At 42.2% G+C, this 246,990-nt stretch overlaps 1 protein-coding gene across 1 annotated transcript; it reads left to right on the plus strand.

The window, feature by feature from the left end:
- Window positions 1–46,130: 46,130 nt before the first annotated feature.
- On the plus strand, window positions 46,131–169,398 carry wdr11 (WD repeat domain 11). The gene is made up of 29 exons (XM_038960231.1): window positions 46,131–46,328; window positions 55,949–56,060; window positions 67,913–68,066; window positions 70,822–70,995; window positions 81,785–81,986; window positions 87,777–87,945; window positions 92,807–92,906; window positions 93,288–93,498; window positions 93,605–93,705; window positions 101,579–101,755; window positions 118,757–118,841; window positions 126,559–126,665; window positions 129,559–129,634; window positions 130,395–130,503; window positions 132,298–132,422; window positions 133,929–134,079; window positions 142,499–142,605; window positions 142,690–142,804; window positions 143,891–144,062; window positions 144,468–144,576; window positions 145,980–146,042; window positions 146,506–146,571; window positions 150,776–150,965; window positions 156,306–156,401; window positions 165,825–165,990; window positions 166,587–166,684; window positions 166,926–167,071; window positions 168,073–168,152; window positions 168,869–169,398. The coding sequence occupies exons 1-29, from the start codon at window positions 46,243–46,245 to the stop codon at window positions 169,048–169,050; spliced, it is 3,729 nt and encodes a 1,242-aa protein (XP_038816159.1). The 5' UTR covers window positions 46,131–46,242; the 3' UTR covers window positions 169,051–169,398.
- The last annotated feature ends 77,592 nt before the right edge of the window (window positions 169,399–246,990 follow it).

A 246,990-nucleotide genomic window follows, 5' to 3' on the forward strand; every position in this document is an offset into this window, starting at 1 on the left:
GCCAGTTGCGCGAAATCAACATAAAACGGTTATGACATACATATGGAAAGTATTCAGACCACTTAACTTTTTACATATTTTTTTACATTACAGCCTTAATCTAACATGGATTAGCAACCTACACACAATAACCCATAATAACAAAGCAAAAAAATCAACAAAAATACCTTATTTACATAAGGATTCAGACCCTTTGCTATGAGACTCGTAATAGAACTCAGGTGCATCCTGTTACCATTGATCATCCTTTAGATATTTCTACAACTTGATTGGAGTCCACCTGTGGTAAATTCAATTGATTGGACATGATTTGGAAAGTCACACACCTGTCCATAGGTCGAAGGAATTGTCCGTAGAACTCCAAAACAGGATTGTTTCGAGGGACAGATCTGGGCAAGTGTACCAAAACATGTTTGCAGCATGGAAGGTCCCCAAGAACACAGTGTCCTCCATTATTCTTAAATGGAAGAAGTTTGGAACCACCAAGACTCTTCCTAGAGCTCGCCACCCGGCCAAACTGAGCAATCGGGGGAGAAGGGCCTTGGTCAGGGAGGTGACCAAGAACCTGATGGTCACTCTGACAGAGCTCCAGAGTTCCTCTGTGGAGATGGGAGAACCTTCCAGAAGGACAACCATCTCTGCAGCACTCCACCAATTAGGCCTTTATGTACAGTGGCCAGACGGAAGCCACTCCTCAGTAAAAGGCACATGACAGCCCGCTTGGAGTTTGCCTAATGGCACCTAAAGACTCTCAGACCATGAGAAACAAGATTTTCTGGTCTTATGAAATCAACATGAAACTCTTTGGCTCAATGCCAAGTGTCACGTCTGGACGAAACCTGGCACCATCCCTACGGTGAAGCATGGTGGTGGCAGCATCATGCTGTGGGGATGTTTGTCAGCGGCAGGGACTGTGAGTCTAGTCAGGATCGAGGCAAAAATGAATGGAGCAAAGTACAGAGATCCTTGATGAAAACCTGCTCCAGAACTCTCAGGACCTCAGACTGTGGCAACTGTTAACCTTCCAACAGGACAATGACCCTAAGCACACAGCCAAGACAATGCAGGAGTGTGTTCGGGACAAGCCTCTGAATGTCCATAAGTGGCCCAGCCAGAGCCCGGACTTGAACCCGATCTAACATCTCTGGAGAGACCTTAAAATAGCTGTGCAGCAATGCTCCCCATTTAACCTGACAGCGCTTGAGAGTATCTGCAGAGAATAATAGGAGAAACTCCCCAAATACAGGTGTGCCAAGCTTGTAGCGTCATACCCAAGAAGACTGAAGGCTGTAATCGCTGCCAAAGGTGCTTCAACAAAGTACTGAGTAAAGTGTCTGAATACTTATGTAAATGTATATTTCAGTTATTTCTATTTTATACATTTGCAAAAAAAAGTTTTTGCTTTGTCATTATGGGGTATTATGTGTAGATTGATTAGGATGAGCATACCTTTTAGAATAAGGCTGTTACGTAACAAAATGTGGAAAAGGTATAGGATTCTGAATACTTTACGAATGCACTGTAAATGATACCAGTGGGTCGATAAAAGGTTATGGTACAACGATTATGCTCATTATAAGTTGTTGGTCTACAATTTCTTCACTGTTCTCATCAGTAGAATGAAGTTAGCTGGTATGGCAGCTGGTATTAGTTTGATGTGGAGTTGGAGGGAAAGCAGAGCAGATGGTGATAATCCCATTCAATGTCACAGCAATAGAGAGCAATAGTAATAGCTTCTTTTTGTAATCACTAACGGAGGCCATGGCTCGTTGGCCAAAACCTATTGGGTAAGGAATGGAGTTTGAGGGTTTTTGGATTAATGCAAAAAATAAGGTATGTGGTAAACACAGGTTTAGGAGATTTTATATGTTTGTTGTACGAGATAATCTCATCAGCTAACATAATGTTTTGTGAATTTTGAAGCATTTATGTAATCAAAATAAGTAAAACTCTAATGATGTGTTGACATGTAAAACATTTTTAACTACACCTCAGGTCGCATGCCTTTGACGTCTAGCTAACAGGCTTAGCTTACCTTATCAGACGGACCCAAAGTCTCCTTTGTGCAACATTGTTCGGGAACCAATAAAACAAGCACTTTCCCGCGAAATCGATATGGTTGCAGCCTGGCGCAAAACAATACACCATCCTTGCTTTTTCGTTCGAGCTGATAAGCAAAACGCTAACTAACTTTTGGTGGAATGTAGCGTATACTAGTTTGCGTGGTCGGTGCAGTGACATGAAACACTTTGCGACTAATGTTGTAGTTCCATGTCTCCAACAGTTAGCGACTCGTTAGCAACTGACTTATTTTGAGCATATAAAGGCTTCAGAATTCATAAAGGTCCTGTTAACTGACTGGCATTATCTCATAGAACAAAACATATATGATCTCCTAAGCCTGTGTTAACCTCAGATGTATATCCCAAAACCACATTAATTTCCCTCATAGGAATGCCAAATGAACCAGAGGTAAAAAATGCTAACTAATTTCTAGTTTTTAGGACGACAAGCTGAAGAGCTATATGGAGCTCTCGTTACGGTAGATGTCACAGCTCCCCAATTTGATTAATGAGCTACAGTATCTAATCCAGTGGTCGAAAAAGTAACCAATCGTCATACTTGAGTAAAAGTAAACACACTTTAATAGAAAATGACAAGTAAAAGTGAATGTCACCCAGTAAAATTCCACTTGAGTAAACGTCAAAATGTATTTGATTTTAAATATACTTAAGTATCAAAAGAAAATGTAATTTAAAAAAAATACTTATGTACCAAAAGTAAAGTATAAATCATTTAAAATTCCTTATATTAAGCAAACCAGTTTTTTATTTTTATTTACAGATAGCCAGGGGCACACTCCAACACTCAGACAATTTATAGACAAAGCATGTGCTTTGAGTTCGACAGATCAGAGGCAATAGGGTTGACCAGGGACGTTCTCTTGATAAGTGCGTGAATTGGACCATTTTCCTGTCCCTCTAAGGATTCAAAATGTAAAGAGTACTTTTGGGTGTCAGGGAAAATGTATGGAGTAAAAAGTACATTATTTCTTTGGGAATTAAAAATAATAAAGTAAAGTACAGATACCACAAAAAATGACTTAAGTAGTACTTTAAAGTATTTATTACACCACTGATCTAACCACTTTGGCAGTAAGGGAATTCAGACTACAAAATCTGAGAGCTAAAACATTTCTAACTTTGAGAGCACACATGACCAAATGTATGGTCACTAATGTTGTCCAAACTGTATTTTATTATTATTATTCTACTAGCCTCTGCCTTGGTCTTAGACCCACAGAGGTTGCTATTGCATTGTTGCCATCTCTCCTGTTGCTGCTTCTCCATGGCAACATAAGGAAAAATATAGCAACAATACATACATGGAGAGAAGCACCGTTCGATGACAGAACAATCTTCTACCCAGTCCTGTGTTTATTTCTCTTTTCCCAATTCCTCCCATTCTTTCTATCAGTTTCTCTCCATCCAGTTTCTCTTTTCCCTCAAGTGTTTCTCATGGCACCTTTCTCATCCCTCCATCACACTTCTCTCTACTGCTTCTATTTATTTTCCTCTCTCTCTTTTTCTCTCTCTCCCTTTTTCTCTTCTCCCTTCTCTTTCTCTTTCGATCCTTCTTACTCTTTCCTTATCTACCACCCTCTCTCTCCCTCCTCCATCTCCTCCCGCTCCCTCTCTCACACTCTCTCTCGCTAAGTAATCTCTCCCTCTTGCCATGACGTGGGCTGACTGGGTATTTAACGTTTCCTGCACTGAGGTAGATTTGAATACGGATTAAAGTTCAACGAGGGCAATTGATAGCGGGCAGGTGGAATTGGTATGGTAGAAGAGCGTTGAGCCAGGCACAAACTCCAATCTGATACTGCGTTAATCCTCATTATGTTCGGTTAGGCAGCACTGCTTGTGATGACAGTAGGGTCAAATTAAAACTAAGCAGCCCCAAAGACAGCCCAAGTATTGCAAATAGGTTTTAGTCGACATTGGCCTCACAAAATAAATAGACAATCTGCACATTACTCTTTAATGGGTTTTGAGTTATGCCAAGCCCAATTTGAGTGCCACATTACAGGGAAATACCAAGGATGGATATTTTCCAGCAACCGAGAGTGCTCTGTGATGTAAGCAACTGGAAGTTATTTAGTGAGATAACATATTCCTCCTTGTTAGTCATCAAACTGATTTGCATAGCCCCACTAAGAAGATGTAGTTCAGACTAAGATGATTTGGCATATTTTATATACTGCTGAAGCATACCATACCATTGTTGTGACATTATATGGATGGGCTGAGCTGAGCTTCTGCATTTTACTTAAAACCTCTAAATCGATCCAACCCTTTTTTTCAATGTTTGCCAAAAATTACATACCCAAATCTAAGTGCATTGTAGCTCAGGACCTGAAGCAAGGATATGCATATTCTTGATCACATTTAAAAGGAAACACTTAAGTTTGTGGAAATGTGACATTTTTGTAGGAGAATATAACACATTAGATCTGGTAAAAGATAACACAAACAAAAAAACATGCATTTTCTTTTTTCTTTTTTTCATCATCTTTGAAATGCAAGAGAATGGCCAGACATGCATGTTGAAATTTAGATTTTGGCCACCAGATGGCACCAGTTTGAGTGCAAAGTTTCAGACTGATACAGTGAAAAATTACATTACGACACAATATTTTGTATCAAGTCTGCCAGGAGTTTGCCCAAATGTCCCGAATTGGTCAATTGATACATTTTCAAGTACATAACTATAACTATAGAGAACATACAAAAAATGCTATGCATCACTACTCTGGACGGTTCGGACTTATGTGGACAACTATAAATACCTAGGTGTCTGGCTAGACTGTAAAATCTCATTCCAGACTCATATTAAGCATTACAAATAGAAACAGTAGGGGTTCAAACTGTAGGACCCAGTTCCTACGTTTGAATATAAAAATAGATTTTATCAAACAAAACTATGCTACATTTTATCTCTGGGGCCCTCAGGATGACAAATCAGAGCAGAATGCTGAATGTAAGCACATTATTTACCTTCAGAGGTGAATGTATCAAACCAGTTGCCGTGATAAAAGTGTTTTGTTGTTGTGCACTCTCCTCAAACAATAGCATGGTCTTTTTTCACTTTAATAGCTACTGTAAATTGGACACTGCAGTTAGATTAACAAGACTTGAAGCTTTCTGCCCATATAAGACATGTCTATGTCAAGGAAAGTTGGCTTTTGTATACAACGTCATTCTAGTCACATTAGCACACATTATCAACAACCGTCCCGGTTTAGGGACACCAATCCCGTGTTAACTTTTTACTGAAGTGGTCTAAATCAGGGTCACAGAGTGTTTCTTGGTAGTCTTAAGCAAATCTACTTTGAAACAAAAGTTTACACCTCGCACACATGTTTATGGGATTACAAAAAAGAAGACACCTGTACCATGTCAGGTATAGAGTTGAAATGTATTCAATTTTGAGCTTGTATCCCAATATTACACTTTGTATACATCACAGAAGACTGAAATATAACAAACTGTTTGAGATAGAAAAACACAGGATTTTCTGCTCAAATATTAATAACATTCCACCCATGAGGCCACTTGGTAATTTGACGGGTTGAATGGGCTACCTGCTTGCTGCCCCATCCAGCACTACTCACCAAAATGCAGAATGAGGGACCAATGCTGCACCCTAGTCCACCCAAAAAGGAAAACAAAACACTATGTCTCTTACTGCAGTCCCATACCAGTCTAACTCTGTTCTGCAATGATTAGTCAGTAGTTTGTTCTTTGTTGTTCTGAAACTTCATAAGATAGAGCTGAGTTATTTTACATCTTGGCTTTGAGAGCAAGATAAGAATCACAGTCATGATCAACAATCTGACACACTCGTTATAAGTGTGTGTGTGTGTGTGTGTGTGTGTGTGTGTGTGTGTGTGTGTGTGTGTGTGTGTGTGTGTGTGTGTCATAATTCTGTGATGTTGCCGGGAACGTTGCCATGACATATCAGAAGACTATTGGGAGTGTTTAAGTGATGTATGGACCTATGGATTGCCTATTGGAGCTACAAAGTACTGGAACTTGATCATTTTCCATTTTATTGGTTATTTTCCTAATGTAAAAAAAAATGTGTGGCAGAAAAGTATTTATGTGTCTTGAAAATATATATCAAGTGAGAAAAAAGTTGATAATTAAAAGTGATTGTGGATAAATATTAAAAAACAAAATTGCTGTTCATGAGAGTACAATCATGTTTTGCTTCATTTTATCAACAACATTTTAGTTATCAATTTCTTCTAATCTGCATTTTGTAAATTGAAAAGGCAACCAGACCGATGTTGAATAGCCATCATTAAAGTAAAGTATCATTATTGACCATGGCATGACAATACCATTTGTGAAAAGACACTATTGCATATGGATAAGCATGTCTGGCCTTGAGAGCAATATGTGTTTTGCTGTTTATATACTTTAGGTGCAACAATGAACTGGATCCTGAACTCTACATAAACCCCAAACTTTGAGGATGTTAATAGAAACTACATTTGGAGTGATTTTATGATATATATTATTACAACATTCTATTATACTATATTATGTTATATAATATGCAACTGAACAATTGTATACTGCATGTCCACATTTTAAATAGAATATGTCCTCAGTTCTAACCTGGCTGGATATGTTTTGTTATTTTTCTCCAACAGGACTCAGTGTCAGATGAAAATGTAGAACTGAAGGAGACTTGTGTGTGTTACTCTCTGTTCTCAGTGAAGGTGTGTGTTGTGTTGTTCTACATCAGTACAGCTGGACTCCTGTTTGTGGTGTTTCCAATAAACATCAGCATATGCTTATTAATATGGTATCTTTGATTTTGTGTTCACATGTCAAGACAAAATGTAGGTATTTTGCAGTGTGTTACAGACTGGGTGTGAGTATACTGTGTTAGAAGTGTCTGTGTATGTGGCATGAACAGTTTATGAGTGAGGCAGGGCAGGTCAATTCCATCTACAGTATATTATTTATACAGTGTGTCTCTGTATATATGCGCATGCTGTGAAACAATGACTAGAGGGGTGTACAATGACTAGAGGGGTGTAGTATCTGTCTCTCACTATGTGCCCAGGTAAGCCTATCCCCTGGCACACCTCCCGCTGTGAGGATGACATGTCCATAATTCTTCATTATGAGCTGCACACCAAAGTGACCCACCACAAGGCTCTATCTGGCAGGAAGGACCAGAGAAATTAGATGAACACAGTGGCCTTCGTTGAACACATTTAGCATGCGTTCCAATTGGCACCCTATTCACTACATAATGCACTACTTTTGACCAAGACCGATAGTACTCTGATCAAAAGTAGTGCACTATATAGGGAATAGGGTGTCATTTGGTACGCAAACTTAGATGCACAAACCATTGAGCTACCGGAACTGTAGATATGTTGCACCTCATTAGTGTAGACAGCATCCTAGAAGTGTAATCATAATCAGTCAGATTCCAATGACATTCCCTTTTACATTCACAGATGTAGGGCTAAGGATCATTTCAGTATTACGTCGGGGTCACCAAACTGTAATGGGAATTATGTATTTTTTTAATTAAGTGTTTGTTTTTATGGAATAACATACACATTATCGGTGGTCTGTGCCAATATTTCCAATGTTTGTTTAGGACACTGTTTTCTTAAAGAGACTTGAAAACCTGAAACTCTGGACACAAACAACCCTAGGGCATTTCCATCAAAAAGGAACCATGAGCACCAACATGTAAAGTTCATAGGAGCATATCAAATGGGGTTTCAAATGACAGCTAAGAGTCTATATTTTTGAGAAATGAAGGCATGATACATTTGTCAACCATTTTCCATCTTAAAAATTAGGCATAAGCAAAGGCTTTTATTTCTGGATAAACAGATGGAAAAGGGGTCCTAGGAAACAACTACCAGAACATTTCTTAAAAGCTATCAGAAATACATCAAACAATAATGTTGCTGTTAGGACCCCTGCCAACTAATATAACCTGTTACAGTTAGTTTCAAATAAATGTTTTACCTTCTTTAAAACTTATTTGGGCTAGGGGGCAGTATTCGGAAGTTTGGATGAATGAGGTGCCCAAAGTAAACTGCCTGTTACTCAGGCCCAGAAGCTAGGATATGCATATAATTAGAAAACACTCTAAAGTTTCCAAAACCGTTAAAATAATGTCTGTGAGTATAACATAACTGATATGGCAGGCCAAACCCCGAGGACAAGCCATCCAGATTTTTTTTTTCCAGCTCACCTCTGATTACAATGGTTGGGAATGGGAATATAAAAGGAAGTCCTCGCAGATTGCAGTTCCTAGGGCTTCCACTAGATGTCAACAGTCTTTAGAAAGAGTTTCAGGCTTGTTTTTTGAAAAAAGAGCTAGAATTTGTAGTTTCTAAGTGGCTCCCATTTTGGCTGTAGTGTTTGTAGCGTGTTCCGGTGCGCATACTTCGTTATTTATCTCCGGGAATGGTCTCTGGTATTCTCCATCTTAAATTTTATCGTTTATTTACATAACAGGGTACCTGAGGATTAATTAGGAATGTTGTTTGACTTGTTTAGAAGAAGTTTATTGGTAACTTACGGTATTAATGTTGTATGCGTTTTGAACGAGGGAAACCGGTGGATTACTGAGTCAAGCGCACCATTGAAACTTACTTTTTTGGGATATAAAGAAGGACTTTATCGAACAAAAGGACCATTTGTTATGTAGCTGAGAACCTTGTGATTGCAACCAGATGAAGATCCTCAAAGGTAAGTGATTTATTTTATCGCTATTTCTGACTTTTGTGGCGCACCTGCCTGGTTGGAAAATGTATGTAATGCTTTTGTGTGCGGGGCACTGTCCTGAGATAATCGCATGGTGTGCTTTCGCCATGCAGCTGGTTTGAAATCTGACAAAGCGGCTGGACTAACAAGAAGTTAAGCTTTTAAATGATGTATGACACTTGTATTTTCATGAATGTTTAATATTACGATTTCAGAAATTTGAATTTGGCGATTATCTGAGGACAGCGCCCCGCTTACAAACACATGAAAATCATTTTTCAACCAGGCAGGTGTGACACAAAAGTCAGAAATAATGATATAACAAATGCCTTTTAAGATCTTCTTCTTTTTGCAATGAATGGTCGTTTTGTTCGATAAACTCCTTCTTTATATCCCCAAAATTATTTGGCTCGTTTGATTCAGAAATACACTGGTTCCAACTCGCCCAACATGACTACAAAGTATCTAATAAGTCACCTGTAAACTTGGTCCAAACATTTCAAACAACGTTCCTAATCCAACCTCAGGTATCCTAAAATATAAATAATCGATCAAATCACCTGGAATGCATTGTTAAAAGTTCATTTGTGGAATTTAATGTGTTTGAGCCAATCAGTTGTGTTGTGACAAGGTAGGAGTGGTAAACAGAAGATAGCCCTATTTGTAAAAATACCAAGTCCATATCATGGCAAGAACATCTCAAATAAGCAAAGAGAAACAACACTCCATCCTTACTTTAAGACATGAAGGTCAGTCAATATGGAACATTTTAAGAACTTTCAAAGTTTCTTCAAGTGCAGTCACAAAAAACATCAAGCGCTATGATGAAACGGGCTCTCATGAGGACCGCCACAGGAAAGGAAGACCCAGAGTTACCTCTGCTGCAGAGGATAAGTTAATTAGTTACCAATCTCAGAAATTGCAGCCCAAATAATTGCTTCACAGAGTTCAAGTAACAGACACATCTCACCATCAACTGTTCAGAGGAGAGATGAATGGCACCGGAGGAGATGGCTGCCGTTTTACAATCCCCTAACCAATTGTGCTATTGTGTGTTTTTTTCGCGTTATTAGTAACTTATTTTGTACATAATGTTCTGCCACCGTGTCTTATGACCAAAAAGAGCTGCTAGATATAAGGACAGTGATTACTCACCCCATACTGTAGGAATACTTTTTCTTTAACGAGTCGCCCGAAAATGATTTACTTCAGACGCCCGACAAGGTCCTCATCCCCGTCATTCGCAGGAGACGAGACGGAGATATCGGGGACAAAGGTCAGGGTGCCTTGTAAGGATCCGGCGGTGAGTGGGTAATCTCCCTTTACTATCGGTCCTATTAGTCAACCTACAAGCAATGGAAAATAAAATAGACAAACTACGATCACGTATATTACCAACGGCACATTTAAAACTGTAATATCTTGTGTTTCACCGAGTTGTGGCTGAACAATGACATGAAAAACATACATCTGGCGGGTTTTAAGCTCTTTCGGCTTGACAGAACAGCGGCCTCTGTTAAGACAAGGGGTGGCGGTCTATGTATATTTGTAAACAACAGTTGGTGCACAAAAGTCTCAAGGTTTTGCACGCCTGAGGTAGAGTATCTCATGATAAGCTATAGACCACACTATTGACCAGGAGAGTTTTCATCTATATTCTTCGTAGCTGTCGATTTACCACCACAAACCAATGCTGGAACTAAGACCACACTAAATGAGCTGTACACGGCCATGAGCAAACAGGAAAACGCTCATCCAGATACGGCGCTCCTAGTGGCCGGGGATTTTAATTCAGGGAAACTTAAATCCATTTTACCTCATTTCTACCAGCATGTTAAATGTGCAAAACTCTAGACCACCTTTACTCCACAAACAGAGACGCGTACAAAGCTCTCCCTCGCCCTCCATTTGGCAAATCTGACCATAATTCTATCCTACTGATTCCTGCTTAGAAGCAAAAACAAAAGCAGGAAGCACCACTGACTCAGTCAATAAGAAAGTGGTCAGATGAAGCAGATGCTAAGCTATAGGACTGTTTTGCTAGTACAGACTGGAATATGTTCAGAGAGTACACCACATAAGTCACTGGCTTCATCAATAAGTGCATTGATGACTTCGTTTCCACAGTGACCCTACGTACATACCCCAACCAGAAGCCATGGTTTACAGGCAATAATCCGCACTGAGCTAAAGAGTAGAGCTGCTGCTTCAAGGAGCAGGATTCTAACCAGGAAGCTTATAAGAAATCCTGCTATGCCCTCCGACGAACCATCAAACAGGCAAAGCATCAATACAGGATGCATGTCGGATGTGGCAGGGCTTGCAAACTATTACAGACTACAAAGGGAAGCACAGCCGTGAGCTGCCCAGTGCCACGAGCCTACCAGACAAGCTAAATTACTACTATGCTCGCTACGAGGCAAGTAACACTGAAACATGCATGCGAGCATCAGCTGTTCCGGACGACTGTGTGATCACGCTCTCTGTAGCCGATGTGTGTAAGACCTTCAAACAGGTCAACATTCACAAGGCCGCAGGGTCAGACAGATTACCAGGACGTGTACTCCGGGCATGCGCTGGCCAACTGGCAAGTGTCTTCACTGACATTTTCAACCTGTCCCTGACTGAGTCTGTAATACAACATGTTTCAAGCAGACCACCATATTCCCTGTGCCCAAGAACACTAAGGTAACCTGCCTAAATGACTAGCCATGAAGTGCTTTGAAAGGCTTGTCATGGCTCAAATCAACACCATTATCCCAGAAACCCTAGACCCACTCCAATTTGCATACCGCCCCAACTATTGCACTAAATACTGCCCTTTCCTACGCCTATGTGTGAATGCTATTCATTGACTACAGCTCAGCGTTCAACACCATAGTGCCCTTAAAGCTCATCACTAAGCTAAGGACCCTGGGACTAAACACCTCCCTCTGCAACTGGATCCTGGACTTCCTGACGGGCCGCCCCCAGGTGGTAAGGGTAGGTAACAACACATCCCCCCCACTGACCCTCAACACGGGAGCCCCTCAGGGATGCATGCTCAGTCCCCTCCTGTACGCCCTGTTCACTCATTACTGCACGGCCAGGCACAACTCCAACACCATCATTAAGTTTGCCGATGACACAACAGTGGTAGGCCTGATCACAAACAATGACGAGACAGCATATAGGGAGGAGGTCAGAGACCTGGCTGTGTGGTGCCAGGACAACAACCTCTCCCTCAACCTGGTCAAGACAAAGGAGATGATTGTGGACTACAGGAAAAGGAGGACCGAGCACGCCCCATTCTCACCGACGGGGCTGTAGTGGAGCAAGTTGAGAGCTTCAAGTTCCTTGGTGTCCATATCACCAACAAACTATCATGGTCCAACACACCAAGACAGTCATGAAAAGAGCACGACAAAAGATTCCCCTCGGGTGACTGAAAAGATTTGGCAAGGGTGCTCAGATCCTCAAAAGGTTCTATAGCTGCACCATCGAGATCATCCTGACTGGTTGCATCACTGCCTGCTATGGCAACCGCTTGACCTCCAAACGCAAGGCACTACAGAGGGTAGTGCGTGTGCGGCCCAGTCCATCCAGGACCTCTATACCAGGCAGTGTCAGAGGAAGGCCCTAAAAATTGTCAAAGACTCCAGCCACCCTAGTCATAGACTGTTCTCTCTGCTACCGCACGGCAAGCGGCACCAGAACGCCAGTACTAGATCCAAGAGGCTTCTAAACAGCTTCAACCCCCAAGCCATAAGACTCCAACCCCCAAGCCATAAGACTCCTCCCCCCTTTACGCTGCTGCTACTATCTGTTGTTATCTATGCATAAGTCACTTTAATAACTCTACCTACATGTACACTACTGGTCAAAAATTTAGAACACCTATTCATTCAAGGGTTTTACTTTATTTTTACAATTTTCTACATTGTAGAATACTAGTGAAGACATCAAAACTATGAAATATAACTTATGGAGTCATGTAGTAACCAAAAAAGTGTTAAACAAATCAAAATATGTTAAATATTTGAGATTTTTCTAATAGACACCTTTTGCCTTGATGACAGATGACTGCTCTTCGCATTCTCTCAACCAGCTTCACCTGGAATGCTTTTCCAACAGTCTTGAAGGAGTTCTTCAACAAAAATGCTGAGCATTTGTTGGTTGCTTTTCCTTCACTCTGCGGTCCGACTCATCCCAAACCATCTCACTTTGGTTCAGGTCGAGTGATTGTGGAGGCCAGGTCATCTGATGCAGCACTCTATCACTCTCCTTCTTAATAAAATAGCCCTTACACAGCCTGGAGGTGTGTTGGGTCATTGTCCTGTTGAAAAACAAATGATAGTCCCACTAAGCCCAAACCAGATGGGATGGCGTATTGCTGCAGAATACTGAGGTAGACATGCTAGTTGAGTGTGCTTTGAATTATAAATAAATCACAGACAGAGTCACCAGCAAAGCACCCCCACGCCATAACACCTCCTCCTCGATGCTTTACGGTGGGAAATACACATACGGAGATCATCCGTTCACCCACACCGATAATCTCCAATTTGGACTCCAGACCAAAGGACACATTTCTGTTGATGTTGAGATGTGTCTGTTACTTGAACTCTGTGAAGCATTTATTTGGGCTGCAATTTCTGAGGCTGGTAACTCTGATGAACTTATCTTCTGCAGCAGGAGTAACTCTGGGTCTTCCATTCCTGTGGCTGTCCTCATGAGAGTCAGTTTCATCATATCGCTTGATGGTTTTTGCAACTGCACTTGAAGAAACTTTAAAAGTTCTTGACTGACCTTCATGTCTTACAGTAGTGATGGACTGTTATTTCTCTTTGCTTATTTGAGCTGTTCTTGCCATGATATGGACTCTGTCATTTACCAATAGGGCTAACTTCTGTATACCACCCCTACCTTGTGACAACACAACTGATTGGCTCAAACACATTATTAGGAAGGAAAGAAATTCCACACATTAACTTTTAATTAGGCACACCTGTTAATTTAAATGCATTCCAGGTGACTACCTCATGAAGCTGGTTAAGAGAATGCCAAAAGTGTGCAAAGCAGTCTACAAGGCAAAGGGTGGCTATTTGAAGAATCTCAAATATAAATATATTTTGATTTGTTCAGCACTTTTTTGGTTACTACCTGATTCCATATGTGTTATTTCATAGTTTTGATGTCTTCACTATTATTCTACATTGTAGAAAATAGTAAAAATTAACCTGTTATGGCTGAAGGGGCAGTATTGAGTAACCTGGAAAGAGGTGGCCATTTCAAACGGCCTCGTACTCAATTCTTGCTCGTACAATATGCATATTATTATTATTATTGGATAGAAAACACTCTCTAGTTTCTATAACCGTTGGAATTATGTCTCTGAGTGAAACAGAACTCATTCTACAGCACTTTTCCTGACAGGGAGTGAGATTTCAGAAATCTTGGCCCCTGGTCCCAGGTCAGTTTTAAGGTCCCTGTAAATGCTATGAGGATACAAACACTGCCTACGCCTTCCTCTAGATGTCAGTAAGAGGTGACAATTTGAATGGAGTCGATTGCGCAATCAGGGCCTGTATAAAAGACCACAAGGCGGAAGTAGCTTTCTTTTCTTCCTGCGCCTGACGCACGATGGACGTCGGACTGGCTCTCTTTCCAAGCTTTGGTTTAGCCACTTCTATATCGCCGGTCATGTTTTTACTCGTTATAGGTGTTAAAAACATCATAAGGTAGTTAATTTAAACCGTTTTATAGCAATTTATATCCGTTTAGTGCGATTTTGAGGCATTTCTTTGTGACGCACTTTGAACGGCTGGGCACGTTTCCAGTACATGCCGAACGTTAGTGGCCATTTCGACAGGGCAAGAGGACATCTTTCGACCAAAAGACGATTAGACCGGAGAAAGGATACATTGCCCAAGATTCTGATGGAAGATCAGCTCATAGTAAGAACTATTTATGATGATAAATCGTTGTTCTGTTGAAAAATGTTAAACGCATAAGCCGCCATTTTTTTTTGGGTAGCTTCGCTTTGGCGAACCCTGTATTGCACAGTAAGGATAATTTTAGAAATGTAATTCAGCGATTGCATTAAGAACTAATTTGTCTTTCGATAGCTGTCCGCCCTGTATTTTTTAGTAAAGTTTATGATTAGTTATTCATTAGACTAGATCACTGTCTAATATGGCGCCCGACATTTTCGGCCCAGTTTGGCTACTATTCTCATTGTATAACCACGTTTTTTGTGGCTAAATATGCACATTTTCGAACAAACTCTATATGTATGTTGTAATATGATGTTACAGGAGTGTCATCGGAAGAATTCTGAGAAGGTTAGTGAAAAAATTAATATATTTTGGCGATGATAACGTTATCGCTCTCTTTGGCTTGAATCAATGCTCGGGTAACGTTTGCACATGTGGTATGCTAATATAACGATTTATTGTGTTTTCGCTGTAAAACACTTAGAAAATCTGAAATGTTGTCTGAATTCACAAGATCTGTGTCTTTCCATTGCTATGCGCTGTGTATTTTTAAGAAATGTTTTATGATGAGTAAATTGGTAATACACGTTGCTCTCTGTAGTAATTCTAGTCGCTTTGGTGAGATTTGTGATGGTGGCTGCAATGGCAAACTATGATTTATACCTGAAATATGCACATTTTTCTAACAACATATTTATTGTATAGCATAGGTTTTATCAGACTGGCATCTGATGAAGTTTTTTCTTGGTTAGTGGCTATTTTTATCTTTATTTGGTCGAATTTGTGATAGCACCTGATGGAGTAAGAAACTGATGGAGTTAGAAAAGTGGTGTCTTTTGCTAACGTGGTTAGCTAATAGATTTACATATTTTGTTTTCCCTGTAAAACATTTTAAAAATCGGACATGTTGGCTTGATTCACAAGATGTGTACCTTTCATATGCTGTATTGGACTTGTTAATGTGTGAAAGTTAAATATTTAAAAAAAATATTTTTTTGAATTTCGCGCCCTGCACTTTGAGCTGGATGTTGTCATAGGTGTACCGACCTCGGGCTTGCAGCCCAAACAGGTTTTAAGAGAAACCCTTGAATTAGTAGGTGTTCTAAACCTTTTGACCGGTATTGTACATACTACCTCAATTACCTCTAGCAACAAGTGCCCCACACATTGACTCTGTACACCCTGTATATAGCCTAGCTATTGACATTTTATTTAATTATTTGTTAGTTTTAATTATTTGTTAGTTTTATTTATAATTTTTATTTAGGTATTTTTCTTAAAACTGCGTTGTTGCTTAAGGGCTTATAAGTACGCATTTCACTGTCAGGTTGTATTTGGTGGATGTGACAAATAAAATGTTGATTTTATTTGATTTAAGTGGTGATAATAGTTTCAACGGTTTTTAAAGTAGATAGGGAGCACAGAAAATGGGCAGAAGAAGAATAATAACATTAGGTATGCAGAATAACAAGAGTGTTCTTGCTACTATGGAAACTTCAACTCCATCAATGGACACTAAGATAAAGGCACTTGAGAAACAGGTGCGCGAAATGGCGGAGCACATTGATGACTTGGATAACCGAGGACGCAGATGCAATATCTGTGTGGTGGGACTCCCGGAAAACACTGAATGGACACGTTCAGTTAAATTCTCAGAGAAATGGATCACTGGCTACCTACAAATGGATACTAAGGCTGGTCATGTGAATGTCCTGCTTTGGGGCAATTTATTTGGTTTCCATTCATCAATATTTCTTTTTTTTTTTACGGGGTGGGGTAGTTAGCCCTTGCCCAACCCCTAACATGGAGGACCATGGACTGCTTTGTCTGCCTCCTACCCTTTGACCTGGTCGACTTGGTTTCACCTGCCAGGATTATAAATCCTCCCGGCTTAGCTCTCACGGTCATTGGAGTACGTAAGCCTCTCCACCGTGGCAATTAGGTTTATCTTATTAATTGAAGTGTGCTGGAGCTCAAATATAAGGACCACTTAATAGTGCAACATTATTAACCTTTAACGAGTCACCAACCCGGATCCGGGATCACCCCCCACTCCCCCCCCACTGAGTAGCATAGCTAGCATAGCGTCACAAGTAAATTGTAGCATCTAAATATCATTAAATCACAAGTCCAAGACACCAGATGAAAGATACAGATCTTGTGAATAAAGCCACCATCAGATTTTTAAAATGTTTTACAGGGAAGACACAATATGTAAATCTATTAGCTAACCACGTTAGCATAAGACACAATTTTTTTACTCCAACAGTTTTTTCCTGCGTCAGTAGCTATCACTAATTCGACTAAATAAAAATATATATAGCCAACAACCAAGAAACAACTTCATAAGATGACAGTCTGATAACATATTTATGGTATAGCATTTTTTTTTTTTTTAAATGTGCATTTTTCAGGTATAAATCACAGTTCTACATTGCAGCTGCAATCTGAAATAGTGCTGACGCAGCCAGAACAATTACAGAGACCAACGTCATATAACTAATTACTTATCTTAAAACATTTCAGAAAAATACACAGCGTACAGATATTGAAAGCCCAACATCTGGTGAATCCAAACAATATTTCAGATTTATTAAATGTTTTATAGCGAAAACAAAATGTAGCGCTAAATTAGCATAGCCACGCCAGCCAGAACCAGCTGGGCGCCCGCGACCAGTTCACATGCACGACAGATATATGAAATAACATCGTAAATTGGGTCTTACTATTGCTGATCTTTCATCAGAATGTTGATCAATGTGTCCTTAGTCCTGATGAGTCGTTCAATCCATTCATAATGGCAACTTTCCCTCTTCATTTAGCATATGTACTGGTCGACTGGCCAAAGTAAAAAAAAGTCACAGAACGGAACACGGCAAAACTCCCGAAAAAATTCAAATAATCTGATTAAACTATATTGAAAAAACATACATTAAGATGATATGGTCACATGTATCAAACAAACTTCGAGACGGAGATAGTTTTCATCCGTAACGGCAGCAAAACAGTAGACAATCGCACCTCCAAATAGCGCGAGTCAGAGAACCGGAAGTTGTCGGTCACGCCAAAGAAATAGGTCTTATTTCACGTCAGTACAAGGTAAACAAAAAATTTCTCCTCTGACGTCCTCTTGACACCCAGAGGAAGACGAATGAAGTGTGTTTCGGGTCATAGGTGGCGTGACCATATATAGGCAGAGCGTTGAAGCGAGCATACACATCTTGCATTCTTCTTCTTGGTCAGGGAAAGTGCTGTCAAATGACTTCTGTTTAACTCAGAGACAAAATTGAAACGGTTTTAGAAACTATAGATTGTTTTCTATCCAATGGTATTAATTATATGCATATGTAAGAGCAATAATTGAATAAGAGGCAGTTTAATCTGTAGAGGAAATTATGCTAACATAATACACTTATCAGCCTTGGAGATGTACTTTGTCGTGACAGAAGCTCTGGATATAAAACTATTGTCACGAATACTACCGAGGGTGGCTCCCCTTCCCGTTCGGGTGGCGCTCGGCGGTCGTCGTCGCCGGTCTACTAGCTGCCACCGATCCCTTTTTCCTTTTCGTTTATGTCTGTCTAATTGTTTTCACCTGTTCCTTGTTGGGGTGTTGGGAGGTGTACTATTTAGTTTCGTTTCGCCCGCTAGTGTTTGTGCGGGCTTATTGGTTGTCATGTTACGTCGGAGGTGGATTATTGATTTTGGGTTTTCGCTGTCCAGTTTATTACACAGTGGTCTTTGGGTTGTGTTTGCGCCTGTGTTTTGGCGTCACCCCTGTTGTACCTGTCCCTGTTTGACTGTGGACATTAAAGCGTTTTTTCCCGTGATACTTCTGCTCTCTGCGCCTGACTCTACACCCATCATTCTCCTCACGTTACAGAAGCCCGCACCAACCGATGGAGTCAGCAGGAGCAGCGACCACCCCTCTCCCCACGATGGAGGAGAGAGTCCTGCATCATACGTCCATCCTCCATCGCATTGGTTCAGCAATGGATCAGATGATGGAGAGGATGGACCGTTGGAGGAGGAGTGGTCTCCCTACTACCCCACCTACCCTCCCACCAGCAACTTTACCATCTCCTCCAGCGGGAGCCAGTGCCAGCGTCCTGCGCATCACGCCTCCGAGGGAGTACGATGGAGCAGCGGCCGGGTGCCAGGGATTTCTACTCCAACTTGACCTCTACCTGGCCACCATTCGGCCTGCTCCCTCGGACGAGGAGAGCGTGAGTGTCCTCGTTTCCTGCCTGTCGGGTAGGGCCCTGGAGTGGGCCAACGCCATATGGAATGGACCCGACTCAGCAAGGGGTCACTACCTGGAGTTCACCCGCCGTTTCCGGGCTGTGTTCTATCATCCCCCGGATGGCCGAGCGGCGGGTGAGAGGTTGTTCCATCTCCGGCAGGGGACGAGGAGCGCGCAGGATTTTGCATTGGACTTCCGTACCTTGGCTGCTGGAGCAGGGTGGAACGACAGGGCCCTGATAGACCATTACAGGTGTAGCCTAAGGGAGGACGTCCGCAGAGAGCTGGCTTGTCGGGACGCTACGCTCAGCTTGGATGAGCTGATTGACATGTCAATCCGACTAGACCATCTGCTGGCTGCTCGCGGACGTTCTGAAAGGGTCCTGTCAGTTCCACCTCCTGCCCCCCCCGCTCCCATTCCTATGGAGCTAGGAGGGGCTGCGTCTAGGGAGACCGGAGGAGGAGGCTCCTCCTGTACCCATTGTGGCCGGAGAGGGCACACTTCCGGTCGGTGCTGGAGGAGTCCATCTGGGAGTCGAGAGGGCAGGCAGAACACTCGGTCACCCCAGGTGAGTCAGCACCACACTCTCCCAGAGCTTCCTGTTGGTCACATGTTTTTGTTAATCTATTTTCTAAGGTTTTTCCCATCTCTCCAGCATAAGGTGCTAGTCGATTCAGGCGCAGCGGGGAATTTTATTGATCGCGGACTCGCCCAGAGGTTGAGGATTCCGTTAGTCAAGGTAGACCCCCCTTTCCCCGTGCACTCCTTAGATAGTCGACCATTAGGGTCAGGGCTGGTCAGGGAGGCCACGATACCTCTGGAGATGATGACGCAGGATAATCATAAGGAGCGGATTAGTCTGTTCCTTATTGATTCACCTGCGTTTCCGGTGGTGTTAGGGATTCCCTGGCTGGCTATTCACAATCCTACTATTTCGTGGAGACAGGGAGCTCTCCAGGGGTGGTCTGATGAGTGTTCAGGCAAGTGTTTAGGAGTTTCCATTGGTGCGACAACGGTGGAGAGTCCAGACCAGGTTTCCACCGTGCGCATTCCTGCTGAGTATGCCGATTTGGCTATCGCCTTCAGTAAGAGGAAGGCGACCCTATTACCTCCCCATCGACAGGGGGATTGCGTGATAAACCTCCAGGTAAACGCTGCACTCCCCAGGAGTCACGTGTATCCGTTGTCCCAGGAGGAGACGTTGGCTATGGAGACATACATCCCGGAGGCTCTGGGACAGGGGTACATTCGGCCCTCCATGTCACCCGTCTCCTCGAGTTTCTTTTTTGTGAAGAAAAAGGAGGGTGGTTTGCGTCCGTGTATTGATTATCGAGGTCTAAATTCCATCACTGTGGGTTTTAGTTACCCACTACCTCTCATCGCTACGGCGGTGGAATCATTTCATTCTTCACAAAATTGGACCTCAGGAGCGCATATAATCTGGTGCGTATTCGGGAGGGAGATGAGTGGAAAACCGCGTTTAGTACCACATCTGGCCATTATGAGTACCTCGTCATGCCGTATGGGTTGAAGAATGCTCCAGCCATCTTTCAATCCTTCGTTGATGAGATTCTCAGAGACCTGCACGGACAGGGTGTGGTGGTGTATATTGACGACATCTTGATCTACTCCGCTACACGCGCCGAGCATGTGTCTCTAGTGCGCAAGGTTCTTGGGCGACTGCTAGAGCATGACCTGTATGTGAAGGCAGAGAAATGTGAGTTTTCCAAACGAGCCGTTTCCTTCCTGGGTTATCGCATTTCCACCTCGGGGATGGTAATGGAGGATGACCGCGTAAAAGCCGTGCGTAATTGGCCGACTCCGACCACGGTAAAGGAGGTGCAGCGGTTCTTAGGGTTTGCCAATTACTACCGGAGGTTTATCCGGGGTTTTGGTCAGGTGGCGGCCCCTATTACCTCACTGTTGAAGGGGGGGCCGGTGCGCTTGCAGTGGTCCGCAGAGGCGGAGGGAGCTTTCCGTCGTTTGAAGGCGCTGTTCACCGACGCGCCAGTGTTGGCGCATCCTGACCCCTCTTTGGCGTTCATAGTTGAGGTGGACGCATCCGAGGCTGGGGTTGGGGCTGTGCTCTCCCAGCGCTCGGGTACGCCACCGAAGCTCCGCCCCTGTGCCTTTTTTTCGAAGAAGCTCGGGCCAGCGGAGCGGAATTATGATGTGGGGGATAGGGAGTTGTTGGCCATGGTTAAAGCTCTGAAGGTGTGGAGACACTGGCTTGAGGGGGCTAAGCACCCTTTTCTCATCTGGACCGACCACCAGAATCTGGAGTATATCCGATCAGCTAGGAGACTGAATCCTCGTCAGGCAAGGTGGGCCATGTACTTTACCCGATTTCTTTTTACAATTTCGTATCGACCAGGTTCCCTCAATACTAAGGCCGACGCGCTGTCCCGACTATACGACACTGATGACCGGTCCATCGATCCTACTCCCATCATTCCGGCGGCCAAGCTGGTAGCGCCGGTAGTATGGGAGGTGGACACGGACATCGAGCGGGCACTAAGGGCGGAACCTGCGCCTCCACAGTGCCCGGAGGGTCGTAGGTATGTGCCGCTCGCTGTTCGTGATCAATTGATTCGATGGGCTCATAGTCTACCCTCGTCAGGTCACCCGGGTATTTCAAGGACAGTGCGAAGTCTTAGAGGGAAGTACTGGTGGCCTACCTTGGTGAGAGACGTGCGATTCTATGTCTCCTCCTGTTCGGTTTGCGCCCAGAGTAAGGCTCCTAGACATTTGCCACGAGGGAAATTACAACCCCTCCCCGTTCCACAACGGCCGTGGTCCCATCTATCGGTGGATTTTCTTACTGATCTTCCCTTGTCTCAGGAGAACACGACGATCCTGGTCGTTGTGGATCGGTTCTCTAAGTCTTGTCGTCTTATCCCGTTGCCCGGTCTCCCTACGGCCCTGCAGACTGCGGAGGCACTATTTACCCATATATTCCGGCACTACGGGGTGCCCGAGGATATCGTTTCTGATCGGGGTCCCCAGTTCACGTCCAGAGTATGGAAGGCGTTTATGGAGCATCTGGGGGTCTCGGTCAACCTGACCTCGGGGTATCACCCGGAGAGTAATGGGCAGGTGGAGAGAGTGAACCAGGAGGTGGGTAGGTTTCTGCGGTCGTATTGCCAGGACCGGCCAGGGGAGTGGTCAAGATACATCCCCTGGGCAGAGATTGCCCCGAACTCACTAAGCCACTCCTCTACCAACATGTCACCATTTGAGTGTGTGTTGGGGTACCAGCCGGTTCTGGCACCATGGCATCAGAGCCAGACCGAGGCTCCTGCGGTGGAGGAGTGGGTGCAGCGCTCTAAGGAGACCTGGAGAGCCGTCCAGGAGTCTTTGCGTCAGGCGAGTGGACGGCAGAAGAAGAGTGCTGACCGTCACCGCAGTGAGGCCCCCGTGTTTGCACCGGGGGACAGGGTCTGGCTCTCGACCCGAAACCTGCCCCTCCGCCTGCCCTGCCGGAAGCTGGGTCCGCAGTGTGTAGGGCCATTTAAAGTCCTGAGGAGAATAAACGAGGTGTGTTATCGATTGTTACTTCCTTCGTATTATCGTATTAACCCCTCGTTTCATGTGTCTCTCCTCAGGCCGGTGGTAGCTGGTCCCATGCAGGAAGGTGAGGTTCCGGAGGTCCCTCCGCCCCCTCTGGACATAGAGGGGTCCCCGGCGTACACGATACGGGTGAGGGGCCTGCAGTACCTCGTGGACTGGGAGGGGTACGGACCGGAGGAGAGGTGCTGGGTCCCGGTGGGGGATATATTGGATCCAAGTCTACCAAGGGAATTCCATCGCCTCCATCCGGATCGCCCTGCACCTCGCCCCCGGGGTCGTCCCCGAGGCCGGTGTCGGCGCGCTGCGGGGGCCGCGCGTCAGGAGGGGGGTACTGTCACGAATACTACCGAGGGTGGCTCCCCTTCCCGTTCGGGTGGCGCTCGGCGCTCGTCGTCGCCGGTCTACTAGCTGCCACCGATCCCTTTTTCCTTTTCGTTTATGTCTGTCTAATTGTTTTCACCTGTTCCTTGTTGGGGTGTTGGGAGGTGTACTATTTAGTTTCGTTTCGCCCGCTAGTGTTTGTGCGGGCTTATTGGTTGTCATGTTACGTCGGAGGTGGATTATTGATTTTGGGTTTTCGCTGTCCAGTTTATTACACAGTGGTCTTTGGGTTGTGTTTGCGCCTGTGTTTTGGCGTCACCCCTTTTGTACCTGTTCCTGTTTGACTGTGGACATTAAAGCGTTTTTTCCCGTGATACTTCTGCTCTCTGCGCCTGACTCTACACCCATCATTCTCCTCACGTTACAACTATTCTCCTGCTCAACTTCCTCTACAGTTGTGTTGCCGGCACCAGACTGATTTCTGCCTCCCCATTTGTGCTACAGTATGATGCCAAAATGAAAAAAAAGAATGTGTATTCATTCTTTTATTTAAAAACGCATTACAATAACCTTTCTGTATGACACAAAAACAGTCATGAAGTTAAAAAAAATGACCTCACAAGAACATTCATGTGCCTTCGCATGCATAACGGAGAGGAAAGGGTGCATTTTTAGAAGCTCCTCCAACTCTGGGCATACCTGCACAACTTTCTGCAAATATGGCCAGTATTTGCGTGCAACATCGCAGCAGAAAAAGCCCATTATGCCAGCAAAAGACAGCTCCTTCTGTAACGCTCGTCGTTGGAATGAGAAGAGGAGGACCAATACGCAGCGTGGTAAGTGTCCATATTCAATTTAAAATCCGGACTGGCGGGCGGCTCTGGCAGATCCGGACTGACGGGCGGCTCAGGCGGCTCCTGACTGACGGGCGGCTCAGGCGGCTCAGGCGGCTCCTGACTGACGGGCGGCTCAGGCGGCTCCTGACTGACGGGCGGCTCAGGCGGCTCCTGACTGACGGGCGGCTCAGGCGGCTCCTGACTGACGGGCGGCTCAGGCGGCTCAGGACAGACGGGACACTCAGGCGGCTTAGGACAGACGGGACGCTCAGGCGGCTCAGGACAGACGGGACGCTCAGGCGGCTCAGGACAGACGGGCGGCTCAGGACAGACGGGCGGCTCAGGACAGACGGGACGCTCAGGCAGCTCAGGACAGACGGGACGCTCAGGACAGACGGGACGCTCAGGCGGCTCAGGACAGACGGGACGCTCAGGCGGCTCAGGACAGACGGGACGCTCTGGAGCGTCCGGACTGGAGGGACACACAGGAGACTTGGGTTTTAACCTTTCAGTGATACCCATCCCGGATCCGGGAGCATCCTCATCAAAAAAGCTGACTAGCATAGCCTAGCCTAACGGGACAGGGATATCATATAATATAATTTTCATGAAATCACAAGTCCAATACAGCAAATGAAAGATAAACATCTTGTGAATCCAGCCATCATTTCCGATTTTTAAAATGTTTTACAGCGAAAACACAATATGTATTTCTATTAGCTAACCACAATAGCCAAAGACTCAACCGTATATTTTCACCATGTTTCTACCGCATAGGTAGCTATCACAAAACCGACCAAATAGAGATATAATTAGTCACTAACCAAGAAACAACTTCATCAGATGACAGTCATAACATGTTATCTTCTTGTCAATATGGGGGCGCTGTTTCCACTTTGGAAAAAATCGTGCCCAAATTAAACTGCCTCGTACTCTATTCTAGATCGTACAATATGCATATTATTATTACTGTTTGAATTATATCTGTGAGTAAAACAGAACTAATTTTGCAGCAAACTTCCAGACAGGAAGTGAAAAATCTGAAAACGATGCTCTGTTCCAGGGCCTGCCTATTGAATTGCCTTATATTTATGGATATGCATGCACTGCATACGCCTTCCACTAGATGTCAACAGGCAGTGGAAGGTGGAATGGGGTGTCTAGCTTGATGAGGTCGAACATAACACGGTGCCTGCCCGGACCACCTCTCTCCACGGTAAGCACGGGAAGTTGGCTCAGGTCTCCTACCTAACTTAGCCCCCCCCTAGAAATTTTTGGGGCTGCCTCTCGGGTTTCCTTGCCAACCGTGTTCCCTCATACCGCCGGTTCCTTTCTCCTGCTGCCTCCGCTCTCCTGGCTGCCTCCACCTGTTCCCATGGAAGGCAATCCCTTCCAGCCAGAATCTCCTCCCATGTGTAACATCCCTTGCCGTCTAGAATGTCCTCCCATGTCCATTCCTCCTTTTTACCACGCTGCTTGGTCCGTTGTTGGTGGGTGGTTCTGTAACGCTCGTCGTTGGAATGAGAAGAGGAGGACCAATACGCAGCGTGGTAAGTGTCCATATTCAATTTAATAACTGAACACAAAGAATACAAAAATAACAATGTGAATGATATAAAACTAAAACGAAACAGGCCCGTATGGTGAAAACACAGACACAGAGGACACAAAGGAAAACAGGCAACCTAAATATGGCTCCCAATCAGAGACAACGACTGACACCTGCCTCTGATTGAGAACCATACTAGGCCAAACGCATAGAAACAGACAACCTAGACATACAACATAGAATGCCCACCCACATCACACCCTGACCAAACAAAACATAGAAACATACAAAGCAATCTATGGTCAGGGCATGACACCTTCTGCAAGTACATTGCATAGGCATAAAGTGCATTTGGAAAGTATTAAGACCCCTTGACTTTTCCACATTTTTTTACATTACAAGCTTATTCTGAAATGGATTAAATTGTTTGTTTTTTTCCTAATAAAAAAAATATGGAAATATCACAATTACAAAACTATTCAGACCCTTTACTCAGTACTTTGTTGAAGCACCTTTGGCAACAATTACATTCTTGAGTCTTATTGCGTATGACGCTGCAAGCTTGACACAACTGTATTTTGGGAGTTTCTCTCATTCTTCTCTGCAGATCCTCTCAATCTCTGTCAGGTTGTCAGAGCACAGCTATTTTCAGGTTTCTCCAGAGATGTTAAATCGGGTTCAAGTCTGAGCCACTCAAGAACATTAAGAGACTTGTCCTGAAGCCACTCCTGCGTTGTCTAGGCTGTGTGCTTAGGAATGTTGGCCTGTTGGAAGGTGAACCTTCGCCCCAGTCTGAGGTCCTGAGGGCTCTGGAGCAGGTTTTCATCAAGGGTCTCTCTGTATTTGGCTCCGTTCATCTTTCCCATGATCCTGACCAGTCTCACAGTCCCTGCCACTGACAAACATCCCCACAGCATGATGCTGCCACCACCATGCTTCACCGTAGGGAGGGTGCCAGGTTTCCTCCAGATGTGGCGCTTGGCATTCAGGCCAAAGAGTTCAATCTTGGTTTCATCAGACCAGAGAATCTTGTTTCTCATGGTCTGAGAGTCCTTTAGGTGTCTTTAGGCAAATTCCAAACGGGCTGTCATGTGCCTTTTACTGAGGAGTGGCTTCCGTCTGGCCTCTCTTCCATAAAGGTCTGATTGGTGGAGTGCTGCAGAGATAATTGTCCTTCTGGAAGGTTCTCCCATCTCCAAAGAGGAACTGGAGCTCTGTCAGAGTGACCATCGGGTTCTTGGTCACCTCCCTGACCAGGGCACTTCTCCCCCTGATTGTTCTGTTTAGCTGGGTGGACAGCTCTAGGAAGAGTCTTGGTGGTTTCATAATTCTTCCATTTAAAAATGATGGAGGCGGGGGACAAAATGGCACTGTAGAGAAAACATTGTTTCAGAGAGCTCCCATGGCATTTGTTAATTTCTCTCTTTATATACATTTTTTCGCTTGAAAAAAGTGGTAGAATTTGCTAAATAACTTACCCTACAATGAGTCTTGAGGGCTATTTCTCAAAAGTTTCCGACAACATGCCCAACAGAACTACTAAGAACTTGACCTAAATACCCACCCCTGTAGATGTGCAGGATGAGCGAAGCTGACTAACATCGTTGCAGATCCAGGCACAATGGACCTGGTGATTCAAAAGATGACTGATAACATTACTAAAGTGATCGATGTCAAGATTGGAATGGTCTTGGAAGAAATAGCAGGCCCTTCAGCTGAACTACAGAAGGTTGTCAGGTGTGTTGTTGAGGCGGAAGGAAGAATTACTACTGTGGAAACTTCAACTCCATCAATAGACACTAAGATAAAGGCACTTGAGAAACAGGTGCACGAAATGGCGGAGCACAATGATGACTTGGATAATCCGAGGACGCAGATGCAATATCCGTGTAGTGGGACTCCCAGAAAATGCTGAAGGGACACGTTCAGTTAAATTCTTAGAGGAATGGATTACTGGCTACCTACAAATGGATACTAACGCTGGTCGTGTGAAGCTGGATAGAGCCCATCGCTCTCAAACATCGACACCCGGTCCCAATCAGCGCCTACTGCCAGTGGTTATAAAGTTACACAACTTCACCGACAAAACAGCGCGTCATGGATGCAGCCAGACGCATCAGATCTGACAGTATTCAACGCCAAGGGTCTCATTCTGCAATGATTACTCCACAGCGGTTGTATGAAGATGCAAGGTGTTTGATGAGGTGAATGCTCGACTCAAGAGAATGAAGATGGACTACGTACTGCTGTAGCCTGCCACATTGAAGATAATGGTCAACAGAATGCCTAATAAGCTTTATACACCTGAAGAGGCTGCTGCGTTTATTGACTTTCTTGGGTAAATAACTTTACGCTGCGCCTTTGCAGCATTGGATATATTTTTTATTCAAATCTGGTCATGAAGTAGTGATGTGAGTTCTCAAGTGCTCTTGTTCAGTAACATTTGTATTTATATTATTTTTCTTGCTACTGTAACTGCCACCATAGCTCAGACTGAGATCTGTGTGAATCTATATCGGTGCCCCGGCTTGGTCTTAGGTGGAAGAGCCTCAATCTTCTTTTATTGATTTTCATTTTCATATGTATAAATGACGAGGCTATAGAATGGTTATGCAGACTTAAGAGCCTACATTGGAGAGTTGAAATCCCCTTCGTTAGCTAGCGGGAAACCCCCATTTTGGAACATTACATGTTTATTTTTCAAGTGTAGTATAGTTTGGGTTCAGGGTTCATATAGTTTGTTTACGCTCGGTGAGAATGGAGAGAGTTCAACACATGGGGAAAGGTACCACCCTACCTTTACAGTAGGATTCAGTCTGCATATTGGTTAGTCAGTGCAATGGCAGGTAACAGAATGCATTTATGTACATTGAACATTAGAGGGAGCCATAACCCCATTAAAAGTAAAAAAGTACAATCTTTTTTGAAAAAAGCTAATATTGATATTGCTCTGAAGCAAAAACTCATTTGGATGATAAGGAGCATCTGAAATTGCAACAAGGGGGGTTTGGTCAAGTGTTTTTCTCATCATTTACATCCAGAAGTAGAGGTGTGACAATTCTTGTGAAAAAGAACCTACCACTTAAGGTGTTGAGTTGTGTGAAAGATACATTTTGTTGTTTTGTTATAATTAATGGTACTTTAAAGAGCAGGAAATTTCCATGATGAATATTTACTTCCACTCAGCCCACCCCCCGATTTCCTCACTAAGATATTTCTAGACTTCTCAGAATTAAACTCAGACTGCAGTGGTTGGAGGAGATTTGAATTGTTTGTTGAACCCCCTTATTGACAAGTTTCCCAGGGACATAGCTTCACCCTCTCCTCAAGCTAGGTCGCTTAAAGCTATTTGTGATGATCTGGGGTATGCTGTTATCTGGAGAACCTTTCATCCCTCCAACAGAGAGTTCACCTTTTACTCTGCACCTCATGGATGTCAGACTAGAATAGATTACTTTTTATGCCCAGGACGTCTTTGCAGTCTGTTTTATCTGCTAATATAGGAAGCATAGTCATATCTGATCATGCTGAGGTGATCCTGGACATAAAACTCAAAGGGGCACCCAATCCATCAAGACACTGGAGATTGAATACAACCGTTCTTAAAGACCATACATTTACATGATATTCTAATACAGAGTTTAAAGCATTTTCACTATTAACTCTCAATCAACAGATACCCCCTCGCTCCTTTGAGAAAACTTTTAAAGCGTACGCCAGGGGTCTGATTATGTCATACTCAGTCACTAAGAGGCAGGAAAAACATGAAAGCAAAAAATGTTAGAGGGTGAATTGGCAACTAAAGAGAAGGACAACATTAAAATTCCCACTCCTGCCCTATTAAAGGAAATATCAGTCCTTAGATCAACATTGAACTGTCTCCTAACACAGGGCGCTGAAAAGAAAATGAGGTTTGTCAGGCAAAAGCTATATGAACATGACGATAAACCAGGAAAATATTTGGCGTACCTAGGTAAAAAGAGAGCAGACTCCCAGTCAATTGCTACTTATACTGATTCTGATGGCAACCATATATATGAAAATAAATGGATAAATTAGTTATTTAAGAAATGTTATGCAAATCTTTATGCCTCAGAACTGACAAATGATGCACCCAAACTAATGGAGGACTTCTTTTCTAAGATTAAGCTCCCAACTATTTCCAAAGAACAGAGGTCTCTCCTTGATGCCCCTAAAAGATCCTGCAAGGGTTATTTAAAAAATAACCACATTCCACATTTCAGTTCAGTTAAATCGACATCAACGTCTTCAGCGCCCGGGGAACAGTGGGTTAACTGCCTTGCTCAGGGGCAGATAAAAATCTGTCTACCTTGTCAGCTTGGGGATTCGATCTAGCAACCTTTCGGTTACTGGCCCAACGCTCTAACCACCAGGCTACTACCAAGGAAGAGATCATGTTTGCAATTGAGAAACTGCAAAATGGTAGGGCCCCAGGACCAGATGGGTTTTGTAGTGAGTTCTATAAGGAGTTCAATGGCCTGATCCTTGAGCCATTGCTTGATATGTTTAACCCTTCATTTTCAAATGACCGCCTCCCTCAAATGCTGAGGGAAGCTAACATATCACTTATTCTCAAAAAGGGAAAATGCACAGTCTTATTCCTCATACATACCTGTTGCTCTTCTGAATGTGGATAGAAAATAGCTTTCTAAAATCCTAGCCACACGAATAGAGGACTTATTACCACTAATTGTGAAAGGGAACCAAACTGGCTTCGTTAAGTGCCGTAAATCATGTAATAATGTCAGACGGCTTCTTAATATTATTCAAGCCTACCAACGTAGTGCTGTGGATGATCTTGCGCTCTCCCTAGATGCTGAAAAACATTTGACCGTGTGAAGTGGTCCTACCTATTCTTTGCTCTAACTACATTTGGTCTAGGTGACAACTTTATAAAATGGGTTAAGGTTTTATATGATGATCCTCAGGCTGCTGTCCTTACTAATGGGCTGAAGTCAAATAGCTTCTCCACACACAGAGGTACCAGACAGGGCTGTCCTTTGTCCCCTCTTCTATTTGCGCTCGCTATGGAACCACTGGCCGATGCCATCAGAGTAACGCCTGCCATACAGGGTCTGATTATTGATGACGTTCATCATAAAATAAGCTTGTATGCTGATGATGTTTTGATATTCATCTCTACCCTGAGACTTCAATAACATCTCTTGTTAAAATTATTGAATTATTCTGTGAATTCTCATGCTACAAGATTAATTTAACTAAATCAGAGGCTATGCCACTTGGTAGTCTTCACTCTGTACCTACTACCTCTCCTCCCTTTCCTTTTAAATGGTCTCCCTCAGGTTTTACATGTCAGGGTATATTTGTAACTCCTAAATTCCAGCAAATGTACAAAGCTAATTTTGTTCCCTTATTTGATACATTAAGACTTTAGATGGCAATATTGCAGCTGCCAGGTTATATGGGGGGGCTTGGATCTGCCCAATATCAGGTTTTATCAGTGGTGTGCCCACTTATGTTATATTTCTGACTGGATCACAAAGGAAGACTCTTCTATTTTGTTAGACATCGAGACTTATTTTTTTAAATACCCCTTGCGGGATCTTTTATTTTTCAGAAGCTTTAAGTCTGTAAAGATCACTGCAATAATCCCATTACACTTAACACACTTAAAGCACGTTTTTTGAGAAGGTCCAAACTAACCTCTGCTCTTTCCCCGATTCTTAACAACACAGATGTTGTACCAGGATTGCTGAATGCTGGCTTTAGCATTTGGCTTAATAAGGGCATAGACAGACTAAATGATTTGCTCGCTGACCAAGATTTTACTGTCATTTGAGTAGATGGTTGAGAAATATTGACTCCCAAAGCAGGACTTTTTCCACTTTCTACAAGTAAGACATTATAGTTTGAAGAGCACCACCTTGATTGGCAACCCTGATGTGTCTGTCATTGAAATAATGCTTTTTTTCTCTCAAAGGAAAATGTCTGTACGTTTATTTTATGATTCTTTGAGGTCCTGTTCTACTGTTGACACACAGAGGGTCAAGTGTGGGAGAAAGTGTGGGAGTGTGGGAGAAAGAATTGTCTGTTACTGTTGATGAGGAGATGTGGGAGGACATTTGGAGATATGCGAAAACAACATATCTATCTGTAATCGTACTGGAGCAATCCAATGAAGAATGATACACAGTGTGACCCGTTTCAGGAAACTAGGCATATGCCACGTTTTTTTGTCAGAAATTCCTTCTTGAACATGTGAACTCACATGTTAACAAACGTGTATGACATCTGTAAATACAAATACAATTGTTAAATTACGAACCTAGTTGGTTAAGCCACAGAAAAAGACAGCAAGCCATGTTTTGCTGAGGTAATGAGTGGGCTGGACATGCCGAGAGATGAGTTTGGGATTGGTCTGCCATATAGCACGTTTTGCCTATTTGAGCTGGTCAGTATGTGTATGGTAATCCTGTCTAACGCAGCTTATTTTATGTATCGCGTATTAAAACTTCACAAAAGACTCCAGTATGCAAGTATTCGTTTCAATAGAACGTCACTGCAACAACTGTTTCAGAGCACTCTCGTCTGAGTGTACCAGAGCTCAGAATAACTGATGAATTTGATCAATTCATGTTGTGCAAGGTTGTAATGTCTTCTCTCTTTTTTTTATTTCCTGTTTTATAGCTTCGACGCTCTGGAGCCTGATGTTGTTGTCGCCAAGGAGCATTCAGACTCAGTCGGGACCAGGTTTCAGCTGCTGCGCAACGCTAACATCCTTCCTCCCATAGATGTACATGCACCACCTGGACTGGACACAGCTAGACAAAATTATGTTTTTGAGAAGAACAGGGAGTTTTGCGGCAAAGAGGCTATGAATATCACATAACCTGCACCAAAGTCAAGGGCAGGACAGAAACAGGCTCTCCGAATATAAATTCCCTTGTTCATGCGTGGTTCGGACAGACCAGTTATCAGCACTGTCTGCACTGCCTCTATTCAAATGACTCTCCTAAAATAAGTTGCTGCTACAATTTTTTTCTTTATCCTGCTGCTCAGCTACTTTACCCCTGATTATATGCATATAACTACCTCATCTAGCACTGATATTGATGTTGTTTTTATACATACTGTATATTATTTTATTTCTATTGACACTATCTCTTTCTGATATTGCTACTATGCAAGTAACCAGTAGGAACCAAGACATTTTCTCAAAAGTGAGTTTACAAGTTTATCAACTTTCATTGTTCCTCAAAAATGCACTGTGTGATATACAATTTTGTAGCTCTGAGTCTCTACTTTTATCCAACGTAAAAAAACACAATATCACATTTTGCGACATAAATCACAGACATGCTTTTAGCCCCTCCTCCTCTCCTCAGTGTCTTAAATGTAAAACTGATACAGGCACCATAACACATGGTTTATGGTCATGTTCCAAATTATAAAGATACTGGTCTAATGTTCTTAAAGAAAATGAAAAAATCCTAGCGGTTGACCTAGAATTGGACTCAGTTTCTTTGCTGTTAGGTCTCCTTAGTAGGCATGTCACTTCTGTGGGTAAGAGGAGGCTTTACAACGTCCTTACCCTCACAGTGAGGAAAAACATTCTCTTACATTGGATTAATGACACGGTCCCTTCTATTAAGGATTGGCATAAAATACTATTTGAATGGGTGCCATTGGAATATCTGATATGTACTGTACATTACATTCTAAAACAGATCAGTTCTACAAAGTGTGGGAACCTTATTTAAATTAGTTAGAACCCGATCTATCAACTATTATGCTGCAAGGATTTACTTAGAATGGTGGTTGTTTACTTGTCTCAAGATTACAAATCAAAACAAAATGTTATTTGTCACATACATGTGTTTAGCAGATGTTTTTGCGGGTGTAGCGAAATGCCTGTGTTTCTAGCTCCAACAGTTCAGTAATATCTAATAAGTAATACCTAACAATTTCACAACAATACACACAAATCTAAAATAATGGAATGGAATTAAGAAAATATAAATATTTGGGCGAGCAGTGTCCGAGCGGCATAGACTAAGATACAGTAGAATAGGATAGAATACAGTATATACAGTTGAAGTCGGAAGTTTACATACACTTAGGTTGGAGTCATTAAAACTATTTTTTCAACCACTCCACACATTTCTTGTTAATAACAAACTATAGTTTTGGCAAGTCGGTTAGGATTTACACAAGTAATTTTTCCAACAATTGTTTACAGACAGATTATTTCACTTATAACTGACTGTATCACAAATCCAGTGGGTCAGAAGTTTACATACACTAAGTTGGCTGTGCCTTTAAACAGCTTGGAAAATTCCAGAAAATGATGTCATGGGCTTAGAAGCTTCTGAAAGGCTAATTGACATCATTTGAGTCACAATGTACCTGTGGATGTATTTCAAGGCCTACATTCAAACTATATTGTAGACCTCCACAAGTCTGGTTCATCCTTGGGAGCAATTTCCAAACGCCTGAAGGTACCACGTTCATCTGTACAAACAATAGTACGCAAGTATAAACACCATGGGACCACGCAGCCGTCATACCGCTCAGGAAGGAGACACGTTCTGTCTCCTAGAGATGAACGTACTTTGGTGCGAAAAGTGCAAATCAATTCCAAAACAACAGCAAAGGACCTTGTGAAGATGCTGGAGGAAACAGGTACAAAGTATCTATATCCACAGTAAAACGAGTCCAATATCGACATAACCATTCAAAGGCCGCTCAGCAAGGAAGAAGTCACTGCTCAAAAACCGCCAATAAAAAAGACAGACTACGGTTTGCAACTGCACAAGGGGACAAAGATCATACTTTTTGGAGAAATGTCCTCTGGTTTGATGAAACAAAAATAGAACTGTTTGGCCATAATGACCATCGTTATGTTTGGAGGAAAAAGGGGAGGCTTGCAAGCCGAAGAACACCATCCCAACCGTGAAGCACGGGAGTGGCAGCATCATGTTGTGGGGGTGCTTTGCTGCAGGAGGGACTGGTACACTTCACAAAATAGATGGCATCATGAGGCAGGAAAATTATGTGGATACATTGAAGCATCATCTCAAGATGTCAGTCAGGTAGTTAAAGCTTGGTCGCAAATGGGTCTTCCAAATGGACAATGAACCCAAGCATACTTTCAAAGTTGTGGCAAAATGGCTTAAGGACAACAAAGTCAAGGTATCTGAGTGGCCATCAAAAAGCCCTGACCTCAATCCTATAGAACATTTGTAGGCAGAACTGAAAAAGCGTGTTCGAGCAAGGAGGCCTACAAACCTGACTCAGTTACATCAGCTCTGTCAGGAGGAATGGGCCAAAATGCACCCAATTTATTGTGGGAAGCTTTTGGAAGGATACCCAAAATGTTTGACCCAAGTTAAACAATTTAAGGCAATGCTACCAAATACTAATTGAGTGTTTGTAACTTCTGACCCACTGGGAATGTGATAAAAGAAATTAAAGCTGAAATAAATCATTCTCTCTACTATTATTCTGACATTTCACATTCTTAAAATAAAGTTGTGATCCTAACTGACCTAAGACAGGGAATTTTTACTGGGATTAAATGTCAGGAATTGTTAAAAACTGAGTTTAAATGTATTTGGCTAAGGTGTCTGTAAACTTCCGACTTCAACTGTACATATATGAGATAAGTAATGCAAAATATGTAAACATTATTAAAGGGACTAAAGTTCAATTTTTAAAGTGGCCAGTGATTTCAAGTCTATATATATAGGCATCAGACTCTAATTTGCTAGTGATGACTATTTAACAGTCTGATGGCCTTGAGATAGAAGCTGTTTTTCAGTTTCTCGATCCCAGCTTTGATGCACCTGTACTGACCTTGCCTACTGGATTTTAACGGGGTGAACAGGCAGTGACTTGGGTGGTTGCTGTCCTAGATGATCTTTTTGGCCTTCCTGTGACATCGGGTGCTGTTGATGTCCTGGAGGGCAGGTAGTTTGCCCCCGGTGATGCGTTGGGCAGACTGCACCACCTTCTGGCGATCCCTGTGGTTGCGGCTGGCGCTGTTCCAGTACCAGCCAGTTATACAGCCAGACAGGAAGGTCTCAATTGTGCATCTGTAAAAGATTGTGAAGTTTTTAGGTGCCAAGCCAAATTTCTTCAGCTTCCTGAGGTTGAAGAGGTGATGTTGTGCCTACTTCACCACACTGTCTGTGTGAATGGACCATTTCAGTTTGTTAGTGAAGTGTATGCCGAGGTACATGAAGCTTTCCACCTTCTCCACTGCCGTCCCGTCGATGTGGACAGGGGGGTGGTCCCTCTTCTGTTTCCTGAAGTCCATGATCAGCTCCTTTGTTTTGTTGACATTGGGTGAAGGTTATTTTCCTGGCACCACACTCCCAGGGCCCTCACCTCCTCCCTGTAGGCTCTCTCATCATTGTTGGTAATCAAGCAAACTATTGTTGTGTCGTCTGCAACCTGATGATTGATGGCATGCGTGGCCACGCAGTCATCGGTGAACAGGGAGTACAGGAGGGGGCTGAGCACGCATCCTTGTGGGGCCCCAGTGTTGAGGATCAGTGAAGTGGAGGTGTTGTTTCCTACCTTCACCACCTGGGGGAGGCCCGTCAGGAAGTCCAGGACTCAGTTGCACAGGGCGGGGTTCAGCCCCAGGGCCTCAAGCTTAATGATGAGCTTGGAGGGTACCATGTTGAACCGTGTTGAATGCTGCGCTATGGTCAATGAACAGCATTCTTTCATAGGTATTCCTCTTGTCCAGATGGAATAGGGCAGTGTCAGGTAAGGTAGAAGTGATATGATCCTTGACTAGTCTCTCAAAGCACTTCATGATGACAGAAGTGAGTGCTACGGGTAAATGTCATTTACTTCAGTTACCTATGCTTTCCTAGGTACAAGAACAATGGTGAACATCTTGTAGCATGTGGGGACAGCAGACTGGGACAGGGAGAAATTGAATATGTCCGTAAACACTCCAGCCAGCTGGTGTGCGCATGTTCTGAGGAAGCAGCTGTGGCTGCCATCTGGGCTGGCAGCCTTGTGAAGGTTAACACGCTTAAATGTCTTTCTCATGTCGGCCACGTAGATGGAGAGCCTACAGTCCTTGTTAGCAGGCCATATCGGTGGCACTGTGTTATCGTTAAAGCAGGCAAAGAAGGTGTTTAGCTTGTCCGGAAGCAAGATGTCGGTGTCTGCAATGTGGCTGGTTTTCGCTTTGTTGTCAGGGAATGTCTGTACACCCTGCCACATACGCCTCGTGTCTGAGCCGTTGAATTGTGACTCCACTTTGTCTGTATACTGTCGTTTTGCCTGTTTTATCACCTTACAAAGGGAATAACTACCCTGTTTGTATTCGGCCATATTCCCAGTCATCTTGCCATGGTTAAATACGATGGTTTGTGCTTTCAGTTATGTGCGAATGCTGCCATCTACAGTATCCGCGGTTTCTGGTTTGGGTAGGTCTTAATAGTCAAAGTGGGTACAACACCTCCAATACACTTCCTAATAAACTCAGTCACCGTATCAGTGTATTTGTCGATATTATTCTTGGAGGCTACTCAGAACATATCCCAGTCCGCATAATCAAAACAATCTTGAAGCGTGGATTCCAATTGGTCAGACCAGCGTTGAATAGTCCTTAGCATGGGTATTTCCTGTTTGAGTTTCTGCCTATAGGAAAGGAGGAGCCAAATTTAGTCCTGATCAGATTTGCAAAACGGGGGGCAAGGGAGGGCCTTGTAGGCATCCCGGAAGTTGGAGTAGCAGTGGTCAAGTGTTTTAGCAGCGCGAGTACTACAGTTGATAGAAGCTCGGGAGCGTTTTTCTCAAATCTGCTTTGTTAAAATCCCCAGCTACAATAAATGCCGCCTCAGGATATTTGGTTTCCAGTTTGCATAAAGTCCAGTGATGTTCTTTGAGGGCCGTCGTGGTATCGGCTTGAGGGGGAATATACATGGCTGTAACTATAACCGAATAGAATTCTCTTGGGAGGTAATACGGTCTGCATTGGATTGGGAGGCATTCTAGGTCGGGTGAACAAAAGTACTTAAGTCCCTGAATGTTATCACAATCATACCATGAGTAGTTAATCATAAAACGTACACCCCTGCCCTTCTTCTTCCCATAGCAAAATGTATTCCTGTCTGCGCAATGAACTGAAAACCCAACTGGCTGTATGGACTCAGACAGTATATCCCGAGAGAGCCATGTTTCCGTGAAACAGAGTATGTTACAATCGCCCTGAGCTCGTCAACAGTATTATCCAGAGTCTGAACAGTAGCGAGTAATATACTCGGAAGCGGTGGGTGGTGTGCACTTTTCCTGAGTCGGACTAGAAGTCCACTCCGAGTACCTCTCCTCCGTCAACAATGTTTTGGGTCAGCCTCTGGAATCAATTCAATTGCCCTGGGGTGTATGAACAAAGGATCCTTTGGGAAAGTTGTATTCCTGGCCGTAATGCTGGTAATGCTGGTGAGTTACCGCTGCTCTGATATCCAAAAGTTATTCCGAGCTGTATGTAATAACACCAAAAAATGTCTGGGCTAATAATGTAAGAAATAACATATTTTTAAAAATCCTGCAAAGTTTCCTATCCTAAGAGCTCGAAGCACGGCAGCCCTATCTGTCGGCACCATTTTCAATGTGTGGTAACTGTACGTTCCATGTGTTGGACCTAATTCCATTATTTAAACTGAGCTTTTGGGTTTAATTTCTGTCTGTTTTTTTGTGTCTTTATTGTTCTTATTTTATCTTTGTTACTAAATCTCTTAATATGGGAGAAAATTGTGAAATTCCAATAAAAATACTTTTACACTGTGTTCTTGGAGACCTTCAATGCTGCAGAAATGTTTTGGTACCCTTCCCCAGATCTGTGCCTCGACACAATCCTGTCTCGGAGCTGTAAGGACAATTCCTTCTACCTCATGGCTTGGTTTTTGCTATGACATGTATTGTCAACTGTGGGACATTATATAGACAGGTGTGTGTCTTTCCAAATCATGTCCAATCATTTGAATTTGCCACAGGTAGAAACATCTCAAGGATGATCAATGGAAACAGGATGCACCTGAGCTCAATTTCGAAGTCACATAGCAAATGGTCTGAATACGTTTTTTTATATATATACATTTGCAAAAATGTAAAAAAAACTGTTTTTGCTTCATCATTTTGGGGTATTGTGTGTAGATTAATGAGGGAAAAAAATCGATTTAATCAATTTTAGAATAAGGCTGTAACGTAACAAAATGTGGTAAAAGGGAAAGGGTCTGTATATGCACTGAATATCTCGCCTCTACACATGTTGAGGGCCTTGAGGAGCATGCCGTGTCGGCAAACTGCTATCTCAAGGCCCTCCTCATCTACTTTGTCAGATGACTTTCCTGACGTCTCTTTGGCCGCTGCCCACTTTGACGTGCCACACACTCCTTTGCCTGGCGCCTACAACATGAAAATCACAGTGAAGTGCAGAGATTAATTTAAAAGAAACAAGTTCTAAACTGGATTGAAACTCTGAGAATAATTACATGATTGGTCTTTGTATGGACATGTTTGACAAAGGATGACACACCATCATCTTTCACAAGGAAGACACCGTCGTAGAATCCCTTCTCAACACTAAATAGAGATTCAGACTGCAAGATCACATCACAAGATTATAGATCAAACCAAACCATTAAGAGTGGCTAGTAGCCTAGAGGTTAGAAAGGTCTGTTGCTGGTTCAAATCCCAGACATCTGACTGTGTTGCTCCAACTTTTCTGTGTGTGTCTCAGAGGGTTTTTGATAAAGCAAAAAGACAAATCAATGTCCCACAATTTTTCTTCATGGAAAACGACCTTTCCGGTTGACAATTAATATTCATCTAAAAAGAAGACCAACTGCAATATAACATCTCCAAAATATACTTCATAACAAAAAGAAGATCATGCATGCACTTTAAGAAGGTATAAATATAGCCTAAATAAAACATCAACACATAAGGTAATACAAACACTGAGCCTTTATGGAAGCGGTATTGCTTGCAATTCCCATCCACTGATACGGCATGCATCTCCTGTGAGCAGGCAGGAATATGGAGGAGATCGCTTCCACAAAGCTTGTCTATTTCAAACCGCCCATACGTTCACTCGAGGAATGCCTTCTCGAATGTGTTGCCACATATCTTTCCACTCTAATAAAATGCAAAACATACAGAGGTATAATTAAGGGTACATTTTTATTAGGGACAAATATTAACCACTAATTCATAAAAAATATAATTTGATGAGTATATACACACTTACCCTTCCAAAGTGTTTTTTTCTTCCGTCAAGCATACTCACAAAGGCTTGACGGGAGCATCCTAGGGCCAACACCTTCATGTCTTCAAAGGACTTGAAGAGGTCCACTGTGAAGATGGTGTGGTGCGTCATGGTGGCTGGCCTGTAGCCACTCTTTTGAAGTTCAACCAGCCCCACTGTCTAATGTCTCAGACACCCGGAGAAGTTCAGAGCAGGAAGGGACAGGTTGTAGCGCCCTGAGTCAATAGTAATTATTAGGAAGTAATTAATGACATTCTTTAAAAACATGTGAATATAAGTAAAGTCCTTAAAAACCACATACTTACCATTTGTTCCAATCAGGATGACCTGCTTTCCACTAGTCAATGTGTCACGATCGTCTTTAGGTGAAAGAGAGGACCAAGGTGCAGCGTGATAAAGATACATCTTCTTTTATTAGAGAAGATGAAAAACGAACGCGAACACTATACAAACTAAACAAAAAACGTGAAGCTACAAACGAAAGTGCATACACAAGCTACTAACGTCAAACATAGACAATTACCCACAACCTACCTAATGCCTATGGCTGCCTTAAATATGGCTCCCAATCAGAGACAACGATAGACAGCTGTCTCTGATTGAGAACCATTCCAGGCAACCATAGACTTACCTAAACACCTACACTGAACACAACCCCATGAACTCTACAAAAACTCCCTAGACAATACAACCACCCAAGACGAGACAAACACACACAAACATCCCCCATGTCACACCCTGACCTAAAATAATAAAGAAAACAAAGATAACTAAGGCCAGGGCGTGACACAATGTTAGGGCGCTGAGGGGGGCAACCACACAGCTGTGGTACAGCCATGGGAAAAAGACAAACTAGAATCCAAAATGTGACACCCAAAAATCACAGATAAATTGTTCTATATATTTGGACTGTAAATACTGATGCATTGAAAATTGTACAGCATGTCTAAAAAGTTGGTATTGCAGGAGGTGCTATCAGATTTGATTTGAAACACCTAAACAATAAACACACATGTAATACAGGAATCTTCTCTGTGCCGCATGTGACATAGCCACCCATAGCACCAAGGTTTTACACAACAGGTAGTCTCTGTTTGAAGGGTTTTATCGCTCCTTGTCTCCAACCACCGTAATTCATCAGGATGATGAGGGGTCCCTTACCTTCCAGGAGCAACCTCTGTCTTGCAGGCATGAACTTTTAGGTTGCGTGTATTGCAAATATATATATTTTTTTATATTACTCCCAAAATAAGAGGAACCACAGCTAATGTACTTTAAAACCACAAAGTTAGGCACATGTCATTTAATGGCATATATATCTGATATAATGACATACAATAATATCATAATTTTATGACATAATATGTCATAGTGGATTCTCATCTCTTCACCCAAAAACACACCATGCCTTTAATTTGTGTTGATGAAGAAATATAACACAATTTGTATTTAACAGTTTCCAGTACCAGTACCCATGCTCCTGCATCTATCCCCACAAGATACAGGTACAGTATGCTAGAATGCCAAACAAATGCCATGTCGACCTTAAAATTATACAGCCAAGCTATTATTTTCATGAATTCTGTCATGTTTTTGTATTTTTTTTATCTCCACAAGTCTCCCTGATGCAGGAGCCGATGGGGAGTTTCACGCGGCCAGATTGTCATGTAACCCAAAGGTGACTTGGGCAGGCCTTGTGTGCACAAAAGTGGGGGGAAAAGAGAGAGTCAATGGTGGACAGCATGCTCTCTACTGAAGATACTGTGTTGGGCAAGTGTCGGTATTGCAACAGTGAGGATATCAGAGGCTTAGGTTACAGTCAATCGGTCTGAGGAGTTAAATGTTTTATAGCACTACTTTGTATTTAATCCTACATTGAAATGAAAGCCAGTGACACAGCTAAACTTGATCAGTATATTGCAACTGCATTTAGTACTAGTTAGCCATTTTCTAACAAGGTAGTCATGCTGCCTGACAAGTTGAAAGACACTAGCCTTGATGAGGCCCTTACTCTCTTGAGGTTGTTGTCTGTAGTGGGATTTCCTTCAAGCGACCTGACTTCAAGCCTACCTCAGGTCAATACCCCCTCCTACCATTTGCTCCTCTGATGAGCATAAAGAAGGACAGTGTATGAGACTCAAAAGCATGTCGTGTTAAGGCGTGAGGCATTTGTGATAGAGATGCACAGGTTGTGTTTTCTGAACCGAGGGAGTGGTGTAACGATCTTAGCTTTGATAAGTCTGTTAAGAAATCCCCCAAGGGAGATCTCACTGTTGGCATCTCCCTTTGGGTTCCTTTAGGGAAAGGTTTCCCAAACCTCTCCTCGGACCCCTCCAGACGTTTCACATTTTTGTTTTAACCCTTAACTGACACACGTGGCTCAATTAGTCAACTAATCATCAAGCCTTGGACTAATTAAATCAGGTGTGGCAGTATAGGGTTAAAACAAAAATGTGAAACTTCTGTGGGGGAATCCCTGTTTTAGGGGCAAGGCTAGTGGCAGGAGCAGGTTACTGTCGCTTTGCAGTTCGCTCCTTCTGATCCTAAAGTATTTATTAAAATCAAACATAGAGTGGGAATCTGTCTGTGATTAAAATTACAACATAACAAAACATTGTGGTATGTACCCACAATTCAACTGCCCTAAAAATATACTGGGGAAGTGGGAAGAAATGTCACTTCCATCTACATTTTGAAATGATAATGTAGATGGAAGTGCCTCCTCGAATGCCACCAGTGCCGCATCCCACTGTTTGCTCAAGCTCATTTCTCTACTTGGTAGAACATAAACATGACTGTATGTTAATAACGTAGAAAAACAAGTACCAAAATGTGTGCTCATAAACCGTGAGACACAATCAAATAATATATAGTAGTTTCACACATGATAGAAGTAAATTGGTAAACATTGTGGATGGTTAATTTTCATTATCGTGGGAACTGCGTTATATTGTGGAAAATCAAAAGACAAAGCCTCCACAGTTAACACTCAAATGTTTTTGTTATTTACCTGCTTGAATTCATTAACATCTCAGGTGCAAACAACACTGGTATTGTTATTTATGAACTGGATTGTTATATTCACATTTACACAATTGGTATACAGACAGCAAAATTAGAATGACAGTTTACAGTTTAAAATGTGCAGACACCAGCATAGCTATGGAATCATATTTATATGGGACACCTACAGGCCATAAATAAACTAGCTACGCCATCAAAGATCTTATTAAAAGGCAAAATAGTTTAATCTGTTTATTATATGTTATGTATTATATGCAGAGTAGTTGTTTATTTTAAATTGAGTGCGGTATTCAACACAACCACAGGTGTAATAAGAACGAACACAACGGTCAGTTCCAGTACAAATTATTAAATGCCAGTTCTGGTACTACGGAATCATGGGAGATTGAGTTTCACAGTCCGTCACTCACAGCCAGACATTTAAGTCATGAAATAAATAGATCAATAATTCCCTAAAAAGTATTTCCATGTGCTTACACGATTGATATTATTGATTGTTTTTTTACATAATTAATAACAGCGAGCAGCTAGCTAAAAAGGCCCAATGTTCACTGGGGTTGCAACCGGCTCGAACCAAAAAGCTAACGTTAGCATACAAGATACTGTTGGCCAGAGCGAATAAATATCACTTCCTGTCTACAAGATGATTCTGATAGAAATAAAATAAGAGTTTAGAATTATGCAGGACGAAATGAAAGGGAGCACTTCTAGTCTCCATATCTACAGAGTTAACATCCAGAGAAGCGTCACTGATCATTTGGCGGCCCTTATAAAATGGCCCTTCAACTTAAATCCAGTAGTTTTTTTTCATATCGGACATACATATTGCATTTACAAAATTATCTGTACATTGTGTCACATCTAAATGGGGATCCATTCAAATCAGGAGCACTTCTAGTTTCCAAATCCACAGAGTTTACACCCAGAGGAGTGTCACTGCTCATTTGGCGGTCCTTGAGTTATGTCGCAAATGCGCCCACTCTGGTCTTGGCATGTGCACTCTAGCCAAATAAAATAAAATAAAATGTTATTGGTCGCATATATACTGTATATTTAGCAGATGCTATTGCGGGTGTAGCAAAACAGCTTGCAGATACAGTGTGGGTAGGCTACCTCCAAGTCAAACATATTTGTATATATCTTATGTAAACTGCACTGCAATTCAGTTTTATTGTAATCTGCCAAAGTGTGTTACGGAGTCTAGTTGATAGGTAATCGACTAGCTGGACTGTTCCCCAGACTCCAGGCGTAGGGATTTGTACAATGCTTAACAAGGCTGTTGAACTTGACATTGGTGTCTGTCTTTATTCCTTTATCCAACCTATCATACAGAAACATGGTATCAGAAGTGGCTCGGAAAACACACGTTTGTTAATTTTGTAGCTAAGTACAGTATAGGCGCAGTTACGTTCCATATGCGAACACACGCCGTTTCCTACTCACAACACTGATCAACTCGTTGAACTGCCCACAAGGGCCTGGCAAATCATCAGCATGGACTTATTCAGCCACAGACAAAAGGACTATCTTCTCATCGTTGATCATTACTCTGACTTTTGGGAAATTGAACTGCTCCCTGACTTGTCTGCAGAGACGGTCATAAAGCGCTGCAAGGCGCAGTTTGCAAGGCAAGGTCAGCCTGACAAGGTAATCACTGACAATGGCCCACAATTCACTGCACAGTTCAAGCGTTTCGCCTCAGAATGGGAGTTTGACCACGTGACCTCCTCTCCAAGACACCCAAAAGCAAATGGCAAGGCAGAATCAGCTGTCAAGATTGCAAAAAACCTGTTAAGCAGGGCCTTGCGCGACAGCAACGACCCATGGAAAGCGATCTTACAGTGGAGGAACACACCCACCGAAAACATGGACAGCAGCCCAGCACAACGCCTTCTGTCCAGACGTCTGAAGACTACTATCCCCGTAGCTAACAAGCTACTTGAGCCCTGCGTCATGGTTGGCGTCACGGACAAACTGCGTCACAGAAAGCAGCTCGCTAAGTGCTTCTACAACCGGACTGCTCGAGACCTACCAGAGCTGGAGGTGGGTGAAACTATAAGGATGAAACCGCTGCCGGGAGACCACACAGGACTTTGGAGGCTGGGCACATGCCTACAGAGAGTTGCACCACGTTCTTACCTGGTGGATGTTGGTGGCTCCCTCTATCGTCGCAATCGGGTGGATCTGCGCGTAGCAGAGCAGACAAACCAGAACATGCCATACACTCACCTAGATGAGCTGGATCACAGTCCAGGCCTAAGGGTAAGGGGTGCAGAATTGAGACATGAGCCAACTGAAGGTGAGGCTTCTACCCCACCAAACTCTCCAGCTCGTGGCCCTAATCCTACACCTGTCAGAGCCAATACTTACTCACGGGTGGGTCGGCTGTGCAAGCCACCGGACAGGCTTACTCTGTAAGCAAGAGACTTAACTTGTTGTCTGTTAATTTAAAAAAAAAGAAAAAAAAAGGAAGATGACAACTAAAGTAAAAAGAAAATGTCATGCTTTTCAATTGTTATGACTTGACTGTTAAGAACTCAATGTTATGCCGTTATGTTTGCACTTTCTATTGAAAAGGATGATGTTACGGAGTCTAGTTGATAGGTAATCGACTAGCTGGACTGTTCCCCAGACTCCAGGCGTAGGGATTTGTACAATGCTTAACAAGGCTGTTGAACTTGACATTGGTGTCTGTCTTTATTCCTTTATCCAACCTATCATACAGAAACAAAGTGCTCCACTGTGGCACGTATTTGTGTTAATTAAACCTAACTATCTAACATGCAAATTGCTGGATGTAAGCTGATTTCCACTCTTAAAGGGCCACAATAACAGCAATGACGACCTTGGGGGTCGTGGATTTGGAAACTACAGCTGCTCCTGTGTTAAAGGGACCCCCCCCTTTTCCTGCAACACAATGACCAGAAAATGTTGTATGGTGCAATATGTATGTCCGATATGAAATATGGTTGTAAAATTAGAAGCGACACTGATTATGGATTCGGAAACTGTGGATTTGGAAAGTTAAAATGCTCCTGAGTAGAATGGACTGTCCTTTTACAGCGACACAACGTACAGATAATTTTGTACGATGCAATATGTATGTCCAGTATGAAAAAACTATTGGGTTTAAGTTGATGGGCCACTCTATAAGGGCTGGCAAATGAGTGAGCAGTGACACTGAAGGGAGTGTAAACTGTGGATTTGCTCCTGAGTAGAATGGACCCCCTTTTACTGCACAACGTACAGATAGTATTGTATGGTGCAATAAGTGATAGGCGTACACACACACAAAAACATTGTTGACCTTTTAGGCTTGAAAGAAAAGAAGATAAACACAAAATTACATAATATCTTATATAAATACTTTTAATTATTTTTGATTCATAACTAGTATAAAATCTTTAGATACTATTATTTTCGTTCTCATTTTTAATTTACAAAGCACACAGGACAGGACTTTTACCCGGAAGTACTTCGTTGTTATTGCCGACTTCACAGTTATATTATAACGCATCCTGGAATTGACACTTCCTGCTTTTTTTTTTGTCCCTGTCAACAAACCAAAATACATGTTCTATGCGAGATTTTGTCCATTTATTTGGATGTAGCTAGTTAATACAATTCATAGTAACAATGATTCCTTACTCTGTCAATATTAAACTCGCGGCGCGGACATTGACTGGCACGCTCAATTTGCAGAACAAAACGGCTGTTGACTGGTGAGTTCTGGAGCCCTGCGCATTGGCCTAGCTAGCTGAAATGTATGTTAGATATTTACGTTAACTCACTCAGCTGAGATGGTTTGTTCTACAGAAAATTAAGATGAGCAGATATGTATTAGATTACAATATCATATTGTTTAGTCTTTGGATAAAGTCAAGAATTTGAATGCTTCGCTTCACAGTTGGCAAGTGGTGTTCTTGCTACAAGTTTCAGCAAGCTAGCTTAGCTAACGTAAAATAGCTTCGTCCCGCAATTTGCTTAGCCATTTATGTTAGTTAGCGTTTGGATTAACCATGTTGACTTTACGTTGCCGTCTGTAGACATTAAAAGTCAAGTTCAAATTGTTAATATAAATGTTAGCTAACATAAATGGCCAGTTGTGGAACGAAGCTAACGTTAGCTTGCTCGCTAATGAGCGAATTGTCTAACGTAACGTTAGCTAGTTATTGATTTGACATTGCAGTTGTGTTTTTGTGTGAAAGCTGACAACCAATAACGATGCCACTGTTTAGTGTCATTGGTTGAGGATAAATGTATGTGACTGATGGATGCCATATTGCAGTTTTACAAAACAAATAAAGTGTGCTTGTAAGATTAGTTAATGGGCTAGACCCCCACATTTGGGCCGTAGGTGGAAAATGTGTGATAGTGCAGCAATAACAGCGTTCTCTGTGTTATCAGTCTCTTTCATCCCTCAATCCCATATCAAATTATATTTGTTACATGTTTCGTAAACAACAGGTGTAGAGTAGTCTAAGAGTGAAATGCTTACTTATGGGCCCTTCCCAACAATGCAGAGAGGAAATAATAGAGAATTAATAACACAAGGATAAATATACAATGAGAATTATGTTGGCTATATACACAAGGTACCACTACCAAGTTCATGTTTAGCGTTACGAGGTAATTTAGGTAGATGTATACAGGTAGGGATAAAATGACTAGGCAACAGGATAGATGAACTGTAGCAACAGCGTATGTGACGAGTCAAAAAAGTTAATGCAAAAAGAATCAATGCAGATCGTCTGGGTAGCTATTGGTTAATTATTTAATGGCTTGGGGGTAGAAGCTGGTCAGGGCCATTTATTTATTTTCAGGGATGGTACATCAGTACCGCTTGCCATGCGATTTCAGAGTCCTTCAGAGAGGGTGGCTGGAGTCTTTGGCAGTTTTTAGGGCCTTCCTCTGACGCTGCCTGTTGTTGTCCTGGATTGGCCCCAGTGATGTACTGGGCTGTACTCACTACTAGAGGTCGATTTAATTAGGGCCAATTTCAAGTTTTCATAACAATCAGTAATCTGCATTTTTGGACACTGATTATGGCCGATTACATTGCACTCCACGAGGAGACTGCGTGGCAGGCTGTGACTACCTGTTATGCGAGTGCAGCAAGGAGCCAAGGTAAGGTGCTAGCTAGCATTAAACGTATCTTATAAAAAACAATCAATCTTAACATAATCACTAGTTAACTACACATGGTTGATATTACTAGTTTATCTAGCTTGTCCTGCGTTGCATACAATCGATGTGGTGCCTGTTAATTTATCATTGAATCACAGCCTACTTCACCAAACGGGTGATTTAACAAGCGCATTTGCGAAAAAAGCACTGTCGTTGCACCAATGTGTACCAAACCATAAACATCAATGCCTTTCTTTAAAATCAATACACAGAAGTATATTTTTTTAAACCTGCATATTTAGTTAAAATAAATTCATGTTAGCAGGCAATATTAACTAGGCAAATTGTGTCACTTCTCTTGCGTTCATTGCATGCAGAGTCAGGGTATATGCATCAGTTTGGGCCGCCTGGCTCATTGCGAACTAATTTGCCAGAATTTTACATAATTATGACAACATTGAAGGTTGTGCAATGTAACAGCAATATTTAGACTTATGGATGCCACCCGTTAGATAAAATATGGATAGTTTCCGGATTTTACCATATTGATAGTTTCCGGATTTGACCATATTAACCTAAGGCTCGTATTTCTGTGTGTTATTATATTATAATTAAGTCTATGATTTGATAGCGCAGTCTGACTGAGCGGTGGTAGGCAGCAAGCGGGCTCGTGGTGCAACCAGTGCAGCTGTAGAACTTTTTGAGGATCTAAGGGCCCATACCAAAACTTTTCAGCCTCCTGAGGGGAAAGAGGCATTGTCGTGCCTTCTTCACGACTGTGTTGGTGTGTGTGGACCATGATAATTCCTTTAGTGATGTGGACACCGAGGAACTTAAAGATCTTGACTGGATGGGGGTGTGCTCGGCCCTCCGTTTCCTGTAGTCCACGACTCTTTTGTCTTGTGCAAGGTTTCTTGTCTCCTTTCCCTATCAAGACCCTCACAATCTCTATTGAGTTGCAGAGGGAGGTGTACAGTCCCAGGGTCCTGAGCTTAGTGATGAGCTAGGAGGGCACTATGGTGTTGAACGCTGAGCTATTGTCAATGAACAGCATTCTCACGTAGGTGTTCCTCATGTACAGGTGGGAAACGGCAGTGTGGAGTGCAATAGAGTTTGTGTCATATGTGTAACTTTTGGGGCGGTATATGAATTGGAGTGTGTCTTCGACACAGGAGGTTGGTGGCACCTTAATTGGGGAGAACAGGCTCGTGGTAATGAGTGGAATGGTATCACGTACATCAGACATGGTTTCCTTGTGTCAGTCCTTATTAAGGGCTGTCCTCTCCTCAGCAGCCTTCACTGGTCCAGGATGATGGTGTTGATGTACGCAATGACCAGCCTTTCAAAGCATTTCATGGCTACAGTTGTGAGTGCTAGTCATTTAGACAGGTTACCTTGGTGTTCTTGGGCACAGGGACTTCAGTTGAATGTGTACAATGGATAGCTGTGAATCTAAGTTTTCCAATAATATTTGATTAAAAGGTACATGTGAGCAATAACTTGTATTTTTATTTATTTAACTAGGCAAGTCGGTTCAGAACAAATTCTTATTTACAATGACGGCCTACTGTATACTGACATTGTTTGTCACAGGGTAAAATCTCTATGGGGAGAAATATATGGGATAGAGGGATGAAACAGTTATAACACAAGTGTAGCAATGGCAGCTTTTTCTATCACACATTTTCCAACTCTAGGGAAATAGAAATAGACCTTCAAGAAAATCACTGAGACATCATCACCCCAAGTGAGCCAGACTGACCTCCGGCCCATGGACTAATGTGCTAACTCTCAGTCTATAGCTACAGCCCTTTCCTGACTGTTGAGTTGCAGTAAAGAAGAATGCATGGCTCAGATGCAATGCTATGACGTGGGCAAGGCTACTTGTCTCCTTTCCTATCAAGACCCTCTCTCCAGCTAGCTAAGTCTACCCGCTACTACCTGCTCCAAGATCACCGTGGCAGAGCGATACACCCCCCCCCCCTCCAACATAGCTACTTGAACCAGGTCCCACGTTCAGTAGCCAAACATTGTCCAACGTTGCAGATAGAAATTGCATGAATAGAGCTAATGGCCGTGTCCGAAATCTGTCTTGCTTTTACAGTGCCGTCAAAGTATTCACACCCATTGACTTTTTCCACATTTTGTTGTGTTACAACCTGAATTTAAAATGGTTGAAATTGATTTTATTTGTCATTTGCCTACACACAATATCCCATAATGTTAAAGTGGAATTATGTTTTTAGAATTTTTTACAAATTAGTTAAATGTAAAGCTGAAAAGCTTTAGTCAATAAGTATTCAACCCCATTGTTATGGCAAGCCTAAATTAGTTCAGGAGTAAAAATGTGCTTAACAAGTCACATAACAAGTTGCATGGGCTCACTCTGTGTGCAATAATAGTGTTTCACTTGATTTTTGAATGACTACACATACAATTATCTGTAAGGTCCCTCAGTCGAGCAGTGAATTCAACCACGAAGACCAGATTCAGATCAACTTTATTATCCCACCAGGGGGAAATTAAATTTGGTCATGTGCTTAAAAAGAGAGTACATAACACAAACTACACACAAATAATTTATTAAAATTGCTATAGCTACACATTTAAAGTGAAAGTGCAATATGCTATGTACTCGAGGGACCAACAGACTATTTATTATGCAGGCTGTTGGAATAAAAGAGTCCCCATAGCTATCTGTTTTGATTTTCTTTTGAAGAAGTCTCTTTCCCCTTGTCCGGCTGCTGCTGTGACTGAATTTTGAGTGAAGGGGATGAGTACTGTACTGTAAAATGCTTTCAAGTTTAGGAGGATGAGTTTTGTGTACAGATTGGTGACTGATTCTTGATCTATACAAATTATCCTTCCCGCTGTCTTAATCATGCACTGAAGCTTGACTCGGTCTTGCACTCTCATGTTTCTGAACATGCATATCAGACAAAAGGACAGCATACTTTGCAGGACAGATTCATAGAACATTTGTAAGATATGGCGGTCGACATTAAAATGGTTCAGTTTGCTTAAAAAAAAAACATCTGTTACAATTTCTTTATCTTTGCAAAGGTACAGTCATTGAATTTCATTTTGTTTCGTTTCCCAGGTACTTATATGTGGTCACTCTATCGACTGATTCCCCATTGTTCTTCGTAGGGGGTAGTGGAGTTTTGTTCCTTCTGAAATCAATTTCAGCGTTTTAATGGCTGTCATAGGAGAAACCTGAGGATGAATCAACAACATTGTAGTTACTCCACAATACTAACATTATTGACAGAGGTGAAAAGAAGGAAGCCTGTACAGAATACACATTTTCTAAAACACACATCCTGTTTGCAACAAGGCACTAAAGTAATACTGCAGAAAATGTGGCAAAGCAATTCACTTTTTGTCTTGAATACAAAGTGTTATGTTTGGGCCAAATACAACACATTACTGAGTACCACTCTCCATATTTTCAAGTATAGTGGTGGCTGCATCATGTTATGGGCATGCTAGTAATTAAGTACTGGAGTTTTTTAGGATAAAAAAAATAAATGGGATGGCTTTAAGCACAGGCAAAATCCTAGAGGAAAAAAATGGTTCAGTTTGCTTTCCACCAGACACTGGGAGATGAATTCACTTTTCAACTGGAAAATAACGTAAAACGCAAGGCCATATCTACACTGGAGTTGCTTACCGAGACAGTGAATGTTCCTGAGTGGCTGAGTTTTTTTTTTTTTTTTTTACAGTTTTGACCTAAATCTACTTGAAAATCTATGGCAAAACCTGATAATGGTTGTCTAGCAATGAACCACAACCAATTTGACAGAGCTTAAAGAATTTAAAAAAGAGTAATGGGCAAATGTTGCACAATCCAAGTTGAAGGTCTTACTCACATCGGCTACGGAGAGCGTGATCAGTCTTTCGGAACAGCTGGTGCTCTCATGCATGTTTTAGTGTTATTTGCCTCAAAGTGAGCATAGAAGTAGTTTAGCTCGTCTGGTAGGCTGGTGTCACTGTGCGGCTCTCGGCTGTGCTTCCCTTTGCCTGTTTGATTATTCGTTGGAGAGTATAGCGGGATTTCTTATAAGCTTCCGGTTTAGTGTCCCGCTCCTTGAAGCGGCAGCTCTAGCCTTTAGCGCAGCGCGGATGTTACCTGTAATCCATGGCTTCTGGTTGGGGTATGTACGTACAGTCACTGTGGGGACGACATCATCAATGCACTTATTGATGAAGCAAATGACTGATGTGGTCCTCAATGCCATCAGAGGAATCCTGGAACATATTCCAGTCTTTGCTAGAAAAACAGTCCTATAGCTTAGCATCTGCTTCATCTGACCACTTTTTTATTGATCTAGTCACTGGTGCTTTCTGCTTTAATTTTAGCTTGTAAGCAGGAGGATATAATTATGGTCAGATTTGCCAAATAGAGGGCGAGGGAGAGCTTTGTTTGCGCCTCTGTGAGGTAAAAGTGGTCCAGAGTCGTCGTCGTCGTCGCCCCCCCCCCCCCCCCCCTCTCGTTGCACATTTAACATGCTGATAGGAATTTGGTAAAGCGGGTTTAAGTTTCCCTGCATTAAAGTCCCCGGCTACTAGAAGCGCTGTTATTTACAAAAATGCATAGTCCGCCGCCCCTTGTATTACCAGACGCCGCTGTTCTATCCTGCCAGTACAGCGTATAACCAGCCAGCTGTATGTTGATAATGTCGTCGTTCAGCCACGACTCCATGAAGCATAAGATTTTACAGTTTTGAATGTCCTGTTGGTAGTTTAATCTTCCGCGTAGGTCATCGATTTTATTACCCAAAGATTGCACGTTTGATCGTGGAATGGAAGGAAGTGGGGGTTTATGCGATTGCCTATGAATTCTCAGAAGGCAGCCCGCCCTCTGGCCCCTTTTTCTCCACCTCTTTACGCAAATCACGGGGATCTGGGCCTGTTCCCGAGAAAGCAATAAATTATTTGCATCGGGCTCGTCAGTCGTTAAAGGAAAAAAAGGATTCTGCCAGTCCGTGGTGAGTAATCGCAGTCCTGATGTCCAGAAGTTATTTTCGGTCATAAGAGACAGTAGCGGCAACATTATGTTCAAAATAAGTTAAAATAACTTACAAACAACGCAAATAAACAAACACAAGCCTAATGCTTGGCAATGCCAGGTGTCGGCTGGAGTGATGTAAAGTTTGCTACCATTGGACTCTGGAGCAATGGAAACGCGTTCTCTGAATCATGCTTCACCATCTGTTGGTCCCACGGACAAATCTGGGTTTGGCGGATGCCAGGAGAACGCTACCTTCCCCAATACATAGTGCCAACTGTAAAGTTTGGTGGTGGAGAAGGAATAATGGTCTGGGGCTGTTTTTCATTTTTCGGGCTAGGCCCCTTAGCTCCAGTCAATGCTACAGCAAGCAATGCCATTCCAGACGATTCTGTGCTTCCAACTTTGTGGCAACAGTTTGGGGTAGGCCCTTTCCTGTTTCAGCATGACAATGCTCAAAGCGAGGTCCAAACAGAAATGGTTTGTTGAGATCGGTGTGGAAGAACTTGACTGGCCTGCACAGAGTCCTGACCTCAACCCCATCAAACGCCTTTGGGATGAATTAGAAAGCCGACTGCGAGCCAGGCCTAATCGCCTAACATCAGTGCCCAACCTGACTAAAGCTCTTGTGGCTGATTGGAAGCAAGTCTCCGCAGCAATGTTCCAGCATCTAGTGGAAGGCTATCCTGGAAGAGTGGAGGCTGTTATAGCAGGAAAGGGGGACTAATTCCATGATTTTGGAATGAGCTGTTCGATGAGCAGGTGTCCACATACTGTTGGTCATGTAGTGTATATAAAATCCATTCTGAGTAGGCATCATCGAATGTCCTCTATTCTGATTTATCAGCTCTTGTCAAACACGTGGGTGTGAAGAGACGATTCTCTTGCTGAATATTGTGCAGCGAATTCAGCTACATGAAAATCCTAAATAAGTATTACATCCGGGCATTTAAAGAATACTCTAAATTACACAGTATAAAAGTAAAAAAATTCCATACTCAACTTCTTACTATAGGACGCTTGGAGATAACTATGGTTTATTGTCAGAGGCATGTTTGTTCTACATAACAATAGCATATTTCTATCTGTCCTGCTGAACACGCTAGGCTTGGGTGGTATACCGGGCTATTTGGAAATAGCAACGGGATGGTTTTTCAATACCGTGCAAACTATTTCTTAACTTTTTCAATACATTTTAATATTTGTAGTTAAGTAAATATCTGCAGTCAACTTCTGCAGTACTTTAGGAGATAAAACCGATTTGTGTTCTTCATTTCACCTGTCACATTTTATATTATACAGCTTACAGAAGTTCCCTAGAACAGTTTAGCCAGTCACTTGTGTGTCTGTAAATCGCACAACAGGAGAAAGCGGGTGCAGGTGAGTCCAGCTGTGTATTGACAGGGGTCGCGTTTTGTAATAAGTTGTTTTATTTTCATGTTAGCAGGCAATATTAACTAAATATGCAGGTTTAAAAATATATAATTGTGTATTGATTTTAAAGAAAGGCATTGATGTTTATGGTTAGGTACACATTGGTGCAACGACAGTGCTTTTTTTGCGAATGCGCTTGTTAAATCACCCGTTTGGCGAAGTAGGCTGTGATTCGATGAGAAATTAACAGGCACTGCATCGATTATATGCTAGCTAGCACCTTACCTTGGCTCCTTGCTGCACTCGCGTAACAGGTAGTCAGCCTGCCACGCAGTCTCCTCGTGGAGTGCAATGTAATCGGCCACAATCGGTGTCCAAAAATGCCGATTACCGATTATTATGAAAACTTGAAATCAGCCCTAATTAATCAGCCATTCCGATTAATCGGTCGACCTCTACTTAAGACAGCACTAAAGGGGTGACAGGACGGACAGCTGACCGTCCTCGCAGTGGCAGACCACGTGTAACAACGCCTGCACAGGATCGGTACATCCGAACATCACACCTGCGGGACAGGTACCGGATGGCAACAAAACTGCCCGAGATGCACCAGGAACGTACAATCCTTCCATCAGTGCTCAGACTGTCCGCAATAGGCTGAGAGAGGCTGGACTGAGGGCTTGTAGGCCTGTTGTAAGACCGGTCCTCACCAGACATCACTGAAGGAATGAGCGTTACACCGAGGTCGCATTCACGTTTATCGTCGAAGGAATGAGCGTTACACCGAGGCCTGTACTCTGGAGCGGGATCGATTTGGAGGTGGAGGATCTGTCATTGTCTGGGGCGGTGTGTCACAGCATCATCGGACTGAGCTTGTTGGCCATCTCAATGCTGTGCGTTACAGGGAAGACATCCTCCTCCTTCATGTGGTACCCTTCCTGCAGGCTCATCCTGACATGACCCTCCAGCATGACAATGCCACCAGCCATACTGCTCATTCTGTGTGTGATTTCCTGCAAGACAGTGTTCTGCCATGGCCAGTGAAGAGCCCTTATCTCAATCCCATTGAGCACGTCTGGGACCTGTTGGATCGGAGGGGGAGGGCTAGGGCCATTTCCCCCCCAGAAATGTCCGGGAACTTGCAGGTGCCTTGGTGGAAGAGTGGGGTAACATCTCACAGCAAGGACTGGCAAATCTGGTGCAGTCCATGAGGAGGAGATGCACTGCAGTACTTAATGCAGCTGGTGGCCACACCAGATACTGACTGTTACTTAAGATTTTGACCCCCCCCCTTTTTTCCATTTCTGTTAGTCACATGTCTGCGGAACTTGTTCAGTTTGTCTCAGTTGTTGAATCTCATGTTCATACAAATATTTACACATGTTAAGTTTGGTGAAAATAAACGCAGTTGACAGTGAGAGGGTGTCTCTTCTTTTGCCGAGTTATGCATGTTCATGAGCTGGATTGCCTGTTTTTGCAAAAAAAAAATTGGTTTGCGCTTGTTATGTTTAGCTTGCGGACTCACTGCAAATTTTGTTAGCAGTCTTTTAATAGACACCCAATGGGCTTTTTTTGCATTTCTTTGGCGCCACCTTGTGTACTATGCCGGTAATACACATTTCCTTGTATATGATGACGATATGAAAATCTGGATACCGCCTCACCCTAGAACATGCCTCTGCTGTAATGACCCCACTTTTCAAGCAGCTGTGTGCTGCCCTGTTGATAGGCTAAAATATAAATGTTTATATTTGATGGATACGGTATGCCCTGCTGCTGTGCTAGATTGCTTAGTTATATCTCCTATATTTTAAATCTGTTCTCTTCTAGGGGTTGGCAGGGGCTGATAGCCCAGGGATGTCACTCCAGCATCCTCATCATCGACCCAAAGACTTCCCAGACCATCCAGGTTCTGGAGAGACACAAAGCCAATGTGGTCAAGGTAAGTTCCAGTCAGGGTTTCTCAATATCATAATGGGAGAATCCCAGGAAGTAGCCTCTGCCTTTTTTTGAATATTTTGTTTGATTGAATTCATAGCATGTAGCCTAGATTACGTTAGCAAAAGTGAATGTAACCCATCTCAGGAGTAAACTATATTCATGTCTGGTTCTAAGTAAAAAGTCTGTTTTCTAGCAGAAGTGATATTTATCATCCAAAGTAAGAAAGTGCGTTCTCTATGACCTTGGTCAGAGTAAGCTTTTCCTCTTTGTCAGCAAGATTCGGCCACATTTCACTGTGTTTGGGCCAAAAAGCCACATTGATAAGGTTTGCTTCGGCTCCCGAGTGGCGCAGCGGTCTCAGTGCAAGAGTCTTCACTCCAGTCCCCGGTTCGAATACAGGCTGTGTTACATCCGGCCGTGATTTGGAGTCCCGTAGGGCGGTGCACAATTGACCCAGCGTCGTCCGGGTTTGGCCGGGGTAGGCTGTCATTGTAAATAAGAATTTGTTCTTAACTGACTTGCCTAGTTAAATAAAGGTTATTTTTATTTAGATACTGTATTTAGAAGTTTTAATAGGGCCTACATTTTATTTTAGGTTATATGGTTTTGATTTATGGACAATATTATTTTTATACATTTGATTTATCAACATATAATTTAGTTGTAATGAGTCTTTTTGTTGCACATTTTTATTCCTTTTTAGCAACCATAGCAGATTAAACTTGACTAAATCAAATAATGGTTCTGCTGATAACTTCTGACTCCTGTGTGAATTGCATGTGTACAAGGAACGGCTGTTTTCATTAAGAGCTTCATTAAAATGAAGCAGCCAAATGTAAAACCTTTCCCAAATTTTGAAATATCTCATTTCAATTAGATATTAAAGCCTTGTCGAAGTAGAACATATCGCCGGAAAAATGTAGGCTACATTGTACAACATATTCTTGCAAATAAACAACAAAACAGTAACAAAAGCCACAATATATTCTGCTTTTCCATTTCATTTTCAAAACCGTTAACATTTTCTATCAGTTAACAGTAGGCCCATTGTGGACTATTGTCAGCAAATTGTAGCGTCTCGCTAAAGTGGCGATCCTTAGGAATCTTGCACTGTTGACATTCCACCAGTGACGTGGCTTCACATTGAGTGATGGGGGGAATGTCTCAGCTAGTTGTCCACCTTGTTTTCTGCCTCTCTCTCAAGTGCTGGGTTGTAGTCACACCCAAGGAGTAACAGCATGGCATTGTTGGCGCTCCCAAATAGGTGCTGAAGACCCAAGGCTTCCTGGCTCGATCAGTCACCCTCTCTGTCAGCAGCAGCGGGGCACTCTCTCTCGGCTGCTGCCGCGGCCTCTCCATTTGACCCAGTCGCATCTGTGTCAGTGGATGCCAAGTCCGCCAACTTGAGCAGCTTTGTTTTTGCGGTCACTCTCAGCTGGCAAGAGAAATCTCAAGATGCCCGTGTGGCTCAGTTGGTAGAGCATGGCGCTTGCAACGCCAGGGTTGTGGGTTCATTCCCCACGGGGGGACCAGGATGAATATGTATGAACTTTCCAATTTGTAAGTCGCTCTGGATAAGAGCGTCTGCTAAATGACTTAAATGTAAATGTAATGCTTGTGGCGATGGTCCAACATCAATGTGACAGGAGGTGGTCAGATTTTTGGCATCCACCTGTGAAAAGAATAATATAAGTATTATACGATTTTGCATATCCTATCCTTCAAAAATATATTTTTTTCATAAATGTGCAATGTATGGTTTTGATTCTCCTAATACTTTCAATAAGACAATGACAATAACAGCAATTGGCTGCTATTTACCTACATAGATTAACAACACTAATAGCCTATATACAATATAGATTAATTCCTGCATGTGTTTTTCAGAGGGACTTCTGAACTCTAACACTCTCCTGCTTTTATCCGCTCCGCGGGAAGAGATGTTTGCAGTGGGCTGAATGTGATGGAGATGGACACCTTTTGGATGACATGACGGTGGTTGCGCATGTCAGGGTTGGCAAGACGGGCTGCATCTCCATCATTATTTGCCAGTGATCATCTGGGAGCTCGAGAGTTCTGCGTCTTGCAGGTTGGTGACGGTTCAGTTGAACAGCACGGCTGTCTCTGCTCCACCAACCTCTCAAACATGCCACACGCTGGAACTCGGTCTGTCTTTACAAGACCGGATCAGGTGATGCTGCGGCAGCTGCATTTGGACTTGCTTGGCTGCTAGTGCCTTGGTGGCTGAGTTGGCTATGGTTAAAGTGCCTAACCAGTCTCTCAGCAGCAACAATCACACGACACATACATATTGAAGCCATCGTTGATGCCTAGTTGAAGTCTGTGTGCATAGCATGGCACCGAGTCCCAGGGGACGCAAGCAGGGGAATTGGGTGCGTGCGTTGTCGTGGATGCATGCCAACACAGTCAATATGTCCCACATCTCAACATCACTGGTCAGCTTCTCCCCGAGGTTGTCAGCTGTGTGTCTGACGGATAGACTCTGTTGGTCAGGAGGACTGTTGATTCCATCACCCAGTCAACGTCGCTGAAGTGGCATGTCATGGTAATTTAGATCTCGGTGGTCAGCACAGTACTACAGTCAGTTGTGAGAGCGAACTTGACGGCTGTGGCTAGCTTCACGTTCAGCACTTATTTTTTCTCTCCTGGTAGTGCTTTTTGATTTCTATTTGTTATTGTACCTCGTGATGGCATGCAGTACTCTGGCTCAAGGTAACGAATTAACTCCCCTCAAGCCCTCGGCCACACTGATTGGCATCATATCACGCTCAATCATTCTACACACAAACTGTGTGATCACCTCAGACGGCACGCATCAGTCTCCCCGCTAGCATCAAAGTGATGGCACCCGGGTGTTTGTTCTTGATGTGATACATCATCGTGCTGGTACTGCTGCTGAATTTATAAAAAATAAAAAAAGGTTTTTGTTATCCAATTGGTCGTTAGTCTTGTCCCATCGCTGCAACTCCCGAGTCCTCCGAAACAACCCTACCAAGCCGCACTGCTTCTTGACACACTGCTCGCTTGATCCGTAAGCGAGCCGACACCTGGCGACCAGGTTGCTGGAGCGCGATGGGACAAAGGACATCCCGGCCAGCCAAACCTTCCCCTAACCCGGACGAAGCTGGATAAATTGTGCGTCTTCCGGTCGTGGACGGCTGCGACACAGCCCGGGATCGATACCCTGATCTGTAAGGATCTGCCACTCGGGAGGCCCCTTCTGCTGAATTTTCGCAAAGCTTGCAGGGAACTTCATCACCCTTTTGAACGAAGGGTCCCACACAGAGCTACGTTTTGGCACGCTTCATTTTTCCTCAGTTGCCAAGCTAACGTTAGCAATGCCTCTAGGGGATGTGAAAGCTTCCAAGCACATTCTTGGTTGTATAGCGCCCTCTACAGTTCAAATTCGTTTTCACACCGAAGACACACACATACACATACACTTTCATTCCACAAAATTATGCAAATAAACCTATAGACCGATAAACATGACCGGTCAAATGTATTTTCGATGACTAACTGTTAACCGTTAACATCCCTAATCACGATACTCAATACCATCAAAATATTCAACCAAACGATACCACAGCAAGAAAAGGCGTATTGGCCAAAGTCAGAGAAGGGCACTTGATCCAGACAGATTCAATATCATTACATAATTAAGGTATTTATTAATAAATAAATTATACAACCAAGTTTTTTTTAACCAAAAGCAAAGATCTAAAGTACCTTTCAGAAAGTTTTCAACCCATTTGTAATGGCATGGGCTCACTCTGTGCAATAATAGTGTTTTAACTAGATTTTTGAATTACTACCTCATCTCTGTACCTCACACATAAGGTCGAGCAGTGCATTTCAAACAGAGATTCAACCACAAAGACCAGGGAGGTTTTCCAATGCCTCGCAAAGAAGGGCACCTATTGGTAGATGGGTAACATTTTTCAAAACGCAGACATGAAATATCCCTTTGAGCATGGTGAAGTTATTAATTACACTTTGGATGGTTTATCAATGCACTCATTCACTACAAATATACAGGTGTCCTTCCTAACTCAGTTGCTGTAGATGGGAGAAAAAACACTAATGGATTTCACCACATTGTAGTTACTACACAATACTAACCTAATTGACAGAGTGAAAAGAATGAAGCCTGTATAGAATAAAAATATTCCAATATCTTAGATGCCTTGCGGGGTTTCCTTGAGGGCTTGAATGCAGCTCACGACGATGTTAGACCTTGTGGCTGGGACCACGGGTTTTCCCGGGCTTGTGACTGTCTAGATTAGAGGTCGACCGATTATGATTTTTCAACGCCGGTACCGATTATTGGAGGACCAAAAAAAGCCGAACCCGATTTAATCGGCTTATTTAAATAAAAATAAAAAATATATATTTTTTAATATTATATATATTTTTTGTTTTTGTTGTTGTAATAATGACAATTACAACAATACTGAATGAACAGTAATTTTAACTTAATATAATACATCAATAAAATCAATTTAGCCTCAAATAAATAATGAAAGATGTTCAATTTGGTTTAAATAATGCAAAAACACAGTGTTGGAGAAGAAAGTAAAAGTGCAATATGTGCCATGTAAGAAAGCTAACGTTTAAGTTCCTTGCTCAGAACATGAGAACATATGAAAGCTGGTGGTTCCTTTTATCATGAGTCTTCAATATTCCCAGGTAAGAAGTGTTAGGTTGTAGTTATTATAGGAATTATAGGACACTTTCTCTCTATACGATTTGTATTTCATATACCTTTGACTATTGGATGTTCTTAAAGGCACTTTAGTATTGCCAGTGTAACAGTAAAGCTTCCGTCCCTCTCCTCGCTCCTACCTGGGCTCGAACCAGGAACACATCGACAACAGCCACCCTCGAAGCAGCGTTACCCATCGCTCCACAAAAGCCGCGGCCCTTGCAGAGCAAGGGGAACAACTAGTCTCAGAGCGAGTGACGTTTGAAACGCTATTAGCGCGCACCCCGCTAACTAGCTAGCCATTTCACATCGGTTACACCAGCCTAATCTCGGGAGTTGATAGGCTTGAAGTCATAAACAGTACAATGCTTGAAGCATTGTACAATGCTTGAAGCTGCTGGCAAAACGCACGAAAGTGCTGTTTGAATGAATGCTTACGAGCCTGCTGGTGCCTACCATCGCTCAGTCAGACTGCTCTATCAAATCATGGACTTAATTATAACATAATAACACACAGAAATACGAGCCGTAGGTCATTAATATGGTCGAGTCCGGAAACTATCATCTCGAAAACAAAACGTTTATTCTTTCAGTGAAATACGGAACCGTTCCGTATTTTATCTAACGGGTGGCATCCATAAGTCTAAATATTCCTGTTACATTGCACAACCTTCAATGTTATGTCATAATTACGTAAAATTCTGGCAAATTAGTTCGCAACAAGCCAGGCGGCCCAAACTGCATATACCCTGACTCTGCGTGCAATGAACGCAAGAGAAGTGATATAATTTCACCTGGTTAATATTGCCTGCTAACCTGGATTTCTTTTAGCTAAATATGCAGGTTTAAAAATATATACTTCTGTGTATTGATTTTAAGAAAGGCGTTGATGTTTATGGTTAGGTACACATTGGAGCAACGACAGTCCTGTTTCGCGAATGCGCACCGCATCGATTATATATAACGCAGGACATGCTAGATAAACTAGTAATATCATCAACCATGTGTAGTTAACTAGTGATTATGATTGATTGATTTTTATAAGATACGTTTAATGCTAGCTAGCAACTTACCTTGGCTTCTTACTGCATTTGCGTAACAGGCAGACTCCTCATGGAGTGCAATGTAAATCAGGTGGTTAGATCGTTGGACTAGTTAACCGTAAGGTTGCAAGATTGAATCCCTGAGCTGACAAGGTAAAAATCTGTCGTTCTGCCCCTGAACAAGGCAGTTAACCTACCATTCCTAGGCTGTCATTGAAAATAAGAATGTGTTCTTAACTGACTTGCCTTGTTTAAATAAAGGTGAGAAGAAATAAATCGGCCAAATCTGTGTCCAAAAATACAGATTTCCGATTGTTATGAAAACTTGAAATCGGCCCTAATTAATCGGCCATTCCGATTTAATCGGTCGACCTCTAGTCTAGATCCCTGCTGTTTGTTGCTATTTCCATCTCACCTGTGGATTTAGCCTATGTTGCTACCATGACAAATACCAAAGCCGGTGGGAGTACCGTTGAGGACAGTGGTGTCTCTCTATCACAGTTAAAGGATATTTTAAACAAACAAAAAGAGTTCTACAAGCAGTTGTTACAACAAGAAAATAGCTTCAAGTGTTGTGTCCAAATACTGGTGTCAACTAATAAAATAATGGAAGACCTGACCAGAGAGGTCCAAGAGCTGAAGAACAGTTTTCAGTTCTCCCAGGGTCAGCTCGATGAAATTTAAACAGGAGAACTGCAAGATGACAGCAATCTGTAAGTCATTGAGATCAGTTCTGTATGGGAATCCATGATAACAATGACGGAGAAATCAGATTTTCTCGAGGGACAATAAAGGCGCAGCAACGTTGTTGACGGAATTGCAGAATCTCCAATTGAGACCCGGATGGAGTCTGAGGATAAAGTGAGGAGAAACTGAAGATTGACCACAGGAAGATTTGGGTGGAGTGCACCCACAGGACTGGAAAACACACCACCGGCCCAGGCCGATAGTGATCAAGTTCCTGAGGTTCAAGGACAAGGTAGCTGTTCTGGAAAGAGCCAAGGACTTGAGAGAAACGTATATCTTCCTCTGCGGCAAACGAGAAAATAACTTATCCCAGCCATTTAAAGCTGCCAGTGCGCATGGGCGACGTTGCTTGCATGACAGGCTCATTGTCCACCCTCCCTCAAAATCCTGGAAGGGATGAGAGAGCCAAGCCTATGGGTTTGTAACTTCAATAACACACACACACACACACACACACACACACCAATTGATTTAATGAACTGCAAAAAAAAGTATTGTTTGTTTTCCATATGTCTATCGCTTGATAAGCTTCCCAGGAAAGGTCTGAAAATAGCCCTTTATTAATATATGTAGCCTTAGAAATAAGGTTCAGGAAGTCAATAACTTGCTAACATCAGATAACATTAATATATTAGCCATTTCTGAGACTCACTTGGATAATTCCTTTGATACAGCAGTAGCAGTATAAGGTCTACAAGTACTGCCCTCTGTTACCCAAGTGGCTCTGGAAGATCCTTAAGGTCATCTGGAGGAGAGGCAAGGTTGCACAGCAGTGGAGATTCTATGAAGGAGTTTGGATCCCGAAGGATTACAAGAGAATCGACCAATTAAGGATCCTGTCCTTGCTAAGTGTCAAGTATTGTGGCCAGGCGGCTGGCAGACTTCCTCTCTAAGAATGGCAACATTGGCCCAAAATGGATGCATTCCAAAAGTAACTGGGTGTCTGGAGCACATAGGTGTTGTGACCCAGCTCATCAGAGAAGCGCGAGAGAACAAGGGGAACTTGGCAGTGCTATGGCTTGACCTTGCCAATGCCTAAGGATCGATCCTTCACAAGCTGGTGCAGACTACAATGAGAAGACCACCATGTCCCAGACAAAGTGGCAGACCTCATCCTGGACTACTATGACAAGTTCAGCATGATTCTCATCAGGGTCAGGCTGGAGGTGGAAATCGTCACTGGCTGCGCTATGTCCGTGATCCTGTTTGCCCTGGTGCTGAACATGATTCTGAAGTCTGCTGAAGCTGAGTGCTGGGGCTCCGAACCAAATTTGGGGTGCAACAACCACCAATCATAGCCTTTATAGACGACCTGACAGTCACCTCAAACTCAGTGCCAGGAAGCAGGTTGATTCTGCAAGGGTTGGAAAAGCTGATTGAATGGACGAGAATGAGCTTCAAGCCAACAAAATCGAGGTCGATGGTGTTGAAGGGTCAAGGTCGTAGACCGATTCCGCAGGAAATCCGATCCCCACCATCTCAGAAGAGCCTTGGCAATGTGTTTCACAGCAGCCTGAAAGACCCATCAATCCAGGCCAACTGTCAGGAGTTGGCTGAGAGAGGTTGACTGTTCAGGACTGCCCGGCAAGTTCACGGTGTGGATGTATCAGCATGGCATCCTCCTGAGGATATTCTGGCCTCTGCTCATCTCCACTGTCAAACTTGGAGGCGAAGTTCAGAAGCCATCTCCGAACGTGGCTGGGGTTGCCCAGGAGCCTGAGCAGCATTGCCCTCGATGGGAAAAGCAACAAGCTGAGTCTGCCCCTGAAGTCCCTGGAAGGAGTTCAGTTAACTTGGGTGAGGGAAGTTATCCAATACAGGGATCCGAGGGACCCAAAACTGGTCCAAGCAGGGATAGTAGTCAAGACCGGGAGGAAATGAAGAGCAGAGGAGGCCGTACTGCAGGCTGTCTCTCAGCTGCGCCACAGTATCCTGGTGGGAGCAGTGACCCGGTGAAGAGCTGGTCTTGGGCCCCCGCCCCCAGATAAGGTGGGAGCAGGCGATAGACAGGAAAGTCTTGTGGATTGACCACACCGCAAGAAGTTCCTGATCCAGGCAGCGTGATGTTCTACCCAGCCCATCAAACCTGTTCTGCTGGAGCAAAGTGGGTACTCCTGCATGCCTGCTATGCTCCGAGAGGGACACTGGAGCACATCCTAAGCCACTGTCCTAAAGCTCTGGGAGGGGGCTGTTGTCACTGGCACCATGACCAGGTTCTCATGACCATCGCAGAAGCAATCTGCACAGGAATCCGCAAGAGTAAGCGAGCTCGGCCCAACTGTAAGAAGATGACTTTCGTTTGAGCTGGAGCGCAGCCAGGCTCAAAATCCAACCACCAGCAGGGATCCTAGCTTACTGCTCAGGACTGGGAGTTGACAGCAGACCTGTATAAGCAGCTCATGTTCCCGCAGCACATTGTCAAGACAACTCTGAGACCAGACATAACTGGGGTCTCAAAGTCCACGTAGACCATCATCATTATTCTGGAGCTGAGAGTCCCTTGCGAAGATCACCTTGAAGAGGCGTACGAGAGAAATGGCCAAGTACCAGAGACTGGACGTCGACTGTCGGAAGCAGGGTTCGAAGGTGCATGCTTATCGAGGTAGGCTGCAGGGGTTTTGTTGGGCAATCCCTCTACAGAGCCTACAGCACATTCTGCATCAATAGCGCGAAGAGGAGGTCCATTAGCAAAACCATCAAGGCAGCTGAAAAAGCCTCAAGATGGTTCTGGATCAAGAGAGGAGATCCATGGGGAGCAGCATAATTCTCTCCCTGGACACAAGTCGGGGTCTGATCAACCTCAGCTGGGTCGCTTGGACAAGGTTGTCTGATGTAAGACTCGGAAAAACCCTATGACCCCAAGTTACCTCACTGATGTGTCCAGGAGCATCGAGATGTATTAATTCAATCAATAGGCCACCAAGTGCTCAAGTCAGTATCTACAGTGCATTCGAAAAGTATTCAGACCCCTGGACTTTTGCAATATTTTGTTACGTTACAGCCTTATTCTAAAATGGATTAAATAAATTGAGGAAAACAATCTATACACACTACCCCATAATGACAAAGTGAAAACAGGTTTTTAGACATTTTGGCAAATGTTTTAAAGATTTAAAAAAACACTACCTTATTTACATAAGTATTCAGATCCTTTGTTATGATACTCAAATGAGCTCCGGTGCATCCTGTTTCCATTGATCATCCTTGATGTTTCTACAACTTGATTGGAGTCCACATGTGGTAAATTCAATTGATTGGACATGATTTGGAAAGGCACACTTTGTAAAACACCAAACAAAATGTGGAAAAAGTCAAGGGATGTGAATACATACATGCACTGTATCTGGCAGTAATATTTGCAGTTTCTCCCTTGCACAGAATAATTCCCAGTTTTATGTCATTTAAATTGAGGATGTCATTAATAAATGCACAGAAGTTGGCAATTATATCCTCCTGATTCCTGCTTACAAGGAAAAACTAAAGCAGGATGTCCCAGTGACTCGCTCAATACGGAAGTGGTCAGATGACTCGGATGCTACACTACAGAACTGTTTTGCTAGCACAGACTGGAATATGTTCCGGTATTCATCCAATGGCATTGAGGAATACACCACCACCTCAGTCATCGGCTTCATCAATAAGTTCATCGATGATGTCATCCCCACAATGACTGTACGTACATATCCCAACCAGAAGCCATGGATTACAGGCAACATCTGCATCGAGCTAAAGGCTAGAGCTGCCGCTTTCAAGGAGCGGGAGACCAATCCGGACGCTTATAAGAAATCCCGCTCTACCCTCAGACGGATAATCAAACGGGCAATGCGTCAATACAGGATTAAGATTGAATCTTACTACACCGGCTCTGACGCTCGTTGGATATTGCAGGGCTTGAAAACTATTACAGACTACAAAGGGAAACACGGACGCGAGCTGTCCAGTGACTCGAGCCTACCAGACGAGCTAAATGCCTTTTACGCTCGCTTCGAGGCAAGCAACACTGAAGCATGCACGAGAACACCAGCTGTTCTGGATGACTGTGTGTGAACGCTCTCGGTAGCCGATGTGAACAAAACCTTTTCAACAGGTCAACATTCCCACAGCCGCTGGGCCATATGGATTACCAGGATGTGTACTCAAAGCATGCGCGGACCAACTGTCAAGTGTCTTCACTGACATTTTCAACCTCTCCCTGACCGAGTGTGTAATACCAACATGTTTCAAGCAGACCACCATAGTCCTTGTGCCCAAGGAAACAAAGGTAACCTGCCTAAATGATTACCGCCCGTGGCAGTCATGTCGGTAGCCATGAAGTGCTTTGAAAGGCTGGTCATGGCTCACATCAACAGCATCCTCCCGGACACCCTAGACCCACTCCAATTTGCATACCGCCCCAACAGATCCACAGATGACGCAATCTCAATCGCACTCCAAACTGCCCTTTCTCAACTGGACAAAGGAACACCTATGTGAGAATGCTGTTCATCGACTACTGTTCAGCGTTCAACACCATAGTGCCCACTAAGCTCATCAGTAAGCTAAGGACTCTGGGACTAAGCACCTCCCTCTGCATCTGGATCCTGGAATTCCTGACGGGCCACCCCCAGGTGGAAAGAGTAGGCAACAACACGTCTGCCACGCTGATCCTTAACGCTGGGGCCCCTCAGGGGTGTGTAGTTAGTCCCTCCTGTATTCCCTGTTCACCCACGACTGCGTGACCAAACACGACTCCAACACCATCATTGAGTTTGCTGACGACACAACAGTAATAGGCCTGATCACAGACAACGATGAGATGGCCTATAGGGAGGTGGTTAGTCAACTGGCAGTATGGTACTAGGACAACAACCTCTCCCTCAATGTGAGCAAGACAAAGGAGCTGATCGTGAACTACAGGAAAAGGCGGGCCGAACAGGCCCCCATTAACATCGACGGGGCTGTAGTGGAGCGGGTCGAGAGTTTCAAGTTCCTTGGTTTCCACATCACCAGCTAACTATCATGGTCCAAACATACAAAGGGTATGTGGGGGTTATATAGGGTATCAGGGATGCTGCCACTCTTCAAAACCAGGTTTGAATAAGGCATACTGCAGCTCAGGAGTACTGTGTTTTAGCATTTAATTCCTGATGCTGTCAGGGCCACATGCCTTTCCAGGTTAAATTGTATTTGAATCTTCAGCGTGTGTAATTTGGTAGTCAATTGGGTTCTGGTTGTTTTTAATTGTGTGTTCTAGAGAGCTGAGTTTTTCTTGCACATTTGTTTGGTTTTAGAGACTGTTCAAATAGGCTAAACCATCTCACCTGCTCCCACTCTCTCCTTCTCTCTCTCTGCCTGCAGGTGAAATGGTCCAGGGAGAACTACCACCACAGCCTGAGCTCGCCCTACTCTCTGAGGCTGGCCTCTGCCGATTCAGCAGGGAAGATTATCGTGTGGGATGTGGTGAGTGGCACGGCCCACTGTGAGATCCAGGAGCACTCCAAACCTATCCAGGGTGAGAGCCGAACCTTGGAAAAGGACCACTGCTGCATTTATTACATTAACTTTGAGAAAGCGAGAGACCAAGAAATTACAACCTGTATCAATGATTTCCTTTCAAGTACATTAAGCCAAACCTCCCTGACATAAATTTTGAATAATGAATAAATGAAAATTAGATATCACAAACCCTGGGATAGTTTTTTATTTTTCAGCAAGTTTATTATCCTTTTGAGCTGACAAATATCCTAGTCCCCGAAATCAGGTACTAAGCTATTTAAACAATGAAAAAAAGTTACACACCTTTCTATATAACGTCCCACAGTTGACAGTGCATGTCAGAGCAAAAACCAAGCCATGAGGTCGAAGAAATTGTCCGTAGAGTTCCGAGACAGGATTGTGTTGAGGCACAGCTCTGGGTAAGGGTATCCAAAAATGTCTGCAGCATTAAAGGTTCCCAAGAACAGTGGCGTCCATCATTCTTAAACGGAAGCAGTTTTGAACCACTAACACTTCCTATCACTAAGACCGTTGTGAAGAGGGCACGACAAAACCTTTTCCCCCTTAGGAGACTGAAAAGATTTGGCATGGGTCCCCAGATCCGCATAAAGTTCAACAGCTGCACCATCGAGAGCATCCTGACCGGTTGTATCACCGCCTGGTGTGGCAACTGCTCGGCATCTGACTGTAAGGCGCTGCAGAGGGTAGTGCTTACGGCCCAGTACATCACTGGGGCCAAGCTTCCTGCAATCCAGGACCAATATAATAGGCGGTGTCAGAGGAAACCCCATAAAACTGTCAGACTCCAGTCACCCAAGTCATAGACTGTTTTTTCAGCTACGGCACAGCAAGCGATACCGGAGCACCAAGTCTAGGACCAAAAGGCTCCGCTCAGCTTTTACCCCCAAGCCGTAAGACTGCTGAAAAATTTATCGAATGGCCACAAATTATCTCTAACCTGTACCCATGCACACTAACTCGGTACCGGTACCCCCTGTATATAGCCTCGTTATTGTGTTACTTTTTATCATTTTTTTACTTCAGTTTATTTGGTAAATATTTTCTTAACTCTTCTTGAACTGCACTGTTGGTTAAGGGCTTGTAAGTAAGTTATTCATGGTAAGTATTTCCGCTACAAGACCATGGTGCTTGCCTACGGAGCTGTGAGGGGAACGGCACCTCCGTACCTCCAGGCTCTGATCAGGCCCTACACCCAAACAAGGGCACTGCGTTCATCCACCTCTGGCCTGCTCGCCTCCCTACCTCTGAGGAAGTACAGTTCCCGCTCAGCCCAGTCAAAACTGTTCGCTGCTCTGGCACCCCAATGGTGGAACAAACTCCCTCACGACGCCAGGTCAGCGGAGTCAATCACCACCTTCCGGAGACACCTGAAACCCCACCTCTTTAAGGAATACCTAGGATAGGATAAAGTAATCCTTCTAACCCCCCCCTCCCCCTTAAAAGAGTTAGATGCACTATTGTAAAGTGGTTGTTCCACTGGATATCATAAGGTGAATGCACCAATTTGTAAGTCGCTCTGGATAAGAGCGTCTGCTAAATGACTTAAATGTAAATGTAAGGTCTACACTTGTTGTATTCGGCTCATGTGACAAATAGTTTGCTTTGAACTGGCCGCCCGGCCAGCTTGAGATATCGTGGGGAGAAGCGCATTGGTCATGGAGGTGACAAAGAACCTGCTTTTCACTCTGACAGAGCTCCAGAGTTTCTCTGTGGAGATGAGAGAACCTTCCAAAAGGACAGCCATCTCTGTAGCACTCCACCAGTCAGGCCAGACAGAAGCCACTCCTCAGTAAAAGGCACATGACAGCCTGCTTGGAGTTAGCCAAAAGGCACCTAAAGACTCCCAGACCATGAGAAACAAGATTCTCTGGTCTGATGAAACACAGATTGAACTCTTTGGCCTGAATGCCAAGTGTCACATCTGGAGGAAACCTGGCACCATCCCTACGGTGAAGCATGGAGGTGGCAGCATCATGCTGGGGGGATGTTTGTCAGTGGCAGGGACTGGGAGGCAAGTCAGGATTGAGTGAAAGATAAATGGAGCAAAGTACAAGGAGATACTGCTCCAGAGCACTCCGCCCCAGTTTGAGGGCTAAGGGTCACCTTCCAACAGGACAATGACCCTAAGCAGACAGCCAAGACAACGCAGGAGTGGCTGCAGGACAAGTCTCTGAATGTCCTTTAGTGGTCCAGCCAGAGCCCGGACTTGAATTCTATCGAACATCTCTGGAGAGACCTGAAATTAGCTGTGTAGCGACACTCCCCATCCAACCTGATAGAGCTTGAGAGGATCAGCAGAGAAGAATGAGAGAAACTCCCCAAATACTGGTGTCTGTGTGTGTTGTATACATTAGCAGTGAAAAGTTTGGACCCATACTCATTTGAAGGGTTTTTCTTTATTTTTACAATGTTCTACATCGCCGAAGATGTTTGATCGGGTTCAAGTCCGGGCTCTGGCTGGGCCACTCAAGGACAATTAATACATTTGCAAACATTTCTGAACCTGTTTGCGTATTGTCATCATGGGCTTTTGTGTGTAGATTGATGAGGAAAATGTTTTGCTTAATCTATTTTAGAATAAGGCTGTAACGTACCAAAGTGGGAAAAGTCAAGGGGTCTGATTATTTTCTGAATGCGCTGTATATATAAAACACAGGAAAATCTAATTTTTGACTATCTGGAAGAAGTAAATTCATCCACAAAAATTATTTCAAATATATCTTATATGCTCTTTTTAATCTTCCTCTCAGATATGGACTGGTTGTGGACTCAGGACGCTTCACGTGATCTTCTCCTGGCCATCCATCCACCTAACTACATAGTCCTGTGGAACGGAGACACAGGGACCAAGCTGTGGAAGAAGAGCTATGCAGAGAACATCCTCTCCTTCTCTTTTGACCCCTTCGATCCATCCAACCTAGCATGTAAGCAGCAATCACCCACCTACTGTGCCGTGTTCTATAGATCTCTTTTGTCTGGTCTTGCTTTCTCTCACTCTTTCATACTATGTCAATCTCTGTTCTCTCAATCACTCCAACTCCTTAATCTCACAGGTTAAATGTTATTTGTAGCAGATTCCCTGCCTGCTTGTAGAAAGCTTATCTTTCAGTTGGAAGTCAATCTTTGTTAATTATGTGTTAGATATTTACAGTCCATTTAATAATGTAAAAAAGAGAGGTATAAGGGCACAGTGGCATGTGCCGTCTCAGATTGGTAGTATTAGAGAAAAAACAAACAAATATATATTCTTTTGTTGTTTATTTCTCTAATACTACCAGGCACATAGACATTTTATGAAGTTGGCTTTAGCTAGCCCAGATAGGTTCCCAATGTCTTAAGTAGCTACCAAGAAGCAACTTCAGGCTATCAATCAAGTAAGAGTAGCTAGCTTGGCTAACTATCTTAGCTGGCATGCCTGCTGGCAAGGTTGATAGACTTTTGAAAAGCAAGCAATAACTAAATGTACTGATTCACATTCCTTTCAATCTTTTACCCAGATTATAGCAGAGATGCAGAGAAGCATATTTAGTTTCTTTCAAAAAATATCCACATAGACAGAAACAGAAGAAGATGCTTAGATATGCAGAAAAATATACATTTTTACGTTATAGAGGTGGAGATATGTCTGTATTCAATTTTGATTTGCCAACACATGTTAAAGTCAGTTTTTTCACCTCTTCTGTTCTCCGTCAATACTCTGTATTGCTGAACGAAATTTGCCGCCACAGCTGAGAACTCAATTCCCTAAATGGTCACTAGATGACGCTGCGATCGATTCACTAGTTGTCTTGTTAAAACAATTTTTATTGTTATTAGCATTATCACAAAGGCACTTTTTGAAGGGACCCCTAAGAAATTCCACAAAGTTGTCAAGTGACAGTCGAGCCACAGAGAAAGATTAATTATGACCACTTTAGAATATTTGAGAAAGGTGTTGATTTAATCAAAACAAATATTTTCTTTGCTATCTTTTATAGCAAACAATGATGGAAAGCTAACTAATTACATGGGAGCTAACAGGCTAATATTTCATTTGTTGAAGGAGAAACAGAAGAAGATGGACAGAATTACGATTACAGATCCTACAGTCTCATTCAAAGTTAGAAATGCAGCATGTGACACAACTTATACCTAGCCACTCTCGTATCTTAGCAACAGTTTTTATCTAGCTAGCTTACGTTACATTCCGATAACAAATTGAAAAAATTCAAAATTGATTTCAAGCCAGATAGCCTTTATTGGAATTGTATCCGTTTCATTAGTGGACTTTGTACCGTTACACGGAACCCAAACCGGCTGCGCGCATGCGCCATCGTGTGCTATCGTGCATACATTTATTTTGTCCCCCTATACCAAACGCGATCACGACACGCAGGTTACAATATCAAAACAAACTCTCAACCAATGACATTCATTTTGGGACATGTCGAAAAGCATTAAACATGTATGGCAATTTAGCTAGTTAGCTTGCACTTGCTAGCTAATTTGTCCTATTTAGCTAGCTTGCTTTTGCAAGCTAATTTGTCCTGGGATATAAAAATTGAGTTATTTTACCTGAAATGCACAAGGTCCTCTACTCCAACAATTAATCCACACACAAAACGGCCAACCAAATCGTTTCTAGTTATCTCTCCTCCTTCCAGGCTTTTTCATCTTTGAAATATGGTGATTGGCATCTACACTTTCATAGTATTACCACGACAACCGGCAAAACATTTCGTCTTTCATTCACCCACGTGGGTATAACCAATGAGGAGATGGCACGTGGGTACCTGATTTTATAAACCAATGAAGAGATGGGAGAGGCAGAAATAGGAATAACTTCTATTTTAGCCCTTGGCAACGCAGACGCTGGTTGGCGCAATAATTGAATAACATGGATTCCTAAATTTATTGCGGCACTCGTGCACGCGACGTGTCCAGTCTGGTCAGCATGTTAGTTGCTACCTCACGGGTTCGCAGCATCGCATTAGTGGAAACCAAGACTGTTCTCAGGGCAGGCCTGGTTGTAGCTACATATGTTTGAGTCGCATTGGGGACAATTGTAGCATTTTAGTTATCGCTTTTCCTAACCTGCTGCTTAAGTTCTCCTAACCCAGGCCTGGGCAAAGGCCGGCCCGGGGGCCATATGCGGCCCGCAACATGATTCAATACGGCCTGCGGAATCATGCTCAGATCACAAATAATTTTTGAAAAGTTTTGAAGAAACGTATTTGTTGTTTAAATTAAAAGCCCAATGAATACTCGCCTTTGTGTAATGATTTAACTCCCACCGCTTGTGGGACATTTATTTTGAAGGCACGTATAAATAACAACTGCATGAGGACAGACAGTGACTGACAGGCCGACACACATCACCGTTAGAGATAGTAGCTGGCTAGAAATTGCGCAAAAATGAGTTTTTCTAAGAAAAGGTAGACAATGAATATAGAGTGTTCCAGCAAGAGTGGACATTGAAAAATGTCTTTACTGAGGTGGCAGGGAAAGCTGTGTGCTTAGTCTGCGAAGAGAGCATCGCTGTCTTGAAAGACTACAACTTGTCCTGACACTTGTAGATAAATATAGGAATATGTCTTCTGAGCAGTAGGCAAGTGCAGTAGGCAAGTGCATTGAAAGAGTTGCTTTCTCAGTTGCAAAAGCAGCAAGGTCTTTTCACAAAACTGCATTCAGCAAACGACAGAATTGCGAGAGCTAGCCACAAAATTGCTAAACATAGCAAGCCATTCGCTGAGGGCGAATTCATTAAAGAAAGTTTAATTGACTCTGCAGCAATACTTTGCCCCGACAAGAAAGATCTGTTTGAAATGTTTCCCTGTCAAGACGAACAGTGACACGGCGTGTTGAGGACATCGCGGAAAATATGGAACAACAGTTGGAAGACAAGGTAAAGGATTTCTCCTTGGCCCTGGATGAGAGCAGTGATGCACGTGACACTGCGCTGTTGTTGATATTCTTACGAGGCATTACCCCAGACTTTGAAATTACAGAGGAGCTTGCTTCAGTGCAGTCAATGAAGAGCACAACCACAGGGAAATATTTATTGGTGGAGGTTAATAAGTGTGTGGCAAAGCTGGGACTGAGTTTTGAAAAGTTATCCAGTGTGACCAGTGATGGCTGCCCAAACTTGACAGGAAAAAAGGATGCAAGCTCAAGTAGCTGAGCTGAACCCAGATCGGAAATTACTTTTCTGCATTGCATTATTCATCAGGCAGTGCTCTGCAAATGTGTTCTGAAAATGAGCCATGTTGTGGATACAGTCACTAAAGTGGTGAACTTCATAGGAGCAAAATCTTTAAACCACAGGCAGTTTGTCTCACTGTTGGAAGAGACAGTGTCAGGTCGTGCAGATCTCCCCTATCACACAAACGTGAGATGGCTGAGTTTGGGGAAGGTGCTTAAAAGGGTGTGGGACCTGAAGTCGGAGATTGTTGAGTTTTTGCAAATGAAAGGAAAATATGTGGATTTCCCTCAACTGCAAGATAAAGAATGTTTGGCAGATTTTGCCTTCACCGTGAACATTATGTCCCTCATAAAATAACTGAATTCCAAACTTGCCAAACTTGCCTTTTTGCACATCAGTTGTACAGCCTTGTAAAAAAGCCTTCAAGGGAAAATGACACCCCCTGACCCGCCAAGTAGAAGCCAACAATCTCACCCACCTTCCGACACTACTAGTCTGTTCCCTATCAGATGACCAGCGGGAGAAGTATACATCACTGCTGCGTGCTTTGAACAGTGAGTTTTCTCGTCGTTTTGAGGATTTCAATGTGTTGCAAAATGACATGCTATTGGTTTCCTCTCCTTTCAACTTCAATGTGGATAACGCTCCCACTGAGCTGCAACTTGACGCCAGAAACTATACCTGACTTCACTGCTCTATTTAATGCCCATCAGAGACTTCACTCCTCACACTGATTGAGTAGTTTAAATGTAATGTTGAGCTCTCTCTCTATCTTGTGTTTTTGTGTATACCCGTTAACAAGAGTTCTGTCCGTGGTGCTGGATGCACAGTGTACTTTTCCCTCCGTGTAGTTCAATGCATGTTTAATAATAAAAATACCTACCAAAAGGAGAACATGGATGTGGTTTATTTCTGTGTATGTTAAAAAAGTAGCATATCTGGACGTGAGTTACAGTAGATATATCTGTGAACAGTCATACACATGATGTATAATCCTGTAATATGATTCTGGCCCGCAATGGCAAAAATATTCTAATGTGGCCCTCCATGGAAAATAATTGCCCAGGCCTGTGCTACGAAAAGTAACTTCTGCTAGTCAAAAAAATAAACTAAAGCTATCTCGTTGTACCTTGACAACATTGACCCTCATCATTCTTATTTTCTGCAGTTATCTCAGCCATATTCAGAATTAAATTCAAGATAGATTAACTATCTAATAGCCATACGCTCAGATCAGCTACAAACGTTAATTTTGTTGCATCAAATCAACCTCTCCACCGTAGCTAGCTAGTTAGCTACGTTTGCTATATCAAACCAATGCTCAAATGACATACATTAGCGTAATGCCATGACAGTTTCATCAAACAGAAGTAGAATGTTATAGTTATGTCTATTCTTACCTTGATCGTCGGTATTTGCTACTCTTTGCCCATATCGGCAATATTATTTTGATTCTCACCCCAAATGATACATACTGTATTTGTCCAGGTAACGTTGTCCTGCACTAAGATGGCTATTGACTGATTTTGCAGCCTCTTTGCCTGATTTTTATCCTGACTTTCTGACAATTGTGTAATTCATTAAAACCTTGCCTATTGAAATGCAAGCAGCATGTGATGAGACCAGTTACAGAAATATTACAATATAAAAACATATTTCACTCACGTCAACCTTACCAACATGATTGTAGTAATCAGTACTTAAAAAAATAAAAAATAAATGGTGAATGATTCACACATTTTTAAATGTGGTAGCTGCAAGCGGTCTTTACACCACTGAAACTCTATAGGAGAGCCCTGTATCAGATCATGCTGGATCTTGCATCAAGTCTGTTGATTCCATCTCGATCTGGTCATCCTCATCGTAGTACTCCAGCCCTCGGGGCCTGATTTGGTGTCACACTTTTTCCCCAGCCCCAGCAAACTTAACTGATTTAAACTAATTGCATTCCGGAGAGTTGCCCATGTCTATGATACGACTGTCACCATGATCACCTGAAAAACATAAATAGTGTCACAATTACTTTGTTTGCAAACTAGCAAACTTCTTTAAAAACCAAGCAATGCTCTCATATCTAAGCTACATGCTTGTGGTCGGTAAAGAAAGCAAACAGGTACACGTAACAAACATTCGTTGATGTATAGTCAATGTGTTCACACAGTTGGATCATGTCTCCATACGGTAGCCAGGGAGAGGTGAGGTGGTGAAATGTGTTTAGTCTAGATGGAACAGCATTTCTTAATGCTGGTCCTGGGGACCCAAAGGGTTGCACATTTTGTTTTGCCCTAGCTGAATCAAATGATCAACTTATCATCCAGTGTTGATGATTTGAATCAGGTGTGTAGTGCTAAAGCTCAAAAGTTTATCTTCCTCCACTCTCCATGTCCCACACTGGGCTCGAACCAGTGATCCTCAGCAAGCAAACACATGTGATCGCCCTCCTTGAAAACATACAAAGGGTTTGAGCCATCCAAAAGATACCAATCGGATGGCTCCATCCGCGACATTTCAAGCTAGCTGTGGAGTGAGATTACGGCACGTTCTTTACCCTGTTACACGTTTGTATGTGAGCATATATTGGTGTATGCCTCTGATTCCTCTTGTGACCCACCTGCCCTCGGCACTACTCATTCATGTCACCGCTCTCTCTTAGACCATAGTATTGTACTCCTCAGTCTTGCCTTAATGATTCTTCAGTGAGACTTGGTTGTATTAGGTGGTTGCTCCCGGTCTCATTCATCCTAGGCAGGCCTCTCCAGAGGAACACTGAGGGGGGAGAGGGATAGTTGGGAAGGAGAATATGAATACAGGAATTCAGGTTTAAAATGGGGTGCTTGTTGAGGCAAATAATGCATTGCTAGACCTTCTAAAAATAGATTTAGAAGCTGAGGGGACGATACTTGTACATGGAGAGGAAGCCATTTTGGAAGCCGAGTTGTTTCCTAGTTGAACATCTCACTGGCATCCCAGCCATTAGACTATCAGAGAGCGATGGTGCTTCGTGGGTGTCACCGTGTGTCTCTTACTAGCATGGTATACCACGAAGTAAGCTAGATCTACTCAGGCTTTTATTTTTTTTATTTTAACTTTATTTAACTAGGCAAGTCAGTTAAGAACAAATTCTTATTTTCAATGACGGCCTAGGAACAGTGGGTTCTGTCCCTTGTTCAGGGGCAGAACGACAGATTTGTACCTTGTCAGCTCGGGAATCGAACTTGCAACCTTTCGGTTACTAGCCCAACGCTCTAACCACTAGCTAGCCAGCTTCAGTTAGCTTCAGATTCCAGGTCAGGCTTCATCCGTAATACGACATTGTATAAGGCTCGCTAGCCCGCCAACTGCGCGTGCATGTCACACATGGCTAGTCGAACGCCAAACTCTTCATTGAGACAATGCTGAAACGTGAGTCAATGCCACATTTTAATTTGTGCCCGAAATCAAAATGAATAAATTATTTTGCGAGTTCAGCAGGATATGGTGTGTGAAAAGCTTTTATAAATTTGATATTATATTAAATTTGTTATTTGTTGTTTTACAGCCTCAATTTAAAATGGAGTAAATTGAGATTTTGTGTCACTGGCCTACCCCATAATGTCAAAGTGGAATTATGTTTAAAAAAAATAAAAAATAAAATAAAAAATGAAAAGCTGAAATGTTAAGTGTTGAACCCCTTTGTTATGGCAAGCCTAAATACGTTTGGGAGGAAACATTTGCTTAACAAGTCATGGACTCACTCTATATACACAATAATAGCGTTTAACATGGTTTTTGAATGACTACCTCATCTCTGTAGTCCACACATACAATTATCTGTAAGGTCCTTCAGTCGAGCAGTGAATTTCAAACACACTCATTGGAATACCAGGGAGGTATTGCATTACAAAGAAGGGCCTATTGGAAGATGGGTAAAAATAATACAACAGACGCTGAATATCCCTTTGAGCATGGTGAAGTTATTAATTACATTTTGGCTGGTGTATCAAATACACCCAGTTACTACAAAGATACAGGCGACATTCCTAACTCAGTTGCCGGAGAGGATGGAAATCGCCAGTGGTGACTAACACAGGTACACCATTTAATGCTTGTGATAGAACTGAGGATGGACCAACAACATTGAAGTTACTGCACAATACTAACCTAATTGACAGAGTGAGAAGGAAGCCTGTACAGAATACAAATATTCCAAAACATGCATCTTGTTTGCAACAAGGCACTTAATACCGCAAAAAATGCCACAACACATCACTGAGTACCACTCTTCATATTTTCAATGCATGGTGGTGGCTGCATCATGTTTTGGGTATGCTTGTCATCGGCAAGAAATAGTGAGTTTTTTGTTGTGTAAAACGGAACGGAATAGGTCCTGCTGAGTGGCGCAGCGGTCTAAGGCATATCACTGTGTTGCGGCGTCACTACAGCCTGGGGTTCAATCCCTAGAGGAAAACCTCGTACAGTTTTGCTTTCAAACAGACACTGGGACATGAATTCAGCTTTCAGCAGGAGAAAAACCTACAACACAAGGACAAATCTACACTGGAGGTGCTTACCAAGACGGCATTGAATGTTCCTGAGTGGCCTACAGTTTGGACAGTTTGGACTTAAATCGGCTTGAAAATCTATGTCAGACGAGCAATGATCAGCAAACAACTTGACAGAGTTTGAAGAATTTGGAAAAGTGTAATGGGCAAATATTGTATAATCCAGGTGTGCAAAGTTCTTATACTTTCCCAAATGACTCACAGCTGTAATCGCCGCCAAAGGTTCTTCTACAAAATATTGACTTGGGTGTGAATACTTCTCTATATTTCAGTTTTTCATTTTCAAAACATTTGCTAAAATGTCTAAAAACATGTTTTTAGGGGTATTGTGTGTAGCTGGGTGAGACACAAATCAATTTGAATACATTTAGAATTCAGGCTGTAACACATGTCAAATATGTCAAGGGGTATGAATGCTTTCTTAAGGCACTGTAGCTAACCAACAACTAACAATGTTTTCAATAAACATTTGGAGACTAAATATAGTTTATATGTTGTCAACAGTCTAAGCCAAACCTGTCTGTTTTGCCCTGTAGTTGCTCACACATCGGTTTTTGTTGCTAAAAAAAACTGTCCGTCTAGCAACATGACCAAAAGTACTAACAACCATATTTTTGTCTGGACTGGTGGAAGAATTAACTTGTATGAATTAGCTTAAACGTACTGATCAAAACAACGTTTTGTTGAAAATATGTTGGTTACATTTTATAAAAGCAAGGAAGTCATATTTACCTGTGACTGTATTCAGAACATCCGTCATGGGGGAAGTTGGGTACTGTGGTAAATGTGTTCCTCTTATGCAAATGTATGCACATTTTAAATCATTATATAAATTAGTTATGTAGTTAAGATATTTTTACAAGTTAAAATATTAGCTTTTGACTGACATTGAAAGAGACAGGAAATTCAAAAGCTAATTTGACCTATGCACTAACAAGACTTTTCAGCATAAGCAGCTTGAGTACCGTAGCTTTATTGATCTACTTAAACAACATATGTACTCACATTGGATGGATTGATTAGGATTTAGACCTATCAAACAGCCTAATACATCCTTTTAGAGAAGGTTTACCCCATTAATGTAAACATGTTTTTACATGTAAAAAAATCATCCCGTTCCACTAATTCAAACATTATGGGGAGGTTATCCAGGACTAAAAAGCAAGATCAATGGAAAATATCCAGCCAAAATCCATTGTGAGTACATCTGTTGTTGAAGTACAGTAGATTAATAAACGCTGCATATTGATTTAAAAGCCTTGTTGGTGCATACAGTGGCAAGAAAAAGTAAGTGAACCCTTTGGATTTACCTGGATTTCTGCATAAATTGGTCATAAAATTTGATCTGATCTTCAACTTAGTCATAATAGACAAACAGTCTGCTTAAACTAATAACACACAAACAATTATACGTTTTCATGTCTTAATTGAACACACTGTGTAAACATTCACAGTGTAGGGTGTAAAAAGTATGTGAACCCTTGGATTTGATAACTGGTTGACCCTCCTTTGGCAGCAATAAACTCAACCAAAAGTTTTCTGTAGTTGCGGATCAGACCTGCACAACGGTCAGGAGGAATTTTGGACCGTTCCTCTTTACAAAACTGTTTCTGTTCAGCAATATTCTTAGGATGTCTGGTGTGAACGGCTCTCAAGATCATGCCACAGCATTTTAAAACGGTTTGAGGTCGGGACTCTGACTGGGCCTCTCCAGAAGGTGTATTTTCTTCTGTTGTTAATTTACTTCTGTGTTTTGGGTGGTTGTCCTGTTGCATCTCCCAACTTCTGTTGAGTTTCAATTGGTGAACAGATAGCCTTACATTCTACTGCAAAATGTCTTGATAAACTTGAATTATTTTTCTGTAGATGATAGCAAGCTGTCCTGTCCCTGAGGCAGCAAAGCAGCTCCAAACCATGATGCTCCTTCCACCATACTTTACGGTTGATGAGGTTTTGATGTTGGTGTGCTGTGCTGTGCCCCTTTTTTTCCACACAGTGTTGTGTGTTCCTTCCAAACAACTCAAATGTAGTTTCATCTGTCCACAGAATATTTTGCCAGTAGCGCTGTGGAACAGCCAGGTGCACTTTTTAAAACTTCAGATGTGCAGCAATGTTGTTTTTTTGGACAGCAGTGGCTTCCTCCGTGGTGTCCTCCCATGAACACCATTCTTGTTTAGTGTTTTACGTATCGTAAACTCGTTAACAGAGATGTTAGCATGTTCCAAAGATTTCTGTAAGTCTTTAGCTGACACTCTAGGATTCTTCTTGAGCATTCTGCACTGTGTTCTTGCAGTCGTCTTTGCAGGACTTTTTCCGTTAAAAGACATTTTGTCTTACTGAGAACTGATGAACATCAAGGCTTTTAGAGATCCTTTTGTAACCCTTTCCAGCTTTATGCAAGTCAACAATTCTTAGGTCTTCTGAGATCTCTTTTGTTCGAGGCATGGTTCATATCAGGCAATGCTTCTTGTGAATAGCGAACTCAAAAAAAAAAAAAATAAAAAAAATTGATAGGGCAAGGCAGCTCTAACCAACATCTCCAATTTGGTCTCATTGATTGGACTCCAGGTCAGCTGACTCCTGACTCCAATTAGCTTTTGGAGAAGTCATTAGCCTAGGGGTTCACATCCTTTTCCCAACCTACACTGAATGTTTAAATGATGTATTCACATTTGTGTTATTAGTTTAAGCACATTGTTTGTCTATTGTTGTGACTAAGGTTTAAAAAATGAAAACAATTATTGAATTTACGGATGGCATATTGCCCCTCCGGACCACCCCCCAGCCATCCTCACAAACTTTGTACCACCTTAGATTTTTGGGATGCGTGATGCTCCTGAACAACATTCCTTTGAACAGATCCCAGACCTGTTGATCCTAGAGCAGTCATTTCAGTCCAGTTAATAATAATAAGAAACAAAAACATTTACTTTAAATAGATTTCAAACCTGTCATAATCTCTTCCCTTGCTCTCTCTTCTTTCATGCTCAGTGCTGACCAGCGAAGGCATTGTCTTCATCTCCGACTTCTCTCACTCCAAACCCCCGGGCAGCGGGGGTAAGAAGGTCTATATCGCCAGCCCCCATGCCAGCCCTGCCCACACTAAGCCTGTGCCTGCTGCCCTCCCTGCCCCCACCGGTGCCAAGAAGGCCCTGAACAAGGTCAAAGTGCTCATCACCAACGAGAAGCCAACGTAAGAAAACCCCATAGCTAAACACCGCATGATCTATATTAGATGCATGATTCTTATTACACATTCCATATTAGAAAGCTTGTATTGTTTAAAACAATATCTAAAAATGTACTTTATCAAAATGGGTACTTTTGAGATATGTAAGTATATATTTGTATTATTCAGAAATGAATGACAAAATATTACTCATATTTCAGAGCCCACATTAAGGTTTCAAATGAGAGCATGACTCGCTTTGTAGCATCTACAGACTCATTGTTGTAGTGTCTTAAAGAAGGCCTGGGTAAGGCGAAATGCCACCAATTTTTCCAATGTGAATTAATTATTTCTCAATTATCATTTTGGAAATAGACTTCAAAGGTATGCTGAACATCCTTCCCCCAAATTACATTTCTATGGATTTTATTTCAGGAAGATAAAAAACATATTTGGGCAAACCTGTATGGAATTGCCCCTATGCAATATTTGTTTGACTGTTGCAGTAAGGCATAGGCTACCGTTGCTGTAATAACCACCCTCTAAACACAGCTGCCCACCTTCATGTCTGTAATTGGTTTATTATTTAGTCTTGTAATGCTAATATTTTATTCTGGTTGAGTTCAAGAAATCACTCAACGGTACATACAGGAAAATTATTAGGCCTAATTGCCATCGTCCTACATTCTATGTGCTGATCATAACACAATGCCTGTCTGTGACAGAGGACAGTTGAGAGAGCGAGAAAGGTCGTCACTGTCATCTGTTTACATCCCTGTTAGTGAGCATTTATCCTTTGTCAAGATATTCCATCCTCCTGACAGGTGTGGCATATCAAGAAGCTGATTAAACAGCATGATCATTACACAGGTGCACCTTGTGCTAGGGACAATAAAAGGCCACTCCACATCTGGCTTCTTCACCTGCGTGATCGTCTGAGACCAGCCACCCGGACAGATGATGAAACTGAGTAGTACAGTGCATTCGGAAAGTATTCAGACCCCTTGACCTTTTCCACATTTTGTTACGTTACAGCCTTATTTTAAAATGGATTAAATTAAAATGTTCCTCATCAGTCTCCACACAATACCCCATAATAACAAAGTGAAAACAGGTTTTTGAAATGTTTGTGACTGTCACGTAGAGTAGGCCAGAAGGCTAAACTGGAAAACCTAACCTCTATCAAAATAAAAAGATGGCGGAGCCGCAAAAGTTCTTCTGTGCAAGGGTGTTTATTTACAAAGTGATTCCGGAACAAGAACAACAGTACTGCCATCAAACGTCTACCTTATGGGACAGCTTAAAACAATGCTGCCCCATCCACAGCTCAATCCAAAATGCCTTCCTCATGAACTGAGAGAGGCTCCTTTTGTAGGGCTAGACCCTCCCCTCAGAACAATTACTACCCTAATTAATTAAGCAATTACCTAGTCAAACCTACATTTTCCATTAACTAAACATACTAAAGGATATACATTGCAACACGTTTTTAAACAATATCACAACATTACATCACTACTGACAGTATCTTTCAATATGCCCATTTACATTAATGAGCCATTTGGGACAGGCACTATAAAGTCCGCCCAATTCCCTTAGCTCGGGTCCTTTTCCAGCATACCCGGAAGCTACCGAGATGGAGAGAGAGAGGAACAGAACAAACAAAGCGCTCATCCACAACATTGACAAGTATAATAAATATTGCATATCTTAAATATGAACACTGACAAGTGTGAAATGTATGTACTAAGACAGAAGTTAATTTGTGTGTCGACCCACATTGTTAACTTATCTTATAACGGAGCAGGGAGGAGTGATGAATATGTGCGTGCGTTAAAGTGCCAAATGCTGCCCGCAAAAAACAGTAATACCTTATTTACATACACTACCGTTCAAAGGTTTGGGGTCACTTAGAAAAAATTCATTTTTTTGTCCATTAAAATAACATCAAATTCATCAGAAATAGTGTAGATATTGTTAATGTTGTAAATGACTATTGTAGCTGGAAACGGCTGATTAAAAAAAACAAAATAATAAAAAACGTTTTTTATTGAATATCTAAATTGATTGATCATTAGAAAAGCCTTTTGCAATTGTTGGCACAGCTAAAAAACGTTAGACTAGTTGAGTATCTGGAGCATCAGCATTTGTGGGTTCGATTACAGGCTCAAAATGGCCAGAAACAAAGAACTTTCTTCTGAAACTCGTCAGTAAAAAAACATGTGCAAAAATGTCAACCTCTCTTTGCTTTGTCATTATGGGGTATAGTGTCTAGTTAAATGAGTGAATTGTTTTTTAAATCAATTTTATAATAAGGCTCTAATGTATCAAAATGTGGAAAAAGTCAAGGGGTCTAAATACTTTCTGAATGCGCTGTATTTCAGTCTGTAATCTAGTATATATAATATATATATATATATATATATATATATATATATATATATATATATAGTCTGTAAAGCCCTTATGTGGGAAAAAACATATTCTGATTGGCTGGGCCTGGCTCCCCAGTAGGTGGGCCTATGCTCCCCCCAAGGCCCACCCATGTCTGCGCCCCTGCCCAGTCATGTGAAATCGTTAGATTAGGGCCTAATGAATTATTTCCATTTACTTTTTCCTTCTATGAACTGTAACGCAATAAAATTGATGAAATTGTTACGTTTTATATTTTTGTTCAGTATAAATATAATTTGTATTCACGATGGTGTTTGCTTCACTGGTTGCCCTTGTGGCAACAGGTCACAAATATTGCTGCTGGGATTGCACACTGGTATTTCACCTAATATTTATGGGAGTTTATCAAAATTTGATTTGTTTTCAAATTCTTTGGGTCTGTGTAATAAGAGGGGAATATGTGTCTTTTTAATATGGTCGGGTCAGTTTCCACCAAATGTGGGCAGTGGGCACATTTGTGGGCAGCCGGTGTTCTCTCAAGAACCAGGTCTGGCTACGGCGGCCTCTCAATAGCAAGACTATGCTCACCTTAATTTTGGGTAAATCACAATGGTCAGGTATTCTGCCACTGTGTACTCTCTGTTTAGGTCTAAATAGCTTAGTTTTTTTGTTTAGTTCTTTTGTGCCAAGTAATTCTTTTTTTTGTTTTCTCATTATTTGGTTGGGTCGAATTGTTGTTTTCGTGGGGCTCAGTGGCATCTCTTTGTGTTTGTGAACAGAGCCCCAGGACCAGCTTGCTGAGGGGACTCTTCTCTCAGTTCATCTCTCTATAGGTGATGTGAGGTTTGGGAATTGCTGATGAATTAAAAAACATTTTTTAATGGATCTTGATAATTAGAAGGTATCATCCTTATTCTGCTTTGCATGCATTATTTAGTGTTTTACATTGTTCACAGGAGATGTTTTGCAGAATTCTGCATGCATATTCTCAATTTAGTGTTTGTCTCATTTGATTAATTCTTGTTTGGTTAGCGGACCCCAAACCTCACAACCGTAGAGGGCAGTGGTGTCTATAACTGATTTAAGTATTTTTTGCCAGATCCTAATTGGGATGTCAAATTTTATGCTCCTTTTGATGGCATAGAATGTCCTTATTGCCATGTCTCAGATCGTTCATAGCTTTGTGGAAGTTAAATTGTTTTGTGTGATCTAGGGCAACAGTGTCTAGATGGAATTTGTATTTGTGGTCCTGGCATCTGGACCTTTTTTGGAACACCATTATTTTTGTCTTACTGCGATTCACTGTCAAGGCCCAGGTCTGACAGAACCTGTGCAGAATATCCAGGTGCTGCGTTAGGCCCTCCTTGGTTGTGGACAGAACCACGAGATCATCAGTAGACATTTCACTTCAGATTCTAGAAGGGTGAGGCCGGGTGCTGCAGACTGTTGTAGTGCCCTCGCCAATTCATTGATATGCAGTACCAGTCAAAAGTTTGGACGACACAAAAAGTGTTAAACAAATCAAAGTATATTTTAGGATATTCAAAGTAGCCACCCTTTGCCTTGATGACACTTTGCACACTCTTGGCATTCTCTCAACCAGCTTCATGCGTTAGTCACCTGGAATGCATTTCAATTAACAGGTGTGCTGCCTTAAGTTAATTTGTGTAATTCCTTTCCTTAATGCGTTTGAGCCAATCAGTTGTGTTGTGACAAGGTAGGGTTGGAATACAGAAGATAGCCCTATTTGGTAAAAGATCAAGCACTCTGTTTATTATGTATGCATAGTCACTTCACTACATGTACAAATTACCCGCACACTACCCTCTGTTACTTTTTATAATTTTTTACTTTTGTTTATTTGGTAAATATTTTCTTAACTCTTCTTGAACTGCACTGTTGGTTAAGTAGGCATTTCACGGTAAGGTCTACACTTGTTGTGTTCGGCGCATGTGACATAGTTTGATTTGAAAAACCATCAAGTGCTATGATGAAACTGCAGAGGATAAGTTAATAAAAAATATTTAATCTTTATTTAACTATGCAAGTCAGTTAATTAAGAACAATTCTTATTTACAATGACGGTCTAACCCAGCCAAACCCTTACCCATTAGAGTTACCAGCCGCAGAAATGGCAGCCCAAATAAATGCTTCACAGAGTTCAAGAAACAGATGCATCTCCTCATCAACTGTTCATAGGAGACTGTGTGAATCAGGCCCTCGTGGTTGAATTGCTGCAAAGAAACCAGTACTAAAGGACACCAATAATAAGAAGAGACTTGCTTGGGACAAGAAACATGGACATTAGACCGGTGGAAATCTGTCCTTTTGGTCTGACTGGTCCAAATTTGAGATTTTTGCTTCCAACCGCCGTGTCTTTGTGAGACGTAGAGTAGGCGAACGGATGATCTCCGCATGCGTTTCCCACCATAAAGCATTGAGGAGGTGGTGTGGGTGACACTGTCTGTGATTTATTTAGAATTCAAGGCACACTTAACCAGCATGGCTACCACAATATTCTGCAGCAATACGCCATCCCGTCTGGTTTGCGCTTGGTGGGACTATCATTTTGCAGATTGAAGGAAAAGCAGCCAAGAAGTTCTCAGCATATGTGGGAACTCAAGACTGCTGGAAAAGCATTCCAGGTGAAGCTGGTTGAAAGAATGCCAAGACTGTTCAAAGCTGTCATCAAGGCAAAGGGTGACAACTTTGAATCTCAAATATAAAATATATTTTGATTAGTTTTTTTTGGTTACAACGTGATTCCATATGTGTTATTTCATAATTTTGATGTCTTAACTATTATGTAGAAAATAGTACAAATAAAGAAGAACCCTTGAGTAGGTGTGTCAACTTTTGACTAGTATTGTATGTATTTTTCAGTGGATGAATATAATTAGCAGGTAAATTCAGCGTGTCATTGTGAGATGAAGCAAAGATGCTATAACTAAAGGATAACATGTCCATAAAAATTCTGGCAATACTCCACCAGTAAGTAAGTACCTTTTCCCGAGCCAGAACGGGCCATAAGGCAAGCACACCCCCTGGACATTGAACATCCTATTGCAGGGCTTTACCCCCAATTCATCAGATTTTTATTTTCAAATATTTTTTTAAGTCAAATGTCTCGACCAGGGATCAAACCCCCGACCTTCTTATCACAGGGCGGACACTCTAATCACAATGCCACTGAGTTGGTCAAAAACTGCATCATTATACAGCGTAATACCTGCTGGTTTACAGTTAGTCAGTCAAAGATAATGACTGATGTGTTTCATGAAAACAGAATTAATGGAAGGGCCATTCCTATTCAAGTACTGTTCCAAGATGAGCGGATAGGCAGCCATATTGAATGTACCCATTCCAGGAATTAAAATCAGGAAGTTAATTATAATTCTATGGGTGTGTTCCTCTCGTCAGAGCGGAGGCTGTGACCCTGAATGCAGACTGCCTGCAGCTGTCCTACCTGCCCTCCAAGAGGAACCACATGCTGCTGCTCTACCCCAGAGAGATCCTCATCCTGGACCTTGAGCTCAGCCAGACCGTGGGTGTGGTGGCCATTGAACGCTCCGGGGTGCCCTTCATTCAGGTGGGACGCAACACACACACACACACACACACACACACACACACACACACACACACACACTCTTCAGTCTCACCTCAACCTACCCTCAACTCAATTAAACCCCTGTGCAATCAGTGTTTTATAGTTTATATACTTTACAAATATACAGTTGAAGTCGGAAGTTTACATACATCTTAGCCAAATACATTTAAACTCAGTTTTTCACAATTCCTGACATGTATTCCTAGTAAAAATTTCCTGTCTTAGGTCAGTTAGGATCACCACTTTATTTTAAGAATGTGAAATGTCTGAATAATAGTAGAGAATGATTTATTTCATATTTTATTTCTTTCATCACATTCCCAGTGGGTCAGAAGTTTACATACACTCAATTATTATTTGGTAGCATTGCCTTTAAATTTTTTAACTTGGGTCAAACGTTTCGGGTAGCCTTCCACAAGCTTCCCACAATAAGTTGGTTGAATTTTGTCCCATTCCTCCTGACAGAGCTGGTGTAACTGAGTCAGGTGTGTAGGCCGCCTAGCTTTCAGTTCTGCCCACAAATGTTCTATAGGTTTGAGGTCAGGGCTTTGTGATGGCCACTCCAATACCTTGAGTTTGTTGTCCTTACGCCATTTTGCCACATCTTTGGAAGTATGCTTGGGGTCATTGTCCGTTTGGAAGACCCATTTGCGACCAAGCTTTAACTTCCTGCCTGATGTCTTGAGATGTTGCTTCAATATATCCACATAATTGTCCCCCCTCATGATGTCATCTAGTTTGTGAAGTGTACCAGTCCCTCCTGCAGCAAAGCACCCACATAACATGATGCTGCCACCCCGTGCTTCACAGTTGGGATGGTGTTCTTCGGCTTGCAAGCCTCCCCCTTTTTCCTCCAAACATAACGATGGTCATTATGGCCAAAGAGTTCTATTTTTGTTTCATCAGACCAGAGGACATTTCTCCTAAAGTACGATCTTTGTCCCCTTGTGCCGTTGCAAACCGGTGTCTGGCTTTTTTATGGCAGTTTTGGAGGTGGCTTCTTCCTTCCTCACTGGCCTTTCAGGTTATGTCGATATAGGACTCGTTTTACTGTGGATATATATACTTTTGAACCAGATTTGTGGAGGTCTACAATTTGTTTCGGAGTGCTTGGCTGAATTCTTTTGATTTTCCCATGATGTCAAGCAAAGAGGCACTGAGTTTGAAGGTAGGCTTTGAAATACATCCACAGGTACACGTTCAATTGACTCAAATTATGTCAATTAGCCTATCAGAAGCTTCTAAAGCCATGGCATTATTTTCTGGAATTTTCCAAGCTGTTTAAAGGCACAGTCAATTTAGTGTATCTAAACTTCTTACCCACTGGAATTGTGATACAGTAAGTTATACGTGAAATCATTTGTCTGTCAACCATTGCTGTAAAAATGACTTGTCAAGCACAAAGTAGATGTCCTAACCGACTTGACAAAACTATAGTTTGTTAACAAGAAATTTGTGGAGTGGTTGAAAACCGTGTTTTAATGACTCCAACCTAAGTGTATTTAAACTTCTGACTTCAACTGTATATATTTTAGGTTCATTGTTGAAATATTGACAGTTCTGCTGCAAAAACAATTTTCCTCTGTGCATGATCAAGTTTTTTTTACTTGAAACAACAGATACAGTGCCTTCAGAAAGTATTCATGCCCTTTGACTTATTCCACATTTTGTTGTTAAGCCTGAAATTCAAAAGATTTACCAATTTTTCACGCAATACCCCATGATGACAAAGTGAAACAGGTTTTTTGCAAATGTATTAAAAATGAAATACAGAAATATAAATTTACATAAGTATTCACACCCCTTTGCCGTGACACTCCAAATTGAGTTCAGGTGCATCCAATTTAATTTAATCATCCTAGAAGTCACTACAATTTGGTTGGAGTCCACCTGTGGTCAATTCAATTGTTTGGACATGATTTAGAAATAAGACACCTGTCTATTTAAGGTCCCACAGTTGACAGTGCATCTCAGAGCAGAAACTATACCATATATTGCAAGGACCTGTCCGTATATCTCCAATATATAATCGTGATATACGGCATATCTCTGGGGGAGTGTATAAAACAATTTCTAGTGTTGACAGTTTCCAAGAGCACAGTAGTCTCCATAATTAGGAAATTGAAAAGATATGTAACTACCTAGACTCTGCCTAGAGCTGGTAGTCTGACCAAATTGAGCAACCGGGCAAGAAGGGCCTTGTTCAGGGAGGTGACCAAGAACCAAATGACCGCTCTGACAGAACTACAAAGTTCCTTGGCTGAGATGGGAGAACCTAATAGAAGGACAACAGTCTCTACAACAGACTTTGTGGAAATGTGAAAGGAATGTAGGAGAATATAGCACATTAGATCTGGTAAAAGATAATACAAAAAACAAAAAAAAATTGTATTTTTTTTAACATCTTTGAAATGCAAGAGGAAGGCCGTAATGTATTATTGAAGCCCCGTTGCAATTTAGATTTTGGCCACTAGATGGCAGCAGTGTATGTGCAAAGTTTTAGACTGATCCAATGAACCATAGCATTTCTGTTCAAAATGTTGTATCAATACTGCCCAAATGTGCCTAATTTGTTTATTAATAACTTTATGTAAAAAACTGCACTCTCCTCAAACATTAGCATGGTATTTTTTCCCTGTACTAGCTACTGTAAATTGAACAGTGCAGTTAGATTAACACGAATTTAAGCTTTCTGACAATATCAGATATGTCTATGTCCTGGGAAATGTTCTTGTTAGTTACAACCTCAGGCTAATGCGATTAGCACATGTTAGCTCAACCGTCTCGCAGACGATCCTGAAGAAGTTTTAATGCGTTTGAGCCGATCAGTTGTGTTGTGACAAGATAGGGATGGTATACAGAAGATGGCCTTATTTTTTTTAAATACAAAGTCCATATTATGGTAAGAATAGCTCAAATAAGCAAAGAGAAACAACACTCCATCCTTACTTTAAGACATGAAGGTCAGTCAATCCGGAAAATTTGAAGAACTTTGAAAGTTTCTTCAAGTGCAGTCGCAAAAACCATCAAACGCTATGATGAACCTGGCTCTCATGAGGACAGCCACAGGAAAGGAAGACCCAGAGTTACCTCTGCTGCAGAGGATACGTTCATTAGAGTTACCAGCCTCAGAAATTGCAGCCCAAATAATTGCTTCAGAGTTCAAGTAACAGACACATCTCAACATCAGCTTTTCAGAGGAGACTGTGTGAATCAGGCCTTCATTAATACAAAGAAACTACTACTAAAGGACACATAAGACTTGCTTAGACCAAGAAACACGAGCAATGGACATTAGACTGGTAGAAATCTGTCCTTTGGTCTGATGAGTCCGATTTTTGGTTCCAATCGCTGTGTCTTTGTGAGACGCAGATTAGCTGAACGGATGATCTTTACTTGTGTGGTTCCCACTGTGAAGCATGGAGGAAGAGGTGTGGGGTGCTTTTCTGGTGTCACTTGCTGTGATTTATTTATAGTTCAAGGCCTGCTTGACCAGCATGGCTACCACAGCATTCTGCAGTGATACGTCATCCCATCTGGTTTGGGCTTAGTGGGACTATCATTTGTTTTTTAACAGGACAATGACCCAACACACCTCCAGGCTGTCTAAGGGCTATTTGACCAAGAAGGGGAGTGATTGAGTGCTGCATCAGATTACCTGGCCATTTGAAATGGTTTGGGATGAGTTGGACTGCAGAATGAAGGAAAGCAGCTGACAAGTGCTCAGCATATGAGGGAACTCCTTTAAAACTGTTGGAAAAGCATTCTAGGTTAAGCTGGTTGAGAGAATGCCAAGAGTATGCAAAGCTGTCATCAAGGCAAAGGGTGGCTACTTCGAAGAAACTAAAATGTAAAACATCTTTTGATTTAACACTTTTTTTTGGTTACTACATGATTCCATGTGTTATTTCATAGTTTAGTTTTCTTCACCATTTTTCTAGAATGTAGAAAATAGTAAAAATAAAGAAAAACCCTTGAATTAGTAAGTGTGTCCAAACTTCTGACTGGTACTGTATGTCCGTCTGTTTGGGTTCACAAGTGTGTAGCATACACTGTACACGTTTCAGTACAGCAGCCCAGCCCAAGTCACAGGGCAGTAGTAGAGGAGCAGCATTACTCAGCCTTTGAGGTTCTGTCCATCAGTTGCAGGGTTCTCGCTAAGTGTTGTAAAGTGCTTGTCACAGCTAATTTGCATGAGTGATGATACTGCTGCAGCGAAGAAGGCTCTGAGTCCAGCCTGGACTGTGGTAGAGGATAGGGAGCCAGGGACACACACTAAGACACACACACACACACACAGATGCACAACCACACTGTCATTAGAGATAGTTACACATTCACAATACCCAGTCACACTCCTAGAAAGACACAATATGCTGAATCCCCAGCCAGTCCCTTTCTCTTCCACTTCCCCTCGGCCCTCCGTTTGTGCATTAACACACGCCTCTTCCATATGTAGTGATGTCCCAAAGTTAAGGGGGTGAAATCATCTAGTACGTAGGGGATAAGGAGACCCTCTGATAGCCACTTTGACCACGCTTATTGATCCCTCTGTGGCTAAGTTGGTTAGAGCATGCAACTTGCAACGTCATGTGTGGGTTCGATTACCGCTGGGGGCACCCATATAAAAACAATCATGCACACATGACTAAGTCGCTTTGGTTTAAAAGTATCTGCTTGATGGCGTATTATATTATCCGTTCACCGCTCTTGTAGTCACCCTCTGATAGGGATAACAGAGGGACTTCCAAGTGAGTTGCTTGAGGCTATGGGCTAGTTTGGGATTGGGGGATATTTTCACCCAATCACATCGTTCTCCTGTTCTACTTCCTTTATCCAGGTGATCCCCTGTGCCCAAAGAGACGCCCTCTTCTGTCTCCACGAGAACGGCTGCATCACTCTGAGGGTGTGTCGCTCCACCACTGCACCCGACGAATCAGGCAAGCACCCCTCCTCTACTGTCACTCACACAGTCAGTCAATCTTCTCTCAAAAACAAGAACTCCTCTACTCTACATCTGTCACTCACTCGTTCCATTCATCCATCCTCTCTCGAAAAGAACTAATCTACTCTCACACTCTGTCCATCTGTCAATCACTCCTTCATTCAGCCATCTAGCAGCCTAGACTGCAATAAATAACCCATAACTCTTGCACGTCAATGGACTGTATATTTTCACATTCTCATTATTCTCTGTTAGTGAGAAGTGCTGATGACCCTGAAAGCGGGGAGTCAATTGCGTTATCTTTCTCCCCCCAATTTCTTTCTTTCTCTCTCGTTCTCCCTCCTCACTCTCCATCTCATAATGTGTGTGTGTGTAGTAGCAGCGTCAGACCCAGAGCAGAGTGTCCAGGAGCTGGTGTATGACCTGCGTTCCCAGTGTGATGCCATCAGGGTCACCAAGACCGTGCGACCTTACCGCATGGTCATCTGCCCGGTCAATGAGAACAACGCCGCCCTGACGGTTAGCGACGGCCGTGTTATGCTGTGGGAGCTCAAAGCCCACGTGTCCAAGCCCACGGTCAACCCCAAGTGTGTATACATACATACATACATACATACATACATACATACATACATACATACATACACTTTGAACATGTTTTGTTTAGTTATAATAATTCCCTTCCTGCCTCAGCTCGGGTTTGTCCCCCCTCTACGCTCCTGTGGCATTCTGTGGTTCACCACTGGGTCAGAACCAGAAGAAGATTCAGGACCTGTCTCTTAACACCATGATCGGTACGCATATCTCATCTCAACTAGACACACCTGGGGCATGTTCATTAGGAGAAACCATTAGAAAAACATTTTGCAATTGAAAATGAGCATTTCTTATTGGACAAGTTCAGATAGACTCTCCCTGTTTTGGACCGTTTCCTTTCTTTTTTGTGCCTAATGAACACAACACATGACTGGGCTCTTTTGTATTCACTCAACACAGAAATCAATACATTCAGGTCATGCTTCTAATCTATGACTTATAAATCATCTTATCGCGTACACAGTACAGTAGTGTGTTCAAGGCAGCAATCACCGTCCTCAATTCTCTTGAAAAACGAATCATTCGAGATGAGGCAAGTCTTAGAATCTTTTCAGAAGACCGACAATAAAGAATCCAAACACCGGCGGTGTGCCAGGGCCCTTTAGACATCCTTTATTGCAGTTTGTCTGAGCCGTGTGCACTCTTAGCCCCGAGGCGACCATTAGCTCTCCCCCTTCTGTCATTTCTTGTTTCTCATCAACCCTGACTCACTGACTGCTCCTCGCACTGAAAACCCCAGCAAAAGAGATCTTGTGGGTGGATGTTACTTTTATCTCTCTCTTTCTATCCATCTGTCTTTCTTACTATATGTCTTGCTTTATCTCTATCTGTTGCTCTCTCCTCTCTCTTACTCCCCTCCCTCTTTCGCGTTCTCCCTACCTCTAACTAGCTATGGCTGTAGACATCTAAATGCTGACATTGTGTTGTGCTCTTTAGATTTGAGACAGAAGGAAGCAGCTAATAAAGAATACTAGTGTGTACATGTGGATGGGCGGTGGGAGATTCAATGTGCGTCAGTTAGTGTTGCGTATGAGAGCCATTGGTTTTGTTTTGTGGTCTGGAGTATACACTGTACAGTGGGGCAAAAAAGTATTTAGTCAGCCACCAATTGTGCAAGTTCTCCCACTTAAAAAGATGAGAGGCCTGTAATTTTCATCATAGGTACACTTCAACTATGACAGACAAAATGAGAAACAAAAATCCAGAAAATCACATTGTAGGATTTTTAATTTATTTATTTGTAAATTATGGTGGAAAATAAGTATTTTGTCAATAACAAAAGTTTCTCAATACTTTGTTATATACCCTTTGTTGGCAATGACAGAGGTCAAACGTTTTCTGTAAGTCTTCACAAGGTCCTTGGAAGATAGGCTAGCCAGCCGTGTCGACGGTTCCCATTGGGTGATGAGAGTAGCGTACTACGGTGATTTGAGTAGTACAATAGGATGGTTTGAAGAGTAGTAGGATTGTCCCCCTTAAATTCACTTTTCTAGACATTTGACTTAGGACAGCTAATCAGCCGTACCAGTGATTGTCGGAGAGGGGAGTTTTCTTCTCTCTCCACCTCGTGTTGATAGTCAGAGTTCGAACCACTTTACACGCGCCGCTGCAGCCTGGCGATGTTCTGGTCCCTGAGGTGAGTTTATTTTCTTCACCTCGTGAAGAAACGCTTCTCATGTTAATTTCTTTACCAGACCTTTAATGCACTCAGAGAGAGGGCGGTTTAGTCAGGTTGACACTCTCTGACCTCACTCGGGGTGTGGCTATTCCCTATATAGTGCACTACTTTTGACCAGGGCTCATATTGCTCTGGTCAAATGCAGTGTGCTATGTAGGGGATAGGGTGCCATTTGGGACAGAGACTAAAGCACTCCATATGAAGGAAATGACAACATGGGCTAAGCATAATAGTACAGTCAGACAAAGGGGAAGCAATGTAAGGACTAAACCCCTGCACTGTCTCTCCAGGTTATATTCAACTGGCCTTGTATTACCAGGGAGATTCCAGAAACAACCCATAGCTCCTATCTTCTAGATCAGTGGTTCCCAAACGTTTTATAGTCCTGTACCCCTTCAAACATTCAACCTCCAGCTGTGTTTTTTTGCCATCATTGTAAGACTGCCACACACACACTTTATTAAACATAAGAATGAGTGTGAGTTTTTGTCACAACCCGGCTCGTGGGAAGTGACAAAGAGCTCTTATAGGACCAGGGCACAAATAATATTATATTAAAAATAATCAATAATTTTGCTCTTTGTTTAGCCTTCTTACATATAAAACCTTATTTTTTCATCATAAATTGTGAATAACTCACCACAGGTTAATGAAGGGTGTGCTTGAAAGGATGCACATAACTCTGCAATGTTGGGCTGTATTGGAGATAGTCTCAGTCTTAAATCATTTTACACACACGGTCTGCCTGTATTTAGTTTTCATGCTAGTGAGGGCCAAAAATCCACTCTCACATAGGTTTATTTTATTTCACCTTTATTTAACCAGGTAGGCTAGTTGAGAACAAGTTCTCATTTGCAACTGCGACCTGGCCAAGATAAAGCAAAGCAGTTCGACACATACAACAACACAGTTACACATGGAATAAACAAACATACAATCAATAATACAGTAGAAAAAATATATATACAGCATGTGCAAATGAGGTAGGATAAGAGAGGTAAGGCAATAAATAGGCCATGGTGGCGAAGTAATTACAATATAGCAGTTTAACACTGGAATGGTAGAATGTGCAGAAGATGAATGTGCCAGTAGAGATACTGGGGTGCAAAGGAGCAAGGTAAATAAATATATACAGTATGGGGATGAGGTAGATTGGATGGTCTATTTACAGATGAGCTATGTACAGGGATCAGTGAGCTGCTCTGACAGCTGGTGCTTAAAGCTAGTGAGGGAGGTAAGAGTCTCCAGCTTTAGTGATTTTTGCAGTTCGATCCGGTCATTGGCAGCAGAGAACTGGAAGGAGAGGCGGCCAAAGGAAGAATTGGCTTTGGGGGTGACCAGAGATATACCTGTTGGAGCGCGTGCTACGGGTGGGTGCTGCTATGGTGACCAGTGAGCTGAGATAAGGCGGGGCTTTACCTAGCAGAGACTTGTAGATGACCTGGAGCCAGTGGGTTTGGCGACGAGTAGGAAGCGAGGGCCAGCCAATGAGAGCATACAGGTCGCAGTGGTGGGTAGTATATGGGGCTTTGGTGACAAAACGGATGGCACTGGGATAGACTGCATCCAATTTGTTGAGTAGAGTGTTGGAGGCTATTTTGGCAATGACATCGCCGAAGTCGAGGATCGGTAGGATGGTCAGTTTTACGAGGGTATGTTTGGCAGCATGAGTGAAGGATGCTTTGTTGCGAAATAGGAAGCCAATTCTAGATTTAACTTTGGATTAGAGATGTTTGATGTGAGTCTGGTAGGAGAGTTTACAGTCTACCAGACACCTAGGTATTTGTAGTTGTCCACATATTCTAAGTCAGAACCGTCCAGAGTAGTGATGCTGGATGTGCGGGCAGGTGCGGGCAGCGATCGGTTGAAGAGCATGCATTTAGTTTTACTTGTATTTAAGAGCAATTGGAGGCCACGGAAGGAGAGTTGTATGGCATTGAAGCTCGCCTGGAGGGTTGTTAACACAGTGTCAAAAGAAGGGCCAGAAGTATACAGAATAGTGTCGTCTGCGTAGAGGTGGATCAGAGACTCACCAGCAGCAAGAGCGACATCATTGATATATACAGAGAAGAGATTTGGCCTGAGAATTGAACCCTGTGGCACCCCCATAGAGACTGGCAGAGGTCCGGACAACAGGTCCTCCGATTTGACACACTGAACTCTATCAGAGAAGTAGTTGGTGAACCAGACGAGGCAATCATTTGAGAAACCAAGGCTGTTGAGTCTGCCAATAAGAATGTTGTGATTGACAGTTGAAAGCCTTAGCCAGGTTGATGAATACGGCTGCACAGTAATGTCGCTTATTGATGGCGGTTATGATATCGCTTAGGACCTTGAGCATGGCTGAGGTGCACCCATGACCAGCTCTGAAACCCGATTGCATAGCGAAGAAGGTACGGTGGGATTCGAAATGGTCGGTGATCTGTTTGTTAACTTGGCTATCGAAGACCTTAGAAAGGCAAGGTAGAATAGATATAGGTCTGTAGCAGTTTGGATCTCTCCCTTTGAAGAGGGGGATGACCGCGGTAGCTTTCCAATCAATGGGAATCTCAGACGATATGAAAGAGAGGTTGAACAGGCTAGTAATAGGGGTTGCAAAAATTTCAGCAGATAATTTTAGAAAGAAAGAGTCCAGATTGTCTAGCCCGGCTGATTTGTGGGGGTCCAGATTTTGCAGCTCTTTCAGAACATCAGCTGACTGGATTTGGGTGAAGGGGAAATGGGGGGAGGCTTGGTCAAGTTGCTGTGGGGGGTTCAGGGCAGTTGACCAGGGTAGGGGTAGCCAGGTGGTAAGCATGGCCAGCTGTAGAAAAATGCTTGTTGAAATTCTCAATTATTGTGGATTTATCGGTGGTGACAGTGTTTCCTAGCCTCAGTTCAGTGAGCTGCTGGGAGGAGGTGCTTTTATTCTCCATGGACTTTACAGTGTCCCAGAACTTTTTGGAGTTATTGCTACAGGATGCAAATTTCTGCTTGAAAAAGCTAGCCTTAGCTCTCCTAACTGCCTGCGTATATTTGTTCCTAACTTCCCTGAAAAGTTGCATATCACGGGGGCTGTTAGACGCTAATGCAGAACGCCACAGGATGTTTTTGTGCTGGTCAAGGGCTGTAAGGTCTGGAGAGAACCAAGGGCTATATCTGTTCCTGGTTCTATTTTTTTTTAATGCTGCATGCTTGTTTAATATGTTGAGGAAGGCACTTTTAATGAATAACCAGGCATCCTCTACTGATGGGAGGAGGTCAATATCCTTCCAGGATACCCGGGCCAGGTCGATTAGAAAGGCCTGTTCGCTGAAGTGTTTTAAGGAGCGTTTGACCGTGATGAGGGGTTGTTGTTTGACCGCAGATCCATTGCGGATGCAGGCAATGAGGCAGTGATCGCTGAGATCTTGGTTGAAAACAGCAGAGGTGTATTTGGAGGGCAAGTTGGTTAGGATGATATCTAAGAGGGTGCCCGTGTTTACAGATTTGGGGTTGTACCTGGTGGGTTTATTGATAATTTGTGTGAGATTGAGGGCATCAAGCTTAGATTGTAGGATGGCCGGGGTGTTAAGCATGTCACAGTTTAGGTCACCTAGCAGCACGAGTTCTGAAGATAGATGGGGGGCAAGCAATTCACATATGGTGTCCAGGGCACAGCTGGGGGCAGAGGGTGGTCAAAAGCAAGCGGCAACAGTAAAAGGCTTGTTTCTGGAAAGATGGATTTTTAAAAGTACAGACCTGGATAGTACAGACCTGGATAGTAAGACAGAACTCTGCAGGCTATCTCTGCAGTAGATTGCAACACCGCCACCTTTGGTAGTTCTATCTTGTCAGAAAATGTTATAGTTAGGGATGGAAATTTGAGGTACGTGGTTGCAAAGGGCATCAGTGTCTTAACAGCGCGATTTGCAAAGGCAGGATACTCTGAGGGCATCCCAGTCCAGAAATCTGGCAGTGGCTTCTGATTCAATTCAATTCAATTCACGGAACCTCTTGTTGCAATTTCGATGAGGCTCTCTTGTTCAGATATCGGTAAGTGAACTGGAGGCAGGGCATGAAAGGGATAACCTGTTTGGCGCAGGCGTGCCGCTAGCAACCCACCTCGACAACATCCGGTGAAATTGCAGAGTGCCAAATTCAGATTACAGAAATAGAATACTATTAGCATTGAGCACGTGTGCCCTAGGAAGTCCACTGTGTGCTCACCCTATACTAACATATCTACTTCTGCTAAGCTTTCCAGTAAAGTAATAAAAATAAGTATTCATCGCAGAAGAAAAGTGCTCAAAATAGCCCATGTTAACAAATGTGGCTTTATAAACAATATTCATGAAATCATTAATTTGCTAGTAACAGATTACATTCATATTCCATCTCAAACTCACTTAGATAATACCTTTGATACAGTGGTAGCAATACAATGTTATAACATTTACAGAAAAAATTCAAATGCCAATGGTGGTTTTGCTGTTTATATTCAGAACCACATTCCTGTAAAGATTAGAGAGGATCTCATGTTAAAAGCTGTTGAAGTTGTATGGCGACAGGTTCATCTGCCTCACCTAAAGCCCATTCTGGTGGGAAGCTGCTATTGACCAAGTGCTAACAGTCAGTATCTGGATAACGTGTGACATGTTTGATCATCTGTGTGATATCAACAGAGGTATATTTTCTGGGTGATTTTAAATATTGACTGGATTTCATCAAGCTGCCCACTCAAGAAACATCTTCAAACTGTAACCAATCCCTGCAAGCTGGTTCATGTTATCTATCAACCTACCAGGGTAGTTACAAACAGTGCAGGAAGCAAATCATCAACATGTATTGATGACATCTTATGCTGCAGAAATTAGCTTGAAAGCAGTATCCAGATCCATCGGATGTAGTGATCACAATATAGTAGCCATATCTAGGAAAACCAAAGTTCCAAATGCTGTGCCTAATATAGTGTATAAGAGGTCATACAATACGTTTTGTAGTGATTCCTATGTTGTTGATGTAAAGAATATTAGTTGGTCAGTGGTGTGTAATGAGGAGCAACCAGACACTGCACTTGACACATTTATGAAATTGCTTATTCCAGTTACTAATAAGCATTCACCTATTAAGAAAATGACTTTAAAAACTGTTAAATCCCCATGGATTGATGATCAATTGTAAAATTGTGTGGTTGAGAGGGATGAGGCAAAAGGAATGGCAAAAAAGTTTGCCTGCTACAACCGATTTGCAAACATATTGCAAATTGAGAAGTCATGTGACTAAACTGAATAAAAATAAGAAACTACAATATGAAACAAAGATAAATGACATACGGAATGATTTTGAAAAGCTTTGGAGCACCTTAAGTGAAATTTGGGGGGGAAAAGCAATTTCAGCTCCATCATTCATTGAATCAGATGGCTCATTAATCATAAAACCAACCGATATTGCCTACGACTTTAATGATTTTTTCTTTGGCAAAATGAACAAACTTAGGCATGAAATGCCAGCAACAAACACTGACCCTACACATCCAAGGATACAAGACAAGCATTGTAATTTTGAATTCTGTAAAGTGAGTGTGGAAGAGATGAAAAAAGTATTGTTGTCTATCAGCAATAACAAGGCACAATATATGAATTTACACACAAACAATTATCTGTAAGGTCCCTCAGACGAGCAGTGAATTTCAAACCCAGATTCAACCACAAAGACCAGGGAGGGTTTTCAATGCTTACCAATGGGTTAAAAAAAGTTAGAAAAAAAGCAGACATTGAATATCCCTTTGAGTATGGTGAAGTTATTAATTACACTTTGGATGGTGTATCAATACACCCAGTTACTACAAAGATCCTAACTCACTTGGCCGAGAGGAAGGAAACCGCTCAGGGATTTCACCATGAGGCCAATGGTGACTTTAAAACATGTACAGAGTTTGATGGCTTTGATAGGAGAAAACGGAGTATGGATCAACAACATTATAGTTACTCCACAATACTAAACTAATTGACACGGTGAAAAGAAGGAAGCCTGTACAGATTACAACTATTCCAAAACTTACATCCTTTTTACAACAAGGCACACTATATGAATTTACATGAATTCAGCAAGACAATAAACTAAAACGCAATACCAAATCTACACTGGAGTTGTTTACCAAGAAGACAGTGAATGTTCTCGAGTGGCCGAGTTAGTTTTAACTTAAACCTACTTGAAAATATATGGCAAGACCTGAAAATGGTTGTCTACTAATGATCAACAACCATTGAACACAACCCCTAGCAATGGTGGTTGTAAACTGTGGCTTGGGAAATAGAACTGAATTATTTATTATTTCTGTAATGAGCTCCAAGAGAGATTGAGTCCTGCTCCTTCTAAAACGGTGAGATCTCTGTTAACCCTTTCCATCCTGTGTGTTGGTGTATATCCAGGTCAGAGTTTGGTTTCAGGAGCAGACCCACCACCCCCCTCACTGCAGCAGGAGGTACAGCTGAAGTTCCTATTGACGGGGCTACTGTCGGGGCTTCCTCTGCCCCCCTTCGCCCTGAGGATGTGCCCCCCACTGACCACCAAGAACATCAACCACTACCAGCCTCTACTGGCTGTGGGTGAGTACTGCAGATCAGTGTGACCCTGTACTTGGGATGGATTTAAATACACACACACACACACACACACACACACACACACACACACACACACACACACACACACACACACGACTGGATAGATGCTTGCTCATACCTCAAGTCTCCCTTTAACACTTGAATGGACCACTTTTCAAGCTAATGAGCAGCCATTCTTACAACTATGAAACAGAAAGTCTGTGTTGGAACACGGTAACAGCTTCTTTTTATAACGACAAAATAAAAATACCCCAACCACCATGTTGAAATTATGAAACATCCGTAGCCTAAACATCATAAGCTTCAAGTGGCCTTGATAAATTGTTAAACTCGGCACAAAAGCAATAATGGCATTATAATGAATATAAGTTGATATGACAGCAGTCAAAAATAGTCCTATTGTCAGCTCGTGCTTATTGTGTGCATCTTCACGCAATGGCATCAGTTGGATTTCATTTAGCTGTTGACACAATTTTCGTAGCTCACTTGCTTGACACACTTTGAGATACCTTTGTTTGGTTGTAGTGTGTAATAGTCTCCAGTTGTCTCTTCATTGTCTTCCCGTTGTCTTGTTATTCTTCAGCACTGTTGTGGAGTACAACGGCTGAGCAGATGCCTTATTTTGAGCAGAGGGAGGAAGCTCCTGTCTCTCTTTGTTCATGGTGCCAGCCAAACTTGTGTTCTTTGCAAGCAAATTGTTTGCCAGTGAAGTGAAGAAATTGTCCATGGTGACATTTCTCCCCTTGCCATGGTAAGAATCTACAAACCCTATCACCACATTCTACAACACTTGCTCACTTGCTGCCCGACGTGGATATTTTCCCAGACGTTGAAAGCCGGTCAGCATGTACAATTACGCACGCTCTCACTGTGTAGCCTACTTCAAGTAGGCCAGAGTAGACTGATGAGACCACTTTGATTCGGTAGACTAATATAGGATACATACCATTTTAACCTCTAACGAGTCTCCCTCCCGGGTCCGGGATCCTCCTCATCAAAAAAGCTGACTAGCATAGCCTAGCCTAACGCGACAGGGATATCATATAATATAATTTCATGAAATCACAAGTCCAATACAGCAAATGAAAGATAAACATCTTGTGAATCCAGCCATCATTTACGATTTTAAAATGTTTTACAGCGAAAACACAATATATATTTATATTAGCTCACCACAATAGCCAAACACACAACGCCATTTATTCAGCGTAAAGATAGCTTTCACAAAACCCACAAATAGAGATAAAATTAATCACTAACCTTTGGACAACTTCATCAGATGACAGTCTTATAACATCATGTTATACAATACATTTATGTTTTGTTTGAAAATGTGCATATTTAGAGCTACAAATCCTGGTTTTACATTGTGAATACGTAGCCATAATGCACAAAATTGCCCGGAGATATTTTGGACAGTCACGTTATCTAACCAAAGAACTCATCATAAACTTTACTAAAAAATACATGTTGTACAGCAAATGAAAGATACACTGGTTCTTAATGCAACCGCTGTGTTAGATTTTTAAAAATAACTTTAGTACAACATACAGCATGCAATATTGTGAGACAGCGCTCACATATTCTCTGCCTTGTTGGAGCCAACATTTACCACAAAAATACGAAATAACATCATAAATATTCTCTTACTTTTGATGAGCTTCCATCAGAATGTTGTGCAAGGAGTCCTAGTTCCAGAATAAATCGTTGTTTGGTTTTAGAATGTCCATTTCTTCTGTCGAAATAGCAACTTTGGCTAGCCATGTGGAGGGCACATGTCCAAAAAATCTTTGCGCATGGAACGAAAAATTTCAAAAGTCCCAATAAACTGGTAAAACTCGGTTGAAAAATCCTAGTTTATGATGTTTTTCTCATATGTATCCAATAAAATCAGAGCCGGAGCATTTCGTCGTGTATACGTAACGCATTTCAGAAGACAATGTGGAGTTCCCCTGTGCGCAGTTGAAAACTGACAAAAGAGCGGACCTGTCACTCCAAAAGCTCTCATTCGGCCTCACATCAAGCTAGACACCCCATTCAACCTTCTTCTGCCTGTTGACATCTAGTGGAAGGCGTATGAAGTGCATACAGATCCATAAATATAAGCCAGTTGAATAGGCAGGCCCTGACACAGAGCCTCATTTTCAGAATTTTCACTTCCTGTATGGAAGTTTGCTGCCAACTGAGTTCTGTTTTACTCACAGATATAATTCAAACAGTTTTAGAAACTTCAGAGTGTTTTCTATCCAATAGTAATAATATGCATATTGTATGATCTAGAACAGAGTACGAGGCCGTTTAATTTGGGCACAATTTTTTCCCAAAGTGAAAACAGCGCCCCATATTCTTAAGAAGTTTTAAGATTAGAATTAGAATGGATCCGTAAAATAGAATGGGCCACCCTGTTCTTTTTTCACAATTGGTGATGACATAATTATGCATTGTTCACTTCCGCTCGCTCATCAACTCACCAGTTCTCCCCCTTTCTCACCGTCATCACTTTACTTAAATGTATTTCATCTGTTATGTGTGAAATTTGTTTCTGTATAGTTTAGGTTCAGTTTTGTGGCGTTTGTCCGGGTGATTATCAGCTGGGCACTGCACTTTCAACTTTTGGAAGAAGGAGCGGATCAGGCCCTACTGTTGGGAGATGGGGGGAAATGGGGGCCTTCTTCTATACTAGTATTCTTTATTAGCCCAGCGGCTATGTTTTTTAAGGATGTGCGTATGACCACAAACTTTTCTATAGATGGTACGTCCTTTTCATACGGCACTCCAAACTGCATGACTCCATTACGCACCGCCATTTGGTTGTGGACCTGAGATGGAAAATCAAATCGAAGAGCATTTCAACCTCCGTAAGACATTTGAATTCACAACAGAAGATTATGCCCGTATTATGATGAGACTATTTGTTTGACAATCATGTTGATCCAGTTGAAACAACGGAATCACTACAAAAGAGACTGAGACACGTATGCATCTTCACGCCGTCACTTTGAGCGACCTTTTGCGCAAGAAATGGATTCCACGAGGCCTTAGAATCCAGAGGGCACCCACGCTCGGCAGAGACGATGAGAATTTCTGTGACAAGTGGTGCCAAATTACGAACAAATGCTCATTTGATCTCATGGCTCTCATTATCCAGGAAATAACTGAGCGACTGGGTGGAATACGTGAGAAGATACAAGCGGGAGATCACAACTGCGCGCAGCAATAACTCACTCGGAGAAACTCCGAAATATGGAGAGCACACTGTTGAAATTCAAGACTGACCTGGAGCAGGACATCAGAGCGAGGAAGATTAGAAGTTTGAGCGGCACTCCAATGACTATGAACAGAATGAGGTGTATCTGTGGAGAGGGAATCCCCGGCGAGGCCGTAGACCGATGTGCATTGACGTCAAAGACTACACAAAACCGTATACCCTACCTCCACACTCGAGTGCGTCTTCTCTTGATGCATATTCGGATTAAATCAATGATTTTTTTAGGAAGCGAGGGGGAAGAGGATACCCTGAATGGCCCAACACGGGTCAGCAGCACCGCGGACGTGGAAGAAGTGTTGGAGGGTCAAGAAGAACAGAGGAGCAAGGCCGCTATTGGACACGCAGTCAGAATGTCTGAGTGAAATTAACCTTTCTTCACGTACCTTCACCACTTCCTGTGAGTTGGCCTTGAGTAAGGGTTTATCTTTCGTCCCCGCTGCATCATGTAATGACTTTGACACCACAATAGAGTTTCAGAAATTCTTTCGTACATTGAGATTTAGGGAGTTCTTTTGTCCCATAAATGACGAGTCCAAATGTGGATGTGTCGAAGTATGTGTGAGACGAGTGTTCAGACTATGGGTGACAAAATAGAGAATTACATTTTCCACAGAATGTAATACCCCCTTCCGCCCAGAAACCGAGATCCCTCCCTAGAAACATACTGCAGATTGGTAGAGAAAGTTGTCACAGATTTTGAGTAAGAAACGGGAAGAGTAATAATCTCCCTAAAGAACAGAGACGAGCATTGGATGTTTAAAAATGAAATATGTATTCCACTTTGATGGTGCATAATGGTTAAGAATTCTGACTCAGAGACTTGTCTAGTTAAATAAAGGTTAAATCAAAATTAAACGGGCGGAGCTGTGGTGGTGGTAAACCATTATGATTATGTGAATGAGATGCTACCAGCAGGAACATGGAGCACTCCATGTCAGTAAGTCATACTATTATAATGTTTTCTTTACGTTGCATGATACCGTTACAAGAGCTAATACTCCACTCATCCAGTGTAAGGAGTGGAGAAGCCCTATGCACAATACACCGGTCTACTCCTGGAGTAACTCCCTGTCAGAGAGATTGTGACCAAATACCTGTGATCTCTCCAGAGCACAGAGAGATAAGCTCCACTCATAATAGTATTCCTGATACACTTTGTAAACCTTCTTCACTGTGGCAGTCTGCCTGTGTGATGACATAGCGTATTGTCCAGGGCCAGTGGTTGGATTGGATTTACTCTACTCACTCCAAAACTCATGCTCTCTCCCTGTAAATGTCTCCCAGACTTTAATTTAACCTAACATGTCCATCCCCAGTTGAGTGAGCTGGGCTGTGGAGCTCTAGAGCAGTACATAAAAAAAAAAAAACCTGCCACCCTGTTTTCAGCTATCCGCAGACTATTCCCTGAGGAAGGACTCAAGTTGTTCAATGGCCTCATTTTGGCATGACAAAATAAGTTTTGTATAAACACTTTTGTTGTTGTAAGATTACAAAACTAACTTTTTCATAGCATGTTTGTCACTTTGGTCTTCACGTTTTTACTGACTTCTGTGGTAAGTTAAACATTAAAGACAAATACTGAGAGCTTTTGATTCAAAAGGTCTAAAATAAATGCAAGTCATGTCCAGAGTGATTTGAATTTTATTAATGTATATCAGGCAAATCACACAGGTGTCAACTAAAATATATATATATATCCCTTTTCCAGACAAGATTAAAGAATGGGACAAGTAGACAACGTGAATGTAAGTCAGTGCTTACATCTGTAGCAGTTCAAATGAATTTGAGTGGTAATACATACAATACATGTTGACAGAATGGAGAGAGAGACTGTTGCTGTACTCCCAGGTAAGGCCCTTGCTTCCGGAACTACTGAAGGACCCAGTATTCATTCAGGCAGCTTGAAGAAGATCTGTGTCACCATCCGGGCCCATGTCACAGTATGCATTACATTATGTACCATTTATCACCAAAGCCTTGCTAGCATGCACTGCACATGTTGCTGAACAATTCAACTATTGTTAGTGTCATTGATTTATGTAAATTCATAAGCATTGACTGTAATACCTCTTGGGTCCTGGGGTGAAACGACTGCTGAGATGCTTTGTAAATTCCATCCCTGGTCTGTCTGCGTGCTGCTTTTTAGTGATCTAACTCCATCTGAAATGTAGCTAGCTGAGATGGTGAACTCAGACTGATGGTGGAAGTTTGGTAACATTAGCTAACTTCCCCCCCAGCAGTTTCAATCTAAATGCGTTTTTATCACAGAAGACACAATTACAAAATGACTACTTGAGGCATGTTATGATGTAAAACTGTACAATGTCAGCATGTCTGAGTGCTAAAAGGATTTGTTTAAGTTGGGTGGTTTGAGCCCTGAATGCTGATATCAGACCGTATGCCACAGGAATGACAAACATTTCATTTTACTGGTCTAATTATGTTGCTAACAGGTTTATAATAGCAATAAGGCACCTCTGGGGTTTGTGGTATACAGCCAATATAACCCTAACCCTAAGGGCTGTGTCGTGCATAAAGAATATCCGTTAGCAAGGTATATTGGCCATATACCAAAACCCCTCGGGCATTATTGATTCAGTAAGGATTGTGTAACATAAAGCAGGATTATGATGTAGGCCTACTGTAAGGAGATGACGGCTCATCTCAGTTGGCTCTGTGATCTCTCCAAATGACGCGAAAGATGGATCTCTTCATCTGAAAGTTCATTTTCTTCTATTATGAACACCCCTGAGACGACTGCCACACAGCCTGGCGAATAGATTGCGTTAATAAAGAAAGCAGGAGAAGAGAGGGAGGGTGGGAGGGAGAGAGAGATGAGGTAGTCTTTGGTTGTTTGTAGAATTACACTGGACATATGAGAAGAGAGCATTGCCCCTACGTTGTCAAAAGTCATGATTATGTATTACATACAGCATCAAAGTCAGAAGGTAGCTAGTTGAAGCTAGACACAATTAGGAATAATTCGGTAAAGGCCTATATTTGTTTATGTGCATGCAGCAGGTAACCTGGCGGTTAAGAGCTTTGTGGGCCAGTAAACGAAAGGGCGAATCACAGAGACGACTATGTGAAACATCTGTCTGTGCCCTTGAGGAAGATACTTATCCCTAATTTCTCCTGTAAGTCGCTCTGGATAAGATTGTCTGCTAAATGACTAAAATGGATGCAGGTTTGCATACATCACGGTTTGGAGAAGTTGCGTGTTCTTGAGTGTTATCTGGTGTGCACACTTGCTGTTACGGCGCTATTTCGGTTCAGTTCTCTTTTTCCGCCACAACAGTGCTTTATGTTTAGTTTAGTTAGGAGCAGCAAGTAGCATCTAGCATTTTTTTCCCACAGAGGGTTGCCAGTTCAAATCCCGGGTCTGACGGGGAAAATCTGGCTGAAAGTGAGCTGGCATGCCAGGGTTGCTGGTATCGAAATCCTAATGCCGTTGCCCGCCGTTGTGCCCTTGAGCAAGGCACTTAACCTCCCCAACAACTGCTCCACAGGTGGCCAGTTTGGCAGCCCGCTGCTCCAACATCTCCAACCTGTAAATGCATGTGTGTCTTTCGGAGGGGTTGGTAAACCGGAAGTCAAATTTTGGTTGGACCTTTCGGAATTTCGGTGTTCAATTGACTTTCGGTGTTTCGGAATTTCGGTGTTCAATTGTGTTTTTTTCTTCTTCTTCACATACATCACAAAAACAGCAACTATACAAAACATCCTCTAAGATGGTCAGCATACTGTTTCCAAACTGTGGAGTGTGTCTGGTTCATGTTTGGTTTTGTAATGTACAGAGTCTACTTGGATGTAGCTACACAGTTCAGTCCTCCAGGTTGTTATTGAGGGTGGATGTAAGGCTTTCCAACTGATGGCTATACATTTTTAGCTATACAGCAATTTGACCTAGATTTTAAACATGTCTCTATTGATCACCAATATTTACAATTCCCAAAAACATAATCTTGGAGATGGATGTATATAAATTCCTAGACACAATGGACTTGCTTCCATTCAGCCACAAGAACATTAGTGATGTTGGGCAATTAGGCCTGGCTTGCAGTCGGCGATCCAATTCATCCTAAAGGTGTTTGATGGGGTTGAGGTCAGGGCTCTGTGCAGGCCAGTCAAGTTCTTCCACAACGATCTCGACAAACCATGTCTGTATTGACCTCGCTTTGTGCACATGGGCATTGTCATTCTGAAATAAGAAAGGGCCTTCCCCAAACTGTTACCACAAAGTTAGAAGCACAGACCTAGAATGTCATTGTATACTGTAGCGTTAAGATTTCCCTTCACTGGAGCTAAGGGGCCTAGCCCGACCCATGAAAAACAGCACCAGACCATTATTCCTCCTCCACCAAATGTTACAGTTGGCACTATGTATTGGGGTAAGTAGCGTTCTCCTGGCACCCACCAAACCCAGATACGTCCATCAGACTGACAGATGGTGAAGTGTGATTCATCACTCCAATGGTGGCGAGCCAGCCAACGCTTGGCATTGCACATGGTGATTTTAGGTTTGTGTGTGGCTGCTTGGCCATGGAAACCCATTTAATGAAGCTCCTGACGAACAGTTATTGTGCTGATGTTTCTTCCAGAGGCAGTTTTGAACTTGGTATTGACTACATACAGACTACACTTCCGGCGCCGACAGAGATGGTCTCCTCGTTTTGCGTTCTTAGGAAACTATGTAGTATTTTGTTTTTTTAATGTATTATTTCTTGCACTGTTACTCCAGGAAATCTTAAGTCTTATTACATACAGCCGGGAGGAACTATTGGATTTAAGAGCAACGTCAACTTACCAACATTATGACCTGGAATATGACTTTCCCTAAGTGGTTCCTCTGTTTGGTCCACCACCCAGGACAATGGATCGGATCCCAGCGGATCCCAGTCTTCTGGCCAGGCTCCGTAGACGGGCACATCGCCCACCGCTCCCGAGTATACTACTTGCCAATATCCAGTCTCTTGAAAACAAGGTAGATGAAATCCGAGCAAGGGTTGCCTTTCAGAGAGACATCAGAGATTGTAACGTTCTCTGTTTCACGGAAACATGGCTCACTCGGGATACGTTATCAGAGTCCGTACAGCCACCTGGTTTCTTCACGCATCGTGCCGACAAACAAACATCTCTCTGGTAAGAAGAAGGGCGGGGGTGTATGCCTTATGATTAACGAGTCGTGGTATGATCATAACATACAGGAACCCAAGTCCTTTGTTCACCTGACCTAGAATTCCTTAAAATCAAATGCCGACCGCATTATCTACCAAGAGAATTCTCTTAGATCATAATCAGTCGTGTATACCCCCCCCCCCCCAAGCAGACACCTCAACGGCCCTGAAAGACCTTCATTGGACTCTGTAAACTGGAAACCACATCCTGAGGCTGCATTTATTGCAGCTGGGGATTTTAACAAGGCTAATCTAAAAACAAGGCTCCCTAAATTTTATCAGCATATCGAATGCGCGACCCAGGCCTGCAAAATCCTGGATTAATGTTACTCTAACTTCCGCGACGCATACAAAGCCCTCCCTCGCCCTCCTTTCGGCAAATCAGCCTATAGACAGAAACTAAAACAGAAAACGCCCGTGCTCAGGTCTGTTCAACACTGGTCCGATCAATCTGATTCCACGCTTCAAGATTGCTTCGATCACGTGGACTGGGATATGTTCCTGATAGCGTCGAACAACAACATTGATGTATTCGCTGATTCGGTGAGCGAGTTTATTAGCAAGTGCATCGGTGATGTACCCACGGCAAATATTAAAACCTTCCCCAACCAGAAACCGTGGATTGATGGTAGCATTCCCGCAAAACAAAGTGCAAACCACTGCTTTTATTCAGGGCAAGGTGACCGGAAACAAAAGAATACAAACAGTGTAGCTATTCCCTCCGCAAGGCAATCAAACAAGCTACGCGTCAGTATAGAGACAAAGTAGAGTCGCAATTCAACGGCTCAGACACGAGAGGTATGTGACAGGATCTACAGTCAATCACGGACTACAAAAAGAAAACCAGCCCCGTTGCTGACCCCAATGTCTTGCTCCCAGACAAACTAAACAACTTCTTTGCTCGCTTTGAGGACAATACAGTGCCACTGACACGGCCCGCTACCAATGCCTGCGGGCTCTCCTTCACCACAGCCAATGTGAGTAAAACATTTAAAAGTGTTAACCCTCGCAAGGCTGCCGGCCCAGACGGCATCCCTAGCCGTGTCCTCAGAGCATGCGCAGACCAACTGGCTGAATGCGTAGCCAGGCGCTGAAATATAACTTTGTTTTATTTTTCACCCTTGACGCTCTGCAAGTCCCACTTCTCCCACCTCCTCATTGGTTTTTAGGAGAATATACCCATGTGGGTGATTAAAAGATGGACTGAGGTCCACCCTCCATTCCAGTGGGTAGTTGTAATGCACCTTAAAGTTGGTTGCCAACCATCATATAAAGTCCACAGTGGAAGAAGACTGAAGGAGGAGAGATTACTAGAAACTAACTAGGTTTCCCCTTTTATCTGTGGTAGAGAACACACAATTTTGTGTAACTCAAAATGGGTCAAAATTCTACAAACATCCAGAAAAAAAGGACGTTGTGCATTTCAGGTAAAATAACAACCTAATGTTTATGTCCCAGGACACATTACCTAGCAACAGCAAGTTAGCTAGCTAAATGTCATGAATGTTTCATGTGTTCCGAACCTGTCCCAAAGTTTGTTTTGATATTTCAACCTGCGTATCCTGATCGCGTCTGGTGTGGATCTACAATATCAACATGCGCACGATGGCGCATGCGGACATACGCGCGTGCCCCGGTCCAGTCACTATATTAGGTTGTAGGAGCAGGTATGAACATTTTCACATATCTGTGACCAATGGTTCTCTTCTATTTCTTCATGTACATCTGTTTGCCATTTTTTCCTTAGGTTCTAAACCATCAGGTAGTTTTAATAAACTATTCCTTTGAAGTTCCTATTCAACTATCCCTTTTGAAGTTTAATAACACATTTTAATATTCATAGCTACTTTAAAGTAAATACCTGCAGTCAACTTGTGCAATACCTTAGGAGATGAAGCAGATCCCATTTTTATTTCACTTGTCTCATTACTTTTACATTATGAAGCTTACTATATTTCCCCACAACAGTTGAGTCAGTCACAACTGTAAATGGCACAACTGGAGAAGCGGGAGCAGCTGGGTCCCGTTGTCCCGTTGTGTATTGACGGGCTGTGTTTTATTTTGAACGTTGTTTTTTTTTTCATCAATAGAGTAATCAGGGATATTCAACTATACTTTTCCTTCACAGAAAATTAATTAGTGCAACACTGGCAGTAAATAGTTTCATTTTCATCAGTTGACAACAGAAGTGCAACGCTATTTGGCTGGCAGCCACGCAAGTAAATGGGCTTGCAATAAAAAAGCAAGGTATTTTTTGCAAAAAACGACGCACGGCCATAATATTTCTGTTTTTCTTAAAGTAAATCTTGCATTTTATCAGAGAAAAGTAGGCTAGCAAAACTGAGAAGTACCTGAGAGAAGTAGCTACACATCAGTCAGTGCTGTCTGCTGATAGAATGCCCGTTTGTTTATTCTCATCTGAGTGAAGTGCAACTGAAGCACAAAATTAGTTTGATGCTGAGCAGAAATTGCAATAAGAAGCAGTTTACATCTGCGTTTACAGAACACATGAAGATATTTCTTGTTTTCTCTTTTTTTCCTGTGTGAAAAATGCAGAATTCTACATTAACGCAGCCCCTAAGTTTAACCGAATGGGGTTTGCAGAATTAGTGGCTGAACGGACAAGGTGATGGGGCGTCATATTGTGTTAGCTTTCTGCCGTGTTTGAGAAGTCAAAGTTATTTGTACAGCTGCCGCTATCTTGATTTCCTTGCGTATTTTCTCTTCTCCGTTATGGTCTGTCTTATTCCCTCCCCTCTTCTGAGCAGAGCAGGGTAGGCCCATTGCCCCATACTCCACACAGACACAGTGTGTAGCCTACACATGCTGCTTCCTTCAGACAAGCATGCATCAAAACCTCGTTTATTTGATCAATGTCTCTCTCACATTCGCTTGTATATGTCCAAACTCACCAAAAATGACGTTCGGTAGCTCTTGCTGATATAAACTCAGCAAAAAAAGAATGTCCTCACTGTCAACTGCGTTTTATTTTCAGCAAACATTTGTTTGAACATAAGTTTCAACAACTGAGACATAAACTGAACAAGTACCACAGACATGTGACGAACAGAAATTAAATGTGTCCCTGAACAAAGGGGTGGTCAAAATCAAAAGTTACAGTCGGTATCTGGTGTGGCCACCAGCTGCCTGAAGTACTGCAGTGCATCTCCTCCTCGTGGACTGTACCAGATTTGCCAGTTCTTGCTGTGGGATGTTACCCCACTCTTCCACCAAGACACCTGCAAGTTCCCGGACATTTCTGGGTGGAATGGCCCTAGCCCTCACCCTCCGATCCAACAGGTCCCAGACGTGCTCAATGGGATTGAGATCCGGGCTCTTCGCTGGCCATGGCAGAACACTGACATTCCTGTCTTGCAGGAAATCACGCACAGAACGAGCAGTATGGCTGGTGGCATTGTCATGCTGGAGGGTCATGTCAGGATGAGCCTGCAGGAAGGGTACCACATGAGGGAGGAGGATGTCTTCCCTGTAACGCACAGCTTTGAGATTTCCTGCAATGACAACACGCTCAGTCCGTTGATGCTGTGACACACCGCCCCAGACCGTGACGGACCCTCCAAATCGATCCTGCTCCAGAGTACAGGCCTCGTTACGCTCATTCCTTCGACAATAAACGCAAATCCAAACATCACCCCTGGTTAGACCAAAACCGCGATTCGTCAGTGAAGAGCACTTTTTGCTAGTCCTGTCTGGTCCAGCGACGGTGGGTTTGTGCCAATAGGTGACGTTGTTGCCGGTGATGTCTGGTGAGGATCTGCCTTACAACAGGCCTACAAGCCCTCACTCCAGCCTCTCTCAGCCTATTACGGACAGTCTGAGCACTGATGGAGGGATTGTGGGTTCCTGGTGTAACTCGGGCAGTTGTTGCCATCCTTTACCTGTCCCGCAGGTGTGATGTTCGGATGTACCGATCCTGTGCAGGTGGTGTTACACGTGGTCTGCCACTGCGAGGAAGATCAGCTGTCCGTCCCGTCTCCCTGTAGCGCTGTCTTAGGCGTCTCACAGTACGGACATTGCAATTTATTGCCCTGGCCACATCTGCAGTACTTATGCCTCCTTGAAGCATGCCTAAGGCACATTGACGCAGATGAGCAGGGACCCTGGGCATCTTTCTTTTGGTGTTTTTCAGTAGAAAGGCCTCTTTAATGTTTTCATAACTGTGACCTTAATTGCCTACCGTCTGTAAGCTGTTAGTGTCTTAACGACCATTCCACAGTTGTTTATGGTTCATTGAACAAGCATGGGAAACTGTGTATAAACCCTTTACAATGAAGATCTGTGAATTTATTTGGATTTTTAGGAATTATCTTTGAAAGATAGGGTCCTGAAAAAGGGATGTTTATTTTTTTGCTGAGTTTAAGTATAACTTTATAAGCTGGATTGTCTGTCTTTGCAACTTGTTTATTGTCGTTTGCGCTCGTTAGCATTTTTAGCTAGCAGACTCTTTAAATTCGCTATTACTTGTGCTAATTTTGTTAGCATTCTGGTAATAGACACCCAATGTTGTTTTTTGCACCCCCTTGTGTATTAAGGTGTTAATACAGTATATCCCGGTATGAGAGAAGGATGATTGGCGACAGTGGGGGATAAATGTTTTCCCCTGAGTGATCTAATTCAATCATGCTCGTGTTGGGCTGCGACAGTTACTGCCGCACCAATCAATCAGTCCAGACTGGGTGTACGGTAGGGCTGTGACTATACCAGTAACACAATATTTCTTCCATGGCAAACAAGTCCAGGATTGATCATCGAACACAGGCCAGGATCTCCTTCCAGAGAGACTTCAGGGATTGTAACATACTCTGTTTCATGGAAACTCGGTATATACTTTATATTTTGTAGTATATATAAAGTATATATTTTTTTTGCGGGTGTAGCGTAATGCTTGTGTTCCTAGCTCCAACAGTGCAGTAGTATCTAACAATTCACAGCAATACACACATATCTAAAAGTAAAATAATGAAATTAAGAAATATATAAATATTAGATCGAGCCATGTCAGAATGGCATTGACTAAAATACAGTAGAATAGAATACAATATATACATATGAGATGAGTAAAGCAGTATGTGTAGGCATTATTAAAGTAACTAGTGTGTTCCATTATTAAAGTGGCTAGTGATTCCAAGTCTATGTATATAGGGCAGCATCCTCTAAGGTGCAGGGTTGCGTAACCGGGTGGAAGCCGGCTAGTGATGGCTATTTAACAGTCTGATGGCCTTGAGATAAGCTGTTTTTCAGTCTCTCGGTCCCTGCTTTGATGCACCTGTACTGACCTCGCCTTCTGGATGATAGCGGGGTGAACAGGCAGTGGCTCGGGTGGTTGTTGTCCTTGATGATCTTTTTGGCCTTCCTGTGACATCGGGTGGTGTAGGTGTCCTGGAGGGCAGGTAGTTTGCCCCCGGTGATGCGTTGTGCAGACCTCACTACCCTCTGGAGAGCCTTACGGTTATGGGCGGAGCAGTTGCCGTACCAGGCGGTGATACAGCCCGACAGGATCTCGGGAGTCCCGACACGCTCATTACTATTAGACAGCTGGAGATCAAATTTGAATATTGAAACAATGCTGCAAATGTCAGAGACAGACGGCAAAATGTATACAAATCTCTACTGTGGAAAACTAAAGGTTAGTCTAAAAGTATTCAGAACCCTTCCCTTCCACATTTTGTTACGTTACAGGTAACTGATGCAAGCAGTAGAATCAGATTTAAAAAACAGATGAAAATGCACCTTATGGAACAGCGGGGACTGTGAAGCAACACACACATGCATACACACACATGATAACACACGCACACGCACACACATACACACACACACACACGTAAACATGGATTTTGTGTTGTAGATACACTACCTGTGTCAGCTGTGCTAACATAAATGCAAAAAGGTTTTCTAATGATCAATTAGTCTTTTAAAATGACAAACTTGGATTACTTACCACAATGTGCCATTGGAACACAGGAGTGATGGTTGCTGATAATGGGCCTCTGTACGCCTATGTAGATATTCCATTAAAAATCAGCCGTTTCCAGCTACAATAGTCATTTGCAACAATAACAATGTCTACACTGTATTTCTGATCAATTTGATGTTATTTTTAATGGGTAAAAAAATGGCTTTTCTTTCAAAAACAAGGATATTTCTAAGTGACCCCAAACTTTTGAACGGGAGTGTATGTGGTAGTGGGGTATGGGCCGAGGGCACATACTTAGTGTGTTGTGAATTATGTAATGAATGTATTTTTATAACTGCCTTAATTTTGCCGGACCCCGGGAAGAGTTGGCAGCAGCTAATGGGGATCCATTATAAATACAAATACAGCCGTGCTATAAAATGTGTTAAATAAATAATGTATTAAAAATACAAAACAGAAATACCTTATTTACGTAAGTATTCAGACCCTTTGCTATGAGACTTGAAATGTAGCTGTTTCCATTGATTGTCCTTGATGTTTCTTCAACTTGATTGGAGTCCACCTGTGGGAAATTAAATTGACTGGACATAATTTGGAAAGGCACACACCTGTCTATATAAAGTCCCACAGTTGACAGTGCATGTCAGAGCAAAAACCAAGCCGTGAGATAGAATGAATTGTCTGTAGAGCTAAGAGACAGGATTGTGTCGAGGCACAGATCTGGGGAAGGGTACCAAAACATTTCTGCAGTATTGAAGGTCCCCAAGAACACAGTGGCCTCCATTCTTAAATGAATGAAGTTTGGAACCACCAAGACTCTTCCTAGAGCTGGCCGCCCGTCCAAACTGAGCAATCGGGGGAGAAGGGGTGACCAAGAACCCGATGTTCACTCTGACAGAGCTATAGAGTTCCAGAAGGACAACCATCTCTGCAGCACTCCACCAATCAGGCCTTTATGGTAGAGTGGCCAAATGGAAGCCACTCCTCAGTGTAAGGAACATTACAGCCCGCACGGAGTTAGCCAAAAGGCACCTAAATGACTCTCACACCATGTGAAACATCATTCTCTGGTCTGATGAAACCAAGATTGAACTTTTTGGCCTGAATGAGAGAACTTCACGTCTGGAGGAAACCTAAGATGTTTGTTTTTATTTTTACAGGGACAGTGCACATTAATCAACGTTTCAGTAAAAGTGCCGGTTTTAGCCAGCAGGCTAATTTTCAACCACAGTCCCTGGCAGGTTTTTAAAAACAATTACAGTAACAATACAGACAATCAGTGAGCAGTGAGCACACGCAGAGCAACATCGGACACGCAAGACGTAGCATGCAGACAGAGCAAAATAGCACAAAACCAACAAGACAAAATCCATAAAAGCAACAAAGTGTTTCCATACCTCACAAGCTACAGACGACAGGTGAAGCATGGTGGTGGCAGCATCAGGCTGTGGGGATCAGCGGCAGGGACTGGGTGACTAGTCAGGATCGATGGAAAGATGAACCGAGCAAAGTACAGAGAGATCCTTGAAGAAAACCTGTTCTAGAGCGCACAGGACCTCAGACTGGGGCAAAGGTTCACCTTCCAACAGGACAACGACCTTAAGCACACAGCCAAAACAACGCAGGTTTGGCTTTGGGACAAGCCTCTGAATGTTCTTAAGTGGCCGGACTTGAACCCGATCAAACACCTCTGAAGATACCTGAAAATAGCTGTGCAGCAACGCTCCCCATCCAACCTGACAGAGCTTGAGAGGATCTGCAGAGAAGAATGGGAGAAACTCCCGAAGTACAGTTGTGCCCAGCTTGTAGCATCATCCCCAAGAAGAGTCGAGTCTGTAATCCCTGCCAAAGGTACTTCAACAGAGTAAAGGGTCTGCATACTTACGTAAATGTGATATTTCAGTGTTTTATTTTGAATAAATTTGCAACAATTTCTAAAAAACAGTTTTTGCTTTGTCATTATGGGGTCTTCTGTGTAGATTGATGAGGAAAAATATACAATTTAACCAATTTTATAAGGTTGTAGCCTAACAATATGTGAAAAGTCAAGGGGTCTAAATACTTTCCAAACAAACTGAAGGCTAGTGATTTTGCTGTTAGTTTCGTAATATCTTCAATGTGCACCTCGGAGTTCGATAAGGAGGCGCACCGTTACATCCCCAATATGTCTGTCTTCACTTGTACTTCGGAGCTGCGATGCCTGTGAAAAGTACTGATCACATGACGTGCATTGGCTAATAAGTATTGAAATACCTGAGAGAGCAATGTGAATGAAAGGTGCTTCGGAGCATGGCTATTGGCAGCCAGGAGAAGGGAATTCTAACTGACCGCAAGGCATGGCTTTTCTTTAGTGGGCATTACGGCCACACAAGGGGGCCGTCGATACCGCCGGTGAATTCTAGGCCTGCCGCACACTATTGCTCCAATTTATATACATTTAGTAATTGTATTAGTAATGTTAATGTGCCTCCATCAGTAACTGTTTTATTGGGGGGTAAATTCAGAAATTGATGGGCGACTTAGATGTAGAAATCTGACTTCAGGGAAGTTAGTATTTGCTCCTATTATAACTGTATACGTCTCTCTTTGTCTGTCCACAGGTACGAGTAATGGGTCAGTTCTGGTCTATAACCTCACCAGTGGTCTTCTGCACAAGGACCTGAGTGTCCACTCCTGTGAAGTCAAGTGAGTAGCATCACCCACTTCCCTAGTGTGGTGTCTCAAAATAAGGACTGTCCACTCATCATTGTCCACTCATGGCTCTGCCCAAGACACCCACTTAGCCATTTGATAATCACCTACTCACTTTCATCACAAAAGCCACCATTCATTTAGCCGTGATTTGCGTCTCCTCCCAACTACTTTGGTGCAGATTTAATGCGGTGTTGGCATTAGACAGGCTATTTAAGTCTAGGGTGCTCAAACTCAATAGGCTCTCCAAACATTCCATTCCATTGACCTCCACCATCAACATATATAGGACTGATGACATAGAAATCCCCTCATTCCATTCAGTAATGGCTGAATCCCAACGTCCACTTAAGTCGAATTTTCAGTTTGTCTCCCATTGACATCACTGCATAACTAAGTGAAAATTAGGTGGAAGTTAGAATTAGCTTCTAAGGAAGCTGAAATAGTGTCTTGGACCACTCTTTGGCTCCTTTACCCTCAGTCCCTGTCCATCTATTGTGTAGGTTAACTGTGCTAAAAAGTCACAACTCTGCAAAAAGGTCAGTTTAACTGTCAGGGAGCGAATATCAACAAAGAGCAAACTTTGCGTCACCAATTACCATTCTCTAATGAGCTCAAACTAATTCCTGTGATTTATTAAGTGCAAGATTGAATATATTATGTCATTCAGAAATTGATTGGGAACAAACAGCCATTCATCCTCAGATGGCCAGACACTTCTTAACACTAGAACCGCTGGGTGTCAATGGACCTCCCCCCTATATATGTGACTTACCACCTAGATTCGGTCTTACATATAATACACTGCATTTTTGAGGAACAGTGGGAAAGTAATTCTGCTTTGAAAGTTGATAAACTTGTAAACTCACTTTTGAGAAAAGGGCCTTTGAATAATTTTGGTACCTACTGGAGAGTTCTCCTTTGTCTACACCATTCAGCATTGTTCACACCCTCTTAAGCCAGCCCCACCCATCTCTTTAAGGATTCAAATGTGAGGTCATGTGATAAACAGTGAGTAGTGTAGTAAAGATTAAGACTAAAAGTGGTAGTAGCCTACAATACGAAAAAAATCCAGGTAACCAGAAAGTTTCCAGAAGAAAATATTTTATAAATATTAGATAACACTTACCCAGAAACACTTGTCTATATTGATGGGTCATGTGAAAGAAATGCTAAATAGTCATAATTGAGTGTAAAGATGTAATGTAAAGATACCTTAATAGAAAATTACTGAAGTCACCAAGTAAAATACTACTTGAGTAAAAGTCTAAAAGCTTTTGGTTTTTAAAAAGTATCAAAAGTAAATGGAACTGCTAAAATGTACTTAAGTATCAAAAGTGAAAGTGTTAATAATTTCAAATTCCTTATATTAAACCAGACGGGCCAATTTTATATATTTTGGGTGTCAGGGAAAATGTATGGAGTAAACGGTACATTATTTTCTTTCGGAATGTGGTGAAGTAAAAGTAGCCAACAAATATAAATAGTGAAGTAATGTACAGATACCCCCAAAAAAGACTTAAGTAGTACTTTACTCCGCTGCCCAGATGCCTTCACACCAGTACATTAGCATATTTGATATACTGTTACACACGCACTTAACTTATGTATGGAATACTATGTGATAAGGCCATGCAACCTGAGTTGAAACCTGAGTGAGGTGCTGCTGGGTTCTGAGAATATGAAAATATACTTATTCATGTCACCGATGGAGTGCTAAGGTGTAGAGGGTCTACACCAGAAGTTAAGGGTTATAGGAGGAAGGTATATAGTGTGTGCAACTAAACTTGGAATGTGTTGAGTGCAGGGAAGCGATTTACATGTGGCAGGCATTGATACGGGGAGACAGGTGGCGATCTTCGAAACTAACAATGTCACTGAGGGAGTGAGGGTAATGTATAACGTCTACATTATGCCAGGATATGTTATTGTTAGCCATCGGGGATCCTCTGGAAGGAGAAGAGACACAGTCTGGTACCAATCACCATGACAGCCTTGAGTTGGGGAGGAGTGATCACTTTGGGGTAGAGGTCAGGTCAGATGAAGTGAAGAAGAACAGATATCACTAAGGTTCTGTCTAGCAACAGAGATGCATTGGCTGTTCAGTTGTGGAGGAGGAGACTCAGCCTAGGAGAAAGGGTTAAATATCAGTGCTTGTGTGAAATGTCGATTGTCTGGATTACAGCTGTATCGACCATTTGGGAGGAATTAAACTTGGTTAAGTTTTTTTTATTTAATTTTTTATTTCACCTTTATTTAACCAGGTAGGGAAGTTGAGAACAAGTTGTCATTTACAATTGTTACCTGGCCGAGATAAAGCAAAGCAGTTCGACACATACAACAACACAGAGTTACACATGGAGTAAAACAAACATACAGTCAATAATACAGTAGAAAACTAAGTCTATATACAATGTGAGCAAATGAGGTGAGATAAGGGAGGTAAAGGCAAAACAAGGCCATGGTGGCGAAGTATATACAATATAGCAAGTAAAACACTGGAATGGTAGATTCGCAGTGGAAGAATGTGTAAAGTAGAAATATAAATAATGGGGTGCAAAGGAGCAAAATAAATAAATACAGTAGGGGAAGAGGTAGTTGTTTGGGCTAAATTATAGATGGGCTATGTACAGGTGCAGTAATCTGAGCTGCTCTGACAGCTGGTGCTTAAAGCTAGTGAGGGAGATAAGTGTTTCCAGTTTCAGAGATTTTTGTAGTTCGTTCCAGTCATTGGCAGCAGAGAACTGGAAGGAGAGGTGGCCAATGGAGGAATTGGCTTTGGGGGTGACCAGAGATATACCTGTTGGAGCGCGTGCTACAGGTGGGTGCTGCTATGGTGACCAGCGAGCTGAGATAAGGGGGGACTTTACCTAGCAGGGTCTTGTAGATGACCTGGAGCCAGTGGGTTTGGCGACGAGTATGAAGCGATGGCCAGCCAACGAGAGCTTACAGGTCGCAGTGGTGGGTAGTATATGGGGCTTTGGTGACAAAAAGGATGGCACTGTGATAGACTGCATCCAATTTATTGAGTAGGGTATTGGAGGCTATTTTGTAAATGACATCGCCGAAGTCGAGGATTGGTGGGATGGTCAGTTTTACAAGGGTATGTTTGGCAGCATGAGTGAAGGATGCTTTGTTGCGAAATAGGAAGCCAATTCTAGATTTAACTTTGGATTAGAGATGTTTGATGTGAGTCTTGTAGGAGAGTTTACAGTCTAACCAGACACCTAGATATTTGTAGTTGTCCACATATTCTAAGTCAGAACCGTCCAGAGTAGTGATGCTGGATGGGCGGGCGGGCAGGTGCAGGCAGCGATCGGTTGAAGAGCATGCATTTAGTTTTACTTGCATTTAAGAGCAGTTGGAGGCCACGGAAGGAGAGTTGTATGGCATTGAAGTTCGTCAGGAGAGTTGTTAACACAGTGTCCAAAGAAGGACCAGAGGTATACAGAATGGTGTCGTCTGCGTAGAGGTGGATCAGAGACTCACCAGCAGCAAGAGCGACATCATTGATGTATACAGAGAAGAGAGTCGGCCCAAGAATTGAACCCTGTGGCACCCCCATAGAGACTGCCAGAGGCCCGGACAACAGGCCCTCCGATTTGACACACTGAACTCTATCAGAGAAGTAGTTGGTGAACCAGGCGAGGCAATCATTTGAGAAACCAAGGCTATCGAGTCTGCCGATGAGGATGTGGTGATTGACAGAGTCGAAAGCCTTGGCCAGGTCAATGAATACGGCTCCACAGTATTGTTTCTTATCGATGGCGGTTAAGATATCGTTTAGGACCTTGAGTGTGGCTGAGGTGCACCCATGACCAGCTCTGAAACCAGATTGCATAGCGGAGAAGGTGCGGTGGGATTTGAAATGGTTGGTAATATGTTTGTTGACTTGGCTTTCGAAGACCTTAGAAAGGCAGGGTAGGATAGATATAGGTCTGTAGCATTATTATACAATAGATGTGAAATGGAATTCTGAGAACATCACTACACACAGTTATTACACGTAATGTTAGCTAGCTATCCAGCCATCTAATGTTAGCTGACTAGCTAACAGCAAGCTTTAACTAGCAATAGAAACCGATTGTCATAGCTAGCTAAAATTAACCAAATAGGTTCAATGTTAGCTAGCTAACATTAGGCTATAACTAGCAATGCGAAATGACATTCTGAGAAAACATCACTAGCATTACACACACTTCATACATGTAAGTTAAGGTTAGCTAGCAAGTCAGCCATCTAACCTCCGCTAACGTTAGCTAGCTAACTGCAAGCTTTAACTTGGGGACTTTTGTTTAGACATGTAACGTTGACGTTAGCTAGCTCCCAATCCATAGAGTAATGTTACGAGCAATACAAACCGATTGTCATAGCTTGCTAAGGTTAACCAAATAGGTTCAATGTTAGCTAGCAAGCCAGTCATCACACTCCAGCTGGCTAGCTAACAGCAAGCTTTGACTTGCAATGAAAACAACTTTCTGACAAAATTATAAATGTATATCTGAAACTGTAGCTAGATCCTTACCCGTGTACATGGATGAAAACTTCACGGCAGACTGCAACCCCTTTTATAAAATGTTCAGTCAGAGAGAGTCAGCATGTTATCATCGTCCTCCAGAAAGAAGTCCATCACAACTTTTTCCCACTGACCTTTGTCGATAGCGCCTGATAAATTCAGGGCAGCAATGTTTTTGAGAGCAGTAACCACATTTGCAGTTCTCCATGACGAACGTTATATATTTAGAGAGAACTGCAGTAGAAAGGATTGTCTACACATAACGAGAAGCTCATTTCATAGACACAAGATGCAACACCGCAGAACAACCCAATCTCTCGGCATGTCCAGCCCACTCATTATCTCAGCCAATTATGGCTAGCGTGAAGGTTGCTGTCTTTTTCTGTGGCTAAACCAACTAGGCTCGTAATTGAACAATTGTATTCCTATTTACAGATGGCATACAAGTTTGTAATTAAGACACATGAAAGTTCACGTTTGAGAAGGCATTTCTGCCAAATAAAAAGCATTTTAATTAAACCATTTTTTAAAACTTTCAAATGGCTCTCCTGTGAAGTCGTGACTTGCGATATACGCCTAGTTTCCTGAATCAGGTCACCTATGCTATAGCAAAAATAATCATTTGGTTGTGTTTATGAAGGCCTTGGGTAACATTAGAATACGATTTGTATCTTATTTCAAATAACACACTAGCATTTTCATTAGTTTTTGTTACTGTAGGCTATATGTTAAAAACAATACATTTTATTAGAGGAGTGCCTTTGTTACAACTATGAATCAGAAAGCATATGTGATGGAACATGGTAACAGGTTACTTTTATAACGACAAATAAAAAATACCCCATCCACCTAGTACGGTCAAAAGACACGCGGTCAAATGATAACAGTGAAGAGGCGACATCGGAATGCTGGCCTTCTCGGCAGAGTGAAAAGCCATATCTCAGACTGGCCAAAAAAAAATAAAAGATGAAGATGGGCAACAGAACACAGACACTAGACAGAGGAACTCTACCTAGAGGTCCAGGATCCCGGAGTCGCCTCTTCACTGGTGACGTTGAGACTGGTGTTTTGTGAGGTGTCTGTTTCTCAAACTAGACACTCTAATGTACTTGTCCTCTTGCTCAGTTGTGCACCGGGGCCTCCCACTCCTCTTTCTATTCTGGTTAGACCCAGTTTGCTCTATTCTGTGAAGGGAGTAGTACACAGCATTGTACGAGATCTTCAGTTTCTTCGCAATTTCTCACATGGAATAGCCTTCATTTCTCAGAACAATAATAGACGGACGAGTTTACGAAGAAAGTTCTTTGTTTCTGGCCATTTTGAGCCTGTAATTGAACACACCGGTGCTGATGCTCCGGATACTGAACTAGTCTAAAGAAGGCCAGTTTTATTGCTTCTTTAATCAGGACAACCGTTTTCAGCTGTGCTAACATAATTAAAAAAGGGTTTTCTAATGATCAATTAGCCTTTTAAAATGATTAACTTGGATTAGCTAACACAGCGTTCCATTGGAACACAGGAGTGATGGTTCCTGATAATGGGCCTATGTAGATATTGCATTAAAAATAAAATAGTAATTTACAACATTAACAACGTCTACACTGTACTTCTGATCAATTTAAAGTTACAACATGTTTTTCTTTCAAAAACAAGGACATTTATAAGTGACCCCAAACTTTTGAACTGTAGTGTAAGTATTCAGACCCTTTACTCAGTACTTTGTTGAAGCACCTTTGGCAGGTTATAGCCTCGAGTCTTCTTTGGTGTGACGCTTGGCACACCTGTATTTGGGGAGCTTCTCCCATTCTTCTCTGCTGTCATGTGCCTTTTACTGAGGAGTGGCTTCCGTCTGGCAACTCTACCATAAAGGCTTGGTCTGGTGGAGTGCTGCAGAGATGGTTGTCCTTCTAGAAGGTTCTCTCATCTCCACAGTGGAACTCTGTAGCTTTCCTGACCAAGGCCCTTCTCCCCCGATTGCTCAGTTTGGCCGGGTGGCCAGATCTAGGAAGAGTCTTGTTCGTTCCAAACTTTTTCCATTTAAGAATGATGGAGGCCACTGGGTTTTTGAGGACCTTTAATACTGCAGAAAAGTTGGCTCTGCGAGTAAAGAAATGTGTTGGTCACATTCATTCACCTCACTCAAAACTTCATATTTGTTAGGAGGCTAAAACCATGATTTGGTCAAAGAGTATAAAGTACGTCATCCTTATGATTCCTGTAATGAAAGTCTCTGCCTGCCTACACAATGTTTTATCTAGAGCCCTATTTTAACAGTAAAATATAACAGCAATAGCATAATTGTCTACCCAAAATGCAATATTTGAATCACAACATATGTATCACTTCTCATCTCAGTTAGCAATGCTCTCTGCCCCCGTGAGTCTTCTCCCTGCTGACAGAGGGCCAGTGGTGAGATGTATAATATGAGAGGTGTGTGTGTGTGTCGTTAGGGTGGAAATCAGGCCAGTTCAGCCCTGGAACGGCAAGGGACGTCGGGCTATTTTGCTTCTAATTTTAATTTTAGGGAAAAATGTAGAAATTAATCATGTGGCTATTTAGGATCTCATTACAGCATGGTGCTTACTGTAGCTGCTCCCTTTCTGTGCCTGTCAAACCACTCAAAGGGCTCTCTGCTGGATTGTTGTCTCTTTGATTCCATGGAACATTTTAGTGGTGTTGCCAACTGTTCTGTTATCGCTATTCTACAGTTGTAGGCACTAAAAAGTCTTGAAAATGTATTCTTTAAAATGTATTTGTTAGCTTAGGGGAATGTCGGGAAAAGGTCTGAGTTTTTATTATTTGAAGCGGGCAAGTGCCCTGTATGCAATGGAATGCTCTATCGCACAGGTGTCAAACTCATTCCACGGGGGGCCGAGTGTCTGCGGGTTTTCGCTCCTCCCTTGTACTTGATTGATGAATTAACATCACTAATTAGTTAGGAACTCCCCACACCTGGTTGTCTAGGGCTTTATTGAAAGGAAAAACCAAAAACCTGCAGACACTAGGCCCTCCGTGGAATGAGTTTGACACCCCTGGTCTATCGCCTCCTAGCTTTAGTGCTTGCAAATGTAGTGTTTGTTTTTATTTATATAAAGGTTTGAGTGAAATGTAGATGGAAAACTAACTCATCAGACAAAGGCTGATGAGGCATGTTAATTAATTTTTTTATTGGGGCTTTTAATGTGTGTTCTGCAGAGGCATAGAATGGGTCAGTCTCACCAGCTTCCTCTCCTTTGCCACTTCAACCCCCAACAACGCTGGACTGGTGAGGAATGAGCTTCAGCATGTCGACCTTCCCACTGGTGAGTTGCGCACATGGGTTGCGCACATGGGCACGTATGCACTCACATCTAAACTCTCAAGGTGTACACACACACATGCACGCATGCCATAACGCACACAAACCTGCACAATCCTTTCTGTGTTACTCTAAGGGACTTTTTATTTTTATTGAACCTTTATTTAACTAGGCATGTCAGTTAAGAACAGATTCTTATTTACAATGATGGCCTACCCCGGCCGCCTACCCCGGCCAAACCCGGATGACGCTGGGCCAGTTGTACGGGGATGGCCAGGGATGGCCATATAGTATGCAAGAGATGGAGAGCTCAGGAGACAGGGAAGACACAAATAATTTGAGGTTGTAAGTTCTTGTTTCAGCCAAGCCTTTTCCACAGTTCAGTTGAAGGGCGAGCCACTCACTCACGACACCCAGGCTGGATGAATAAAATTGAACAGGTCAGAGCATTAGGTTTGGTGTTTGGCCCAGCCACATTTAGAATTCAAAGGACTTACAAGTTGTTTTCTGCTGACAACCCTTGTGGCGCCGGACATCGTGACCGGGAAGAATTAAAATTTACCGGCTATTTTTTATATTTTTTATTTCACCTTTATTTAACCAGGTAGGCTAGTTGAGAACAAGTTCTCATTTGCAACTGCGACCTGGCCAAGATAAAGCATAGCAGTGTGAACAGACAACAACACAGAGTTACACATGGAGTAAACAATAAACAAGTCAATAACATGGTAGAAAAAAAGAGAATCTATATACAATGTGTGCAAAAGGCATGAGGAGGTAGGCAATAAATCGAAGAATTACAATTTAGCAGATTAACACTGGAGTGATAAATCATCAGATGATCATGTGCAAGTAGAGATACTGGTGTGTAAAAGAGCAGAAATTTGAAAAATTTAATGGACCCATATGCATTGGGTGCATAACCCATTATAGCGTCCGCCCACGGTGCTCAGAATGACAGAAATCACATCTTGATTATTGTAATGCATCTTAACAGAACATGTAACTCGTGATGAAGAAGCCAGTAAAACGTCATTTTCAAACATTTGCCTTCTGAACACCATTCTAAACATTGCACCTTATAGCGGTTCCATATGTGACAGAGATGAAAGTCTCTGTTAGCAACTTAGAATGAGGGGGAGTCTAAAGATGCAAAAACTAGGATGGGCTGCTTATATGACTAGGATTATGCCTTTGGACAATAAAATTGAAATGAAAACCGATAGAACAGGCGAAAAATGGCATAAATGGCATAGAGGTGGGTCCAATAGGGAAATAAATTTGCCGAAATTATATAATTACTCCTGTCTAATCATGAATAAAATACTTCACCAGAAATCATGACCTGGCCACAAAGGAATCAAGGATCATTAGCTTCTTTAAAAAAAATTGCTGTGGATTGTTTCAAATCACAAGCTCATAGGCCTATGCCTATTTGGGAACCCCGCAATTTGGGCAGCACGCATGGCAATAGACCTAGCTGATTATTGAGTTGCGGCTGTCAGTGAAAAGCATGTAAAATATGTTGGGGAGGGGTGTGTGGCGAAGATATAGTTGAGTTTCTCTCCAGTAGTAAATGTGCAGTCAATCCCTGTCATTTGGTTACATTCATTTATGTTAATGCATGTATTCATTACAGTCATTTACCGCTCTCATTCTCCGAGTGGAAACGTTGTTTGCAGAGTTCGTAACCTGCTACACGTGTGAGAAGCTATTTTTAGTCTTTCATAACCGTCATTTCCGAAATTTGTCAATTATCATTTTCTTTTGTTTGGAATTCTCCGTGGTTTCTCTGTCCTGATAATGTTGAGGCATCGCGCACGTCTGAGCACGCATAAAAGTACCTGGCCTGCCGCGTGGAAATGTTGGAGTTGTTTTTTTTTAACATCCATTGCGAATAAAAAATATATTAGGACTATACTTCCTCACAGTAAGCTATTTGAAAAATCTTCCCAACAATCTGTGTTTGAGTGTGTGTTGAAGAACTTGAGACATGTCTGATACAGACCCAGTTATTACTGCAACTCTGAGTAAGTCTGGGTTGATGATTTGGTGAGAACAGTAATTGAGACAGTGATCAGAAGCTGTGGGTGACACACACACGCACACACACACACACACACACACACACACACACACACACACACACACAGGGAGTAAATAAACACAGGAGGAGATGATTGAGGGTGTCATTAGAATCAGACACCCATCCCAGACTCATTACAGCGACTGTACCACACATATATACATACACACACACACACACACACACACACACACACACACAGGCCGGATGCCTCACCTGCACTACTCCCCGGTCTCTTCACCTGCAATCTTGCCTTGTGTCACTTCATCTGCGTCCCATTTGCCCCTGCCTCAAACGTCTTAGGCAATTGTTGGGAGTTCCCACCTCTCCTACTTGTGCTCAGTTTGGGTTGCTGTGCTCTCTCACGCGTGCATTTTACATGCCACCTCCTTTAATGTCTTCTGCAAAGTGCATCAGCATTTTTTGGTGTACTAGAGTACAACTGAGGTGTATTCTTGTTTTTGCCTTCTGGCATTTTGAGTAGATAAAGAACACTTGATTCATGAGAATATTATATTGTTTATGTGAGTAAAATGAGATTGCTGCAGCAGATCTAAAGTGGCACATTATCTTAGCTGGCGTCAATTCTAACTTATTACCACCATGTCTTACAACTGTAATGCAGGGGTTCCACAGGGATCCATCTTAGGCCCTATACTCTTTAGATAGTATATAAATGACCATCCTTATGTGTTTCATGGTGTTGAATGAGTTCATGCTCTATTTTTCTCTCGCGCTCTCCTTCCTCTCTCTCTCTCCTCTCCTTCCTCTCTCTCTCCTTCCTCTCTCTCTCCTTCTTCTCCTCTCCCAGGCAGGTGCTTTGCATTCCGAGGCGAACAGGGGAATGACGAGCCTGCCATTGAGATGATGAAAGTGTCTCATCTGAAGTGAGTCCCCTACACACAGCCACCTCTTTACACCTGCCACACTCACGTACGCACACACACCCTTCACCTTAACTGCCACTGTCGCCTCTTTCTTTCTCGTCTCCCCACCGGGTGTTTTTTTTATTAAGCCTATGTGCTGTCAAGGATAATCCATTTCCTTTAATTGTCCAGGGCATACTCTCTCATTCTGTTCCTGCTACTGAGCTGTTGCCAGAAGCACACACATCTGATGGCTAAAGGCCCTCTAAAGAGCTCTCTGCGTGCATGCAGGAGGGAGGGAGGGAGGGAGGGAGGGAGAAAGATGGAGGGAGAGGGGGATGGTGAGAGAGAGCGAAGATTGAGAGAAAGGGAGTGCCAGAGATGGTGAGGGGTAAAGAGAGTGTTAGACAAAAGAGGGAGGGTGAGAGATTTACCTTTGCAAGGGCTCAGCTGTCTCATCTGGACAAAGCACCCTTAATGAAACTTCAGACAAAGTACTGTAGCAATGTAATGCTTCTGCTCTTTGTCTATTTTCCCTGCGAGCTAATTTATATTCTGATGCTATTTGTTCTCTCCCTAGAACAGCATGAACTCCAGGACAGCACAGGGCACCCTTCACACAAAGAGTGGATGTTTGAAATCTGTTTGTGCTTGCGTGTGCACGCTCGTGTGTGTACGGATGTGTGTGTCTTTGAGAAAGTGGCCCGTAGAGCACATGGGGATGATGTTGATGGTACAGGCTGTGATGTTCCTGTACTTGTGTGTGTGTTGCACCCTACAGGCAGTACCTGGTGGTGGTGTTCAGAGACAAGCCTCTGGAGCTGTGGGACGTCAGGACCGGCACCCTGCTACGAGAGATGGCTAAGAACTTCCCCACTGTCACTGCACTGGTACTGAACACACACACACAGAAACACCATAGCATACATGCATATACACCTAGGCATTGTAAACTGAGGCAGAACTCTCCAAGAGTCTTTGTGTTGATTATTCTGTGTCTATACAGTGCATTCGGAAAGTATTCAGACCCCTTTACTTTTTACACATTTTGTTACATTACAGCCTTTTTCTAAAATATATATATTTTTAATTATCATCAATCTACACACAATTCTACATAATGATGACAAAACGAAAAACAGGTAGGAACCACCAATACTCTTGCTAGAGCTGGCCGCCTGGACAAACTGAGCAATCGGGGTAGAATGGGAATTGGTCAATCAGGTGACCAAGAATCCGATGGTCACTCTGAAAGAACTCCAACGTTCTTCTCTAGAGATGGGAGAAACTTCCAGAAAGACAGCCGTCTCTGCAGTACTCCACCAATCAGGCATTTATGGTAGAGTGGTCAGATGGAAGCCAATCCTCAGTAAAAGGCACATGACAGCCCACTTGGAGTTTGCCAAAAGGTACCTAAAGGACTCTCAGACCGTGAGAAACAAGATTCTCTGGTGTGAAAATCCAAGATTGAACTCTTTGGCCTAAATGCCAAGCGACACATCTGGAGGAAACCTGGCACCATCCCTACGGTGAAGCATGGTGGTGGCAGCATCATGCTGTGGGGATGTTTTTCAACGGTAGGGACTGGAACATTAGTCAGGATCAAGGGAAAGATGAACGGAGCAAAGTACGTAGAGATCATTGATGAAAACCTGCTCAGGACCTCAGACTGTGGCGAAGGTTCACCTTACAACATGACAATGACCCTAAGCACACAGCCAAAACAACGCAGGAGTGGCTTTGGGACAAGTCTCTGAATGTCCATAAGTGGCCCAGCGAGAGCCCAGACTTGAACCCGATCGAACACCTCTGGAGAGACCTGAAAATAGCTGTGCAGCAACGCTCCCCATCCAACCTGACAGAGGTTGAGAGGATTTGCAGAGAAGAATGGGAGAAACTCCACAAATACAGGTGTGCCAAGCTTGTAGCGTCATACCCAAGAAGACTCAAGTCTGTAATCGCTGCCAAAGGTGCTTCAACAAAGTACTGACTAAAGGGTCTGAATATTAATGTAAATGTTTTTTTATTTTTAATACATTTGCAAAAAAATCTAAAAACCAGTTCTTTGTCATTATGGGGTATTGTGTGTAGATTGATAAGGGGAACATTTCATTTCAGAAATGTTCTAATAAGGCTGTAACGTAGCAAAATGTGGAAAAGTCAAAGGGTCTGGATACTTTCTGAATGCACCGTACTCCTGTGTACACATTTTTTAATAGTTGCAATTTGGAAGATTAGTTGGGAAATTTCTCCTCTCTCAGCAAGGACGTCGCTACGTTAGTCCCAAGAAAAACGGATAAATGGAGAGTGATGTGGGCAGGAAAGTCTGAGACACTGTGCAAATAGCAGCCACAGTAACGTTAATAATACATTCTCTCCCCAGCCCCTTACTGCCTACTCATTTCCACATTGATTGCACCTTCCGGGCAAAATGTGGCAGTTGTTTTGGCCGAAATCCTGAATGATGAAACAGGGTATGGGAAAGAGTGGGAAACAGTGGAGCTATTTTGTGAATTTTGTGGGTGTGGTTCCAAGGAAAACGTATTATATATTTTTTTATCTCAATGTTTGTCCACCAACAATCGTGTTCTTCAAGATGTCAGGCAACTGAAGAAATCTCTATGAACTGTGTGTGTGTGTGTGTGTGTGTGTGTGTCATGCATTTTTTGCGATTGTGTGTGCAGGAGTGGTCCCCCTCCCACAACCTGAAGAGTCTGAAGAAGAAACAGATGTTAGCACGGGAGGCCATGGCCAGATATACCACTCTGTCTGACAACGAGCAGAGCAGCGTCGAGTCCTCCGTTATCAGGTCAGAGAGCAGGGGGCATGAAGGGGGGTGGGTCGCACCTCGGCACTAAGACCTAGAGTTTTGCCACATGGTCAGAAAAAACTCCTGGCCCTACTCATCATAAATTCATTGTATATGCTCAATGTGTCTTTCTTAATATTGTGTGTGTGTGTGTGTTTCTCGGGGTGAGACGTGGTGTCAGTATGTACACTACCATTCAAAGGTTTGGAGTCACTTAGAAATGTCCTTGTTTTTGAAAGAAAAGCAACAAAAAAAAGTCAATTTAAAATAACATCAAATGGATCAGAAATACAGTGTAGCCATTGTTAATGTTGTAAATGACTATTGTAGCTGGATTTTTAATGGAATAACTACATAAGTGTATAGAGGCCAATTATCAGCAACCATCACTCCTGTGTTCCAATGCCATGTTGTGTTAGCTAATCCAAATGTATAATTTCAAAAGGCAAATTGATCATTAGAAAACCCTTTTGCAATTATGTTAGCACAGCTGAAAACTGTTGTCCTGATTAAAGAAGCAATAAAACTAGATTTTTAATGGAATATCCACATAGGCGTACAGAGGCCCATTATCAGCAACCATTACTCCTGTGTTCCAATGGGACGTTGTGCTGGCTGTGCTGGCTAATCCAAGTGTATCATTTTAAAAGGCTAATTGATCAAAGAACACCAGTCTCAACATCAACAGTGAAGAGGTGACTCCAGGATGCTGGCCTTCTAGGCAGAGTTCCTCTGTCCAGTGTCTGTGTTCTTTTGCCCATCTTAATCTTTTATTTTTATTGGCCAGTCTGAGATATGGCTTTTTCTTTGCAACTCTGCCTAGAAGGCCAGCGTCCCAGTCGCCTCTTCGCTGTTGACGTTGAGACTGGTGTTCTTTGATCAATTAGCCTTTTAAAATGATACACTTGGATTAGCCAGCACAACGTCCCATTGGAACACAGGAGTAATGGTTGCTGATAATGGGCCTCTGTACGCCTATGTGGATATTCCATTAAAAATCTGCCGTTTCCAGCTACAATAGTCATTTACAACATTAACAATGTCTACACTGTGTTTCTGATCAATTTGATGTTATTTTAATGGACAAGAAATGTGCTTTTCTTTCAAAAACAAGGACATTTCTAAGTGACCCCAACATTTTGAACAGTAGTGTATCTAGTCATGAGCGGAGGGTCGGGTGGCCGGAATGTATTGTACACTGCAAATTGACCACAACTAAGCCCAAAATAAATTGTATTTGAAAATAACAATAATTTCATACCTTGATTACATTCAGACACAATCACGTCGCTTTTTTTTAATTTGTGGGAATACTTGGGAACAGATTTCCTAAATTAAACACATTTTTTGCAGACTTCCTGGTCTTTTTTTTGACAGACTCAAATCTAAAAAAGGATAACACTATGCGGTCCGGTTTTGCCCCGCGTGTTGCTGACCCCTGATCTAGCCCTCGCTTTATCAGTGGTCCTCACTTTAATAGTAAAACGGGTTTGTATGCGTCTCCAGTCTTCTGCAGGATGCAGAGAGTAAATCGGAGGGAGGAGGCCAGGCCATCTCAGCGAGGGAACACTTTGTGTTCACAGACACAGACGGACAGGTGTACCACATCACTGTCGAGGGGAATACCGTCAAAGACGGTGCCCGCATCCCCCCAGACGTGAGTCTTAATTCTACCTCCCCTCCTACCTTCTCCTTCATGGATGCTGATCTAATGCTACTGTAATTGTACATGCTAAGTCTACTCTACATACTCATCTTTACTCTCCAGACATACTGTATACTCTATTTCTCTACCTCCTCTCTTCTCACTGCTGCTTCTCTTCTTCCTCTCCCTGCCCTTTTCTATAAGACCCTCGTATCTTTACGTTCCGTACATATTCTCTACCTCATTCTTCACCTCTTCTCCACGCCCTTCTCTCTCCTCCCCCGCTGATCTCCACTCTCTGTACATACTTTATCTCCCTCATCTCTTCCGTGTCTCTTTTTCAGTCCATTTCATTGATTTCCTCCCCTCAAATTGAATATCTCTGCTTAGCAAACCTTTAACACCACTCTATTTTTTCAGAGAGCAAGCTGTCATCAGAGCTGTGGTTGGTTTTTGTTTGTGCTGTTCTAAATGGTTTATTTTGTTTTCCAATTCAGTGCACTTTTTTTGGGGCTAATGATATAATGCGAACTCTTAAAGGGTTATGCACACTCCCAGAGCGTAAGTGGGCGAGACCTCATGTTAAGATCAAGATAGAACTGCAGCTCTTTTCTAACAAAGTCCACACATTTTGTTTCATTTAAGGACGCGTCTAGTCTTCACCTTCGTGAGATAGACTTCTGTCCTAAATCCCACGTCGCCATCAATGGTGAATGGTCCCAACAAAGTTCTTGGAAGTGTCTCACGATCCATTATCCTATAGGCTTCAGACTTAGTGGTAAAGAAGTAGTCAATGCGTAAATAGAGTAAGTAGCGGTTTGAATAAAATGTGAAGTCTCTCTCACTTGGATAAAGGTGTCTCCATACTTCAACCAATCCCACTTCTAGACAGTGGCTAATCAGTGACTCCCTCGTCCTAGAGGGTGGAGTTGATGGTAAAGGTGATCAGTCTACAGTCGGAGACATAACACAATTGACATCTCCACCCCCATTAGGAGTAAGTCAGAGCTATTCTCCAAGATAAGGTTAAATCTTTTAGATTTGGATCATACACTTTTAGCAATGATACATTCACTCCATCTATAGTTCCATTTACTAATATGAACCTAAACTCTGTATCCCTATGAGAGGAGCTGGCATTGAAATTGACTGACCTGTGCACTAGACTTGCTATCCCCCTTTTCCGTTCTGATATATGAGATGCATAGAATATTCTATTAGCCCATGTCCTATTCAGTTGCTCATGCTCGTTATCCGATAAATGTGTTTCTTGCAGAAATGCAATCCTACATCCAAGTTGTTTCAACTGATAAGAGTACTTTTCTTTTTCTTAATCGTCCTATAGCTTATTACCTTAATTGGTCCCTAATGTTTTATAAGCCGATGAGATGACATTTGAAACCATCCAGTAAGAGAGGGACGTTTGGTGGTAGTTTCAGTATGTCTCTGAGTTAGTTTTCAACCCACTGCACACTATAAATGTTATGCGACCCCCGTAGAGTCTCAAGCTGCACCTCATAAACTTCTTGAGTGCCTCACACCTGTCCTAGAGCCGTCTGTCTGCGTCTCCTCATGTCGTCTCCTCCTCATGAGGGACTGCGTCTCCTCATGTCGTTTCGTTTTCCCTTCGGAACTGACTTCGCCAAATTGCTGGTGTTTCTTTTATGCCTACTCACGCTGAATCTATTCCAGGTGTTTAACACAAACTTGGGGTAAAAAAAAAAAGATGGCTGGAGGTATATTTAGTTTAGGATGGATGGTGCAAGCAGCCATTAGATGGATGACAGAAAATGCAGCACTGTCTCGATCTCTTACTGGGGGGCAGAATGAGCACAGCCTGTTTTTAAATGATTATAGTTTTGGGGGGATATTAATCAAGAGGGATTAGGCCTATTTCTGTTCTGCATGTGGTGTTCTGCGTTTTTGCTCTTAAAGAATTCTGCATGCAGGGTTTTAGTCCCATTTGGCAAATTGTTGTTTTGTAACCCTACAATTCGCTGCCATATATAGTGCAATTGGTTCTATTTTTTACTTGAATATTTTTTGCCAGATCCTAATCGGTGTGTCTAATTTGATAGATATTTTAATAAAATAGAAAGCCCTCCTTGTTTTGTGTTTCAGTTCATTTACAACCATGTTGAACAACCTATATCGACATAACCTAAACGGCTGCTCAGCAAGGAAGAAGCCACTGCTCCAAAACCGCCATAAAAAAGCCAGACTACGGTTTGCAACTGCATATGGGACAAAGATCGTAGAGAAGTGTCCTCTGGTCTAATGAAACAAAAATAGAACTGTTTGCTCATAATGGCTATCGTTATGTTTGGAGGAAAAAGGGGGAGGCTTGCAAGCCCGAAGAACATCGTCCCAACCTTGAAGCACGGGAGTGGCAGCATTATGTTGTGGAGCTGCTTTGCTGCAGGAGGGACTGGTGCACTTCACAAAATAGATGGCATCATGAGAGAAAGTTATGTGAATATTTTGAAGCAACATCTCAAGACATCAGTCAGGAAGTTAAAGCTTGGTTGCAAATGGGTCTTCCAAATGGACAATGAACCCAAGCATACTTCCAAAGTTGTGTCAAAATGGCTTAAGGACAACAAAGTCAAGGTATTGTAGTTGCCGTCACAAAGCCCTGACCTCAATCCTATAGAACATTTGTGGGCAGAACTGAAACAAATGTGTGCTAGCAAGGAGGCCTACAAACCTGACTCAGTTACACCAGCTCTGTCAGGAGGAATGGGCCAAAATTCACCCAACTTATTGTGGGAAGCTTGTGGAAGGCTACCCGAAACGTTTGACCAAGAGTGTGCTAAGCTGTCATCAAGGCAAAGGGTGGCTATTTGAAGAATCTCAAATCTCAAATATATTTTGATATGTTAAACACTTTCTTTTGGTTACTACATGATTCCGTATGTGTTATTTCATAGTTCTGATGTCTTCACTATTATTCTACAATGTAGAAAATAGTACAAATAAAGAAAAGCCCTTGAATTAGTAGGTGTTCTTACATTTTTGACGCATAGTGTAAATATTGAATAGATTTGAGCAAAAGTTGTTCCCCTTCTTGACTGCAACCTTGGGAAAATAAATGTGAATGTTTATTACACTATGGTTATTTGTATACATGATTTGATGACATGTATTTCCACCCACACCGCATTCATTTAATTTGATAAAAATGCCTTCATGCCAATTTGAATCAAAGGCTTTTTGGAAATCTATCTCTTACTTCCTGTTTCTCTCTACACCACAGTCTCTGTAAAAGTCTGTTCTCTATGACGGCACACTTTCATCTCCATTCAAAAGTTGAGAGGCAACGACAAAATCAATTTCTAGTCATGTTCTCCTCCATTTCTCAATTGCCTGCTCGCGGAGACACTTGTTATCTATGTGGGTATTTTGTTTCTCATTATGTGGTGTAAGATAAGCAATCCTTTCCCGAACGTCATGTAGGTGAGTATCCCCGTTATGTTCCTCCTCCACAAAGCGAGGCGCTCAAATCGCTCTGTCTCTGCACCAATTTGAGCATCCTGTTTCCTCTCTGGTCTTTTTATGTGGTGCATTGGGCTGCTGGCTATTTTGCACCACACCACATCAACACATCGAACCAGCCTCACAACACAATAATTGGGATCCTGTGCAGGCGGGCCATCAAATGACAGTCTGTCATATCTTTACCCTACTTTGTAATGATGGGAGACTTTGTTTTTAGACAGCTTTCATTCTCTCATATCTGTACAGCATAAGCCACCCAGCGCAGTTTTTGTGCGATTCCCAGTGTACTAATTTGTCGCCTGTCAGTCTGTCTCTCGTAGCATGTCATCGTTGTGTCTTTGTTTGTTGTGCGTGTGTCTGTGCACTTCTGTTTATTGCTCTTTAAGCGCGTCTTTGTTTAGACTATGTCGTAGTTTTGTCTTGTGTTGGTTCTCCCTCTGGTGGGCTGGTTTCAAACTACTCGGGCCCAGGGGGAGCCTGAGAGCCTGTCTGCTTTAAACCAAGTTGATTTGAAGGCAATGATGTGGTTCTATGCAAAAACAGTCAGGCTAGGTGTTGCATGCAGGACTCAGGGTGTTGGTTATAACTCGTTCACCATCATCAACACTTTGCCTCGTCTTGTTATTGTTTTCAACATCACATTTAGGTTTTAGTAAAAAAAAAATGCAGATTCTCTTATCCATAGCAACGTTCAGTTCATTCTCTTTACAAAAAACAGCAAGTTGAGTTTGCAATCAACTATGTAACTTTAAAGAAGTAGATATTTCATTTGTTCATGCTCTGCCAGGCAGAGGCTGGGATCCGTTCATATCGTGTAAAATGGTGCAGAGGCTGGGATCCGTCCATATAGGCTAGTGACAAAATGTTTCTGCTTGTTCACCTCCGGCATGCTTTCGTCTGTGAATGGCAGATTGCTGAGATGCTGTATCCAGAGATTTACATTTTATCTGTCAGACTGCTCTGACCCATTCTCTATTTAGAGATTTGAAATGTATTTAGCGATTCAAGAATTTGCATAGCCCCATACTTCTTATACCCTTATCACTGAATAAGGAACTTCATAATTTAGTAAAGGAGCTTTGATGAAAACTATTTTTTTTTGTACCACATGTAATAAACAGGCTATTAGTCAACTCAATCACCCACTGTCTGAAGTTCTGTTATGGGAACACTTAGTTAAAGCACTTGAGCGTTCGTCTGCACTATATCAACACTTGATATGAGACAAAGCCAAAATGTCAGTGGAAACATTGTTAGTCCTTCAGTGGAAACTCTGTATTTGTTAGCACCTAAAGTGGAAGTGACAGCATTTAAACTACTTTGCAGAGATGAAACAATCACAATATTAGTCAAAAATATAAAAGTCCCAGTTTTATGCTTCAAAACCAACTTCATAAGACGTTTTAAAAATGGGTTATATTTAACTTAAAATTCCATGACGTACAGTAAGGCATTTTTCACGGGATACATGGATACAGTTAAATGCATGATTAATATAATTCACCAATCCATTTCTTGGTAGTCCCAAAAATGCTGCTGTCAGGTTGTAAATCACAGATGGCCTGTTACATTGTTTGCTGCCTCCACCCATTCAGGATGTACTGTTTCAGTTTAAATGACTCAATATTTTGAAAATAGTCTGGGTAGCCATTTGATTAGATGTTCAGGAGTCTTATGGCTTGGGGGTAGAAGTTGTTTAGAAGCCTCTTTGACTTAGACTTGGCGCTCTGGTACCACTTGCTGTGCGGTAGCAGAGAGAACAGTCTATGACTAGGGTGGCTGGGTGGCCCTATGACTAGGGCCTTCCTCTGACACCGCCTGGTATAGAGGTCCTGGATGGCAGGTAGCTTGGCACCGGTGATGTACTGGGCCGTTCGCACTACCGTCTGTAGTGCCTTGCGGTCGGAGGCCGAGCAGTTGCCATACCAGGTAGTGATGCAACCAGTCAGGATGGTGCAGCTGTAGAACCTTTTCAAGATCTGAGGACCCATGCCAAATCTTTTCAGTCTCCTGAGGGAGAATAGGTTTTGTTGTGCCCTCTTCACGACTGTCTTGGTCTGCTTGGACCATGTTAGTTTGTGGACACCAAGGAACTTGAAGTTCTTAACCTGCTCCACTGCAGCCCCGTCGATGAGATTGGGGGCGTGCTCAGTCCTCTTTTTCCTGTAGTCCACAATCATCTCCTTTTTCTTGATCACGATGAGGGAGATGTTGGCCTGGCACCACACAACCAGGTCTCTGACCTTCTCCCTGTAGGCTGTCTCGTCATTGTCGGTGATCAGGCCTACCACTGTTGTCATCTGCAACCTCAATGATGGTGTTGGAGTCGTGCCTGGCCGTGCAGTAATGAGTGAACAGAGAGTACAGGAGGGGACTGAGCACGCACCCCTGAGGAGCCCCCGTGTTGAGGATCAGTGTGGCGGATGTGTTGTTACCTACCCTTACCACCAGGGGGCGGCCCGTCAGGAAGTCCAGGATCCAGTTGCAGAGGGAGGTGTTTAGTCCAAGGGTCCGAAGCTTATTGATGAGCTTTGAGAGCATTATGGTGTTGAACGCTGAACTGTAGTCAATGAATAGTATTCTCACATAGGTGTTCCTTTTGTTCAGGTGGGAAAGGGCAGTGTGGAGTGCAATAGAGATTGCATCTTCTGTGGATCTGTAGGGGTGGTGTGCAAATTGTAGTGGGTCTAGGGTTTCTGGGATGATGACCAGCCTTTCAAAGCACTTCATGGCTACAGATGTGAGTGCTATGGGTCGGTAGTCATTTAGGAAGGTTACCTTAGTATTATTGGGCACAGGCACTATGGTGTTCTGCTTAAAACATGTTGATATTACAGACTAGAACAGGGAGAGGTTGAAAATGTCAGTGAAGACACTTGTCAGTGCATGCTCGCAGTATACGTCCTGGCAATCCGTCGGGCGCTGCGGCTTGTGAATGTTGACCTGTTTTAAGGTCTTACTCACATCGGCTGCGGAGAGCGTGATCACACAGTCTCCGGAACAGCTGGTGCTCTCATGCATTTTTCAGTGTTAATTGCCTCGAAGCGAGCATAGAAGTAGTTTAGCTCGTCTGGTAGGCTCGTGTCACTGGACAGTTCTCTGCTGTGCTTCCCTTTGTAGTCTGTAATGGTTTGCAAGCCCTGCCACATCCCACGAGCGTCAGAGCCGGTCTAGTACGATTCGATTTTAGTCCTGTATTGACTCTTTTCCATATTGGGATTTCTTATAAGCTTCCGGGTTAGAGTCCCGCTCCTTGAAAGCTGCAGCTCTCGCCTTTAGCTCAGTGCGGATGTTGCCTGTAATGGACTTATTGATGAAGCCAATGACTGATGTGGTGTACTCCTCAATGGCATCGGAAGGAGTCTCGGAACATATTCCAGTCTGTGGTAGAAAAACAGTCCTGTAGCTAAGCATCTGCTTCATGACCGCTTTTTTTATTGATCTAGTCACTGATGCTTCCTGATTTAATTTTTGCTTGTAAGCAGGAATCTGGAGGATAGAATTATGGTCAGATTTGCCAAATGGTGGGCGAGGGAGAGCTTTGTATGCGTCTCTGTGTGGAGTAAAAGTGGTCCAGTTTTTTTCCCTCTGGTTGCACATTTAACATGCTAATAGAAATTTGGTAAAACAGATTTAATTTTCCCTGTATTAAAGTCTCCGGCTACTAGGAGTGCCGCCTCGGTGAGCGTTTTCTTGTTTGCTTATAGCGGAAAACAGCTCATTCAATGCTGTCTTAGTTCCAACCTCAGTCTGTGGTGGTATGTAAGCTATGAAAAATACAGTTAAAAACTCTCTAGGTAGATATTGTGGTCTACTGCTTATAATGAGATACTCTACCTCAGGCGAGCAATAGCTCGAGACTTCCTTAGAAATCGTGCACCAGCTCTTATTTACAAAAATACATAGTCCGCCACCCCTTGTCTTACCAGACGCCGCTGTTCTATCCTGCCGGTGCAGTGTATAACCAGCCAGCTGAATGTTGATAATGTCGTCGTTCAGCCACGACTCCGTGAAGCATTAGATATTCCAGTTTTGAATGTCCCGTTGGTAGTTTAATCTTCCGCGTAGGTCATCGATTTTATTCTCCAAAGATTGCACGTTTGCTAGTAGAATGGAAGGAAGTGAGGGTTTGTTCGATTGCCTACGAATTCTCAGAAGGCAGCCCGTCCTCTGGACCCTTTTTCTCCACCTCCCCTTCCTGCAAATCACGGGGATCTTGGCCTGTTCACGAGAAAGCAGTATATCATTCGCATCGGGCTCGTCAGACTCGTTAAAGAAAAAAAAGGATTCTGCCGGTCCTTGGTGAGTAATCGCAGTCCTGATGTCCAGAAGTTATTTTCGGTCATAAGAGATGGTAGAGGCAACATTATGTAAAAAATCAGTTTAAAAATCAACGCAAATAAACTAACAAAAAACACAATCGGTTGGGGACACACAAAACGTCAGCCTTCTTCTTCGGCACCATTGTCACTGATGTAAGACAGATGTATTTATTATGTTTTATTTACTGTAGTTTCTATCTATTAATTGTCCAAATGCATGGCCACTTTACCATGCTATATTGGTATAGAAATGTCCCAAATGCCTTACTATACTTCATTCCCAAACATTCTATGAATTTATGAACATGTGAAATCTATGAATTTATGAAAACGTGAAAATGACCATATCTAAGATGTCTGTCTTCACAAAATTTATAAAAAAGTGTCATATTCTTCCTGGGGGTGAATATGAAAAGATTTTAATAAGATTTAATGTTGCTAAAACGCTGTCAGATCCTCTTTAAGTTGATTACCAGAGGATTATTATGGAGTGATTGTAGGGATTTCTGAGTGAGAGTGATTTGGTTAAAGTTGCTTGGGTTGTTTGCGCTGTCTGCTCTTCTCTCCTCACCTCGTAGAACCATCACCCTCTCTTCCTATGTATGTTGCAGGGCAGTATGGGTAGCATTGCGTGCATCGCCTGGAAGGGAGACACTCTGGTTCTCGGTGATGTGGACGGGAACCTCAACTTCTGGGACCTTAAGGCCCGTCTCTCCAGGTAACAAGTCACGTGTGTGTGTGCATGTGTGTTCATTCATCCGTGCATGCGTGAGTGTGTGTAGTACCTCAATGTTTGTTCCAGGGGGATCCCTACTCACCGTGGTTGGGTGAAAAAGATCCGTTTCGCACCTGGGAAAGGGAACCAGAAGCTACTGGTCATGTACACAGATGGTGCAGAAGTCTGGGACACCAAAGAGGTGAGTTATTTTTCTCTATTTGTCCTTCCTGTCGTAATAGCAACTAGAGACATTCCGTGTAAATTTTATCAAGGTTCAAAACTTCAAGAATAACCTATGGGCCAACAGATTGTCCCACTAGCTAAAAGCTAGACTTTGTGTGCATTCAAAATAGGGTGCCACACTAAATGATAGACTGAAGATCTGCAATTTGATTGACCCTCCTTCATCAAAGGTCCTCCCCAGAATGATTTGCCTTAGGCATCGTATGCATTTCTGTAATTTACTGTAGCAGGCGCTCTTAGTCACATATAGGCATTGCAAGTAAACCACTTTCCTCAAAGCAGCTATCAGCAAAATCCGTGCTAGCAAAAAAGAAAAGTGTTAGTACAAGAAAGCCATGTACAATTGTATGGTGTTAGTTTTTTTTTATATACACTACCGTTCAGAAGTTTGGGGTCACCTTAGAAATGTCCTTGTTTTGGAAAGAAAAGCAAATGATTTTGTCCATTAAAATAACATCAAATTGATCAGAAATGTGGTGTCGGCATTGTTAAAAAATGAAAGATTCATGATGGGCAAAAGTACACAAACACTGGACAGAGGAACTCTGTTTACCTGAATTGTGAGTCCCCAGTGCTGCACGTAAAGAGAGATGGATCTCCTATGGGGGATTGCATGTGCACCAACAGAGAGCGAAGCTGGAGAAGCTTTCACGCCCAGTGGCAGGCAACATATGGCTTGAGCGCGAGAAAGGATGAAGAAGAGGGAAAAATATAGGAGAGATCTCAAACGCACCAGTGCTCTCTTGACTGCTGTCTCAGACTCCTACTCGCACGCACGCGCATATACTCAAACACAGACATCTGTCTGGACAATTTTAAGTTTCATTTTGACAGTTTGACAGGTTGGTTTGAGAACTATGTAAACTTTTTATTTCCTATCACTTGTCAATCTAATCCTAAATATTATCCAATTAACATCCAATTTCAAGTCAATTGGAGCACATCATTTCTAAACCAATCATATAACAATTCACCTTCCCCTGACCAATCAGAGTTTCTATTGTGTATCCATGCTCCTCCCCCTGACCTCTGATCCCTGTAGGTGAACATGGTAAGCAGCCTGCGGATTGGTCGGAACGTGAACTATCGTATCCTGGATATCGACTGGTGCACCTCTGACAAGGTGGTGTTAGCCTCTGAGGACGGCTGCATCCGTGTGCTGGAGATGGCCATGAAGTCTGCCAGCTACAGGATGGATGAACAAGACCTGACCGGTGAGAGATGGGAGAGAGAGGGAAGCGAAGAGAAAGGGCATATAGGCTTAGTGGAAGTAGAGCTGCGCCTGGATTCTCCACTCTTCTCCCGAAGTCCAGTCATGAATTTCCGATCGTTGGATTGGTGAAATAAACGGCTAAAGGGACTTTTCAGCATTGTTAAATCCATAGTGTGCAGGTCCATAGTAGAATCAGGATGCAGCCTGCCACAGTCTCTGAGTACAGTGGAGTAAGACATTAGTTACCATATTTCATTGTTTATTGTCAAATTGTAGTTCAAACTACTGATATAAATAGTTGAGTGATGAACACTGGCCATTTACAGTATTAGTTATCTGACACTAGCAATTGCCCCACTTCCTAATGCTCTTTTGACCTGTAACCTTTGACCTCTAACCCCCTCAGATCCTGTGTGGTGTCCATACCTGCTGCTCCCCCGTGCTGCCCTCACCCTGAAGGCCTTCCTCCTGCTGCAGCCCTGGTCTGGCACATTCACCATGGACATCACACAAGTGTACGTATAAATGGGTCCCACATTAACCCTGAAAGTCGGTCTTCTCACAGAAATGTCTGAACGGTCTGGCCTACGGACTATTATTACCCCTCTATGGGAAGGTCTCTCATAAACACGTACACTATCTTTCAAAAGTTTGGGGTCTCTTAGAATAGCAACATTTTTGGTCCATTAAAATAACATCAAATTGATCAGAAATACAGTTTAGACATTGTTAATGTTGTAAATGACTTTTGTAGCTGGAAACGGCAGATTTTTTTATGGAATATCTACATAGGCGTATGGAGGCCCATTATCAGCAACAATCACTCCTGTGTTCCAATGGCAACTTGTGTTAACTAATCCAAGTTTATAATTTTAAATGGCTAATTGATCATTAGCAAACTCTTTTGCAATTATTTTAGCACAGCTGAAAACTGTTCTGATTAAAGAAGCAGTAGAACTAGCCGCCTTTAGACTAGTTGAGTATCTGGAGCATCAGCATTTGTGGGTTCGATTACAGGCTCAAAATGGCCAGAAACAAAGAACTTTATTCTAAAACTCGTCAGTCTATTCTTGGTCTGAGAAATTAAGGCTATTCCATGCAAGAAAGTGCCAAGAAACTGAAGATCTCGTACAACGCTGTGTACTACTCCCTTCACAGAACCTTAATCCGTGATATCCAAACCAGTGCTGCATGGTCCGTTACGAGGGTGAAGTGCCATCCCAATAAGTCATATTTCATCGTCTCCAACGCCCACTTGATCACTAGACGTTCTTTCTCCACAGTGTAATTTGTTCCCTCGTCAACAGCTTCCTGCTAATGTACACGACTGGGTTTTTCCCTAAAATGGGCTTGATTAGTCAGAAGTACTCCTCAGTTTCATCAGCTGTCCGGGTGGCTGGTCTCAGACGATCCCACAGGTGAAGAAGACAGATGTGGTGGTCCTGGGCTGGTGTGGTTACATGTGGTCTGCGGTTGTGAGGCCAGTTGGACATGCTGCCAAATTCTCTAAAACGACATTGGAATCGGCTTATGGAAGAGAAATGAGCAATTCAATCATCTGCCAACAGATCTTGTAGACCATCGGTTACTTGCATAGTAGCAATGATTATTTCACTTCACATTCAGTCTGGGTGTACAGGTTTGAGGTGCTATATCAATCTGACCCCAGGACAGTTTTAATATGATACACATTATTTGAACTGTACATTTTATAGAGATCCTATTAAATTACTTATTCTAATATTCTGGTATTCTAATACCTAATTCAATGGTACAGCCATCCTAATTGTGGCTGGTCTGGGACCATGCTGATCTAAGTATTGCCTTTTAGATCATAAGATGTGGATCTGATCCTTGATCAGCACTTCTTTTCTGTGACATGTTGTAAATATGGGCCTTGTTGTCTCTTTCTCTGTAGGGATTACACTGAAAAACATGAGATTAAGGGCCTGATCCAGGAACAGCTCAACTCCATGTCCAAGTGAGTGATTGCTCTTCAACAAACTCACACATGCGCTCGCTCACACACACACACACACACACATGTCAATGCTACTATTTAAAGCATTTGTCATAAATAACGACATCCTTATTTTTTTCACACATCATGAAGTGACAGCAACATTTGGTGATGGGGGGTCTATTTATCGGCATGTCTGTCACACACGCATGCACTCACATTGTCTGTGTGAGAAGCAAATGTAGATATCCAGATTGCGCAGCAGTGGAAGCCAGGTTTCCTGGTTTTCTTTTTGTCTAGATGTCCTGCAGAGTTGTGTGTGATTGTATCTTGGTGTGTGTGTGTGTGTGCATGCGCACGTGTGTGTGTCAGTGCCAGACTGTGCCTGCTGTTAGTTAAGAGCCTGAGAAGCCTAGTCTGTGTCTGTCTGTCTGCGTGTTTCTGTGTTGTTTTGTGATTCCGTAATCCTTGATTTGCTCCCCAGTGACATGAAGAGCGTCTTGCTGGATCCCGAGCTCAACCTGCTGCAACGCTGCCTCCTGGTGTCTCGGTGAGTGAGGGAGGGAGCGGGCATCACTGCACAAAACTTGTCCTGTTCTCCCATCCTCCTGTCCCTGTCTACATATCCACACTAGCATACCACTTAGTATGAAGCAATTTATTGGGCACACAGCTTGTATTGTGGTGGTCTAGTATGGACATTGTAAGTAGCCTTGCTGTCGCCTCAAAACACACCCCTCCTTGTGCTCTGGGGTGAAGTTTTGTCTAGGTACAGATCTAGGAACAGCATGCCTTCCCCTAATCCTAACCTTAACCATTAGTTGGGGAAATTCAAAACTGACCCAAGTTCAGCATTTAGGGGCAACTTTACCTTATATCCGTCAGCGTTGGTTGGCACTTTTTTTTTATTTGTCCCTCTGCAGGTTATTATAATTGGGCATTGAACTGTGAGTCTTATGCCTCCAGAGATATGACAAGGAAAATTATATTAGTAGTCAAAAACAAGAGTAAAATCCACACACTAGAAAAGACTGGTGACCAAACTTGACTTTAGTGCTTATTTGACACACAAAGAGGTCTATAGAGCTGCATTCCTGATTTCTGTAACCGTTAGTTTACCTGTGTATTTTTCTATTTATTAAGGATCCCCATTAGCTGCTGCCAATGGCACTTTTCCTGGGGTCCAGTGACATTAATGCAGTTATTCCAGTGACATTAATGCAGTTATATACAGTTTAAAATATTACATGACATTACATTTCTTAAAACTTTTCACAACACATTAAGTGTGGGTCAGAAGTTTACATGCACTAAGTTGACTGTGCCTTTTAAACAGCTTGGAAAATTCCAAAAAAGGATGTCATGGCTTTAGAAGCTTCTGATAGGCTAATTGACATCATTTGAGTCAATTGGAGGTGTACCTGTGGATGTATTTCAAGGCATACCATCAACCTCAGTGCCTCTTTGCTTGACATCATGGGAAAATCAAAAGAAATCAGCCAAGACCTCAGAAAAGAAATTGTAGACCTCCACAAGTCTGGTTCATCCTTGGGAGCAATTTCCAAACGCCTGAAGGTACCACGTTCATCTGTACAAACAATAGTACGCAAGTATAAACACCATGGGACCACACAGCCGTCATACCTCTCAGGAAGGAGACGCATTCTGTCTCCTAGAGATGAACGAACTTTGGTGCGAAAAGTGCAAATCAATCCCAGAACAACAGCAAAGGACCTTGTGAAGATGCTGGATGACAAGCACGCAGATGAGCTTCCCTAAGATGGTTTCTGACAGTTTGTCAGGACATTTTTTGGTTGTGCAAACCCACAGATTAATCAGCTGGCCCGGTGGCTAGTCTCAGACTATCCCGCAGGTGAAGAAACCGTATTTGGAGGTCCTGGGCTGTCGTGGTCACATGTGGTCTCCGGTTGAACGTGCTGCCAAATTCTCTAAAATGACGTTGGAGGCGGCTTATGGTAGAGAAATGAACAATTCTCTGGCAACAGCTCTGGTGGACATTCCTGCAGTCAGCAAGCCAATTGCCCACTCCCCTCAAATCTTGAGACTTCTCTGGCATTGTGTTGTGTGACAAAACTGCACATTTTAGAGTGGCCTTTTATTGTCCACAGCCCAGGGTACCACTGTGTAATGATCATGCTCTTTAATCAGCTTCTTAATCCATCCACCTGACAGGTGTGGCATATTATCTTGGAAAACGAGAAATGCTCATTAACAGGGATTGAAATAAATTTGTTCTCAATTTTTGCGAACTTATTGTGTGTATGGAACATTTCTGGGATCTTTTATTTCAGCTCATGAAACATGGGACCAGCACTTTACAAGTTGCGTTTATATTTTGTTAAGTATATGTGAATTTGGTCAGGTTGTCCAAAACATTACATATTGCAGCTATCATGTCTTTGAACTATCATTAATGTGATGACGACTGTTTTAGGAAATCGATTAACTATGTTTGATTATTACGATTAAATTACTTATGTAACAATTAACTCATCAGCAATCTTAGGGCACCATGTAAAAAAATTATTACCATTTTCCGAATTAACTCTTAAATATATCTCTTAAATTTCAGTCATTAACTAATTGTTTACCTTCTATCAGTCTCATTGTGAATGTCGCAAACTCTTGGATACCTGCACGAACCCTAGCATAAATGATGAATCAGCGATATACCAATTGGCTTATTTATGTATTTACTAACTAACTAAATAATCACACAGAAGTACATGAACACACACAGGATAGGTTATACATTGGTTACTAATATGATACAATGAAAAGTCCCTAGTGGACTAAACCGATATGACAGCTTGTTTCACCAAATGAAAAGGGAGGAGCAGGTGAGAAAGAGCAGGAGAACAGACAAAGGACGACACTATCGTACACACAGCTGATAACTAGGCTCATGGAAATGCTAATACTTTGCACATGAACAGCCGCTCATTCGAAAAGAAATTTAAATGTACATATTTACGAGTGTAGGCCTTTGTTGTCTCTCTCTGTGATTGCCGGTCCGTCTGCTGGAGAGTCAGTCAACAGAAAGTCTCTGGTTTGTCCACCAGAGATCAGTCTTTCATTGTTGTAGCTTGTTATAATGGATACGTCAGGCGTACCAATGGCCGTTCGATAGGGAAATGTTCTCCAGAATGGATCTTTCAGAGTACTACCTGGTGGTTCTCGGTCGAGTTTGCTAGACTAAAGTACTTAAACAGCTACAGACTGAATGTTCCTGTGTAGTCTTCAGTTTTGTAGATTTCCTTCTTCTCTGTTTAAAGTAGAATTCTAGCCATTACGTCACTCTCAGCTCACGCTGTCGGTCTCGTTGGCCATTTCAACGTGGGGACCCCGTCCCTGCGTTTTCTTGACTAATGTAAATTTTGTCCGAAATTGTCATGACGCCGATGCAATGTCTGTGCTCATGGGGGCGTGGCCACTGACTTGGTTAAGACTTAATATGAAAAACAATTCTCTCATTTAGAAGGCTAACACCACATTATATATTCTCACAAATAGTTTCATATTTAATCATATACGTTCTCCCACATTTGAATGTGGACCTGATCACTGACAATTATACCCATCCAGAAATAGTTATGTTGTCCTACCGTCTTTAGTTACATCACAAATTATTATCAGGATTATTGACAGGATTGTTCTTTAAATACACACAGACCATTCCAAATGTTTGAAATACAGAAATACTGTTTAATTATTCAACCTTTTGATGTTACCGTACTGCAACGTCTCTCTCTGTGGTAACAAAGGGATTTAACTTCCATTTCTGAGAGTGGGGGGGAGAGTTTTCCTGCAGGTATTTATGACCATCATAAAACTGGAGAGAGGGGGCGCCTATGATCCTCCCCCCAAGGGCATGTCGTGACACAGCTTTAATGTATATGGCTTGATATCATCAGGTATATCCTTGTTTAAATTAATAGCCTACGACATTGGTGTCATATTGGCTGAAATAGGATGGCAGGGAGATTTGAATTTAACATTGAGCTACAACCGTTAGTGCCAAGTCAGGAGATCTAGCTTTGTCTAAACTTAACTTTACACCCTCAAGCTTACATAAACCTGCAGAAACAATCTGCTCTGAGCTATGATTAATGTTTTTGTAACCCATTTTGACTGTTCTAAACCCACCAAGCCCGAGAATCCCCAAGGACTCTCCTTTTCAGAAGAAGAATGCACATTAAGGTGTCTTTTCTTCCGATGTTCAGAAGGTTCTTACACTCACATTAAACTTTACAATAGTGGTTTTATGTTCTTGTACCCCTTTGCTAGTGAAGAGGGGGGTAGCCTAGCAACGGTTAGATATTGCACTGTGAAAATGTTTAAAAAGCATTTATCAGAAAGATGGAGATGAACGACGAATTGATGTGGGAATGGTTTCATGCAGAACTGGTCATGTGGTGCGGTCATTAGGGGTTGATCCATTATTGCTATCACAGTGAACGTTTCAAAACCAAGTGCAATCAGGGTCTTCATTAGGACACACTGTACCAGAACGTTTTGCAAACAAAAACGAGCGTTTCTTATCGGAGCCCCAGTTAGTGCATCCCTGTTTCGGCCTATTTTCGTCTGCACACCCTATCAAAAAAAAAAATGTGCAATGTAAAACAAATCAAGGGGTTCCTTAATGGACACGCACAGGTAATCCTTTCCTGTTTCAGTTCGTTTTATTTTGTTTGGTGCCTAATGAACACTGGCCTGGTTGTGTCCCAATGCAGGCTGTTTGGGGACGAGTCGGACCTGCAGTTCTGGACGGTGGCGGCTCACTACCTCCAGTCGTTCGCCCAGGCTCGCCACCTCAGTGTGCCCGTCCCCGAGGGCCAGAGCCCAGCCGAGGGGACCCAGGCCACCCCACAGGGCCACCTGGACATCTACCACGACACCCTGTGTGAGAGCTTCTACTTCCAGGTGAGCGAAAAAATGGACGTTAGGACGTTTTTTTATTAGGCAGTGTGCCTTGTCTAACACACTGGAAGCTGGTTGAGGGAGAAATTGGAGAACAGGCTCATTGAAGGCTGGAATTAAATTAATGCGGATACCATTCCATTCCAGCCATTGCAATCGGCCCGTCCTCCAATTTTTAAAGTGACACCAGCATCCACTGGTCTAACAAATCAATGTGTTGTCTCCTATAAGGGATTTATTCCAGTTAACGTCCAAGGAGGTGGGCATCAGTGTTTGAGAGTTAATGGGTATATACCATTACATTTGTCAAACTGTCAACACCACAGGTTGTATTGGCCCCAGACCTCATAGTAATTCCTCTAGGAGACAGTCCCCTGTGACCTCAGCCATTCTGCCGTGTCAGCAGTTTTGACCGGGCAACACACACAGTCACACAAACCGCCGACTGCCCTCCCTCTTTGGGCCCTTGTTTGTGGTGTGCTCTGTCATTGGCAGTATCCCTTTGCCTTTGCAGAGGAGATGGGGGAGGAGTGAAAAAATAGGAGTGTAGGGCGGAGGAGAAAAGAAACTGAATAGTTGGACGGAGAAGAGAAGAGGGCCCTGAGAAACAATCCAGCAAGGCTGGTGGATTTTTTTCAACCTTAATAATTGATTGTATCCACTCTGTGTATTCCAAATTGCACCCTATTCCCTTTATAATGTACTACTTTTGTACCAGAGCTTTATGGGACCTAGTCAAATTTAGTGCACTGGCACTATATAGGGAATTAGCTACCATTTTGGACACAGGAGGGTTAGGATTCAAGAGGTGTGCTAAATCGGTGTTCATTGATTGGCCTGTCTCTGTTATGTCTATTGCGTGACTGGTTGGCATGGCAACCACGTGACAACCAGACTCAGCTGTGATCTATCCGCTTGTCAGTTGCCAAGTTGATGGAGAATACTTTTTAATCAGAGATGCTGCATTTGGGCCTTCATGAGCGTCACGTTCTTCTGTCGGTCTGTCTAATGGAGATTTCGAGCAACATACTTTTTTTAGGGCCTGGAAAATATCAATCTTGGATTGTACACTAAACAAAAATATAAAAGCAACATGTAAAGTGTAGGCCCCATGTTTCATGAGACCAAATAAAAGATCCCAGAAATGTTACATCTGCACAGAAAAAATGTATTTCTCTCAAATGTTGTGCACACATGTGTTTACATCCCTGTAAATGAGCATTTCTCCTTTGCCAAGATAATCCATCCACCTGACAGGTGTGGCATATTAAGAAGCTGATTAAATAGCATGATCATTACACTGATGCACCTTGTTCTGGGGACAATAAAAGGCAGCTCTAAAATGTGCAGTTTTGTCACACAACACAATGCCACAGATGTCTCAAGATTTGAGGGAGCGTGTAATTGGCATGCTGACTGCAGGGATGTCCACCAGAGCGGTTGCCAGAGAATTTAAGGTTAATTTCTCTACCATAAGCCGCCTCTAACGTCGTTTTGGATAATTTGGCAATACGTCGAACTGGCCTCACAACCGCAGACCACGTGTATGGTGTCGTGTGGGCGAGCGTTTTGCTGATGTCAACATTGTGAACAGAGTGCCAAGTGGTGGGGGGGAAGTAATGGTATGGGCAGTCTTAAGCTATGGACAACGAACACAGTTGCATTTTATTGATGACAATTTGAATGGACAGAAAGAACAGTTTCACTAGAATAATCACTTCAATGCTTAACAATAGGATCTAGGATCAGGACCCCCACAATGTTATTCCTTGTTATCTAAAAGGCAAAACTGATCCTAGATCGGCACTCCTACTCTGAGACACTTCAGCTTCATGCCCATTGCCCACCAATATCAATGTGAAGAAAAATGATCTGCAATATTAGATAAGATGGGATAAGCTTTCAGTCAAAAATACATTTGTCAGACTATTCCAAAATCACCATAACATGAGCCTAATGAGAGTACACTGACAGTCTATGCCTATGGAAGGCCTTTGAACATACTGAACAATAAGACAAATATTGTTCTTTGTATGTGGATTTATGTCCAACGCAGGTGGTTGACACAGAATTAATCACTGAATTGTATAAAAGCTCTAGTTACATTTGACATTTTAGTCATTTAGCAGATGCTTTTATCCAGGGCATCACAATCGTATCAAGTACATTTTCCCTCAAAAAGTAAAGACAGACATGCGTAACTAGCTCCCCAGCGTTGAAGTAAAACTGCCAAAGAATACTCGCAAGCAGTGGAGGCCGGTGAGAGGAGCCATAAGACGATGGGCCCACCGCATTGGCCGGAACAAACAGAACGGTACCAAACATGGAAACCACGTTTGACAGTTCACTCCACTCCAATCACCACAATGAGCCCGCTCTCCCACAGGTCCGCCCCACCAGCCTCCACCGCCCGCAACATCCAAAAGAAGAAGAAGAATGAATATCTATCATCCTACTTCTCCCTTTTATAATGAAATTGGGCCCCCTCCTATGGAAACACCCTTCAGTGCTAGCCACACTCCACCATCTCCACGTTTTTCGAAGTGATTGAGTGTGAATATAAGACTTAACACACTCCATTGTCTTCACTAAATTGAAAGTAATAGAGTGTAGATATAACACCAAACAAACCTCCATCGACTTCACTCATTTTAAAACAGTCACGTCACGACAGTCCATTATCATTAATGTGATGACTGCTATTCATCGAATAATTACCTACTATGTTTATTACTCGATTAAATTAATCATGTAACAATTAACTCATTAGGAATTTGGGGCACCATGGGAAAGGTTTGTTTAATGATTTACCATTTCCCGAATTAACTCAAGAATATATAGATATCACACCAGTCATCAATTAATAATTTCCTCATATCAGTCTCATTCTGAACTCCGTCAATCTGCACAAACCCGGGTCTCACCGATCATTCCGTACCACACAAATTGACGCAGATGAGCAGGGACCCTGGGCATCTTTCTTTTGTTTTTTTCAGAGTCAGTAGAAAGGACTCTTAAGTGTCTTAAGTTTTCATAACTGTGACCTTAATTGCCTACCGACTGTAAACTGTTAGTGTCTTAACGACCGTTCCACAGGTGCGTGTTCATTAATTGTTTATGGTTAATTGAACAAGCATGGGAAACAGTGTTTAAAACCTTTATGGAAGATCTGTGAAGTCATTTGGATTTGACGAATTATCTTTGAAAGACAGGGTCCTGAAAAGGGGACTTTTTATTTTTTTACGCGTTGAAGGTCTTTGTTGGTTTATCTCTGTTGGGCCCAGGCTTTCGTGGGCCAGGTTCAGTGATATGTGGTGATAAGGGTTCGACCGAGGCCTTGTTCTTTCTCCTTTGTTCTCGGGTGTAAGTCTCTGATTGTCCACAAGATGTCATATTGTCCTTCTTAGTTGTCTGTTTACTTGCACTCGTTCTGGAAGAGTGGTCTCCTGAGGACAGCTAATCAGCCGTGTCGATGATCCCAGAGTGGTGATAAAAGCCGTGTAGACAAACAATGATTTGAAGAGAAGAACCGTATGGTCCTGCTGAAATTGACCTTCTTAGATACAGTACTCAGTACTCAACTGTATCATTGATTGTTATGAGGTTCCTTTGTCTTCTTCAAACTCGTGTTGCATTTCGGGGTCGTGACTAATTGTAGACCTCAGCTGCAGCTTGGGGCCCTTCTAGTCTGATATGTAAATTCTTAACTAAAATGCTTTATACCCTCGGGTAGCAAGGGGTCTTGCTGACACGCTCTCTGGGTTCCCTGGGGTGTAGCTAGTTAAGCGGCAAGGTATCACAATTTACTATGATCTAGAGAAATAAAATCACAATCTTATCGTCATAAAACATTCTCTTCTCCTGTATATTTTCCACACAACGCAAAGCATGTAAACATGACATACACCGTATGAAAATTCTTCAAGTTACAATGTTTTCGTTATAACGTCTTCATGCAACTTTTAATGAAATCCCAAAATAGATGTTAATTTTCCATATTCCATCTCTCATCAGTCCCAGTATCCATGGTTTGATGTTGAAGTTCTTGGGTGGTAAACTCTTCTGTAACACAGAGACATTCTATTTGCCCAAATTAGGCCTCAAAAGGAATCGTCTGCTGCCCATGGTTTATGATCGAGGTGTCATAAAACCCCCCCCACATCCATCCCTCTCTCCCTCTGCGGGAGAGAGAGAGCTCTGTAGAGCTGATCCACTGTAACCTGATCCTTTGGATCATCACAGGAGAGTCATGGCAGGATTGTGGTCAGAACTTGTTAAAACAGAACCCCCCCTGAACTTAGACAATAAGCAAAGGTCAACTTCAAGTAACAAGACACTTTTCAATCTCTGTCAAAATTGTCTCTCAGTTCAGGTTCGCTTCAACAGGCTCAGCTCGCCTCCACACTTTTGCTCTCTTCTTTAGCTTTAGCAGGTTAACTAAGATGGTGTAGCAGATGGGGAAGATGATGATGGCACCAAAACAGCCTCTCTTCCTCTGTCCATCTTCAACTGTTGCACCAACATGTTCTGAACACTACATTTACCTGCAGTGAACATGTGTGTTTAGCACTATCCCCTTAGTTGTCATAGAGAATTTTGGTATTTCATTTATTTTTATTTAACCTTTATTTAACTAGGTAATGGGTGGTACACAGCACTTCTGCCCAGTATCTTCTCCTCAGTCTCCTCTTCTCCTCGAGTCTATCCACTACACAATGTAATTCTAGAATTATTTTCTTCTTTGCTCTGAAAACACTTTCATGCATTTGTCTGAGTTCCGTCAATTATCCTGCAGTGAACATTAAATGCAATCATTGTGATGGGTTGGTGCGGAATATAAATGTCTGGTGAAGCGTGGCAGTGCAATAGAATAAATATTCTTGAACATTTAAACAACAATGTAATGACATGGTCTGCTCTTTACCTCGTCTCTATCCCTTTACCTTCTTACTCTCCATCTCCTTTCTCTTCTTCACCATCTCTACTCACGTAATGATCTCATGAACAATCTCACCAGGCCAAAACAAATATTATATTTCGGGAATTTAAGAGGTTGGTCGATTAAATATGTAGATGACAATTGTGATTGCCACTCGTACCACGTGACTTGAGGATTGCGTTTGCTATGTTTTGTTTGTGACGTAATTGAATGTACCTTTACTATATGTGTGTAACTATAACTTTAGTAACTGTTGATGGCTGCCATCTTGAAACAGGTCTCTCTTGTGAAATAATAGATTTTTATTTCAATGATACGAATCTGGATAAGTGAAGGTTAAATAATAATCTCTCCATCTCTTCACCTCTTTCTCTCTCAATCTCGCTCTCTGTGTGTTGTAACAGAGGTTCCAGTTGGAGCGAGTCCATCTACAGGAGGTGAAGAGGTCCAGTTATGAACACACCAAGAAGTGTGCTGACCAGCTCCTCCTGCTGGGACAGGTCAGTACTACTGTCTTTACACTTCTGTAGAAGTTGTCATATGCACACACATACGTGTGCACACACACACACAAATACAATATACTGTATTCTTTCTTTCAGACTAAATCTCTATTTTGTACACACACACACACACACACACACACACACGCCTGAGCACACCTGCAGAAGTAACAAGGTTTTCTTTCATACGAATATTACTCTCTTTCACAGACAAAATATTTACAACGCACACACTGTTCTTTTCTGCTCCTTCCCTCGCTCCCTCTTTCTCTCACCCCCTCTTTCCCAGCCGCCACTCTGAGTGTAGCCTGATGAACAGGGATGAGTGTTGTTGCTCTCTTTCCCTCCAACACACCTGTCAGTGGAGGATGAAGATGCGCCAATAGGGCTGTTAAGGTGACCGTATGACCGTATTACAGCCACACCGGCAGTCACCAGCAGTCAAATTCTACGTGACCGCTGAGTTACGGTAACAAGGCTACTCCAAAACTGCGCTCTGTTTGAATGCCGCCATTCGTACCACTGATGGTCATTAGTAGCCTACCAAACTTGCTAAAGTACCTCAAGTTGCTAATGGCCTCGTACTCGGCGCTCTAATGTCCCTCTAATCACTCTGACATCAATGCAAATATAATCAAAAATCTAATCAAACACTTCATGCCATTGGAACACATTTTGGAATGTGAGGCTGATAGTTAGCTGGTTGATAAGCTGAAACAGGTTAGTAACGTCTGAGGTTGGAGCGAAAACCTTCAGGAGGGTTAGCTCTCAAGGAACAGGGTTGGAGAAATTAATTCAGAGTTTCAGCAGTATATCACATGTCGCGCAGCGAGAGCCAGCTCCTAAAATAGCTTATTGATGCGTGGAATGAAATGTGTTCTTATAAGCGCAACATTTCTATACACTATATCAAATAAAATGTGATTTGATTTGTAATTTATACAGTAATGTTGGGTATTGTCAACAGTAAAATACAGTTACAAAGCAGTTTTACTGCAGCATACTGTAAATTATGGTACATTTTGTGGCTGATAGAAGTATTGAATTTCTAATGGTACTGTAATTCCACCCCACAGAATACAGTATCTTTGGAGTGCCAAAAACCTTTTTACCACTAGTGGGCGCATGGTATTGTTTCTGTCGTATTAACATGTTTTGATGCATGCCTTGTAAGAGGCTATATTTGTTGCACCTGTGAGAGAATTCATTTAAATACATTTTTTATTTAACTAGGCAAGTCAGTTGAGAACAAATTCTTATTTACAATGACTAGGAACAGTGGGTTAACTGGCTTGTTCAGGGGCAGAACGACAGACTTTTACCTTGGCAGCTCGGGGATTCGATCTAGCAACCTTTCGGTTACTGGCCTAACGCTCTAACCACTAGGCTAAATGCCCCATCAATTTAAAATGTACAGTTCCTTCAGAAAGTATTCATACCCATTTTGTTGTGTTACAGCCTAAATTCAAAATGTATAAAATATATTTTTTTCTCACCCATGTACACATAATACCCTATAATGACAAAGTGAAGACATGTCTTTTTTTTTTTGCAAATGTATTGAAAATTAAATGTGGAAATATTTCTTCTGCACTTCAAACCCAGAGTCAATACTTTGTAGAAGCACCTTTGGCAGCAATTACAGCTGTGAGTCTTTCTGGGTAAGTCTCTAAGAGCTTTCTACACCTCGATTGTACAACATGCTCCTTATTCTTTTCAATATTATTCAAGCTCTGTCATATTGGTTGTTGATCATCGCTAGACAGACATTTCCAGGTATTGCCGTAGATTTTAAATTTAATTCAAAACTGTAACTCGGATACTCAGGAACATTCAGTTTCTTCTTGGTAAGCAAGGATTTGGCCTTGCATTTTAGGTTATTTTCCTGCTGAAAGGGGAATTAATCTCCCAGTGTCTGGTGGAAAGCAGACTGAACCAGTTTTTCTTCAAGGATTTTGCCTGTCCTTAGCTCTATTCCATTAATTTTTTTATCCGTAAAAACTCATCAGTCCATAATGATTACAAGCATTGGAAAACCTCCCTGGTCTTTGTGGTTGAATCTGTGTTTGAAATTCAGTGCTCAACTGAGGGACCTTACAGATAATTGTGTGTGTGGGGTACAGAGATGAGGTAGTCATTCAAAAATCCTGTTAAACATTGTTATTGCACACCGAAGTGAGTCCATGCAATTTATTTTGTGACTTGTTAAGCACATTTTTACTCCTGAACTTATTTAGATTTTCCATAACAGAGGGGTTGAATACTTATTGACTCAAGACATTTAAGCTTTACATTTTTTATGAATTTGTAAAAAAAAAAACATTTTTTTAAACAACTCCACTTTACATTATGGGGTGTTATTGTGTGTAGACCAGTGACTCAACATCTCAATTTAATCCATGTTTAATTCAGGCTTTAACGCAACAGAATGTGGAACAAGTCAAGGTGTACCAATACTTTTCTGAAGGCACTGTATAGGGTACAGATTGGAGTGGCAGCAAGTCTTAAACCTTAAATTGTTGAGCGTTTTGCCATGTTTTTTTGGTCTGTAGTCACTGCCAGTTTTGGAAGCCTTTGTTAAGGCCTCTAGAAATGCAAGTGAAATAAAACACCAGCAATTAATATGCTGTAATGTGTAAACACTTGCTTTTACCAATCCCTTGTAATTACAGTAAAATATTGTGAAATACAAACATCTCCCCTCAATTAATTTCATTCATCCATTCATTCTGATTACAGTGGCATTTGTTTTTACAGTATAATACAGTCGATTTTACGGTACTGTACTGTGTACAGTACTTGCGTTGATACCATTTTTATATTACAGTAGGAGTAGGCCTACTGTAATATGAAATACCGAATTTTACATGCCACTGAGCTGCCTGTAAGGTACTGTCAAATTCATGGCAACCTCTTTACAGTGTAGGCTTTGCATTTCTTTATGGCCTCTATTAAAAAGAGCAGGATCCCAGATTTCTATTGCTAGGCTACTATATTTATTTCTCAACTCCTAATATTAAGCACATTGCTTCGCAATACAACTGGAGTAGCCTACCTGGCTTTAATGAAAATGAATGATTCACAAACCCCCATCCATTCGCTATTTAAGTGTTAATGGATGATGTTTTTTTTCCTTCCCCTGTTCTGACAGGTGCATGATAATGAGTCATTCTAAATTGAAAATCGAAACTAATTTCACACATTATCACTCGTGAATGAGAGACTGATGCCCAGCATGTGCAGTCTACTAAGGCAAGAAACCGAACGCATGCATTTTTCCTCTGACTTTTTGAAATGATCAATAGTCGCATCATGCAGCCCATAGTGTACAGTAGTGCCTTCAGAAAGTATTCACACCCCTTGACCTTTTCCACATTTTGTTGTGTTACATCGTTACAGCCTGAATTTAAAATTGATTCAATTGATTAAATTGAGATGTTTTGATGCTGGCTTTTCAGTAATACTATGAATGCAGACTGTGGTTCAGATGGGGCCTGGTCAACCGTGGGGGCAATAGCATACACAACACTATCATCGGCATTCAAGTGCACGTTACAATTTTTTTTACAGACAAGTTGATATTGTTAATGTTAACAGTGAAAATTACAGGACCCAGAATCAACCCCCGTGGGACACCTTTCGTAATATCCAGTAAACCTGATTTACCATCAGTACATAAACAGTGCATTCGGAAAGTATTCAGACCCCTTGACTTTTTCCATGTTGCAGCCTAATTCTAAAATGGTTCCACACACAGCCTACAAGCCACTGATGTAGACCTTTGGAACATCTACATTTTACTTCATAGTCTAATAAATTAATGTAGTATAGCCTACACTTTCACAGTAAAACAATAATATATTTTAGACAGGTCTAAAGAAACATGATATGAAGGAAATGTAGTCTATTTCAGAAGAACAGAATAGCATACTCTGAGTTGTCCTTATGTTAGGTCCTGATCTGGCTATGCCATATCATTTAGCAGACGTGTGAAGAATACAATTGAACAAAGCTGAATAAAATATAAAGGATATTTTTCTCCAAATGATTTGGAGTGCGCACATTCGGCTATTCTGTGTTGAGCGGTTAACAAAGAAATAGGTACTCTTTTATGCTTAATTTAGAGTTATTAACTTCTCTAGGGTAGGGGGCAGCATTTGGAATTTTAGATGAAAAGCATGCCCAAATTAAACTGCCTGCTTCTTGGGCCCAGAAGATATGATATGCATATAACTGGTAGATTTGGATAGAAAACACTCTAAAGAAAACACTCTAAGATTTGGCAGGTGAAAACCTGAGAAAAATCCGGTTGAAAAATCCATTCAGGAATCTTTTGGGGGGGGGTTTTGTAGTTTTCTATTCAATGCCATTACAGTATCCATTGACTTAGAACTCAAATTGCAGTTCCTATGCCTTCCACTAGATGTCAACAGTCTTTAGAAATTGTTTCAGGCTTGTATTCTGAAAAATGAGGAACTAAGAGCAGTCTGAATGAGTGGACCCTAAAGTGTCACAGAGCTTTTTCATGCGCGCGACCGAGAGAGTGCCTTGTTTACCTTTTATATTGACGACGTTATTGTCCGGTTGAAATATTATCAATTATTTAGGCTAAAAACAACCTGAGGATTGAATATGAACATCGTTTGACATGTTTCTATGAACTTTACGGATACAATTTGGATTTTCTGTCTGCCTGTTTTGACTGCGTTTGAGCCTGTGGATTACTGAAGAAAACGCGTGAACAAAACTGAGGTGTTTGGATATAAAGAGACTTTATCAAACAAAAGGAACATTTATTGAGTAAATGAATGTCTGCTGAGTGCAACCATATGAAGATCATCAAAGGTAAGGGATTAATTTTATCTCAATTTCTGACTTGTGTAACTCTTCTACTTGGCTGGTTACTGTTTGTAATGATTTGTCTGCTGGGCTATGTTCTCAAATAATCGTAAGGTATGCTTTCGCCGTAAAGCATTTTAAAAATCTGACACCGTGGTTGGATTCACAAGAAGTTCATCTTTAAACCTATGTAAAATATGTTTTGTTTTCTGAATTATTATAATGAGTATTTCTGTATTTGAATTTGGCGCCCAGCAGTTTCACTGGCTGTTGAAGAGGTGGGACGCTAACGTCTCACGTACCCAAGAGAGGTTAATGACACGTTAGTTGTTCTACAAACGTTGGGCTATATGTTTTGATTTTTAATACATTGTAAGGCTGCATGATGTGACTAATGAACTCTGCTTTGTTTTTTGCGCAGGCTGTACACACTTCGTCAGTCTCTCATTTACACTTGATAATGCCTCGAATTTCCCAGCGGCATCCCCTTTGTCTGGCCATAATGCACCCTAAAAGAATCCATGCCTTTTGCAGCCCTTCTCCCTGTGTGCTGCCTGCTCCGAAGCACCACTCACCTCACTCACACAGCTCTCCTTCACGTCATCTGGTCTTTCTCACAGGCTACAAGTGAAGACAGACACAGAGATGAGAAGGCCTGAAGAGCAGCAAAAGCACTAGCCTATGTCAATCTACTATCCCCCATAGTACAAAAGTTGAGCTATTCTGTGCGAGAAATAAATATTCCAAACATAATCTGGGACAGTTGTGGGATGCGATAGATCCCAAATTAACACAACCACTATAATAAATAAAAAATTAAACGTTTTTGCGGGAATAAGGCTGACGCAACAGATCAGAACGTTTAGCTGAAAATGTTGATCAACTATTACACTATTTCTTAACATAAGCGCAGCGTTGCACACATGGCAGTAGGCTATAAGCGCGAATGTTCCATTAGCGGGAAAACACCATTATCAAAATTGACCACAAATGTGATTATGCATGTTATGCTTTTATTATAAAGGTGCATTTTTATGGTGAAAATGATCTTCCCAAAACTTGAAACTTGTGCTGCATACAGTATTGTAAAGTGGATTAATGTGCTTCTTTTTAAGAAGTTATTTGGCCACTTTAGTTGTGATACAAACCTTATCAAAACATGAGGTGTGCGATTATTATTCGACAAAGTAAAAAAAAATATATATATTGTTTCTTGCCTTAACCTGATCATCATTCACAAGTGATAACATATAATTCGTAAGTGATAGGCTAATAGTGTCACCCATCAGACTATTCTTGATTTAATCTTGGCTTTACATATACTAAATAATATATGTGTGAAGTTCGTTTTGATTTAGAATGGACCATTAACATGCACCTGACTCGAAACAGGGGCAGGGGAAAAAATACATGTGATCTCTGCACTTAAATAGCGAATCGAGGACACTTTTCCTGTGGTTCATTTTCATGCCAGCCAGGTAGGCTATACTCCTGTTGTAAAGATAAGCAATGTGCTTTATATTTGCTTAATATTAGGAAAGTTGAGAAATAAATATAGTAGGCTTAGCCTATAGAAAGCTGATGGGATCCTTCTCTTTTTAAGAGAGGCCATCAATCTGTTTTCTCGCACAATTGCATAGCCTATAGAAATGTTGTGCAACATGAGCTCATGAAGTGTTTGATTTAGATTTTCGATGGCATTTGCATTGATGTCATAGTGATTAGAGGGACAATAGAGTGCTGAGTACCAGGCAGTTAGCAAATTTGGTTGGCTACTAATGACCATTAGCAGCATCAGAGCTTGGAGAAGCCTAATTACCGTGACTAAATGGTCATGTGGAATTTGACTGCCTTCGTGACTCGTGACCACCGGTGTGGCAGTAATACGGTCACCACAACAGCCCTAATCTACACACAATACCCCATAATGACAACGCTTGGACTTTCCAAAAGGCACCCAAAGGACTCTCAGACCATGAGAAACAAGATTCTCTGGTCTGATGAAACCAATATTAAACTCTTTGGCCTGAATGCCAAGTTTCATGTCTGGAGGAAACCTGGCACCATCCCTAAAGTAAAGCATGGTGGTGGAAGCATCATGCTGTGGGGATGTTTTTCAGCGGCAGGGACAAGGAGACTAGTCACGATCGAGGGAAAGATGAACGGAGCAAAGTACAGAGAGATCCTTGATGAAAACCTGCTCCAGAGCGCTCAAGACCTCAGACTGGGGTGAAGGTTCACCTTCCAACAGGACAACGACCCTAATCACACAGCCAAGACAGCGCAGGAGTGGCTTCGGGACAAGTCTCTGAATGTCCTTGAATGGCCCAGCCAGAGCCCGGAATTGAACATCTCTGGAGAGACCTGAAATTAGCTGTGCAGCGACGCTCCCCATCCAACCTGACAGAGCTTGATAGGATCTGCACATGTGTGCCAAGCTTGTAGCATCATACCCAAGAAGACTCGATGCTGTAATCGCTGCCAAACGTACTAAAACAAAGTACTGAGTAAGGAGTCTGAATACTTATGTAAATGTTTCAGTTTTTATATAGACACACACACACATACACCTCTCAGCAAAAAAAGAAACGTCCTCACAGCAAACTTAACATGTGTAAATATTTGTATGACCATAATATTCAACAACTGAGACAAACTGAACAAGTTCCTCAGACATAACAGAAATTGAGTAATGTGTCCCTGAACAAAGGGGGGGGTCAAATCAAAATCAAAAGTAACAGACAGTATCTGGTGTGGCCACCAGCTGCATGAAGTACTGCAGTGCATCTCGTCCTCGTGGACTGCACCAGAGTTGCCAGTTCTTGCTGTGAGATGTTTCCCCACTTTTCCACCAAGGCACCTGCAAGTTCCCGGACATTTTTGGGTTGAATGGCCCTAGCCCTCACCTTCCGATCCAACAGGTCCCAGACATGCTCAATGGGATTGAGATCCGGGTTCTACGCTGGCCATGGCAGAACACTGATATTCCTGTCTTGCAGGAAATCACGCACAGAACGAGCAGTATGGCTGGTGGCATTGTCATTCTGGAGGGTCATGTCAGGATGAGCCTGCAGGAAGGGTACCACATGAGGGAGGAGGATGTCTTCCCTGTAACACACAGCGTGTGCAATGACAACTCAAGCTCAGTCCGATGATGCTGTGACACACCGCCCCAGACAATGACGGATCCTCCACCTCCAAATCGATCCCGCTCCAGAGTACAGGCCTCAGTGTAACGCTCATTCCTTCGACGATAAACACGAATCTGACCATCACCCCTGGTGAGACAAAACCGCAACTTGTCAGTGAAGAGCACTTTTTGCCAGTCCTGTCTGGTCCAGCGACGGTGGGTTTGTGCCCATAGGTGACTTTGTTGCCGGTGTACCTGTCCCGCAGGTGTGATGTTTGGATGTCCTGATCCTGTGTCCTGATCCTGTTGTTCCACGTGGTCTGCCACTGCGGGGACAATCAGGTGTCCATCTTGTCTCCCTGTAGCGCTGTCTTAGGCGTCTCACAGTACGGACATTGCAATTTATTGCCCTGGACACATCTGCAGTACTTATGCCTCCTTGAAGCATGCCTAAGGCACATTCAGACAGATGAGCAGGGACCCTGGATATCTTTTTTTTAATGTTTTTCAGAGTTGGTAGAAAGGCCTATTTAGTGTCCTAAGTTTTCATAACTGTGACCTTAATTGCCTACTGTCTGTAAGCTGTTAGTGTCTTAACGACCGTTCCACAGGTGCATGTTCATTAATTGTTTATGGTTCATTGAACAAGCATGGGAAACAGTGTTTAAAGCCTTTACAATGAAGATCTGTGAAGTTATTTGGATTTTTATGAATTATCTTCGAAAGACAGGGTCCTGAAAAAGGGACATTTCTTTCTTTGCTGACTTTATATACATTTGCTCCAATTTCTAAAAACCTGTTTTTGCTTTGTCATTATGGGCTATTGTCTGGAGATTTACGAGAAAGAAAAAAAACTATTGAATCCATTTTTGAATAAGGCTGTAACTTATCAAAATGTGGGAAAAGTCGAGGGGTCTGAATATTTTCCAAATGCACTTTATGCTTGGAAGTCTGGAGATCCTAAACATGTTTATGTTAACTACTGGTCAATTACTCACTGGTCCATAGTGTATTGCCACCATTTACCTGATTAAAGGTATAAATAATGATTGTGTTTTTCCCTCCTCTCATTCACTCTCTGGACCTCTTTCCTTTGTTCTTTATTTGGATCCCCATTAGCTGACGCCTTGGCCCTAGCGACCGCTAGTCTTCCTAGAGTCCACAAAAGAAAGACATTGCAAACATAACAGAGATGCCCCAAAAACATATGAAAAACACTGTCAATTTGGACAATGGTAGACATCACAGACATTGAATAAAGAACAGCGAGACGAGAGAACTCAAAGCAACACAATACTTTTGACACACAACCTCTTTCAACTTCCCTGTCTCTCTCTCACGGTCTTTATCCCCAATAAAGAAAAGAAAACAGTTGCGAGCTGTGGGACTGCCTCCTTTAAAATAACAAATGATCTTAAAACATTTCTCTTCTCCTGTCTTCTCTCCCTCAGACGGACCGAGCGGTGCAGTTGCTGTTGGAGACTAGTGCTGACAACCCCAGTTACTACTGTGACTCGCTGAAGGCGTGTCTGGTGACCACCATCACCTCCTCAGGGCCCTCCCAGAGCACCATCAAACTAGTGGCCACCAACATGATCGCCAACGGCAAACTGGCAGGTAACTGGAAGCCATATAATTAAATATAACTCTAGTTTATGGAAGGTTTATGACATCTGCCACTCTAGTATTTTATTTCTAAGCTGCCTTCCCAGAGCACCATCAAACTGGTGGCCACAATCGTGATCTCCAAAGGCAATCTGGCATGTACTGGTGGCCATAAAGCTCAATAGAACACTAGTTCCGTTAAGTTTTATGATGTCAGTCACTCTAGTATTATACTGTATATCTACGCAGGTGGCTACAAAGAGACTATTGTTTCAACTGTGGTACCATTGTGGTGTATGCCATGGGCTCTAATACCCAGAACAGCCTAGGCAGAGCCTCTGCCATTGCACGCCCCCACCTCTAGTTCTATGGAGTAGGTTGTGTGTTGAGTGTATTATTATGCAGTGTATTATTACCACGGTCCCCTTCTGCAGCACAGCAGCTCACATAACAGGTAGTTTAACTCCACAGCCCATTAAAAAAAAGGCCTTTTAGCGCAGTTATAGCTTCCCTTAGTAATCAATCCTCAAACCACCCTCATCTCACACACTCCATCACTCTCTCTGTCTCGCTCTCTCTCCCACTCTCTTTTTTTCTCTGTCTGTCAGAGGGAGTGCAACTGCTGTGTTTGATTGACAAGGCTGCGGACGCATGCCGATACCTGCAGACCTATGGGGAGTGGAACCGCGCTGCCTGGCTGGCTAAGGTAACTTATCTTTCACTCATCTGTCCATCATCAGTATCCCATTTAAAGTACTAGGCCCGGAGAAACTCTCAGATCATATTGCTGGGCCGGAGTCAAGGAGATGGTTCGTTGCAAATCAAGAGTGTACCGTCATGTAAAATGTCATGGTAGTTAAGATAAAGCCTATGAAACCTAGTTGAAATTCTAACTTGATCGCGTATGTCTGCCTCTGTATGCGCGTGTGCCTGCGACTGTGTGCCAGGTGCGCCTGAACCCGGCAGAGAGCTCAGACGTGCTAAAGCGTTGGGCAGAGCACCTCTGCTCCCCCCAGGTCAACCAGAAGTCTAAGGCCATCCTAGTGCTGCTATCCTTGGGCTGCTTCCATAAAGTAGGAGAGATGCTCCAAAGGTAACAGTAACAGCCTCTCTCTCATCTTCCCCATTATCAGCTCCTCTGGGACTTTATTCTGCTTTTTGCTCAGCTCTGTGTTATCCATCACTCTGTCTCCAAATTGGTCCTCGTTGTCTAACTTTGAGCATTTACAAAGGTGCGGTGGTGCCCTCCTACCTTGCTTCTCTCGCCACGTTCAATATTGATCTGCTCTGTGTAAGTGGACCTGCTGTCTCAGTGGCAGCCTGCATTTTAATATGCCTCTCCCCATGACACATCTCAAATGAAATTAGAAAGGCGTGTGGCTGGCAGGCTGACGTGAAGCTTCAAGAACAGAGATGTGAACGTTGTGATGATGCACACCTCTCTCTGATGTCTCACCCTCCCTCCTCTCTCTGATGTCTCTCCCACCCCCCTCCTCCTCTCTCTCCCCCCCCTCCTCTCTCTCTCTCTCCCACCCCCCCTCCTCTCTCTCTGTCTCTCTCCCACCCTCTCTCTGTCTCTCTCTCTCCCACCCCCCCCCCTCCTCTCTCTCTGTCTCTCTCTCCCACCCCCCCCCCCTCCTCTCTCTGATGTCTCTCCCACCCCCCCCTCCTCTCTCCACCCCCCCTCCTCTCTCTCTCTCTCTCTCCACCCCCCCCCTCTCTCTCTCTCTCTCCCACCCCCCTCCTCTCTCTGATGTCTCTCCCAACCCCCTCCTCTCTCTGATGTCTCTCCCACCCCCCCTCCTCTCTCTCTCTCTCTCTCTCTCTCTCTCTCTCTCTCTCTCTCTCTCTCTCTCTCTCTCTCTCTCTCTCTCTCTCTCTCTCTCTCTCTCTCTCTCTCTCTCTCTCTCTCTCTCTCTCTACCTCTCTCTCTCTCTCTCTCTCTCTACCTCTCTCTCTCTCTCTCTCTCTACCTCTCTCTCTCTCTCTCTCTCTACCTCTCTCTCTCTCTCTCTCTCTACCTCTCTCTCTCTCTCTCTCTACCTCTCTCTCTCTCTACCTCTTTCTCCCATCCATCAATCTCAACTGTGACAGCATGAGGTACTTTGACCGTGCGGCGCTCTTCATTGAAGCCTGTCTGAAGTACGGAGTGATGGAGGCCAACGATTCCACCAATATCCTTTCAAAGTCAAGACATCATACAGTCTGCGGCTGTGCTAATCAGGTTATTCTCAGTTTTTCTCACATAAAGTGTGTCTGGTCTAATACCACAGCAGTCTGGAACAGAATGGACGTACTGTACCTTTTATAGGACCGTTCACATGCTTTATTTTCTTCACCTGAAGAGTGAACACCGCACTACCTTTTGTACCTTGATGTTTTATTCAGACAGAAGAGAGGGAGATTGATGAATAGGTGAAACAGTATGAAGGGTTGAGGCGGGGATTGAACCCCAGTCTCCGGGGTTGTGGTACACAGTATGTGCAGAGGCAGAAGTGTTAACACTCAACTACAGGCTGAACACTTCATATCCTTTATCCAACCACATCTTACTGTGCATTGGGGTTTGTCTGTTTCTTGTTTTTACCACACTTTATTGAGCAACTTAAATTCACTGCCCCTCTTTAAATAGCTAGCTTTGGCTACCTTCTGTCTTAAGATATCAGAGAACTCGGACACAGAGAACAAAAACTCTGATTGTTATCCTGGAGGGACATACCCTGCTAGGTTAGCCCAAGAGAGTAGTCTGCTGTGTGTCTGTTCCATGAGTAATCTTGATTGAGAGGAATCGAAAGTGTTGTTGTGCAGAAGGTCCTGGGTTTCGGGCCCATTGAGGGGTTTTATTTGAAACCATTCCCCAGTGTTTTCTCCTTGACCTATGTGTCGCCACATAAGCTGATCGGGGCTGCGTTCGTGGACTACGCCCGACTGCTGCGTACCCTGGGCCTGAGGGAGAGCGCCGCGTTCTGGGCGTCGCGGGCAGGGGGCGCCGGAGAGCAGCTGCTGGAAGAACTCTTCCAGGGAGAGGGGGCAGTGCCCGAGGAAACGGAGGGCCCGGAGAACACCGAGTGATCCCTGAGTGTGGAGGAGAGGAGAGGGGAGGAGTTGCCCATAAGCAAAGATCTATGATCAGCTAACGCTCTCACCCCCTCCTAATCGTAACTATTACAGGTGAAAATGCTAAACTGATCTTGGATCAGTGTTCTAGGGGCAATTTAGGGGGAGAGGAGAGGAAGTGTTTGTCACTGGAGATTGCCATGTCTGTGAATATGTTTGTGTGTGTTCTGATTCGTCACGTGATCAGTGTATGTGTATGCATGTTGATTTCTCCCCCAGTGGCAGACCAAATGGAACCACACACTCACTCGCACAGCAAATGCATACATTCATGGTTATTAAAAACAGATTAAGAGATTATAATCCGTTTTTGTTGATTGATTTGAGGTTTTGAATGATCTGTTAGCTTTATTTTGAGTGTTATTTTAATAATCTGACTCTTCTGCGGAAGATTCGATCAAAGTTTGCTGACTGTCGACGTACTGCTATTACCGTTTAAAGCAGTTAAAAGTGGCACAACCTTTTATCCTTCAACATTCTGTATTATACACTCCCTTTTATTTAATGATGGTGTCAGTGTAAATTTAAATTAATGTTTAAATGTTTGAATGAATGACATTAAGGTCAAGTGAGTGTCCATTCCCTGTAGCTCAGACATGAAGCAGACCAATGTCCCACACAGTGTACCTGACCTGGGTTCAAATACTATTTGAAATCTTTCAAATACTTTGAGTGTTTGCTTTAGCCTGCTTGGAGTGTCAGATGGGCGTGGTTTGCACGGTTGAGACGTATCTATTGGTTATATTGCAACAGGCAAGCTCAGTCAAGCACGTGTTGTAGTATTTGAGCCCCGGTCTGCTGTGTAGTGACTGAGTAGGTGGTATAGAGCAGCTCTATTAAGACTGACCAAAGCCAGGCATAGTTAGCACAGGGGACTGCATTCATCAACTTGGCCCTGCTTTGCAGATGGGACACTGATGAGGCTCTTCCTCTAGTCTAGTTAGCCAGGATTGTTTGCGCTAACAGACACAGTATATTATACCCCTACACAGAAGAGAGGATTTGACCACTGCTAGCTATAAGGGCTTCTTGGTTAATATATCAAATGTGGGCATGAAGTATTCAACAGTTGGATTGCAGATTGATCTCCAGCTTTTTCCTATAAGGACATAAGATGTCAGTTTTATTGTGTGTTTTCTGATGTGTGAAGTATGAGGATGTCTCATTAAAATATCATGTTTAGCAAATCATTCTAGTGGACCAGAAAAGACAGAATCAGCATGAAGTTGAATGCTGTTCTGTCAAGATCACTAAAAGTCATGGCATTGGCTGGTACCAGGCTCAGGACTAAAATGAGCCAATCAGCAAGTACTTCCTGTCGCACACTGTAGGGTTGCATTCTAAAGGATCCACAAACTGCATTACACAATCTGTATCTAAGTACAGTTGAAGTCAGAAGTTTACATACACCTTAGCCAAATACATTTCAACTCAGTTTTTCACAATTCCTGACAATTAATCCTGGTAAAAGGTCAGTTAGGATCACCACTTTATTTTAAGAATGTGAAATGTCAGAATAATAGCAGAGAGAATGATTTATTTCAGCTTTTTTTTCTTTCATCACATTCCCAGTGCGTCAGAAGTTTACATACACTCAATTAGTATTTTGTAGCATTGCCTTTCAATTGTTTAACTTGGGTCAAATGTTTCGGGTAGCCTTCCACAAGCTTCCCACAATAAGTTGGTTGAATTTTGGCCAATTCCCCCTGACAGAGCTGGTGTAACTGAGTCAGGTTTGTAGGCATCCTTGCTCGCATAAGGTTTTTCAGTTCTGCCTACAAATATTCTATGGGATTGAGGTCAGGGCTTTGATGGCCACTCCAATACCTTGACTTTGTTGTCCTTAAGCCATTTTGCCACAACTTTGGACGTATGCTTGGGGTCATTGTCCATATGGAAGACCCATTTGCAACCAAGCTTTAACTTCCTGACTGATGTTGCTTCAATATATCCACATAAATTTCCTGCCTCATGCTGCCATCTATTTTGTGTAGTGCACCAGTCCCTCCTGCAGCAAAGCACCCCCACAACATGATGCTGCCACCCCGTGCTTCACGGTTGGGATGGTGTTCTTCGGCTTGCAAGCATCCTCCTTTTTCCTCCGAACATAACGATGGTCATTGCGGCCAAACAGTTCTATTTTTGATTCATCAGACCGGACCAGAGGATATTTCTCCAAAAAGTAAGATCTTTGTCCCCATGTGCAGTTGCAAATCGTAGACTGGCTTTTTTATGGCGGTTTTGGAGCAGTGGCTTCTTCCTTGCTGAGCGGCCTTTGAATGGTTATGTCGATATAAGACTCGTTTTACTGTGGATATAGATACTTTTGTACCTGTTTCCTCCAGCATCTTCACCATGTCCTTTGCTGTTGTTCTGGGATTAATTTGCACTTTTCGCACCAAAGTACGTTCATCTCTAGGAGACAAAACGCGTTTCCTTCCTGAATGGTATGACGGCTGTGTGGTGCCGTGGTATTTATACTTGCATACTATTGTTTGTACAGATGAACGTGGTACCTTCAGGCGTTTGGAAATTGCTCCCAAGATGAACCAGACTTGTGGAGGTCTACATTTTTTTTCTGAGGTCTTGGCTGATTTCTTTTGATTTTCCCATGATGTCAAGCAAAGAGGCACTGAGTTTGAAGGTAGGCCTTGAAAGACTTCCACAGGTACACCTCCAATTGACTCAAATTATGTCAATTAGCCTATCAGAAGCTTCTAAAGCCATGACATCATTTTCTGGAATTTTCCAAGCTGTTTAAAGGCACAGTCAACTTAGTGTATGTAAACTTCTGACCCACTGGAATTGTGATACAGTGAATTATAAGTGAAATAATCTGTGTAAACAATTGTTGGAAAAAATTACTTGTGTCATGCACAAAGTAGATGTCCTAACCAACTTGCCAAAAGTATAGTTTGTTAACAAGAAATGTGTGGAGTGGTTGAAAAACGAGTTTTAATGACTCCAACCATAGTGTATGTAAACTTCCGACTTCAACTGTATCAGTAGGCTAAACCATTCTAACCATTGACTCACACCCACATACCAAAAACTGTATAGCTCTTAAACCACTCACCAAAAACGACCAATCCCTTGTCAACTCTTCCGTATTAGGAGAGCGGGTAAAATATTGTTTTTTTTCCCCCTGCCTCGTCTGTCTTGTTAAAAGTCAAAACTATTAAAGAAATGAATTATTTTAAAAAATATATATACAGTGGGGCAAAAAAGTATTTAGTCAGCCACCAATTGTGCAAGTTCTCCCACTTAAAAAGATGAGAGAGGCCTGTAATTTTCATCATATGTACACTTCAACTATGACAGACAAAATGAGAAAAAAAAATCCAGAAAATCACATTGTATGATTTTTTTATGAATTTATTTGCAAATTATGGTGGAAAATAAGTATTTGGTCAATAACAAAAGTTTATCTAAATACTTTGTTATATACCCTTTGTTGGCAATGACAGAGGTCAAACGTTTTCTGTAAGTCTTCACAAGGTTTTCACACACTGTTGCTGGTATTTTGGCCCATTCCTCCATGCAGATCTCCTCTAGAGCAGTGATGTTTTGGGGCTGTTGCTGGGCAACACGGACTTTCAACTCCCTCCAAAGATTTTCTATGGGGTTGAGATCTGGAGACTGGCTAGGCCACTCCAGGACCTTGAAATGCTTCTTACGAAGCCACTTTTTCGTTGCCCTGGCGGTGTGTTTGGGATCATTGTCATGCTGAAAGACCCAGCCACGTTTCATCTTCAATGCCCTTGCTGATGGAAGGAGGTTTTCACTCAAAATCTCACGATACATGGCCCCATTCATTCTGTCCTTTACACGGATCAGTCGTCCTGGTCCCTTTGCAGAAAAACAGCCCCAAAGCATGATGTTTCCACCCCCATGCTTCACAGTAGGTATGGTGTTCTTTGGATGCAACTCAGCATTCTTTGTCCTCCAAACACGACGAGTTGAGTTTTTACCAAAAAGTTCTATTTTGGTTTCATCTGACCATATGACATTCTCCCAATCTTCTTCTGGATCATCCAAATGCTCTCTAGCAAACTTCAGACGGGCCTGGACATGTACTGGCTTAAGCAGGGGGACACGTCTGGCACTGCAGGATTTGAGTCCCTGGCGGCGTAGTGTGTTACTGATGGTAGGCTTTGTTACTTTGGTCCCAGCTCTCTGCAGGTCATTCACTAGGTCCCCCGTGTGGTTCTGGGATTTTTGCTCACCGTTCTTGTGATCATTTTGACCCCACGGGGTGAGATCTTGCGTGGAGCCCCAGATCGAGGGAGATTATCAGTGGTCTTGTATGTCTTCCATTTCCTAATAATTGCTCCCACAGTTGATTTCTTCAAACCAAGCTGCTTACCTATTGCAGATTCAGTCTTCCCAGCCTGGTGCAGGTCTACAATTTTGTTTCTGGTGTCCTTTGACAGCTCTTTGGTCTTGGCCATAGTGGAGCTTGGAGTGTGACTGTTTGAGGTTGTGGACGGGTGTCTTTTATACTGATAACAAGTTCAAACAGGTGCCATTTAATACAGGTAACGAGTGGAGGACAGAGGAGCCTCTTAAAGAAGAAGTTACAGGTCTGTGAGAGCCAGAAATCTTGCTTGTTTGTAGGTGACCACATACTTATTTTCCACCATAATTTGCAAATTAATTAATTAAAAATCCTACAATGTGATTTTCTGGATTTTTTTTCTCATTTTGTCTGTCATAGTTGAAGTGTACCTATGATGAAAATTACAGGCCTCTCTCATCTTTTTAAGTGGGAGAACTTGCACAATTGGTGGCTGACTAAATACTTTTTTGCCCCACTGTACTTAAAAATATGTGAATGATGTACATGAAAAGTAATTCTGTGTTTAGTAGCACTTGTATTATGTTTTCTTGTTCAGAAATGATATTGTAACTAAATCCGTGTGTCGTTCTGTTGCCGAAACACGTGAGTGCTGTTCTAGTCTGGGATGTTGTTGACCACCCTAGGCAATGTCACTATGGTAACCCACGCTTATTTTGGGGATTACACAGGGCTTAGTTCCCACATATCCGTCATGTAGTTTCAGTGTGTTTGGAGTTTTAGTTTCCATTATGCCTGAAATGGACTAGAGTCCAAACCATAGAAATAGAATCTATGGTTTACTATTTCTATGGTCTAAAAGATCCAATCAGTTGATATGATACTGTTTATGTTGATCTAATCATGTCCTACAGTATTGTCAAAGTAATATTGTACCCCTAGCCTGGTCCCAAATCTATTTATGCTGTCTTGCCAATGCTGCCCATAGGAATTGGCAAGACAGCACAAACAGACCTGGAATCAGGCTACTGTACCCCTTCTGGTGTCTTTTAAAGTAGATTTGTATTAACAACTGCTGCTTTGTTTCATTTTGTTGTTAAACTTTACAGAACAACTGTCTGCCTTTTTAAGGGGTTATTGTATGTGACTTAGACGTTAACTACATATAGAAAAAAATCTGCCTTTTTTTATTTTGTTTTGATTTGAAGAAAATGTATCATTTTGACGGTGTCAAAAATTGGAAAAGCTTTGCCTTTTTTTCTTGTCGTCTCATAATGTTTACACTGAGTGACCCTCACGTCCGCTTTGAGCTTTATAAATCTTGTTCTGGAAGAAAAAAAAATCAAATGGATAGCAATAAAAGCATTTAAAGTATCTACCTGTATTGTGTCTATCTGACCACATGAGGGCACTGTTGTACTATGAGAGAGACAAAGTGAGTAAAAAAAGTGTATCAAACCGCCATGGACAGACTGGAATACTTTTGGGAAATCCCTTTAGTACATTAAATCAAATGTTAAGTAATTTAAAACGTCTAAGCCGTGGGGTGGGGTTCTAAGCTGACATGGAATTGTTTTCAGGAGTTCATACCATGGATTGTTTAGGTATTTGATTTTGGATTTTAGGACCCCTTTATGTATAAAAATATATATTTAAATTGTTGGATTAAATGTTTTATTTGGCCTTTACTAGCTCATAGAAATGCATTGAATAACACATTCATAAATGGCAAAAAAGGAATAAGGTTTTGAGTGTATGTCCTATATCTTTTGCCTTTTGGTAGGACGTCATTGTAAATAAGAATTTGTTCTTAACAGACTTTCCTGGTTAAATAAAGGTTAATTAACTAAAAATACCTAGGCGATCAGGAAATATATATATTTTTTACACACATTTAACCCCTTATTTTTGTTGGCACGAAACTAACATTAATTTGTATGGGTTACATTTGGCTGAGTCCCCATGACAGTTGTAGGGGTTGTAGAGCAAAACAGAAGAGTCTTCCTTTTCTAGAGTGGTCATAGTAGTTAGTAGGCCAAACCGTTTGGATGATGCAGATGTTTTCGTGGGAAGATCAATTTTTGGGATGTCTCCTGGTTTGACAGACGGTTCTGTAGCTCTGCTACTTTCTACTGCAGATGCCGGATGGTGACATAAGCGGATGAGGTGGATTGAGACGCAGCCCATGCTAAAAAAAACATATCTCAAGAATAAACTGACAGATTTTGATGGGGATTTGTTTTAATGTTACTTAGATTGACGCACTGACTCTAATTCCTTGATCACACCTACAACGTCATTGCGCAAAATGGTACGAAGCATCATCTGGATATGTGTGCAGCAAAAAGTTAAATTCACCTTCTGCTACCATTTCTGTCAAGCCATCTACGCATACAGTTTGACGAGTAAGTTTGATAAATCCAACGTATGCACCACACAGACCGCAACTGCAACTGCCTCTGCATAGCAACGCTGCAAGGCAAACGCAACATTCCATTGGAAATGAATGTGCTACTGGTGTACCAAAATGCAATGACGCTGTCGGTGTGATCGAGGTGTAAGGTGGTTTCAATGGCCTTGCTGGGGTTGATCGAACCCCACCCCCCACGTTTAGAATGCATTTTTGTTCCTCTTTCCTGGCAAGTGCTGAGCTGTTGCATCCAATCCAATGTCAGGTTTGTGCTGTTGCCTTCTCTCTAGCTCTCTCTCACCTCAATTTATTCAGTCATGCGCATTCTGTTGCTTCTCTTTACTGTGAAATGGAACTAAGAAAGAGGAAAAACAGTCTGAAACAAAAGGTCTTTCGGCCACACAAATAGCCTGATTGTGTGCTGCTGTTTAGTGCTTTAAAGAAAGTGGCTGGGTATGGGTCCCATCCGTTAGACCTGGGCTTTAGTCCCGAATGGCAAACCTATTCCCTATAGTGCACTACTTTTGACCAGGGCCCATAGAGCTCTGGTCAAATGTAGTGCACTATGTAGGGAATATCGTATCATTTTGGACGCACCCCTGGAACATCAGTATGCTGTAGGGCCTAACAGGGCTGGGCCTGAGCCACAGCTAACCTATTCTCCCCACTGTTCCTCTGTACCTCAAGCCAGCCAGATTGGTCCTGTATTCACCCTGACATCCCCGGTACACCCTCCCACCCGCCGCTTCTCAGAACTGCTCAGATCCATCTACCATCCCTCTACCACCCTGGATGTGGCCCTTCTTTCTCTTTCTTTGTCGCTTTATCTCACTCTATCGCTTTCTCTCTTGCTTTCTCTCCCCTTCTCTCGCTCTCCCTCAGCTCTAAAGCATAGAGCCAACACTCGCTTCTGCACCACACAACACATTGAATTGGTTTTGTGTTTTTCTTAGTTGGTTTCCTGGATGACTTGTTTAGTTCCAGAGATTGAAAGAAAGTACATCACTCCCTTCCTCTCTTCCTTCTCTCCTCTTTCACCTCTTCATGCCTCTGCCTTTCTACAAAGGCTAGCAGATACAACAGTTCAAGTCTAATTTGCTTAGCTGTATACAGTCATTGTTCCAGACACTGTTGCATCGTGTATTTATAGTATTTATAGTATTTATTCAATACTCGCTCAATCATGACTATGGTCTTCCATGACCATGGTCTTCCATGACTGTCCTGTGAGGATAACATGGCTCAGATCAGCTTGGCAATGGTTGACAATAACCAGACCCTCTCCCATCCAAAGGGGGGGGGGGAAGGAACTGCCGGGTTGACAGCTCACACTCCGTTGTAAATTAATTTCTTATGGCTGCAGGGGCAGTATTGAGTAGCTTGGATGAATGGTGCACAGAGGTGCCCAGAGTAAACGGCCTGCTCCTCAGTCATAGTTGCTAATATATGCATATTAGTATTGGATAGAAAACACTCTGAAGTTTCTAAAACTGTTTTATGTCTGTGAGTATAACAGAACTCATATGGCAGGCAAAAACCTGAGAAAAAATGCAAACAGGAAGTGGAAACTCTGAGGCTGGTAGATTTTCAACCAAGCTCTCATTGAAATCACAGCGAGATATGGATGAGTTTTCACTTCCTACGGCTTCCACTAGATGTCAACAGTCTGTAGAACTTTGTCTGATGACCACTGTGAAGGGGGGCCAGATGAGAGGAGAATTAGTCAGATCTGCCATGAGGTGACCATTCTTTGACCATGCGCGTTCACATGAGGGATCTCCGTTCCATCGCTCATCTGAAGTCAATGTAATTCTCCGGTTGGAACGTTATTCAAGATTTATGTTAACAACATTCTAAAGATTGATTCAATATATCGTTTGACATGTTTCTACGGACTGTTACGGAACTTTTGGACATTTCGTCAGGTTTTAGTGAACGTGCTTCCCTGACATTGGATTTGTATACCAAACACGCGACAAAAATAGCTATTTGGACATAAATGATGGACATTACCGAAAAAAACGAACATTTCTTGTGGGAGTCCTGGGAGTGCATTCCGACGAAGATCAGCAAAGGTAAGTGAAGATTTATAATGCTTTTTATGAGTTTTGTTGACTGCACAATTTGGGCGGTTAACTGTATGGCTTGCTTTTGTGGCTGAACGCTGTTTTCAGATTATTGAATATTGTGTTTTGCCGTAAAGCTTTTTGAAATCTGACACAGCGATTGCATTAAGAACAAGTGTATCTTTAATTCTATGTAAAACATGTATCTTTCATCAAAGTTTATGATGAGTATTTCTGTTATATGACGTCGCTCTCTGCAATTTCTCCGGATATTTTGGAGGCATTTCTGAACATGGCGCCAATGTAAACTTAGGTTTTTGGATATAAATATGAACTTAACCGAACAAGACATATATGTATTGTGTAATATGAAGTCCAATGAGTGTCATCTGATGAAGATCATCAAAGGTTAGTGATTCATTTAATCTCTTTGTGCTGTTTGTGACTCCTCTCTTTGACTGGAATGTATGTTTATTCTGTGTTATTATTTAGTTAACTAGTAAATAAATAATTAAACAATTTTGTGTAGTACTGAATCATGAGTAAGGCTGGATTATTTTGCAGATCCAAGAAGGTAATGACTGTTTAGAATAATGATATGATAAGAGGTTATGATTAAAATTTGGACTGTTTTATGGATGTTATTTCGGGAGATAGTAACTCTTTATAACAACTAATTCCGTGGTGCCCCAAATCCTAATGAGTTCATTGTTACATGATTCATTTAATCGGGTAACAATTAAACATAGTTAGGGGATTAAATAAATAGCAGTCATCAGATTAATGAAAGTAAAGGCATGACACCATGGTGAATACATTGTTACAAAGATAATTTACCCAATGAGTCCCACTGCGACGCCGGCGTGATTTGGACTTGAACCACTTTTGTTTCAGGGTTGTACCATTGGATATGTCTATTTATCCTGTATCTGTTGGTACCAACCATTAGTCTGTGTGATTAACGGGAGCTGAGCAAGAGCTGTGTTTGTGAGACAAGGGCGGATCCCGAAGGGACCCGGGGCCGGTCTTTTTCCAAAAACATCTGTAGAGTCCGAATGGTTTGAGCTACAAACTATTAAAAGCTGTCTATGAAAAGCTGAGACTCACAGACACACGCGTAACATGAGTTGCTCTATGACGCTCACAAGCTACGCAACTTGTTAGAAGGTAAGGGTTTTGTCTACGTAGAAGATTATAGGAAATCCAAGGACATATTGTCTATAATACTGTAATAAGCTCACATAGTTGCTGTCACGGACTAGTTGCATATTAATTTCTCACTGAGCAGACAATCTCTGTACTTACAGCGTTCATATGCATGATGTTGCTTTGAAACAATTGCTTTGGAAGACTTAATTTGTCAATAAAACTCCTGAATGCAACTGTTTGTCAAATTGTTTTGTGGCCCTTGATGTCCTGAAAAGAACATGGTAAAAACACTTCTTTGTGAGGCTAAATATAAGGGCTGGACATGTAGAGAAATGAAAGTCAGATAAATTAAAAACAGATTTTTGCTGGGGTCTCGAGACTGATATTGTTCATCAACAATCATTTATGACAGCCTAGCGTTAAAAGCATGTTCAACCCGCCATACAAGTGGTGATCGATCCAATAGGCCCCTTTAGGAGGTGGCTTGCGAAAGCATATAGCACTGTGCAACTGAGGCGTACTCTGGGCTGCAGTAAAACATAGTTGGACCCTCTCGTAGGAGGAGATTCTCTCACTACTGGTGTTGACAGATAGCTTCATCTCGGTAAGGCAGGTCTAAGCCTGCTCCACCTGCAGAAAATGAATAATTCCTATTTCTTGCTTTTTTCGTCATCTTTCCTTCCACAGCACAGGGTGTAATTGTTCTGTCGTCACCCCTGCTATTTAACGTTTTTACAACCCTTTCTCTTCCCATTGTTTTTGGAACATCCACCTCCATACATACATCATAAATCAAGATGATTATTCTCCTGTGCTTAGTTTTGTCTACTCTATTAACATTTCCTTACTTTCCTCCTAGGCCACTACAGGGAACCTGATACATGTGGCATGGTCATATCCGTTTATCACACTCCTCCCTCAACCACATCTGGGGGTATCTTCTGGCATGGCAGGAAACCAGCCCCGATCTGATACACCTGCACTGCTCGCCACTTCTGATTGGTCAAAACGGAGACCTTTCTCCACCTCTTATTGGCTGACCCACAGCTGCCCCCTCTATTCCTCTTCTCTGGTTGGCTGTGGGGCCGGGCCGGTGGTTGGCAGGGCTGGGGGCTGCAGGTGATGTTTATGTTGGAGCTATTCATGCCTCAATCTTATCTGATGCCATTTAGATTCAGAATGTCACAGTGCTCGGTGAACTGTGGCCTCACCTTACCACAGCAATACACTACCCTCCTTCAAGACTTGCTTGGGAAAAGGGGGGATTTGAGGAAAAAAGAATGGCAAAGCATAGGGGAGCAAGCAACAGGATTTCTGGAACATTACCATGTGATGACATGCTGTTATCAACTCCCTGTAATGACTTGTGGACAGAATAATCTTTAAATTGCTTGCGCAGTCTTTAAAACGGCTCTTTTGTGGCTGCCACTCCTGCATACTGCGGTGGAGACCGTTATTTACAAAAGCACCGGGAGTCAATAGGGACATTATAGTGGGAGTGTGGTACTGCCTCCCGTCAATTACTGTAGCATACAGTCTCTGGCTCCAGTATAGGGCTCTTACCTGTTTCTACAGTGTTAATCCCCTGAGAATAGTCTGTGTGTGGAGTTGACACAGTAGCTAACAAGAGAATACAGACCGAAAAGAGCAGACTACAGGCTCTTGGACTGGAATCACTACTGGAAAGTGAACCAGACAAAAAAGGAGACGGTAAGCCTTTATTGTCTTGTCTTTACTGTTACTGAATGGTAGGTTTGCAGTGTAATATGTTGTTTTGAGTGTTTCATATTCTCCATGTGATTGTGGCGTAGGCCGTCGTTGTACATAATCATTTGTTTATAACTCACTGAGCTACACATCACTGCCAGACCCGAATACGCTCTCTCTCTCTCATACACACACAGTACACACACTCACTTTTACTGTGTGCGTGCATGCATGCACGTTTAGTTGTGTAAACAACACAACAGAGAGATCCAATTAAGCACTATAAAGTGAATTAATAACAGACAGACAGAAAGGTAGAAAGACAGGAAGAGTGGGAGGAAAGAGAGAGAGACCTAAATATGGACAGACAATTAAACAAAAGAGGTTGTAAGCGCGTAGGGCAGTGGAAAGAGAAAAGGCTGCTAAATGTTGTTTTCCTTGACTTTTAGGAGGGCCTTAGGGAGGGGATATGAGCCATATGGGCCCTGGTCAAAAGTAATGCATTGTGTAGGGCATAGGGTGCCATTTGGGACGCGGACTAGGTAACAGAGATGCCTCGGATACTCCTGGTAGAGAGGAAAACCCCCAGAGCCAATTTCCACAGTCCTTGGGGAGATTAGAGGAGGGGAGAACATGGATGATTATGAAGGAAATGGCCTCTCATGGACTCTGTAGTAACCTGAGCTGGGCATACAGCCGGAGAATTAAGGGTATTGGGAATTAGGGATGCACGATATATCGATGAACATATCGGAATCGGACGATATTAGCTAAAAATGCCAACATCGGTATCGGCCTGATGTCTAGTTTAACGGCGATGTCAAAGCTGATGTGTGTACCTATATAACGTAGGTACATAACGTAATGACACCACGTAAAATGTTGCGCTACACATGCAACACAGCATTCCATACCTAGCCACAATGTCTGCTGTGTGGATCGAGCAGTCAACAAGTCGAGCAGTCATTTGAAAGAGTAAGAACATTTCAGCAAGACAACTCAAAGGCGAAACCCATTAACGCCAAGATAATGGAATTCATTGCCCTTGACAATCAACCGTTCTCTGTCGCTGGTGATCTCGAGCACCGGTACACACTACCAAGTACGCTATTTTTCAGATGTTGCCCTACCGGAGATACACAGTAATAGCATCACTGCTATTAGCTTAACGACATACTATGGAACGCTGTTTGGGTCTTTCTCTGTCAAAAAAGATACACGTCAAATAACAGTGTTTGACAAGTCAAATAACACTATTTGACGCGTTAAATAAGCTTTTAATTTGACATGTCAAATAACACAATTCTATTATAGAATGTTGTGTTCTCAATTTGCACGTGCAAGCCAAGCGCCACCACTACCATCGGTAGCCAGTAGCACTGTTAAAGCTGTACAAAAAAGTCTGCAAACACGGGGGAGTGTATCGTGGAGAAATGACAAGATTATGTTGATAATACTGTTATTGCATCAAATGGTTGTTTTATGCAACAAAATAGGGTTCTTAGAACTCTATTGTGTCTGTGGGAAGTGAGGAGTTTCTGAGATTTAACGCTAGCAACTGATTTATGATGGTCTTGTCCTCTCTCGGAGCCCACATTCCATAGAATGAGTTGGTGGTTGTGTGCCTGGAGGTGCCGGGAGGTACTGGGGTGGAGATGGCTCCGGTATGGATAACGATGAGAGTACCTTTGTTTTGGGGGCTAGACCCTGGTTTCTACCCAATGAGAACACACTTTACAGCAGTTTCTTTCATACAAATCCTAAATCCTAACCTTGTGACCCATTCCATACATCTGTTGTTTGTCATGAACATTTGTCATGAACATTTATAGCACTTTGTTATGAAATGCTGTGGCTCAAGTCCCCTCGTTGGGCTCTCAACGAATCACCTACAGGTGGGTCGTCGACCAGCTTCATTATTGCAATAATTAATTGTTTTGAATAAAGTAATATCCTGATTGGTGATTGACCTTGTCTCTCCTCATTATCGGTTAGAATTTCCACGATGGGGTGTGTATGTGCAAGCAATGCACAATGTGTGTGTGTGTGTGTGTGTGTGTGTGTGTGTGTGTGTGTGTGTGTGTGTGTGTGTGTGTGTGTGTATCTGAACCCTATTCTCATTACATTGGCTTCTTTTCGGTGTTGGTGCCGAGTAGTTCTGCAGTTAGGGGGGACTCTAGAGGAGTAGTGTGTTTATGTTTCTAGTCAAGCGGAGTACGTTTCCTCTCTGTGCAGCAAGCCGGACACATCAGCGCTGTGTGGAGAGGGGACGTAAGGGACGGTGGAGGCACAGGAGTGTTGGGCTGGTCTGTTCCGCTGTCTGTGTACATGCATACACACACACACACAGAGTCTGTCGCCCAGGGCAAGCTCACGCTCCTGCGGGTTAGCGTGTGTTACTCTGCCAAACGCAACCAGACCCTGGTTGCCATTCTCTGGTGGCTTTCATAGGAAAGCATCTTAACTGCTATAAAGTTATGATGGTAATCAATCAGACCCAAGTCAAACTGTAACTGTTTGTCCTTTTAGGTTGTGGTTGGAAAAGTTATGGCTATGGAGTCTTGTGTTGTCCTTTCTGAAATTAAAATGGGTATTATCTCGACTAGGGGGCAGCATAGGACTGGCTATGTGGCAATGTAAGTGTTGTGAGGGAGAATTCAGTCTGAGTATGAGGTCATCTTCTAAGGTTCATTCACTGTTCATGCACATGCTCAGTCCTGTAATTCTCTCTACTTTAAATTCTCAATAGTTCAACCGTATTCTTTATTGTAAACAAAAAATAATAATTTGAATGACAAACATATTCCTCACGCTGGATTCCACTCTTGTTACTAAGAACAGCTGCATCACATACACGTGAGATTATAAAAAAAAGTAAAAATTATTTGCCCAACCCCACCAGTCCCACCTTCTGTGATGGCACTGCAGTGGATAGCAGCCGTCTTATGGGCTCCTGACCAATTCTGCTAATATTTCACACTGATCTTTACTTTTTTTCTGTACATAATGTTTCCGCCATCATTTCCTATGACCGGAAACAGCTTCTGGACATCAGAACAGGGATCGCTAACCTCGAATTAGACAACTTTTTACTTCTCTTACTGCTCCGGACATTCTGCATACTCCGTACCAGACCCTAATCCCCGGGTCTCGAAAGAGGAAGCGGCGGCAAAAGACAGGCAAGCGAGCTGGCACCCTGGCGAGACTACGTTGTCGAGCAAGTAGTCCAACGTGCAGTCACTGGAGAACAAACTAGATGAGCTCTGTTCTGGGGTATCCTGTCAACGGGACTTGAAAAACTGTAATATCCTATGTTTTTCAAAGTCGTGGCTGGATATATATCGCGCTGGTTTTTCTACGCATCGTCAAGACCGGACAGCAGACTCGGGTAAGTCGAAGGAGGAGGGGTATGTGTCCCTTTGTTAACAACAGCTAGTGTGCAATCTCTAATGTTAACTTCTTATGGCTGCAGGGCGGTGTCGGGCTCAATATGACAACAGCCACTTCAAGTGCAGGGCGCGAAATTCAAAATATATTTTTTTGAAATATTTAACTTTCACACATTAACAAGTCCAATACAGCATATGAAAGATAAACATCTTGTGAATCCAGCCAACATGTCCGATTTTTAAAATGTTTTACAGCGAAAACACCACATATATTTATGTTAGCTCACCACCAAATACAAAAAAGGACAGACATTTTTCACAGCACAGGTAGCATGCACAAAGCCAACCTAACTAACCAAGAACCAACCAAACTAACCAAGAAACAACTTCATCAGATGACAGTCTTATAACATGTTATACAATAAATCTATGTTTTGTTCGAAAAATGTGCATATTTGAGGTATAAATCAGTTTTACATTGCAGCTACCATCACAGCTACCGTCACAAATAGGACCGAAGCAGCCAGAGTAATTACAGACACCAACGTCAAATACCTAAATACTCATCATAAAACATTTCTGAAAAATCGATGGTGTATAGCAAATTAAAGACAAACATCTTGTGACTCCAGTCAATATTTCCGATTTTTAAGTGTTTTACAGCGAAAACACAATATAGCATTATATTAGCTTACTACAATAGCCTACCACACTACCGCATTCATTCATCAAGGCACGTTAGCGATAGCAATAGGCACGTTAGCGATAGCGAATAAACCAGCAAAAGATATATAATTTTTGACTAATCTTGATAAGCTTCATCAGATGACAGTCCTATAACATCAGGTTATACATACACTTATGTTTTGTTCGAAAATGTGCATATTTAGAGCTGAAATCAGTGGTTATACATTGTGCTAACGTAGCATCTTTTTCCCAGAATGTGTGGATATTTTTATGGCACTCAACTATTCTGACCAAATAACTGTACATAAACGTTACTAAAAAATACATGTTGTATAGGAAATGATAGATACACTAGTTCTTAATGCAATCGCCGTGTTAGAATTCTAAAAATAACTTCATTACGACATCCAGCTTAGGTATAGCGAGAGAGTACCCAAAATCTGGGCGCAAACGATTATTTCACATGTTCGACAGATATATGAAATAACATCATAAAATGGGTCCTACTTTTGATGATCTTTCATCAGAATGTTGTACAAGGGGTCCTTTGTCGGGAACAATCGTTGTTTGGATTTAGAATGTCCTCTTCTCCAGTCAATTAGCACGGAAAGCTAGCAAAGTGGCGCTAAGCTCTCCTTCCTGAACAAAGGCACACAACGCAACACGCCTAACGTCCTGAATAAATTTCAATAATCTAATAAAACTATATTGAAAAAACATACTTTACGATGATATTGTCACATGTATCAAATAAAATCAAAGCCGGAGATATTAGTCGTCCATAACGACAGCTTATCAGAAGGCAAATCCAGGTCCCTTCACGCGCTCTCCAGAAAACAGGAAACTGGTGACACGTCATGCCGAGAGCTATTATTCGACCCCAGATCAAGTTACACACTCCATTTCTTCTCTCACTGCCTGTCGACATCTAGTGGAAGACGTATGAAGTGCATGTATTCTAATAAATATCAAGGACATTAATAGGCAGGCCGTAGAACAGAGCATCGATTTCAGATTTTCCACTTCCTGTCAGGAAGTTTGCTGCAAAATGAGTTCTGTTTTACTCACAGATATAATTCAAACGGTTTTAGAAACTAGAGAGTGTTTTCTATCCAATAGTAATAATAATATGCATATTGTATGAGCAAGAATTGAGTACGAGGCCATTTGAAATGGGCACCTTTTATCCGGCTACTCAATACTGCCCCCTCAGCCCAAACAGGTTAAGGAAGTCTCGAGTTTTTGCTCACCTGCGCTAGAATACCTCATGATAAGCTGCAGACCATACTATTTACCAATAGTTTATCTATATTTTTTGTAGCTGTCTATTTACCACCACAGCCTGACGCTGGCACTATTTCTGTACAGCATGTATTTTGTACAGCTCGTGCAGAGAGTAAGATGATGATCTGGGTAGGCTGCATTGCATAACATGCTATTCGTGCTGTTTCTTATCAGATACATTGTTGAAATTATAATTATATTGTGCATTGTAATTTTCCTGTATTCCTGTTATTGTAAACTTGTATTATTTTTGGAAACCATTGAATCGTCCCAGTCAACATTGCCAAACCAGCATGTATGCAGAGAGTAGGATGATGATATGTGGTGTCTATTGCATGATGTGCTGTTTCCTATCAGATAATACATCCATAACTGGTGCTACATGCTGGACTCTTTGTTGATGATTGTTCACAACGCAAGAAGAGTACTGTTACAGTGGTGCTGTGACCGTTCTTCTGGATCATCCTTCGCTGGGCTTCCATTCCAGAAGTTTGCCGTGGTTTCCATTGGAGAATCAGATAACAGTTTGCTAGTGCACTTTGACCTGTACCTCATTTCGCCCCAGGAGGGCACCAGTGTCTTATTTTTCTCACTACTGAAGTGTTTTGATGATTTTTGCTATTGAGACACTTTCTACATTCATTGGGACTTTAACTTCACTGATAAGTAATGTAATCTTCATTGTATTTGTTTATTTACATTTCTAATGTATATATTATATAACTAGGGTGGGTTTTATCGGTGTAGCTGAGATTTTTGCCGTTTTCAAGTTATTATTTTTTTTGGTAACACTTTACTTAACACCCAGCATCATAACACATTATGACACAGTGATAACCATGTCATAACAGCAGACATAATCTGTCATAATATGGTCAGAACACTGTCATGACGCATTTACACCTGTTGTGACATACAGTACTGGTCAAAAGTTTGGACACACCTACTCATTCAAGGGTTTTTCTTCATTTTTACTATTTTCTACATTGTACAATAATATTAAAGATATCAAAACTATGAAATAACACAAAACCTGGATGGTAAATTGCTGAGGTTGGTAGCGAAATACATTGACTCCTGTTTGTCACATCTTCAATATAAGCCAAGAAGACAGTGTGTGCCCTTAGACATGGAGGGAGGCAAAGGTCATTCCACTACCCAAGCATAGCAGAGCGTACTTTAATGGTTAAGTTATTTTACAGAAAACAAATGAACAACAGACACACATAGCCCCCGGTCTCAAGATAATTTGTATTATTGGGTGTGCTCACCTAGCCTATAGTCGTTAGGATAATTGCCGTAAGGGGGAAATAGTACTGTTAGTTAAGCACCACGGAAAAGGTCGTTAATACTCTATGCTGCTACACAAATGCGATGATAGATGCATGCAATGCTTTATTATGAAGGTAGAAAAAATCAAATGCATTGTGCTTTTGTCAGTATTTGTATTTATTATGCATCCCCGTTAGCTACTCTTCCTGGGGTCCAGCAAAATTAAGGCAGTTTACACAATTTTAAAAACATTACAATACATTCACATATTTCACAACACACTGTATGCCCTCAGGCCCCTACTCCACCACTACCACCTATCTACAGTACTAAATCCATGTGTATGTATAGTGTGTATGTTATCGTGTGTGTGTGTGCATGTGTCTGTGCCAATGTTAGTGTTGCTTCACAGTCCTCGCCGTTCCATAAGGTGTGTCGATGTTATATAATGTTTAGATTAGTGTATTATATTATCCACACCCAATAGCCAACTCTAGTGCACCCTGTAAAGAGGTTACTGTGAATTTGACAGTAGTTTACAAGCAGCTCGGTGGAAAGTAAAATTCTGTATTTCATATTACAGTACACCCATTGTAATATAAATATGGTATCAAAGCAAGTACTGTGTAATAACATGCAGTACCATACCATAACATTGACTGTATTATACTGTAAGAATGTACATGGTACCGTAATCCAAATGAACTAATGAATGGATTAATTAAATTCATTGAAGGGATGGGATTGTATTTTACTGAAATTACAAGGGTTGGTGCAAGCAGGTTGGCTGCTAGGTACAAATGCTAGGCTTACAAACTGGCAGCGACTACAGGACAAAACACAACAAAAGGACATGACAAAATCCTCAACCATTTAAGGTTCAAGACCTGCTGCCACTCCAATCTGTCTCCTCTACAAATTAACGAGGCACTATAACCACATAGGAATTAAATTGGCACAGCATTCCACTCAAAGGTGCAACAAATATAGCCTCTTACAAGGCACACCTCAAAATGTGTTAATGAGCCAGAAACAACAATACCATGCAAGCACTCGTGGTCAAAGGGTTTTTGGCACTACTAAGAACTGTATTCTGAGGGGTGGAATTACAGTACCATTCTAAATACAGGAATTCTTTCCCTGCCCACAAACTTTTCCCACAATGCACCATCATTTCTAGTATGCTGCAGTAAAACATTTGAGTATTTTACTGTTAACAATAACAAAATGACTGTATAATTTACTGTTTTCTTTTACAGTGTAGGGAATAGGGTGCCACTTGGGACATAGCCTGGGTCAAGAATCACCTCCTGGTTCCACTTAGGGCTTTGTTTCATTATTTCAGATTTATCACTGGTCCGTTAGCCTGTTTTCTCTTTCATATACCTTTAGTGTAATTCATGGCATACAATCATGCAACTAACTGTGACTTGGTGACACTGAGTTATTCCATTTTGGAGTTGTTCCCAGACCTTGAAGCTATGGGGCAGTTGGGTAGTGACATGGGGCACCAGCCAACAGGAGACGGATGGTCAGTCCCAGGAGAGGAAACAGCAGGGTTTGACCAACGCACAGTCACCCAGGGTTGCAGTGTTCAGCTGCCCAATGCTGGCTGGCACTCATCCAGACTGGTAGACTGGTACCTCCGCCAACCCCTCAGACTGCCACTGCACAAGACTGACCAACCAGTGGGAAACAAAGGGAAGATTTTCATTTCTGCAATGCCAGGCCTGCAAATGGAGGAGAGGAAACAATGGTCAAAGTGATCACATGGATAAATAGTTTTTATAATTGTGCTGACCTGAACAAAATCAATTTCCATGTAAGTGGACAATAAAGGTAATGTAATCTGATCCAATTTAATTATTTATATTTGTCATCCCTTCTCTCCCTACAAAAAACATTTATTTTTGTTTATGTCCTGAATAGAAAGTATTATGTTTGGGAAATCCAACACATCACTGAGTACTACTCTTCATATTTTCAGGCATCATGTTATGGGTATGCTTGTCATCAGCAAGGGAGTTTTTTATGATAAAAAGAAATGGAATAGAGCTAAGCACAGGCAAAATCCTAGAGGAAAACCTGGTTCGGTCTGCTTTCCAACAGACATTGGAAGACAAATCCACCTTTCAGCAGGACAATAGCCTAAAACACAAGGCCAAATCTCCGCTTTAGTTGCTTACCACAACGACATTGAACGTTCCTGAGTGGCCTAGTTACAGTTTTGACTTAAATCATCTTGAAAATCTATGGTAAGACGTGAAAATGGCTACCTAGCCATGAACAACCAACTTGACAGAGCTTGAATTTAAAAAATAATAATGTGCAAATATTGTATGTGCAAATATTGTACAATCCAGGTGTGCAAAGCTCTTAGAGACTTACCCATAAAGACTCACTGCTGTAATAGCTGCTAAAGGTGATTCTAACACGATTCGGTCTTATGTAGCAAAATTTGAAATTGTGTTTTTTACATTGGATAAATTAATAACCTTTAACGAGTCACCAACCCGGATCCGGGATCACCCCCCACTCCCCCCCCACTGAGTAGCATAGCTAGCATAGCGTCACAAGTAAATTGTAGCATCTAAATATCATTAAATCACAAGTCCAAGACACCAGATGAAAGATACAGATCTTGTGAATAAAGCCACCATTTCAGATTTTTAAAATGTTTTACAGGGAAGACACAATATGTAAATCTATTAGCTAACCACGTTAGCATAAGACACAATTTTTTTACTCCAACAGTTTTTTCCTGCGTCAGTAGCTATCACTAATTCGACTAAATAAAAATATATATAGCCACTAACCAAGAAACAACTTCATAAGATGACAGTCTGATAACATATTTATGGTATAGCATTTTTTTTTTTTGAAAAATGTGCATTTTTCAGGTATAAATCACAGTTCTACATTGCAGCTGCAATCTGAAATAGTGCTGACGCAGCCAGAACAATTACAGAGACCAACGTCATATAACTAATTACTTATCTTAAAACATTTCAGAAAAATACACAGCGTACAGATATTGAAAGCCCAACATCTGGTGAATCCAAACAATATTTCAGATTTATTAAATGTTTTATAGCGAAAACAAAATGTAGCGCTAAATTAGCATAGCCACGCCAGCCAGAACCAGCTGGGCGCCCGCGACCAGTTCACATGCACGACAGATATATGAAATAACATCGTAAATTGGGTCTTACTATTGCTGATCTTTCATCAGAATGTTGATCAATGTGTCCTTAGTCCTGATGAGTCGTTCAATCCATTCATAATGGCAACTTTCCCTCTTCATTTAGCATATGTACTGGTCGACTGGCCAAAGTAAAAAAAAGTCACAGAACGGAACACGGCAAAACTCCCGAAAAAATTCAAATAATCTGATTAAACTATATTGAAAAAACATACATTAAGATGATATGGTCACATGTATCAAACAAACTTCGAGACGGAGATAGTTTTCATCCGTAACGGCAGCAAAACAGTAGACAATCGCACCTCCAAATAGCGCGAGTCAGAGAACCGGAAGTTGTCGGTCACGCCAAAGAAATAGGTCTTATTTCACGTCAGTACAAGGTAAACAAAAAAATTTCTCCTCTGACGTCCTCTTGACACCCAGAGGAAGACGAATGAAGTGTGTTTCGGGTCATAGGTGGCGTGACCATATATAGGCAGAGCGTTGAAGCGAGCATACACATCTTGCATTCTTCTTCTTGGTCAGGGAAAGTGCTGTCAAATGACTTCTGTTTAACTCAGAGACAAAATTGAAACGGTTTTAGAAACTATAGATTGTTTTCTATCCAATGGTATTAATTATATGCATATGTAAGAGCAATAATTGAATAAGAGGCAGTTTAATCTGTAGAGGAAATTATGCTAATGCGAAAACAGCACCCCCTATAGTGGCAAGACTTGTAACCTGCTCTTTTGAGAAAATGTCCATTGTATGTTTTGATACACCTACTGGAGAGAGAATTTTTTGTCTACACCCATTCAGAATCGTTCAAACCCTCTTTAACTTTAGCCCCACCCAACTCTTTAAGGATTCACATGAGGCCATGTACAAAACAACCAAAGATTTCAGGACTAAAGGCTGGTTTATACTACGGGTGTGTTCGGAAATTCAATCTGGAGTGCCATAATGTGCTCAGAGCGTGCTCTGGGCAATCGTAATCTCTGAGCGTTGTCGGGTTGTCCGTTCGTAAATTCAGAGCGATTTGCTCTCGGAGCGTTAACTTCTTCTGGCTGCAAGCCCGAGGCCGCCCACAATATGCCAACAGCCACTTCAAGTGCAGGGCGCGAAATTCAAAATATATTTTTTAGAAATATTTAACTTTCACACATTAACAAGTCCAATACAGCAAATGAAAGGTACACATCTTGTGAATCCAGCCAACATGTCCGATTTTTAAAATGTTTTACAGCGAAAACAGCACGTATATTTATGTTAGCTCACCACCAAATACAAAAAAGGACAGACATTTTTCACAGCACAGGTAGCATGCACAAAGCCAACCTAACTAACCAAGAACCAACCAAACTAACCAACAAACAACTTCATCAGATGACAGTCTTATAACATGTTATTCAATAAATCTATGTCTTGTTCGAAAAATGTGCATATTTCAGGTATAAATCATAGTTTACATTGCAGCTACAATCAGAAATTGCACCGAAAGCAGCCAGAATAATTACAGACACCAACGTCAAATACCTAATTACTCATCATAAAACATTTCTGAAAAATACATAGTGTACAGCAAATGAAAGACAGGCATCTTGTGATTCCAGCCAATATTTCCGATTTATTAAGTGTTTTACAGCGAAAACACAATATAGCGTTATATTAGCTTACCACAATAGCCAGAAACACATGCCATTTCCCAGTAGCAAAAGGTTAGCGATCGTAACAAACAAGCAAAATATATATAATTTTTGACTAACCTTGATATTCTTCATCAGATGACAGTCCTATAACATCAGGTTATACATACACTTATGTTTTGTTCGAAAATGTGCATATTTAGAGCTGAAATCAATGGTTATACATTGTGCTAACTTAGCTACTTTTTCCCACAACGTCCGGATTTTTTTCTGACACTTTTTCTGACACACATTTTCTGACCAAATAGCTATTCATAAACATAACTAAAAAATACATGTTGTATAGGAAATGATAGATCCACTAGTTCTTAATGCAATCGCCGTGTTAGAATTCTAAAAAATAACTTATTTTCGACATACAGCTTCGGTATAGCTAGAGTACCCAAAAGCTGGGCGCCGACGACTAGTTCACATGTACGACAGATATATGAAATAGCATCATAAAATGTTTCCTACTTTTGCTGATCTTCCATCAGAATGTTGTACAAGGTGTCCTTTGTCAAGAACAATCGTTGTTTGGATTTAGAACGGCCTCTTTCCCTCTCGATTTAGCAAGCACACTAGCCAAGTGGCACGAATCTCTCCATGTCAACAAACGGAAGAGAACGGAACACGGCAAAACTCCCGAAAAAAATTCAATAATCTGATTAAATTATATTGAAAAAACATACTTTACGATGATATGGTCACATGTATCAAATAAAATCAAAGCCGGAGATAGTAGTCGCCTATAACGACAGCTTTTCAAAAGGCAAATCCAGGTCCCTCTTCGCGCCTTCCTGAAAACAGGAAATGGGGGACACGTCATTCCAAGAGCTGTAATTCGAGTCCAGATCAAGTTACACACTCCATTTCTTCTCTCACTCCTTGTCGACATCTAGTGGAAGACGTATGAAGTGCATCTAAACTAATAAATAACAAGGACTTGAATAGGCAGCCCCTAGAACAGAGCCTCAATTTCAGACTTTCCACTTCCTGTCAGGAAGTTTGCTGCAAAATTAGTTCTGTTTTACTCACAGATATAATTCAAACGGTTTTAGAAACTAGAGAGTGTTTTCTATCCAATAGTAATAATAATATGCATATTGTAAGAGCAAGAATTGAGTACGAGGCCGTTTGAAATGGGCACCTTTTATCTGGTTACTCAATACTGCCCCTGCAGCCAAAACAGGTTAAGAGCGCACACTGGACGCTCTGACCGAGGAGTAGGGTTGATCCGAGCGTTCTGACCTAACAGTCATGCACCCAAGTTAACTGGCTAACGTTGGCTAGCATGCTAGCTACTTCCAGACACAAATGAGGGAACCATTTTACTTGCCCTTGATGTGCTGGTTAGGCTGTTTTTATGTAATCCAGAGCATTGGTGACTGCAACTGTGCTGCTGGCAACAATTTAATTACACTTTTTTGCCAACTTTTACTGACACCGGCCATATTCAACGGGTGTTGAGCGTTCGTAAATTTGTCAGTTATTCTGCGCTCTGGTTCACTCAGGCTAGAGTGCTCTGAAATCGAAGTAGTTAGCCAGAGCAAATTCACCAGCTACGTCTATCGACAGTTTTCGCAGTGACATCATGAACATTTTTTGAAATGGTTACTTGCATAGTGGAGTCTTTTGTTTAGACATGTAGTTAGCTATCTAAACAATAAACCATAATCCCAACTCATAACGTTACTACCCTGCATGAATCTGCAGGTAGCTAACCAACCAGGTTCAATGTTAGCTAGCTAACATTAGGCTATAACTAGCAATGCAAAAAGCTCTGAGATACAAATAATATTATGGCACAGATCATTCATGGAACCTTAGCTAACGAGCCAGCCAGATAATGTTAGCTAGCTAACTAACAGCATGCTTTAACTTGCAATGAAAACGACTTTCTGACAAAATGTGTAATATCGGAAAATGTAGCTAGCTAGACTATCTTTCCCGTATACATGGGTGATCTCTTCTCCCTTTCTGTCACAGATGCCATGGTTTCCTTGCACCATGCCCAAACCGGACGCGTGCGCAAATTGATTTTGTACCCCCACACCAAACGCGATCACGACACACAGATTGAAATATCAAAACAAACTCTGAACCAATTATATTCATTTGAGGACAGGTCGAAAAGCATTAAACATTGCAGTTGCTAGCTAATTTGTCCTATTTAGCTAATTTGTCCTGGGATATAAACATTGAGTTGTTATTTTACCTGAAATGCACAAGGTCCTCTACTCCAACAATTAATCCACACATACAACGGTCAGCCAAATCGTTTCTAGTCATCTCTCCTCCCCCTCTTCTTTGGACTTTATATGGCGATTGGCATCTAACTTTCATAATAAGGTGCATTACCACAACTGACCAACCGACCTCAGTTAATCTTTCAATCACCCACATGGGTATAATAACCAATGAGGAGATGGCACGTGGGTGTATGCTTCTATAAACCAATGAGGAGATGGGAGAGGCAGGACTTGCACCGTGTTCAGCGTTCAACATCTATGTGTACATTTATTTTGCAATGCTCATGCACGCAACGTGAGCGGTGTGGTCTGCATATAAATTTGAAGATGTAATCCGGAGATGGGTGTTTTATACAACAGTCTTCTGTGTGTTCTCTTTTCAACTCTGTCTGCATATTTGCAATCAAACGCCAGAATTTTCTCCATCTCCTTAGCTGTCATACTCTAATTCCACTGTGCATTCCACTAATTTCAAAACTCGGTCTTCCAGAAAGTGGAGAGCAACATTTTTGCAGTTTTACTACGTGATCTCTTTCAAAAAAGACGCGTTAGATATGATTACCTACACATACTGACCAGCTCATGTTTTTGACAGAAGCGTGCTAGATGGCAGACCAATCCGAAGTCATCTCTCGGCATGTCCAGCCCGCCCATTATCTCAGCCAATCATGGGTAGTAGGAAGGTTCCTGCCTTTTTCTGTGGCTAAACCAACTAGGCTTGTAATTTAACAATTTTATTCGTACAGATGGCATAGAAGTTTTTAAGGTTCATGAAAGTTGACATATTCCAGAAGGCACTTCAGCCAAAAAAAGCATTTAGATGTTTTTTTAAAGTTTACGTTCAAATGTCTCTCCTGTGATGTAGTGACACTCGACATACGCCTAGTTTCCTGAAATGAAACAGATTATTTTGTGTATTTTGTTGACAAAAAATGACAGTACATTGTAATCCAACTTTGTAAACACATTTTGGGGGAAAAGTGAAGGGGGGTGAATACCTTCTGAAGTCACTAAATATAATTGTATTATTATAATAAAATAAATCATTGTGTGTGTGTGAGTGGACCTCACTAAACTGATCAATTGCCCTGGGTAGGTGAACTGAAAAAGGTTCCTGATGTAAACACACCCAGAGTTGAGCTAGAGCTCTCTGCTTTATTGATATTCTCCCAGAAGCCCCTAGGGGCCACAGCCCATTGCCGTGTTGTGACATCACCTGCCGGAAGCACTGAGCAACAGGGATAACTGGAGACTTTATCTGGGAATAAGTAGCGAGAAGGGAAAGAAGCTTGGATTCATCCTCGATTACCATAATAGAATTAGCCTTGGACAAACAAAGCAGGCCTTAGTGCACCCACGGTGGCATTTGGAGAAGATCCATCCGTCTTTGCAGGCCCTTGCAGCTAGAGCAAAGGAAAAACTTTCCTTTGTTCCCCTTTCATGAATCATGCAGGATTTCGACAAGGGGCTCAAATCCACAAACGTATGGACACTTACACACACGCTCGTGCACACGCACGTACATACATACTCGCGTAAACCCACATACACACCCACACGCTCTTACTGGTCTGTTCTGTGCCTATTAGCTGTATAGCTGCAAAGTCTTCCCTCTCTCTGACACACAACATATAGACAGACAGGAAGCATGTACTGCCTATCAGTGAAGATTACATCTACATAACTCCAACAGCAACTCGGATTTGATTTGAACAAGCCACTGTCCAGCACTATGGTTGTTTTCTCTGTCTCCCCGTCACTTTCTCCCTTTCTTCTCCGTCTCTTCTTGTCACCCTGTACTCCCCCCATTTCTACTGTCTATGTTGTTATTTTGAGAATGCCATGCAACGTGTAATGCTGGATCCCCGGGATGATCCACCCCATTTAGACAGGAACCTCAGTAGCACCCCAGTCCCCCAAAAGAGTCGAGACATGGCAAAATTGTGTTCAGGGCATTATCATGCAGTAAGGGAAGTTTCATGTCTTCTCGACAGTATCATGCAGAGCAGTGCGTGTGTATATGACTAGATGAGCACTTCTCTAAACTCTCTAAATCTGATGTGAAATTCAGATTCAAATCCAATTTTATTGGTCACATACTTGTGTAGGCTAACAGTGAAATGCTTACTTACGGGTCATTTACCAACAATGTAGAGTTAAAGATGGAAAAAAAGTTAAAATAAAAATATAAATAGTGACATGAGGGATAAATACACAGTGAATAACAATAAAAAGTAAAAATAACATGGTATTATGCAGGGAGTACCAGTACCGAGTTGATGTGCATGGGTATGGGGTAATAGAGGTAGCTATGTACATAATGGGGTAAAGTGACTAGGCAACAGGATAGATAATAGACTGAGCAGTAGCTCACACTCTGTGTGTAGACCATGTTAATTCCTTAGTGATGTGGACAACGAGGAACTTGAAGCTCTCAACCCGCTCCACTACAGCCCCATCGATGTGGATGGGGGCGTGCTCACCTCTCTATTTCCTGTAGACAACAATCAGATCCTGACATTGAGGGATAGGTTATTTTCCTGGCACCACACTGCCAGGTCTCTGACCTCCTCACTATAGGCTGCCTCATCATTGTCTGTGATCAGTCCTACCACCATCGTGTGTTGAGCAAACTTGATGATGGTGTTGGAGTCGTGCGTGGCCACACGGTCATGGGTGAACAGAGAGTACAAGAAAGGACTAAGGGGGAATCAAATCCGAGAGGCCCCCGTGTTGGTCATCATGGCCGATGTGTTGTTGCCTATACTCACCGCCTGGGGGTGGCCCGTCAGGAAGTCCAGGATCCAGTTGGAGAGGGAGGTGGTCAGTTCCAGTGTCCTGAGCTTGGGTATGAGATTGAAGGGGACTATGGTGTTGAATGCTGAGCTATAGTCAATGAACAGCATTCTTACATATCTATTCCGTCACTAGTACTTCCTGTTTGAGTTTTTTCTTGTAAGAAGGAAGCAGGAGGATAGAGTTATGGTCTGATTTTCCAAATGCTTGGCCTTGTATGCGTTTCTGTGTTTTGTCACCTCTAGTTGCACAGGTAAAACTTTGGTAAAACGGATTTGTTTCCCCTGCATTAAAATCACCGGCCACGAGGAACTATGCCTCTGAATGTGCATTTTTTTGTTTTTCAGAAAGCATTAGCGGGAATTATGTTCAACAAAATGCACCAGAAAATATCCACAAAGGAAACATGTACAATATTCCGGCAATATTTACAAACAAATTGATAATTGAAGTTGTACATTCCGATCTGCACATAGGAGTATAAAAATCACTTTTGATGTATCGTGCTTTGCAACCGTTAACTTACCGCTTGTTGACTGGGGCGATTGTAACTACTGACCACTACAACCACTGACCAAATGAACTGACCACAATCACTGACCACAACTACTGACCACAACCACACAACTACTTACCACAGTTACTAACCACAAACACCCACACAACTATTGACCACAACTATTGACCAAAGCAATACAACTACAGACAATAATTACTGTCAACAACTACTGACCACAACTGCTGACCACAAAAACACAACTATTGACCACACAACCACTGACCAAATGTACGAAACCCGCAAGGCAGTAAAGGGAAGGAACATCAGCTTTGTGAAGCTTGGAGAGGAGGAGTGCGAGCTCCGCTTGGTGCAGGATCATCATCTGAAGATGTAGAATGATGCCATGGAAACCAAAGCCTGCCAAGACAACGTCCATGCAGCACCTGAATTCACCATCACCGAAGTTTTACTTAAAATGAAATGTAACTATTCAGCATTTTATCAATTGTAGCTAAATGTCATTTGTGTGCTCTTATATGAAAATATTTTTTAAATGAATTATTGATTATTTTTCTAATGACACTTACATAGTGTCATTAGAAAAATAATCAATAATTCATTTTTAAAAAAAATGAAAAAATATATTGAAAAATATTGAAAAAATATATATAAATACTTTTACCCTACGTCATACATCTATCATGTTCCATCATTATATATTACAAGATAGGTAATCATTTAATGTAATTCAAATAATTGCAGTGCTGCTTTTCACATTTATTCTTATAACAAGACATGGGCTACTTATAAAACACAGTATGTAATGTGATATGCGCAGAACATACATCTATGTGTAAATGCAACTGATATCTTAGTGGAAAACACCCAAAGGATGCCATTTCAACTATGTTACACTGTCAGTAAATAGACTGCTCTTTTATTAATAGGATAAATGAGAAGTATAGTAAACTAACAAATTTAAATGTCAGATACTGCTCTTTTCTTTGCTATTAACCTGAAATGTGTAACATATCATGCCAAGGAAATAGGCAGTAACTGCAGTTTAAGGTTCAAAGGTCATGTCAGAGGTCAAGGTCAACATGAATAAAACATTTACTCATAGTAATCTAACAGATCACTACATCTCCAATGATCTCCTTAGAATTAATTTGGCTGGACAATTAAAATATTTGAAGACATTTTTATCAGTTCCACGCTATGAGCAGTCACTTCCTTTTCGCTTGGTAGGGCAGTATAGGTTGCAAGTAAAAGCCTTCGGTATGCATTGTTGCAAATACAAGTCTGGAAGATGTAAAACTTACATTTTTATTATATTAATTTTATTTGCCCATATGAAGTCTACTTTTTAAAGAATGTCTTCTGTGGGGTAATTGGTATTACCAATTATACAAATAAAACTTTGGCAGCCATGCCATTATGAAAAGGTTTATTCTACCTGTAAGATTTATGGGAAGATTGTTCAATTTAGTTAGATCTCCTTTCATATTGTTGTGTAGCTGAATACAGTTATCTTTATATATTTGTTGTTTTTGTCACTTATTAAGCATCCTAAGTATGTAATATTGTTGTGGTCCACTTAAAGGATTGCTGTATCAGGATCATATTTTTATTTTTGCTATTGCCATTATTTTTCCCCGTTAATTTTATGTCCTCAAATTTTAGAATATTACGTTTAAAAAAAAAAAATTTTAGCAAAGGGGACATTGAGTTTTCAATATTGATCAGGTATATCAGGAGATAATCTGCAAGTACGTTTAGTTTATATTCATTTTTGCCAACAATGATACCTGTTATGTTTGGGTCCTGTCTAATTCCTTCTGCAATCAGTTCAATTGCCAGTGCATACTGGAGGGCGGAGATGGGGCACCCCTGTCTTGTGCCCCTTTCTAAAGCAATTTCATCAGATAATGTATTATATTTGTCTATATAATTTGCTTAATGACATTTATATAATATTTGGTAACACGTTACCTTTAGTTAAACCTTTTCATAATTTTAATGATATCCAACAAAACAGAACACTGACAAAATACAAAATAACAAAACGACGTGAACAGACCTGAACTTGAGAACATAAAACATGAACGCACGAACAGGTAGGAACAAAAGAACAAACGAAACGAAACAGTACCGTGTGGTGAAACAAACACAGACACAGCAACAATCACCCACAAACAAACAGTGAGAACAGCCTACCTTAATATGGTTCTCAATCAGAGGAAACGTAAAACACCTGCCCCTGATTGAGAACCATATCAGGCTAATACAATGAACCCAACATAGAAACACATAACATAGAATGCCCACCCAGCTCACGTCCTGACCAACTAAACAAGGCTAAACAAAGGAAATAAGGTCAGGAACGTGACAGTTTGATATATTTACAACGTAAAAAGGGTTTAGCAATAGGTTATGACAAGTGGAATAAGGATATATAATTACAAACCAGCTTGGAGGTTATTCCACATGTGTAATTACTTGTGATTTATGCATTACAAGATGTCTTGTTCCATGTAACTAACATGTTCTGTAATTACACTGTGGAGCACCATGTTAACAATGCATCCTATTATGTAAACGTGTTACATGTAACTACATAAGTCACTACCACCAAAATAAGCTAGGCCAGGACTCCGTCAGCTGTTGTAACAATGCAAAACCCTATCATTAAGTACAGCTTCAGTTATCTTATTTGCATATTTTTGGGATGTACTGAAAGGATATACTGAATCAAATGTAAGAGCAATGTATTTACATTGGATATGCATTTAACTGTAATGCACCTACCCAGGAGCAAGCAACGTAATGTAAAGTGAAACACATAATGGTGTATCCTTTGTAAATACAATGTACCTGCCTTTGAAAAGGGATTGAATGGTTTATTTCTCTGGCTTCAAAGGTGTATTGTAAGTGAAATCTTGTTCAAAATAATATCATGTTATTGCAGCTTCAAGTAAAGTGAAAGACAGTAGGGTAAACCTTTTTATTACAATCATTGGGGAAATACACTTCAATGTAGAATGACGGTTGCTACAGCACCTATGAGTGTAACTTTAATGCACGTTCAATGCAATTACACATTTACAGGATATATCAACATGTCAGTTATTACAATGACGTTCTAGAGAAAAGTATTGTAATTACAGTGTTTCTACACCGGAACAAGTAAACTTAATGTAAAGTGAAACATATCATAAAGGCCTCATGTAATTACAGTACTATGTAGTTACTATATTACAATGATGGCAAACACCAAGTACAGTGCTTTTAGTTGTGATCAATGGCAATCTAGAAAGAATGTTGTTAGAGGACTTTTAAGTGTAATTACTATTTACTTTCAATATTATTAAACATTTGGCAGGGTATATCACAATTTGAGATATTCAAATGTTGTTATAAAGGAAAGTATTGTAGGAACAAGCAACTTAATGTAAAGTGAAACACATTGTGAATTTTACTAGGATTAAATGTCAGGAATTGTGAAAAACTGAGTTTAAATGTATTTGGCTAAGGTGTATTTAAACTTCCGACTTCAACTGTATGTAAATATCATATTCCAATTGTTTATAGGGTGTTGTGTGATGAGTGAAAAAACTATTTAATACGTTTTTGAATACGGCTGGAACCTAACAAAATGTGAAAAAAGTCAAGGGGTCTGAATACTTTCCACTGTATTATCACTTTTTTTAGGGGGTAGATCAGCTTTATTATTGCAGATAGATTGTAGCTTCCATCAATGTAATTGTCTTCATCACTTCCAATCCTCCAAATATTTGTTTTGCAAATAATTAAATATATATGTATATACAGTATATACATACATGTATATACATGTACATGTACATACATGTATATACTGTATATACATGTATATACAGAATATACATACACATATAAATACACATCTTAAAAATATATATACATTTCCTTTATTACCCTCCAACCCCACCACCCCTCCCCCAATTGGAGCAAACTAGTGAACAACAATGCTTCAGGCTGTATTTCCAGCTTATACATACTGTATACTTTTTATGGACACATTGTATTTTACAAAAGTTTTATTTTGTTTGTTATTTAAACTCTTGTCCTTCCTCTACCCTCAACCTGTCCCATATTTATGATGTCCACCCGGTTTGATTTCTATTTGCCATATCTTTCAAACTGTGTTTTCAAAAAAGTTCTTAACCTGTTTACGTTTTACGGGCACAGTATGTTTTACGTTAGTTATCTTGTTGTTATTAGTTGTTAGTAATCCCAACCTTCAGCTCCATTCAACCCCTCCCATCTATCTCTTAATTAACACCATCCATATTGGATTTCTATTTGCCATATATTTTTCAACTGTGCTGTGATGATTCACAAAAGTTCTGAACCTTCCTCTTTTCATGGTTTCTACAGATTGTAAATTGAAAATAAAATGTTTTGCTAAAAGTATTATATTATTGATCATTTGACTATGACTTTTCAGATCGCCCAGTACTTCTATCTGCTGGGTTAGCTCCAGGTAAATATTGCAATTCTTCAGCCATTCCTGGACCTGTGACCAAAAACAAGCTACATATGGACAGTACCAAAACAAATGATCTAATGATTCTGTTTCTTCACTGAAATATCTGCAGAACTGGGGAGGTTGTGTCCCCCATATATGTAACATTCTGTTGGTTGAAATAATTCTGTATAACAAATATAAAAAAGTAGAAGTTTTGAATCCGGCATCGTTTTGAATAGGTACGTCAAAAATCTCTTCCGAAGAGATGGCACGGCTGTAAATTGTTTTGGTTCTGAAATTAAACTGGTATACTTTTTTATTCATCACAATTTTCTTTAACCAATTATGGTCTTTATTGCATGGCCGACAGACAAGTTCTTTACTTTTCCCCCCTTCCACTTGATAAAGGTTCCAAATGATAAAGTTTTTTCATCAATTAGTATATTTGAGTTTAACCACTATTTGTTGTATTATTTTTATATTGTCTTTGCTGGTGGATTCAACTGAAATTGCAACCAACTTTATATGGCTTCTTTAAAAAATAATATCTTCTTCACATCAGCAAAGAAGGACTCCGTGTTTCAGAAACTCACTTTATATAGAGGGGCTATCACTCTTTCACACCGTGGTAAATAAAGGCAGTTTGTTGTTTAGAATTATTTGCTTCTGTTTTTAGATGGAGAGAAACCAAAAGCCCACCATGCCTATTTTTTCGTCAATCGTCTGTCCACATGTCAAGTGTAATTCCCCCATTGTATTTACCCAAGTGCTCTCTTAACTCCAGGACCACCAACATTTTTTTTTTGTTGTTGCCTGATGCAGGACTCTAGTGCCAGAGAAGAGAGACTCTCAGACTGAAAACACCTCCATTAATTTACAAAAAGAAGGTCAATTTGTGCAACAGTTTAGACTACCGATAGATCAGCCTTCTAACTCCCCCTTGTGATAGTGTGGTGCAATGACAGAATGCCACCATCTACCAGTGGTAGATGGTGGCATTTTAATGGTTGCTGCATTAGCTCATGAACTTTTAAAGGAAGAACCACTGTATATGCCAATTATCTGATGGTCAGACCGCATTCTATCCCCTATCAACACTTTTTGCACTTTTGGTGCCAACATGAATGACATAAGAAAGCTGTCAAGATGACTAGCTTGATTGAGTCTCCGCCATGTATAACTCACTAGGTCAGGTTATTTAAACCTCCATATATCCACTAGTTCCAATATATCCATGACATGAAGGTGATAGTTTGTAGTGTGATTTCCTTTACAGTCCATAGAGGTATTTAAAACATTATTATATTCTCCCTCCGTAATAATAGAGTATTGCTTGCAGGATAATGATAATTTATTATATATATTTTCAAAGAAGCGTGGATCATCATTATTTGGTTCGTAAAGGTTTATGGTCCAATAACATTTAAAATCATCCATCAACCTTGCGGATCTGTTTGGACAATTTGCATATTCGGATCAAAATTTCTGTTAATTAATATCATCACCCCTTTTGAGTTGTTTTGCCCATGGGAGAAGTATATTTCACCCCTCAGTACATTTTCCACACGACTTCATCTAAAATTGTTGAATGAGTTTCCTGTAAACAATAGATATTATATTCTTTCTCTTTGAGCCAGGTAAATACTGATCGTCTTTTCTTATTATCTGCTTAGCCATTACAATGACAATTATAGCTGTAACATGATATTTGCATTGCTACTAAGTAATCCTCCAATTGTTCTCCACAACTCAACCCGCCAAAGCCCCTCCAAAGTTGGGTTGTCATCCCAGTGACTGGCAGACCACCCATGTCCCCCCGGATCCCTAGGCCCCCCGAAAGGCCAGGACTCATCCTTCGAAAAGATCACAGAGAACAGAACAGAAGCAGATCAACCGCTGAAAGTATTTCCAATGCTCTCACCTCAGTTTGCTATATATATAGCTATTAAAAATGTATATTCAAATATCTTGCTTACCTTTATTTCCATTATTCAAAATGAATATGCGTAATAAGGTCGGCAGTTTGTGCAAAGGATTGTTATCTATGGCCAGGATTGCCATTGCATTACATGACATTTTTGTCAAGCAATTATTATTTTAGCAAACAAATTGTGATTCCTCCTATATTATCCCTAACATCCTTACCCCCTTGCAACATATGTGGGATACACACACACACACACACACACACACACACACACACACACACACACACACACACACACACACACACACACACACACACACACACACACACACACACACACACACACACACACACACACACACACACTCTTACACACTCAATCCCTTTCCTCCACAATCAACCATAAGGGCCACAATAGTATGCCCCCTCTCTGATTGTCTGAGTGTGACCCCCTCCCCATGGGTTACTGCAGCCAGTGTTGCCAGCACTGCCATTACCTGGGTGGGGGCACCCCACCGGAATCCCCACCGGCTAGGTACAAGGTCGTCAAGGTTCTCATTAGCAGCTTTGAGAATTTCCTTGTATAGTATGCTCTCCCATCAGGGGGCTCTGACTTTGTAGGACCAACCCTGCCAGGCGGGCTCAGCATCTTGAGGGGATGGTGCTGCTCTAGTAGGTCTCTGACCACATTTATCTTTCTGTTTTGGCTGCATATAGGCAGCTTACAGCAGGCCCATAAAACAGATAGGGACTTCTCTTTAGTGTATGGGCTGTTCAGGAGGGTGTCTAGGCTACAGGGCTGTGGACCGTTCCATCATGATAGGACAATAAATAAATACATTTGGTATATAATTTATTTTAAAATGTAGTTCCATCATGATAGGACAATAAATAAATAAATTAGATGTGTCATTTATTTTAAATGTACATCCCTCATCTGCACAAAGATGAAAGCGCTCTCTCACAACCCCTGCTTACAGACACACATTGGTTCTGGGATATGCAGCCATTTCCTTTCTCCCTCACTTAATGCCACATTTTTCCGACAGCAAAAACACACCACACCTTCCATCACAATACATCCACACATACCACATACTGTGCCTTCTATGTCTTCTGTTTACTGTTTTTACTTCCACCATGCTGAATTAGTACTTTTGTGTTCCAATTAGCTATTTTTGAAGGTATGTTATTTTTGTAGTTATCCTTCTAATGCTGTCTTATCCATTTATAAAATAATATAAATGGAAAATGTAATACTAATTATTTGACAACATTCCCTATTTTGAAAGGTACAGTGTAGTCGTACTTTATTTATTAAACAATTATTTTATTGCTTTTCTATCTTTTTTTTTATGTATTATTACAATCCTTACCATGGCTTGTATTAGGTGTTCCATTATTTGACTGCTCTATGGGAACTTTGTAATTTTTAGAATAGCCATGGAGTAGTCTTTGTGTCTCGGAACATTTGGTTGTCAATATACAGTTTGTAGACTATGAGATTCCCTTTTAATCTATTTTCCTTGAAGATTGGATACAGAACTTTGCGCCGTTCTGCAATTTCCTTCAGGAACTGATCATTCATGCCTATTTTCGTGCCAGCGAGTCTTTTACCCAAGCTTTAAACCATTGCCAAATTTGCTTTCTTTAAGGATAAAGCAATGATTGGACGCTCATATCTCTGTCCTCTTAGTCCAAAACGGTGTAACGTAAACTCACCCCATTCCGTACAAATGTGCGTAACCGCGACATTCAAACGAGGCTACAAAGAAAACTAATGTGACTGTAGCGACTGTGTTGACTTCAAAAATCGGGGGTGTGAACTAGGTTTCTATTCAAGCGTTGATCGACATGGTAATGGCTCTATAGTATTGGAGAAAAGTTGAAAAAACTGACCATCCGTTACATCTTGACGTGTCATGTCGTAATGTACAGCACGCATAAAGCAACTATTTCTGTCTTACAATCTCTCTCCACCAGGTGTAGCACTTCTCTCATTGTTTAAAAACCAGAAATGGACAGTGACGGGGGTAAGGGGGGATACCTAGTCAATTTTTTCGTAATCATTGCATGCGATCATCATTCTCAAAGCCGCTGTTTACTTCTAAGATCACTTTAGCACCGCCCTAAAAACCCGATTCAAATTCGCAAACCTTCAAATAGGTATGTAATGACACATTATATAAACTCTTTATAGTGTTTTATTTACATTTTAGAGGCGATAAGGTGATAAGTTGGACAGATCAAGTGAAAAAAGCAATTTTCCCACACGACATCTGTCCTTCTCACTATCACGCATTAGTTTCGCTTCCCCACCCGCCATTTTTTAAAAGACCCGACGGGGCTCATTGCCTGCTTGAATTATGCAGAAACGGGCAGTGTTTAGGTCATGTAATTGATTTTGTTGGAAAGGGGAGAAATTGTGCTTTACAATGGTATTGACATTACAGTTGATCTGGAAGTACTACGTTTTTGGGGCACTAAAATAAGGGCAATTGTACGGACCAAGGCGATGTACGAGTTTACGTGAGTTTACGTTACACATTCGGGTTGGATTTTATTGACAGCCATCGAGTGGGATTTGAAGTGTTGTAAGAAAGAATTCCTTCACTACGTTTTCAGGAACTTCTCCTTCTCTTTCTTGGATACCTGTAAGTACTGGATTTTCCCTCATAGATCTAGCCTGTATGTCTAGTAAGGCTTCTCAGAAAGATGTTCTCCTTTTTAAGTTCATTAATGTCCGTTTCTATCTTATTGACTGTGCCTTTTAGCTTGTTTGTTTCTTTCTCCATTATCGCAGCTCTTCGTCACTTATTTCAAGGCTCACCTTCAACTCCTTTATTTCCTTACTGACTAATTCAAGTATGTAATTTATCAACTTTAACAGATCGCTTTCACACACTTACCAGTCCCAGTGGTGAAAAGCATAACTCGTTTGTATCTGTGGAGGAGTCACATTTTCTTCTGGAGATTCATTCTCCACGTTAACTCTCCGTCATGTTTGAGTGTTGCTTGTTTTTGTAATGTTGTCAATGCATTTCTCTAGCCTTATGATTTGTTTTGTGTTGTTATCCAGATGGAATGGAATTACCCACGAGTATACGAAGTGCTAATATTTAGTCTAACATGCTGATATTGAATATTACGTATTTATTTTGCACCGGTGTGTTCAGTACGCCATCTCACTCTTATTGTATGTGAAAGTTCTCTGTCCCTTACTTTAAAACAAAACTTTAAAGATGCCATTAAACAATGCAAATAAACTTACCGACAGAAGAGGTAGGACTTGGTCCTAGCGAGAGAGTCTGACCCCCTTGTCCTACAGTAAAGAGAGAAACAAAGGGAACATTCAGGCTAATGTCAGCCAAAGGATGATTGGTGAAAGCAAGGGATTCCCAACCACTAGGCTGTGGACTGGCCTGCCCTTTTTTTATAGTTTATAGCCTGGCTAATCCACAGATCTGTGATATACACAAACTGGTCGCATAACCATTCATTCCTCCACAATAATCAAAACACAAACAATCAAGATGGATTTAGGTCCTCCCTAATAACACATGTAAAAAAGGGGAGAGCCGTTGGTCTGTATGGGTTGACCTGTGTTCACTGACCCATAGTCAGTATTTTCCAAGCGCAACAGCACTACTTGTTTGCTGAACAGTTATTTTCCATGAACGGTCCTGCATGCTTATTACCCATTTCAAATTTATAAGGTAAAACCCTGGTTCGTGGTGTGAAAGGGGTATACATATTTGCACGGGGAGAGGCTCCCGCCACCATCTCTGATCAATTCATTGTTGACGCACTTCTGAACTGAAATATGAAATGAAGCTTACTTACGAAGGTTCTACCTATTAGCTAGCACTTTCCAATGTCAATATTGCAGACTCGTCACATAAACAATATCAAAGAGCCAACAGATTCTGGTGCTTTGGTCGTGTCAGATATTTAACTTTCTCCCAAAATGATTGTGTTGTTGTTATGAAATACCCCCAGAAGAAAGGCCTGCCTTACTGTAAGTTACTGTAAAAACAACAGGATTATTTTTTACAGTGTACCATATAGAATTCATTTTATATGCAAAAGTCAGAAATACATTATGTATTTTTTTTGTCATTTTGTATTTTGTGTCTGTGTATGGGCATGCATGTACATTCCAGTACAGTATGGGCTTGTCTGATGATCATGTCACCCCCAGTCTCACTTCCACTCTCTCTCCTAGCCAGTCAGATAAATTGGCATTCATAAAGAAAAACGGATAAAGAAGCAGTCTATTCTCCAGCGCACTAACAGCCCCGGTTTGTTCACACTACTGTAACAGCTCCACTCCTCCAGACTCCCAGGCTGGACCCCAGGAGAGCAGGGAGGTGTTTGGCCTGATAACCCCACTCCATCAGCCCAGACTGGGGCAACAGGAGGGCACGGAGGAGGGAGGGGGGTGTATGTGTGAAAGAGAGAGAGAGTGCGAGACAGAGAAAGAGAGAGTGTGAGGGAGAGAGAGATGTAATGAGATAGTCAGAATGAATGATAGGGGTTGAGGGGGAGGGAGATGGAGTCATTTGTTTAGTCTGAGAATGTTTGACAGTCACTCTCTCTCCCCCTAGCTCCACCACGTGAAACCAGCGGTCCTGTGGCGCCAATGCGTTATCGGGCCTTCAGGGGCCAGTCCTACTGAGTCTGTGTGTGTCTATGACCATGGGGTTATCAAAGATGTCCAGTACTGCATACCTTTAGGCCAGGCTGAGGTCAGCAAAGAGAGCAAGGGTACAGTAAATGCTGTCCTCATACTATTCGATTAGAAAAGGTGCTTCTTAGGAAAGAATGTGGTCATTTTTCAGTTAGGGTTGCAGGTACAATACTACAGTAGATGATATTTTCATTCACCTTGTGGTCATTTAAATTTATTTTCTGATTCACGTTGAGAAGGCTCTTTACACAATTGCTTTTTATGCACAAAAAATACATGTTATGATCATCACTGTATAACAATGCTGAAATCCCAGCACAAAAATAACCTCTCCCTCCCCAGCACCCCATCCCTCTAATAGCTCAGCGCCCTGACCCCGAAGCCACATCTCATGCCTTGGACTAGAGTTATATAGCTAGTTACTTCAGCCAACATATCAGTCTCCACCTACCAAATCAACCACCCCAGACCCCCTACACATCCCACCCCCCAGCACCCCCACATGGGATGTGCCAGCGAGCAATGGCAGCCTCATGCTGGTTAACAGAGGCCAAGGCCTAAGCATGGTGAGCTAAACACAGGGAGAAACACCATCTATCATACCCCCAGATCCCCCGTCAGGAAAAAGGAGGGATGGAGGAGGAGGTGTGCACTATAATGGAAAATAACACATTTCACTGCGGGGAATGAAGGATTACCTGTAATGAGAAGCAGCCATCTTTACAAACCTTGACAACAATAGCCAGCCACACCACCTAATAGCAAGCAATTCGAAGCTGTGGGTGAGGTTACCAATTGAACTAGGTTACACTTGGACCTGTACCATGTTCTAGCATGTAAAGAATAAATAAGTGTGATGTGACATATCTCCATAGAGAATCTACACTGAAATAAACCTGTATTATTAAATGCTTACTGATGTAAACCCTTGGTAACACAATGTGTTGCTGTCTTATTTATAGCAACCCAAGAGCAACTCTTCAAGCTGAGACCAGGACACCCATCCATTACAGTGACATGTGCTTGTCTTGCATAGTGCAACGTTTACACAAGGAGTTGCGCAAGGCTCCTTGAAAAAAATGAAAGGTCTCTTGGAAGTGATCCGTCTGCTTTAGGAGGTAATTGATGTCCCACTTTGTTTGATGCTGTGGCTCTAATCCTAGCCTTATAGAGGCGTGGACCTATGAGGAGGAACTTTTCCATTCTGTTTGTATATTACGAAAACCTCCATTGCGCAAGAGATAGACTTTTTGACAACTGTGTACATGGCGAGTGAGTGTGTGTATGTGTGTACGTGTGACGTGTGTATGTGTGCATGTGAGTGTTTATCACGTGTATGGTTGAGTGAGTATGTGTGTGTTTGTGTGTGTGCACAGTGCACAGAGACGTGAGAATATGAAAAGACTGAGGTCTGTCCATCAGTGGTGTAGTGGGGGCTATATGCAGGTGCCTTATACACACTTTTTTCAGTGGACATTGCATATTCTCACTTCTTAATCCTCACTGATGTGTATCAAAGTAGAAATACGCTGTATTAATTATATAGTACAATAGAGAAATCATGCACAAAGTAGCCTACACAATCACAGAGCACATTAAATAAACTCAGCAAAAAAAGAAATGTCCCTTTTTCAGGACCCTGCCTTTCAAAGATAATTCATAAAAATCCAAATAACTTCACAGATCTTCATTGTAAAGGGTTTAAACACTGTTTCCCATGCTTGTTCAATGAACCATAAACAATTAATGAACATGCACCTGTGGAACGGTCGTTAAGACACTAACAGCTTACAGACGGTAGGCAATTAAGGTCACAGTTATGAAAACTTAGGACACTAAAGAGGTCTTTCTACTGACTCTGAAAAACACCAAAAGAAAGATGTCCAGGGTCCCTGCTCATCTGCGTGCACGTGCCTTAGGCATGCTGCAAGTAGGCATGAGGACTGCAGATGTGGCCAGGGCAATAAATTGCAATGTCCGTACTGTGAGATGCCTAAGACAGCGCTACAGGAAGACAGGACGGACAGCGGATCGTCCTCGCAGTGGCAGACCACGTGTAACAACACCTGCACAGGATCAGTACATTCAAACATCACACCTGCGGGACAGGTACAGGATGGCAACATAAACTGCCCGAGTAACACCAGGAATGCACAATCCCTCCATCAGTGCTCAGACTGTCCACAATAGGCTGAGAGAGGCTGGACTGAGGGCTTGTAGGCCTGTTGTAAGGCAGGTCATCACCAGACATCACCGGCAACAACGTCACCACAAACCCACCATCGCTGGACCAGAGAGCACTGTCAAAAAGTGATCTTCACTGACGAGTGGCGGTTTTGTCTCACCAGGGGTGATGGTCGGATTCGCATTTATCGTCGATGGAATGAGCGTTACACCAAGGCCTGTACTCTGGAGCGGGATCGATTTGGAGGTGGAGGGTCCGTCATGGTCTGGGGCGGTGTCTCAGCATCATCGGACTGAGCTTGTTATCATTGCAGGCAATCTCAACGCTGTGCGTTACTGGGAAGACATCCTCCTCCCTCATGTGGTACCCTTCCTACAGGCTCATCCTGACATGACCCTCCAGCATGACAATGCCACCAGCCATACTGCTCGTTCTGTGCGTGATTTCCTGCAAGACAGGAATGTCATTGTTCTGCCATGGCCAGTGAAGAGTCCGGATCTCAATCCCATTGAGCATGTCTGCGACCTGTTGGATCGGAGGGTGATGGCTATGGCCATTCCCCCCAGAAATGTTGTTGTTCAGGGACACATTATTCCATTTCTGTTAGTCACATGTCTGTGGAACTTGTTCAGTTTATGTCTCAGTTGTTGAATCTTGTTATGTTCTTACAAATATTTACACATGTTAAGTTTTCTGAAAATAAACGCATTTGACAGTGAGAGGACATTTCTTTTTTTGCTGAGTTTATATTTACATACTCGCTGCACACATAGCTAGTTTCAGCAGAATATCAGGCTGCAAAAGCACACAGCTCTCAACTGGCTGTGGCATGGAGCAGCTCACAGAATTGAATGTCATCGGTAGCCGGGAAAGACGTTTCAACTTCTGATATCTACCAGTACATTATATCTAGGGTAAGAATGGGTATGCAACCAGATATGGAAAAAAAAATGTCTTGGATGAATATTTGCGATGCGCAATTCAGTCGTCATTAATTTTTTGGGGGGGACAATTTAAAACACATAAAGAAGCCACACCAGGCAACCAGTACATTTACCAAAATTGCAGAGGTTTACATACACAAAAAGTCAGACTTGTTTCCATTGTGGTCTTCTATTGGTAGGAAAGTGGCTGAAAGGCGAAATAAAATGACATGGGCACTCTGTGCCATATATTCAATCATACACAATGTCCACTTATTTAGATATACAGAACAAGTGAAACCTTTGGAATTACATGGATTTCAACATAAATTGATATTCAAATTTGATCTGATCTTCATCTAAGTCACAACAATAGACAAACATAGTGTGCTTAAACTAATAACACACACACATTATTGTATTTTTCTTGTCTATATTGAATACATCATTTAAACATTCACAGTGTAGGTTGAACCCCTAGGCTAATGACTTCTCCAAAAGCTAATTGGAGTCAGCAGTCAGCTAACCTGGAGTCCAATCAATGAGACAAGGTTGGAGATGTTGGTTAGAGCTTCCTTGCCCTGAGTTCGCTATTCACAAGAAGCATTGCCTGATGTGAACCATGCCTCAAGCAAAAGAGATCTCATAAGACCTAAGACTAAGAATGATTTACTTGCATAAAGCTGGAAAGGGTGACAAAAGTATCTCTAAAAGCCTTGATCAGTCCACGGTTATTCAAATTGTCTATAAATGGAGAAAGTTCAGCACTGTTGCTACTCTCCCTAGGAGTGGCCGTCCCGCAAAGATGACTGCAAGAGCACAGCGCAGAATGCTCAATGAGTTTAAGAAGAATCCTAGAGTGTCAACTAAAGACTTACAGAAATCTCTGGAACATGCTAACATCTCTGTTGACGAGTCTACGATGCGTAAAACACTAAACAAGAATGGTGTTCATGGGAGGACACCACGGAAGAAGCCACTGCTGACCAAAAAAAAACATTGGTGGAGGGAGCATCATGGTTTGGGGCTGCTTTGCTGCATCAGGGCCTGGACAGCTTGCTATCATCGATGGAAAAATGAATTCCCAAGTTTATCAAAACATTTTGCAGGAGAATGTTAGGCTATCTGTCCGCCAATTGAAGCTCAACAGAAGTTGGGTGATGCAACAGGACAACGACCCAAAACACAGAAGTAAATCAACAACAGAATGGCTTCAACAGAAGAAAATACGCCTTCTGGAGTGACCCAGTCAGATTCCTGACCTCAACCCGATTGAGATGCTGTGTCATGACCTCAAGAGAGAAGTTCACACCAGACATCCCAAGAATATTGCTGAACTGAAATAGCTTTGTGAAGAGGAATGGTCCGAAATTCCTCCTGACCGTTGTGCAGGTCTGATCCGCAACTACAGAAAACGTTTGGTTGAGGTTATTGCTGTCAAAGGCGGGTCAACCAGTTGTTAAATCCAACGGTTCACATACTTTTCCACCATGCACTGTGAATGTGAATGAAAACGTATAATTGTTTGTGTGTTATTAGTTTAAGCAGACTGTGTTTCTCGTCTATTGTTGTGACCTAGATGAAGATCAGATCAAGTTTTATGACCAATTTATGCAGAAATCCAGGTATTTCCAAAGGGTTCACATACTTTTTCTTGCCACTGTATACAAGAAAAAAGCAAATATACACATGTAACAAATCACTCCAGGGCTTTACACTTGGCTAGGAGGCTATCTCATCATTAACCGAACCTTGCAGGAGTGTTTGAACCTGCGACTGGCATAAACTGTTTTCATCTCAGCCCGGGAGTTTGTTCCACTCTACCACTACCGCATATATAAACGTTTTATGGCCAGTACCGCTCTTGAATCGACATGGCACAACATCTGTGGCACTGCCTCACGTGGCATAGGAATGAGAGTCCCTAACAGTAGTAAGATAGTTCTTTAAATACTGGGGGACTGTGCCATACCCGATATTATGGGCCAATTCCAACTTCAGCTGAATGACCCTTTCATCAACTGATAACCACTCTAGTTCACTGAGCTGAGAAGGCCCAATATGAACCCAAAGGCTACGATTCAATGGCCCTTGACATTTCATTCTGAGCTGTCTGTAGCTAGTTCTTGATTATTTACTGTACCAGGTAGTGCATGCGTAGTCAAAGTGAGGCTGCAAGTGTTTTCAAGGTCCCTTTATCTAGAAATGTGGCTTTTCTGGACAGAAACATTACTTTCTGGTTGACAATGGCATTTACAATGGCATATGCTCTCGCCTCTCAGGAACCTGTCTAGTACAGAGCCCAAGTATTCAACACAGTTCTTGGCTGTAACTGCTGTGTCACCAACCGTGACTTTAAAGCCTGGTGATCTACCTAGCCTAATCTTAGAGGCAAATAATATGTACTCTGTTTTCCCCAAATTAAGAAATTGCTTGTTGTCTGACAGCCAGTTACTGATACTTGGTAGTTGTGCACTAAGTTGGCTCTCAGCCGTCTTAGTGAGAGACCAAAAGAACTGAAACGTCTGCAAATAAAAAAAGTTGACGGGAAAAAGCGGATTTCATGTCATTGATAAACACGGTGTGTACAAAACAATTAGGAACACCCAGGGTTGTTGCAGTGACCGTGTTACCGCAGTCAGGAGTCATGACCGCAGTAAAATTCCACGTGACCGTTGAGTCACGATAATCTCCTCTTCTGCTCTCTGGACATGCGTTGGTAGTACCCAGCTCGCTAACAACCATCAGGTCCTAATGTCCTGGTACTCAGGGCTCTATTGTCCCTCTAACCACTCTGACAAAACAAATGCCCTCATCATCAATAAAATCTCTACATTTTTGCTCAGACTGACATTACTTGCTTTGGTTTTGAGCCATTTGCTGTAGCCCAGCTCTTTCAGAGAGTGACACATTTTATTTGGATTGCTCCTGTGTTCTTAAATTTTTGTCAAAAGTATGACCACTTTGTCTCATTAATCATTTGCTCACCTCATTTCTCAATTTCTTGAAAATAATCAAATCAGACTGATCTGTAGACTTCTTAAATACACAGCCTATTAATCAAAGATGAAGTAAATAGGACATGAAAGGGGCAGTGCAATAGTCTCCATATACCCTGGTATAAGGCTCAGTCAGTCTGTGTGCGAGATAAAGATGATATTAGGGAGAAACACAAACACACACACACAAAGATGCATGCATGAATACCCACATTAAAAAAGACTATGGTAAATAGTATAGTATTCACTTTAGTGTTTTTACGGACTTCACTGTAGTATATGTAGTATTTACAGTTAGCTATAGTATAATTACTGCAGTTAAATGAAACTGTAGTATATACTATAGTAATTAATGTAGTGTTTTGCCGATTATAGTATACTGTAGTATTTTTGGAATAGTATACTTAAGCAATAAGGCTCGAGGGGGTGTGGTATATGGCCAATATACCACGGCTAAGGGCTGTTCTGGATATAGCTCTTAGCCGTATATTGGCCATATACAACAAACCAGTTACCAACATAATTAGAGCAGTGAAAAGAAATGCTTTGTCATACCCGTGGTATACAGTCTGATATACCACAGCTATCAGCCAATCAGCATTCAGGGCTCTAGTCACTCAGTTTATAATGTAGTATTTACTGTAGTGTTCTGCAGACTGTAGTATGCTGTAGTACTTAGTATAGTGTTTTTGTTTTATTATCTTTTACATAGAACTGTACGCTTTCTTCTTGAGGAAACCTACTGGAGAAAAAACACATTTTCCAAAACCTGTAGGTAGGTAGAACTGGGGTCTGAACAGATAGTTCAGAGAATCTGCTCTTTTCTTTAACTTGTAGGGAACACAATACATGATCTATACTTGTCATATAGGTTTCTCACTTATGGGTGGCACAAATTGGGAAATGGGGGAGGGGAATGGGTAGGTTACTGTAGTAATTGTAGTACTGTAGTAACCTAAATACTGTAGTATTTACTATAATATTTTTTTTTATTGCACTCTAGTGTTTTTTGAGAACATTAAAACCTTTTCTCAATAGGGGGGCGCTATTTTCACTTTGTAAAAAATCGTGCCCAAATTAAACTGCCTCGTACTCAATTCTTGCTCGTACAATATGCATATTATTATTACTATTGGATAGAAAACACTCTCTAGTTTCTAAAACCGTTTGAATTATATCTGTAAGTAAAACAGAACTCATTTTGCAGCAAACTTCCTGTTAGGAAGTGAAACATCTGAAATCGAGGCTCTGTTCCAGGGCCTTCCTATTAATTTGCCTGAAATCTATGGATCTACATGCACTGCATACGCCTTCCACTAGATGTCAACAGGCAGTGAGAGGTGGAATGGGGTGTCTAGCTTGATCTGAGGCCGAACAAGAGCTTGTGGAATGACGTGTCTGGAATTTTCATTGTCTTGGAAGGCGTGAGATGGAACCCCAGGTTGCGTTCTGAAAAGCTTTCGGTATAGACGTTAGATATATCCGGCTCTGATTTTATTTGATATATGTGACAAAAACATCATAAAGTAGTTATTTTAAACCGAGTTGTATCAGTTTATTGAACGTTTATTGCGATTTTCGGCATTTTCTTTTCTTTGCGTTATGTGAAGTTGGGCACGTTTGCGCCACATGGCTAGCTTTGGTTGCTAATTCGACAGGAGAAGAGGACATTCTACAACCAAACAACGATTATTCTGGACAAAGGACAACTTGTACAACATTCTGATGGAAGCTCATCAAAAGTAGGAACCATTTATGATGTTATTTCGTATTTCTGTTGAAAATGTTTAGTCATATTTTCCGCCCTTATTTTGGGCGCTGTCTCGCTATAACGTAAGCTGTATGTCGTACTAAAGTTATTTTTAAAAATCTAACACAGCGGTTGCATTAAGAACTAGTGTATCTTTCATTTTCTGTACAACATGTATTTTTTAGTAAAGTTTATGATGAGTTATTTGATTAGATTAGGTGACTCTCCAAGATTTCTCCGGACAATTTTGTGCATTTTGACTACGTATTCACATTGTAAAACCACGATTTGTACCGCTAAATATGCACATTTTCGAACAAAACATATATGTATTGTGTAATATGATGTTATAGGACTGTCATCTGATGAAGTTTGTCAAGGTTAGTGAATAAATGTATATATTTTGCTGTTTTTTTCGCTATCGCTACCTTTGCGGTGAATTAATGCGGTTGTGTGGTTGGCTATTGTAGTAAGCTAATATAATGCTATATTGTATTTTCGCTGTAAAACACTTAAAAAATCTGAAATATTGGCTGGATTCACAAGATGTTTGTCTTTCATTTGCTGTACACCATGTATTTTTCATAAATGTTTTATGATGAGTATTTAGGTATTTCACGTTGCTCTCTGTAGTTATTCTAGCTGCTTTGGTGATATTTGTGATTGTAGCTGCAATGTAAAACTATGATTTATACCTGAAATATGCACATTTTTCGAACAAAACATAGATTTATTGTATAACATGTTATAAGACTGTCATCTGATGAAGTTAGTTACTAATTATATCTTTATTTGGTCGAATTTGTGATAGCTGCCTATGCGGTAAAAAAATGGTGAAAATATGCGGTTGAGTCTTTTGCTATCGTGGTTAGCTAATAGAAATACATATTGTGTTTTCGCTGTAAAACATTTTAAAAATCGGAAATGATGGCTGGATTTACAAGATGTGTATCTTTCATTTGGTGTCTTGGACTTGTGATTTCATGATATTTATATGCTAGTATTTACTTGTGGCGCTATGCTAGGCTATGCTAGACAGCTTTTTTACTGATGAGGATGCTCCCGGATCCGGGATTGTGACCAAGTAGAAGTTAATGTAGTATTTACTACAGTGTGTTTTTTGTGGATAATACTGTAGTATATACTATAGTATTCTACAGTATACTACAACATTCTATAGTAACTACTACACATGATTGAGGGATACAGTGTGTAGTTTAGTATTATACTACATTTTACTACAGAATTCTATAGTAAGTACTGTAGTATTCTATAATAAACTGTAGTATTTTTTCATGTGGATGGGCGCACGCACACACACACACACACACACACACACACACACACACACACACACACACACACACACACACACACACACACACACACACACACACACACACACACACACACACACACACAGAGCCATGCTCAGACAAAGACCCACTGGAGCCTTGGTCATGACCACATCCCATGGACTCACTGCTAGAAAGGCCTGCCGCCCTTCTTCCTTATCAGTGGGGAGACTGGTGGTGGTGGAGACTGGTGGTGACTAATGCTTTCTATCACTTTGAAATCCCCATTGTGTCAAAGCACTGCTGACATGGTTAGATTAATGTGTTTTTGTACAGAGCAAAAAAAGAATGGTTGTGTTCGCTCCAGCTCCACATGTCAGCGTGGTGTGTGTATTCGAAACCCACACCAGTAAGAGAGTGAGTGATCAGCTCCGAGGAATGGATAAATAGTTGATATTATCAAGCCAGGCCACACCAAAACCAAGGCTGAGGAAAAATAAATAAAGGCAAAGTCTAAATCAGGAAATGTATATTTATTTAAAAGTCATGATTTTTTTGTGTTCTTTCTTTGGATTCGTCAGCTGTAGGCATCAGACCTGGCACTTCAACCCCAAAGAAGAAGAAAGAGAGGAGAAGAAAGAGAGTAGTAGGGTTGCACGTTGTCCTCTACCAGCCTCTACAGCTGAATTTGCCGCAAAGTTCTCTGTTTGTAGAGATATTATTATTCTAAAAGAGAAAGGCCTGTCTAATGTTCACTGAGTGTACAAAACATTAGGAGCACCTTCCTAATATTTAGTTGCACCCCTTTTTACCCTCAGAGGTGCTTCAATTCCTTGGGACATGGACTCCACAAGGTGTTGAAAGCATTCCACATTCCACAAGGACTCCAATGCTTCCCACAGTTGTCAAATTGGCTGAATCCTTTGGGTGGTGGACCATTCTTGATACATACGGGAAACTGTTGAGCATGAAAAACCCAGCAGAGTTGCAGTTCTTGACACAATCAAACCGATGCACCTGGCACCTACTACCATACCCCGTTCAAAGGCACGTAAATCTTTTGTCTTTCCCATTCCCCGTCTGAATGGCACACATATACAATCCATGTCTTAATTGTATCCAGGCTTACAAATCCTTCTGTAACCTCAACTCCCTTTCATCTACACTGATTATAGTGGATTTAAAAGGTTTCATCAAGAAAGGATCATAGCTTTTACCTGGATTCACCTGGTCAGTCTATGTCATGGAAAGAGAAGTTCCTAATGTTTTGTACACTCAGTGTGTGTTCTCTTCGGGCAGAATAGTTTGCGTTTCTTTATGAGGGGTCTGGTCCCTCCATCTCCCAGACACTGTTTGCTTTCCTCCTGGCCTGGTTCAGCTCACAGCGTCATGGCCCGATGGATGGTGATCCAACATGGTACTCACACACACACACACACACACACACACACACACACACACACACACACACACACACACACACACACACACACACACACACACACACACACACACACACACACACACACACACACACACACACACACATTAATGCATAGGCATGCACATGCACGGACAAGCGGGACTCAGTAGCATGGCTTTCATAGGTTGTTATTAGTGTGGCTTGTACCACTTATTTCTGACTATTTATTATAGTTATTGGTTGACACCTCTTTTTGTCCTCCATCCACTTTTTTATTTTCAGCTTGCAGGCGCCCGGCCCCCCACAAGGTGTTGCTAGAGTGTGACGGGACAATGATGGGACAAACCCTCCCCTAACCCAGATGAAGCAGGGCCAATTATGTGCCGCCTCATGGGTCTCCCGGTCACGGCCGGCTGAGACACAGCCTGGGATCGAACCTGGGTCTGTAGTGACGCCTCAAGCGATGTAGTGTCTTAGACCACTGCGCCACTCGGGAGGCTGAAATCAGCTACTTTAACCACTTTTCCAACAAGTTAGACAAGACGTTTGCGCATATATAAAATCTTCCTCTACTTTTCTGAAATCAGATCAAAAATATATTCTACAATCTAACGATACAGCTGTTTTAGGTAACACATACAGTTGAAGTCGGGAAGTTTACATACACCTTAGCCAAATACATTTAAACTCAGTTTTTCACAATTCCTGACATTTAATCCGAGTAAACATTTCCTGTCTTAGGTCAGTTAGGATCACCACTTTATTTTAAGAATGTGAAATGTCAGAAAAATAGTGGAGAGAATGATTTATTTCAGCTTTTGTTTTTTTCATCACATTCCCAGTGGTTCAGAAGTTTACATACACTCAATTAGTATTTGGTAGCATTGCCTTTCAATTGTTTAACTTGGGTCAAACGTTTCAGGTAGCCTTCCACAAGCTTCCCATTGTGATGTTTATGGGACATATTAGAGTGCCAACAGAAGAAGCTCTTCAAAGTTAAGACATTAATTATATCTTTATTTCTACGTTTTGTGTCGCGCCTGGAGGGTTGAAATATGATGGTCTGTGATTGTTTACTTTGGTGCTATCCTCAGATAATAGCATTGTTTGCTTTCGCCGTAAAGCATTTTTGAAATCTGACACATTGGCTGGATTCACAACAAGTGTAGCTTTAATTTGGTATATTGAATGTGTGATTTCATCAAAGTTGAATTATTATAGTAATTTATTTGAATTTGGCCCTCTGCATTTTCACTGGATGTTGGCCAGTTGGGACGCTAGCGTCCCACATATCCCAGAGAGGTTTTAACTTGTGTCAAACGTTTCGGGTAGCCTTCCACAAGCTTCCCACAAAAGGTTGGGTGAATTTTGGCCCATTCCTCCTGACAGAGCTCGTGTAACTGAGTCAAGTTTGTAGGCCTCCTTGCTCGCACACACTTTTTCAGGCCTGCCCACACATTTTCTATAGGGTTGAGGTCAGGGCTTTGTGATGGACACTCCTATACCTTGACTTTGTTGTCCTTAACCTGTCTGGCACCGGGGTTCCGCTAGCGGAACTCCTCCCACATTCCGCTGAAAAGGCAGCGAGCGAAATTCAAAAATATTTTTTCGAAATATGTAACTTACACACATTAACAAGTCCAATACAGCAAATGAAAGATAAACATCTTGTTAATCTACCCATCGTGTCCGATTTTTTAAATGTTTTACAGCGAAAACACAACATATATTTATGTTAGATCACCACCAAATCCAAAAAACACACAGCCATTTTTCCCAGCCAAAGATAGTCACACAAAAGCAGAAATAGAGATTAAATGAATCACTAACCTTTGATAATCTTCATCAGATGACACTCATAGGACATCATGTTACACAATACATTTATGTTTTGTTCGATAATGTGCATATTTATATCCACAAATCTCGGTTTACATTGGCGCCAAGTTCAGAAATTCCTCCAAAATATCCGGAGTAATTACAGAAAACCACGTCAAATAACAGAAATACTCATCATAAACTTTGATGAAAGATACATGTTTTACATATAATTAAAGATACACTTGTTCTTAATGCAACCGCTGTGTCAGATTTTTTTAAAACTTTAGTAAAAAGCACACCATGCAATAATCTGAAACGGCGCCCAGATTTAACAAAATTTCTCCGCCATGTTGGAGTCAACAGAAATACGAAATTACATCATAAATATTCCCTTACCTTTGATTATCTTCATCAGAATGCAATGCCAGGAATCCTAGTTACACAATAAATCGTTGTTTTGTTCGATAATGTCCATTACTTATGTCCAATTAGCAACTTTAGCTAGCATGTGTAGTACACATGTCCAAACGCTGGCGCAGATGCAGGCAAACGTCGGACGAAAACTTCAAAAAGTTATATTACAAGTCGAATAAACTGGTCAAACTTAGTAGAGAATCAATCTTCAGGATGTTGTTATCATATATATCCAATAACGTTCCAACTGGAGCATTTCTTCATGTCTGTATAAGTAATGGCACACATGGCCATTCCATGACTAGCGCGCGTGACCAGGAAGTAGCATTCTGCCAGACCACTGACTCAAATAGCTCCCATCCGGCCCCACATCACACTAGAGGCTTCATTCCACGTTCTGACTGTTGACATCTAGTGGAAGGCGTAGGAAGTGCAAACATATCCATATATTACAGGGAATTGAATAGGCGATGACTTTCACATCGACCCATCGACATCGATCGAGGAATTCTCACTTCCTGTTTGGAAGTTTGTCTGCCATATGAGTTCTGTTATACTCACAGACATAATTCAAACAGTTTTAGAAACTTCAGAGTGTTTTCTATCCAATAGTAATAATAATATGCATATATTATCATCTGGGACAGAGTAGGAGGGAGTTCACTATGGGCACCAATTCATCCAAAAGTGAAAATGCTGCCCCCTATCCCAAACATTGAAGAGCAGCAGTAAATAACAATAGTGGGGCTATATACAGGGGGTGCCGGTACAGAGTCATTGTGCGGGGGCACTGGTGTTGAGGTAATTGAGGTAATATGTACATGTATGTAGAGGTATTAAAGTGACTATGCATAGATAATAACAGAGAGTAGCAGCAGCGTAGAGGAGAGGGGGGGGGGGCAATGCAAATAGTCTGAGTAGCCATTTGATTAGCTGTTCAGGAGTCATGGTTTGGGGGTAGAAGCTGTTTAGAAGCCTCTTGGACCTAGACTTGGTTTTCCGGTACCGCTTGCTGTGTGGTAGCAAAGAAAACAGTCAATGACTAGGGTGGCTTCAGTCTTTGACACTTTTTAGGGCCTTCCTCAGACACCGCCTGGTATAGAGGTCCTGGATGGCTGGAAACTTGGCCCCGGTGATGTACTGGGCCGTACGCACTACCCTCTGTAGTGCCTTGCGGTCGGAGGCCGAGCGGTTTCCATACCAGGCAGTGATGAAACCAGTCAGGATGCTCTCGATGGTGCAGCTGATGGAGCTTTTGCGGATCTGAGGACCCATGCCAAATATTTTCAGTCTCCTGAGGGGGAATATGTTTTTTGTCGTGCCCTCTTCACGACTGTCTTGGTGTGCTTGGACCATGTTAATTTGTAGGTGATGTGGACGCCAAGGAACTTGAAGCTCTCAACCTGCTCCACTACAGCCCTGTCAATGAGAATGGGGGCATGCTCGGTCCTCCTTTTCCTGTAGTCCACAATCATCTCCTTTGTCTTGATCACGTTGAGGGAGAGGTTGTTGCCCTTGCACCACACGGTCAGGTCTCTGACCTCTTCTCTATGAGCTGTTTCATCGTTGTCGGTGATCAGGCCTACCACTGTTGTGTCATCGGCGAATTTAATGGTGTTTGAGTCGTGCCTGGCCGTGCAGTCATGAGTGAACAGGGAATACAGGAGGGGACTGAGCACGCACCCGTGTTGAGGATCAGCGTGGCAGATGTGTTGTTACCTACCCTTACTACCTGGTTGCGGCGCGTCAGGAAGTCCAGGATCCAGTTACAGAGGGAGGTGTTTAGTCCCAGGGTCCTTAGCTTAGTGGTGAGCTTTGAGGGCACTATGGTGTTGAATGCTGAGCAGTAGTCAATGAATTGCATTCTCACATAGGTGTTCCTTTTGTCCAGGTGTGAAAGGGCAGTGTGGAGTGCCATAGAGATTGCATCATTAGTGGATCTGTTGGGGCCGTATGCAAATGTGAGTGGGTCTAGGGTTTCTGGGATAATGTTGTTGATGTGAGCCCTTTCTAAGCATTTCATGGCTACAGACGTGAGTGCTACGGGTCGGTAGTATTTTATGCACATTACCTTAGTGTTCTTGGGCACAAGGACTATTGTGGTCTGCTTGAAAAATGTTGGTATTACAGACTCAGTTGAAAATGTGAAGTGAAGATACTTGCCAGTTGGTCAGTTCATGCTCGGAGTACACGTCCTGGTATTCCGTCTGGTCCAGTGGCCTTGTTTTTTATTTTTTATTTCACCTTTATTTAACCATGCAGGCCAGTTGAGAACAAGTTCTCATTTACAACTGCAACCTGGCCAAGATAAAGCAAAGCAGTGTGACACAAACACAAAGTTACACATGGGATAAACAAACGTACAGTCAATAACACAATAGAAAAATCTATATACAGTGTGTGCAAATGTTGTAAGATTAGGGAGGTAAGACAATAAATAGGCCATAGTGGCGAAATAGTTACAATTTAGCATTAACACTGGAGTGATAGATGCAGAAGATGAATGTGCAAGTACAGATACTGGGGTGCAAAGGAGCAAAAACAATAACAATATTGGGATGAGGTAGTTGGGTGGGCTATTTACAGATGGGCTGTGTACAGGTGCAATGATCGGTAAGCTGCTCTGACAGCTGATGCTTAAAGTTAGTGAGGGAGATATAAGATATAGTATAAGACTCCAGCTTCAGCTTGTGAATGTTGACCTGTTTTAAGGTCTTACTCACATCGGCTGCGGAGAGCGTGATCTCACAGTCGTCCGGAACAGCCGATATGCTGATGCATATTTCAGTGTTACTTGTCTCGAAGCGAGCATAGAAGTGTTTTAGCTCATCTGGTAAGCTCGTGTTACTGGGCATCTCTCGGCTGTGCTTCCCTTTGTAAATTGCCACATCTGACCAGCGTCGGAGCCGGTGTAGTACGATTCAACCCTAGTCCTTGTGTTGTTATGTGTTAATAACATTTAGATGGTTAGGTGGTTGAAGAATGCCTTGCATGGCTAAACAAGGAGTTTTCAAGCTGAAGTATATGTTCATTAAAAGTTGTTAAACCTACGCCTAGGTTTGTCATTATATAAGGAACAAACATAACATGGTGGGATTCTCTCAGCGCCAGAGGTCTACCACAAGACAATCCACATGATCTTCGAGCACATTCCAGGAGTGGAGACTATGATGGATGACATCATCGTCTGGGGGTCCACAAAAGAAGAACACGACGCGAGAGTGAGACAAGTGCTGGACCTGACACGGAAAGTCAACCTAAAACTAAACAAGGATAAATGCGAGTTTGGTGTAAAAACACTTACCTTCGTGGGAGACGTACTTTCAGAGGACGGTGTCAAACCAGACTCGAGGAAAACATCAGCCATCAACAACATGGAGTGCCCAAAGAACAAGGACGACGTGAGACGCTTCATGGACATGAACACCTACCTTGCAAAGTTCATACCTCAACTGTCAGCACAGTCTGCTCCACTCAGATGTCTTCTGGAACAGAAGAATGAATGGGAATGGTCCCACGAATAGGAAAACTGCTTCAAAAACCTAAAGAAGACAATCACAGAAGAGCCAGTGCTCAGGTTCTATGATCCAGAGAAAAGCACAAGGATTTCTGCAGATGCGTCACAGTTTGGCCTGGGAGAAGTTCTTCTGCAACAGCATGACGACACATGGCAACCCGTCGCTTATGCATCCAGAGCCTTGAAAGGCGCAGAGACAAGGTATGCACAAATAGAGAAAGAACTACCGGCGAGCACATACGCTTGCGAAAGGTTTCACCAATACGTCTACGGACGAGACTTCGAAGTAGAAACCGACCACAAACCATTGGTGTCAATCATATCTAAGCCACTGAATGATTGTCCAATGAGAATCCAGATAATGTTGATCAGACTGTAAAAGTATGATGTGAAGATGATCTATACCCCTGGAAAGTTCATGTTCGCCGCCGACACTCTTTCTCGAGCAGTCGACAAGAAAGAGAGCTTCGACACACAGAAAAACACTGAGATTCAGGCCTACGTCGACATGATCGTAGCATCACTTCCTGTGTCTTCTGAGAGAATGGAGCAGATCAAAAAAGAGACCGCAGCTGAACAAACAATGACAGAGGAAAGAAAAAACACTGATAGGATGGTCTGAGTCCAAGGAGAATACAGGATTACTGGATTTGCAGAGCAGAGCTCACTATTGTTGATGACTTAGTGTTCAAAGGCAACAAGATTGTCATTCCCATGACACTACGCAAACAAATGCTACAGAAAATACACGTGGGCCACTTGGGTGAGGAAAAATGCAAACGACGAGCACGAGAAGTAATGTACTGGCCAAGAATGAACCAGGAAATCAGCCAGACCACTGCTTCATGTGAACTGTGTTTGACCTACAGGCCAAAGCAGCAAGCAAAGCCGCTAATGCCGCATCCAGTACCCAACAGACCCTACTACAAAGTTGGAGTTGACCTTTTTGACTGCAATGGCAAAAGTCACATTGTTGTTACCGACTACTACTCAAACTACCCTGAAGTAGCAACACTGCCAACTACCTCCAGCTGTAATCACCTACCTGAAATCAGTCTTTGCAAGACATGTGGTTGCTTCTGAACTGTACTTGGACAATGGCCCGCAGTTCTCAAGTTCCGAATTCCGATTGTTCGCTAACGACTGGGGATTCCGACACAACACCTCCAGCCCCAACTACCCAAGGTCCAACGGCTTAGCAGAGAGTTCAGTCAAAATTGTCAAAGGTCTGATGATAAAGGCATACGATGGAAAGGAGGATACCCTAAAAAATCTGATGATCTACCGCAGCGCACCGCTGCAGAACGGACTTTCACCTGCACAAATGTTGATGGGACGTCGCATCAGAACCAACCTACTAATCTATGAGGACTTGCTAACACCCAGAGGTGCTCACAAAGTCACACTTGCGAAGGAAAAACAGAAAGACAAACAAAAACAGCGACACGACAAAAGTGCAAGACACTTACCTGAACTGAAACCTGGAGATCATGTACGACTCCGAGACATCACTACAGGAACCTGGATGCCGCAAGGGTGTGTGCAGAGAGAAGTTGCACCGCGATCCTATGAGATCCAAACGGAGCATTGATCACAACTCTCCCCCTCTCCCTTTCTCTGCCTCTCTATCAAAACATTTCCCTTCTATCTCCTTCACCTGTTGCACTAAGGAGCAAGTGAAGACTAGCTCCCCATAGTGGTGGGGACTTCATACCACGTAAACGTGTGAAAGCCTATATACATATAATTCTCTGTATATATTTTTTCTCTGTATATCCTACTGTTTTCTACTGTCCCACAGCATTCTACTACTGCAGTGCGTTGTTAGCGCAATGCAGTTTGTTTGAATCCCGGTCATAGTCACTGTTCATTATGTCTCTCCCGGAGGGGTTTGTTTCATGATTAACAACTCATGGTGTGATTGTGGTAACATACAGGAACTCAAGAACTTTTGTTGGTTTCCCGATCTTGAATACCTCACCACCAAATGCCAACCGCATTACCTCCTTCGGTCATTGTCACTGCAGTGTATATTCCCCCCCAAGCAGACACTGTGACTCCTCTCAAGAAACTACACTGGACTATGTGCAAACTGGAAACCACACATCTTGAGACCGCATTTATTGTAGTTGGGGCCTTTCATGAAGGAAATCTGAGGAAACCGCTACTGAAATTCTATCAACACATCTCCTGTGCTACACGTGCAGCACAGAACCTGGATCATTGCTACTCTCCCTTCCGGGACGACAACAAGGCCCTCCCCCATCCTCATACCTCCCTTCTGCTCCTCCCCATCTATAGGCAGAAACTTAAACAGGAAGTTCCCGTGGTAAGGACTGTTCAACGTTGGTCTGACTAATCAGAATCTATATTTCAAGATTGTTTTGATCACTCGGACTGGGAAATGTTCCATGTCACCTCTGAGAATAGTGTCAATGTACAGTATCAGTCAAAAGTTTGGTGTACACCTACTCATTCAAGGGTTTTTCCTTATTTTTACTATTTTCTACGGTGTAGAGTAATAGTGAAGACATCAAAACTATGAAATAACACATATGGAATCATGTAGTAACCGAAAAATTCTTAGACAAATCAAAATATGTTTTACATTTTAGATTCTTCAAAGTAGCCTTTGCCTTGATGACAGCTTTTCACACTCTTGGCATTCTCTCAACCAGCTTCACCTGGAATGCTTTTCCAACAGTCTTGAAGGAGTTCCTATCAGGTTTCAAGGTAAGACCCAGATGCAGACCATGTCGGAGTAACAATGTGTTTTACAGCAACAGGGGCAAAAATACAGGACGGCAGGCAGGCTTAGGGTCAGGGGCAGGCAGAGTGGTCAGCCGGGTGGGTACAGGGTCAGGACAGACAATGGTCATAAACCAGGAGGATGAGAAAAGAGAGACTGGGGAAAAGCAGGAGCTGACACAAACACACTGGTTGGCTTGACAAACAAGACAAACTGGTCACAGACAAACAGAGAACACAGGTATAAATGCACAGGGAATAATGGGGAAGATGGGCGACACCTGGTGGAGACAATCAAAAAGACAGGTGAAAAAGATCAGGGTGTGACAGTTCCCACATATGCTGAGCAATTGTTGGCTGCATTTCCTTCACTCTGCGGTTCAACTCATCCCAAACCATCTCAATTGGGTTGAGGTCGGGTGATTGTGGAGGCCAGGTCATCTGATGCAGCACTCCATCACTCTCCTTCTTGGTCAAATAGCCCTTACACAGGCTGGAAGTGTGTTGGGTCATTGTCCTGTGGAAAAACAAGCGCAAACCAGATGGGATGGCGTATCGCTGCAGAATGCTGTGGTAGCCATGCTGGTTAAGTGTGCCTTGAATTCTAAATAAATCACTGACAGTGTCACCAGCAAAGCACCCCCACACCATCACACCTCCTCCTCCATAATTCACGGTGGGAACCACATATGCAGATATGCAGACCTCCGCTGCGTCTCACAAAGACACAGCGGTTAGAACCAAAAATCGCAAATTTGGACTCTAATGTCCCTTGCTCGTGTTTCTTGGCCCAAGCAAGTCTGTTCTTCATATTGGTATCCTTTAGTAGTGGTTTCTTCGCAGCAATTCAACCATGAAGGCCTGATTCACATAGTCTCCTCTGAACATTTGATGTTGAGATGTGTCTGTTACTTGAACTCTGTGAAGCATTTATTTGGGCTGCAATTTCTGAGGCTGGTAACTCTAATGAACTTATCCTCTGCAGCAGAGGTAACTCTAGATCTTCCATTCCTGTGGCAGTTCTCATGAGAGCCAGTTTCATCATAACGCTTGATAAGTTCTTGAAATGTTCCGGATTGGCTGACCTTCATGGCTTACAGTAATGATGGACTTGTTTCTCTTTGCTTATTTGAGCTATTCTTGCCATAATATGGACTTGGTCTTTTACCAAATAGGGCTATCTTCTGTATACCACCTTGTCACAACACAACTGATTGAGAGGAAAGAAATTCCACAAGTAAACTTTTAACAAGGCACACCTGTTAATTGAAATGCATTCGAGGTGTCTACCCCATGAAGCTGGTTGAGAGAATGCGAGAGTCTGCAAAGCTGTAATCAAGAAAAAGGGTGGCTACTTTGAGAATCTAACATATATTTTGATTTGTTTAACACTTTTTTGGATACTACATGATTCCATATGTGTTATTTCATAGTTTTGATGTCTTCACTATTATTCTACAATGCAGAAATCAGTCAAAATAAATAAAAACTATTGAATGAAAGGGGGATACCTAGTCAGTTGTACAACTGAATGCCTTCAACTGAAATGTGTCTTCCGCATTTAACCCAGCCCCTCTGAATCAGAGAGGTGCGGGGGACCGCCTTAATCGACGTCCACGTCTTCGGTGCCTGGGGAACAATGGGTTAACTGCCTTGCTCAGGACCAGAACGACAAATGTTTACCTTGTCAGCTCGGGGATTTGATCCAGCAACCTTCTGGCTCTAACCACTAGAGTAGGTGTGTCCAAACTTTTGACTAGTACTGTATACACTCACTCGGTGACGGTGTTCATCGAGAAGTGCATAGAGGATGTTGTTCCCACTGTGACAATTAGAACTTATTCAAACCAAAAACCGCGGATAGATGGCAGCATTCGCGCAGAACTGAAAGCGCGAACCATCGCATTTAACCATGGCAAGGTGACTGGAAACTTGGACATGTACAAACAGACCAGCTACGACCGCCGTAATGCAATAAAAGAGGAACAACGACAGTACTGAGACAAAGTGGAGTCGCAATTCAACGGCTCATACATGAGACGTACGTGGCAGGGACTCCAGACAATCACGGATTATAAAGGCAAAGTCAGCCACGTCGCGGACACGGACACGTATTCGCCCGCGTCGAGGAAAACACTGAGCACCAAATCGGCCCCCTTATTGCTTCAAGGACTGTGTGCTCTTGTTCTCCGTGGCCGACGTACGTCATTTAAGCGTGCTAACCTCATGGAAGGCTGCCGGCCCAGACGGCGTCCCTAGCCACATCCTCAGAGCATGTGCAGACCAGCTGGCTGGAGTGTTTATGGATATATTCAATCTCTCCATATCCCAGTCAGTTGTCCCCACTTGCTTCAAGATGCCCACCATTGTTCCTGTACCCAATAAAGCAAAAGTAACTGAACTAAATGACTATCACCCTGTAGCACTCACTTCTGTCATCATAAAGTCCTTTGAGATGCTAGTTAACGACCATATCACCTCCACCTTACCTAAAACCCTAGACCCACTACAATTCGCATATCCCCCCAATAGATCTACGGACAACGCAATCACCATTACACTGCCCTATCCCCCCTGGACAAGATAAATACCTACAGTGCTTTAAAAAAGTATTCATATTCCTTTACTTATTCCACATTTTGTTGTGATTCAGCCTGAATTCAAAACCCACCTACACACACTACCCTTAATGACAAAGTGAAAACATGTTTTTAGAAGTTTTAGCAAATTTATTGAAAATGAAAAACTGAAATATTTAATTTGCTTAAGTATTCACACCCCTAAGTCAATACTTTGTAGAAGCACCTTTGGCTGCGATTACAGCTTTGAGTCATCTTGGGTATGTCTGTATCAGCGTTGCACATTTGGATTTTGGGATTTTCTCCCATTCTTCCTTGCAGATTTTCTCAAGCTCTGTTAAGTTAGATGGGGTGTGGCGGTGAACAGCAATCTTAAAGTCTTTCCACAGCTTTCAGTGGGATTCAAGTCTTGGCTTTGGCTAGGCCACTCAAGGTGATTCACATCCTTGTTCTGAAGCCATTCCAGCATTGCTTTGGCTGTATGCTTGGGGTCATTGTCCTGTTGGAACGTAAAACTTCACTTACACTCTGAAGCAGGTTCTCATCAAGGATTTGCCTGTATTTGGCTCCATTCATTGTTCCCTTTATCCTTACCAGTTTCTCAGTCTTTGCTGTTGAAAAGCATCCCCATAGCATGATTCTGCCACCAGAATGTTTTATTTTTATTGCTAGGTATTACTGCACTGTTGGAGCAAGAAACAAAATAATCTTGCTACACCTGCAATAATATCTGCAAATCTGTGTACGTGACCAATACAATTTTATTTGATTGTTGTTATCTGGCTATACAGTATGTATGTATGTACAGTATGTCAGTCTGACCTTTACTATCTCTCTCTCCCTATCGCTTAGTACTGCTCCACCTCCCCTTCCTTCCCTATTTTCCCAGATGAGCTAGAATAAGTGACAGTTGGAGTAACAGGCTCATTAAGGGTTCATTACATGGATGTCTGGAGAAGAGGGGGGGGGGGGGGGGGGGGGGGGGTGAGGGGAGAGATAGAGAGGAGAGGTGGGGAGAGGCCTAGATTGGTGCTCATGGAGCTGGGTGACTGCGCTGGGATGAACCCCGGGGGCCATCCACACACAGGTTCACTGCTGTCCCGAGGGGAGCACACCTGGGTAAGGTGAGGATTGGGGGCACTAGGTTAAAGTTCACCCCGAGCGGGTAGATTCCATGCATTCAGACCAGGAGCCGACCCCTGGGGCCCCCATCTCATGTTCATCACTGGCCCTGTCTCCCCATAAACACACATACAGTATGTGAACGTACGCACAGAAAACCAGACACAGCCACGTATGCATGCACACACACACTCACACACACACATCCCTTGACGATACAGTGTTTGTGATTTGTCATTCTTATGTTGCTGAACTGTCAATACAACAACGTGGCCTGGATTCATTTGGGGTGGCTAAATTACATTTGACCATAACAATTGAATGGAATTTGAGAGGCTGGGCCCAGTATGTGAGTAAAATATAAATGTATCATCCAGAACTGAGATGATTCAGATGTTCAAGAACCATTAGGTACTTAAATGAAGTGGGTAAATTGAGACCAGGTTGCTCTTGTCGAAGTTGTTTTCATTTTCTTAACATTAAAATGTGTGTGTGTGTGTGTGTGTGTGCAAGACAAAGAGAGAAACAGAAAGAGTGGGAAAGATAAAAAATATATGGAGGAAACATGATAGTTCTACAGTTCCTAGCCTCATTTTATGTAACTCCACCAGTAGTGGGATGTTCACTTTGCCGGGACTGTGTTATTAATTAAGTCATAGAAACATAACTGTAATATGTAACTATTTGATATAATTTATATTGGAAAACATGTCAAGTAAGTTAGAGAAATGTAACTGTACAATGTAAGGTTTTGATAGCATTTTATAGGAAAAAATGCAATATAAGTTATCACAGAAACCTAACTGTAGACCAACAATGAGAGAGTTGGAGTTGTGTCAAAACAGAGGGAAGTTTCTCTCGGGAAGTTTCAGCACCTGCCCTAAGCTCCAACATGATATCATTGATAAGCATCAATCTGGTATGATTATGCAAAAAGATTGGCTTCAACGAACATGAAGCTTATGTGAACGAATTGCATCCAATGAGGGGGAAGATTAGCATCACACTATGAACGCCTAGAGAAAGGCTTCACGGACATGATCCCTAAGTGAACACATTACATTCACGAGGGAGGAGATTAGTGTCTCACTATTGAGGCCTAGAGAAAGGCTTTACGGACATGATTTATAAGTGAATAAATTGCATCCAGGGGGGAGGGGGTGATTAGTGTCACACTATGGATGCCAGGAGAAATGCATCAGGAAGATGATGTCTCAACAATCAGTCTGACACTTTAGCAGAAAGTTATATTGATCACGTGGCATGATGCATAAGGCAATACATTGCATTCTAGGCAAAAGAAATTGGTGATAAATATGGAGAAAGATACCGAGATGTCTATCGGTTTTCATATCTGTTCTCTCTCTCTTTCTCTCTCTCTCTCTCTCTATTCTCTAATTCCCCACTCTTCCTCTCTCTCTTCTCTCTCTCTACCTCGTCTTTATCCCTTCCTTCTCTTCTCTCTCCCACCATCTTCTTTCACCCAGCAGTGAGGCGAAGTAATAGTAGTGCTTACCACAACAGGAACTTCTGGGTTTTCTGCACTGCCATGCCAAACCACAGAACTTACACAACCCAGAGGACAACTTTATATGAGGGGAGGAAGGGAGGGAGAGAGAGGGGGATGGAGAGCGAGAGAGAAAAAAGGGAGAGCGAGAAGAAAAGAGAGAGAGAGCATAAAAGAGTGGGGTACAGTACAGGGCCCAAAAAGACTTGGCTCGGTTATATCATACTTTAGATGTACAGTATGCACTTCAATGACTGTGATGTACATTGTCTGACTTGCAATCTAAGATTAAAAGCAGCACAGCTGATAACAGAGGGTTTACTGATATGTGATCGGCCCTGTTATTACTAATACCTACTTTAATGAATAGCTGCTTTTACAAAATCTGTATGTCTGTCTGAAGAAGCCCCGTTTACACCAGGTTTTATAATGCGTCCTTGATACTGATCTTGTTCACATTCTGATTTGCCACATGTTTAGATACAGTTGAAGTCGGAAGTTTACATACACCTTAGCCAAATACATTTCAACTCAGTTTTTCACAATTCCTGACATTTAATCCTAGTAAGAATTCCCTGTCTTAGATCAGTTAGGATCACCTGAAATGTCAGAATAATAGCAGAGAGAATTCTTTCATCACATTCCCAGTTGGTCAGAAGTTTACATACACTCACTTAGTATTTTGTAGCATTGCCTTTCAATTGTTTAACTTGTGTCAAACGTTTCGGGTAGCCTTCCACAAGCTTCCCACAATAAGTTGGGTGAATTTTGGCCCATTCCTCCTGACAGAGCTGGTGTAACTGAGTCAGGTTTGTAGGCCTCCTTGCTCGCACATGCTTTATCAGTTCTGCCCACACATTTTCTATATGATTGAGGTCAGGGCTTTGTGATGGCCACTCCAATACCTTGACTTTGTTGTCCTTAAGCCATTTTGCCACAACTTTGGAAGTATGGTTGGGGTCATTGTCCATTTGTGACCAAGCTTTAACTTCCTGACTGATGTTGCTTCAATTTATCCACATAATTTTCATTCCTCGTGAAGCCATCTATTTTGTGAAGTGCACCAGTCCCTCCTGCAGCAAAGCACCCCCACAACATGATGGTGCCACCCCCGTGCATCACGGTTGGGATGGTGTTCTTTGGCTTGCAAACATTCCCCTTTTTTCTTCAAACATAACGATGGCCATTATGGCCAAACAGTTATATTTTTGCTTCATCAGACCAGAGGACATTTCTCCAAAAAGTACGATCTTTGTCCCCATGTGCAGTTGCAAACCGTAGTCTGGCTTTTTTATGGCGGTTTTGGAGCAGTGGCTTCTTCCTTGCTGAGCGTCAGGTTATGTCGATATAGGACTCATTTTACTGTGGATATAGATACTTTTGTACCTGTTCCCTCCAACATCTTCACAAGGTCCTTTGCTGTTGTTCTGGGATTGATTTGCACTTTTCGCACCAAAGTATGTTCATTTCTAGGAGACAGAACGCGTCTTCTTCCTGAGCTGTGAGGCCGGTTGGAAGTACTGCCAAATTCTTTAAAATTATGTTGGAGGCAGCTTATGGTAGAGAAATGAACATTCAATTATCTGGCAAAAGCTCTGATGGACATTCCTGCAGTCAACATGCAAATTGGGACTATCAGTGTGTGGGACTATCAAAACACGCAGGGTATGAACATACACTACCGGTCAAAAGTTTTAGAACACATACTCATTCAAGGGTTTTTCTTTATTTTTTATATTTTCTATGTTGTAGAATAATAGTGTAATAGAATAATAGACATCAAAACTATGAAATAACACATGGAATCATGTAATAACCAAAAAAGTGTTAAACAAATCAAAATATATTTTATATTGTTGATTCTTCAAATAGCCACCCTATGCCTTGATGACAGCTTTGCACACTCTTGGCATTCTCTCAACCAACTTCATGAGGTAGTCACATGGAATGCATTTCAATTAACAGGTGTGCCTTCTTAAAAGTTAATGTGGAATTTCTTTCCTTCTTACTGCGTTCGAGCCATTTAATTGTTGTGGCAAGGTAGGTGGGGTATACAGAAGATAGCCCTATTTGGTAAAATACCAAGCCCATATTGTGGCAAGAACAGCTCAAATAAGCAAAGAGAAACGACAGTCCATACTTACTTTACGACATGAAGGGCAGTCAATACGGAACATTTCAAGAACTTTGAAAGTTTCTTCAAGTGCAGTTGCAAAAACCATCAAGCACTATGATGAAACTGGCTCTCATGACGACCGCCACAGGAATGGAAGACCCAGAGTTACCTCTGCTGCAGAGGATTAGTTCATTAGAGTTACCAGCCTCAGAAATTGCAGCCCAAATAAATGCTTCACAGAGTTCAAGTAAGACACATCTCAACATCAACTGTTCAGAGGAGACTATGTGAATCAGGCCTTCACGGTCAATTTGCTGAAAAGAAACCACTACTAAAGGACACCAATAAGAAGAAGAGACTTGCTTGGGCCAAGAAACACGAGCAAGGGACATTAGACTGGTAGAAATTTGTCCTCTGGTCTTTAGCCCAAATTGTAGATTTTTGGTTCCAACCGTTGTGTCTTTGTGAGACGCGTTGTGGGTGAACGGATGATCTCTGCATGTTTATTTCCCACCGTAAAGCATGGAGGAGGAGGTGTTATGGTGTGGGGTTGCTTTGCTGGTTACACAATCTGTGATTTATTTAGAATTCAAGGCACACTTAACCAGCATGGCTACCACAGCATTCTGCAGCGATACGCCATCCCATCTGTTTTGGGCTTAGTGGGACTATCATTTGTTTTTCAAAAGGACAATGACCAGACACACCACCAGGCTGTGTAAGGGCTAATTGTACAAGGAGAGTGATGGAGTGCTGCATCAGATGACCTGGCATCCACAATTCCCCGACCTCAACCAAATTGAGATGGTTTGGGATGAGTCTTACCGCAGAGTGAAGAAAAAGCAGCCAACATGTGCTCAGCATGTGTGGGAACTCCTTCAAGGCTGTTGGAGAGCATTTCCTCAAGCAAGATTTTAGCTAGGACTGTCTGGGAGTGGTCTGAGTAGGTAGCGGGAAACAGAAAACTATTTGCTAATGGCAGAGAGGTTTGAAACTGTTTCTTTTTGGTCTATCAACTCACTTGTTGCCTGGTGATGTCACCAGGCAGGCCAAAACTCTATCCCACCAAAACGGGCTAAATATTCAGGAACTCTTTTCAAAAAGCTCTTACACTAATAGGGCATCATCATAATTTTCACAATTTTACAGTATTATTGTGGAAATATATGTGGAAATATATATAAAACACTGGTAATCGCATTTTTGACAGCACTGGGCCTTTTAACAGTATGGGGAGGTTTTCCAAGACACAGAAAAAGCAGGAACAATCGAAAATTGTTCAAGGACTAGGTGTAATCTGTATCCGTGAAACCTCCATTTAATCCTAAAGGTGACCTAGCCTAATACATGTGTTGCGTTCACGTGCTAGTTGGAACAAGGAAACTCTGAAATCTCAGACTTCCTAGCTGATTGTAGTTAGTAGGCCACATGCCATGTATAACCATTTAGTAAGTCGTAAATGTCAAAGTTTCTTATTTCCGACTAGCAAGTGAACGCGGCAATAGGCCTACTCAGATGGAAAATGGACATGGTAGTTGACAGCTTTTGAACATATTTTGAAGCTATACATGGTTCATGCTCCTGTTATATACAATGGAGTAACACAAACCAACATGAGCTAAATTGACTGTGCCTTTAACTTTTTATGGCTGCAGGGGCAGTATTGAGTAGCTTGGATGAAAGGTGCCCATTTCAAACGGCCTCGTACTCAATTCTTGCTGGTACAATATGCATATTATTATTACTATTGGATAGAAAACACTCTCAAGTTTCTAAAACCGTTTGAATTATATCTGTGAGTAAAACAGAACTCATTTTGCAGCAAACTTCCTGTCAGAAAGTGAAAAATCTGAAATCGAGGCTCTGTTCCAGGGCCTCCCTAATCATTTACTTGAAATCTATTAGTATACATGCACTTCGTACGCCTTCCACTAGATGTCAATAGGCTGTGAGAGGTGAAATGGAGTGTATAGCTATTTCTATGGTCAAAAGAGAGGTCTTGGAATGACAGGACACCAATTTCCTTTGTTCAGGAAGGCGCAGGAAGTACATCAGCATTGGCTTCTGAAAAGCTTTTGTTATAGACGGCTAATATCTCCGGCTTTGATTTTATTTGATAAATGTGACAATATCATCGTAAAGTATGTTTTTTCAATATAGTTTAATCAGATTATTGAAATTTTTTCGGGAGTTTTGGCGTGTTCCGTTCTCTGCGTTTGTTCACGATGGACAGCTTCGCGCCACTTGGCAAGTTTTGTTTGCTAATTCGAGAGGGAAAAAGGACATTCTAAAACCAAACAACGATTGTTCTGGACAAAAGACCCCTTGTGCAAGATTCTGATGGAAGCTCAACAAAAGTAGGACCCATTTATGATGTTATTTCATATTTCTGTCGAAAATGTTTACTATTAGTTTCCGCCCAGATTTTGGGCGCTCTCTCGCTATAACGTAAGCTGCATGTCGTACTAAAGTTATTTTTAGAATTCTAACACACCGATTGCATTAAGAACTAGTGTATCTATCATTTGCTGTACAACAAGTATTTTTTAGTAACGTTTATGATTAGTTATTTGGTCAGAATAGGTGAGTGTCAGAAATATATCCGGAGATTCAGGAAAATATTTGCTACGTTTTCACAATGTATAACCACGGATTTCAGCTCTAAATATGCACATTTTCGAACAAACCATATATGTATTGTGTAATATGATGTTATGGGACTGTCATCTGATGAAGTTTATGAAGGTTAGTGAAATAATTAATATCTTTTGCTGGTTTTGTCGCTATCGCTACTGTTGCCTTGAATCAATGCTGCTGTGTGGTTGGCTATTGTAGTAAGCTAATATAATGCTATATTGTGTTTTCGCTGTAAAACACTTAAAGAATCGGAAATATTGGCTGGATTCACAAGATGTTTGTCTTTCATTTGCTGTACACCATGTATTTTTCATAAATGTTTTATGATGAGTATTTAGGTATTTCAATTTGGTCTCTGTAATTGTTCTAGCTGCTTCGGTGCTATTTGTGATTGCAGCTGCAATGTAAAACTATGATTTATACCTGAAATATGCACATTTTTCGAACAAAACATAGATTTATTGTATAACATGTTATAAGACTGTCATCTGATGAAGTTGTTTCTTGGTTAGTGACTAATTCTATCTCTATTTGGTCGGTTTTGTGCAAGCTACTTGTGCTGTGAAAGAAATGTCTGTGCTTTTTTGTATTTGGTGGTGAGCTAACATAAATATACGTGGTGTTTTCGCTGTAAAACATTTAAAAAATGTGTGGGCAGGCCTGAAAAAGTGTTTGCGAGCAAGGAGGCCTACAAACCTGACTCAGTTACACCAGCTCTGTCAGGAGGAGTGGGACAAAATTCACCCAACTTATTGTGGGAAGCTTGTGAAAGGCTACCCAAAACGTTTGACCCAAGTTAAACAATTGAAAGGCAATGCTACAAAATACTAATTGAGTGTATGTAAACTTCTTACACACTGGGAATGTGATGAAAGAAATCAAATCTGAAATAAATCATTCTCTCTACTATTATTCTGACATTTCACATTCATGAAATTAAAGTGGTGATCTTAACTGACAGTGGATTTGTACTAGGATTAAATGTCAGAAATTGTGAAACTGAGTTTAAATGTATTTGGCTAAGGTGTATGTCGACTTCCCGACTTCAACTGTACGCTCTACGCTCTTCACTGTTAACGTTGAGAATGGTGTTTTGCGGGTACTATTTAATGAAGCTGCCAGTTCAGGACTTGTGAGGCGAAGGAATATTTTTTGCTTATATAATTTAAAAAACAAGTCGTTAGGTGTAGACAGGGCCATGAGCAAATAGGTAAACTGGGATATGACTAAAGAGTTAATTAGTGTGATTTTCCCACAAATATACAGGTATTTTCCTTTCCATGGTAGCAAGATCGTATCTATTTTTGTTAACTTTCTATAAAAAAAATGGCAGTGATATCATGTATTTCTTTCAGGAAATGAGTATGTTCATTTTAAGGTCAAACCATTTTATTGTTAAACTACACGGTTATGTAAAAGTTTCATTTTTTTGTAGTCCAGTATGTAATTTGGTTGTAATTCAGAGGTTAGAAAAATGATCTACATCCTCTATGAGGCTGTGGAGGGATCAAAATCTTGGATTTAAAAGAAAAGCATCTGCGTAGAATGACACCTTTGTTTTTAAGCCCTGGATTTCTAGCCCCTTGATATTATTGTTGGATCTGACTTTAATAGCTAACATTTAGATGGCCATAATAAATATATATGCCGATAGTGTACAACCTTGTTTTACTCCTAAGGTACTATACATCACTGTAACCTATTGTATAAGAGATTCTCAAATTGAAATATTCCAGGCATTTACAGTGCCTTTGGAAAGTATTCACCCCTTGAAATATTCCACATTTTGTTATGTTATAGCCTTATTCTAAAATGTATTAAATATATAAAAATCATCAGCAATCTACACACAATACCACATAATGACAAAGTGAAAAATGGTTTTTGAAAAACAGAAATACCTTATCTACATAAGTATTCAGACCCTTTGCTATGAGATTCAAAATTGAACTCAGGTGCATTCTGTTTCCATTGATCATCCTTGAGATGTTTCTACAACTTGATTGGAGTCCACCTAAATTCAATTGATTGGACATGGTTTGGATAGGCACACACCTGTCTATGTAAGATCCAATAGTTGACAGTGCGTGTCAGAGCAAAAACCAAGCCATGAGGTCAAAGGAATTGTCTGTAGCGCTCCGAGACAGGATTATGTTGAGGCACAGATCTGGGGAAGGGTACCAAAACATTTCTGCAGCATTGAAGGTCCCCAAGGACACAGAGGCCTCCATCATTCTTAAATGTAAAAAATGTGGAACCACCAAAACTCTTCCTAGAGCTGGCAGCTGGCCAAACTGAGCAATCGGGGGAGAAAGGCCTTGGTCAGGGAGGTGACCAAGAACCTGATGGTCACTCTGACAGAGCTCTATAGTTCCTTTGTGGAGATGGGAGAACATTCCAGAAGGACAACCATCTCTGCAGCACTCCACCAATCAGGCCTTTATTGTAGAGTGGCCAGACGGAGGCCTTTTTGAAATCGGACACTGTTGTTGGATTTACAAGAAGTTTATCTTTAAAATGGTGGATAATACTTGTATGTTTGAGGAATTTTAATTATGGGATTTCTGTTGTTGTGAATTTGGTGCCCTGCAACCTCGCCTGTTGTCGAGGTGGGACGCTAGAAGAAAAAGGATGGGTCGCTGAGGCCATCCATAGACATCCGTGGGCTGAATAACATCACTGTGAAGAACAAGTATCCCTTGCCACTCATCAGTTCTGCTTTTGCCCCCCTCCATCATGCCACGGTGTTCACCAAACTCGACCTCCGGAATGCCTACCACCTTGTCCGTATCAGAGAGGGGGACGAGTGGAAATAGCATTCAACACACCACTTGGACACTTTGTATTTGGTCATGCGTTTTGGTCTCACTAACGCCCCTGCTGTTTTCCAGTGCCTAGTCAATGATGTACTGAGGGAAGTGATTGGACGCTTCGTTTTTGTCTATGTGGATGACATTCGGATTTTTTCTAAGGACTTTGAAGCTCACCAGCAACACGTTCTCCAACGGCTGTTACCCAGCCCCAACTCCCCTCGCTCCAGGCTCAGCACCTGGCTCCCCGCAACCCGCCCAAGCTTTCCCTGGCCTGCACCCCATCTTCCCCCTGTTTTTCAATAAATACCATGGTTACCTTATCTCAGTCTCCTCGTCTGAGTCTGCTCTTGGGTTCACCTGCTCCGCTCCGCGTAACAAGTTCTTTATATAGTGTGGTTCCACCCCTCCCATGCAGATTGAGGCATCATAAGCCACTCTGGGTTCATCCTGTCGTTATCTGCATGGGGTTGTATTGTCTTAACCCCACCCTGGCTTAGTCTCCCAGATGCAAGGATGATTTTGAGACAATTAGGGCTTGTTCTACTCCTAAGCTATCTCAAGTAAAACACATTATTGTATATGTAATGCAGTATTTAACTCATTTGTCAGCTCATGCCATCTCTAGTGACCATATGCCCAGATTAGCTGCAGGGAACTAGAGTGGAGACCATAAAAACACAGCATTAACAGGACAGAAATATCTTCCTATTTGTTAAGTATTAATTGCTAACTATTAATATCAAACAAATCAGGTAAATACATTTTTCATTCACAGTAGGAACTAGAATATTTCAGTGATATTTCTGCTGTTTGCCACGTTGACAGATCCAATGGGATAATGTGGCGCACGCTACGTTGATAAGCTTACTCTTTGCCGTGTTACAGTATATAGCCCTATTGGATAGGACTAGGATTAGTAGAGACCAGTGGTGGTCGGTGTCGTTTATGATGAGGGAAGACAATTTATTTTCTTTTGAGCATGGCCTTATTTCTATTATAGCATATTGGATGACTGTTATTCATATTCTATTCACCCAGCTCAATGTAGCATTGATAGGTTTTGGCTACTAAGTGATACTCAAATTTTCCCTTATACCTATCATGAGGTTGCTGCAACCTAGCCTAAGAATGAAAGTTTACAATGTAGGTCGAGAGAAGGTCGAGAGAAATTTGAGTAATCAAGGTGACAGTGACACATTCAATACCGCCTTGCACATCTAGTAATCAACAGTTGCAGAGACCAGGGAGGTTTTCCAATGCCTCGCAAAGAAAGGCGCCTATTGGCAGACATTGAATATCCTTTTGTGTATGGTGCAGTTATTAATTACACTTTGGGTGGTGTAAGATTATGTAATGGTTTCTTGGGGGAATTTTTTTTTAAATTCTTAATGACACTTTGGATGGTGAAAATGCGGGCACAATCAAAATCTGGGCACAGGACACAGGATGCATGTTAGATCCATGTATAAATGGGGATATATACTGTTCCAGTCCCAGCCAGTCTGGAGCCTGTTATTACAGAGAAGTCTGTAGTGACTGACATGCTAGAAGAACAAGGGGTCAGAAACACCACATGCTACAAACCAAGAGTCCAACAGACCTAAAGTGTTCTACTGGGAACCTCTCCTCCGTATGATATAGCAGAGCCTAACACACATTCACATTATACCACAAAACTACTGCTGCAAGAAAGAGAAGGGCTGCTATCTTGACCAGGTCTCCTACAAAATTGGTTTTATCTCAATGAGATTAACCTGTAATAAATAGAGGTTAAATTAAAATATAAAGAGGAGGCCCTCTCCCTGGTCCTGCAGCATCTGTGTCCAGTCATCCCTCTATCTCTGGCTAGTGTCACTGGCTGCTGCTCTGATTTTCCAGGATTCTCCAGGAATGCTCATGTTCCCGGACCTGTCAGGGAATGACTCTCAACAGTGCCGGGGGAGAGGAGGTGGAGTGTGACACACAAACACACAAGAGAGATGAATGATCTTCCTCTTCATCAACACCTCTCTGATTTATATTGCACCTAATCTCCATCGCCTGGAGAGACAATGTGTAACAATACAGAGGCGGATGCAAGATGCAAGCAACGATGGTTTAATGAATACAGTTTACAGCAGCAACAGGACAGACAGACTGTACTCAGACGGAATCCGACCCAGGGACTACGGCGCATATACCGCAGATAGCGTGCTGAGAAATCCAGGGGAATGTGTCCGGATGGGTAGGAAGAAGCACAGAAGATAATCCACACAAGGGCGGCGAGAGAAAGAGCCCAGACACACGACACAACCTCAGGGAAGTAACAATGATCTGACAACAAGAAACACTGGTTACAGAACATATAAAGGGAAGATAAGTGATTCCAGCTGGCGCAGACAATCAGGCCGAGATTGGGAACCACGCCCACACAAACACGGGAGAGAGAGAGAGAGAGAGAGAGAGAAAGAGAGAGAGAGAGAGAGAGGGAGAGAGAGAGAGAGGGAGAGAGAGAGAGAGAGAGGGAGAGAGGGAGGCAGTGGATACATGAACCGTGACAATACCCCCCCCCCTAGGAACGCCTCTTGGCGTTCCCAGGCGAATCTACCTGTCGATTGAAATCATCGATAAGGGAGTGATCCAGAATGTCCCTAGCAGGTACCCAACTTCTCTCCTCCGGACCGTAACCCTCCCAGTCCACCAGGTACTGGATGCCGCGTCCCCTCCTTCTAGAGTCCAAAATACGATTGACCGAAAAGGTGGGTTCCCCATCAACAAGTCGTGGCGGCGGGGGAACCGGGACCGGCGGGTTAATGCGTGCCTGAAACACAGGTTTTATTTTAGACACATGAAATGTAGGATGAATTCTCCTATACGCCGGAGGAAGCTTGAGCCGGACCGCCACCGGACTAATGATCCTGGTGACTTTGAACGGGCCGATAAATTTGGGGGCAAGCTTGTTCGAAACGGATCGGAGTGGAATGTTCTTAGTAGAAAGCCACACTCCTTGGCCAACGACGTATACCGGAGGCTTCGACCGGCGGCGATCGGCCTTAGCCTTGGTGCGCGCCCCCACCCGGAGAAGAGTCTCACGGGCTCTGCTCCATGCGTGACGGCACCTCTGGATGAAAGCGTGAGCGGAGGGAACAGTGACCTCGGACTCCGTACTGGGAAAGATAGGTGGCTGGTAACCTAAACTACACTCAAACGGAGAGAGACCCGTGGCTGCCACTGGCAACGAATTGTGAGCGTACTCAACCATAGAGAGTTGTTGACTCCAGGAAGAGGGATTCTTAGAAACCAAACATCGCAACACTCTCTCCAAATCTTGGTTGGCCCTCTCCGCTTGACCGTTGCTCTGGGGATGAAACCCTGAAGACAGACTGACACTCGCTCCCAGTAACCTACAAAACTCTTGCCAAAACTTGGACACAAATTGGGGCCCCCTGTCAGAAACTACGTCCATAGGCAGGCCATGTAAGCGAAAGACGTGATCCACGACAGTTACCGCTGTCTCCTTGGCAGATGGTAATTTAGGCAAGGGAATAAAATGAGCCGCCTTCGAGAACCGGTCCACCACGGTCAAAACAACCGTCTTGCCCTGGGAGGGCGGGAGGGCGGTAACAAAATCTAGCGCGATGTGGGACCAGGGTCTCGAAGGGACCGACAGCGGTTGGAGTAACCCATCTGGAGGTCGATTAGAAGTCTTCCCAGTGGCACAAACCGAGCAAGCCAAGACAAAACTGTGAATGTCACGAGCCATCAGTGGCCACCAAAAGCGTTGCTTAACCAAAAAGCTAGTGCGGCTGACTCCTGGATGACACGCTACGTTGGAGCAATGCCCCCACCGAATAACATCGGACCGACACCCCTCCGGCACAAACAACCGATTAGGCGGGCAACCGGGCGGAGGCTTTACCCCTTCTAAGGCCGTTTTGACCCTCGATTCAACCTCCCATGTGAGTGTGGAGACCACTAGGGTCCCGGGTAGGATGCACTCGGGAGTGGATGGGCGTTCGGAATGGTCAAAAATGCGAGAAAGGGAATCGGGTTTGACATTCTTGGAACCCGGGCGATACGAGAGAGAGAAGTCAAAACGTCCGAAAAAGAGTGCCCACCGCGCCTGCCTGGAGTTGAGTCGCTTGGCGGTTCTGATATATTCCAAATTCTTGTGATCGGTCCAAACTATAAAAGGTACCCCCGAACCCGCTAACCAATGGCGCCACTCCTCCAGTGCTAACTTCACTGCCAACAACTCTCTGTTGCCAATGTCGTAGTTGCGTTCCGCAGGTGATAACCGATGGGACAGGAACGCGCAAGGGTGCATCTTGTCGTCAGAAGAGGAACGTTGGGAAAGTACCGCACCTACCCCCACCTCTGAAGCGTCCACCTCCACCACGAACTGACGCGAGGGATCGGGAGCTATGAGGATGGGGGCCGAAACAAAGCGGCTCTTGAGTTTGGCGAATGCAGCCTCGGCTGTATCGGACCACCTGAACGTCACTCTGGGGGAGGTTAAGGCGGTAAGAGAAGCGACTATCTGGCTAAAGTTGCGAACGAAACGCCGGTAGAAATTGGCGAATCCCAGAAACCTCTGTAGGGCCTTACGGGAATCTGGGCTTGGCCAATCCACCACAGCCTTAACCTTGTCAGGATCCATGTGAATACCTTCAGTCGAGACGATGTAACCTAGGAATGGAACGGATTGTGCATGAAAAATGCATTTCTCCGCCTTGACAAAAAGTCCATTCTCCAACAACCTCTGAAGCACTCGTCTGACGTGCTGAACGTGTTCCTGGAGAGAAGAAGAAAAAATCAGTATGTCATCCAGGTAAACATATATGAACTGATCAATCATATCTCTCAGCACGTCATTGACGAGTGCCTGGAAAACCGCTGGGGAGTTGGATAGCCCAAAAGGCATGACCAAATATTCGAAGTGCCCTCTGGGGGTGTTAAACGCGGTCTTCCATTCATCCCCCCTCCTTATGCGAACCAAATGATATGCATTACGTAAATCCAACTTAGTGAACACGGATGCTCCCTGTAACCTTTCAAAGGCTGAGGACATCAACGGTAAGGGATAGGTATTCTTCACTGTGATGTTATTCAACCCACGGTAATCAATGCAAGGACGCAGAGATCCGTCCTTCTTCCCCACAAAGAAGAACCCCGCCCCCGCTGGAGAAGAGGAAGGACGAATGAATCCAGAGGCCAGAGAATCAGAGATGTATCTCTCCATAGCCTCCCTCTCAGGAACAGAGAGTGAATATAACTTGCCTTTAGGCGGAGACTCACCTGGCAATAATTCTATTGCACAGTCATAGGGACGATGCGGAGGAAGAGAAGCAGCACGGGACTTGCTGAACACCTCCTTCAGGTCGAGGTATTCAACGGGCACGTTAGACAAATCCACTGCCTCCTCTAGAAACACAGAATCAGACACAGATGAACAAGCAGACACTAAACAGGACTCAAGACACTTGTTACTCCACATGGATATAGAGTTATGACCCCAGTCAACTCTGGGGTTGTGTTGGGTGAGCCAAGGGTGGCCGAGAACTAATGGTGCAAGGGGTGAGTTCATGAGTAGAAATGATAGTGTCTCAGTGTGATTGCCAGAAGTGATGAGTGTGATAGTTTCAGTGGTGTGAGAAATGTTGGGGAGTTCTTGACCATTGAGAGCGTTGACGGATATCTTGTGCGTGAGTGAGGTGATAGGAATCTGGAGTTTGTGAGCGAGCTTGAAGTCCATAAAATTACCCTCTGCTCCTGAGTCCAGTAAGGCTTGGGTGTCGTGCGTGTGGTTGGCCCATCTTAGTCTTACCGGGAGGAGAGTAGATGATGAGGTCTTCTCTGTGATGACACCACCCGATAGTAGCCTCATACTTACTACCGGGCCTGATCTTTTACCGGGCAGGAGTGGATAAAGTGGCCCGCTCTACCACAGTAGAGACAGAGTCCTTGGGATCTCCGCCTCTCCCTCTCTTCCCGGGAGAGGCGAGCTCTCCCCAGCTGCATGGGTTCGTGAGCGGAGGCTGAACTGGCCGTGTTCCCGCCGCTGGCATGCCAGCCCTCCGTGTCGTTATACGGTCTGTTAGGGCATGCTCGGCGGCCAATACGACTCAGACGAGCGTCGACCCTCAAGGCTAGTTCCACTAGTCCATTTAAACTCCTGGGAAGGTCCAGAACATAAATCTCCTTCTGGATCCGGTCCTCCAGCCCATGCAGGAACATGTCCCACTGCGCCTCCTCGTTCC

Source organism: Salvelinus namaycush, chromosome 22, assembly GCF_016432855.1.
Source record: "Salvelinus namaycush isolate Seneca chromosome 22, SaNama_1.0, whole genome shotgun sequence".
NCBI classification, from domain to species: domain Eukaryota; kingdom Metazoa; phylum Chordata; class Actinopteri; order Salmoniformes; family Salmonidae; genus Salvelinus; species Salvelinus namaycush.

Bases quoted from the DNA above. Each gene is read 5' to 3' on its own strand.
- wdr11 (XM_038960231.1), top strand. From the start codon at position 46,243: ATGATTCCTTACTCTGTCAATATTAAACTCGCGGCGCGGACATTGACT. The intron at 70,996-81,784 runs GTAAGCAGCAAT...TTTCATGCTCAG, and splicing joins CGATCCATCCAACCTAGCAT to TGCTGACCAGCGAAGGCATT. The intron at 167,072-168,072 runs GTAACAGTAACA...CAACTGTGACAG, and splicing joins GTAGGAGAGATGCTCCAAAG to CATGAGGTACTTTGACCGTG.